Source organism: Drosophila takahashii, chromosome X (genome assembly GCF_030179915.1).
Source record: "Drosophila takahashii strain IR98-3 E-12201 chromosome X, DtakHiC1v2, whole genome shotgun sequence".
Lineage (NCBI taxonomy): Eukaryota > Metazoa > Arthropoda > Insecta > Diptera > Drosophilidae > Drosophila > Drosophila takahashii.
In genome coordinates this window covers 15,679,555-15,904,498 of record NC_091683.1, presented here as the reverse complement: position 1 = coordinate 15,904,498, position 224,944 = coordinate 15,679,555, and the positions used below count along the sequence as shown (strand labels likewise).

At 39.5% G+C, this 224,944-nt stretch overlaps 26 protein-coding genes and 1 long non-coding RNA gene across 37 annotated transcripts; 13 read left to right on the top strand and 14 right to left on the bottom strand.

Moving 5' to 3' along the window:
- Positions 1-2,576: 2,576 nt before the first annotated feature.
- Positions 2,577-27,167, bottom strand: LOC138913755 (uncharacterized). Its single transcript, XM_070218160.1, has 4 exons — positions 26,820-27,167; positions 13,726-13,902; positions 2,700-2,793; positions 2,577-2,615 (listed from the first exon to the last, which is right to left on the bottom strand). The coding sequence occupies exons 1-4, from the start codon at positions 26,846-26,848 to the stop codon at positions 2,592-2,594; spliced, it is 324 nt and encodes a 107-aa protein (XP_070074261.1). The 5' UTR covers positions 26,849-27,167; the 3' UTR covers positions 2,577-2,591.
- On the top strand, positions 11,106-19,273 carry LOC108056779 (uncharacterized). 2 transcript variants are annotated; one of them, XM_070218159.1, is made up of 4 exons: positions 11,106-11,263; positions 12,013-13,055; positions 13,114-13,316; positions 19,043-19,273. In XM_070218159.1, exons 2-3 carry the CDS (start codon positions 12,168-12,170, stop codon positions 13,249-13,251), a joined length of 1,026 nt encoding a protein of 341 aa, XP_070074260.1. In that variant the 5' UTR covers positions 11,106-11,263; positions 12,013-12,167; the 3' UTR covers positions 13,252-13,316; positions 19,043-19,273. The 2 variants fall into 2 exon arrangements, with proteins under 2 accessions (XP_070074260.1, XP_016996245.2); XM_017140756.3 differs by having other exon boundaries at positions 11,115-11,263; positions 12,024-13,055.
- A 1,407-nt stretch (positions 27,168-28,574) lies between the features above and the next one.
- On the bottom strand, positions 28,575-29,822 carry LOC108056761 (protein KTI12 homolog). Its single transcript, XM_017140732.3, has 3 exons — positions 29,475-29,822; positions 29,088-29,410; positions 28,575-29,027 (listed from the first exon to the last, which is right to left on the bottom strand). Exons 1-3 carry the CDS (start codon positions 29,737-29,739, stop codon positions 28,740-28,742), a joined length of 876 nt encoding a protein of 291 aa, XP_016996221.2. The 5' UTR covers positions 29,740-29,822; the 3' UTR covers positions 28,575-28,739.
- Positions 29,823-30,660: 838 nt separating this feature from the next.
- On the top strand, positions 30,661-32,620 carry LOC108056793 (protein SMG9). The gene has a single exon (XM_017140780.3). It carries the CDS (start codon positions 30,755-30,757, stop codon positions 32,216-32,218), a length of 1,464 nt encoding a protein of 487 aa, XP_016996269.2. The 5' UTR covers positions 30,661-30,754; the 3' UTR covers positions 32,219-32,620.
- On the bottom strand, positions 32,453-35,776 carry LOC108056794 (carnosine N-methyltransferase). 2 transcript variants are annotated; one of them, XM_044394528.2, is made up of 6 exons: positions 35,528-35,776; positions 34,774-35,032; positions 33,906-34,024; positions 33,698-33,838; positions 33,370-33,627; positions 32,453-33,312 (listed from the first exon to the last, which is right to left on the bottom strand). In XM_044394528.2, exons 1-6 carry the CDS (start codon positions 35,758-35,760, stop codon positions 32,919-32,921), a joined length of 1,404 nt encoding a protein of 467 aa, XP_044250463.2. In that variant the 5' UTR covers positions 35,761-35,776; the 3' UTR covers positions 32,453-32,918. The 2 variants fall into 2 exon arrangements, with proteins under 2 accessions (XP_044250463.2, XP_016996270.2); XM_017140781.3 differs by having other exon boundaries at positions 33,906-34,075; positions 35,528-35,773.
- A 28-nt stretch (positions 35,777-35,804) lies between these two features.
- Positions 35,805-38,419, top strand: Bap111 (Brahma associated protein 111kD). The gene has a single exon (XM_017140783.3). It carries the CDS (start codon positions 35,932-35,934, stop codon positions 38,122-38,124), a length of 2,193 nt encoding a protein of 730 aa, XP_016996272.2. The 5' UTR covers positions 35,805-35,931; the 3' UTR covers positions 38,125-38,419.
- Positions 38,420-39,049: 630 nt separating this feature from the next.
- His3.3B (Histone H3.3B) lies at positions 39,050-43,805 on the bottom strand. 2 transcript variants are annotated; one of them, XM_017140765.3, is made up of 3 exons: positions 43,670-43,805; positions 41,165-41,460; positions 39,050-40,693 (listed from the first exon to the last, which is right to left on the bottom strand). In XM_017140765.3, exons 2-3 carry the CDS (start codon positions 41,444-41,446, stop codon positions 40,565-40,567), a joined length of 411 nt encoding a protein of 136 aa, XP_016996254.1. In that variant the 5' UTR covers positions 41,447-41,460; positions 43,670-43,805; the 3' UTR covers positions 39,050-40,564. The 2 variants fall into 2 exon arrangements, with proteins under 2 accessions (XP_016996254.1, XP_016996255.1); XM_017140766.3 differs by lacking the exon at positions 43,670-43,805 and adding an exon at positions 41,714-41,838.
- Positions 43,806-44,958: 1,153 nt separating this feature from the next.
- Ost48 (dolichyl-diphosphooligosaccharide--protein glycosyltransferase non-catalytic subunit Ost48) lies at positions 44,959-46,553 on the bottom strand. Its single transcript, XM_017140784.3, has 2 exons — positions 46,346-46,553; positions 44,959-46,261 (listed from the first exon to the last, which is right to left on the bottom strand). The coding sequence occupies exons 1-2, from the start codon at positions 46,485-46,487 to the stop codon at positions 45,051-45,053; spliced, it is 1,353 nt and encodes a 450-aa protein (XP_016996273.2). The 5' UTR covers positions 46,488-46,553; the 3' UTR covers positions 44,959-45,050.
- Positions 46,554-46,708: 155 nt separating this feature from the next.
- Dlip1 (Dorsal interacting protein 1) lies at positions 46,709-47,878 on the top strand. Of its 2 annotated transcripts, none has more exons than XM_070218505.1 (2): positions 46,709-47,291; positions 47,360-47,878. In XM_070218505.1, the coding sequence occupies exons 1-2, from the start codon at positions 46,880-46,882 to the stop codon at positions 47,497-47,499; spliced, it is 552 nt and encodes a 183-aa protein (XP_070074606.1). In that variant the 5' UTR covers positions 46,709-46,879; the 3' UTR covers positions 47,500-47,878. The 2 variants fall into 2 exon arrangements, with proteins under 2 accessions (XP_070074606.1, XP_016996275.2); XM_017140786.3 differs by having other exon boundaries at positions 46,727-47,291; positions 47,363-47,866.
- Positions 47,879-48,380: 502 nt separating this feature from the next.
- On the bottom strand, positions 48,381-48,916 carry NdufA3 (NADH:ubiquinone oxidoreductase subunit A3). Its single transcript, XM_017140787.3, has 2 exons — positions 48,757-48,916; positions 48,381-48,696 (listed from the first exon to the last, which is right to left on the bottom strand). Exon 2 carries the CDS (start codon positions 48,685-48,687, stop codon positions 48,454-48,456), a length of 234 nt encoding a protein of 77 aa, XP_016996276.1. The 5' UTR covers positions 48,688-48,696; positions 48,757-48,916; the 3' UTR covers positions 48,381-48,453.
- A 1,587-nt stretch (positions 48,917-50,503) lies between these two features.
- On the bottom strand, positions 50,504-52,319 carry Zpr1 (zinc finger protein Zpr1). The gene is made up of 2 exons (XM_017140785.3): positions 51,538-52,319; positions 50,504-51,484 (listed from the first exon to the last, which is right to left on the bottom strand). Exons 1-2 carry the CDS (start codon positions 52,205-52,207, stop codon positions 50,778-50,780), a joined length of 1,377 nt encoding a protein of 458 aa, XP_016996274.2. The 5' UTR covers positions 52,208-52,319; the 3' UTR covers positions 50,504-50,777.
- On the top strand, positions 52,242-53,239 carry LOC138913842 (uncharacterized). Its single transcript, XM_070218848.1, has 2 exons — positions 52,242-52,507; positions 52,561-53,239. The coding sequence occupies exon 2, from the start codon at positions 52,672-52,674 to the stop codon at positions 53,182-53,184; it is 513 nt and encodes a 170-aa protein (XP_070074949.1). The 5' UTR covers positions 52,242-52,507; positions 52,561-52,671; the 3' UTR covers positions 53,185-53,239.
- A 3,038-nt stretch (positions 53,240-56,277) lies between these two features.
- On the top strand, positions 56,278-66,125 carry mei-P26 (meiotic P26). 2 transcript variants are annotated; one of them, XM_017140767.3, is made up of 7 exons: positions 56,278-57,233; positions 57,579-58,145; positions 58,214-60,294; positions 60,477-60,996; positions 61,710-61,873; positions 61,961-62,193; positions 62,319-66,125. In XM_017140767.3, exons 2-7 carry the CDS (start codon positions 57,583-57,585, stop codon positions 62,421-62,423), a joined length of 3,666 nt encoding a protein of 1,221 aa, XP_016996256.2. In that variant the 5' UTR covers positions 56,278-57,233; positions 57,579-57,582; the 3' UTR covers positions 62,424-66,125. The 2 variants fall into 2 exon arrangements, with proteins under 2 accessions (XP_016996256.2, XP_044248953.1); XM_044393018.2 differs by having other exon boundaries at positions 56,279-57,233; positions 60,528-60,996.
- A 13,885-nt stretch (positions 66,126-80,010) lies between these two features.
- Positions 80,011-82,095, bottom strand: LOC108056765 (uncharacterized). Its single transcript, XM_017140738.3, has 2 exons — positions 81,899-82,095; positions 80,011-80,804 (listed from the first exon to the last, which is right to left on the bottom strand). The coding sequence occupies exons 1-2, from the start codon at positions 81,938-81,940 to the stop codon at positions 80,031-80,033; spliced, it is 816 nt and encodes a 271-aa protein (XP_016996227.2). The 5' UTR covers positions 81,941-82,095; the 3' UTR covers positions 80,011-80,030.
- A 985-nt stretch (positions 82,096-83,080) lies between these two features.
- On the top strand, positions 83,081-83,797 carry LOC108056773 (uncharacterized). Its single transcript, XM_017140748.3, has one exon. It carries the CDS (start codon positions 83,096-83,098, stop codon positions 83,753-83,755), a length of 660 nt encoding a protein of 219 aa, XP_016996237.1. The 5' UTR covers positions 83,081-83,095; the 3' UTR covers positions 83,756-83,797.
- Positions 83,798-84,567: 770 nt separating this feature from the next.
- On the top strand, positions 84,568-85,543 carry LOC108056771 (neuferricin homolog). The gene has a single exon (XM_017140745.3). It carries the CDS (start codon positions 84,600-84,602, stop codon positions 85,461-85,463), a length of 864 nt encoding a protein of 287 aa, XP_016996234.2. The 5' UTR covers positions 84,568-84,599; the 3' UTR covers positions 85,464-85,543.
- Positions 85,544-86,201: 658 nt separating this feature from the next.
- On the bottom strand, positions 86,202-120,118 carry if (integrin subunit alpha inflated). 3 transcript variants are annotated; one of them, XM_017140742.3, is made up of 12 exons: positions 119,960-120,118; positions 116,591-116,932; positions 107,285-107,415; positions 105,578-105,675; positions 99,806-99,932; positions 96,249-96,310; positions 95,694-95,742; positions 94,008-94,082; positions 90,889-92,167; positions 90,579-90,822; positions 88,273-90,036; positions 86,202-87,615 (listed from the first exon to the last, which is right to left on the bottom strand). In XM_017140742.3, the coding sequence occupies exons 2-12, from the start codon at positions 116,794-116,796 to the stop codon at positions 87,526-87,528; spliced, it is 4,125 nt and encodes a 1,374-aa protein (XP_016996231.2). In that variant the 5' UTR covers positions 116,797-116,932; positions 119,960-120,118; the 3' UTR covers positions 86,202-87,525. The 3 variants fall into 3 exon arrangements, with proteins under 3 accessions (XP_016996231.2, XP_016996230.2, XP_070074412.1); XM_017140741.3 differs by lacking the exon at positions 119,960-120,118 and adding an exon at positions 119,092-119,436; XM_070218311.1 differs by lacking the exon at positions 94,008-94,082.
- Positions 98,829-100,478, top strand: LOC138913768 (uncharacterized). Its single transcript, XR_011419606.1, has 3 exons — positions 98,829-98,840; positions 99,444-99,971; positions 100,352-100,478. It is a non-coding gene; the product is annotated as an uncharacterized lncRNA (long non-coding RNA).
- A 793-nt stretch (positions 120,119-120,911) lies between the features above and the next one.
- On the top strand, positions 120,912-122,463 carry mRpL22 (mitochondrial ribosomal protein L22). Its single transcript, XM_017140747.2, has 3 exons — positions 120,912-121,271; positions 121,339-121,552; positions 122,103-122,463. Exons 1-3 carry the CDS (start codon positions 121,014-121,016, stop codon positions 122,318-122,320), a joined length of 690 nt encoding a protein of 229 aa, XP_016996236.1. The 5' UTR covers positions 120,912-121,013; the 3' UTR covers positions 122,321-122,463.
- A 113-nt stretch (positions 122,464-122,576) lies between these two features.
- Positions 122,577-124,330, bottom strand: LOC108056770 (transcription factor IIIA). The gene is made up of 2 exons (XM_017140744.3): positions 124,093-124,330; positions 122,577-124,035 (listed from the first exon to the last, which is right to left on the bottom strand). Exons 1-2 carry the CDS (start codon positions 124,276-124,278, stop codon positions 123,040-123,042), a joined length of 1,182 nt encoding a protein of 393 aa, XP_016996233.2. The 5' UTR covers positions 124,279-124,330; the 3' UTR covers positions 122,577-123,039.
- A 293-nt stretch (positions 124,331-124,623) lies between these two features.
- LOC108056760 (zinc finger protein Paris) lies at positions 124,624-125,852 on the top strand. Its single transcript, XM_070219184.1, has one exon. It carries the CDS (start codon positions 124,695-124,697, stop codon positions 125,505-125,507), a length of 813 nt encoding a protein of 270 aa, XP_070075285.1. The 5' UTR covers positions 124,624-124,694; the 3' UTR covers positions 125,508-125,852.
- A 976-nt stretch (positions 125,853-126,828) lies between these two features.
- LOC108056792 (uncharacterized) lies at positions 126,829-144,398 on the bottom strand. The gene is made up of 6 exons (XM_017140779.2): positions 143,597-144,398; positions 131,177-131,490; positions 130,503-130,681; positions 128,896-129,865; positions 127,717-128,340; positions 126,829-127,465 (listed from the first exon to the last, which is right to left on the bottom strand). Exons 1-6 carry the CDS (start codon positions 143,952-143,954, stop codon positions 127,337-127,339), a joined length of 2,574 nt encoding a protein of 857 aa, XP_016996268.2. The 5' UTR covers positions 143,955-144,398; the 3' UTR covers positions 126,829-127,336.
- A 5,002-nt stretch (positions 144,399-149,400) lies between these two features.
- MFS10 (major facilitator superfamily transporter 10) lies at positions 149,401-153,138 on the bottom strand. 2 transcript variants are annotated; one of them, XM_017140771.3, is made up of 2 exons: positions 152,551-153,138; positions 149,401-151,300 (listed from the first exon to the last, which is right to left on the bottom strand). In XM_017140771.3, exons 1-2 carry the CDS (start codon positions 152,750-152,752, stop codon positions 149,778-149,780), a joined length of 1,725 nt encoding a protein of 574 aa, XP_016996260.2. In that variant the 5' UTR covers positions 152,753-153,138; the 3' UTR covers positions 149,401-149,777. The 2 variants fall into 2 exon arrangements, with proteins under 2 accessions (XP_016996260.2, XP_016996261.2); XM_017140772.3 differs by lacking the exon at positions 152,551-153,138 and adding an exon at positions 151,585-151,621.
- A 1,360-nt stretch (positions 153,139-154,498) lies between these two features.
- On the bottom strand, positions 154,499-155,733 carry LOC108056787 (uncharacterized). The gene is made up of 2 exons (XM_070218354.1): positions 155,523-155,733; positions 154,499-155,402 (listed from the first exon to the last, which is right to left on the bottom strand). The coding sequence occupies exons 1-2, from the start codon at positions 155,616-155,618 to the stop codon at positions 154,746-154,748; spliced, it is 753 nt and encodes a 250-aa protein (XP_070074455.1). The 5' UTR covers positions 155,619-155,733; the 3' UTR covers positions 154,499-154,745.
- Positions 155,734-156,417: 684 nt separating this feature from the next.
- LOC108056783 (kelch-like protein 26) lies at positions 156,418-160,731 on the top strand. Of its 2 annotated transcripts, none has more exons than XM_017140764.3 (4): positions 156,418-156,958; positions 158,230-159,079; positions 159,215-159,577; positions 159,640-160,731. In XM_017140764.3, exons 1-4 carry the CDS (start codon positions 156,776-156,778, stop codon positions 160,098-160,100), a joined length of 1,857 nt encoding a protein of 618 aa, XP_016996253.2. In that variant the 5' UTR covers positions 156,418-156,775; the 3' UTR covers positions 160,101-160,731. The 2 variants fall into 2 exon arrangements, with proteins under 2 accessions (XP_016996253.2, XP_016996252.2); XM_017140763.3 differs by having other exon boundaries at positions 159,191-159,577.
- Tak1 (TGF-beta activated kinase 1) lies at positions 160,641-170,195 on the bottom strand. 2 transcript variants are annotated; one of them, XM_017140761.3, is made up of 8 exons: positions 169,288-170,195; positions 168,405-168,704; positions 167,997-168,312; positions 167,754-167,935; positions 166,900-167,319; positions 166,440-166,488; positions 161,599-162,074; positions 160,641-161,530 (listed from the first exon to the last, which is right to left on the bottom strand). In XM_017140761.3, exons 1-8 carry the CDS (start codon positions 169,354-169,356, stop codon positions 161,288-161,290), a joined length of 2,055 nt encoding a protein of 684 aa, XP_016996250.2. In that variant the 5' UTR covers positions 169,357-170,195; the 3' UTR covers positions 160,641-161,287. The 2 variants fall into 2 exon arrangements, with proteins under 2 accessions (XP_016996250.2, XP_016996251.2); XM_017140762.3 differs by lacking the exons at positions 166,440-166,488; positions 166,900-167,319; positions 167,754-167,935; ... (1 more) ...; positions 168,405-168,704; positions 169,288-170,195 and adding an exon at positions 162,684-163,226 and having other exon boundaries at positions 160,862-161,530.
- A 10,271-nt stretch (positions 170,196-180,466) lies between these two features.
- On the top strand, positions 180,467-210,236 carry RunxB (Runt related B). Its single transcript, XM_017140733.3, has 6 exons — positions 180,467-180,763; positions 183,269-183,852; positions 184,307-184,523; positions 196,787-196,987; positions 208,818-208,979; positions 209,042-210,236. Exons 2-6 carry the CDS (start codon positions 183,463-183,465, stop codon positions 210,013-210,015), a joined length of 1,944 nt encoding a protein of 647 aa, XP_016996222.2. The 5' UTR covers positions 180,467-180,763; positions 183,269-183,462; the 3' UTR covers positions 210,016-210,236.
- The last annotated feature ends 14,708 nt before the right edge of the window (positions 210,237-224,944 follow it).

Genomic DNA, 224,944 nt, shown 5'->3' with positions numbered 1-224,944 from the left:
AGGTTACTGCCAATGGCTCTCGTTAAAAAAACCCCGTTTCGTTTATTACTTTGGCTGCGGTAAGACTTCACATTGATTTTGGCTTCAGCCACTTTCCATTGCATAAGTCAAAGTTGCCATACCAAGGAGGTATTGCTTACAAAAAAGGAGTACTAGGTGCGGGGGGGGGTATGAATATGGGGATGAGGTGTACGTAGTACGTACACATTCAAGGAGTGTTGAACATGTCGGTCTGTCAAACACTTAAAATCCACTTCCCAATGGACACTCGAGTGTGTCCCACACTTCAAAGCCACCTCTACTCTGCCACCCATCTCCTCTCCCCATCCAAAAGAAACCCCCATCCTCACCTCATTTTTCGTCTTGTGTTTTCCTTTGCAAAGCGTGAAATTTTTGCACTTCCTTGTTTGCATGCAACATACTAGACTCGAATAGCAAAGGCAACTACAAAGCCCCCGTCCACCGTCCACCCTCCCCGTCCCCAAATCCCCTCTGCCCGACCTCGACATGGCCCGGCCTTCCTGGTATGCTCCACAACACTCGGGAACGGAGGTGGAGGAGACGGAGGCCGAGGAGGAGGTAACCACCGACTTGGCTGCTCCGCCTCCGTTCGACGCTGCTCGCCTAGTCGCTGATTACATGCAGGCACACACAGATGCACGCACACCAACAGCCAACGAAATATCACTGAAAGTTCTTTAAATACATAAGCCCTGTATCTTGTATCTATGATATCTTTAAATCGCCTACAAGCGAACGCACAAATACACTTTCTATAAACATATTCCTTTAATTAAACTGAAGCCTAATAGAAATATAAATGAAATATCATAAATATTCATTTTTACAAGCTGGTCTTTTAGAATTTAGGATTGATTTTGGAAAATTTATACATAAATTTGAATTAGTGAGCTCACAGAGGCCACAATATGGAGGAATTCCTAATACATAGTCCATTATGGCTCTACACCTCCTTGAGTAAAGGGAAGGCAGATCGTGAACTTTCCACGCAAAAATAATTACTTTTTTGACCAAAACAATGGAAGTATAGATCCATAATATGGATTGCCATACCTTTCTGAACTCGTTATTAAATTCCGAATCGATTGGCATTTAAAACTGGACATTTTATTTTTTTGCCATTTTTTGTAAAAAAAATCATGAGGTACCCCATTATAAAAAAATGGAAAATTGTCGAAAATTTTATTTTATTCAAGATCACCCGAAAAGTGCCGTGGGCTTATTTATTATTTTGTATCTGTTCAGAACAGTACGTATTTTTGGTGTAAGACCATTTTTGGCCAAGTTACAGCAAGAAAAAATTCGAATTTTTATCAAAAATCCAGATTTCTATTTGAAAAAGGTATTTCTAGGAGTATTTTATTTTGTATTTGTATTTATGTTCTGAACTTGGAAAAATCGCATAAATATTGTACGCAACCAGTTGCATTCCTATTGGTGCGACCGCGGCTGTGTCGGTGTTTGTGTCATTCGCGTCATTGCATGTTCACCAACGCATCGCCAACTATTCCACTGCACCGCCGTTTCCACCGATTCCTCCGTTTCCACCACCACCACCCCCTGGGAGCCGCCGAGCCACCAGTAGTCGCTCCTACTGTGCCACTGGCTCTTTGGCTCTTTCATCATGGCAATTGGCGTCACTGCCTCACTGACTGCGCCGCCGACTGCGACGCTGGCGGCGACTGCGACTGCAGCCGGCTGCAGTTTGCATCATCACCTTGTGCCGTTGTCAGGGCATTGGCACAGTTTCTACACTCACACACACACGCACACATGCTCGTACTCTCACACACACACAACGACAACGACAGCCGTGCACATTTGCTGTTTTCCTTTTTTTCGCTTTTTTTTGTTATTTGTTTTTGCTGTTTTGCTTTAGTTCGCTTTGCTTCTATTTCGCCTGTGGATTTTTCTCGTTTTTGCTGCTCTTGCACTTTATCGATAACCAGCTGGGCAATCGGTGACGGGGATTAGCGCGATAACAGGACTTGCGAACAGGTGTAGACTGTACTTGAAGGTATATCCCTAAAATGATGTGTTTTTCTGTATTCCAAGAGTTTTTTTATATCTTACTATTTTGAGCATTCAGTCCTTAAAATATAAAGCATTGATCGTGTAATAAAATACCTATGAAAACTACGTATACGTAATATGTATATTTTTGAAGAAAAAAAATTACGTATACGCAATGAAGATTTTTTTTATTTTTTTTTTGTTTTTCAAAATGGTCTAAAGACCAATTTAAATTTAAATTGCATTTCCAATTATATTTAACATTAAAAGGCCCAAGGATAACATATCTATTGAGCTCTCAATTACTTTGTAATTTGTCTAACAACAAGCCCATGTCCTTCGCTCCAATTACTGCCTTGTAGCATATGTCTATGATTTAGTTCATCGATTTGCTGTTACCAAACGCTTATTCACTCAAAAACTGACAGAAATACCTAGTAATTGAGTCCGCCAGGCAGCTAAATTGATCTATTTATAACCTTAACTGTTAATCCTCTGATTGATTCCAAGACATTTAACCTAAAAAGCGGTATTCTTCATTTCGGAATAATGAATATTTAAAGCCACCGCAAAGTCCTCGGCTACGGGATAATTGAAATGGCCGGAAGGAGCGAGAATGAAGAGGATTTCTGCTGATTGTGGCTAAAAACAATCCTGACACTTACCACATTTACCAAGGCGGCGGAGGATGCAACAAATGCTGACGACAACAGCGAAGAGGAGGCGACCAAGTCTGGCGTTTCACTCAAATTAAAATGGCTGCAACAAAGAGATAGAGATTAATTACATAATGAAGTTGGTGGAATGTGAGAGGAGATAAGTGGAAGGCCCCGCAAGAGTTTTCAATCAGTTTTCTGGCATTCTGGTTATTTCATTTAAATTAAGGTGATTTTTATGAAAAATATAATACTAAATAATGCATGATATATTTGTTTATTTATATTAAAAGGTAAGAAAAGATCTACTCAAAAGATCTTTTGCGTTCACTGAGCTAATTATCATTATTATTAAAAATAAATCAAAATTTATGATTTCATTATGAAAAAATATTCAATTTTTTTCTGCTGTTCGAAAAAGCCATAAAAAAATCGGGGATAATTGGAAGTCATTTACATGGCTTCTGGCTTACAGATGTCCTGCCAAAAAAATTTGGCCAAAAACTCGCAGCCTTGGCAGCAGCTTTCCCGCTCCTTTTGTGCGATCCAGGAAAAGCTGCCCCCCTAAATTCACCCCCTCCCCCTGGCGAACCCCATCCTCGAAATCAATGTCTCTGTCTGTCTGTTCGCCAAAAGAAGAAGCTTTTGAGGGTCGCGGTGAGGGACAAAGTTTAGCACTAGCACTAGTTCGCCATTAGCCAGAAGAGAACTCGCTCTCTCTCTCTCTCTCTCTCTCTCTCTCGCTCTCTCGGAAAAGCTCGCTCGTTGCAAAAAGCGAATAAAATACATCTGTGCGATTTTCAACCTCAAGTGAACCAAAACGGTGCGGAATGAGAATAAAAGGAGGGGGGAAAATGAGGGGGCTGAATGAGCTGAACTCGGCTGAACCGCACTGAACCTGCCCCACGGAGCTGGGCCATTGGGATAGGTCCAAGTCCTCTATGCCCTGTGCGTGTGTGTGTTTGCCAACGGGCCAATGTGTGTGTGACTGCTCGACTGGGAGGGCTAAAAATAGTTAAATGCAGTGGCTCGGTCTGTCGGTCACTTGCCAAGCACCCAAAACACCCAGCCACCCAACACCCCTTGTCCTTCCTTAGCGAAAAAAAAGCATAGATGGAAAACTGTCCTCAGATTTTTTGAAATCTTCGTTAGGATCGTAAAGATACATGTCTATATTTCACTTATAATCCATATTTATTTTATACAAAAAATATTCAAAGTTTCTACCAAAATAAGATTTGGGAATAGTATTAGAATGATGTTATGAACACAATTTGTGTACCTTCAAAGATCACTAAAAATCCCATGCTTAGGTAACATTTCCTAATAACATAACTTCCGATTTTACGAAAGCAATTGGTATGCTATCATTTTTGATATTCTAATTTAAAAATATAAGTTACATAATATATATTATCTAAATAATGTATTCAAAAATTAATATATTTGACGATCGATTAAAACGGAATTTAATTTAGGATTTAATAGCATTTTCTGACAGTGCACCCCTTGCTTTCTTTCACTTTTGTTTTACATTTTATTGCCTTGCTGGCAATTCTTTTTTTTTTTTTGTTTTGTATTTCAGATAGAACTGTAACGCCCACCGCCCCCTGCGCCCACCAACCCCCCTTCCGCCACATTCAGCATTTTTGTTTTCATGCAAAAAGGTTGAAGACCTTTCACCTACTTTTTGTGTGTGCTGCTTCTTCTTCTTTGGCTCCGCGTTTGTTGTTGCTATTTTTTGTTTCGTTTTTGATTTGGTTCTGTTTTTTTTTGCTTTTTGCGCGTGTGTGTGTTTGTTTTTTTTTTGTTTTTGTTCTTTTGGGGCAAGAGAAAAGTTTGCATTTTAAATATTTCAACGAGCGAGATGGAGCGATGCAGCGGCAGAAGAACTGTAAATGCCTAGCGGAAGAAGCGGGCGAGGGAGAGGGAGATAGAGCTCTCATGTTACGTATACGTATGTGTGAATCATTTGAGTCATTCTTCAAGTGTGTGTGTGTGTTCGAGTGTACTTCTCATATATATTTAGAACACTTTTTTGCAGTTTATTCGATTTCTGCCGCTGCACAGTGGTCGGGCTTGTATGGAGCCGCGGCCATAAATACTTCTAGATGTGCTATCGCCATGAAACTTTTACCAAAAATCTAGATAAATATTATAAATTTATGTTACAAAAATTGGCCAGATCGTACCACTATATCCTATATCTTCCATAGGAACGATTTTCTCATTTATATGAGAGGGAAATCAAAAATTAAATTTTTGTAATAATAACAAGTTGGTTTGTTTACCGTACGATATTTACAAACTTAGAACTGCAATATAAAAATGTGGGAGTGATTACTGAACTCCACCAGCACCAAAAAAAATTATAAAAAAACAAAACAAACAATAATAAGATTTAATATCATTTTAAAATTTTTTGATCGAGTAGCGAAATAGTTGACTCTAAATGAGTTGACTTTTGGTTATAACTAAGTTTTTTTGTCCATTAATAAAAGGATCAGAACTTAAAAGCAATATGTTAAATAAATCTATATTTGCAGTCGAATTATTAAATATCCTTAATTTTTGATTCAGCGGCTCCTTTAAAAAGCTTTCCAATCAAAAACCAACCAAAAAGCTACAAAAGAAACAGGAAAAACAAGCTACAACAACAGCACACACATAACAAAAAAGATCTTCCTCCTAAAAAAAGGTTCTAAAATAAATGAGGTTAGGTTGCATTTTTTAATGCCACAAGTGCAGCGGCACCTTTCTGCAGCTGGACAAAACATTTTTATAATCTTTAAATATTAATAAAAAACAGGATATAAACATCATTGTAGGAAAACTGGGGAAAACCACTTAAAACTTTACCTAAAACATTGGAACGCATAACATTTACGAACTAAATAGGACGCACACTTTACCACGTATTTACGCAAAACACAGCACAAGTTATTAATTCATGTATCTGTATAAACAAAGTATATACTGTTATGAACAATGTCCATTATATTTGAATGGGGTTAAACCGTGCTTTATAATTTTTTAGAATTTTTTAAAATCACTTCGTGGCACTGCACTGTTGACAAATTGAAAATAAGTAAGCACGTTCTCGCACTTTGCATCCCAGTGTTGGAAAGTCCCGTTAGAAATTCAAAAAAAAAACTTTTGTATTATAAAGCTTGTACAATTAGCTGATCGTAGAACCGGTTTTCGCTGGAATATCTCAAAATCAATTTTTTGATTTTTGGCCTATGGCAGCGACCACTGTGCGCTGCCCGTCTTTGTTGTTTTTCTTCTTGTTGCCTTTTTGCAGTTTGCACTTGTGAAGAAGAGGAAGAGGAAGAAAAAAGAGAGTGCAACAACAAAAGGAGCGGCAAATATAAACAGAGAGAAGCGAAGAAGATCACCAACTAATTAACTAATATTTTACCTTGATTTTATAACATTTTTTAAAAGTATCATATAACAATATCATATTTGAAATTGAAAAAAAAAATATATCAAACAATTAACCAAGCTTCGTTTCAATTCAGTTTTGTGATTTCGAACAAGATATATTGAGATAATTCCAAGTGATCATATCTTTTAAATATTTTTATAAGGGACTAGGGTCATTATACAAACTAAAACTCAACCAAAACCCAAGTTATATCCAAACTATCTATAAGGATTTTTATAATTGCATTTTAATTGCAGTGTCCTAGAATTTTGGTGGGCAACTCCCTTTTTCACAAGGGATAAATTGCCTTTGGAGGTCCCTGCTAGTCTAGACTCAACCGCTCTCTCTGTTTTCCCCTCTCGCCCCTTTCTCTTTTTCCCCGCGCTTTGCATGTCCCGCTGCTTTCTTCTTTTGTTATTTATTTACTACTTTTTTTTTTGGCAATGCCAATCGCAAAAAATTTATTTAGGTCAATTATAAATATTAAACGCAATTAGCAATGAAATTTTCAATTTCATTATCACCGACGTCGGCGTCGCTGCCGACGTTGTCACGAAAGAAAAAGAAAAATATAAAAAACCCGAATAAAATTCGTTGACAATGTCGACTGATAAGAAGAGTAGTATGAGAAGTGGTATATTGGTTGGGGTTTCATTTGACCCGATGTCTTCGTCATCAGAGCGCTGTTTTCGCAATGTCAAGACTGTGGTGACCTTATTTTTCGACAAAAAAGTACATATACAATGGAATATTGCTCATTTTTAGAGCGATTGATCTATAAATATTACCAGCTGGATTAATACATGTTTCTAATTTGAGATAGAGTAAAGAACAAAATGAAATTAAATGTTTTTAAGGTCTAAATGCAACAGTTTTTAACCTTGTAGTTTTTTATAAGAAACAGGAAACATAATTATAGAAGAAATTCTCCCTCGTGAAGTTGACCAAATAGATGGCAAAACCGCAGCGGAAATTTAAATTTCCCGGGTAAATAGAAGACCATCTTTCAGTTTGCTTATTCGATTCCGTGCAATTGTGTTATTCGAAAAGTCCTTGACAAATGCCAAACGATGACCAGCCCCACGAAGCCCCTAGAAAACACCCACAATTACCCCCACTCCTCCGCACCCAAAAAAAAAAAAAAAAACTGCAATGAACCCCAACCCCAACCTACACCCCCTCGGATTCTCGCGCTCTTTCAACACGTTCGCCGATGTTTGTCTTTGACTCGAAATGACCTTAAACTGGGTTAAAGCTCGCCAAAGTTACCTCAAGAGGGGCGGAGGGGGGAGGATGGGGAGGGGGGGGGGCTGTTCGGGCTGTAAATTGAACTTTCTGTGCAACAGAGCATAGCCAGCAGGGATAGAAAGAGAGGGCAGCACATATCATAGAGAGAGAGCGGAAGAGAGAGAAGCCGTTTGTTTGCCCAAATGCAACTCATGAATCATTCACACGCAACTATGAATATGCAAAAGTGAACCGCTTTGAATGCACAATGAATATGAATAGGTGCACACCTAAACAGAATGGAAGTGCAGTCAAAATTGTGCTTTTGAAAAATGTCACAATGTTTTATTTAATTTGTAATGTCAACTAAACAATTAAATAAATTATAATAAATAATACAACAAAATTGTACACTATGTTTTAAATTAAATATTTATACAAGAGAACCCCTATTGTGTGTGATATATATATTTAAGCTGCAGAAAATAATTGAATGCTTAATAAAAATTAAAACAAGAAAGGAAGCTAGCTTCGGCCAGCCGAAGCTTATATACCCTTGCAGATCATTCCTATTAATTAACAAATCGCAAAAATGTTCAATTTTCTAATATTTCTCATTAATTTTCCGATCGTTCCTATGGCAGCTATATGATATAGTCGTCCGATTTTGATTAAATTAAAATTGAAATTCGGAAATATTTAAAAAGAGTCATATCCTAGAGTAGAAGATAATACAATAAAAACCAAAGAAGCTAGAATTTATTTCCTATTACTTTTCCATTAATTTTCCGATCGTTCCTATGGCAGCTATATGATATAGTAGTCCGATTTTTTAAATAATTAATTCGAAATTCAAATATATTTAAAAAATAACATCCCCAAAAGTAGAAGGTGATATTTCAAAAAACACCAAAGCTAGAATTTTTTAAAGTTTTTTTTTTCCGATTGTTCCTATGGGAGCTATAAGATATAGTTGTCCGATCCGGTCGGCTCCGACATATATACTACCTGCAATAGAAAGAAGACTTTTGGGAAAGTTTCATCCCGATAGCTCAAAAACTGAGAGACTAGTTTGCGTAGAAACAGACAGACGGACAGACGGACAGACGGACAGACGGACAGACGGACAGACGGACGGACAGACGGACAGACGGACAGACGGACAGACGGACAGACGGACATGGCTAGATCGACTCGTCTTGTGATGCTGATCAAGAATATATATACTTTATGTGGTCGGAAACGTCTCCTTCACTGCGTTGCAAACTTCTGACTGAAATCATAATACCCTCTGCAAGGGTATAAAAATTAAATATAAAAGGGAAACCTTTTTCTACGTCAAGTGCTATTTTTGTAGCCTGTAGAAACCCTTGAAAAGGTCGAAGGCCCCCATCAAAATGTAACTTTTGAACAAAACCACTAACCAATAGTTTTTATTTATTTACATTCGCATAAATACAGTTAGCAGCTGGCAGCTCTTCTAATTACCTTGCATGTAATTCATTTTCTATTTGCCAAGAGAAAGTAAAAACAAAAAAAAACACTTACTCATGCTCATCACTCAGACACACACACACACACACGCGAGTCAATACATTTTATTGCCCATCAAAAAATCAAAAAAAAAAGTTTAGCGCTTCGTTTTCTATTGTTGTTTCAACCCTCTCTCTCTATTAACCCACACCCCCTCCCCTTTCTCTTTTTCACCAATTTTTTTTTTGATGTAGGCGTTAAGTCAGCGGCGCAGTGGAAAATAGAGAATCGAGAGATGACTTTTAAGCTGAGCTTGAGTGGCAAATAAGCATAAATAGAAGAGATACTCGGAGCAGAACGTTTGAGAGAGCGAACAAAAGGTGAATGACTTTAGGTAAAAAAAAAAAAGTTGCGCAGTCAGCTCGTTTTCCATCTCTTTTTATCCCCCCCTTTTAGCTCCCCTTCTGATTTTCCCCCCTTTTCCAACTATTTCGATAACGAAAATGCAAGGCACTAGTTCGTTTTGGTTCGCTTTTTTATAGTTTTCATGCACAGTGCGCACTGCTTACGTTGAACGAGAAAAATTATTAGTTTCAAATTGTGAAAAACTAAATAACCTAATATTTATTTGAAAATATAAACGAAAAAATTCCTTTTATAAGGAAAAGAATGTTGAAGTCGAACCCTAACATTTGTCCCCGAGATGTAGGCTACGTTTCTAGAATAAACTGAATGTTGCCTATTTATAGGGACAAAAGAAATATTAAGTGGATTTGAGCTTGAGCCTATCCTACAAAATTGTACAGTTCTCATACTCTTTTAGAAACTAGCCAAATCTACATCATTCTACACAATATATTCATATATTCACTTCATATCAATTTTAACATAACAAAATGGTACGATTTCATATCAATATGGTACAAAATCATTTGTTCGGAAATATCATTTTGATATGAACAGAGAACAGACCAATATTGATATGAAAAAATACCCGATGGATGACTATTTTTGGTCTTTTTTTTCTCCGCGTATAAAATTGAAATAAATTAATATTAAAAAAATATAAATGATTAAAAACCACTGTATGCAGAGACCACTGTACTTTGGGGCTGCCCGAAATACAGTGAAACTTTGAGCATGCAGAACCAGGAGAGCGAGCTTTTGGCCGCTCTCCAGCTTTTGGCGCTCGCAGTCGAGAGCAGAGAGAGAGCAGCGGAGAGGCAACTTCGGCAAACGGCAATGACAGTGTAGCTGTGCCTCGTACTTTACATTCTGCCGCTGCCTTAGTAGGTCAACAAAATTCCGGACAATGGCCTTTCGCTTTCGTCGGCGACTGCGACGCCGGCAGCGCTGCAGCTGGCGGAGCTTCGAAATGTAAATAGAAGCTAAGGCAAAGGCAAACGCAAGCCGATGGCGCCCACCCAACTACACCACCCCCTTTCCGCCCAACCACCCCACACTATCCCCCCAACCCCCTTTTCAATATGGCGACGGCGACGCGACGATGAACATGAAGATATTTCAGTCGCCGCCGTCGTTGCATTTGTTTTTGTTTTTCTTTCTGTTTCTGTTGCTTTTGCTGTTGTTGTTTTCGATGGCGTAATAGGCGCATGCAGATGTATTAATGGGCATATACATAGTCGAAATTCCCCAACTGGAACTTTCCCAAGTCCAAGTAACTTGAGACACCAAACATAATAAATATTAAATGATATATTTTAAGCATTAGTGCTCAAGAACGACTGTCTGTTATAAAACAATTTGAAGCAACAAATTAACAATGGCAATATTTTCATATTTATTATAATTTTTTTATTACGCATTAATTAATATTAAGTAATGCACCAAGAAATGATCACTCAATAAATAATGATTCTCTCTCGGCTGAAAATATACCTCGAAATGGCAATATTACTTTACCAATATTTTCGAATAATCCTTCAAAAAATAATTTATTCGACTTTAAGTGATATTTTGAGCGAACCACCCTTAGTTAAATACCATTATCCCTCCCTGTTAATAGATTTCAAAATATCTTTCATGAATTATAGATTTTTATTGCAGTCTTTTAATTTTAATTTTAGTTTTAAATTTGTAACCTTGTGACTCTATGAAATATCACATAGAAATAACAATTCATCGGTTGAATATTCAAAAACCACAGTTGTTACCCTATCTGATGTTACCAAATCAAGACGTAGTCCAGTACTAAATTAAGTAGGCTATTTTTAAGTATTTTTTAACTACCAAATTAGGGTCAGGCTAAAAAAACTTTCTTAGTCATGACTTTTGAGTCTCTACTTCATTTGGGATCGAAAACCAAAGGCGTTTAGACATCTCTCCTCGGGGAAAATAAAATCAAAAATCGAAAAAGTTGAAAAAGTTAAAAAGTGAACCAAATAAGGAAAATAATTCGAATCGCAGAGCGGAAAACCATCAGGTATGTGTGTGTTCCTACATACGTACGTATGTATGTAGGTGTATGTAGGTTAAAGGCCAGCGTTCGTTGCACTCGCAGACTGAAGGACAGCAGCCCCTGGTGGGTGGTGCAGTGGGCGGTTCCGCCGGGTTTGGGGTGGCCTTACATAAAAGTTCAGTGGGAACAGGAAGCGAGAAGGGGAAGGGGAGCAGAACGATGTGAAGTGACGTCGCCACCCCAGCGAAGTCACGGACTTTGGAGTGTGCTTCAAGGGGCGGCGACAGGGAGCAGAGGCACCACCCACTGCACCCACTGCACCCATTGCAACACCCCCTCGGCGTCTCGCCTCCTGGCATTGCATATTTATGAGGCTACACAGAAAATCGCGTTCGCAAAGAAAATGTGATTTAGGGTTGCTGACTTGATGGCAACCCTGAAAAAACTAAAAACTTAAATATAAATATTAAACAGAACAGGTTTATTTAACCTTTAAAACAATTATTTAAATTAATTTTAAGAATTTAAAACTATTTTCCACTTAAATCTTTTAGCAAATAGCCCATTTGACAATTGAGAAAAAGTAAATCAGGGTTGCTCAAAAAAGTGCAAATAATTTTCACAGACTTGGTGGCAATACCTTAGCTGTCATTTTAATTCTCGGCAAGCCGGTAATTTTTCTCTTCTTAAAATTTTTCGAATGCAATCAAAGTAAATAAATTTTAAAGAATCTCCAAAAACTGCATTTCTAAAGTAAGACTCTTAATTTTCAGCTAAAAACCAGACCAAATTTCACCAGAATTTTCGGCCCGGTGCATTGAATTGCAATTTCCCCGTGTGAAACGAAGGTTGTTGGCACAGATACGCCAGGAGATTTTTTTCTAGCTTACTTCTTCCTACGGTTTCGGTGCTCAAGGAGGACACAATCATGTCGGTGCGCGTGGATGCAGCTTGCCAGGGCGTTACAAATGTGGACAACGAGGACTTCGGAGGAGCCGCCGGCGATGTGGCCAGGCGTGCGCTGGAGCAGGAGGAATGGCTGGGCAGGGTGGAGCAGTCGCCGGATCAGCTGCCCCGTCGCTCCAGCTCCGAGCGTCGCCTGCGCAGCCCGAGCACCGCAAATGTGAAGAAGAGGCGTGGTACTGGTCCTTCGAGCCGGATTCGTCGCTTGAACCACACTGCCCTGCCCTCCATGACGCAGTTCTTCCGCCAGGTGGCGGTGACTGACACGTTGTCCGCCAGCAAGAATATGCTGCTCCTTTACTTGTGCCTCGTCCTGATGCCCAGCATGATGGAGCTGGGGCCACGCATCGATTTCCCCGATTACTGGGAGCAGACGGCTATATTCTGCTTCCTCAAGCGCCGTCGCCTTCAGCTGACCTTGACGGGCAACCTCATACGCGTTCTGATTCGCTCCCTGATCGTAGCGATTATACCGCTCATCGGAATGAGGAACATGGAGCACCCCAACCTGCTGCAGCTGCGTATGCCCCAATTCGAGGGTCCGGACCTCGAGATGCCCGTCAGCCTGAACATCTACGCCTTCACCCTGCTGCCCTACGTGCTGCGCCTGAAGGCGGGCTTCTGCCTCTACGTGGCCGACACCTGGGTGGCCTACAGCGACCAGGTGCTGACCATAGCCGACACCTTCAACACCTGGCGCATGCTCGTCTATCTCAACCAGGTGATGCAGCTGGTCTACTCGTTTGAGATGATGATCCTCTTCGTCCAGGGATTCTTGGGCCTGGTTCATGCCTATCGCGTCTACAAGGCGCTCGCCGGTTTTAACAGCTTCCATGTGCCGGCCTTCGATGCGGTGGGTTGAGTTTTATCTTATGGTTGATTTTTATATAAAATCTATTTTTATCCCCCAGCTGACCTTAAAGGATACTTTCTGGTTTAGACCCTCTAGGCACACCATCGCTGCGTACAAGGCTTCCAGGGAGCGTTCCCTGGAATACTTCTACAATCCGCTGGAGGATCAGGAGGAGCAGGAGGATCAGAGCAACTAAGATCTTGAGAACCAGGCCCCAAGATACAGTTTCGCCAGCTGACCAAAAACACTTAACCAATTCGGGTGAGTCGTAATATTAATTTTTGTATCTTGAAAGCCAAGCATCCTAAAGCTAAACTACACAAAGAGAATTTTTCATGAACGGTGCACTTAAATTGAGATTTTTCTACTCAAAATAAAACCAAGTACTCACTTTCAGTACCAATTTTTTAAATAAAATACCTTGGAATTGAGTATTTTTAGAGATTTTTTTCTCAAAGAACGGGTTCAAATAAGAGAGAAACAAAAATAGACTTCTTTTTTCAAAATTTGTCCACAAAATCAGTATTTCCTCAAATTGAGAATACAAATACTTAATTTGAGAACGTCAGTCTTCTTGAAAAATGTTCTCTGTGTAAACACTCAACTTGAACTTTATTTGTGGCAAATGATTTGAATCGGGGCAAAAAGCTTTCATATATAAAACACTCACCTTCCGTTAGTACTGCTCTTTGAATTACTAGTCTTCAAACGGTCCTTAGTTCGAACCGTGGGTTTTATGCTCGATCTATATAGTCTATCTATAATCGATGGTTTAATAAAGTTTATATCAAAGCTGTCAATTTTCTCATTGACAGGTTGACTTTGCAAAAGCACAAAATGTTGGTGGCTGCAACGAGAGAGAGAGAGAGACAAGTTTTTGATTATTTAATTTGTAATTTTAAATATTTTATTTATAATATTTAGGATTTCTCTGGTTGCTGTCTCGACTTTGCCTGCAGCCAATACCCCAACCCACAGCGCCCTCTGTGTGTGACGAGCACTGCACAGATGGCGCCAGCTAATAGTTTAGTTTCTGCGCTAGATGGCGCCTTTGCTTTGTTTTGATGCCTCTCTTTCGAGATTCTAAAGTCTCTTTAAAATCTCTTAGTTTGCTTTGCTCTCTCTACTAAGAGAGAACTCTCTTAGGCGTTTCTCTTCGCTTGGAGCATTTTGTTGTTGCGTTGTTTGTGTGTCAATCGGTTTCATTAACCCCAAACGATATACGTCTGTGTGTGCAGATATACATACATACATGTGTGTGCAGCGGCAGCGCTGCGGCAGCGAAAGGTCAACAAAGTACGTTTCATGGACACACATGCATTTGCGGCCTCCTCTTTTTTACTACTTTTCCGTTTCGATGCATTTGTTGTGATTTGTTTTTTATTTTTATTTTTATGCCCCTTTAATGGCTTTGAATATTAAATATTTTCTTAAATTTAGGGTATGCCTAAACTGATATTTTTCCAAAGAATATTAGTATTTAAATATGCACTAAAAAAATGGCAACTTTAATTTAAGCTTACAGAAAAATATCCCTCAATTTCTGATTTTAGTATTATTTTTTATTTTATATTTTGGTTATTTTATAGTTGGAATTTTGCTTCTGTTTACTTTTCCCTAGACTAGGTATGTCCCTCATTGTTATTGTTACAACGCCCACTTTTACAATCTCAGCACCTGCTTTCTCCTCCTCGCCACAAACTCGGGTCATTGCTTGGAATTCTATCCCTCCGTCATTATTTCTTAGTACAGTGCACTCCTGATATATTCAACTATAATATGTAACTATATACCTATATATAAATAGAAAAAAAGTCCTAATATGTTGCACTCCTGATAATATGTAACTATATAACTTTATAATAATAGAAAAAAAAAGTCCTAATATGTTGAGATAATTTCCAATTTAATGTTGACTTAATTTGCCTATTAGAGATTTTTATGGGTTCACCATATCGAACATGTTGCAAGTTGCAACTGCAAAAATGCGGAAGAATATGTAACGCAATGCAGAGGGGCCAGGCATCACCAGTGAAAACGAAGAAAAGGAAAAATAAATAGAAAAAAGAAGCAGAGTCGGTTGCAAAACGAAAACATTATGGATTGCAAAGTCTGGTGATCGCAGACAGCTAGAAAAATATTAGAAAAGTAGAAAAGGGGGGTCATCATAAACTTGTAGAACCTCTTGATCTTTTATAACCAAAATATTAATTGTTCTATGAGGAAGTTACATCTTTGGATATATCAAGAAAAATTTAAAAAGTGATCCTTAAATCTAATTTAGGTGTAGATACAGTGACGCAAGTCTAAACTATAAAAGTCCCCATTACCAGGAATAACTACATCGATTTCTAACCTACAATAGTTGGACGATTAAGCCATTAATTGGATAACAATAAGTGGTTGTAATACCCAAAGGACCTTTAATGTGACTGGGTTTTTCCCCATTGCGAAACCTGTTTCCAGGCTAGCCAATCCAATCGAACCCCATCCCCCCGAGGCAAGTGCAACAACAGTTGGCCGAGGGCAGGTTCATCCTGTGGGATGTATTCCTCCCTCCTGCTACAAAAAAAAAAGAAATAAAATAAGTCCCCTCCCTGAAAACTAGACGGAGAGCACACAGGCAAAGCACTAAAGGCAAAGGCAAAGGCAGCCGGGCGCATGCAAATAAAAATAGATTTTTCTCGGTATATAGGATAACGACCACCAACGACCCCAAAGTTGGAACGCCAACGTTCTCGGGCAACGACCGGCAAAAAACAAACGCAAACGCATCCAAAGTTTGCCTACCCCCAGAAGCAGAAGCAGCTGAAGTTGGCTCCCCATCGCTGTCCCTGTCCCACTCGCTCCGTGCTTCCCTATAGCCCTCTCGCTCGCGCTCTCGCTCTCGCTGCTTCTGCTTCTCGCTAGGGTGGACCACTTGCCACTTGAGCGTGGTCCTTTAGACAATATCAGTTTAAATACATATTTATAAAAATATCTATAAAAAGAACATTTCTACCTATTTTATAAATATCATCTTTTATTTATTTTAGTTTACATTTTGTAAGCTCACCTTAGTTCTGAATCATGGAGCCTAAATTAGTAGCAAGGACCACCCTAATGCTCACCTTCCCTTCTTTCCTTCCGTGTGTTTGTCAAAGAGCGAGAGAGTTCTCTCTTTGGGTCCTACACTCGCACACGCACACACACACTCGCTCACAGGCACGTAATACTTCGTAGGGGTTGCTGACCTCTTCTCAGGGTCGCCGAAGGTTGTTGAACTCGCCAGAGCGCGCAGTCTGTCTCGCTCGCTCCCGTTCGTGACCGGCCCTTGTCTGTTGACGAGGGTCGCCGTGCTCCCTATATCGCTCCCCCTCCCCTCCCCTCCCCTCCCCTCCCCTCTCTCTCCCCTCTCCTCCCCCTTTCTCGCTCCTTTTTGCGGCCTGAAATGTGTGCTGGTCGTTGGCCTTTCCTTCCTCGTTCTCGTTCTCGTTTCGCCCCCTCTCTGTCGCTCCTTCGTGACGTAATGTGGCAACAGGGCATTCCCGACTGCCGCTCTTCTTCCTCTTCCTTTGGCACCTAACCCCCACCCCCTAAAGAGCACCATGCTCCTCCATTGTTGCCGCTGCTTTTTGTATTCCCATTTATTCAGCGAGTTTTTTTTTTATTATTTTTTTTTTTTTATTTAGGGGAAGCGAAATGTAGGGCTGATGCCGCCGATGCACTCTGTGTGTGTGTGTTGGTGCATAGTTCAACATTGTCTGAGGTTAGGGTTGAATGCTCGACGGATCGCCGGGCACTACCGCTTTGCTCCGCTCTTTTCTGGTCCCGAGCCAATGCAAACTAACTATTAGGGAACCCAGCGCCGGCGTTAATTGCAATCTGCAGTTTGCGACACGTTCTAAAGTGCAGTTATCGAGTTATCCGCGTTTATTGCCGTTTATCACCACATATATTTTATGACCAAAAGATATTTCTTACTTTGAAAAAGCTGATATAAGATGATTAGAGTCGTAAATGCATCGAGCATAATTATTTTTAACAGTTTCTATTTTATAGATTCCTTTTGATTAGAAATTTAGGGAATATACCTTTAGTTTACTAATTTAAAAGTAATGATAACATTTAATTCAATTTTAGGGGGCTATAAAACTGGGATCTAAAGCATTTCAATTAATATTGTTTTTCCACATGTTATACAAGTAATTTCTATTTAAATAGTGTATATAATGAATTTACGAATTAATGTTGGTGGATTCCTGTGCATTCAATACGATTCCCAAATGTTTTGGAAATGTTATGTGCTTGAATTGAGAATCGAGAATCGATAATCGGTCAATTTGGTTGTGGGTGCGTAATCTTTCGATTTCGACACTAGGCAACAGTGGTAACTTTCGGTATCTGATTCTTCTAGGCCTTTAATACTCCTTTCCCATGCCCACACCCCCACCCCCACTTCGCTCCACCCCTTCTCTTTTTCAGCTCCTTCCTGCCATTTTCTTCACTTTTTGCTGTCGCCTGGTTTATCAGTCGGATGATTGGCGCGTGGTTAGCTTTTATCGGTCATTCGCCTCCTCCGCCGAGTGTGAAAGAGGGAAGGGGAGAGAATGGCGGAATGGGGGAGAGGGAGGAAGATAGCCGAGTGGGGGAGTGGGAGTGGGAGAATCTAGGAGAGTGCGTAGTGGTCAGCAATGCGTCACAATCAATCACACGCAGAGCAAGAGCGGTGGAGAGAAAGATGGAGAGAGAGAGGGAGATGGAGAGGGAGAGAAAGCAGGGAGAATAAGAAGGAAAAAGCCATGACCGTGAAGTTTAACGCCCTCCGGGCAATGTTAACGTCGACGTCGCAGCTGGCAGCTCTGCCCACAGTCCACAATTCACCACAATCCACATTTCACAATCTGCAAGATACGTTCCATGTCCAACTGGAGTTCCACACTCGCGGAAAATGCAAACCAAACTAGTTAATGGCTCCCACCGCTTTTCGGAATTTCACTTTTTTGAAATTTAATTATTTTTCAAATTTCCATAAATTTTAATTTAATTTAATTTATTTATTTAATATCCCAGCGCTACAAGTGCACACTTATAATTATTGCTCTAGTCACATTGAGTTGCTATTTTTATTTTTTATGTAGAATCGATTGCAAAATTAATTTCATAACTTTATAAGCCTTTTGCCTTAGCCTTTTCCATCAAACTACTAAACGAAGTTTCCTTAGTTTGTGTTTTTAAAGAGATTTCTGAAGGTATGTGAATAGTTTAAAGCAAAGCAAAGATTTGGTAGTACCGAAATAACTTTATTTTTAGATTTTTTAAAACATTTAAAACATGTAAATAGAACTGACTAACCTGGTTCCTTATTTTTGATACTTTTTTCCATATTTCTCTCCTCTTCCACCACCCCTTTCGCCTACGCCTTTGTCTTTGACGCCGGCAGAGGTAGCGACTGCGACTGCGGCAGCGGCTTTGTCGTTTTTGTGGTTTGACATTGAACTCGAAATTGATGCGCACCGCTGAGCAAATGCGTTGGGCCACCCCTCCCCCTCCCCTCCCCCTTCTCTTTTGGCCAACCACCCACTCGGTAGCTAGCCCTGTCTCGCTCTAGCCAGCTCCATCTTATTAGCCATTTCGCTTTGCCACCTTTTTTCCGTTTTATTTGGCTTTCGGTATGGAGGGCAAGTTCAGTGAACTTTCGCATAGAAAGCGCGCAGCAGAAATCTCTTTTTTTTTTGGGTTTTGGTTTTTGGGCTTTGACTTTCGAGCTTGCCGAAATCTAGGTGTTTGCATGTGTGTGTGTGTGTGTGTGGGCCTGCGAGATAGTGTGGGAATGAAGTGGTGTGAGTGTGCTAGCAATTAGCAAGTGGAAAAAGGCATTGGTAAAAAATAAAGTTTTATTTGTCATAAGTTAAGGCTTAAAAAAAAACCAAGAAATTTATAAAAAATATTCCCTCTATCATTCAAATTTACTTAATTCGTATATTTTACATTTTATATCTTTTCAGCACATAGTCGATGACTTTAAAACAAATTAATCATAATGGGTAATGGAACCAATATATAACTACCACTACTGGAGGCTGGCAAAAATGTAGTCTTTGTGGAAGAATCGATCTAGTCAAAATCATTTCCCCAAAAACCAGAAGATGGAAATGATTTTGTATATGTTTTTTTGGATGAATTGTGTCTTATTTATATTTTCTACATGCCATTTAAATAAAATAATGACCCATCCACCTGGCCACTTTTTTCATTGCCAAAAACATCAATCAGAGTCTTTTAATTATATAGTTACGATCATGGGATTTCGTTTTTGGGCAGGAAATATACTTGGTGAGAAATTCGCTGAAAATGGCCGAAAAGATAAGGCCATAAGCAGCGAACTAACGGAATTATTTTTTTTCTCTTTAGTTCTTCTATATGCTCCATATACATGCGTATTCAAAGAACCGAATTAAGTTCATAAGTGACTAAAGAAAATACCAACAGCAACAACAACAATGGCAAAGCTCAAGAGCGGCAACAACAACAAAGCAGCGACGACCAATTTTATGAAAGTCACAGTCAAGGTCAACATGCGTGCAAAGAGGGAGCGAGACGGCAAGATAGCTGGCTGAAAGAAAGAAAGAAAGAACCGCGGATCTTTGTTGTTAATGTGTATGGTACATTGGGGTGGACCTGGGTGGTAGGTCCCCTTCTCTCAAGGGGTCATTTCAAAAAATATTCCAATATCACTCATACGCAATGTTGAAAGAGATGCAGCCCACGAGGCGTATGAGTAATTTTGTTTATTTTCAAATGATAATTCGAGGAACAAAAATACAATAATGTAGAAGACAAGGCTAAAAGATTTCAAAGAAAACTCCTAGCGACAGGTGTGGAAAATAATAATTAAAAAATAGAGAATTTGGTCCACCCCATTAGAACATATTTTTCGCACTGCTTTCTATCTATGATAAGCGCACAAAGAGTATCTCATTCGCACGAATATGCAAAGCACAAAGCCCAAAAGGAAAGTGTGTGTGTGCGAGTGTGTGGGTGCAGCAGGCGACGATCAACAAGGAAGTGCACGAAAATCGAAGTAGCCAAACGAAAGGCAACAGCAACAACAACAAAGAGGGCAACAATCGCAGGTTAAAAGCGGAGCCAAAAGCAGGCAGGCAAACAAACGAAATCAAATCAAAAGTAATAAAAAACAAAAAAAAAATGACTCACTTGATCCCCACGGCACACACTAACACCGGCGCAAACGCGCGCTCACACAGATACAAAATGGCTAGGTCGGTCGTTCAACCTGAAATCGCGAGAGAGCGAGAAAGAGAGAGTAAGAGAGAATTATTTTGTTGTTTGGGTTTTTTTCTTCGGTTTTTTCTTTTCAACCGGCCGGTTTCGCTCTCTCGCTCTTTATTTCATAACGCTTCTGGTTTCAGCTTTCGTTGTTGTTGTTGCTCTTGTTGTTGTTGTTTAGGGTTTAATGACATTGCCGGTTCTTCTTCTTCTTCTCGGTCGTTGTTGTTTTTATTCTTTGCTTACATTTTTATTTTTATTCGTATTCGCTGTTGCTGTTGTTGTTGTTACTTGCGGCTTGTTTATTTATTCTTTTGCAAGGCAAATACAACTACTACAACTACAAAAACAGCAACACTCCACTTTGCCGACTGTACAGTGAATACAAATGTAGAAATAACAGGCAGCTCCCAATGAGCTCCACATAGTCCACAGTGCCCGTCCAGGCGAACAAACAAACATGGACATACAGCTGCGGTCAAAAATATAGTAGTTATTTGATTATAATCTTATTGAGGTTTTATAACTTTCTTTAATATTTTTTAGTCATTCGAACACGCAATTGACGCCTTTGTGGGGTGTGCAGCAAAAACAGCAACAAATGCTGCAACTTTCTGCTGTGCTGTATTTTTACTTTTTACTTTGCTTCCTCTGCCGACGTCCGCGCAGCTGTGAGGTTTGTAATGTCTTTTGCTTTTGGCTTTGATTTTTTGCTTTTTGCGTTTGGCGTTTTGCGTTTTGCTTTTGCATTTGCTTCTGCTTTTGTTTTAGCGCGCTCACAAATGTGTGTTAGTTGGCGGTCATTCACACTGAACGTGCCCTTTTTGTTGTTGTTTTCCTTTTGGTTCGTTGTGCGCGCTTTCCGTGTGTATCTGTGTGTGTGCGTGAGAGTATCTGTGTGTGTGCAACTTCAACTTAAACTTGACGTTTAACATTTTTCAATTCTTTTTTTTCATATCTCTCTTTTTTCCAAATCTTTTTCGTATACCTCGTTCTTTTTTGGACTCTCCACTGAACTTGTGCGTTGGAGGGAGAGGCAAGATTTTCCCTCTTTCTCTTTATTCGAACGAAGTGCAATTTGCATTTGAGCTGGAATTGACGTCATTATTGAACGGATTACGCAATTCCGCAAAAACCGACTAATTTAACCATATCTCGTCGAGTGAAAGAGACAGCTAGCGGCGGGGCGAAAGCACAGAAACACACAAGAAGAGGGCGGAATGGAATGGAATGGTAATGGTAATGGGAGTAGTGTAAAAGTAAAAGGTCATTGAACGAACATTGTACCTATTTCTGCTATTTACACACACACACACACATCTCCTTTCCCACATAGATGGGCCTGCTTGTGGGTGTTGGTGAGTGGGCGAATTGTTATTGCTATTCGCCAGTTACAAACAAAAAAAAAACATACATAGAGTCTACAAATTAAAAGAGAAACCCGAACTTCCGATAAAAGTCGGAGGCACATTTCCAAATCCTTCAAAAGGCCAGGTTTTATAAGTATCATTGGATAGTACTTGCTAAACTATCTGCTTTATGATGAAATATGACCATTGTAAAAACCCCTAATGATATAATAGTAAGACCATTTTCCTTATATTAAGTATTTTCCTTACATAAGTATCATTTGATAGTACTTGCTAAACTAACTGCTTTATGATGACATATCATTATTCTTTAACATTAATACATATTTGTAAAAATCCCTAATAACATAATATTGATAACATTTTCCCTATAATAACAATATTTTTTTCAAATTTTAATTTAATTTTTTAAAAAATATTTACCTTTTCAAAGAGTCAACACCACAACCACATAACAGCCAATAAACCTCTTCGCTGGGAAAGGGCAAACTGAGTAATGGCTTTTCGTATTCCGCACTCGAACAAGTCAACAACCGGGCGGAGAAATTGGAGAAATGAAATGGAAGTGAAATGGCCGAGTGAAATGGCCCAAAAGCTAAAAAATCAGAGATTGGATTGCACGAATCTCGATCTCGGCAGATATCACGCATTCTCCGGCGTAACTCATTAGTCAGGACTTATCTGACAGATCGTCATAAGCGTGAGATCTTCGGGTCGCCAGTCCAAAGACCGCAACGTGATCATTCCGCTTCTTCTTCTTCTGCTTCTTCTGTTGGCCAAAGAAAGCGGCCGAAATTGCAAAAGTCGCTGAAAACGGCGAAACGAGGCGGGGAAATGTGCCAACCCAGCTTAAAGTACACACACACAACATGCCAATCCAACAAAAGGTTTCCAATTGTGACCCCGAACAAGATGATTCACCGGGGTATTTGGAAAGTGCAATCCACGCGGAAGTCAATTTTTGAATTCCAAAGAACATACGCTCAAGGCGTTTCGTAACTTTCGAATGACGCCCGATTTTAATATGATCAATAAATAACTTGTGTTAATGGTTCACTTTCCTGGAAATGAGTGTATAACTTGTAAACTTGGAAGTTTTAGAACATGAAACGCTGGAAACGAAACGGAAATATCCAAAAAATGTAAATCTTACGTAGGTCAAGATTACTGGAATGGGAAGTTATAATTCCCAAGCTTTTTTTCCAACCTATGCGGGAAGCTGATGAATAAGAAGGCAATCAATCCAAAGGCACATAATTAGTAATCATGACTAAGGGATAGAAAAGCGCGTGACAATGAGGGAGAAAGGAGAAGAGAGTGCGAGAGAGAGGGGTGCTAGCGATAGGGAGACAATAAGAACTTTATCGAGGCACTGACCCTTGGGTGATTTATACATTACGTATGTACGCATGGGTAGTACCGACTTCACTTTGCTCCCCTATTCCACTCACTTCTTTACCCCCTTATGCATAATATTGTCACAGCTATCAAATGGCAAGAAGAAAAAGTACAACGGCAAACTGGAGATAAGGGAAATTCCTCCTCATTCCTTTCAACTTAACCCAAGATTCGATTGGGATCAAGCAATCCCCATTGGGGAACGCGGAATGGAACGGGGCGTTGAGAGCGGAACGAAACGAAATGAAAAGGAACTGATAAGCGTGTTTACGTAAGGAGTTCTCAGGTGGGTAATGCACCTTATGCCAAGGGAAATATTGTATACGCGCTAAATAAACTTCAAGTTCATTGGCATTGATTAAAATGCAAGGCGAAAGAAATGGAAACCAAACGAATCGAGTCGAATCGAATCGAAACAAAGTGAAATGAAACAAAAGCGATAACCACAATAAGTTGCCACGCACAAAAGTTTTACAAAAGGAAAAGTTAGATCAAGATCCCCTTGCAAATTGTTCTATAGTTACTGTGGAGCCTTATAAAGAGAATTATTTAAAGACAATCATATTAGTCATCATCATCAAGCGGGAGTTTCAGAAGATTCATAGGGGTATTTAGAGGTATTTATGGTAGTCAAAAATTTAATAGACTTGAATACCGAATAGTTTTCAATAATATTTTCTTTTCCTTTTTTGGTTAGTGGCAATTTCCGTTACCATAAACTCCTTTATTTCAACTTCACAGAGCCAGGAAACAAGTTATGGGCTTTCGAAAATGTTCCAACGAAGGTTGTTTTCGACATTTGACAGCTGGCAGGATTCTGAATTCAGGATGCAGGATTGGCTGCATGGGCATTTCCCTATATTTTCCCTTAATTGGCCACCCAACGTGCGTGTGTGTGTGTGCGCTTCGCTTTGCCTCCCAATCTTGCCACCCTCTCTAACCGTCTCTTTCCCGCACGTGTGAGCCATGTAAAACGGGGGTTACATGACATTGAAACCGATTTTGAAGGTTTCAACGCTTTGTGTCTCTGGACAGGGTAAGTTCTACTGCTTCGCCAGAAATACCTACGAGAAGAAAAACATCGGAACGAAAAAAAACAAAAAAAAAAAAAAACCAACGAAAAACAGACACAAAACCAGAATAAAGCGTTGCCCCTTTTTTACGGGCTCTTCCTTGTTTCTTTGCTGTAATGGCGAAATATACACAAAATTTTGGAATCTCTCTGACGCCCTTGTCACTACATTTTTGGTCATTGGCCTCGCACGAACACACACACAGATACGAACGCCAGTGGCGTCCGCTGGGGATCTCCTGGGGGAGGAAATACCGAAATCTAATTTCTTTTTATTCCGAAAAGAGTAAGAAATTGTAGCCATAACTATTCCCAATATACTGGGCAATTAATCTAATTATTCTCAAGCCTTGTTCTATTGGCAAACCCCCCTTTGGAATATGGAGCCCCCTTGAGAAACGCCCGCCTACGCCCCTGTTACCCATACGTTTGTGTGTATGTGTATACCGATGTAGAGCCATTTGGGACTTGGTAACAAGCGGCAGTCGTAATGCGAAGAAGCAGGGAGCAAAAACAAAACAATGCCAATGCCCAGACCCTAACCGCCAACCCCCCCTCCCTCCGCCCTTCTCTCCTTTCTGGATCCAACCCCCCCCCCCCTCGCGCGCCCTGTGCAGAGTCCCCAAGTTCCAGGCGTTGTTATCGTGCGTTCGCCAACCCACCCGCTACTCACACACATACATACATCGGCAATCAGGAAGAAGAAACCAGCCAATAAAGTTGTGGTGGCGATAGCGCCGCACTTCGCATGCCCTTCTCTATAATCAACTGTTCTATAAATCATCATTTTGAAAATAAAAAAATATAGTAAACTATTTCTTATAAATGGACCTATGAAAACAAATTAAATCTTAAGTATGTATCTTTACCTATCCTACATTAATATCCCTTATTATAGAAAAGTACCTACATACTTATTCGTAGGTATTCAAACTATTTTTAAACCAAAAACAGATATTCTACGTTAAAAAAATATAGTATCTGATTTATCATTACTTTGTATTATGTACTTATTAAATTTAATAAAATAGGTGACATTAAAGAAAATAGCTGTAATACCCGCATTCGCATATCGGATCTTAAAAGAAAGTAAAGAAATCAATGGAGAAATGACCACAAAAAAGGGCATCTGGGAAGTCGTTGATATAATTAGATTTTTAGTGGCATCAAAATCGTAGTCATCGACATTCAGCATCAACGATTGTTTATCAATGTGTAAATAAGCAGCGTTTCGTATTCGTGTTCGTATTTCGTATCTGTGTGTGCGTTCCCAAAAATTTCAATAGCAAAGGTCGATGAACTCGACAGCCAGAGAGTGGGCAAGAGAGAGAGAGAGAGAGCGAGAGTAAGAGCGCACATTTTAAGTTTTTTTTTTTCAACTTTTCTTCTGTTCCGCATTTCTCTGAAAATTTCTCTCTACTCTCTTTCCGTCTCTCTTTGCTGTTGAATTTGCGCGCGCTTCCTCGTTGCGTTTCATTCATAAACAGAGAGCGGCGAACTCGAACTCGAACTTTGTGTGTTTTTTTTTCGAGTTATCTCGGCCAGGCCAACGAACCGGGCTCTGACATGTGCTTCTGCCCCTCCCCCTCCCCCTGCACCTTGCCACCCCCTCCGTGAACTTTAAGGCGCGGTGACTAAGCGCGCCCTCTTAAACTGCTGAACTTAGGCCCAGTCTATGGGGCTGAAGAACCACCACCCCCAATTCCCACCCACCGCTAACCGCCGGCAATTATAATGTCATCATTCGGATTATTGGTCAGTAATTAAAGTGTTTCGCGATTTGGTGAAATGCCTGGGTTATGGTATTTATGTTATTAGGTATTTATGGGCTATGCATCTGAATTCCCTTGGTTGGGATAATTAAAGGAGCTTCTCTTAACAGAATAGCATAATTTCCAGAGATTAATAAGATATCTGGATATTTGAAAAAAAATGTTAAGGATCATAGAAGTTTTGAACCCTTCATAGTTCTATTAAACAAACTAATATGTGCTATTGTACCTATCATTTTATAACTCCATATTTTAGAGAACTCAAAGCCAGGGACCGTAAATAACAGTTATTTGTGATTTTTATTTTAAAAGGCCTACTGAGATTTGTACAAGTTTTAATCAACAATTTAACTGGTTTTTATGCACTTTATAAACATGAACAAATAACAATTAATTTGCTTTCCAGATTTGTTGAAATGCATATACTTTGTGGACAAGAGTAAAAAGAACGTTATTTTTGACGTTTAAAACCAAATATCACAGTAGTCTTTTTAAAATAAAAATCACAAATAACTGTTATTTACGGTCCCTGCTCAAAGCATATTCTTTAGTATACAAATTCTAGAAAGATAATACGTTAAAAATGGTTGAGAGCCTAGAAAGATATGGAATCTTAAGGTCCCCATCTTTATGCAGGATAATATAAGTTATTTTCTCGCCAAGATCAATAAGACGTTGGACCTTAAGATTCCTAATTTAATATAACTAATAAGGTAATAAAACTAAGGGTTCTCCAAAGATCCCTCTTTTATATGATGGGATGTTCTGCGAATGATATCCTAAAATATAACTTTTTCCCCTCAAGTTTTTTCTTAGTATCTGGGGGATCTTCAAGGACTCCCTTTGTTTTTTTATAGTAGGGTGTCCTGCTAGGGGTACTCACTTCAATTGGTCCCGTTGCAGCGGTGGCATCTTTGTGGCATTCGGCTGGCGCTTCTTTAATGGCCAGCGTTTGCGAATACCGTTGATCCTGGAGCCGAAAGCGATACGGATATCGATAGTGGTGGTGATGGAACTGGGGCGATATCCATGCTCTGCCAGCAAGCGATTCTCCGATTGGCGTTAGAAGTTGATTAGCGGTTGGTTTTAATCACTATTTTTTAGAGCTTTCTTTTTTTTCAATTATTTTGTAGCACACTTCACAGCAAGACACAGGCTCTGCTTCTTCTTCTTTGTATTTTTTGGGGGTTTGGTTTCGGGTTTGACAAACTTTTAATTACCACTGTGGTTGGTAATGTGTTCACTTTAGTGTTTTTTCATGCGTTTTGTTTTGAGGTTGTGGAACTCAAGATTTCGGGATTAGCAGCTGTTGATTTTTGCTCGGGGCTTTTTAGTTATATTTGCATTATTTTTGGGGCGGGGGAAATGTCAGCTGCAACAGAACACACACATAAAAAAATGGAATTAAAAAACGTCAGTGGCAAAGTTGCATTATGCATTTTACATTTTTTCGCCGCACACACAAGCAAACACACACAAAACAAAAACAAAGCCAATTTCCTTTTTTTGGTATCCTTTAGATAAATATGAATTCTTGTTGTTGTCCTTCTTGAACTTTTTATTTTTTTAATATTTCTTGTATATTTTTTTTAAACTATGCTTCTGTTGCACTTGTCAAATTGTCGCACACACACACACATACACAATGCACTTTGCTGCTAGAGCGAGATGGAGAGAGTGGGGGCGAGCTGGGTGCCCTTAAATTAATTTCATATATCCAATCTTTGGTGGCGAAAAAAAATCTCTGGCGAGGCAACAAAAAACGTAAAAAAAAAGTTATTTCTTGTATTTCGATATTGTAATTTTTGTGGAACCAAACCAACAACGGAAATGTCGTTTGGTCTGCGAAGCGTTTGCTTTCCGGGCGCGCGACTAACTCGCTGCGAACGTCGACGTTGAATGTAAAACGGCGCTGCAGCGCGGCGGTAGAAGAGAGCGCCCTAAGAGCGCCGCCGGGAGCGGGCCCCTCTCTCGCCGACGGCTCGCGCTCTTCTCTTTCGTAAGAGAAAAGTTCGTTGCCTCTGTTGTTTTTGCCAAAGCGACTGTTAAATTTAAAGTCAACTACTTTTATAGGGCAGTTGGGAAAATTTTTTAAAATTTTAAAAGTATTTATTTTCTAAACCAGTGTTAAAAAAAATTGCAATGATTTTTTTGTATATTTCTTGGCGCTGCCAATTATGAAACAACATTAACTAAAAAAATATTAACAATTTAAAAATATGTATATTTGGTTTTAGGGGTAAACATTAAAGTTATTTTTTTATAAATAATACAATTTCCAGAGATAAGAACTTTGGCTTCATGGCTTGATGTTCATAAATGTGACATAACACTCTCACCAAATTTCATAATCATTAAATCTTTTTGTTTTTTTTTGTAAATAAAGAACTAAGTTTTTCAATATATAAATAAATATTGGTGAATAATTCGAAATTTAAGAAAATGCTGACATGTTCCTATACAAACTAAAAGCATCTTTTAGCTCGGCATTTAAAAACATAGCTTATAGAAAAGAAGTTAATAGCAAAATAAAACAAATCCTTTATTCTAAATCAAATAAATCCGACAAACATCAATGAAAATATGGACAATTACAAAGTGTTATTATTCAAGCTATATATTATAACTTATAGATAAAAAGTTAATAGCAAAATAAAACAAATCCTTTATTCTAAATCAACCAAATCCGACAAACATCAATGAAAATATGGACAATTACAAAGTGTTATTATTCAAGCTATATATTTTTTAGTTCTTTTTCTTATAACCTTTAACTTTTTTATACAGTTTTGTATACTATTATTTAGCAGCCGATGGTGTTGGCATTGATGAACTGGACGAACAGCGAGGGCACCTGCTCCAGCGGAGTGGGCGCCGTCTGGCTGGCGCGGCACGTGCTCGTGATGAACTTCTGGCGCAGGCGGTTCAGCTGGAGGGCGCTCATCGAGGTGGCCACCTTGACGGGACAACTGCTGCCGGGGATGCGCAGCTGGCCGAAGGCCTTGATCTTGACCGCTCCAAGGATCTCCTTGATGATCGCCTGCATGATGTTGTCCAGTTCGAACAGATAGTTGGTGGCCCCCAGCGGTGGCTGCAAAAACCAGAGTTTTAGTTAGCTATGCATATGTACATATGTAGAACAATTACAGACATTCTGGGTGCTCTGGTTGGGCGGCAGGGGCTGCGTCTCGTAGAGGGCCTTGTAGATGGCCTCCACATCGAGCGTGTCCTCGGGCAGGGCGACCACCAGGGGGCTGTCCCAGCGGTTGTTGCTCTGCGGCTCCTCGTAGCGCATGCACAGGGCATCGAAGGTCTCGCGGCTGTAGGCCACATCCGAGTTGTCCGCCACCAGCTCATCCGGCGCCGTTCGCTGGCCATTGAAGCGCCACGCCTGCTCCTGGGGAATGCAGCAGAACAGCGTGCACTGCGTCGTCCTGGACGCCTTGGTCATGCAGTACAGTTCGTAGCGATAGCCTGAAACGTACGATTTGTAGGGATTAGGAACTTAATAGCGGCTTGAATCTCAGTGAGCCTATACCCTTGATGTAGTTGCCCGCGTCCAGGATGACCACATCCTCCTTGTTGAGGTGTCGCGAGGCCTCCGACTTGAGATCGCTGCGCACCACCTTCTCCTTCTGCGAATCCGCGGCATGCGAATTCTTGCCAAAGAGCGCCTTCGGCACCGCCTCGTTCTCGCTGATCAAATGCACCTTCCTCCCGCGCTCCACGAAGTGATCCCGCAGCTGGCGGGCCCGGGTGGACTTCCCGCTGGCCGGCAGACCGGTGACGACCACAATCGGCATTCCTTATCCTGGTCAAAGCAATAAATAAACAAAATAAAAACAGTCCGGTCGTCCACGATTGGAGGCAGTGTTGGCTAAGTGCGTTTTTGCGCTGACAGCTTAGCTTGTTTAGAGCTAAATCTAACTATGGAAAAAGTATCGCTGAAAACCGCTATCAATATTAAATTTTATTTTATTTTACTTTTTTTGCAATTGTTTGTAAAAAATCGTATAAAAAAATTGAAAATGGGCCCAAATTTTATTTTTCCAAGAACACCCGTGTCATTCATTTATTTATTTTTTGTTATCTGTTCAGAACAGTACGTATTTTTGGTGTACGACCATTTTTGGCCAAGTTACAGCAAAAAAACAAACATACAAAAATTCAAATTTTTACCAAAAACCCAGATCCCAATTTTTTACAAAAAAATAATTCGTTTTTTGACCATAACAATGGAAATATTGATCCAAATGTGGATTGTCATACCTTTCTGAACTCGTTGTTAGATTTCCAATCGATTGGCTTTTAAACCTTGACATTTTATTTTTTTTTCCATTTTTCGTAAAAAATCATGATGTATAAAAAAATTGAAAATTTGCGAAAATTTTATTTTTTCAAGATCACCCGGAAAGTGTCATGGATTTATTTATTGTTTTGTTAGCTGTTCAAAACAGTATGCATTTTTGGTGTACGAGCATTTTTGGCCAAGTTACAGCGAAAAAACCACAAAAAAAAAACCGGTTTTTGCCCAAAAACACAAATTCTGATTTGGGACCAATTTTTGGCAAAACTACAGCACTAAAATATACTATATATATCATTTATTATTTTATAAATGTTTGTAGAATGTGAATTAATTCTGTTCTATATTCTAGACATTTTTTACGCTTTGAGCTATTTTAGCTTTTTTCCAGCTAGAATTTCCATGGCAACAGCACAGCTGTTTATGTATCGCCCAGTGTGTTCAAATCACAAACGTGTTCAAATCCAAGGAAAGGGGTTCCAGGTTCCAAGATACAAATAACCGGCCACCGAATGGCCGAACCCCGTCGCCGTTTCCGCAACAAGAAGCGCGATGACTCCTCCGCCGGCCTCCTGGCGCCGGTGACCATTGCCCGTCGCGAGGACGCCCGCATGGTGCAGCCGAAGATTCTGCTGAAGAAGGATCGCGACCGGGACAGGGAGTGGGACAGGGACAGGGAGAGGGAGAGGGACAGAGATCGGGAGGCGGAGCGGGACAAGGAGAAGGACAAGGAGACGGAGGCGACTCCCGGCTGCTATCCCGATGCCCCGGCGGCCATCAAGACGATCATCATCAATCGGACGAGCGAGGTGCGATGTCCGATGGGCATAACAGGAATAGGAGGAGCAGGAGGAGCAGGAGGCGTATCATCCGGAGGCGCTCCCCTCCCAGCCACCCTGCCCTCCGGCTCCGTTTGCGCGGCATTGGTTAGCTCGGCTTCGAATGGCCGGGAAAAAGGAACCACCACCGCTCCACCCAATCCCCTCCAGGAGCTGCAGCCGCCGCGGATGAACCGCCCCACGCCGCTGATCGTGGCCAACGGGATCTTCAATGCCAATGCCCGCAAGCTGTTCCACAAAACCAACACGGACTTCACCGTCATCGGCGTTCTGGGTGGCCAGTGCTCGGGGAAGAGCACGCTGCTCAATCTTTTGGCCACGGAGCGGCCCCTGGACTACGACTACTACCAGCATCTGCTCTCTCCCGAGGCGGATGAGTGCATCTTTGCCACGCGGCACAAGGCGAAGCCGAACAATAATAATAATAGTAAAATGCGTCCGCGCACCGAAACGCTGCAGTTCTTCATCACGCGCGAGCGTCACATCCTCCTGGACACGCCGCCTCTGCTGCCGGTGGGCAAGGAGCCGGATCACCAGGACCTGCACTCCCTCGCCGCCATGGCGCAGCTGCTGAGCGTGTGCCATGTGCTCATCCTGGCCATCGACGGCCTGGCCGTGGAGCAGCTGCGTCTGTTGAACGCCGCTTTGCGCCTGCGTCCGACTTTTCCCTGCAAGGGCTATGTGCGTGATCATCTGCCGCAGGTGCTGTTCGTGCGCAATCGCGCCCAGCGGCTGGACTTTGAGCCGCAGCAGCGCGAGCGGCTGGACAGGAAGCTGGCGTATCTGTACGGAGCCACCGGACTGCCCATTTACCGGGGCAAAGGCGAGGCGCGCTCACTAAACACCTTCCTGCTGCCCGAGGTGAGCGGCAACGGAGCCACCGCCTTCCATCCCGGCCTGGGCGAGCTAGTGCGTCAATTTCGCGAGCGCGTGCTGGGCGCCACTCGCATCTCCATGTGCCACACCAGCACCGAACTGAGCGAGGCCATCTGGTTCGAGATCCTCGCCGAGAGCGCCCGCAAGGGAGCGCCGCACTTCGAGAAGATCTATGCGGAGATCAAGCTGCGCCACCTGGACACGCGATGCCAGTGGCGGGCGGACAACTGGCGCACCTTCTCCGCAGGCGCAGAGAGCTGATCCAAGGATGATCTGCGATTCGGAGGACTTCTAGTGATTAAAGTTCCAATATCAATGCGCTGGCCTCTCGTTTTACTAAACATTTGTACAGAAACAGACAGCGGCGTTGGGGGTCGAAACGAGTCCATTTTCGAACGAGTTGTTCAAAGTTAACACTTGTATGACTGATATACACATTGTTTTGCAGATATATCATACATATCCATCATTAAATAAAAGACTCTCCAAAGGGAATAAGTTTTCCGTTGAAATTCAACGTTTAGCATTCAACATTGGTGCTTTGTTCTTTGTTTCTATCAAATCGAATCGATCAATAATACAGCTTTTGAGTTGGCAAATTGGTAAATTTGTAAACTAAGGCCACTGTAAATGAACAAATAAACATTAGTTATTTATACTTAATCCTTTTGTTTTGGTATATTTGATTGGCCTATTTCGAAACGCTCACATTTTTGAATTTGCACGATCTAAAAATTTGTTTTGGTACATTTGTTTGGCCTATTTCGATGCTATCGCTTTTCCAAAAATTTGTAGATTTGAACAAATTGAAAATCTAGCAACTCGAAATGTGTATAAAGCGTAGCGGTAAAGAGAAATTCCCTGTCTTGCCTGTGATTTAAGGTAGTGGTGATGGCATTTGTAGGTGGGTTTGAATTGAGGGTTTTTGGGTGCTGATGTTTGTTTTTGGATTCAATGGCTATCACGTTGGCTGGGCCTCCATCTCAGTCTCATGCTGCTGCTGCTCTGCCGGTTCCTTCTGCTGCTCCTCCTCCTCCTCCGCCTCGCTGTCCTCGCGCACAATGAGATCGTGTGGCTCCCGGGAGGCCTTGCGCTTGCCCCGCTGCTCCTCAAACGGATCGGGCTTGCGGCAAACCCAGAAGAGGCTCTGGTACTCGCTCTGCTTCATCGACGACGGATTCTGGGCGTACTTCGTGCGTATGCCGGTGCGCGACTTCTCGATCACGAAGCCCACGCTCTCCATGATGATGCACAGGTCCTCGAACGTCGGCTCAATGCTGTTCTGTCCGCTCACATCGCTGTAGTGGTACAGCAGCGGTCCGAGATTCACCCAAATGCCGCCGGGTACGAGAATTCTGCAAGGCAAAAGGTATTAGCATAGTTGATAAATGATGATCTCCTCGAGAGCTCACTTGTAAATGGTGCGTATAAAGTCAATCACATTATTGGCGCAATCAATGAAGAAGCACGTGGCCACGCAGTTGTACGAGTTGGGCGTCTTGTAGACCTCCAGAAAGTCCCCAGCGGCGATCTCAAAGTGGCCCTTGGGCGGATTCTTCAGCGGGCAGACGTCGGGAAAGCGCACGGCGGTCACCTGGTCCTCGCGCCTCAGGTTGTTGACATACTGGTGCACCCACGGGTACAGCACATACTTGTTCTCGTAGTCGCAGCTGCGTCGAAAGAGTTAAGAGTTAGTTAGGCCAGCTTTCCAGGCAGTTAACCTTTTCAGATCCTACTCACAGGTTGAGGACAAAGTTGGAGGCGATCAGCATGAAGTAGGAGAACTCGTTGCCCTCGCAGGAGTATCCCAGGCAGGCCAGTTCGTAGGTGAGCCTTCCCAGTCCAGCTCCCGGCACCAGGATCTTGATCTCCTTCAGCTCGCTGTGGATAGAGAGAGTTGTAAGTCACTAGGTCAATCGGATTAAAAGGGGGAAAGGGATTTACTCACTAATCGCTGGGCTTGTAGTACTCCACAATGCTGTCGATGATCGGCTTGTAGGACTGCTCCCGCTCCAGGGCGCCATCGGTGCTCCAGTCGCGCGCAATCAACTTCAGCGTCGACTGGGCCTTTAAAATTTTCAGAGGTTCTACGTCAGCTTCATCGAATGGAATATCATTCTGCGAGTTGGATTAGAGCGGGTGCGAGATACGAGGTGCGGATATGGAAGAGAAACACACAAAGAAAAGGAATATGATGGAGGCCAATAGATAAAAAGAGGAAGAACTAAAGAATTTTGCATATAATGTGGGATGTACAAGCATCTACGTATGGTTAATATTTGTGTTTATATTTTTTAAAGCTTAAGATTTAAAGAGAAACTAATTTTAGGAACTAAAACTGTTAGAATTTACAAATTAATTTCTTTTTAATGCAAAATCATGTGTTTTACTAAAATAAAATTGAAGTTAAATTAAGTAAGGAATAAAAAAAAATGTTAATGAAATCTTACAAATAATTGTGAAATTAAGAAACTGAAAAATAGAAATAAGTTACAAAATACTATGCAAAATATAATAGAAATATAAAATGATTTGTGGATAGGTTAATTTTAAGAACTCAAACTGTTACAAATTTACAAACAAAATCTACAAATTAATTTCTTTTAATACAAAATCATGTGTTTTACTGTAGGTAAATTAAGTAAGGAATAAAAAAATATTAATGAAATCTTACAAATAATTGTGAAATTAAGAAACTGAAAAATAGAAAGGAGTTAGAAAATACTATGCAAAGTATAATAGAAATATAAAATGATTTGTGGATAGGTTTTTTTGGGTAGGGATGAAGGAGTGCTCCTTGGGTTTGGGTGGTTTACCTGGTCCATATCGCCGTGCCTCACATTTGGCGGCGGCTCGTCGAACTCCCACCGGTCCGCCGAGGGATTTACGTCCGTTTCCTCCGACGGATAGAGCACGCGCTCCCGCAAAATCTCCCGGATGACCGCCTGGTTGCGATCGATGCACGTGCGCACACACTCCAAATGCCCCCGGTACTTGGCCAGCATTATTTGATCCTCCGCAGACAGGCTGTTCAGGTAATCCACGGAGCGCTTTAGCCGCTGACACGCATATGGCCTGTTTGGTGTGGGAGAAATTAATTAATTTCCATTATCAGACAATGCCACTTAGGGCCAACAAGCACGCTTGTCAACAGAGATGTGGGGTTTTCAAAATAAATATTGAAAATACAAATTTTTTTTAACACTTGGCATTAAAAAAAAACATTTAATGGAGTGAGAAATGATTTAAAAAAATTATTAATAATGCAGTGCAATAATTTATTTTCATATCTATGGATTTAAAAAAAATTTTTTTTTTATAAAAACAAAATCTAGCTTGAAATAGCCAACTAGCGTGAATACTCCCGCACCGCCAGCACTGACATGCACGCACAGGCACGAAAATGAACGGGAGTTAGTCGGCAACTAGTCTGCACATGTTGCCGCTCCCGCACCGCTCGGCCCCGCCCCCCGCTGTGCCGCCTCCATTCACCGTTAGCCGGTCGGTCATTCAGCATGTGAAGCAATGAAATTGGGGGAGCCACAACAACAACAACAGCAACACACTCACTTGTAGTAGAGGAAGGCGTTCTGCACTTTCTGGATATGCCTCTCCTCCTCCTCCTCGTTGGCGGCGAATGCCCGGGCCAGCTGCTCGTCCATCTTGGGATGCATGGGGAACGCGGCGCAATCCATTTCGCTTTTCAGTTGCCTTAAAATCGCATTGCGAACGAACTTGTACTTGGCGCTCTGCTTCTGTTCTCTCACTTCTTTATCCCCACCGCCAGCTCTTCTTCTTGCCATTAAATACTAAAAATACTAGAAATCGCTGACGGCCAAATATCGACTATCGACTATCGATAGCAGCAACGCCGACAGAAAATGGCGTCCGCCTGAAAGCCAGAAAATTGTTGTCTTTATTTGCTGTAAAATCCACGCTCACTTGACCAGACCACCAGGAAAAAGGCAAAAAAGATGGCCCTGCCGAGCAACTACAAGCAGATAGCCGTGGGCGGCCAGGGACCGGGTTCGGCGGTCGTCGGAGGAGGCGGCGGCAGCGGTGGCAGCGGCGGCGGAGGAGGCGGTAGCCGGTCGCGCTCCTCCGGCGGCGGCGGCGGTGGCGATCGCAACAAGGACCAGACGCCCATCTTCACGCACAGCAACTACGGCAATCCGGCGTTCACGCCCCAAAAGGTCACCAAGTCGTCGAGCAGCAAGAACCAGAACGAATCGCGTCTGCCGAAGCCACCAAAGCCGCCGGAGAAGCCCATCCTGCCGTATATGCGCTACTCCAAGCGCGTCTGGGATGGCGTGAAGGCGCAGCATCCCGAGCTGAAGCTCTGGGAGCTGGGCAAGAAGATCGGGGCCATGTGGAAGCTGCTGGCCGAGGAGGAGAAAACGGAATTCATCGATGAGTACGAGGCTGAGAAGCTGGAGTACGAGAAATCGCTGAAGGCCTACCACCAGACGCCCGCCTACCAGGCCTACATGTCCGCCAAGAGCAAGGTGAAGACCGACGTCGATATGCACGAGACGCCGTCGCGCGGCGGCGGCAGCAAGTCGCAGCACGAGCGGCGCATCGACATCCAGCCGGCGGAGGACGAGGACGACCAGGACGAGGGCTATACGGCCAAGCACATGGCCTATGCCCGCTACCTGCGCAACCATCGCCTGATCAACGAGATCTTCTCGGAGGCCGTGGTGCCCGATGTGCGCTCCGTGGTGACCACCACGCGTATGCAGGTGCTCAAGCGGCAGGTCAGCTCGCTGACGATGCATCAAACCAAGCTGGAGGCCGAGCTGCAGCAGATGGAGGAGAAGTTCGAGGCGAAGAAGCAGCGCATGGTCGAGTCGAGCGAGGCCTTCCAGGAGGAGCTCAAGCGGCACTGCAAGCCGGCCGTGGACGAGGACACCTTCCAGAAGATGGTGCATCGCATGTACGAGGACATCAAGCGCGATCGCCAGCGGCTGGATGAGCCAACTGCTGCGGCTGCAGCTGCTCCGGCTGCTCCCCCCGCCGCCGCTGCTCCTGTGACGCGGAGCGAGGAGCCAGCGGTGAAGCCGCCAACGCCCAGTGCCACGCCCGCTGGCCCGCAGGAGGCGCCAGTGCCTCCGGCTGCAGTGCCGCCGCCCAAGGAGACGCCAGCTGTGAAGCCAGCCACACCCACACCCACTCCGCCGCCGGCACCTCCGGCGGTGCATGTCCATGAGACGGCCAGCAAAACGGACCCGGAGCCCATGGACATTGAGCCGCCGCCGAAGCCCTCGGTGCCGCCGCCGCCCATCAAGCCGGAGAAGCTGGAGATGGCCGCTGCCCTGCCGCCGCAGTCGACGCTCGTGGAGCCGCCGCCGGCGAAGGCGGAGCCCGCCAAGGCAAGTGCCAAGGTGACCACGCCGCCGCCCGAAGCAGCAGCTCCCGTGGCAGCAGCTCCTCCGACGACGGCGACAACAACGACGACGATACCAACGCCACCGCCGGTGCAGCAGCAGGTGCCAGCTCCGCCGCCAGGCATGCCACAGATGCCACATCCGCATCCCGGCCATCCGCCACCGGGCCACTCCCTCATGCCGCCGCATCTGGGGCCGCACCAGCCGCCGCCGGGAATGCCGGGACTGCCGCCGCCGCCGCCACCGCACACGGGCTATGCCAACTATGGCGGACCACCGCCACCGCATGGACCGCCGCCCGGTCCGCCCGGTGGACCCGCCCGGCCGCAGTACTACCAGCCGCAGTACGGAGGACATCCCACGCCGCAGCCCTACTACGCGCCCTTCTCGCCGTACCAGCAGTCCTACGGGCCGCCGCCCGGCTCGCATTACATGTCGCCGCGTCCGCCGCCGCCGCAGCCGCAGCAGCATAATGGCAATCCCTATGCGCCCGAGCATGGAGGCAATCCGCCGGCACAGCAGCCACCACCGGGTCCGGGTCAGGGTCACCTGCACGAGCCGAATGGAGGAGGAGCAGGAGCAGGAGCAGGAGGAGGAGGAGGAGCAGCTGCAGCAGCAGTATATCCCACGCCCGGTGCACCAGGACCAGGAGCACCACCACCACCACAGCCACCGTCGGCTGGAGAGGCAGCAGCAGCTGCAGCTGCTGGCGGAGGAGCTGCGGCCGCACCAACGGCGCCTGGCAAGCATCCAGAGGCGGAGAAGCACGAGGCGGACTGAGAATGCAGAAGATCCTAGTTGTAGTCCCTAACTTATACATATATGCATCGATCCCTGTGTTGTAACATAGCTCCACTCCAACCGCCGCCCCCTCTTGGAACTCCGCCCCCTTCAATTTGAATCCCCCTTTAGGCGCCCGCATCTCCACAAAACCCATTATCAATTAAGTTTAACACACCTTTTTTTTCGCAATGCCTAATTTTAATATTTTAACAATTGAGTGTGCGTCGCATTCTGGACTGTATGCTAAATATACGAGTAAAATAAATGTACGTTTATATGTAAATGAAGAGAACTGTTTGATTTTTGAGATAAACGGGAAGTTGGTTGGAACCACTTAAATAATTATAATCAACATATAGCTATTAAAAAATTAATATTCTTTAAATTATGTTTTTTCTTTATAATATTAGGTATTTTATTTTATTTTGTCGCGGCTTTGTAAGTTAAATGGGAAGTTGGTTGGAACCACTTAAAAAATTAATAAAAAAAATAACATTATTTATTTGTATTATTTACTAAAAATAAATATTATTTTATTTTTGTTTGTGGTCAAATAATTTCTTAATATTTACTTGAAAGAACCATTAACCCTTAAACAGAAACGGAACTTAACCCTTAGTGCGTTTCTGCTCCACAAAGCCGCCGTTAGGTGGCGCCACTTGCCGACAGCCTTGAAAAGCAAAACAAAAACCAAAGAGGGGGCAGCTCCAATAGCCACCCACACACATACACATAAAACTTACACAAACACACGTTCAAGACACACACACACACAAACGCACTGAGATTATCACACGTAAACAAAGCGAATGACGTTTGCTTTTGATTTTTGGAGCCAACTGTACCATCACCACCTTTCCCTTCCCCCTTCCACCGCCTATTTCTATCCCGCTTTCGCACAAAATAAAACATTTTGTTGGTGTTGGGTTTTTTGGTTTCTTCTATAGAAAAAACCGTTTATTTTTTTGTTATTTTTTTTTGCTGATGTTTCCAGTTATTTTTGCTGTTGCTGTCACTGTTTTTAGTTGATCTTTGTTTTTCGGGGGATTGTTTCTTGTTTTCATCGGTTCTTGTAAGCTACGATACGATATAGACACATATTTAGCCCGATTTGTTTAAATGTTCAATGTGAAACTAGTTATCGACACCAATTTACAAGTATATGTATATATATGTATATATTTATGGGCGTTTAGAATTGATTATTTTGCATGTGTTTCAACTACATATAAATATTGAGAAATATTCAATGCTGTTTTGTGTTTCGGTTATTATTATTCGATGCTCTTTCAAATCTATAGACGTGTATTATTAATTTGATTGCTGAATCATCTTTATATATCTTTTCCATCTTTTCTGCTCCTCTACTACTTCGTCCGCCTAAACGTATAAAATGCATGTAAATCTAAAATCTTATTTAATCAACTAACTCTGTCACGCCCATCCCTTCGTTAAATGTACATATATATCCAGAAATATATATATATCATGCTCTGTATGCGATTTGCAGTAACGGAAGGTGAACAAAATAAAGAGTATTAATGTCTAGTGTTTTTGTTTTTCTTCTCTATATATATATATATATAGATATAGATTTATATATATATTTATGTATATATGCATATACGTAAGTGTAAAGTTAAGTGTACTCAATTCGGTCTTCGGTGTTATATGCGGATATCATCTTCATCATATGTTAAATGCCCCGTGTCTCCGTGTTGACCGCCCGATGGCCACGCCCTCGCCGCCCCTCCGAAGATCCGGGATTGCCCGCCGCTCGTCCGCAGCCGTCTGTCCGCCTTGCCACGCCCCGCCGGCGTTACGTTGGCCCCGATCTCCAGTTCCGCGGCTCCCGGCAGCCAGATGTTCGACTCCCGGAGGAGCAGGCGCCTTAAGAACCACGGATCTCTCGAAATCGGGGTCTGCCGGCCGGACAGTTGTTGGAGTTGTTGGTGGCGGATGTTGCAGACGGACAGGCGACGACGGCCGCTCGGGGGCATCCCCTTTCCCATAGTATCCAGTGGGTGGACTCGAAATTGGGCGGAAGGCAGCGCGGTACATCGTCAACGAAAATTCAACCGTCGACACGCGGGCGAGAAAAAAAACTTAGCAACTAATATATAATAGTAATAATAAGAATTACAAATATGTGTTTTAGCATTACAGTAATGTTGTGTGTTGTTTTTTGTGGTAGTGTGGTGGTAGTGTTCTTCTTCTTCATCGCATCGACATCGATCTGACGATCCGATTGAACAACAAAAGGATGATAAATGTATACATGTAAATATGAATGATGGATTGGATCAAAGTGTCGTTCTTCTTCAGCTTCTTCTGGCTGCGCTCCCTCAACGAAACCAAGACGTAGCAAATCAGAATGGTCTGTTGTTCGGGAATGGACGACAGCGATCGATCCTTCTGCTCCTGGCCAGCATCCAGCTTAAGCACGCTCGCCTCGGATGCGACGCGCCAACTGGATGTCCTTGGGCATGATGGTGACGCGCTTGGCGTGGATGGCGCACAAGTTGGTGTCCTCGAAGAGACCCACTAGGTACGCCTCAGAAGCTTCCTGCAAGGGGAATTCAAGTTCAATTATAAGTGGAATGTAGAAAGATTCTATAAGTAACTATATTTTAAGTACTACGACACGCAAAAGAATCGTAGATACCTTTATGAATCATCAAAATATGCAGTTTACTTATACACTTTTCTGAATAAATATTATTTTTCTTATTAAATGTTCGACTATAATGTTAAATTTACAGGCAAACTTCAATTTAGCTATAGCTACCTGAATAAATATATTATAAATTTACTTTGAACAGTTATAAACTTAATTATAAATTTATTATAAACAATACCTTTAAATATATTAGGTATTACAAACAATACCTTCAAATATATTAGGTATTATAAACAATACCTTCAAATATATTAGGTATTACAAACAATACCTTCAAATATATTAGGGATTTTAAACAATACCTTCAAATATATTATAGAAAAAATTAAATGAACTGAAGTCTGAAAGGAACCGTACCTGAAGGGCGCCGATGGCCGCCGATTGGAAACGCAAATCGGTCTTGAAATCCTGGGCAATTTCACGAACCAGCCGCTGGAAGGGCAGCTTGCGGATGAGCAGCTCGGTCGACTTCTGGTAGCGACGGATCTCACGAAGAGCGACGGTTCCGGGACGATAACGATGGGGCTTCTTCACACCGCCGGTGGATGGCGCCGATTTGCGGGCTGCCTTGGTGGCCAGCTGCTTACGGGGAGCCTTTCCTCCGGTCGACTTACGAGCGGTCTGCTTAGTACGGGCCATATTAACTTCTTAAACTGCAAGAATAGGGAAATTACTAGATTAGAAGTGTACTTTTCTCTTTTCGTATGTATGCATAGGTATACACTATATATGGGAATCAAACTTGGGATACACACAATGCAGTTTTTCTGCCAAATTCAAATGCAACCTGCAGTTGTTCAGTTTTGGGGAACTTATAGGAACTATATGGCACTTTTGAAATTCGAATGGAGAACTATTTAGGCTATAAATTAGTTTCAGTTTAGTTTTCACTTAGTTTGTAGTTACCCAAAGAACTCGGCGATCCTTTCCAGGTGAGAAATAAAACTCGACTGCCAGGAACTTGCCACGAACTCTGAACTTTTCGGCCGGCACAGGCGCAGTAGTGCAGCAGCAGCAGCCTGCAGGAAGGTGCAGCCAGGATATGGAGGATATGGATATGGATATGGATATGGCGGGGAGCCAAAGTTAGGACCGATGCACAGCGCCGAAGCGCTGGCGGCCAACTGACGACGAACCAAGATTCGCGGTCACAACGAAAACGAGGGTTGAACGTAAAGTACGTTTTGTCGGGACGGGACAGCTGCCTGCTTTTCCCCCATATGAATAATTTTTTTCATCTTCTGGGAACGCAGCACTTGAGAAACTTCCACTTGAGTGGGAAAAGAAAAAATCGTGTCTCGGCGGAACACTGAGAGAAATGTGAGCAATAGAGATGATTTTAGTATCATAGGTACTTATAATCTAATCCCTGAATCTGAAACCTGTGTTATTTATTTATTTATCTTTCTAGCTTTAAAGTTAACAATTTAACTTAAATATAAAGCACTAGTTACAAAACAGAGTTTACAATCTTACAGAAAGTTTTACAAAATTACTTTTACATATTTGCAAGTTTTGATTATTTTATTATTATTTTATTGTATCCATAGTACAATTTTTAATTCGTATTTATAATTAGTTCTTGTATTAAGAAACAAATCATGGATTATGATATTCTCCCTATTCAAGATATCTTTTGAAGACCCACATAAGCAAACCTGAGTTAAACTCAGGAAATACCTTTACAAATATCAAAACTTTGGAAATTCATGATTAGGACTATAATATACAGATTTTTCTCGCTGTGCAACAGTTCCACGGTGGAGGGCCACTTGAAAATCTCATTTCTTTTCTTTGCGAGCAAACAACGTGAGTCGCTGTTTTGTGTTCCCCTTCTTTTTGTGTGCAGGCTCTTGAGTTTTATTTGGCGTTTTATGCGGAATCAATCAAGCTGAAGTAATGAGTTGTAGTTTCCAATTCATTATTACTTCTTGTGCAGGCAAGAGGAAAATAATGAGGCATAATGGAAATCGAAGGAGAGGAATAGAATAGAAAAGTCTTGGAGCGCCAAAAGAGTAAACATAAACAAAATAGCATAGAAAAAAAAGAGGGAAAAGCAAGCGGTAAAACTTGGCGCGCATTAAAAGGCGGCAAGTTGGAGCGAGACGGACGTACATGTACATGTGCACATTCGCATTAGAAAGAGAGGAGAGGAGTGTGCGAACAGTTAATTGCGTCGTTTCTCCGCTAGCCAGCGTGCATGTGTATGCGTGTCTAGATGTGACAGCTGCACATCCTCACAAAAGACAACACCGAAAAAAAAAACAATTATGCAATAATGTGCGGGCAAGAAGGCAGAGCGAAAGAGAGGGGGCATACTGCGCATGACAGGCGCAGACATGCACATTTGCATTTGGTATACACACACACTGGGCACTCGAGACAAATAAATAAATATGTTACTTTTATCTGTTTGCGCCAGCAAAAATACGATTACTCATACTTTTTGGCGCCATTTTTTGGGGGGCCCCTCAATTGTTTGTTGCTTTCGCCAATTTCATTTGCATCTGCAACCCAATTTGTTGCTGCTCTCCTGCGTGGCGGCCATTTTGGAAAAAGCAGCGCACCACAACTACAACAATAATGCAACCGTCGTGCGAATACGACACCTCTCACAACTTCGTGCATTTGTGTGTATCCACCAGCGAAACTGTGCTGAGCATGTGTGCGTGCGTGTGTGCGCGGTGAAAAGTAGGGCTCCGCTGGACGGCCGGCGGAGCCCCAAAAAACAGAGAAATAACAACTTGCATTTGGGGGGCCACCAGAAAAAAAAACAGAGCAGCCGCTCACACACGCACACCTTCACTGCCCACAGGCATGGAAATTGCAGGAGCAACGCTTAAAACTAAACAACTCACTCACCGTTGAACACGACAGAAAATGATTTTCACAAATAATTTTATTTTAACGCGAGAACGAACAATTTCGGACGGGAGAAAATTTCACAATGAGATAGTATGACCAAGGGAGCTATTTACAAATAATACCGTTCGGATTGTCGAAAATACCAGTTTTGATTGTTGGTATATACCAAAGGTATTCCTGGTCACGCTGAAAATATCGTTGTTCGATCCGGTGACTATCGGTCAAAGTCATGATTTAAGATTTTAAAATTAATGAAATATTGAATACAAATTAATACAACTAAGAGTAAGAGATGAAAAAATAGCTGTTTGAAATTTTCATAAAGCTTTTGGAAACGATACTTTCATTAATATCAGATAATAGGTGACTATCGGTCAAAGTCATGAGCGTAGTCCGCTGACGAGGGGGTTTGATTAATTTCATTTTAATTAAGACTTAACAATTAATAAAATTTTGAATAAAAATAAAAACAGAGAGCTTTTGGGAACGATTTATACCGACTAAATATTTTATTCTTAATTATTTTTTGGCGCCTCACAATGTTTTATTATAATTTAATTAATAATGCTGACGAGGGGATCGATAAGAAAATTAAGATTTTAAAATTAATAAAATTTTGAATAAAAATGAAAACAGAGAGCTTTTGGGAACGATTTATCTCAAGTAAATATTTTGTTCTTAATTATGTTTTGGGGCCTCACAATGTTTTATTAAAATTTAATTAACATTTGACAAATGTTCAGATAAATCTTTAAATAAACAGGCAAAAATAAAAAATACTTCAAGGAGGAAGGGATGTTTTTTACCAATCAAAATGAATACGATAAAATTAAATTATCTGAATGAATCCACCAATTGGGGAACTCCTTTATTTTAGTGATTTGTGTGTTACATTTTTGTTACATCTCAACTAAATCGTGTATTGTTTTGACGCTATACAAAGTTTTATTAATCTTAAATTAATCTGAAATTTTTTCAAATAAATCCTTAACTAAACAGTCAAAAATAATGGTTTTTCAAGGAGGAAGGGATGTTTTTTACCAATCAAAACACATAGGAGTAATTAAATTATCTGAATGAATCCCCCAAGTGGGGAACTTCTTTATTTTAGCGATTTGTGTGTTACATTTTTGTTACATCTCAACTAAATCGTGTATTCTTAAATATGTTTTGACGCTTTACAAAGTTTTATTAATCTTAAATTACAATTTTTCAAATAATTCTTAACTAAACAGTCAAAAATAAAAAAAAAGATTTTTTATCCCAATCAAAACACATAGGAGTAATTAAATTATCTGAATGAATCCCCCAAGTGGGGAACTCCTTTATTTTAGTGATTTGTGTGTTACATTTTGGGGTGAATGAACTGCCAGCCAGACTACTGCGACTTCTTGTCCTCCCTGGCGGCCCTGCCCACGACGGGCTCGTCCTTGAAGTGCAGGAACACGAACGAGAAGACGAACACGCCGATCATCATGGAGAAGGCGCTGGTGTAGTAGGGGAAGGCGCTCGGTATGAACCGCTCGTACTGCGTGTGCTCCAGCGGACGCACCGACACCTGGGTGCTGCTGTACAGGTGCGTGTACCCGACGCGATCGTAGTCGACCTTGAACTGATAGACGCCGTAGACGTCGGGTATCTTGAACTTGGCCTGATACTCGCCAGTCTTCGTTTGCTTCAAGTAGGTGCGCACGAAGGGATCGATGCGCACGAACTCCAGCTGAATGTCGCTGGCCTTGAAGGCGCGCCACTCGCCCTGCACCAGCTCCTCGATGCCGATGGTGTAGACGACGGGCTCGGTGATGGTATACGCCTGATCCGGCGGCAGCAGCTCGCCCTCCTTGTGATGCTGCACCGAGGCGACACGCAAACGTCCCGTTTCCCCAAAGACCCACTGACTAATGGACTCGGCCACCGCACGATTGCCGGCCAGCTTGTGGAACACACCGCTCTGGGCGTACTGAACGGCGGTGGTGAAGCTCTCGTCGGAGAAGAAGGTCAGCGAGCCGGAGAAGACGACGCGTGCATTGTTGCGCGCCTGCAGGGCGGCAATCAGCAGGGTGCCGCGGCCCACGGCATGCGGATAATCGGAGACACTGGCCGCCGGATTGTAGCTGTAGGCGCTGCTCTCGGCGGTCAGCAGCTGGAGGACCAGCGGGTTCTCCTTGTCGGCAATCAGCCCAGTGCCGCGATAGATCAGCGGAGCGGCCTCCGCCAGCCGATTGGAACGACCCACAATGGTGTCCGCCTGGATGAGATTCTGGGCGGCTGTCAAGATGGTGGTGTGCTCGCCCGCGTCGCTCAAATCGTAGTGCAGATGGTCAATCACGGCGGCATTCTCCTCGTCCAGCTCGAAGCCGCATTCGGAGGCAAATTCGCGCAGGGCATCGCCGGATTTCTCGCTGCCCGCCACCAGAACATTGCCGCCGTCGTCGACGAACTGCGCCAGCCGCTCCACGCTCACATCGCCGCCGAATTCCTCGACGCTCGGGGCGAAAATGATGACGTTCTTGTACAGATACTCGCCGTATTTCGACAGCAGCAGGCTGGAGTCGTCGGCCAGCTTGTAGGTGAGCTTGAAGCCGCGATCTGGGGGAAATATCAATTATTAACTCATTCTTTCTGCCTTCTATTTTTTGACCACGTCAGAGGTTTGCCGGCATTTGAACTCACCCTGCAGCGACTTGAAGAAGATCGAGTGCGTCTCGCGGATGGCCAGGTTGTCCAGCAGGACCAGGGTGCCGGCGTCCGTTTCCAGGACCGCCTGGCAGTGGGCAGCCGCCAGGAGGGCAATCAGTAGAGTTTTCCACATCATTTTCCTCGCTTCAACTTTTTTCCGGCTTTTTTCGGGGCACAAAAAAAAGACTATCGGTTAGGGTTGCCAGGGTGTGGTGAAGTACCGCAAAAAATACCAAACAAAAAATACCAGAATATATCGCATATCGATGAATCGGCTTAGTAATCGATTTCAGTGATCGGACAGAGTTGCCAGGGTATAATACCTAGATGTATCGCATATCGATTAATCGATTGCTGTTATTGGACAGAGTTGCCAGGGTATGGCAAAGTACAGAAAAATACCACAAAAATACCAAAGAAATACCAAGATCTATCGCTAATCGATTTCCGTTGCCCCACAAATTATAAACAAACCAATTTTGAATTTTTAAAAGGAATCGTTAAAAAGGACACCCCATCGCAATCCAGATGGACATCTTCGAGAGCTTCTGCCGGACGTGCGGCAACGAGTGCCCGGAGTCGGTGGGCATCTACGAGGAGAGCGTGCGGGCGCTGGACAAGATGGTGCCCCTGGCGGAGATGCTGGCCGCCTGTCTGCCCGCCTCCCTGCCGCCGATGGACCCAGGCGACGACTATCCCAAGCAGATCTGCCGGATCTGCGTGAAGAAGCTGTCGCTGGCCTACGAGTTCAGCCACCAGTGGCTGGGCGCCCACGCCGAGTTCAACGTGGCGTTGAAGTTCGAGCAGCGCAGGAAGCGCAGCCTGGCGAGGATTACCCAGTCGCAGGCGCAGTCGCAGTCCCAGTTGCAGCAATCCCAGCCGCAGGACGAGGAGCAGCTGCCCACCGAGGCACCGGCAACGGATGTGGAGCCCCTGAAAGGTGATATTCGAGTATAGATCCCATCTTTTCGAGTTCCTAATGCTTCTACCGTCTTCAATCCTCCCCAGCAGCTGCTCCTGCGAGCGTCGCCACCACCACGAGCAGCAGCGAAACCAGGCTGGGCTTCAGGTGCGGCATCTGCAACGAGAGCTTCCACACGGAGAAGGCCTGCAAGTTCCACTTCAAGTTCTCGCACAAGGATCTTTAGTCCGTCTCGCCCACTAGCTCTCAGTTTTGTATAAATGTTTAAGTACGTTATTTGTAATAGTTTGTAATGATACGCCCTAGCATGAGATGTAAATCACGATATCATATGCAGAACTTATATATTAATTATTAGTATTGTAACCGCGTTTCTCTTTGTACAATAAGATATCGGCTGAAATCAATCATTAGATCGAATTCCTCCAAGAATAACCATATTTCTCTTTGTACATTGCGATATTATATACAGAATTTAAAGGAAACCTATCATTAGATCGAGTTCCTTTAAGAACAACCATATTTCTCCTTGTACATTGCGATATTAAAAACAGAATTAAAAGGAAACCCATCATTAGATCGAGTTACTTTAAGAAGAACCATATTTCTCCTTGTACATTACGATATTATATGCAGAATTTAAGGGAAACCCGGTATTTAGACTGCATTTCGCTTTGCACAATTAGTTATTAGCTGAAATCAATCACGATATCGAGTTCCTTTAAGAACAAACATATTTTTCTTTGTACATTACGATGTTATATACGGAATTTAAAGGAAACCCAGTATTGTAACCGCGTTTCCCTTTGTACAGTAAGATATCGCTTGAAATCAATCAAGAGATCGAGTTCCTTTAAGAACAAACATATTTCTCTTTGTACATTGCGATATTATATACAGAATTTAAGAGAAACCCAGTATTAAGACTGCAATTCTCTTTGTACAATAGGATATTGGTTGAAATCAATCATTAGATCAAGTTCCTTTAAGAACAACCATATTTTTCCACATTACGATATTATATACAGAATTTAACGGAAAAAAAGGTGAAATTTAAGGCTCGATGCCAGGATCCCCCATTGGTGAACCACTGAACACGGTCTTCCGTACATTTTATCGTTTGTTTTACTTAGCTATGGCGTAAACAAATAAATCAAAGATGAGAGTCCATAGTAGTCCCCTAGTCATCCTCCTCGGTGCGGACTTTCTGGGCGCGCGGATCGTCGTGGCGGAAGACGACGTAGCCGAGCTTGTACTTCCGGTTGTCCCCGTCGTTGGCGTAGTAGTTGGCCACCCCGATGGTGGCCATCACGATCCCGGCGAGGGCCAAGGCGGATCCGCCGACGATGTCCGGAATCTCGTTCCAGGCGCGCTTCAGCAGCGACGTGGAGCCTCGGGCAGCGGATGCGGACATCTTGGTGTTCTGGCGGATCGGTATGGTGGTTAGATTCGTGCCTTAATTGACTAGCCAGAGCATATTTACCAAAAATGAAACTCAGTTACACAACACAAACGGGCGACCAAACAGCTGGCAACTATCGTCTATCGCCAATCGATTGTTGCTGTAGCTGGGGGTGGCCGAATTTCGATTACCTGAGTATCGTAAATGGGCTTTTTGGGGGATTTATATTCCAAAATAGATGATATATAATAGAACCACAACTAGATGTATAAAAATATATACATTTTTTTATTTTCTGATTTTAATATTTCATTATTTTCAAATTATAGTTTGATACATTTCAAAAATGACTTTTTAAAATTTTTATTTACTTATCCAGAATAAGAAAAAAACCCCGATTTTATTTGGAACCCCAACTAGATATAAAAAAAAGTACAAATTTTTCTATTTTTTTATTTAAATATTTCATTATTTTGAAATATAGTTGGATACATTGAATTGATGACCCTTTTTTAAACTTTATTTACTGATCCAGAATGAAAAAGAAAACCCTATTTAATTTGGAATTGGATATTAAGAAACGTAAACTGTAAAAAATTATGCATTTTTTTATTTTTTGATTTTATTATTTTGAAATTATAGTTAAATACATTTTAAAAATGACTTTTTTTAATCTTTATTTAAACACTGATCTAGAATAAGGAACATCGATGGTGATTTCCTAAGGGGCTGTCCATATATTACGTAATCACGTTTTTGGTGATTTTTGACCCCCTCCCCCCCCTGGTGATCAAACGTAATCATTCAATAAACAACCCCCCCCCCCCCAATGATTACGTAATCCCCAGAATAAAATTTTGTTTGTTTTAATCTGTGGATTCAAACGGAGATGCAACCCAATCTTTAATATTGTTTATAAATGAAGTTTGGTATGACACATTCGGTTCGTCTACGCTGATATTATCCCCAACATACTCTTCGTCAAGCCATTCCAGGTCTTCGTGTGATTGAACCACTAAACATTCTTTTATTCGCCGCCCAGCCACTACAAAAATTGTTTCTCTGCTTTCCTATTTAAGTTTGTAGCAGGGACCGTAACTGTTATAAGTTTTATTTTAAAAATCACACTTTAACAGTTATTTTCTGATTTGCAAAGTAAAACTCAAGGAATAACTGTTATTTTTTGAGTTTTATAATAAAAGTTGGCAAATAACAGTTATTCGTCGTGATCAAAAATAAAACTCAAACTTGATTTATGGCGATTTTGTGGGTAAAATAAATTAAAAAAAAATATAGGTATAAAATATGCACGGTTGCCTTTTTTAACAAATTTTTAGTAAGTTATATAAAACACGGGAATCATGTTTTTTTTTAATTATTTCATTTTTTCAAAAATGTCAAGGGAATAACTGTTATTCATAAAAATAAAAAAATAACAGTTATTTTTTGAGTTTTATTATAAAAATCATTACGGATTTGTAAACTACAATGCGTGATTTTTTTGTATGAAAAATTTACAATAACACTTATTTTTGGTCCCTGGTTTGTAGATATAATTAAAGGAAAAAAGTTTTTAAATAAATTCTTTAAATAAAAAAATTAATATAAAATGATTACGTAATCATTGTACAAGACCCCCCCTCCCCATGTAATCAAACATAATCATTTCAATGACCCCCTCCCCCCCCTAGGTGATTACGTAATATATGGACAGCCCCTAATGATTTCCTATGGAACCCCAGCTAGATATAAAAAAATTACACAATTTTCTATTTTTTGATTTTAATATTTCATTACTTTAAAATAATAGTCGGATACATTTTAAAAATGATTTATTTAAATCTTTATTTACTGATCCAGAATAAGAAAGAAAGCCCTATTTGATTTGAAACTATAAATTAAGAAACGTAAACTGTAAGCCCCAACTAGATGTAAAAAATGTTATTTTTTGATTTTCATATTTTAGTTGGATACATTTAAGTGATGCCCCTTTTGTAAATCTTTATTTACTGATCCAGAGTAAGAAAACCCCGCTTTAATTTGTAACTGGAAACTAAGAAACGTAAGCTGTAAATGCAGAAATCGCACCATCAGGACGATCATCACGCGTCCTGCTCGTAGCCCTCGGTCTTCATGTCGTTGAGGCCCAGATCCTCGTTGTCCTCGAAGGAGCGATCGTAGCGCTCCACCGTGAGCTTGTCGTCCGGCTCGGCGGCATCGTCATCGTCGCTCAGGGATTGCACATACGTGTTGCCGGCGGGATCCTCCAGCACAAGCGTAATGACCTGCTTCAGGTTCATCACATCGTCGAAGGTGTCGAGGAATCGCTGCATCTGCTGCTTGGTGGCCGCATCCGCCGAGTCGTGGAAGAGCGTGCCGTCCAGCTGATCCCGCATCGCGACGAGCAGTCCCTCGACGGTGGTGAAGCGTCCGCAGAGGGCGTGCGGACCCACCTCCAAGTCCAGCTCCGGTATGGACAGGCTGCATGTCTCGGACTTCAACACATCCCGCGTCAAATCTTCCTTGCTGGCGATCTGCACGCGAAAGCGAATGCCCTGCGCCTCCACTCCTCCACCCGACTTCACCTCGTTCGTCTTGTGGCCACAGGCCGAGCAGACGGTGGCCATGATGACCACCTCCTTGAAGTGCGGTATGTTCGTAAGCTTCATGTTCGTCTCGCAGGGCGCCTGGCAGTTGGGACAGTTGGTGGGGAACTGCAGCACCTCGCCGTGCAGACTCTCGATGGGCCACGCGTCCTCGGCGATGGGCTTCAGCAGGTGCTGCTCCTCGTGGTTCTGCTCGTACAGGCCTGGAAATGGATCGAATTAGCATTGCAGGGATAACTAGGAGATTTGCGCCCACCCAATAGCTCGTTTTGCTCGCGGGTGCGCTTAAAGTGCGACGTCTTGAGCTGCGGATCGGCAGCGGGCGCCAAGGGATTCTCGACGAAGCTGTTGCCCGAGATGTCCTCGAGGAGCAGGCGAAAGGGCGTGGCCAGCGCCTTCAGGCGATGCAGTCGCTCGATATACTCATCGATGGAGGCACCCGCGGCCGGATGATCAATGCGCCTTTTCTCCTGATCCTGCGACAAACCGGCTATCGTTCGCTCAATGATGCCCTCGACGGTGGTCACCTCGCCCTTCTGCGACTGCACCGGTATCTCCAGCTCCACCTCGGGTATGCGAACGCTGGAGTTATCCGAACGCACCACGCGCCGATTGAGATCGCCGGGTGTGCGCACCTGCAGCTCGATGCGAATGCCCGACTTCTGGATCTCCGAGGCCGACTGCATCTCGTTGTTGATGTGGCCGCAGTGGTCGCACTTGAAGGACATGAGCACGACCTCCCGGAAGAAGGGTATCTTGGTGGGCAGCAGCCGGGTGACGCCCGTTTGGAAGCAGCTCATGCAGGCGGACTCGATCTCGACCACCTCGTCCGCTTGGTCAGCGTTGATCTCCCGGAAGATGGGCTCCGGCCGGATGGATTGGGCCGCCTCCTCATCCGGCGGACTGGACTGGCTCAGGGTGGACATGGAATATCACTCGTTTTCTCTGTCTATTTACTGAAATTAAATTGAACTTGATCTGAAAACGTGAGTTGTGTTGAGTTGGAGAATCATCGATAGCAGCGATAGCATCGATAGCCATCGACGATGCCCCATCCCTGGGCATCGGTGGTGATGGTGGTGTGACCAGGCTACTAGACTTTAAGCTTAAACAATTGGCGGCCTGTCGTTCTGGGATTTCCTAGGAATTTCCTGGAAAACCATAGCATTTTCCAAACTAGAGAACTTACCTAAGAAGATCACCTGGCACCGTCATAAAAGGCATCTGTAGGTTAATCCGGGAAAACAAAACATCTTGTTACCTGACAACCCCTAATTAGCAGTACCTACCTATAAGAAAATATATATAAACCCCGAAGGAAACTCCTCCTATTCAGTGCGAAAGCGACCTTTGATTGCTTCAGTTTGTTATTTGTATTACCATATCAAAAATGATCTCTTCGAGCATTGATCAACTGCTGGCCGATCAACTGGAATTGGGCGAACGCATTCAGAGCATCATTCGAAACTATAAAAAGGATTCCAGGAAGCGAAAATCGAAGCCTGGCTACTTTAAGGATCGCCTAACTAAACTGGAACTTCTGTGGGACACTTTTTTCACAGCAGCAAATCAAATTCAAACGGCCATTCAGGGGATGCCAGTTGAACATAAATATTTTGAGAACAACGTCTTTATGGAAACAGAGAACTCGATCATCGAATGGAAAGCAGAATTCAACAAAAACCCGAATGTATTAGAAAACGACACCACTCCCGGTTCACCAATAAAAGGAGATAATAAACTGGAAAGTATTCCAAGAGATCAAAAAGTGTTGCTGGACAGAATGGATATTCTAATGAATCAAATTATTGCCGACTCAAAGCGAGGTGTAAAACGCGTCACCCTACCATATTGGAGTGAGATGAAAAATATGCACGAGCAAATCTGTAAGAACTACAACTAACTACAAAAACTGATATTACTATTATGTTATGTATATTTATTAAGTAAAATATATAATTAAATAATGTATTAAAAATACGGAAACAAAAACCTTTCTTTGAAATTCATGAAATGCCACAGTGGCGCCATCTGGATGACCGAAGTATAGGGAGGGTGTCTTGGCTAACTTAGCGAATACACCCTCCCGATAGCTTGACAATAGGGATGGGCAAGCCCCGATACCCACAAATCGAATTGGCCGAAAGCATCGGCGCAGAAACATCGGGGAATCGCCATCACCACTGCATACAAAAGTTCGACGGGAGCAAAAGTAATTATTAATTTAATCGGAAGCCAATTCGACTCCAATTGGCGGTCTTCTGGTTGTTTTACATGCCCCGAAAGTGTTGGATTCACTGTTTCAGTGAATAGCGGCAGCAAGTACGAGCAACTGTAACTGTATCGACTGCGTGTGTGTGTGTATAGTCGAGCGTGTGCGTGTGAGTGTGTGTGTATAGTCGAGCAAATATAAAATCGTAACGTAACGAGCCGAAAGGAGAGGAGAAAAACGTGTGAAATCGAGGCATACACTCGGAAAAAGGTACCGCCAGTGGCAAACAGCAGTTGGCGAAACAAATTGCTGCTAAAATCCTGCCCAAGCCGCACAGACAGCGAGTGTTCAGGCATTTCAAGGACCTTTTTCGCCTCCTGTCTGCCGTTGAGTGTGTGTGCGGGCGTGCGTCTCTGCGTGTGTGTGTGAGTGTGTCTTTTGACCACCTGGGCGGTAGTCAAGTGGAAATTTTGCGTTCAAGGACAACGCCAGTGGCGGCCGCCCCCCTTCATTTCACAACCCCCTTTTCGAAGTGTCCGGCCCCCAAACGCCCCCATCTGCAATTCAGAGCCGACAGAGTCAGCCTAGAACAGTGTTTATTCCCGAATTTAGAAGGGAATTAAGTTTTCATTTCACATGTGTTTTTTTTTCTTCTTTTTTGCTCTGTTTGTGTGTGTGGGGTGCCGTTTTTCGTACTCGTATTCTTATTTTTTTTTGCCGCTTTTGAGCGAGCTTGCGCACACCAATACAAACACAAATGAGAATTTTTCCTCGTAATTTTACGCTCCCTCTCTCTCTCGCAGCCCAGGCAGCGCTGCAGCAAACTCGAAAATAACTGTTAGCGAGCAAGCGAGAGAGCGGCACACATTTAAAGTGAAATAAATCAAAAAGTACGTGGAAACGGACAGGAAAATATCAGCTGCGGACCAGATTCGTCAAAGTCGATAGGGGGCCACAAAATAATAATAATAATCCAGGTCCAATAAAGAAAACCACAACGAGCTGAAGACAACAAAAAAAAAAGCCCCGCTGTTCTAAATTCCGTTTACCACGTGTGTTCGCGGTGCGCGTGTGGTTGTGTGCAGCTGATTTGCCATGTGGGTGTGCGCGTGTGTGTGTGTGTGTGTATGGGGGGGGCACGAAACTAAACTAGATTTAAATCTGCCGCACACTTCCGCTGAATGGCATTTACTCGAACGTATTTATTTAGGCAATTGCCTTGCCCCAATTGAATTAGTTGCTCAAGGACTCGGGGCCCCTCTGTCCGCTGTCCTTGCTGGGGCAGCTTTTTTACGCAGCTAGCGGGAAAGTAGCTAGAAAGCTCAGCACTATGGACGCGCCTGCGTGAATGGGGGAGAAAAAAGGAAGAAGAAGGAGCAAAGAGGAGCTCAGTTTGCGTATGTGTGTGTGTGAGGCGCATAGCTACACATAACGGAGAAAAACGTAACGTAAACTTGACGCAAACGGGAATCGGAATCGGATTCTCCCCCCTCCCCCCCGCCTCTTTTAATGGGTTACTATAAATATTAATTGGAAAACGGGCGATCAGATAAACAACTACCAATACACATTCAATCAATGTTCGGCTAAACAACATATGTACATAGATAACAACATTAAAATTACCAACAATTTTAGACTCACTAAATAATTTTGAGATTTGCTTTAAAACGAACCGGCTATATTAAATAAAACTGAATTTAATTGGGAAAAAATCTAATTTCAATACGATTGCCGGTCTAATTGGAATCCAGTTGGATTGCTCTCATTGGCCAACTGGAGATTTCCTCGAGTTTTAGATTTATTTTGAGATACTTTTACTTCTAACTATACTGGAACTATTCTGGAATTGGAACATCCGAAAGATAGCTGTCAAGTTTAAAGATAAAACCTTGAAAACGTTTGGGATTTCAGCTTTTAAAGCTTGCTTTAAATTTAACATCCAGACGATATTGATTTATTTTAAGAAGTAGTACTTGATACTTGGTGCAGTAGGAAATCTCTACTCCGCCTTTAAAAACCATTAGCATTTCTGAAGTAGTGCTTTCCAATTTACTTATGAATATCCTACCTTTTTGGTTGGTATTTAACTGATCTGCATAATTGGGGGTAAGCAATTTTCACTAGCTTACTACAGATGCTATTAACTACAAAACTTCAAAACAATAGACACTAACTAAATTGTTGACAGTAGTGACTTCTCTCTAAGAGCCTACTTGATCTTAAATGTGTGGCTGTGTTTGCAACGATTTTTAATGATCTTAAAATAAACAGCAAACCATGATAAATTAACTGAAAAATTAAAGAAATTGAACTTTTTGAAATCTATCTAGGCTTTTGTTCAATTATAGTTCAATAATATTATCCTAACATATCTTTCATGGTTTTGCAACTATTTTTTCAAAAAACATTGTATACACAATGTATTAATCATAGTATATTTTAATTTTAATCCTTGCAAAGGCTTTTAGGATTTCAATATGCTTTTTATTCGTTAAAATTGAAACATTTAAAATCACCATCGCGTAGCAATTTTCCGGAAAATTTCAGAAGCTACAGAAATGGCATTTCCTTAATCCGCAAAGTATGCAGCAAAGTGTGCAAGTGTGTGTGTCTGCTGTTGCATAAGCCAGAGGCGTTGTCGAAAGGGGTTGCATTTTGCATTGGGGGGCGGAAAAGGGGCGGGGAAGGCAAAAAGGGGCTGGGGCGTGGCGAAATCCGGGCGGAAAAACACTTCCTCATTTGATTTAGTGCCAAGTCGATTTATTCTTCACTCTCTTTTCTCAGTTTGTCAGTTACGTTCAAACAGTTTTTGTTCGTTCTGCGTTCCAGAATTAGTTGTATTTTTTTGTTTATTTACTTTTTCCCCGTTTCTTTTTGTGTTCTTTTTGCCTTCTTACGGTTTCGTTCTTTTGTGCAAAATTGTGTAATTTTCTAATAACCAAGGATCAACGATTTCTACTTTCTTTTGCAAATCCCAAAGGAACGGCGCTGTCGTCCAATTTACGTCGCCGTCTTCTTCGTCAGTGTTTGTTGTCGTCGCCTCGTTCGTCCTTAATATTATTTCGTCCTCGTACAACAAGAACAAGAAGAAGAAGAAGAACAACCACAACCAGGATCACCGCAATACGCAGTTTCCCAATGCTTTAAAACGATTCGGCAACCTCTAAGGAACAAAAAGAATATATACATCAAATATATATTATATATATAAAAAAGACAAGCAGCGAATCAAGAACCGAAAACACCAAATAAACAAAGATATAAAGATAAAGATATAAACCCAAAGTCAAAGGAGGCTCGCAAAATTTTTTACAAATTTGCAATACATTTTACATGAGAAGAAAAGAGAAGGGAAGAGGAGGAGAAATTGCAATAGGTGTGTGTTTGTGTGAGTTCGTCGTCGTCTCAGGATAATTTTTTCCCCCGGAGAGGCGAACTGTTGTTGCAATTGGAATTCGCGGCGAGAGGAGAGATCTCTATTGGAATGGCTCTCTTGGGAGAGCGGCAGGACATTAGGGAGCATCAGCAGCAGCAGGATCAGCAGTAAATAGGAGCCAGCTCAAAGGAATCAACAGGGGAGGATCAGGAATTAGGAAGCAGGATAAAGGAAGCGGGATAAAGAAGCGGGATAAAGGAAACAGGATATAGGAAACCGGAAACATAGCCCAGGCAAAAACAGGAATCATTTAAATCAGGAAGACAAGGACCTAAGAAACCAGGAAAGCGCCAAAAGAAAGGTGAGTTTACGATAGAAAATCATATATATAATAATAAATAATATAGGTATAATAATAAATAATATATATAATAATATATAATATATATAATAATAAATAATATATATATTTATAAATAATATATATAATAATAAATAATTCGATGTGCTTATAATCAAATATTTATGGGATTTCCCTTATAAGATTTTTTCTAAACCAATATAATATCCATTTTAGTCATCAGTTCATTAAATACTATTATTATGACCAATTAATAATAATATTAAAATCTATAGTCATTTTCCTAATTATTTAACAAGAATATTATCCAAGCGTCTCGTAATAAACGAAATATATTTTTCCCAGGACCATGACTACTTTGGAGGAGCCTGTCCTGGCGGTGGACACGGTGGATCCGTGTCCCCCGGGGCCTCCCAGCCTGAAGACCGTTCTCAGCGACGATGCCTCGAACTCATCGGTGCTGGAGGAGATCGACGTGAGCAATACGAGCAGCAGCAGCAGCTCCAGCTCCAGCAGCTCCAGTTCGAGCTCTGGATCCTGCTCGGGCTTGGGATCGGGATCGGGCACGGATACGGACACCGGCAAGGGCAGCAGCACTGTCGGCAGCCTCGATGTGACCAGCTCCTCGAGCATCGGATCGGCGGCATCCATCTCATCGACGGGCTCCACCGCCATCGCCGGACCCTCGGGCTTGCTAGACGATTCCAACTCATCGGGACTGGGAATCGGTATGGGAATCGGTATGGGTATGGACATGGGCATGGGCATGGGCATGGGACTGGTGGTGGATGTGGACAGTGCCGGGAGCAGCCAGGAGCTGAGCAGCCACGGCGTCACCGAGCTGGACTCGCTGGAGGACTCGTGCAACGGCCTAATGATCAAGGATGGGGATAAGCTATGCAAGCTGTGCAGGTGAGTTGATGGATAACTGATCAATTTCATTGGCTTTTTCATTATCTCCTTATTTTCCCACACCACAGCTCGCGCCTCGTGATGCCGCGCATCCTGTCCTGCCTGCACGTCTTCTGCGAGGACTGCCTGCAGGCTGTCGTATCGAAGGACTCGATGGCGGCCAGCTCGCCGAACAGCTGCTCGTCGTCCTCGTTCGACGGCAGCGAGAATCAGCACCGCACTCTGCCCGCACTGCTGCTCGAGTGCCCCGTTTGCAAGCAGGAGACTCCCTTGGGGCCCAAGGGGGTCAAGGGTCTGACCTGCGACTATATTGTGACCAACATACTGGATCTCTCCAATCTGGAGTCGGAGCACATTGTGTGCACGTCGTGCAAGAGCAAAGAGGAGGCCATTTCGCGTTGCAACGATTGCGCCAACTTCCTGTGCAACGGATGCGACAATGCCCACAAGTATATGCGCTGCTTCGAGAACCACCATGTGGTGCGGATCGAGGATCTGACGAAAAACGTCCACGACAAGCTGATCATCCACAAGCCCGTGTGCTGCCGCCAGCATGTGAGCGAGAATCTCAAGTACTACTGCTTCACCTGCCAGGTGCCCGCCTGCAACGATTGCCTGCTGAGCGATCACAAGGGCAGCGATCATCACTACGAGACGGCCACGGTGGCCGAGCAGGCGGTTCGCGCCGATCTCGAGCAGACGTTGAGCGAGGCCCTCAAGAAGGCCGACTACTGCAACGATGCGGGCGGCAATTTGGGCAGCGCCCTCACGGAGCTTCAATCGCAGCACGATACGGTGCGCCAGCAAATCGAAGATGCCTACAAGAGCTACAAGCGCATGCTCGAATCGATCAAGGAGCAGATGCTCAACGAGCTGGGGCGCCTGCACTCGGATCGCGAGCTCAAGATCATGGATCTGATGCAGAGCATGGAGAATAATATGGGCAAGCTGCAGCAGGCGGCGCAATTCGGCCAGCGTGCCATCGACAAGGCCAATGCCGTCGAGTTCCTGCTGCTCAAGCCGGTGATCAATGCCCAGTGCTTGAATCTCATGGAGCAGACGCCCAAGTGCGATGTCAACTATCAGCTGCAGTTTGACTCGAAGCCGGAGAAGTTTGAGCAATTCGCCAGGGAGATGTTTGGCAAGTTCCAAACGGATCAGAGTGACTCTAGTCCCAAGAAGCAAGCGATGGCCCAGCAGCAGCAACAGCAGCAGCAACAGCAGCAGCAGCAGCAACAGCAGCAGCAGCAACAGCAGCAGCAGCATCGTCAAGTGCAGCAGCAGCAGCAGCAACAGGTGCAGCACCAACAATTGCAGTTGCAGCAACAGCAACACAGCTCTAACAATCTGATTGTGGGCCATCGGGGCAGCTCCTCTGTCCAAGGACGCCTGAGCTCGGCTGTATTCAGCCCCATCTCGCTGCCCTCCTCGCTGCAGAGTTCCTTCGATGGCGACACCAACTCGGTGATAACCAACTTCTCCATGATGGACTCGCCGCCGCAGACATCTTCGCAGCAGCAATTGCCAACTGCCCAGCAGCAGCAGCAGCAACAGCAGTCGCAACAGCAGCAACAGGCGGTCGTGCTGCAGCAACAGAAGCACCAGCAACACCAACAACAGCAGCAGCAGCAGCAACAGGTGCTGCACCAGCAGCCATCAGCACAATCCATGCCCCCGCAGATGGGACAGCTCGTTGCTCCGCAGGGACAGCTCGTCCAGCAGGCTGTCAATCATGTCAATCTCAACTCTGGCCCCGGTCCGAATATATCCATAAACGGTTTGGGCGCCGGCGGACCGCCGCCCAGTTTCAGCATGCTGGAGTACAATATCTCGCGACTTGCCAGCCTGACGGAACCCATGCCGGACAGCCTCAACGATGCTTTGGCCGTGGGGGGAGGTGCCGCTGGACCTGTGCCGAATGTGGCCCAAGTGCCGGGTGGCTCGGCCGTCGCCGGCGGAGGAGGAGCTGTTGTGGGAGCCCCGCACTCGCATCAGCAGCAGCAGCAGCAACAGCAGCAGCAGCAGGCCGTAATGCCGGCATCGGCGGTAACGCCCACGCAGCCAATCACCCTGGCGGACATCCTTTCGGGCGACCAGCGGGCGCTCAACAATCTACAGGCGCTGGCCAAGCTGGGACTCAACAACAATGGTGAGTGGCGGCGATTGGTTTTCGATGCTTTTACATTTCTCTTTTTTTTGGTTTCCTTACACTTTTGAGTTATTTTTTCTTTTTTGCTTCCTGCACAAAATGCAAACACACACCACCGAAACTAAAAAACACCACCCACAACACCTGAAATCCCCCAAACAACCAACCAACCAACCACACAGATGATGATCTTTTGTTGAACGGATCCTCAACGGGCATTGATTTTTTGTCAGATTTCTGCATGCCACCGGCCACATCGCCCAGCCTGCAGTCCCTCAATCCGATCGTGGGTGGCGTGGAGGACATGGGACTAAATAACTTCCATGCCGTCGCCGCTCCCGGCACCACCAGCGTGGTCACTGGCCGCAACAAGGCCACTCCGATGCAGATCCGCTGCAAGTTTGGTTCTTTGGGCACGGCCAAGGGTCAGTTCAATTCACCCCACGGTTTTTGCCTGGGCGTCGACGAGGAGATCATCGTGGCGGACACGAACAACCATCGCATCGAGGTCTTCGACAAAATGGGCGCCCTCAAGTTCCAGTTCGGAGTGGCGGGCAAGGAGGAGGGCCAGCTCTGGTATCCGCGCAAGGTGGCCGTCATGCATAATAATGGCAAATTCGTGGTCTGCGATCGCGGAAACGAGCGCTCCCGTATGCAGATATTCTCCAAGTGCGGTCACTTCATGCGCAAGATTGCCATCAGGTGAATATAAAGATAATACTTAACCAAAAAATGATCCTAAATTAAGAAAAGCTAACAAGCTAATAATTATTTATATATATAGCGTTGCAAGTTTTAAAATATCACTGTTTTTGCCGTAACAATGGAAATAATAATCCAAATATGCAATGTAACACCTCGCGGAACTCGTAATTAAATTTCCAATCGATTGGTATTCAAACCTAGAAATTTTTAATTTTTTCCATTTTTTGCAAAAAATTGTGATGCAACCCCTTAAAAAAAATGAGAAAATTGATCAAAAAATAAATTTTCAAGAAAATGATGGGGATCGTTAGTTTATGTCGTTAGCTGCTCGGAACAGTCGGTCTGTTAGCTTTCGGCCTTAAATTGTCCAAGCTACGACTAAAAAACCATAAAAAAATTACTATTTTTGTCGAAAATTCGAATACACATTTGTTTCATCCTAAAATATCAGTTTTTTGGTCGTTACAATGGAAATATTAATTTCTCTTGTCTTGTTTTTACTTTTGGTAAAATATGAAAAAAATATCTCTTAAATCGTTTATAAAAGTCCTACAAAATATGACAAAGTAGGCCAGGTGATAGACGAATAGAGGAATGTGACACTGACGTTCGCATAAAACCTCAGTTGTAAAAATAATATCGGCAAACAACGAAATAACCGAGAATTTATTTGTAATCTATTGACTAATTCGGATTAATTGCCTTCGCAGATACATTGACATCGTAGCGGGCTTGGCTGTTACGGCTAAGGGTCATATCGTGGCCGTGGATAGCGTGTCGCCCACAGTGTTTGTGATCTCCGAGGAGGGCGAATTGGTCCGCTGGTTCGACTGCAGCGACTACATGCGCGAGCCCTCCGACATCGCTATACGAGGTAAATATTTGAGATGATATATACATATTTGACTTCTTAACACAATACCACTGTTTCTGATTTCTCTTTTCTCTTTCTGCCCGACAGACAACGATTTTTACGTGTGCGATTTCAAGGGCCATTGTGTGGCCGTTTTCCAGGACGACGGCACATTCCTCTATCGCATTGGCAACGAGAAGGTCACCTGCTTCCCCAATGGCATTGATATATCGAATGCCGGGGACGTGCTCATCGGCGACTCGCACGGCAACCGCTTCCACGTCGCCTGCTACTCACGTGAGGGCGCCCTCCAGTCCGAGTTCGAGTGTCCCCACGTCAAGGTGAGTGATTAAGTGGCCATACAATTATTTAACCAGAGAAAAATAGGTAAATTTGGAATTTGCTTGGTGTTTTATTGTCCTGTCCCCCTCATCGATGAGCTAAGCTAACATTGATCCATTCGCAGGTTTCCCGCTGCTGCGGCCTGAAAATCACATCCGAGGGCTATGTGGTGACGCTGGCCAAGAACAATCATCATGTTCTAGTCCTGAACACCCTCTATGTTCACTGATTGCAAATCAAAGCGCGCAACAATCGTCCATCAGTCGATATGAACAAATACAACTACAAATACTCGTCGGGCAAGATATACGGATGCCGACGTCAGCAGCAAGCAACCAACATCGGCAACAGCAACAGCAACAGTAATAGCAACATCAACCTATTGGCAAGGACTCAGCCTCAACTATGCAACAGCAACATGAGCAACATGAGCAACATTAGCCTCATTTGCAACGGCAGCAACATCAATCAACAGCCGTCGTCGACGACAACACCATCAGTCATTTAATAGAAGAGTTAAGCAAGAATTAGCAGTGTGTTGCTAAGCAAGAAAAGCAAGCAAAACAAGCTGAAGCAACAACATTATGAACAGCAATTGCAATAATCCAGACATATATATAGGACAAAGTATATATATGTGGAAAAAGGGGGAAAGCAAAATCTCGAAACACCAAAAATCCTTTTAAATCACAACAAGAAACGTTGCCGTTTCATGAGCCACAGCAACTGTATAAAACAAAAAACGAAAAACAAAAAACCAATAACAAAATGATAAACAAAATGCAACAAATACTATTTTTGATCTCTAATTTAAAAACAATTAGCGCTACTACTAAAAAACAAACATCAACAAATCTAACAAAAAGAAAAACAAAAATATTTTACCTAGTATAACGAGTAACAAACAACAAGCAAGAAGAAAAAACAACAAACAAAGCAAACAAAGAAAACCAAAACAAAAACTAAAACTTGGGATATTTTAAAAATGTTTTTTAAAAACTCTTTTTAAATTGTTTTTTAATTATGCTTTTTTCATTGAATTTATGTTCTTGTTAAAAATTGTCATAAAAACACACACTCACACATACACGTACACACGCCACACTCACACAAACTCTACTACTTTACATGTTACTTATTATCTATATAGACATATATATTGTTATATCGACCGATTAGCTTTTTTGTGCATACCCTTCCAGAATCTTTTTCTAAAAAACAAAAAAAAAACGAAACACGCATATATATATCTACACCTAGTATACAACATCTATGTATATCTAGCAAAATGTGCAACTTTTGTGCACAGGTTTTTTGCTAACAATTATGGAAGTAAATAATTTGTTGAGGGCGTCATCAGAGGTCGCGTACAGGCAATAATTATAGAAGAAGATGAAATCTAAGTAGTTTATTTTGATTTCAAACTGAAACCAAACACTAAGATAAAAGTTCAGAAAATAAAAAACTGTTTAGGTTTTTCCTTACGCTGCTTATATAAGGTGATATCTATTTATATATAAATCTATATGAATATATAAAAAAAACAAAACAAAACAAAAACTATATATATCTTAAACATATATGTGAAATCCTATGACTATATGACTTTGCCATATAATATACAAAGCAGGACGAGAGAGTAGGGAGTTAGGCATAGGGATAGCGAGGGACGGAGGACGAAGGACGAAGGGACGAAAGGACGAAAGGAGGCAACACACACTACACCACACGGCCACACGGCAGATATGTGTCCGCGAATATCCAGAGACGACCGACCCAGAGAATACATTCGATATGTATCAACTAATTGCGTTCTTCACGCCAGAAATCCAACAAGAACTACAGACAACAAACTCAACATACAAATTAATCTGTAAGCTAACAAACCAAACAAAACGAATGCAAATCGCATTAGGCCAACAACTATATAACTAAAACAGCAGAGACAACAACAAAAAGCGTTAAAAAACCTACAAACGTATCTGTTAAGTTCTTATATACATTGTTAAAAAAAAAACCAACAAACAAACAAAAAACAAATATTCCTTTTGCTTATATACAAAACAAATGCAATACACGTGCATGTAATCGACATACACACACCACAAACACAACACCCACACCACTCACGATTTATATAGACGATATAGACAACCATTTAAGATGATATATGTACGGATACGTGCAACATTTCTTTCCCGTTGTAATACAATATAAGGCTGGTTTACTCCCAAGACATTATTATTTATCTATATACAAAATAACATTTTTTAATTGTGTGAATTTTATCATGTGAGAATCGAGAAGCGAGAAACGATAGGTAGAACAACATGTAACGTTTTATTTAGATGAAGTTGGGCGAGAAAGCAAAGCGAAGCAAGCAACTTATTTTTTATAGGCTGTAACCACATTTATTATACATCCACATCATACGTTTACATTTACATTTAAACACCTAACTCACTTACACAACACACAACATACAACGAAACGAATCCTTTGCATTGTGAACAATATCCTGTTCGTTTTGTTCAAAACTATTCGATTCCTTTTCAATGTTTCAAACAGCAGAAAAAATTATGTTAAAACCCATCTTTGGCATTTGTGTCTCACAATGCGGAGATAAGTGAAGAAAACTGTTTTAAATCTTGTCATTTTTTTAGTTATTAATTTTTAATTTTTAATTTTAGTCTTAGCATATACACAACACAAAACAAAACTATTAAAATCGCGATTATGTTTACGTTAAATGTTAAGTTGTTCTATTTAAGCAAATGGACGATTACGAATAGAGAAACCATTTGCTTAACAATCATTTACTACTGTCATATTGTGTAACTATAATTATTTTTGTTTAGTTTTTACGTTGTTACGTGTGAGGCTACACAGTTCTGTATACATAATTATAATTTAGCTTAAGTGTAATCTATAAACCACTACATCAACCAATGTGAAACGCTTCTGATTATGTTATACCACTGAAATTATAAACATTTAACTATAAACATTATGATTATGATGATAGTATGTACCCCAAAGTTGTTGATGGTAGACGAGAAGGTCTTAGAAAGGGAAGAACGATTATGAGCGATGAGCGAAAGAGAGAGCGAGAGAGAGGGTAAAAAATGCAATTTTTTGTGAAACAATTTGGCTGTTGAAATATATAATTTTTAATTTAATTATGTTTTTGCATTTCGTTTACTATAACTTAGGCCCCAAGCAAATGTTATATTATTGAATTGAATTTATCGCGATTTCCTTAGACCTTTCCTTTTACATTTTCGCATACACATTTTTTTTTTGATTTTGTCGCTGCATTAACTACGGAAGTATTAAGAGGAAACATTTTGCTAAAGACAATGGAAACACTCAAATGCAAAGTATACCAAAAGATTTGATTTTAATTTCTTCTCCTAATTGTGTTTGTATTTTTTACATTTTACATTTTACTTTTAACTCTTAACTTTTTACTTCACTGTGCGAGCTACTTTATTATTTTTATTTTTCTTAATAACTTCATGTTTCCTTATACTTTGTCCTCGTCTTAGTCAACAGAGTGTCTGTAAAACAAAAATATAAAATCAAACTCGAAAACTGTTATAGAAAAAACAACAAAAATTACCATTTTAAATTTGTTTATAGTTTTTATGGAAAGCCTTCAAATGAAATTGTAATTCCACACGCTTTTATTTTATAAACTAAAACCGAAACATAAAGAGGTAAACATTTATTATCTTAATTTTGTGTTTAATTTTTATTTCTCTCTCTTTGTTGAACCAAAAAATGGCAAAAAGTCAATTGTTGCTTTAAAGAAAATTGCAAATTTTTAATTAAATTTAAGTTTACTATGAAAATGATATTAAGTGAAACCGTATATGATTTTTATGCGATGCGATGCGTTTAAGTAGAAAAAAAAAACAAAAACAACAACTTTTCCACACCAAACACACAAAACAAAACAAATTTATTTCCTATGGCATACAAATTTTTAAGTGAAAAACCAAATAAACATAAATGTGCTTAAGTTTAAATCAAATTTACAATTTAGTTGAGATTACGCAACTTAACGACGATAACATTTTACTAACTACGTATGAACTATAGGATTTCTAGCGAAAATATATATATTTACACACCTGTATATATTCGTATTATGTATACAGTTATGTACGATTAGCGAATGGCCCAGAAAGTGGGCGTGGCCAGGAGAGGGGCGGTACTACCACTAGTCAGTGACAATTCCTAACTTTTAATTACTAACTTAAATACGATACGTTACGAACCGAACAGGAAAAGTTAACGAAACCGAAACCGAAGCCGAAGTAATAGTGATTAGAAGAAAAAGGGGCGGAACATGGACTTTTGGACGCTTTTGGACATATTGCCATTTAACAATTAACATTTAACATTAAACATTTAATAAACACCGACTGACGAAAATTGACCAAGGCCGCCCTCCCACCCCCTTCTCCGCCCCCCGCCACCCACTGCGCTTTAATTTTCAAGGCCGAATTCAGCCACAAGCAATAAAATAAAAGTGAAAACGAAAACGAAATAAAATGAAATATGTACGAAAACGTGGGAGGAATGAGATATTTTCTTAGTTGCTTACTGTTTATAATGTGACAAAGTGAAAGCTTTCCACCTCAACTCTTTACATCTATATTATATCTACGTATATCGAAATCACATGTACTGTATTGAAATATATATTAATTTTCGATTCGTATTCCCTGTACTTTATGGTTTTTACTTTACTTTGATGGAGAAGATTCAAACAAATTGTGTACAACTAATTAGGAAATACTTAACTTTACACAGACAACAGCAACACCACACATGTTTCTCAATCACTCGATGTAGTTACGTTAATTCCCAATCGACACACGCATATTATAATATATATACCTATATATAGTCAGCAATTGGCAAGATCAAATCACGAAGTTAAGAAATCGAGCGAATGAAGGACACAAACCTTTTAATAAAGATGCTGCCAAAGATTTTTTATACAATCGATGTGGAAAATTCGGAGAGATGAGAAGAACCGTTTAGAGTTATTGCAAAGTAAAATATTAAATATTGTCCAACTTATTTATACAACGATTATGATTATTATTTTATTAGTTTTTATCATTTTGGTCAAGTGTATTAGTTTTGTTCGTTTTTTTGTGGTCGAAATAAATGGAATGCAAAGATATTTTTGAGACTTTTGCTCAAAATAAAACATGAAACATAAAAACTATATTATAATGTAAAGCAGCGCTATAACTGAAACTAATTAACGATATCGATATTACAGTATTTCAAACTGGATTTGTTGAATAATTTGTTCCTCGATGCGACGCTTAAACCAAAACAAAAACAAAAACAAATTTCGTGCGGATATAAGACATATAACTCTATACATATACGATATACATATTGAACGTGAAGATATATAGAATCGAGTATATGTTTACAGGCAGCCGCCAAAAGGGTATTCACATCAGTCAAGGTCGATGGTTTGGTTAACTACACACCATATACTACCACACACTAAACTACACACACTCGAGCACACTCAATGCCTCCTGATCCACCACCCAAGCCACCCACAAACACCCCACCCCACCCCACAACGCCCCCTCATGGTTTGCCCATTTAGTAGTTCGTGCGTCTTGTATCATACTTGCATTTAGTTAAATTCCGGGACAAGAGCAACACGTAATATAAATCGAAGGTAAAACAAAAACGAAAACATGAAGTAAAACCCAAACAAACGCTTTATACATCAAATTATTTTAATATAAATGTATAACAAGACATATATCTATATATACATATACAAGCAGACATATACAAAACAAACAACAAATATATTATGTATTTTATTTAAAGCGAGAAGCGGAGAGGAGAGAACATTTTTTAAGGAGGTGTCTCTGCTCCAGAGAACTAATTCAAGTAAAGGAACTCAACCTATATAGACAGTCCCCATTAAAGGAGGAGACGTAGACGTGCGAGGAGGGCAAAAACAAAAACAAAACCAAAAACAAAAACAAAAAACAAAACAAATTTACTAAATTATTTATACATGCGTACATATACTTACATATATGTAAAACAATAATTGATAGAAACCAAAACAACAGAAATACAATCTAGTGTACGTCAATTTTTTGATGATATTTTTCGCCTTATTATAGACAAACAAAGGAAAACGATGGAGAACCAGAAGAAAATTCGAAGTAAAGTTAGTTGAAACCGAGGCAGTTATCCTCGGCTTCCAGTAGGAAAACCAAAAACCAAAAAACCGAAACAAAAAAAAAACACTTTTTAAATAAAAGCAGAAGAATTTTTTGGGATTTATTTGCGGGCCTATGAAAAGGAGATCACATGTCAAGTTGATAACAAAAAATGAACACTAAACGACAAGCAATCAATTACCAAAAAAACAAAAGAATTATATATTATACGAATAAATCATTAATAACATTTAAGCGATGGAAACTGAACGAAACAGAAAACAAAAAACAAAAAAACAATATGTAATCAAAAGCAAGTTTACAATACACACACGACACTCTAACAACCAAACATTATCAAAAACAGGAAACTCAAAGCAAGCAAATCAATTAAACACGTTTCAAAATCGATCTAGCAATTCGACAAGTAAAACATTTTAAATCTAACAGAAAACAGAAAAAACAGAGCATGAAAAGTATACCTTAAAATCACAATTTGATTTGCCTGCTATGGAGAAAGAATGGAGAAAAGAAACAAGTTCCTCAAGTCTATGGATTATGATTTATGAATTTATAATTTCTAATTTAACTTATTTGATTTTAGAATTTTTGTGTAATAACCTAACTCACGAAACTATTGTTGATAATATTGAGTTGTGTTCAGCTTATGCGAATTATGTGAACGATATATTAATACGTAGGTAAAATAATATATAGAAAACCAGGGATTGACAAGTACGAGTAATAATCTGGAAATTTGTACTCCCATTTACTTTGTAAAACTCCAGAAATAAAAATGAGCCGAAAAGAATTTTGAAACAATATACTGAACATTTTGCCCCCGTTTTTCCTTTTCTTTTTCTTTGGTTCTCATTCACTTCTTCTGGTACCACTTAAGCTTTGTATTTGTATCTCTTGCCTAAATCTCTGTTCAGATATTGCATTTAAGTCATCGACCATTTAATGCTTTGCGCTTGAACTAAATGTTTAGGAAATATGTAGAAACCAAAATGAGAGGCTAAAAATGTAAAAAAAAACTCCCTGGTCGAGTTGTTGTGTTAAATTTGCGTACATATCACTGGGAATTATTTACACTATGCTACCAAAACAAAATACGAAAAAACGAAAAAAAAAACCAAAATGAAAAATGAAAAAAGAGAATTTTTTGCATAATGTTTTACACACTATGCCGATATTTATACACCATAATAGGGATTGGTTTTTCGATTTGGTTTTACACCTATGGTTTTCTTCGATCGATTGTTGCTCACCTTTTTTGTCAGTGTGTGTCTTGTGCGTGCGAATGCGAGTGTAGTGTTTTTGAATATATATCTAAGCGCATATGTCTTATAGAGGAAACCACACAGAAACTAAAACTATAGTGCCATGATTCATGAAAAAACCAAATAATTTAATAAGAGATAAGAAAAAAGGAATAAAGAAAAATTGTTTATTGATGTGCTGTAACATTTAGTGAGTCCTTTTTTGACAACCGACAAAACAAAATATCGAAAACAAAAAAATATATACATACATATTTACTAGTTTATAGCGAACCAAAAACCAAATATCAAGTTAGAATCAACAAATTGCAATACATAACGAAAATGAAAGTAAAACGAAAACGAAGGAGTTAAACCGAAATAGGAATAAAAGCTTTTCGAGTTTGGGGATCGGATCGAAATGAAAGTACGAGAGGAGCTAAGCGGCAGGATACCATATGAAAACAGAAGCAATTAGAAAGCTTTTATTTTTCTAGAATTTTAAAACCAAAAACCAAAAACCGAACAACAAGGAAACCAGAAACTAAGCTAATGAACAAGAAAAACCAACTTCCTAATTTCTCTCAGCGCAAAAAAAAAACAAAAAACGAAAGCAACAATTTAAATTAACAAATACATACACTAACTAGTAGCATACAAAATGGCATGTGGCATGTGGATACCAAAGACAATTGGGTATCAATATACTAGTTTTAGAACCATAGAGCAATAATAATATAGCAAGTAAAGTAATGCCGGATATAAACAATTTGAAAACGAAAATTGTCTCTGGGGTTGTTCAAAATATGAATGCGAATGAGTTCAACATGCGGAAAACCAACAAAAACCGAACATTTTTATGTGTAGCGATTATTATGGAAAACAAAATTTACACAACTAACAATAAAAATAATAATAACAAAATATATATATAATATATATTCGAATTAAGATATGACCAAAAAAAAAACCAATAGAAACCGAAAACTTTTGCGCGCCTTGGCAAATTTTTAAGTAATATATATAGTATATATGGGAAAACCAAAACTAAACGTAGGATACCAACTTAGAGGGCAGGAAATTCCAGATCGGAGCGAGCTACACTGCAATAAATTTTGCCTCACCACTAAAGAACACACAAAACGCATAAATTAGACAACGATGTAATGGAAAAACAAGAAATGAATGGTGTGTGTGTGTGTGGGCAGCATAACCAAGGCCTTTCGGGATCCTCCGAAGTACGCATAGATTATCCAATCCCTATAGAGATCAAATAATCGACATTTCAAGCAAACGTAATGCAAACCCAATAAACATTAACGAACAAATTCCCTGTGTTGTCAAATGGCTTTAAACAAAATGAATAGAACAAGAAAAAGAAAAAGAAAAACCAAATGATTAATGGAAAACCAAAAGCAAAACAAAAAACAAGTGTAACAGATACGATTTGTAATCCATAAGCAGATATTTTGTAAGGTAAGCAACGTTTGCAAACAAACATTTTTGGGGTCGAGTGCAGGAACACAACAACAATATTTTTGGGCACCAAATATACAGTCAACTTATTGTATTGCATTACGATTACGATTACGATATTTATACATATACTACCTATATAGGACTACGGATGATAAAAATCAATTGAACAACAAAAATGAATATGATAATGATAATGATAGTGAAAAATACGGTTTTCCAGCGGATCGAAGACGACGAAAACGATAACAAAACCAAAACATACAAACGTATTACCATATTAGAATGTTTTATGAATTATATACACCTTATATACATGATATATACATGACATATACTTGTGTAAACTAGCCTAAACGATAAGATGTTGAATGAATTTTATGTGAGTTATTTTTGATGTTGTATAGTTAAAAACGAAAACGAAAAACGGAAAACAAAAACAAACCATTAACAAACCAAAACAATCTCCCTTTAAGCAACCAAAGCGAAAAAAAAACAATTGTTGGGCATTTTAATTAAACTAAAAAATACAGAGTGCAATACAATAAAAAATGAAAAACAAAAAAAAAAACAATGTAAGAAAAAGGGCAAACTTAAGGCACAGCTAACATTTTTTCGAGTGGATCGAACCAATATACGTTTACCCAAACTATTCAACAAGGATTTTTGAATTTTCTTTGAGAATAGGAAAACAAAACTAAAAAAAGCTGCCTCAAGAGTAAAAATTGAATTAACTTAAAATTTACTAAGCAAATATATATACACATATATATTTCATATGGACAGTGGGCGCCAAAAGTAGCCACTGTAGATATTTAAACTCGAACAAATGGAATTTTACCAAGCAAAAAACAAAAGAAAAAAATAACAAAGAAGCTAAACTAAAAAAAAAAACAACACCAAAACACAAATGATTTAAACAAATTTACATCAATCATAGGTATTTGTATCTTTTTTTGTAGGGCAGCATTTAGTTCATAGCACAAGGGTTAAAGGGCAAACACCAATAATTAAATAAATTAAATTTAAAGCAAAAAGCAAAATGCTAAGAACAAAAACCAAAAGCATAAATGTTCCTCTAGAACCAAGCTAACTGTTCTCCTATCCACATCTAACCCTTGTGACCTTCTCACTTGACTCTGACTCTGATTTGTGCTAAGTAAACTTTACACATACAATATACTTATATATATATATCGAACGGGAAGACGCAGATTTAAACTATTTACATACTTATAACTATGTGAACTACAGAAACCAACTTATACCATTTTTGCTGACTGTACTCCTTAGGCTTTTTACACCTTTTACCTTTTTACTCGCAAATGGCAGACTATTTAACGAACGATAAGTAAACTCTTGCATGCCACCCACACACTTAACTCAACACTCAACACTCAGAACTCAACTCGAAACACGAAACTCTAGTCCTAAATCCAGGCGGAGATATATGTATATTCGGATATGGTAGATATGATAGATTCTGTGGCGGCACCCTATACATAAATGCCTCAAGAATAAGTTTTAATTGTTTGTGTCCCTGCCCACTAGAGCTCCCCCAACCCCCCACCATCGCCCCTTCACAAGAACCCCCCTCCCGCCTGTGATAGTCTTAAATCAATGATGTAAGCTAATTTATTTGATTTTGGAAGCCCCTTCTCACGATAAGTTTTGGCCCGCGTGTGTGTGTTTGGCTTTGATATGCTTTACATACGTATTAAATAATTTTTAAAATATACAAATTAGCGTTTTAAAGTATTATAAAAATTTTGAGAATTTAATGAAGATAGAATGAGAAATAATGACAATATTCATTTGTTGAGCCGAAACCCCCTAAAACCCCTACACATATCTTTTTGTTGCTTTTTCTTCCATTTCCTATTCGACATCAAAATTCACACGGTAAAATCCGAAAAAACCTCTGACATATCCTTTTGTTGCGTTCTTTAAATTGGCAATGATTCATAATAGTTTAAAACTAATTTTAAAAATTGCTAGGTACGATCAAAATATTGTTTGGTGACCCCAAAATTCATTTAAATACAACCACAAAAACTTAGGACATATCCTTATTTTTTGGTCAATTGATTGGAAAAATAGTTAAATGTTTTCAATGTCGGTTGTTAAAACGATACCTACTTGTGACCCCATTAGCCAAGTTTGGTGACCCCGAACTCCCTACAGAAACGGAATAACGAATACACACATGCATACAGTGACCGAACTTTTGAACCAATTATACAATAACGCATTATAAGAAGAAATATAGCATTCTAAATGGTAACCGTACCTTTAACGAAACTCATACCATGGATAACTATGAAGTATTGATTTGGATTCTGATTTGGACTTGAATTTCGATTCACTCTTTCAGCAATCTTCATCGAATATCGATTTTCGAGCTGACAATATTTTATTGAATATTGTGCCATGAAGCGAGTGAACTATATTCAATTGAATTTTTAGCATTGAGCAATCCCCCTAGAGAAATCCTGATTTTGTAATTTTTTTGCAAAAATGGTTTCATTTAACAATTATATCTACACACACCATTTTACGGCAAAAAATCTCTACAGATATTTTTGTACATTTAACAAGCACGTGAGAAATTTAAAAGTCCCCCTAAGAAATTTGGTCCGAATTTTTTTCAGGCAGTAAATCCAATCCATGAGAAATGAATTGTATTATCAAGGAACGATATATATAATTATATATACATATATATATACATAAATAGTGCGTGTAATAACTAGAATCACATAATTCCATCCACTTTTGATATTTTAACAAATGATAAAAACAAAGAACAAATCGCAAAACGAAAAAAAAATATTTATTAACTTGATGAAGCATCTTAAGTGTTTGAATGTTGTTTTATAAAAATAATAAAAACTAATTATATGAAAATATATTATATATATGGATATGTATCTTAAGGGCGTGTCATTCCTACAACAACAAGAACAAGAAGAACAACAAAAACACAATAAATACGATCGAAAGGATAGTATAGGTAGGATGAGATGAGATGATATGATGATATGATGATATGAGGGTAGAATAAACATTTATTTCGTTGTGCTTTTTACACGAAAATGTTGAAAGTCTTTTCCCAAGGGTTCAATCGATTTTTCTAAGGCCTGGTACAAAAGTTTCTATACATAGGGCTCAACCTCCTAGGCACCTAGGCACCGCACCCTCCAACACTCGCCCAATTATTATCGAACACTCCCCCGACTTGGGGACACTTTCTGCCTCCCCCGAAGGACGAAGCTTCACACACACTCACTCACTTGGATATTTATATATATATACGTATGACTATATAATATAGTGGCACCAAGAAATATGTAATGTCTTATTGTAGAAAACGGTTATTGATATTTACACATCAAGAAGAAAGTGGAAAAAACCAAAAAAAAAACAAAAAAAAAAGTAATTAAATAAAAAATATACTTACATATATAAGAATGCTTTAAAATATACTCAGAAAAAATATATACAATATACACTTATATATTTACGAGATACGAGTACGAGATACGAGAAACCGAAATCAGTTAGGAACCTTTTTCTAGAATGTTATGTCTTCCCTTTGAATCAATTAAGCAAACAAACAACAAAATGATAGATACAATTGATCGAAACCGCTTGACCAAACAACTATAGTAAAACCAAAAGCAATTGAGAGGTAAATCAAAGCTTCGAAAAACCGAGAACCTAAGAGTTAACTTAAGCACTGCAGCAGCCAAAAGAATAATAAGAAAACGAATAAGAACATGAAAACGTTGACAAACTACAATAAGATGAGAAAGTTATAGAAAGTTCTTCTTTTGACAACTCCAACCTAAAAAAACTCACGCAGAACAACCTGTTTCAGCCAGCCACAAATTTACCTACGTACTAAACTTGGTGACTAAACCACAACTACAACTAGAACGAAAATGAAAATGAAAACTACAACTAACGGTACTTATAGACCCTAAACTTACACTATGGTTTGCAGCAATTCAACTCGAACTACAACTCAACTCAAGACATTACCTATAAGCATTCATCTGTTGATCGTTTTTCATTTACCGTTTACCATTTACCATTTACCACAAGCGAAATTATTGTAATTATAATTATGTATCGTATATTTATTATATCCAACTAATGACGTAACAAATTTGACAAATTATATATACACACATATGCCTATATGTATACATACCTTTAAAGAGTAAAATAAATAACAACAAGAACAACAAATGAAAATGAAAATGAGGAAAATCGCAGACTACTCAGTGCAACAGATAAGACTAGAAATTGATTACCTGAACCTTGAGAACAAAAGCTTGAGTTTTCTTTTACTTTACACAAAACGAACAAAGAGAAAAGAGGAAAATCGATAGGAGCGAATCAATTACAAAAGCAATAATAACAATTGACAGAATCGATAATCGAGTTAAAACTTTTACCCAGGACAACAAACGGAATCAGCAATAATTTCAAGAAATCAGTCAACAGATTTATTATATTACTCGCATTACACATCTAGAATCCTTGCCAGAAATCCCAGAAGAGTATCAAGTATAAAGCGCATACTTCCAATCTTCTCCTTTTTATTCAGCGAATAGTTCAGGGATTACGGAAAGAGAAGAAGAAGAATTAGTGGACAATTATGTCGGTTTCCGAACAGTTTTTAAATATTTTCGGTTAGTCCTACATTTTAGAAAAATTGAAAAACAAATTATAAAACTAAATTATTATAGATAATAATGCTCGTTTTGAAAGCGTAAGCTTAATTATTTAATTTGTAGTATTTTTTCCTTCGAAATCTGATTTATTCCTAAGCAATTACTAAATATTTCCGACACAAAGGCCGATTTTTAATCTGAGTGTAGCACCCGTAGAGGAATTATTCACCCGGCTTTTTATGGACATCGGTATCTGTCCTCTTGCTTCCCCTCCAACTTCTTTACATGGTTGTGAACGAATAAAGGGATAACAAATTAGACCAATTCCTCAATTTTAATTTTGATCTCAGCCAACTCGGTCGCACTTAACCGTAGGACACTCTGAAACAAAGAAACAAAAACGAAAAACGAAAAAAGATAAAAACAAGTGTTAGAAATTCGATTCGTGTGCCCTCCTTTAATGTCTTGTACTTGTAACCAATGATCATAATTATATACACATATATCGACTATATTTACAAGCAACAATATCCGAAACCAATTGTATTGTAGTGCTAAAGCGGATGTAGGGATGCGAAACCAATTTCCAGGACGACGAATCCAGGATATGTCTTAGATACTTTGCTCATTGAGTTCTAATTGCGTAAGTGTAGCGGAAACCAAATATTTAAACATAAATATAGCTAATTGTGTGTATTTACATATTAAAGTTTACAACAGCAAGCGACAGCGAGATAGAAAGGGATAGAGAGAGGTGGAAAGAGATAGAAAGAGAGATGGAGGGAGGAAGTTATGTCGTGTAGAATTTTTGAAAGCGTTTTCGTATTCAAACCAACACAAATTATGGCCTAAATATGAAACTAGAACAAAATATATACCTATATGTATACATATGAATTGTACTTCAAATTATGTCTAAAGCAAGCAACAACAACAACAATTACAAGTGTCTGTATTTTTTTTAAGCAAATAAAGGAAACGAAAAAGAAAAAGAAAGAAACCCATTGCAATCAGGTACTGAAATCAAAATTTTTGTAAATTATATAAAAAACAAGAAAAGGTTTTCGTCGAACTAGAAAAACAGAAAAACAGAAGGTCAGATGGTATTATGACATATGGTTTATAGGAACTAGCGATAGAAGAGGGATGTGAATCTGTATACTCGATCCTTAATCGGTTACTCGAACATTTCTGTAGCATACTTAGCAGGGCGGGCCAAAGACCTTGGCCTTGTTTTGCCAAAGGTACAGAAATCACGACACGAGGAATAAACCAAACACTCATATTTAAATACGTACAGCTATATATACTAATCTAGTTGTAACTTTATGTAACACTAAGTAGATGCGAAATCGGAGGGAAAATCGACGGCGAAGATGAAAAATTGTCCAGACGTTCAACGAAACCAAATGCAATATTTAATTATACAACAAACTAACATAACAAAACAAAACAAAACAAACAAGCGAGTAATATATATATACATATTTTACAATTGATTTATATAACGTATAAGTAAATGCCATTCATTTTCGTGTAAAGCCTATTGAATTGTTTGTTAAACATTTTTTGAAACATTTTCTTTACGAAATAAAAATGAAAACAAAAATAAAAGTAAAAATGGGCGCAAATACAAAACCCAGCTCACACAAAGTTACGCCAAAAACAAAAGAAAACCAGAGGAAGAACAATTTATATACATTTATCGAAGGAGAAATATATACAAGAACGATACATTTTAGTGATTAATATAAGCAAAGACCAAAATGAAATATTAATTTTTGAAAATAATAACTCAAATGTGGAGGAAATGACATCAACACTTTATAAACCCAACAAAACTAACAGAAAATAGCCTTACCGACACTCGATTTTCAAGAATCTCGAAAACTTGAACACTCTTATATTTTGCGTTACCCTTTTCCCTTTGTTCCCTAAGAATGTTCTAATACGAAACTGACGAGTATCGAAAATATTTTTACAAGACAAAACAAAACAAAACCGAATAATGAAAAACTAAAACTAAAATGCATAACGCTTCCGACAATAAGCTTTGGCCACACTATTGTAATAATAATATTGAATTGAATTGAAAAACGCTAGAAAGTGGATAACGATAATCGAAGATGCAAATGCAGATGAAAATGCAAGGAGTTTGTTGCACTAACGAACGAAAACGGAATTTCAACGCCCAATGATAAATTACAAAACAAAACCCAAAACATTTGCCCAATTTAGTCTACAGATATATAGAAAAATACCTATGTACTTATGTAGTAGCCTTGTTCTACTGTATATTTTTAAACGGAGTTGTATTGCAGAATCAGAATCAGCAAAGCAAATGTATTTTCATGACACGCATTTGAAGCGAACATATCAAAACCGAATACCGAATACGAAGATACGGAAAATACGAAATTATCTATAAATTACCGATACAGATTACCGATTACCGTTTACCGATCAGTAACCGTAACCGTTACCGTTACCGTTGACCGTTTAGCCCTTAAAGCAAAGAATTACGAAAATAGCTACATATGTGGAAGCTGGCAGATAAACTAGGTACGGGTAGGTGTCTTGAAAATTATTCGCAAAAATATAAAAAAACAAAAAAAAAGGAGTTCTTAAGCTGTTTCATCATTTATTATTGACAAATATTTACAAGCGCATTTAGGACGCGAAATGTGAAGAATAATATGAATAATAATATTAAAATCTACCAATTATACCAAATCGAATAGAAGATGGATTCAAGGAAAAAAATAATATAAAAGAAAAGAAAAGAAAACACACAAAACTGAATCTAAATTAAGCATGAATATTTTTTGCTGTGTCTTAGTCCATGTGTCGTAACGAATTTATTGAACTAAATATTATACATTATTGAAATTAAAACAAAAAACGAAAGCTAAACAAAATATCTTAACATTTTTTGTTTTAAACGAATAACATGCAGGCAAAGAAACAAAATTTCTACAAAATTAAGCACAAATTTTTTCAGAACAAAAAACCCAAGACAAAAATGAGAAAATACTAAGAAAATTGCCTTTTACTTATATTTTATTTTCTACTATAAAGAATTGAAATATTAATAATATACAACACGCTGAATTCATTAAAGCATAAAAGCGCGCCTAAAAACATCTGTGACTAATGAACAACATACATATATGATTAACAAAAATCAGAGAAAATTCCGAAAACTGCAATTGAAAATGATAAACTCCAATAAAATAACGAAAGTCGGATGGTAAAAGTTGTTGAGCAACATATGTATATGGCAAATACATATACCTAGCTACAGTTTAACTAATTATTGATAACGGTACATACATTCTACATATGTACAGCTGACACCCACACCCACACACTCCAACTCAGACACTTACATATACAGATATACCAGTACATGCAAACCTAGTTGTAATTGTATGTGGCATCATACTTGAGTAGAAACAACAATTTATACATTAGTGTTTATGTAACAAGCTAATTTTACTAACATGCAAGTGTGTATAGTATACAGTATATATATACTATATAGTACGATATATACACAAATATATAGACGACATTTGACGACCGTAAGCCCGAACACAGCAATTTACTTATATAACAAAACAAATCCAACAAGTTTCTTTCAAACCAAGCGAAAAACAAAAGGAAATGCAAATTTTTGGTACGAAAAGGAGGAATTATGAAATAGTGGAAAGTCGATGCGGGAAGGGGAGAAAGCGAGTGAAGATGAGGAAAAACCCATGAAATACAATATATATACACTTATTTAAAATATTTAACAAAAAAAAAACAAACGATTTATATATATATATATATACATACCACTAAATAGTTTAAATGTTTATTTATTGTATTTGAACAAGATGAACGATAATGAAACCAAATTTAAATAAAAGTAATAACTCAAAAAACCAAAAAAACAAACGACTTTTATTCTGAGTTGGGATTGTATAATATAATAAGTTAAAAGGAAATCGTAGGTAAACATTTTTCAGGATTTTAAAACAACAGGAATTTTTTTTTAGGATTATTTATGCTCTTGATTATTAAATTCCAAATCTTAGGTCAAATCTTATAAACTTAGTTTAATTTTTTTTTTACACCGTAATACTTTTATTCACCCCTAGTAATTTCTAAAAACTTCACGTTGCATTATACAATTTATTTAATTTTTTCACTTCTTAAAGTTGGCGGCACAGGCGTCAATGGCTTCGTTGAGCTCGTTGAATCCCCGGAGGACGTTCTCGGTGGCCTCGTTGGTGCAGGAGGTGGCATCGGTGGCCACGGCGGGCACGCTGTTCCGGAGTCCAATCAAATGGAGTATGGAGCCCGGGGCCTTGGCGACGAACGAAATACATTGGAGATACAAGCCCGCTTCGCAGGTCTTTTTTGTAATCGCAAGTGTCTTGGTCTTGCACTCGCGCCTCTTCGTGTAGATGTGATAGGCGTCCAGGGTCAACTGGAGGACCGCCTTCTTGGTGTCCACGACCAGATCGATGGAGGTGCAGGCGGCATCGTAGGCGCATCTCGTGTAGCCCACGGTGCCCCAGGCCAGGACATCGGCCACACTGGTGGTCACATTGAGCGCGCAGTCGCCCGCATCCAAAGCCTTCTGCTCGAGCTCCTCGGCCAGCTTCTCCAGCTCCCTCAGCGGATAAAGGAAGATCTTCAGCAGCTGGCGCTCGGTCAGCCGGATGATTTGGCGTCCCAGGGCCTTCGCCTCCGAAAGCAGGAGGCGCACCACCCGGTCCAAAAAGGCGAACTCATCCACCGCCACGTCGGTGGTGCCCTCCTCGGGCAGTTCCAGTTCCAGTTCCATCACCTCGTCCAAGTTGACTCCCAGGTCCAGGTCGAAGTTCAAGTTCAAGTCCAAGTCAAGGTTCATTTTCTTGAACAATTCCTTCAGGGCGGTCGCATCCTGGTCCTCTATTAGGGGCACCGCTGAAACCTGTTTGAAAAGCAAACAAGGATTATTACAAAATATTTCAATATTTTATCTGAAACTCAGGATGTAAAGACTTTCTAACTCAAACTTAAACTTTATTTATTTATTTTATAAGTCATGAAAGTCATGTATTTTAACTGGCATTAATTATAATTATAAAAATATATATATAATAATTATAATAATAATAATAGTAACTAGCATTATAAAAAATTATAATATTAGAATTAAAATTTTTTTCTGTATTATGTCAAGTCACATTAATCATACGCACCGTTGACCAAAAAGTCTCATTTACAAATAAAAACAAGAGAGAACGCTATAGTCGGGTGCCCCGACTATCAGATACCCGTTACTCAGCTAAAGGGAGTGCGAAAGAGATGGAGAAAAACTTTGATCCGCCGTAACTTTTTAACGAATGGTCCGATTTAAAAAATTTCTTCTACATTTCGATAGGTATTGATAAACACAATAAAACTGCATTTTTACTTTTCCAAAATATTGAAATTTTTAAAATCGTATATATGCGATTGTGGGCGTTAGAGGGGGCGTGGCACCCTTTTGAAACAAACTTGCGCTGCGTAGGAACTCCTAGAATCTGCATGCAAAATGTCAATCTTTTAGCTTTTATAGTTTCCGAGATCTCAGCGTTCATACGGACAGACGGACAGACAGACAGACAGACAGACAGACAGACAGACGGACAGACGGACAGACGGACATGGCTAGATCGACTCGGCTAGTGATCCTGATCAAGAATATATATACTTTATGGGGTCGGAAACGCTTCCTTCTACCTGTTACATACTTTTGCACGAATACAATATACCCTTTTACTCTACGAGTAACGGGTATAATTAATTTTAATCATGTTATAGTTATAGTTAGCAGAACTATTAGCAAAGAGAAAAACTTAACCGTCATCGATAAGCTTTTATGGGAAATAACTCATACGCACTGTTGATTAATATACTATAATCGCAAGCACTTACATTAATAACTTGAAAAAATGTATATCTCTTTGATGATATATCTCTTTGATATATTTTTAAACCCCTATAGTTAGGTTTTTTTTATAGGTATTCTGATCTACTCACAGCTGCCACGGCCAAGGCCAACACTAGAATAATACTCCTCATGGTTGATTGGGTTTTGCTGGGATCTCGCTGGGGATCCACCTTATATACGACCCAAAGCCCAGATCCAGATTGCCATATCGGTGGCAGTAGCCGTACCCCCAGTTAATTAAAATATTCAAGAGTCGTTTATCGGCCAATTGATTTATTTCCCATTATTTGGCTTATGTGTCTTTGTCTTGCCTTAATCGAAATAATTTCCGTCTGCCCGCTTTTTTATTTCTCCAATATGATTATATTGTCCAGAGAAAATGGCAGAAAAGAGAGGCAATGAGCGGGAGTCTTTCGATAAGGTCGCAAATTATATTTTCCCTGTGCGTGGAGCGATAGGAAACATCTATTACTGGATTCGCCACTCGAAAATCGCCCTAATCGGTGGATCTAAATAATGCCTTAATTATAGAAGATAATGTCATATAATTTATGGCTCCGCTTATGCCCTCGATTAAAAGTCATTGCGAAGTCAGGGAAAACAGTGGCAATTCAATCTATGGAATCACGAATCACTTGAGACCTCAGACACGCTGATATTATTGGTTTTTCGGTTTTTTTTTAAGGTTCCTACTAAAGTGGTCAATATTCGGGGAATTGCATAAATGTTTGGGTGTTCCCGGTTTTATTATAATAAATTATTATCATAATGACTTAGACTTGATAAAAAATAAAGCAATATTGTGTATTAAATTTGAAAGCATAAAAGGAACTTTTATTTAAATATTCCCTTTATTTTTAGCGTATTTACTATTATTTTAAAATGTTATATTTTTAATATGGTTTCTTAAAAATGTAAAGAAGAAGTAAAATATAAATATAAAATATTTAATTTGATTACCCTTAGGTAAATATTGTAAAGTCCAGCCATGTTCCTTTAAATAACGCTTTGTTTTGATATTTATGATGTTCTTTGTGTGATCGGGCGACTTGGCCCGTTTTAATCTAAATCCAAATGCGGGAACTCTATGAATAGCAGGTGAATGTAAAGCGAAGTTCACTAATCAAACCAAGCCGTGAGTGATTTACAATGGCGGCCATAAATTTATGGCCAGCAATCCAGATTAGCGGACAATAGCCGTCTGCGAATAATCCGTTTCTGGATGCCCGGGTATAAATACGATCTCAATTTGGCCAACAGTCCACAGTAGCAAGTCAGCAGCAATCATGAAGCAAACCGTCGCCTTCGTTATCCTGGCCCTCTTCGTGGCCAGCGGTTGGAGCCAGCCGATGGACCTGCCCGCCCAGCTGGACGCCCAGGTGCACAGCGTGGTGGACGAGATGACCGAGATCGGGAAGGCCACCGGCGAGGCCCTGGTGCAGCAGTACGAGGAGATCGTCCGGGAGCCGCAGCTGGAGCTGGAGGAGGCCCTCGACCAGGTGGAGGCGCGTCGCCAGGAGAGCCCCGAGTGCGTGGCCGCCGAGGATGAGGAGATCGCCCGCATTGTGGACGCCGCCCACGAGGATCTGCATTCCTGCGGCCTCGTTGCGGCCCACACATCCGCCGAAATCGCCTCCGACGTGAACGCCGCCACCCAGCAGTTGGTCTTTGGTGCCTACAATCTGGGCAACACCTACCAGAAGTGCCAGGCCCACAAGAACGCCATCCTCAAGCAGTCCTGCATGGCCAAGTTCTACATCCAGGGCACCGTCTTCCTGGTCAATGCCCGCTCCTCCATCAAGACCATCCGCAAGTCCACCAGCGAGCGCATCCCTGCCGTCTTCGTCGACAGCAACGTGTGCACCCACTCCGCATCCTCGCAGGCGGTGCTCGGCCTCCAGGAGGTCAACAGCCACATCGACGCCTGCGTCTCCCGACGCCGCTAACTGCCAACTGGTTTATGCAAATAAAGATTATGCCAAAACGTACATTTTTTTGTGGTTTTCTAGTGGGTTTCGGTTCCAAGGGGAGCTAAAAAAATTAAATTTGTTAAAATGTACTACAAAATTATTTTGTATAAAGATCAGAATTTTAAAAACTTACTCTTTTTGACGATTCGATTCGTGGTTTATCTTAAAAAACGTTAAATAAGTTAAAATGTACAAATGTACCACACAATTATTTTGTAAAAATATCTGAAATTTAAAAAACTTACTGTTTTCGACGATTTGATTCTTGCCTATTAAATTTCACAAAATTGTAAAATCAGAAATGCTTAAAGCTGTAAGAAAACTATGTTATAAATTAATGCAAATAGCTAGTTTAATTTATAAAGGAAATAATAAAAAGGTTTAACATTTTAAAAACTTAACAGTTTTCGACGATTCTTTTTCGTGGCTATTTAATTTCACAAAATTTTAAAATCAGAAATGCTTAAAGCTGTAAGAAACCTATATTATAAATTAATGCAAATAGCTAGTTTAATTTATACAGGAAATAATAAAAAGGTTTAAAATTTAAAAAACCAAACCGTTTTCGACGATTCGATTCGTGGCTATTAAATTTCACAAAATCTTAAAATCAGAAATGCTTAAAGCTGTAAGAAAACTATATTATAAATTAATGAAAATAGCTAGTTAAATTGATCAAGGAAACAATTGAATCGTTCCCGCTAAGATTTTGAATTTTTGAAATTCAAACCGGTTTGCCGGTCTTTTCTTGCACAGCCCGGTCACACTTTCCGCTGCAGCGAACTAGTTCCGGTTCCGATCCGCTGTGGGAAATTACAAGATGTTTGGATTGCTGCGACACCTGTTCAAATTGCAGTTTCTCTTTGTTGTGGCCGCCATTCTGGCCGGATTCTACCAGACGGAGATTAGGCAGTTCCTGCGCCGGCAGACGGACGACTACCTGGACCAGGCTGGCCAGGATGCGGGCATTCCGCTGGCCTTTTCAGCCGATGACGAAGTCGGCACGGTATTCACGCCGGCCGAGTTGGCCCGGTTCAATGGCGAGGAGGAGGGCCGACCGCTCTACCTGGCCCTGCTGGGATCCGTCTTCGATGTGAGCCGCGGGATCAAGCACTACGGCTCCGGGTGCAGCTACAACTTCTTCGTGGGACGCGACGCCTCGGTGTCCTTCATTTCCGGCGACTTCGAGACCTACGACCCGGAAACATCCGACGATGTGCTCTCGCTGAAGCCGGAGGATCTGATAGGACTGGCCGGGTGGCGGGACTTCTACCAGAAGGACTACGTCTACAAGGGTCGGCTGGTGGGGCGCTTCTACGATGCGAAGGGAGCCCCGACGAGCTATCACCACAAGTTCCTGGAGCTGCTGCAGCAGGCGCGGGATGCGAAGCGGCAGGTGGAGGAGCTGCGGGCCCGCTATCCCGGTTGCAATATCGAGTGGAGCCAGGAGCGGGGCACCCGCGTCTGGTGCACCAACACCAGCGGCGATGGGAAGGAGCGCTCCTGGATCGGCCATCCCCGCAAGCTCTACAGTCGCGGCAACAAGAGCTTCCAGTGCGCCTGTGTGCCCGATTCCCAGCTGGACGAGATCGATGCCGGCGGCCAGGCGGCCCACGGAGACGCCATGCTGAAGCCCTACGACAACTGCGAACCCCGCGCCCTGGAGTGCTTCTATAGGGTGTAGCAGCTGGCCCTGGATTTGTAAATATCTAGCACATTCCGGACGAAAGTAATAAACAGATTATCAGTTTTAAGTTAACATGACTCGCGGCACTGGTTCCGGTTCATTTCTATTAGCTCTGCTGGTTCGGCTGTTAGGTTGTCGCGGAAACACTGATAAAAAATATGTGCAACTATTTTTAAAACCCCAATCGATTGGGAGTTTTATTACGAGCGCAACGAGGTATCGGTTTCCATATTTGGAACATTATTCCCATTACTCTGGCAAAAATACGGTCTTTTTTGTGGTCAAAAATCAGGATCTTGATTTTTGGTAAAAATTTGATTTTTTATTATAGATTTTTTGCTGTAACTTGGACAAAAATGGTCCCAAACCAAAAAGGCGTACTGTTTTGAACAGCTAACCACCTAATTAATTATATCAGTGCACTTTCCGACTGATTTGAGAAACTTAATTTTTGACCCAATTTTCGTTTTTTTTTTAAGGGGTACCATCATCATTTTTTGCAAAAAATGGAAAAAATTAAAAATTTGCAGGTTGAAATGCCAATCGACTGGGAATTTAATAACGAGTTCAACAAGGTATGACACACCATATTTGGATTATTAGTTACATTTTTATGACAAAAATAATAATAGTAAATACTAATTTTTTTTGGGTATTTATGTCCGATTAAATCATATTTAGGGTGTTTGGTAAAAATTGGATCTTGAGTAGTGCCTTTAAAATATAACACACAGCTTTTTTATTTTTACAACTCGACCGTCATTTTTATTTGTATTTTTATGGTAAATCATTAAATGTAATACAGAAATTAGCAAACAAATAAGGGGGGCAATCAATCATTATTCATGACACGCATTAATAAGTACAGTTAATAAATTAATCAGTAGCGTATAATTCAACTAAACTAGCTGTGAGCAGCGGGCGAGACTACATTTTAGTAGGGGGTTTTAAGTGATACAGACAGGGATCGTTTATTTCGAGAGTACACTGCAAGAAGTCGGTCAGCGCTTCTCCCACTGTAATTAGGAAATAAATGCAATATTAATTTAAATATAACAAATCAACTGTTCTCCTACTTTCGCTTCTTCGTTTTTTGTTTTTTTTTTTGTTTTTCATTTTTAGTATTTACACAGAGTTTACATTCAAGAATTACATAGATTAATCAATATGTTTTTAATAATTTCTTTTGCATTTTTCAACACATTTTGGCGTTGTAACTTTTCCTCCAACAGGCAAACTTTGAGTTTGTCCAAACAATAGTCCACAGAAAAAGAATTGGGTTTCCGCGCTGGGAAAACGCCAAGTATTCCGAAGAGACGTGATAATAGATTTAAAAAAAAAAAAGATTAGAGTAGCACCTAATAAGTGTGGATTTTCTCTGTATTAATTTCCATGCCTCGGCTGCTGCCCAAATTTTTTTTTGGGGCGTGGCAGTATATAGGGCAGCACTTTGCTCAACACTATCCCCAGTTTCTCGATTATCGATTCTCGAACTTATAACTTCGATATTTCCATATTGGCTATCACTCACATTCGCTCATTCACCAGCTCATTCATTCAGTCGTCATATAGTTCATTTTCAGTCATTCATTCACTTAGCCTAGGCTCCCTTCGACTTGCTTTCTTTCTTTCCTTCCTTGCTTTCTTTAGTACAGATTAATATAGCACTTATTTAACTTTCCTCGAAATTTTTGCAATGAAACAAAAACACAAAAGTCTAAAAAATAAAAAAAATAAAGTGTTCTGTTAAAAGTTATAAAACCTTTACGCATTAGAAAGTTCTTCATGTCGTGACTAGGCAAGTTTAAATGTTGTTTTTTTTTGTTTTTTTTCGTATCTTCCAAGCAGCAGGCTTATCCCTCAAAAGTGATCTATTCGGGATTCCAATCCCGTCGACATCGCATTTTTTTGTAAACTCAACTAAGCGCTCGATTTTAGTACGTCTTAGAGCCGTTGTTCGTTGTTTTTAGTACATTTTGGTTTGGTTTAGTGCGATGTTAGAAGTATTTCGTGGCTTTTGTTAATTCTCTTGCTATTTTGGAGGACCTCGCGGATGTCCCTACAGATGCTCGTCGCCGTGGTATCCGTTCCGAAGTGGCTGCCGCTCCTGCGAGTGATCCGTCGGCCGGTTGCGATTAAAGAAGCCGCACTGTAAGAAAAGACGGGGGTATTTTGATCAGAAAACTTTTGTCTTAAATAGATTGCAAAACGTGTATTTCATTAGAATAAAATTTAAAAATGAAATCTATACATTAATAATCTTTAAAATAATAAAAAAAATTAAAATCATTTGATAAGTACATAAAAATAGCAAGAAAAAACAAATTATTATTATAATTTTCTTTTAAACCCCTCTTTAATTTTCTTTCCAACTAAGATTGCTTCAATAATAATTTAATCTATACCATGAAAATCTTTAAAATAATAAAATAAATAAAAATCATTAAATGGATACATTAAAGTAGCAAAGAAAAATATCTTTTCTAATTACTATTAAAACTTTAAAAAAATTTTAATGTTTTTTTCAACTAAGATGGCTCCAATTAACTTTACATTTTGTATACAAAATATTACGTGCAAACTCAAGTGTATTTTATACATATTTAAGAAATTTAAAACCAACCTTAATTTTACAAAATTATAAAATAAATTGTAATAGATGGAAGCATCGAAATAGGATAGAAAAATAACTAAGAAAACTACTACAATTATTTGTAAAATTAAAAATGTTCTTAAATGTTATTTGGAAAAGAGGATTATCCCAGTAAATTTTATCATAGTAAATCTGTCGAAACGCAGAACCCACCTTGTAGAGCAGCCAGACGAGCAGCAGGAAGATGAGCGCTCCGGCGCAGGCGGCCAGGACGACGACCCACAGGGGCACCACATCGGGCACCTGGAGCGGCTCCGGCTCCGCCTTGTAGAAGATCTCGTGCGTCTTCACAATCGCGTCCTTGGGCGCTCCGATGAAGGGCAGCAGGATGACATTGGCCACCGCCAGCGTGGACACATTGAGCGGTACGTTCGAGGCCAGCTTCTCCATCGTTTTGGCCACCATGCGCGCCCGGATGGCCACGAAGGCGGCATCGCCGTCCTCGGTGCCCAGATTGGTGACCACACACCGGATGGTCTTGCATTTGGCCGACTTGCAGGGCGAATTCAAATCGATCTGGCGCGGCTGCTGCTCCTCCTGATCCTCCTGCGGGGATCGCCGCAAACGACGCGAGCTGCTGCTGCTGCTGCTGCTGCTCCATTGAGCTCCATTGGGCGCTGCCTGCTGCAGGTTGTCCTCGTCGTAGTAGTCCTCGTTCTCTCGGCCATAGTAGGGCTTGCCGCCCGACGAGTAGGTCACATGGTGGGTGGTCTGATAGCCGCCGGGAGCGGCTCCTCCACTGTACTGCGTTTGGCTCTGGTAGGAGGTCTGCACGGGATTCCTGGGCGCCTGGAACTGGGCCTGATTCTGGCCCTGGTAGTGGCCCTGGCTGGACGTCTGGAACTGACCCTGGCTCTGGCTCTGGCTAGGATTCAGGGTGCCCAGATCGAAGCCGGCGGCGTGGAAGTTGCCCTGCCGACCGCCGAACTGTGACTTGTCGCCGAAGCTAACGGGGGAACCCAATCCTCCGGAGCCAGCCAGAAGGATCTGCTGCTGCTGTTGGTTTGGCCAAGTGCGGTAGTTGGAGGAGGAGGAGGAGCTGCCCTGCTGCTGAACCACTGGCCGGGCCATTTGTATGTGACCCTGGGTGCTGTGACCCAAGGGAGATCCACCAGACGAGGAGCTGCTCGCGGAGAAACTGGCATAGCTGGTCTGGTTCATCCGGGGCTCCTGGACGAGAGCCTGACTGGCGCGATCGCGGTGCACGATGGAGGCATCTCCGATCGACTCCAGCTTATCCTCGGCCAAACGATCCTGGACCTGTTTGGGCGTCAGCTTGTTGCCCGCATCCGTCGTGTTGCTAACTATAACGCCCTGCACGTAGCCATTGCCCTGGGCCTTCTCCACATGGCCACCCGACTCGGAGGTCCAGCTGGAGGAGCTCGAGGAGGAGGAGGATGATTGGCCTGCGGCCTCGGCGGAATTCGAAATGGCACCCTGCGCCTGCAGATACGACTTGCGCTGCAGCTTCTCGTCCAGCTGCAGATTGTACTCGTTGACGGCCACCTCGTCGCAGGTGATCTTGCCACCGGTCTCCGGCTGATTGAGCAGATACATCAGCGCATCGCCGTTGATCGTCTCGTAGGGCAGATGGATCTTCACCTCCGCCTCCTCGATGATCGAGGGGCGATTGTTGCGGATCTCGTAGATGTGCACCACCTGCGGCCCGATCTCGTCCTCCTTGGAGGCATTCCCCAGCATCTTGTAGTCGTCGGCCTTGTACAGCTGGTAGTCGGGCAGCGAGGTGCCCTTGATGTCCAGATCGGTGTCCACCCAGATGCCGACGCTCTGGCGGATCTTGTTGTCGTAATCGGAGCCCGGCTTCTCCAGATTCGTCGAGTTGGCCTCCCAATAGAAGTCGTAACTGGACGAGCTGCCGTACTTCTCCTCGGGCACCAAGCTGATCTTGAAGTGGGCCTAAAAGGAATGTAGAATATTAATTAATATGTTTAAAGATTAAGCCAAAATTAGAAATCGGAAAAAATCAAGACCAAATGCTCTCACTTTTGAGATCGAGAGGAAATGTTCTTGAAATCAAGACAAAATACTCTCGAATTCGTTTGCTCTTATAAGGCTTTTCCAATGATCTTTATTCCAAATCAAAATCAAATGTTCTCACTTAAGAGATCGGGAAGAAATGCTCTTGAAAACAAGAGGAAATACTCCCGAACCGAAAAAGTCAAGATGAAATGTTCCCACTTGATGGAGAAGAAATGTTCTTGAAATCAAGACAAAAGTACTCTCGAATCATGAAAATCTCTTGACATAAAGATGAAATTCGTCATGATTTTCTCACTTTTAGGATCGATTAAACTAATGTTCTTGAAGTCAAGACAAAAGTACTCTCGAATCATAAAAATCTCTTGAAATAATGATGAATTCGTCTTGATTTTAAGATCGACAAAACTACTTTGAGAATGTTTTTTTCTTTTTCTTCAAGCCAAGAGATGTACACTCACAATCTTGCCCGACTCCAGGGGATTTCCGATGTCGCACTTCAGCGTGTGATTATTTTCGGGCGTGGGCGGCGAGCAGGTGATGGGCGTGTCCTTCTTCTCGCCCAGCTGCTGCAGCTTCCTGAACTGCAGATCCGGCGGGGTGACCATATAGAAGGCGGCCTCAAAGGCATCCTCGTTGGTGTTCGAGATGAGCACCTCGATGACCAGGGGCTCGGGCGAGCCAAACAGATACTTGTCCACGGTGCTGCAAAAAAAGGGAAATCCACCGATTACCAAGGAGATCTTTTTTTCGACCCAGAGGCCAACCTACTTGACCACCAGCTTGAGATCCGGCTCGCAGATGTTATCGGGTCCACAGTTCTTCTGAATGTTGATGGCATCCCTGAGGACGATCTCGCGATTCTGATCGATCACCGGCTCCAGGATGCTCCGCCTCTGGCGGACCAAAGGATCCAGGGGGCGACTGCTGCGCAGATTGTAGCGCGCCTCCACCTCCAGCGGCGTCAGCTTGTCCTGCACCTTGTCCAGCAGATACACGGTCTCGTTCAGACAGTACTTCTGGCCATAGTTGAGGCGAATGGTCTGGTTCCTGATATTCTTGCCCTCGTCGCGCAGGAAGAACATGCGCGGATTGGGCAGCTTCTTGGCGTCCAGCAGCCAGGAGACATCGAAGTCCAGCTGCTGGGGCAGATAGCGGCCCGTGTAGCTCCAGCAGGTGGCCAGCAGCATGCAGGGCACCTTCTTCCTGTCCCTCACCAGCTGGCAACTGCGATCGTCCAGGCTGATCAGCTTGGAGTTCGAGGCGAAGCTGGTCTCCGCATTCACAGCGGCCACGGGCCGCGACTTGAAGATGAAGACCTGGTCGGAGGAGTAGGCGCCCACGGCGAGATCCGGATAGGTGTTGCCGTCCATGTCGAGGCCACCGGACAGGGCGAAGCCAAAGGTGCGCGGATACGGGGCTCCCTCGACAATCTGCTCCGCCTTGATCACCTGCGACGGCTTGGCCAGCGGTCCGAGTGGCGATCCATGGAAGATGTAGACCACGCCGCGACCCTCGGGTCCGTCGTAGGGAGCGCCCACTGCAAAGTCCCCGTAGCCATCGCCGTTCACGTCGCCCAGGGTGGTCAGGGCCAGGCCGAATCTTCCCTTGCTGTGCCAGCCATCCCGGATGTGCTCCGTCGTCCAGCGCTTCTCCTCGCTGGGGCCGCCCTGCAGCAGGATGTAGACGCGGCCCACGTCGTACTTGCCCTCCACATTGTCGGGATCCGTGTACATCGGCGCCCCGATGATCAGATCGTCCAGCCCGTCGCCATCCACGTCGCTCGTCGCCAGCGCGTAGCCAAAGTACTCGCCTATTTGGCGACCGGTGATATTGAAGATGTTCGCCATGTTCCAACGATTCACCACGATCCTGCCGACGAGATTGCCGCCACGCGGCATGCCAATGGCCACATCCTCGCTGCGATCGCCGTCAAAGTCACCGGTGACCATCGAGTAGCCCAAGTAGGAGTCGTCATTCACCGAGGCGCTCTCGGAGGTGGAGAAGACCTGGTTCTCGGGCCGGGTCACGTCGTGGGAACTGGCCATACCTGTGCGGATTAGGGAGTTGAAACGGGGGTTAGACAAAGTCTGGACAGGATTTCAAGATAGCTCCTTCTTTATCTATCCAGGTGTTTTTTTTTATTTATTTTTGGGTGAGTTTGTTTTGCCTCAGTTGCGGTGGGAAAATGGTAGGTTATCGATATTATCGATGTTTTCGATATTTTTCAAACATTGATATTTATCGAAAACATAGATGTTTTTTAACGTTTTATTATAAACATAATTATACTAATTTTTTTTATCGACACAAAATATCTATATCTATTTGTTATACCATTTTCCTGACCGCAACTGTTAATTTTTTTTGGCGCATATGGGGCTAAATGGGCATGCTGGGCAACAACAAACAACGATATCAACTATGATGGGCACATGGTGAGATGGCACATGGAACTTTTAACTACTCCCAGCCAGGGAAGCCACAACAACAACAATTACAATTACCACAAGATACTACTATACTACGTTGGTTTTTGGATGATTACGTGTATGATATGTATGTAGGTATGATCATACGGGGGCAACTACGAACAAACATGCCAGGGAAACGTGCTGAGATTATGATTAGTTTGCATTCCGGTTAGTACTACAGTCAAGGCCCGAAATAAACAACATGCTCTTAAAAATAGAAATAATGCAGCTTTTGGAGCCAGACAAAAGGGAACGGCACACGTCAGGTGGCAAGAGGAAATGTTTTTTATTTTATTCCGAAATAATTAATTTCTTATAAATAATGTTCAGAAAAGTCTTTACTAATTACTAATTTCCTATCTTTCAATTTTTTTATTTTGAGTACAATCTAAAATACGAAACCATAAGTCTAGAGAAACACGCAAAGTTCTAGAGGTAGTTAGTAAAGGAAAATTTTCTAGTTTTAAAATAAAACTTTGAAATTTAGTAAAAATTTAGTGTGATTCAGATTGACCTTAAAGTTTTTCACTGAAATAGTAAATTTATTGAACCGTTATGGAAAAAATAAAATATTTTGTTGTATACTTTCAGACAGCTTAAGTTTCAAGAACTCCGATTTCCAACTATCTAAATTGTTGCCTACTTCTAGACATCTTTTTAAAGAAATAATAATTCTTTAGAAAGCGATATTAATTAAACTCAATTTTCAGTCCTGATATCCTAATATTAGGAGAGCCGATTTCCGAACTAACGAACGCAAAAAATGATAGCATACTTTGCGACAGCTTTAAAATAAATATCGAATTTCTGATTTCCGGGTGTGGTGACTATAACCATAAGATCTCTCTCTCTGCCGTTCCGTAATACCTTTGTCAAAGCCACCCCTTTAGGGATTTACCAGGATCAGATGAAAGAGAAACTAATATATATATACATGGCTTTTTCAATATCATTTCTTGTTCATCAAATTGATCGAAAAAAAGAGAAAAGCAGTTAAGTCAATAACCATTTAAAGCGGACTTGAGCCAAGCGGGAGGTACGTAGCATTATTTAAACCCCCTGGAAGCACAGATATTAATAGGCAAAGCTTTCTAGAGCGACCCAACGAACAAATCTATATAGTTTGCTTTATTTTCGATGGGTTGCCAGGGTGTTTTTTCTTATATCGATGGATGAGATGTTGGATAGAGTTTTCATGAGTTTCGATTCGATATTTTTTTATTTTTGATTATCAGACACCGTTAATGGGACTCTCAGTGGAGTTTGTGTTTATGTGGATGGGTGTTTGTGTTTAGGTACTTTTTTTTTGTTTTTGAGCTGGGTTAATGTTCGTAGGTACAGTTTCGTTTGAGTTTTGAGGCTGTGGGTGAGAAGCATAGTTGCTATTTTTTTTATTTTTTTTTTTATTATTATTACCTCCAGTGCCGAAGGGCTGATAAAGAGGCGGCTTAAATGGAAACTCGGCATCGGGCGGTATCGAGTAGGTTTGTCCTTTTTATGGTTTTTGTTTTCGGTATATCGGGATTTTGTTTGATTTTTTTTTTTTAATAGCAACAAAAGTTGTAGGGAAGAATGTTGATTGGGATTCGGTATTCGGGTTCGGGTTCGGTTTCGGGTGATCGAGTGGTGCGGTTCGGTTTTTGGGAATCGGTACAGAATGCATTTCACATTTCAGTTCGGTACAAAATCGCATGCATTTTGCCCCGACACACAGGATATTTTGATTGAGTGTAGAGTGAGACAGAAGGTGGAGGAAGGAGCAAAAAATATAAAGAGAAAGAGAGAACATAATTTTGATTAATCAGATCAGGAAGAACATGACGCGTTATACGGTACAGGTACAGTTACAGTTACAGTTAAAGATACGATTACAGTTACAGTTACAGTAGAATATCGTGTTTTCGAAATACGGTACAGTAAATGCAGCTAACTTCGATTGGGTTAAATTAACATTAAATTACGATTAACAATAGTTACGTTTTACGGTTATATTGCTGACTCCTGCTGTCGAGTTGTGAATGATGTTGGAGTTAGCAAAACGAAATTTTTTTTTTTTAATTTTTTGTGCACCACTCAGGTACTGGGTACAATTTCGTACGGTACAATTTGGTTAGCTTCTGGCAGCGACAACGGTGCGACGTTAGGCCAATTGGGGTTAAACGATTTGGTGGACAACAACTCGACAACACAATATATAATATTGACGTTACGAAACTTAGGCAACTCTACTCATTCGATAGGTGTGCACACTTAACGATTGTTCGTAATCGATAAAGACATATTCTTAATCGATCACACTCAGCATCTAGTTTTTATGCACACTTATCGTTTCTTAAAAAAATTAATCTGTCTTATAGAAATATGATTTTACAGTCTAACTATGGATATTCTATCGACTAGACGAAGTTACAATGCGACATGCACTCTAGATACAACTTAGTTTATAGCTAAAACTAGCATTCCATCTTCTACAGATGCACATTGGATGATTTTTAGCCCACTTAGAACTACAGATCGGGTGTTAGAGACTGAAGAACATGAGTTCCTAATAAAAAGGGCACGGGTATTACGGTACAAACATATAACTAGACCCATTTAATTACGTATCTTTAAGTTACTTAGGTTAGGACTCTCCTAAGAGAACCAAATTAAACACACGAAGGAAGAAAAAAGGTAAACTAAACTAGGGGATACTAGGTTAATGCAATCACTTTGATTTTGTACATCGGAAGGCAATCAAAATTCAATATTCAATATGGGCTTTATAGCTAGGGAAAGAGGACGAGGACAAATGCTAAATGATGACGGGGATAACGAAATTCAAATTTCAAACCAGACTACGTGTGTGTGTGTGTGTGTTTGGGTTCGTCTAGGGTTCAAGGATATTACTTATAGTTCTAGTTCTATGACTAAATACATTGGATCAGTTTCGATCGTCTCATTGCGAGACGAGATACTAGAAAGAACAGCAACTTCAAAATACATACAGTAAAAGTAACTCGTCTCAAGAGACAAAAAAAGAAGGTATTGAGGTACGGATAAATAAATAAATAAGAAGTAGAACAACGGTACACGGTACATGTGGGAAAAACGTGCACTTACCTTGCCAGTACCAACTGCCAGGTGCGCCAATGAACAAGCGCGATCCATTCTACAAACGGGAGGAGAAAAGGGTTACAAATAAAAATATACGTAGATATATATGTATGTGTAATAGTCAAATCGAATGCTGGGGATGCAATTGTGAATGCAAATGCTATGCCACGATCCCAACGAGGTGCCAACTAAACGTGCCCACGTCTGTCCATCCGTCTGTCTTTGCCGAACCATTCCATGCATATAATAACTCAATGAAACCCAAAAAAAAAAAGAAAAAAGGGAACGGATATCTAGAGATCGGGTTCAGGTCTTCTCGATATTGGGTACCCTCTGAATTCTCTTGAATTGGTTGTATATAATAAGACAGTTTATATAATTAAATTTTCTGGTGGAAATTTAAAATTTTTTATCCCATTAATTCATCCCATAATAAGATATTATTATTTTTTTACTACACACTTTTAGACGCCTTTATACAATTTTACCCCTTCTAAAGACAATCTTGCTTGGATAATAAACTCCCCCATTTTCGTAAGGGTATACCCAGTGAATACTTACCCCGTTGATCGCTGCACTAAATCCAGCCTGACACGAGCCCTGGCGATGATAACCCCAGTTGTCTGCAACGAGAGATGGAAATGCATCGCATAAGTGAGTGATTGGGCAAAATACAAAATAAAAAAATGGGAGGCTGGGGAGAATGTCAGTCACACACAGTTGACCATTTAGGCATTTTGCGATTCGGATTTCATCATAAATGTTCGCAGGGCACCGGGGCCGCCGGAAAGGGAGCGGTGTGTGGGACAATAAATTGCAAATAATTACCGATGCAATGCAATAAATTGCGCTGCTATTTGTCAGTCGAGCGATGGACGAGCGTTGGAGCAACATAAAAGGATTAGAGCGCGCCTTTGGGGCAAGATCTTCGCCTGCCAAAGCGATGGACATTGAAATGAAAACACAACAATAAAAGCAGCCCCAACTGCCCACTGAGCGGCAAACAAAAAGATCAAGACGAGGCCCAAAGTGGAGACGGCATCCGCACAAACATATATCCACATATCCACATCCATAGCCACACATCCTTTTGTTGGCCCCGCCTTTTGTTTGTTTGTTTGTTTGTTTGTCCGGCAAAGTGTCTGGCGAATGTTGCCTTGCTACCAAATACGAAATCACGTAACATCAGCAAAAAGATCAGCAAGAAAAAAAAGGGAGGAAGTCGAGTCATAGGATACCCTTTTACAAAGTGATCATGGATAAAAGTACTTAAGTAAATTAATATTACATTTCTGACCTTAAGCAGGCTGCATAAAAACCAAAATAGGAAAAAAAACAAAAGATGAACAAAGTTTGTGGCGCCCTCGGGGCGACAATTACTTAAATACTTTTTATGGCGCCCCCGGGTGGACCTAAGACTTACAATAAGCTATCAGACAAGGGTTTAATTTTTAAGAAGCTTTGCTAAACTGATGATTTCCTCTCTTTAAGGAAAGGGTATCCCCAGCGACAACAACAACTTTATGTCGCCTGTGCGGACAAAAGTCAGGCCTCCGGTTAAAAAGGGAGGTAGGAAAGGGGGAAACTTGGACCTGGAGCAAAAACAACAGAGAAATCAACAGGCAGATCGTGCGTTTGATCAAATTAAACGATAACAATTTGTCTCGAAGTGTTTCAATTTGAGCGCAGCGACAGCAGCGACGGCAGCAACATGTTGCTGCTGGCACCGGCAATCGCATAAGTCAACTCTTTTTCGATTTTTTCGTAACTCGCAACTCGTAACTCGCACACAGGTCCTCCTCGCGTACGTGAGCATACCCATGGCATTGTCTTCGCAGTTGTATGTAGTAATTCCCATAATAAAATCGCCCCGTCTTGAATTACAATTAGTTTTTAGCAAGGGCACGCCGAGAACTCCGCTCCTTTGCCGACATTTCAACTTGGTTGCCTGTTGGTCACTCCGATTCTTTTGTACTTTTCTTTGATTTACCCTCGCTTTTTTGTCTTCTTGCCCTGTTGTGTGTTTCCCTTAACTATTTAGTTTGGCATTTTGTGCGTTAAGTTGGTATTTATTGCTTTCAGTGATGTCGGAATGTGCTGAACGGACTGTCAGGATGAGTTGCTGTTGCTGCTGATGTTGCTGCTAATCATTTCACAACAACAGCATCGACGTCGGCATTAATAACGCAACAACAAGACCACTGGGAATCGAGTTGGCCCATTCGTATGTGCTTTGAATCTATAAATCGCCCTGCGAACTGAGCAATTGCCTCATAAAAGGGGGCCAAGCTAATGGAAAATTTAAACTAGATCATAGAAAAATAAATAGAGATATTAAATGGATAGAGCAATAGACATTTAAATAATTTTTAAAACAAAAAACAGATTTGTAGAGTTTTTAAAATTATTTTGTTATTTTAAAACCTAGCTGAATATTGTTTAAATTTTTTATATTTTCATACAAAACACCTACAAATATATTGTATTTCTTGATAAGACTATCATAGAGGACGTGTTCGCTGGGCTATTGTAAGCCTCATTACAATTTAATAACCCAAAAAGTTTGAAATATTTTCTAGAATGAATCATTTCATTACAGCCACTTCAATCGACTCTCGAGTTTTTAACCAAATCCGATGCGCATTGCAATAATTTTTGTAAACCATTCCACGAACCAATAAGCAAACAAGCAATAAAGCAGAAAGTCCGAAAATCCGAACCGCAGAGAGGCAAAAGCAATTCTTCCGTATGATAAACTAGTTCAAGAGTCACAACCCCGACTAATGGCCATATGCCAGCCCCATATAGAAAAAGCGAAACCCGTACGTAAACATAGATATGTGTATACAGATATAGCTCCTTAAAAATCCGAAAGATATATGCATATATATGTGTGTATGTAAGGTACATACGTAAGTTGAATGCTTTGCATCTGCGAGGCAATGCTAAAAATAATCACACCTCATCGAAACTTTGCGGAGGAGGAGGACGCGAATGATGCCCCATGTGTGCTCGCTTTTATATGTTCGCCCATTTATATAGACCTAGATATAGTCCGGTATAAAGCGATGACTAACCAAACAAATTTGGCAGGCTGTCCCAAAGTCGAAAAAAAATAAAAACAGTATAAAATAGAAAAGCAGGGAAAGTAATGTGAGGTAAAAGCAGGAAAAAGAAATAAAGCGCTGAACATGAAATTAAATATTTTTAGATGTACAAACATCGCAGCACTACAAAATTACACAAACACAGAATGGATATGTTTTTCCGACTTTTCCTCGCTTCGCATTTGTCGGCTGTCAAGTCGCATAAATCTTTCACTGCATCTCCAGGTGGGTGGAGATTTTCTGGGTTGCAAAGGTATACGATTCGATCGGCTGCTCCTGTTGGTTTATGTTTCCAAATGACGTCGAATTAGTCACTAAGGGCCAAGCTATGTGTTGGAAAAATGAACGAACATCGGTAAAAGCGGGAAACTAAGTGGAATCTTCACTTTCAAACAGCTGAATTCTTTCGAGAGTGCTACATTTCCTATTTGGGCTACAAATTGGAGATTCGGAAAATTGTTTCAAAATTAAAATTCCGCAAAACAAAAATGTTGGTGTGTCCGAGTTCAATTCCAAAATGCATAAAATACTTTTTTCCAAATCAAACGTTTGCGATTGTCTTTAAATCAAAGTATAGTGAATATCAAACTTATTTTTTTTAATTATATTTTTTTTAAATTATATTTTAAAGTATTCCTTCCCTGTTAAGCAAGCAATCTTCTTAAAAATCAAACTCAACACAGCAACATGTTCCAGTCACCTAAATTGTTGCCAAACCGATTGTCTTTGCATTCTTGACACTTTTCACTTTCCCCCAAGTGGCCGTTACTCGATACTGGAGCATTACCAAAATAAGAAAAAAATAAAGCCAAAGTAAAAAAAAAGTGAAGCAACAAAAGCCGAAGGAATGCCAGCGACCGACAGTTTGAATTTCGCTTTTCAAGGGATTCCCTGCCGCTCGAATTACAGAATCACACCGAATCGAAAGGTCGAATTGGGCCTGTGGTGTGTGAAGTGTGGGTAAATGTTAGTGCTAATCCCGGATTCCCGGTCCCTCTGATCAATACTCACTGGTCCGGCAGGGGGAGACCTCGTGGAACTGCTCGAAGTTGTGCGAGGTGAAGCAGGTGCCCACGGGATCAATGCGGAACGCCTTCGATGGCGTCATCGTGTGGAACACATAGCGCGGTGCGCAGGCCTGCAATGAGAAATGGAAATGGAAATCAATGGAGATGCAGTAAGTTGCACAGTCAGAAAATTGATTGAATTATTAGATTACATTACGATTTATCGATAATTTCGATATTTTCATAATATCGATTCGATAATAATGAAGGGAAAACACACATTAAATATTTATAAATAAACTGATAACTGCCTATTTTTTAAAACATTTGCAAAATGGATATAAAACAAAAATCTATGATAAATCAAATAAAATGATGTAAACTGATATTGGCTGGCTAATTCTTTCAAACTATTTGTATGTTATTCTTCCTTGAACTAAAAGTATTTATTTTTACCTTCCTTACTTCATAAATATTTTACTTTCTATAATTTACTTTACTTCAATTTTACAAAAATTATAATATTATAGAAAAACCACTATTTTTTCAGGTGCAGATAAAAGAGACAGGGGCAGGCATGGAAATTATTTGGTGAAGATGTGAGACAATGGCAGGCCAGCAGCAACGGCAAAGTCATGGAGCTGTGGCCCTCCTAAAATGGCCAAAGCGAATTAACAGACCCCATATCCCACTGGCACAGTGGGGCCAAAGTGCTTAAAAAGTTCTTATAATCTTGGCTGGAATAAATATCATAATAGATTGGCAAGAACTTGATTTTCTTAGTAAACTATTTTAAGGGGAATCAAATATTTGGTTAGGCGATGCCTTTTTAAAAGTTGTAACATAAATAAAAAGAAACATTTTTTTTAACATTTCTTAAGGATTTCTTGTATAACCTTTTAGACATTTTTTACATCGAAAATTAGCGGAATTGAGCTAATTTTTTCTATAAAAAATTAACATTTGTGGCATTATTTTTGAAGGCAAAGATTTTAATAGATTTTAGCCCACTGTGCGTGGGGAGTGAGTTAACCTCGTCGCATTGGATCGCTTCGCATCCCAGCCGATCTGTGTGTTTATATAGTTTTATAATGTATAAATGGCTGGCAGTTGGACATAAAACACGCACGAGACTCGGGGTCTCAGCCATCTCTGTCGCAGTGCCGTTCCAAATATGGTCAGCGGTTTGTGGAGTTTGTGGCATAAGGCATTGGGCATGCGGCAGGAACGGACGGAGCAGGAGGCATCAACATCAGCGTCAAGATCTTAGGCCGGGCCATTGTCTCCGCACTGCAATTACTTTTACAAATTTATACATATTGTGCCATTTATGGCAACCGGTGGCTCTCTGTATCTGTCGCTTTTCCGCCCATCCCCCACCAAGCTCCTCCCCCTCCATTTGGCAACTCTGACATAAACTCAAAATGACGCGCTATCGCCAAAAATGCATGCTGATCGGATATCGGATGGGAGCGGATGGAGAGGCTGAACCATTCAAATGCCCCATTGAATCACAAATCTATGGGCCAGGCCATATTATGCAAGCAGGCGCAGAAACGGGCAACCAACAAAAAAAAGAAGAAAAATCACAGTCCAGCTAACTCTGCACTTGGAGAAACCTAACAAAATAATTTAATATCCAGTACAAGATCTATAGATATCGAAAAAGAAGTTTTTAAAACCTCTTATAACTGTGTCTAAAAGTATGCAAAGATTTATTTTAAATGTAGAAGAATCCGCTTATCATTGCATACTTTTAAACACCTTTGATATAATATCAAGAACGTTTATAATTCCCAAGTGGTTAATACACCAAAAAAAACTCTATATTTCATAATTAAATCAACAACTGCCGATTGCCTAATGTTTTCCCTTGTGTATGCGCAAGAAATGGGTAAATAATAAAAACAAGACCCTGAGAGTTGGGCCGAGACAATGCCGACTTGCCGCTGGGCACTCGGGGGAGCGTTGAACAATTCAATTGAAATTCCCAACAATTGCCCGCGTGGACCATTGTCCATGCCATGATCAATAAGTTAATAGCAGTTTCCTATTAAAAACTTTATTATCAGTTGGCCGGCAGACAGATTCCTTTGCTTTGGCTTTGCGGCCAACAGTTCGCGGTAAAATAGTTAGATATGCAAATGAGGAGCGGTCGGTCGGTCGATCGGTGGAGAATGGATCCCGAAAACAGGTCCCATTGAAATCAAAAATGATGGTTATGAATATGGGTTCTTTTTGTAGCAAGAGTGGGGAGTGATATATGAATATAGAAAATCGCTACCATTTTAAGAAGGATTATTTATGACTAAGTCATCTTTTATTATTTATTTATTATCCCAAGTTGTGCATATTTATAAACTCTTTCTGCGGTTACCGCAACTGGAATGTGATAAACAAATAAGGGAATTATTTATAAATCAACTGCGCCGATTGTGAAAGTATTAATAAAAAATTGGGTCAGCTTTTATTGCTGTGAATTTGGGCCAAGGATCAGGCAACAATTGGATGCTGTGATCCAAAAGAGATCCAATATGAGATCACAGGCCTGTAGACTGTAGTCTGTAGTCGGTGGCCCCAATCAACAACTTGTCGCCGACTTGTGGGCGGGGTGGTGGTCATCGCCACCGCCCACAATGGCCATGATCGGCAATCAGCGGCACAACACCAAGGTGACATCACTGTGAACTCACTCGCTCGCTCACTGCCACTCACTGGTTCCGTCTCTTTCTGGTCCCCTATTGCCGTCTCTTTCACAGCCGCCCTCGCCCGGGGGCATGTGCCGCATGTCGTGCGTTCTCGTTTCGCTACGTTTTTATTTTCCATACCCAGTAATCGCAATTAATTGGGTATACCCCTGAAGTAAGCTAGGTGTTTAGATCGAAAATAAAGGTGAAAATACAGATAATACCTAAAAAAATATTCATAAAAGTATGCAGTAAAACAGCAAACGTTGCATTTCCTTCGGATAAAAATATTTTCAATGAAATGGTAAAATTAATATTTTTTACCCCGTTAAATAAAAAATATTGAGATCTATCTCTGGATAGTTCAGTACACATATTTACAGATATTTTCAGAAATTCTCAGCTTAGGTATCTTAGAGTCGCCCAAGATTCCCATTCTCATCGAGAGATGTTTTTTTGGTTTGCAGCGTTTCGATTGCGACATGATCATCGACACGATCTGTGAAATTGCCAGCGCTATTGAACTCAAATATGGCCAGGGCACTCGGTATATATCGTATATATAGGTATAAGAGGAAGAGGGGGTATCGAAGTTATCCATGGGCCTAGCCGATTTGGCATCTGCATCTGCATTCGGCTCTCGGGGCATCTGGGGCCCCCAGATATTCTTTGGCATTCGCAATGGTAACGTCTGCATGTCGACCATGTCAAACGTGTTGACTTTTGACTTCAGCTGTTGTTTCCTTTTTTTTTTTTGCTCCTGCTCCCACAACAACAACAGGAAGAACCGACGGCGTCTGCAAAAGTGCAGTTTAATGTCTCAAAAATTTATCGTTGGCGTTTTGGTATGCACTCTGCTCCAAACATGGGCAATAAACCACATAAACAAAAAAAAAAGAAACAAAATCGGCCAAAAAAACAAAAGCCCAAATACAGACAGAGACCTCAAAACTACTAAAAAAGAAAGCCCAAACAAAGCCAACGAAAATCGTTCAAAATATGTTAAGCTGCGAGAAAATAAGCAGAGAACACGACAAAACAATTTGGTTTTAAAGAATGGAAACGGTTGACATGGCTAAAAAATGAGCCAGGCTAGAGGTCATCTCGGGGTACTTAAAGGTTATAAAACCGATTACGGTTACGATTGTTATTTGTCTTTGGCTTTGCCAGCTTTTAAAGGCATTTGTGGAATTACATATCTATTTTTTAAAAAATATTATATGATTCCTAACCAAATGAAACATATCTCCAGTTTAAAATATAATCACTAAATAATTTATTTTTGTTAATAAATTATGAAGTTTCCTTAAAGCTAAATGGAAAGCTAATTCTTAAAATTTTTCGAAGTCTAAAATATATTGTTTCATACTTTTAGACAGAAACATAATTATCGTAATTATTGATTATAATCGTATTTTCGTTAGGCATTTTTAATTGTTTCCAAAACCCCTTAAAATTTCTGTGTAAAAGATTATTGAAACTAAATTGCAAAGCTACCTGATGATACCACACCGACTGATGTAATGCGGAATGATGATGTGGCCCCAGTAATTCTGTGGGGCACTTGGTTTGGCCTTAAAAACCAATCGATGGATGACCTGCTCCCGCTCCTCCCCATCCGGTTAATGGGCATTTGAAGGCCAGTCCCAGTCCCAGACCCAGATCCAGATCCAGGTTCCCATTTCACCATTTCTCGGCGGAAGTGACCTGACCTGACCAGAAAAGGAAATAACACACGGGCATGGGACGTACTGGCCATCAATGTTAACGGCTCTTGGTGCGCCAGGGCCAAAATCAAATGGGCCAAATCAAAGTTAATTGAGAACTAAAGTGAAAATCAAATGTTTATGCTGGGTGGGCGGTCAACAAGCGGCCAACAAAAGAAGCCAACGCCAACGCAATTAACAAAAGTTGCGAGACACACGGGGCGCACCTTAAAGAGTCCGCGCTAGCAAAGCAGAAAATCACACGAGCACAAAGCACACAGCACACTTGCACAAAGAAAAGTTTACAAGAATTAAAGAAGTTAAACAACATTTTTTGTCGTAGCAAATCTTTCTAATATTTAAAACAATATGTCTTAAAAATAATTTTAAAAAAAATGTTTTTTTTTTTAATATTTCAAGAATTTACCCCTGTGTACCAATAAAGATGCTTTAAAATGTTTCAAAAATTTTGTCTTAATAAATTTATAAAAAAAAGTAACCTGCAAAAAATTACATTTATAAAATATTTCCAAAATTTCTCCCTGTGTACCAACAAAGCACTGTATCTCAGCATTGGTATCTTATTATAGTTTTCTATCTGTCTTGCTTTTCTTTTGTGGTTTACTTGACGCAATCGACCGGTGAACCGCAGTGATGACAAAATCATAGAAATCGAAAACCAAAATCCGAAATCCCAACCCGAACCCATTGAGAACATGGTCTTTCTCAAAAACACCCACTGACAATCTAACGGCATAGGCGACCATAAAAAAGGTAATTTCTTTGGAAGATTTTCTTGGCACATGATGGAGGAAAAGGTGTCAGTTACGCGATGATGAGGTGGGCGAGCTGAAAAGTGAATACCATTAGTTCCCCTTGCACTTTCAATGCAATTTGACATTTTAACGAGCGACTGATGATGCCATCATCATCGATGGAACATTAAAAAAAATCGAACTGATAGTAGGTCGTGTTGCGGTCCGCGGAAAATGAAAGTATTCCTCACATTGACTCACTTTGTTTGACCCATAAAACGGGGTTTTAGGGGGCAATAATAGGAGTACGAGTTTTTAAAGCCCCATAAAAACTTCTATGCTCTAAAAACTAAAAATTAATGTAAGCTCTTTATGGCTGAATCTTAAATGATTCTATGTATTAAAATGGTCCTCTCTTTGAATGCAAAATATTAAACAATTTGAATTCTAAATTTTATGAATAAATCCATAATAATTCCTTGATAATTAAAATGGTTCTCTTTTTAAATGCAACTTAAATACAACATTTCTTTCTTATTTATTTTTTATTTCTAAATTTTTTTGAAAAGTCCTTGATAATTCAATTGACAATCTTATTTATTTGTAATTTTTTTAAATATGAACTTACCACAACTAAGTCACTGTCTCGCGAAGTGGCCACCGTGGCGCCCAACCATTGATAGGATTTCCTGTCCACCACCTCCTTGTCGACATTCCGATTGTTGCCTGTTTAGAGGAGGAAAAAATTAATATTATTAAGTTCATATTAATAATAATAACCAAGAGACATCTTTATTTGACAAAACAAAATTGCAAAGGCAGCGACAGCAAAGAAACAAAACCTAAAAAAAACGCGGGTAAAGATTAAGATTAAGAACCGAGGAGAGCGAAAACAAAGATGACAAAATGTGGACGGAAATGAACAATTTAGTGAAATTAATATGTATTTTTTTTCAGGGGGAGAAAGGCAAACTAATTAAGCTACTACTGAAAACACTCGAGAACAACGTGGATAACGATGATGGTCACTTCCTTTTGTCAGTGATTTATGGCTTAATTTTCGGGGGTAAAGTGAGGTGCTTTAGGGGTGCTATACCAAATATATATACCATACTATACAGAACTTTGCAATGTGCGGACTGTGCAAATTTTTTGGGCGTCTAATGAGGTTTAAATGATGATTAAAAATGATGGATGAACTGGGATTGGTAGGAAAATTATAGAAAATTATGAAATAAAATAATACAAAAATGGAAAATACCAAAAATTATTTAAACTGAATAACCAGAAAAATGTCAAATATTATTTATGTACAGTTAGTCATGATAGAAAATTATAAAATAAAACCAAAACTCCATAGAAATTACCAAAAAAAAATCGGAGAGTAGCAATAAGTTCAAACTGAATCACCAGAAAAAGTTTAAAATATTACTCATGTACAATTAGTCATAAAACATAGATTGATTTGCGTATTTCCTTCCGTTTTATTTATGAATGACTAACTCATGAGGGCAACGGATTTGCGAGATGAGAAAGGTGAATAGGATCTAACAACTAATGGGTGGATGAATGAATGACGGGGCCTGGTGAATCACAGAGCAGAAACACTTTAGAAGATGACCAAACCTGCGAGCTGAATGAAGCACCTGTTGACTCCTTTTTTTTTTAGCCACATTAAGCATTAAGTTTGAGCAGAGATTTATATATTATTTTAGCGGTATTGATAGGTGGGCAAGGGGCTCTGAGGATCTGAATTTATGGGACACACCTCCCGTGAGCATTAACATCCATTATCGAGTCTGCAGTCTACCGTCTGCTGATGGGGCACGTGTCAATAACTTTTACCCAAGGTGTTTTTTCTTTCGATCTGCGTTGCAAAATCAAATTGCATATTTATGGGCAGGCAAACGTGGAGAGTGTTCAGCCGTCAGTTAATGGCAAAAATATGCAAAAACTTTGCGTTTGCGTAGCGACAAGAGGAAGTTTGTTGGTTCGGTGAGTAAGTTTATCATTTCCGTTCCCCGGCAATTGTCTAAAAATATATTATTGCATTTTTTCCGTATTTTTCTCTCTTTTTTTTGCCACTGCACTCGGAGCATTCTTCGCATTTTGCATACTAAAAGGTTGCGCATGCGTGTAGGCCATAAATAAACTAATTGCGATTTTTGCTTCCCTGGCGCCAGTTTCTGGCGGGTATTGGCGCCAAGTTTGCCGCTAGAGAACTCCTTCTTCTCACGAGGAACCACCACCAGACTAAAGGCACTACAGACTCGAAATGGGGTACCTGACTTAAGTGTATCTTGCGGGTCTTTCGTTTTTTATTCGATCAAATTACCTTTGGAGTCGAATGGCACCAATTTGCAGTCGTCATCGTTCAGGCTGCATTTGAAAACACCGCCGGCCTCCGACACGCCCTGCTGATAACGGGATGTGTCGAATTTGGGAGCTCCAACGATCAAACTGACACTGAAATATAAAGAAAAAGAGTTAAAATTGGGTAGATACATGACTAGATATGTACTTAATATACCAGATATTCTAGTATCTAAGATATAGATTTAACCAAATAGCTTTTATAAAAACTAAATCCCTATTTTAAGGTAAAAACAAAAAAATAGTAGCATTATAGAAGAATATCTCTGGAAAATATAAAGGAATATTTTTCAAATATTTTCAGTATTTAATTTTTCACAATTAATATTCAAGGGATGTTAGCTGCTTAGCAAACCATTACATTGAAATACAAGTGCCCGTCCTAATTAGAAATTTAACAATTTGTTTAATCATCTCTTGAGACTTCAACCCCGCTCAAGGCCCTTTTCGATCCATCAATGTGTTCTTAGCTGTCCCACTTTTAAGCTTATGCCATTCTCTTAACACTTTAAATTGAATTCTTGAAATTCCCTGCACTGAGCCGATGAAACCTCCCTATTTGACATTCGGCAACCCTCTTTATAGGGCATATAGCACCCCCATATTATCTGTGAGTTTGCGAGAGTCAGTGGCTCTGGTATTTTTACTTCTTCTGGTGGTTCCAGTGGTTCTACTCTATTCTCCTCCAGGGGCAGCAGTTCATCATGGCACGCACATTGACAGCTGTCATTAGCATTGAATGCGGAAGTGCGGCGAACAGAAAGGAAAAGGGTGCCCACTCGATGGTCGTCGGCTTTAACTTTAACTTTAACCCTAGGGTGCACTAAATGGGCCTTCATTAAAATGGGAAATAATAAAACGGAAAGTGAATGTAGGCACAGGAAAAAAAAGGTAGTTTGCTTTCACATAAAATATTTAATTCACAGGGAAACAAGAAAAGATTGTTAACTTGAAACTTTTCAATAAAACAAATATCTAAATAAGCATTTAAAACAATAAAATTAACTAATTAAAAAAATAAATAAAGTTTTGTAGCATATTTTAAATTAAATAAAAAAAGAAAAAAATTGTAATTCTGAAAAATATTCGCAATGTAAAAATATTAACTAAAAATTTGTATTATGCAAAATATTATTTCCAAATATTTAAATGAAATGATGATAAAATTCCCCTCCGTGTAGACCAGCTTCTACGGATGCTATACGAGGCACGCCGCAAACGGTCCAAATCAAACACTTGAGAGTTGATTAAACAACCCCAACCCCCTGCCCCGCCCCATTTGCCACCCCTTCTGTAGAGACGATCCGCCCCCTTTTATTGGCCGACCTGCTCGGCCCACATGCAACAATTTGACGCTTGACTAAAGCAAAAATCGCACAGATGCGTGAAACTCGAGAGGGAGCGACCCAAAGAAGATCGCGAACGGAACTGCCTATGAATGGGCGAGTAAGTGCACTGGGAGAAAGATCGGCAACCGAAAAAAATACCTGCTATTGAAACTATTTTGGTTAAACCTGTAATATTAGAAAATTAAATTATATTGATATTTACTTTAGTAATCAATCTTTTGCATTGATCCCTTAGACATGATAAAAAAAAACCCATTGGAACTATTTTGGTTAAGCCTGTAATATTAATTAATATAATTATTTTGATATTTACTTTAGTGATAAATCTTTTGCATTGATCCCTTTGACATTATATAACATCTATAGTATTATTAAATATATATCCCATTTTCCCCAGTGCATCTCAACAAATGAGAGGGTTTTTGAAACGAATGAATGAAGCGGGTCTTTGGAAGTTGGCAAGCTGCTGTTTCTGTTGGCATTTGCAATGTATTTAAAAGAGATTTAAATTACACAAACAAGCAGCTGCACTTTATTACGGAGTGAGTAGTAAAATCGCATACCAAAAAGCTCTATTTATCTCTCCCTCTCTGAACCTGAATTCGAATATCTTTTTTGATCTTGTAAACGCTGCTGGGTTCTCAGCGCTGACATCATTGGCATTCATCAATAGGCGTCGATTCGATCATTCTCTCTCGCAACCCGTTGAAAATAATTAATATTAATTTATGGACAGACAAACAGAAATGACACAAACTCAAACTCAAAACCAAAACCAAAACCAAACAGGTTCCCCATCCCCCATCAGTTTTTATTTTGAGGGGGCGCCTCGCAATCGCATTTGCATTTCGATTAAATGAATCAATGAATAACCAGAATTCTGAAAAGAAACCTTTCTTCACTCGATGATTAATGCGTATTTGTTTATTTGACTCATTTCAATTGACTTCCAAGTATAACTCGAAACAATTTGATATAATAATGCATTTTCCGCTAGATGGCGCCACTTGCTTTGCTGCTTGCATATCTCTATCTCGCTCACACTCATTTAGCTGAGAAACGGGTATCTAATAGTCGAGGTACGCAACTTTATAATAATAATATATTTTTTTTTTGATTTTATGATAATTCCGCTGATATCATATGTAATTTTTCCCCATTGCCAAATAAATTCGAGGCACTCAACCGTTCTTACGCTTACGTAATTTTTTTAATTTCGTAAATTGTGGAGCACGCGTCAGTCCGGAATGCGATGATATTGTTTTGGTGTTCAGTGGACCTTGCAAAGATCAAAAATAAACCGAAATCAATGCGAGTCAATTGAAAAGTGAACATGCGACCAGGCGCCAAAGCAACAAATGCGATTGTTCGATTTTTAATTTCGATACAATTCAATGGCTCAATTGGTTTATGGGCAACGAGAGGTTAGATCCACGGACAGGATAGATCGAAGACCAATTTTCCGCACACATGTCTTGAAAACAAAATTCAGGGAAAAGAAGGAGCGACGAAGAAGAGACAATACAAATAAAATAAAATAAAATGGTATTGTATAGAAATGAAAACCTTCTGTTGCTTCGCGCCTTGAATGCTAAATTGAGACGACCGAGGGACCCGTCTTGAATTACATACCTTTCGAGAGACTTTCGACTCCGTCGTCGTCGTCTACGTCGCGTGCAGCAGCCGCAATAAAAATAATGTTTTAAAAATAACATTTTTCGAAAATTGCCGCCCCTCTCTTGAGAGCCCCCGACTTCCGAGTCATTCGCCGAACACATGCTCGCAGGATGTGAGACTCGTACACATATATATTTACAAATATCTATAGGTACATATGCACATACATGTTCCAGTGCGATTTCTGTGGACCTTCTCCAGTTCACTTTCTGAATTCTGAATGACGTGGGTGCGGGGCTCGTGTGAAGCTGCGCATGCTTCCTGCCGCCACACATTCTCACTCATTCTCCTCCCTTTTCTCATCGCCTCCTGAATGAATTAACTGCACAGTGCCGCAGGAAAGTAAGCGGACAGCTGCAGAAGCAGCTAGATTTACATACTCTATGGTCGAAAAGTGTCCATAAATTTACTCCAAAATTAAAACACTCTTCACCTTAAGAAGTTTATTGTTAAAATAATTTTAAAATATTTTAATTTTTTTATAAGTTTAAAAAAAGTTCAAATTACCCACTTTAACCACAACAGAACCAATTTATCGATTTTATAGTCAAAAAACTTTCAAAAATTTCATAAAATTAAAAAAAAAATGTTTACATTTTAAGAACCAAAAAAATATTAAATAAAAAATCTTTACTCTACAAAAAAAACTTCCTTTTCTGTAGAGATTCTACAAAATTTTTAATTTTTTGTTGATTTTCCTAACCCCATTATTGAAATTCGGTTGCAAACCTAGGTAACGCTTTGGTTTTCCAACTTTGAACCCAACTTCCGCCGATCAAGGCTGACTTTCCAGGGACACTATTCTCTGATGACCTTTTAAATAATGCACGATGTAAATAAATACATAAAAGGTAGAACATTTCTCTTTCGAAAAACAGCCAACTCACTTGCGAAGTCAGGCGGCGTTAAAGGAACCGAGACGATCGGATCGGTAAACTTGCGATATGAGGGTGAGAGAGGATCGAAACAGAAACCGAAACCGAGACTCGGGGAAAATTCGGAAAAAAGTGGGCAGGCGGCGAGGGCGTGTCGGCGCTAAACATGTGTGCGCCCCCCGGAGGTCGGGGAAAATTGGGAAAGCCGAAAGCAGAAAGCCGAAAACCGAAACCCTTGCACACGTGACAGGCCCCGGCGTTTGTTTTGTTGTCCATTGAGCGATTTACCATTTTCAATTTTCAATTTCCCATTTCCCCGTACCTAAAGTGCGTGTGTGCGGTTTCCCAGCACCTTTTTTACACATTGACACTTCCGTTTTTCCCTGGGCCCCGTATAGGAAAGCCAGCTGATCTGCGATCAGTACTCGACGATTCGAACGATCTACGATCTGCGATGGATATCTACTCCACCACTCGAGGCTCTGCAATCAAGCGGCAATTAAGGCGGTTCGGCCAAACAAATGAAAATGCCAAAGTATACAAGTGCAGAGAAAAAAAAGAGAGCTACTAGATACGTTTTAATCTTAAACAATTTTAATGAATTTAATAACCTATTGAACTTGTAAAAAAATAACCCTAAAATATGTTTTAATCTTTAGAAAACCCTAAAAAATATTATTTAATATTTAAAATATATTGCAAACATTTTAAAAGCAAATAAAATTGTTTAAATCCTGGTGAAAAATACAATTTTAGCCCATAAGCAATGGAAATAATTTTTCTCAGTGCATGCACGGCATAAATATTTGAAATCAATTACAGTTCTCATTGCCTGCCGCCGTTTTTTGCCATTTCATAACCACAACAAAAAGGCCGAGAGACAAACGATCGATACGATCTCAGCTGCAGCTGACAGTAGTTTATTTGAGTTTATGCAATAGATAGATTGCCCAGACCCACTTACTAGAGAGCCGGGGGAGGACTCTATAGCGATGGAGACCCTAAATGAACTCCTCACTCAAGTGACTTCTTCCATCGATTTCGATGTTGGTGGGCTGCTGCAGAAGTAGCTAAAAATAGTTCAAGGGGTGACTTCCCAGAGATGCTATCTTCAAGACGCGGTTACTAAACTGACTGAAAAATTGCCTAAAAGGTTGTGGAAAATGTTCTTAAATGTTCTATGAAATATGTATTATCTAATATTTTATATTTGTCAAGCAATAATAGACATGTCAACCTCTAGAACACATCTAAGTTTCTTTTAATCATAACAAATATACAAGAGATAACAGCTAATCTCAACAGATAGTTCTATATTTAGCCTGTCATCAAAATAAGATTCAATTATGAAATATATTTGGAATTTATGGTAATAATTTAAATAATAATAATTTGGAAATTATGGTTATATTTTAAAACAATTTAAAATCCAAAGCTAAACTCTGTAAAGAGTCAGAAACTTCCTAACTTTAACAATTTCACTTTGCAGAACCAGATGACAGCGAACATTAAAGGATCCCCAAAGCAGGCAAGGCACTCGGAACGGGGTCAGGCTAATGAGTTGGCCTGGCCATTATCCATCCGTCTATAAGGAAACCTGTGGTCGACTCTCGCGTTCTGGTTAACGGACAAACGACTTTATTTGGCCAATTGGGTGAAGCGGCGGCTGCGGCGACAAGAACCTTGCCGTTTGAGCTGAAACACTTGACCGTAAATAGAACGAACGCTCGCAGAAAACAGAAAACTATGTCGCCGCGCGAGATACTGGGCTACAGGTACATTCATTTACAGATATAGTTATAAAGAGATACATTGGCAATGGAGATATAAGTATGAAATGCCTCTGCAGATACGGATACACTGTATTAATTGCCCACAACGATTCTGTTCTCTGTTCTCAGGGCAAACCGCATATTGGCCAACGGCTTTGGGCCGCGTTGCCTTATAAACAATGAGCCACCACAACTAGTTACTTAGCCACCTTGTGTTTACCACTTTCCTCACTTCGTTGTCTCTGGCTCTTTGCTTTGTGTGTCGCTTTTGTCTTCTGAGTTTAGCACACAATTATCTCACGGAGTCGGGTAATTTTAAGCTTTTAACGCAGGGGGCAGCCCCCAAAAGTAATGCCCTTCGGCAACAGGGTAGCACTAACCTATTCAGAACTCAGAAAGCCAAGATTATAATAAGATACAAATAATATTAATTTGTATTTATTTAATTTTTTTAAATATTTATTTAAAACTTAAGAACCCCTGATATAGACTTTTTAGTACATATTTTTAAACACAAAAGATTTATTAAAATAATAATAGTTTTTAGTTTAATATTTACTAGTTTCATCTTAAGAACTTAAGAACAATCATATATCTGTATATTGTTCTTCTTAGAGATGCAATGTATGCTAAACAGTTTGAGATACTTTTCAGAGATACTTTTCAAAGAGCATCCACAGTTCAACCTGGGTTAAAAGTCGCTCGGTGCTAACTTATTGTTCTGTATTCCATCGTATCTACGTATCTTTGTATCTCTGTATTTGTATCTTCAGTTGTCGCCTCTTCTGGGGCAGGGTCTAACCAAATTCCGTGTCTGTTTGCGTCTGTTTATTGAATTGTAAACATTTTTAACGCTGCATTTAAATAATTTTCGTTGCTTTTAAGTGCACTTAGCGCGCGGGGCAGTTCTTGTTTTTTTTTTGTTGTATCTCTAGTGTGTGTATATGGATTATATAGAGACTTATGGCGAGGAAAGCGGTGCAAACGGCCAAAAGGCCATTCACACACGTAGCCGTAGATGCTGTTGCCCTGATAGCCCGGTGGCCACTCCACTCTTTCACCCAGCCACTCTCTCTATCGATGCTACGTATCTGCGGTTCTTTAGCGACTCCAGCGTCTTCAGTCCTCGAACTCTCCTTGTATTTAGTAGGCTAACCCCATGGGCTAGCCTTCCACCAGCTAACGTGCGAAAAGTCTAAGGCGGAATCCCACGATACACAGAAATTAGGAAATACCTATTTTAAAATATTAATTATAATATAAAAAAATTATAACATTTATTCAGTTATTTAACAACTTTTTTTAATCAAGAGATATATTTTCTGAAATCAAATCTTTAAAATAATAACCCATGGGCTAGCCATCCACCAGCTAACGTGCGAAAAGTCTGAGGCGGAATCCCACGATACACAGAAATTAAAAACAAGAGAGAACGCTATAGTCGGGTGCCCCGACTATCAGATACCCGTTACTCAGCTAAAGGAAGTGCGAAGGAGATGGAGATAAAACTTTGATCCGCCGTAACTTTTTAACGAATGGTCCGATTGAAAAAATTTCTTCTACATTTCGATAGGTATTGATAAACACCATAAAACTGCATTTTTACATTTCTGAAATATTGAAATTTTAAAATCGTATATAAGCGATTGTGGGCGTTAGAGGAGGCGTGGCACCCTTTTGAAACAAACTTGCGCTGCGTAGGAACTCCTAGAATCTGCATGCAAAATGTCAATCTTCTAGCTTTTATAGTTTCCGAGATCTCAGCGTTCATACAGACAGACAGACGGACAGACAGACGGACAGACGGACAGACGGACAGACGGACAGACGGACAGACGGACAGACGGACATGGCTAGATCGACTCGGCTAGTGATCCTGATCAAGAATATATATAGTTTATAGGGTCGGAAACGCTTCCTTCTACCTGTTACATACTTTTGCACGAATCTAGTATACCCTTTTACTCTACGAGTAACGGGTATAAATACCTATTTTAAAATATTTAAAAATATTACAAAAATATTATAAAATTTTTCCAGTTTTTTAACAACTTATTTTAATCATTATTTAATTCAGAAATTTTTCATTTTACACTACTTTTCACTCGAATTTTCTTCCAGTTTAGTACTGAGACTATGCGATTAACACGGTCCATCAAGCTGAACTTTGTGGGTTCAGAAAGGCTATCATCGCTGCGAATCGAACGGCTCACATGAATAGCGTGAAAGTTATTGGGTGAATTGCATGGGCGGCAAATATATATGCTCCTTGGCCATTTGTCAGGGGGTCAGACTTTCGGATGGACGGATGGACCCAATAAACTTTTGAAACGCTTGAGAGGCACAGAGTCAAAAAGTCAAGAGGGTCCCAGATAGATTTAGATGCGACACTCTCGTAAATTTATCAATGAATCTTTTCTGGGGATGGCGGGGCATCTTCAGGCGATTGAAACTAATGGGCGTTTAGCATTCTGGATGCATATTTACACGCTCGTCGAGATAGGGAAAAGTCATTGCGTGCTGAGCTATGCAGATAGTGGGAATCTCTGCCCACAGATTGGATTATCTTCAAGACGGCTGGACGGCTGCGAAAAAAAAAACGAATAATCTAGTGGTCTGTCAATACCAAAGTCTTGCCAAATGGCATCTCTGAGTTTTCTAGGCGATTGATAGCATTTATAATAATGGTTTTTCTTTCCAAATTAATTTATTATTTTTTTTAAACATTTTACTTTTACAAATAGTCTTCCCAACATTTTAATTATATCGCTTGCACTCGTTGTTATTTTTATTTTCCATGACAGCTTCTTGGGTTTCTCACTCGCCAAGGAATAAAAAATCGTACGACCCTGAATCATTTGTGTAAAAATGAATTACATCGTAATATCCCGGAAATATTAACATATTCAGAATGTATGCTTTTATCACAAGAAACGACGTATTTCCGATTTCAACACTTCTCTGATGCACTGGTTTTTTTCTTTTTCCTTTTATCATTTTTTGGGCTTTTCTTAAGCCACTCAGAGAAAAATACTATCTTGGTTAAAGCCCCATATTTAAATAATATTAAATACTCAATTTTGATGTAATTTCCTATTTTTGCAAGTAATCAATAATTTTTGTGAAAGATAAAAATTGTATTTATCATATTATATGCATGAGCACCAGCATCTTATAAGTCAAATGATAAAGAGAGAGAAAAGAGGAGAGAGTTCCCGATAGCAGCATGAATTCCGGCTAAGTCAGCTCTCTTCCGATAATATATATGTATGCGTACAGAGTGCATAAAATGTAAAGCGTGCTTAAATCCCATATGATTTACTTATCTTAAATGGAACCCGAGTTTAAAGCACATTTCTCCAAATGAAGATAATGCATTGGGAAATTAAATGAAATGTCAAGAGGGTCGTTTTTAAGATAGAGGAAAATAAATGACTCTATTCAGAACGTGTAATGAACGTAACATGATTTGGGGTACAAATAAAAGATCTAAGAAGTATTATATTTAAAGTATTATCTTTAAAAATCCCTTAAAATTCCAAAACATTTCCTTAGTGATCTTAATACTATATAGGTCTAAATTTCGATAACTCACTTGTTCTGATTGCTGTAGAATCCATTTCGAGACTTGTGCATCGCAATGCTAAAGCCGAACATCGAGTTGGGCGACTGCCGGAATCGAATGTAGCTGGGCAGATCGATGTTATAGCCATCGGTGGTTAGTGCGATCGCCAACAGGATCAGGATCATTATCAGGGGTGGACCCCCCATTCTTCTTCGGTGACCTTGGTCTCCACTCATCTTTCTATCGAGACTTTCTTTCTTTTCTTTTTTTTTCGCTGAGTTCTTTCTTTTTCTGAATTTCTACTTTCTTTCTAATCGATTTCGTTGGGTTTGCATCCAAGAACTTTGCACTTTTACGCCTGCATCTTCACAGCTGTCGATCGAGATCGAGAATTATTATAACATATGGTCAAAAGAGAGACGCGCACACACACTTTGTTGTTGTTGTTATTTTTTTATTATATAAAATCAACCTTGGCCCGAAATGAGTTGAGATTCAAAAACCAAAAAAAAAAGAGCATAAAACACAACAAGCCAAAACCAAAAAAAAAAAAAAACTGTATTCTTCAACTCAGCAAATACCGAGTGTCTCCATATCTTTATCTCTATGCTCGTCTGGTCCCCGCTCTCTCACTTCGAACATAAAAATCAAGATCTCTGGCCTTGGGAATCGCGAGGTGGGCGGAGTGGTTAGGGCTGGTCGGATATCTAATGTCGGATGTCGGGGCAATTACGGGTATTCCGAATCGGTCTTTATTACACGCTTCAGTTTCCCTTCAATGCCAAAAAAATCGAATAAGCTGCATTACAAGTTTATTTTTGGCTATGCCACCTAAAGATTTGATTGAATATTTATATGTATTGGATTTTATAGCTCCCTTTCGTTTAAAATATTTTTGTATGTTTTTTCATTTGGTTTTACATATATAACATATGGTCTTTATTTATTTTATTTGGTTTTTGCTTTTATGTTATTTTGGATTTCTATTTATTTTATTTAGTTTTCATAATTATTTTATTTGGTTTTTATATTTATTTAAATATTTATAACTTTCTGTTTTTCTAAGAAATTCACTAAAGTTTTTCACTTGTTCTAAAACCTATTTAAATTTTGTTTAAAGTTTATTTTTCCGTGTTGGCATTAGTCAAATTCTTAGGGTATCAGTCAGGTCGTTTGTTTATTCTGGGCTAATTTTAAAATCTGATTTGTTGTCTTAAGGCATTTTTGACGGTTTCTCTTTTTTGCTGTGTGTGCTAAGATTTTGGCGGGTTCTACGCTCTCGGCATCGTTTAGATGATGATGGTGACGTAATCTGCCGTCAAACAGGTTGGCCAAAATAACACAAAAATAACGGCCAAAAAGCATTAGACTTTTAGCCAGGTTAAAAACAGCAATCCAGCCCTTCCCACACAAATTAAATGTATTTTAAACTTTTTTAGAGATTACTTTTCAAAGAAATTATTTTAAATATTCGAAATCTTGAGATATTGCATTTTTTCCCGTGTAGTTGTAGGCGGTGTGTGCAGGTGACATTTGACACATTTTCCACCATACATAATGCCCAGTTTTTCCGTCGAGTGTGGGCGACTCGAGTTCATTGATGGGCGGCTGCCATTCACCGACAAGAAATGAATTATAATTAAGAAAACACAGAAAATAAAAGAAATACAAATAAAATTGCCTGTAGAACGCCATATGGTGTAAGCAATTTAGCATTCTACAAATTGTGAATGCTGCTCACACTCGCAATGACTCGCAAATGTGCCAATATAAATAAGACAGTTAATTTTGTGGGCTACAAATTGATATTCAAGCTGCCAGGCGGTCACTCAAATTGTAAACTGAAAGTCGCCAATTTGCATGAAAACACAAACAAATGGGGAAAGTTTCTAAAAACTAATTCTATGTTAATTTACTAGACTTATAAACTTTAAACATTTTTTTTTTGTTTATGCCAAATACATTTTCGAAATACTTTTAAGAACTTTTCGTTATTTTATGATAGTTAGCTGCAGTCCTTGCTGGAATTGCCCTACAATATTGCCCAGATGGTTGAGATATATGAAAAAACACATCAAATTAGTGGAAAAAAAAATAACACACACCCGATCATTTATCTAAAAATAAATCTAAAAAGTTGGATGCTGTGTGCTACGCCCAGCAGAGACCGCCTATATCTAGGTATATATGCACATCTAAATATATATAGACATGCATATACAGATCGTCTACACTGCACAAAAAACTGGGTGCAAATACAGCTGCGTTGATTCACTTTATTGATTTTGGCTTTTGGCTTTTATGATATTTTTTTTGTTTTTTATTTTATTTTCTTTATATATATTTAGTATATTTATTCGGTGAGTGCACTTTTCACTGGTGCTTCATCACTGGAAAAAAATGTTTAAAACAAATTTGTAGCGCGTCGCGTGATGCGTTTTGATTATCTCTATTTGTAGTTCACTTTTATTTGTTTTTATATGGGGTTTTTTATTTATTTTTTGTTTTTTTCCTTCATTTTTTTGCTCTACCTCGACAGCGATCGCAGCAAGATTTAAACCACTACTAATGGCGCAAAATATCTGTAAAATACATCGCAGCGCAGCGATAGATACATAGGTGAACTGCTCGTGCCCGATCGCCTACTCATTGGAGACTCTATAGAGTCTGTAGTCTGTAGTCTCGGGAGAGCAGCAAAAACAACCTCAAAGCTCTCTAACAACCAAAATGATAGCAAAAGTTTAGTTTTTCATTATCTATGTGCGAGCATCCCACTCGAAAAAAAATATGTTCAAAGGTGAGTTGCGTGTGGGAAGACTGTAATTTCCGTTAGCAAAAGTTTCGACCATTTGATGTGTCATTTTGGTTGGCTTATAAGCCAGAGAGATCGGGGAAAAGATGTGTTTATTTTAAATGTAATATACAAAATTAGAAGCAAATATTCCATTTTAACAAGTTTAATCTAAACTGATATATGTCTAAAAGGCTGGTCAAAAAAACGGACGGTAACAAAAATCGAATAGAACGGATTGACATAAAAATCGAAATAAAAAACAAACCTTCGGAAAAATTCAACAATTAATGTGTTTTCACAAATTTAACTTTAAAGCTGATTTCGAAAAATAACGAGATTTTCTCGTCATTAATTTTTCCTTGAAACTAAAACGCTGCAGTGAAAATAAGTTCCCTCATTTATCCAGATGGTTTAGATTCGCAATCACGAGATCTCGGAATCCACTGCAATCCGACTATTCAGACACAAAACGAGATCGAGGCAGAGCAAAATGCCAATGCAAAACAAAATATAAACAAACAACTGAGCCCTCGAGACTCCGGCAATTTAGATTAGATAAACAGTTGTATCGGATGTCACACAAACAGTTTCGTCTTTCAATTTACCATCGATTGGATTTGCATACGCGAATTTGAATTTTTTCGAAATTTTCTATCTATAGTTTTGAATCGAATCTGGCGCCCTTCGAATTTCCGTTTCGATCGCGAGCGCTCCGCACTTCACATCAGCCAAGAACCGCTTCACGCGACCGAATGCAGTGAGTGGATGGCCGGCAATCCCTCAGATACATTTCAAACCAGCACTCGACACGACCAGCGATGCCAGACCGTTTCGGGGTTTTGAATGTGGGGCGCGAAATAACACTTGCCATCCCCCAAAACTCAATTGAGTTTTTTTAAATAATAACATTAAACCACAAAATCGAAAAAGTTTTTTTCAGTTAAACCTATTTATGTTAAATATTAAATATATTAAATATAAATTGTAACTACTACAAAAACATAGCTAAATAAAAATAGTTATTTCTATGCAATTTTTCTTTTCGTTTTTTTGCTGTAACTTGGCCAAAAATGGTCGTACGCCAAAAATACATACAGTTTTGAACAGATAACAAAATATTAAATAAATCCATGATACTTTCCGGGTGATCTTAAAAAAATAAAATTTTCGCCAATTTTAAATTTTTTTTATAAGGGGGTACCTCATGATTTTTTGCGAAAAATTAAAAATGTCCAGGTTTAAATGCCAATCGATTGGGAATCTTATTACGAGTTCAATGAGGTATGACATTCTATATTTGGACTGTTGTTTCCTTTATTTTGGTCAAAATACGGATTTTTTATGGAGGAAAATGAAGGACTCTGAGATTGGCTTCTGGTTACAGCTATTGTTTTTAATAAATTACATTTTTTTTTATTAAATATATCTACTTTTCAAATTGCAACGATTAATTGTTTTAATTAAAAGACTTTAAAGACTGTAAAAATATCGATTGCTACACATTTACTTTTGTAGACATTCCCCACCGATATATCGATGCCATGCCCCATGGTGATATCGATACTCCAGCTGGCAGATTACGCGACCGAACGAGAAGTCTGCGTTTTCCCTTTCCAATTAAAATAGCCTGGTTTCCTGTGATAAAGCGGCGGACTCGAGATGCACAAGGTGATCCGGCAGATGGCCCAGCTGCGCCTGCAGGCGCCGCAGGGAGCAGCGCTCCTCAGAGCGGGCGAAACCCCAGTCACACCAGCACCAGCAACTGCACCTGCCCTCCAGCTCCAAGTGAAGTCCCTGCACACGGGAGGATTAATGTGCGCCAAGTGGAACAAGCACAACTACGGACCAAGGAAGTGGCTGGAGTACAACAAGACGGTCCATCCGCCGCAGGAAACGGACGAGGAGCCCAGGAAGGCGGTGAGTAATGGAGTACCTATCGTACATCGTTCCCCTGGGATAATCCCCTCAAATCGCGCACTTTCAGTACGTCTGCCACTCGCGCAACAACATTAAATACAGCCCGGACAAGATGTGGTACATCGCCGCCTTCGTTCGCGGCATGTCCGTCGATGAGGCACTGAAGCAGCTGAACTTTGTGCTCAAGAAGGGAGCCACCGATGTGAAGGAGACCATCCTGGAGGCCCAGCAAATGGCCGTGGAGCGGCACAATGTGGAGTACAAGAGCAATCTGTGGATAGGTGGGTAGCACTTGGTACTCCTGAGGAGGAATCTTGAAATGGGGGGACTAAGAAGGGATTTTATCCCAAAAACAGAAAGGATTTGCACATAACCATGGGCAGTTTCTTAAACCAAACTATTTAGGATTTTAATAAATCCTAAATGAATCATTTTTCTCCTGAACATTCCTCTTATTAGCCAATAAATTGATTGAAAATTGAGGATTCATTTTTATAATCCTATAAAAGGAAGTATTTCCATATTTTATTGCTCTATTTTGATTGATTTTTGGTAGCAGTTTTTTTAACCACACTATAGAGAATTTTAATAAATTTAAGATGACAGAAAATTAAAGAATTTTTGCCTAAATCTTCTCGCTTATTAGCCTATCAATTGACCTGAAAATTAAGGATTCATTTGAGTATATACCACTTTTTCTATCATCTTTTTGGGAAATAAATAAAAATTCAAATTAATTGACTGTAATTCTGATTCCCCTTTCGAGTACTTATAATCCCAATTTTTCCTACTATTATAAAACTAATAAATACATTATCTCTTTTCTTCCAGCCGAATCCTTTGTGGGCAAGGGACGCGTCTTTAAGGGCGTGAGGCGCCACGCCCGCGGTCGCTTCGGCCGGGTGGAGTACAAGCACTGTCACTACTTCGTCCGATTGGAGGAGGGCGAGCCGCCGCAGCACTACTACCAGGAGCCACAGACGCCGGAGCAGCAGTACGATCACTGGCTGGAGCAGATGCGCAGCCGGAAGATCATCAACTCACTGTAGCCCCCAGAAAGCGCACTTCCATTGCACCGGTCCGTACTTTTCCAATCCTCCACCATCGCCACCATCGCGTCCACACATTAAGCATTTTTTTTTGTTTTTAGAAGATTGTTTAATAAAAAAAAAACAAAAGAAAATATTCACGATTTCTAAGACTAGTATTTATGACCGATTTACGGCTGGCTTTCATTTTGAAACCATGGCAACTTAGAGAAGAAAATGTCTACAGCTCTAAAAAAATTTTAGAAATTATATATTACTTGAAATTTGGTTTTTTTTTCTGAGAAGTAAGGAGTACTTATGTTTTATTTAATATAAATAATATTCTACTCCGGGTATTTTCTAAAATTCTAGTCATGGAATGGGATTCTAAGTGATTAATTAATCCGCTCCAGGCGGCGATGATTAGTAATTAATTAACTTAACTAGTAGGGAAGGAAGAAAGGTCCTAGTTTATTTTCTGTATATTTAGAGTCGTTTTTTATAAATATGTAAAAGTTACCTTCGTCTGTTTTCTGATGCTTTGCACTTCTTCATCATTTTGTGTTTAAATTTTTGTGTCTTTGGCAGTTTCTTGATGATTTTGCGTCTTGATTTGTGTTTTGTGTACAACTTCTTGAGTTCTTCTGTGTATTTCACTTAATTTTCGCTCCATTTTCCTTTCGACTCAAAGGTATTTCAGCCTCATTCCGGTTTTCACCTGACCTTCCTTCCCTTTTCTTTTACTCCTGCTCCACTTCCTCTGCTTCCTGAAGCGTCTGTGCCAGCAGCTCTTCGACGGGGTCTTCCGCCAACGACTGGGTGACCTTTTCGAGGGCCAACGGCTGGCGCTCGCGCACCGCCTCCTCGTCCTCCTTGTCCAGCTGCAGGCAGGCCAGCTTGGCCAGGCGCGAGTGCTTGCTGCGTCCGGCGTCGCGCCTGCGCTTGCGGGGATTCAACTTGGCCCTCTGGTCGCTCTTCTTCTGGCTCTTCTGGACATCCCTGTGGTCCCTGAGCAGATGCTTGGCCAGATTCTGGGCACTGCTGAAGCAGCGACCGCAGTCCACGCTCTGGCACTCGAAACGTCGGCCCGAATGGGCGGTCAGCACGTGCTGGCGGAGATTCCTCAGGTACGAGTAGCTCCGGCCGCAGCCCTCCTCGGTGCAGGTGAAAGCTGACTCCTCTTCCGGCTGCTTCTCCTTGGCCTCCTTGTGCCTCACCTCGATGTGCTGCTTGAGATCGCTCGGCTTGTCGAAGGCGCACTCGCAGCGGTCGCATTTGTGGCGATTCCTTCCGTGCAACGTCTCCCGGCAATGCTTCGTGTACAGCGTCCACTTGTCGAACTTCAGCGGGCAGCCGGGGCACTCGTACTGCTTGCAGCTGGGCTCGTGGCTCTGCCGCTGCCACTCCTGGTAGAAGCCGCGCGAGCACTTCGAGCACGCGAAGGGATACTCGAGCGTGTGCTCCCGGATCTCGTGGCGCTTCAGCTTAAGCTTCTGCGAGAAGTTGGCGCCGCAGTGGCCGCAGCGATAGACGCGCGGACTCTCGTGCGTTTCGCGCATGTGGCGGGTCATGTTGCTGACCGAGATGAACATCTTGCCGCATTCCTCGAGCGCGCACTTCACCGTCTTCTTGGCCGCCGCCTCGGGACGCTCGTGGGTGCTGCGCAGGTGGCGCTTCAGGTGCGTCACGATGGAGTACGTCTTGTCGCAGCCCTCGTACGAGCAGGCGTGCTTCTTCTGCAGGAATAGGGTATCATACATTTGCGGAATCTATAGTAGAATCATTATAATTACAATTCCCGTGTGGTGATACTCATGGCGGTCCAACTGGTCCAGCCGCTTGAAGGTGGCCTCGCATTTGGGCACGCTGCAGGCGTACTTGGCCGACCCGATGCTGTTCCGGCGCCCCTGGCGCTCCTTGAACTCCTCCAGCACGGTCTCCATGTCGCTGTCGCTCGCAATTTGCCTTCCGGGCGGCATTTTTAAAGGAATTACTTAAAAATTACAAACTCGCTTCGCGCAGGGTTGCCAGATCGATTGGTGACTGTCGGCTAGAGGGGGCCAAGCATCGATAGTTCATATCGATAGGCGTGTTTATTAACTTGTATATTCTTAAATTATATATTGTACTAACTATAATAATAGAATATACATGTTTAATATAAAGTTAATAAATATAATAATAAGAAAATAATAAAAGTTAATAATGTAATTATTTTATATGTATTTAATAATAGTACTTCGTGAGTACCAGGAATCCCCCTAATGGAACCCCAGCTGCTCCTACGATCTATGTTTATCGATATTCTTCCCGGTTCTTACAGCTGTAAACAAACTACCCTCGAGCGATCGTAAATATTTCGAAATTTCCTAATAATTTGTTCGATTTCAGGGCTATGGAGGCGCCCCTGTGCCGTGTGTGCCTGGAGCACGGCGAAATCATGGTGAATGTCTTCGATCGGACGCAGGACTCTGGGACTTGCATTGCCAACATACTTTCCCAGTGGTGTGGGTATCCTGTTAAGAGGAACGACCCCTTCCCCAAAACCATTTGCATGTCCTGTCTGCAGGATGCCGAAAAGGCGTACGAGACATACGATCAGATACGAGAGAATTCACTGGAGGATCAAGGCATCGCATACAGCGGTAATATCATCCAGGTTAAGGAAGAACTAGTCCCAGATATTTGGAGCTACGAAGAAGCCCAGGAAAATCAGTTGCCATGTCGCGTGATAAACGAGCCCCTGGAGGAGGACGTTTTCGAGGAGGAATACTTTCAGATCTCGGACTCGGACTTCGATGGCCCAGTAATTGAGGGAGAATATTATGAAGACCTTGCGGAATCGACGATCAAAACGAAAGATTTCGAGTGTCCGCAATGTCCAAAGACCTTTCCAATGGAGTGCAGTCTCATCAAGCACTTGTTGACCCACGGGAATCGACCGGTGAAGTTCGAGTGTCCCCACTGTCCCAGGTACTTTCCACTGGAGTGGAGTCTCACCAAGCACTTGGCGACCCACGGGGAACGGGTGTTTAAGTGTTCTCTCTGTTCGGCCGCCTTCAAGAACAAGGAGACTCTCAAGGTGCACATGCGCATTCACACCGGAGAACGGCCCTACAAGTGTTCCCACTGCGAAATGTCCTTCACAACCAGTTCGAACCTCAAGCGACACCTGCGAACGGTGCATTCTTCCGCCAAGCAACGTTAGCTTGACCACACTGGAATGCATCCACCACATGGTTCGTCGCTAGGAACTTCAGGTAGAGCTGCAAAAAAAAGATATACCCGAGTTCAGGGACGCCTCCCAATAGACTACTTTTGCAACGTGATACCAAAATAAGACAGATACTGGATAATGGACCATACAAACTAACGGTTATCGTACGTCTTAATATAAATGTAGCGTATAATGTCATTCCATCCTTCAATTACCATAATATTTATAGTAATATTATAAAACATATGAATTGGCTTATGTACTTAATTTTTTTTTTTTTTAAATAAATTCACACTGTTTAAGGCACTTTACGAAAATAAATGATATTGCACCTTCTTAATGATAATAACATTAATAAATATATTAAGCGCCATATTAATTTTTTTTTAATATTGTTTAACGGTTCCCTAAACTGTTTAATTTCGGTCACATGTTCCATACAAAATTCTATTTTCAGAAATGAATATGCAAGAAATATTTAAAATCAAAATGGAAAGTATATTTGCAGCTCTTCTTAACTTACTAATAAATCGAAAGGAGCAGAAAGGCTCTCCATCAATAGTATCGATAAGACCATCGATGTTTTCAAAGCTTTGCCGGTTCTTTTAGCTGTCAAAAAACTATCTGGTGAAATTGAGTACTAAAAACGATTGTAAGAAAGTGCATTCTCTCAAAAACTCTCAAATTTCTTAATAATATTTTCGATTTAAGGGCTATGGAGGCGTCTAGATGCCGTGTGTGCTTGGAGCACAAGAAAAACATGGTGAATGTCTTCGGTCGGATTTAGGAATCCGGCACATGCATTGCCAACATGCTTTCCCAGTGGAGTGGCTATCCAGTTGAGAGAGACGACCCCTATCCCAAAACCATTTGCCCGTCCTGTGTGCAGGATGCGGAGAAAGAAGAAAAGAATCTTCAGTTACGAAAGAAGTCCTTGATGGGGAAGAGGTATCCAGCAGGGCTATCATCAAAATAAAACTCCCAAAAAAAGACTTTATCAACGTGATACCAAAAATATAATAATACTTCTAGTAATATTAAACAACATATTTGTGAACTAACTAATTAGCTAAAAATATTTTTTAATAATATTTTTTACAGTTACAGGTACATTAATAAATGATACTAATAAATATAAATGTGATAATATTTTCTATTCAGAAATTTTCAAATTCAGAAATAAAAAAAATAAAAGCTCTTTCCCCAACAAAGCTGTATAACAAAATAAATACAGTATTTTTTTATTATTTAAAACCTGATTCTAAAAAATACCCTTTAAGGACAACTTCTAATTCCATTAAAACTCTCATAATTTGTATTTGGTAGCAGTTTTTATTTAAAAGTTTATATATAACAATATATAGCATATAGTATATACAACATGATTTCATAAAATTAGGTACTAGAGTTTCATATAATTATAACTATTAAGTACTATGTATAACTCTTTCTCTTCGTCACGCGCAAAATTTCCAAACCTTTGGAATAAATTAAAGGACTAAAATGTACACATTATGAAACAAAAATATGACAAAAAATAGTTTGAATTGATTTGCACGTTTCAATTTGCACGTCGTGTTTTCCTCGTTTTTTGTATTTTCTTTTTTTTAACTGGAACACAAGTGAGTGGAAAATGTGGTGCAGAGTGAAAAGAATATATAGTGTATATATATAGAGAGAAAACGATCGGAAGGAGTCGTAAGTGTGCAGATGAGTCGATGCTATAAATATGTGGGGCATTGCTTGATAGACAAGAAATAGATAACATGACAAAATGGGGGTATAAATAATCGGAAATGGGCGGTTCTGGTGCGTGGGACTTAGGCGAGGCGTTTCTTTCGACTGGGCGACAGGATCTTCAGCATTGTGACGACGGGCGCCTCGAAGGACATGGACACCACGAAGGACAGGAAGTAGGAGGCCACCGTGAGGCCGAAGAACATGACAACCTGAAGGTGGGAGAAAAATAATAAAATTATAAAAATTTTTTAAAATATTTATTTTCTTGGAAAACAAAATTTTAATGAAATTAATCCCTTGTTTATATACCCTTCTATTAATTTAAATAAATCTCTAGAGATTTCTGGACATACAAATATTGTTGCATACTTTTGGACACTATTAGTATTGATTTGAAACCTCCAGAAATGAGAGTTTTTCTAATTTTCCCAATTCTTCAAAGAAAAAACCCCCAACTCACCATCAGATCCCCGCCCAGATGCAGTGGCGCGTCCGAGTTGAGCGCCATGGAGCGGATGACGATCGGGTGGACCAGGTAGGCGCAGTAGGTGACGCGGGAGAAGGGATAGAGGCAGGGCGCCGAGAGCAGCGAGTTGATGTAGCCGCCGTAGCCCGTGGAGCAGGCGATGGTGATCCAGGCCAAGGACAACGCCCAGGCCGAGTGGCTCAGCGAGCTGTAGGCGGCGGCGGTGAACTGCGAGAGGTCGGCCTTGTACAGACCAAAGACCAGGACGAACAGATTGAGCATGGCCAGGAACCAGGCGCTGGCCACCGTCAGCTTGGGCAGCCGGATCTTGCAGTTGGTCCTGAACAGGATCCAGCCGACGGCCATGCCGATGAGGTAGGGTCCCAGGCGGGTCCATGGCTTGTCGTAGATCTTGTCGAACAGCGCCAAGGGATCGTCGGTGTTGGGCCGATGGTTGTTGGTGAACGCAATCACCGCCGTGGTGATCCACGACAGCACCAGGAACACCAGCGTCGTGATCGCCGACAGCTTGAAGTGGCGCACGCCCACGATCAGGATGATGGCGCCAATCATGTAGAACTGCGTGTCATTCGCCAGATACCAACTCCAGAGCATGCACTGCGGATAGCGAGGAAGTTATAAAAGATATAAATTGGAGAATATTCCTCTGATTATGATTCAAGGAACTTTAAACATGAAAAAGTCTAATTTATAATAATAACTCTATACATTATTTATATCGAAGTACAAATGAAGAATTTATACAATAGTAATCAGTATTTCTCATTAAAATAAAGAGTGTTTTGCTTTAATTTATAATTATTATATAAAAAAAATTGAAATACTTAGATCATACGAGATCATAAATATCGTGATATAATGGTTAAGTTTTAAGCTTAAAGAAATGCTATAAATTAAATTTAAATTTTAAATATCAATATGGTACAAAATCATATGTTCGAAAATATCATTTTGATATGAAAACAGATGGGACCAAAATTGATATGAAAAAATATCCGATGGATGACTATTTTTGGTCTTTTTTTCTCTGTGTAGACATTTCAAAACAATTCCTCTATATCGTTCAATAAAACCGATTATTATTTCATATTTTTAGACATCTCAAAACAACCCACTTTATAATTATTTTTAAGTACTCTTACAACCACTTACCATCTCGTCCACGGGGAACAGGGTGTTGATGTAGAGAATGTTGCGCCACCAGTAGTCCGGACAGGTGATGTGATCCATGGTGGGCGGGTCGAAGATCGAGTAGGTGGCCAGGTACTTCATGGTCACCTGGACGACGCCCAGGACGAACAGATAGGGGGCGGTGAGGCGCATGAATCGATAGGCCACGAGACCGAAAAAGTGTGCCGTTCCGGCGGTGAATTCATTGGCTCCCTTGCTCAGCTTATTCAACTTGCCCTTGGCGTTCGTCCGGAAGTAGATGTACGAGATGAGGAAGCCGCTGATGAAGAAGAACGTGTCCACGCTGAAGGCTCCATTGGTGATGGCCTGGAAGAAGAAGTTCTGCTCCACCTCCTTGCGCATCTCCATGTTATCCGAGTACTTGAAGACGACGATGCAGGTGTGCCCGAGGATCACCCAGGCCATGCTGAAGGCGCGCAGTCCATGGATGCAGGGAATGGTGTCGGCACCCACATTTCGATCGCAGATCGCATTGAAGTTCGTTATGGCCGAGAAGGAGAGCAGGAGTTCCGAGTAGATGCTCAGCTTTTCCGGCTCATGCAGATGCCCCTCCAGATGCTCGTCCGAGTTGCTATTGTTGCTTCCACCCCGATGATCGTGATCGTGATCGTGATCCTGATCAGCATCGTGATCGTGATGGTGGTGTCCGTTTCCGCTGTCATTATCATTCGGCGGCAAGTTGAGGACCAGCGCATCCAGCTGCTTGAGCGAACCCGACGACTGCGAGTGATCCGATTGCTTGAGAGGATCGTCGTGGGCCGTCATCGTGTCGCTGTAGTCCGAGGAGGCACAGCCAATGCCCGAGCTCGTCTCGCTGTTGTTCATCATCTCCTTGTCCTGGCGACGCAGCGCCTCCTTCAGCTTGCCCCGCAGGTAAATCTCGTACAGGGTGCCGCAGCAAATCAGGGCAAGCACAATGCTGGATACCACACTATAGGGAAGATATATAAGTTCAATTAGTCTGAAGATCGGTATAACATAAAAAACTGATTACAAAATACTTGGAAACCATTTTATATCACTTTGTAATGTTTAAGCATTGGATAACATTGTTTTAAATGGAATTTATTAAGTTTCTATCATTTATTTTATTTTAAGTATCATCGAAACGGCTAGATATAAAAATCGAAAAAAAACCCGAAAATCGGAAAAAATTGTACAAATTTATATTAAATAATTTAAAAACTGAATATATTTTTTAATTTCAAATATTAAATTCAGTGACAAAAATAGTTATTCTTTTTTTATTTTTGTGTCAACAAAAGCTAACAAATTATTCGCCGTGTAGTTTCATCAGATATAGGAAGGCATATAATCATATTACCCGCTAATATTCCGAGTAAACAAATGGAGTTTCGCTTTTTATTATAATTCGATTTGGGGGGGAAACAAAATTTCACACAAATCGTCTGACTCAACGCTAATGGCCAAAACCAACTGGCCAAAAAAGCTCCGCATTATGTTTGATCAATTGTTTAACGCACTCCACTCTCTGGCATATTTGAAAGTGAACTTTTGATTGGATTTTTGGGTATAGGTATATTTTTTTTTTTTGGTTGTCCACTTACATCAGCAGGCAGAAGGTCTTGTCCGCCCATATGTTGAACTCCTTGTCGGTGGGCACACGAATGTCCAGGACGCGAAGATCCCGCGAAGACAGCTCCACGTGAGCCTTGGCGCTCATTTGACCAATGTCCGCAATGGAGCAGCTGGAGGGCAGGCACATGCCCACATAAATGGTGCGCAGCTGGGGAAAAGAATCATAATTTTAATCAAATTAAATAGTTTTAAATAATTTATTTATTTGACCTATAAATTATATTAGCTTTCGAAAATGTGTTAATAAATATTGTACAATTCTTTACCACACTTAAGTATTATTTGTTCAGTATTAAATTCATATTTAAATGCATTATCTATTCATATAAAATTCATATTTAAATGTTTTATCAATTCATATTAAATAAAACTATTTATTTTCATAATTTATTTATGCACCTAAGTTAAAAATTTACAAACAAATTTTGGTTCATTATGTTGATATTATTATAGTATCTTGATCTTACCAATTATTTAGTATTCCTAAATATTTGTAAGTACATAAATATCTTTTCAATATCAAGACAATCTTAATTTATAAAACTAATAATTGTGCATAGTTTTTAATACATTTATTTTTAAATATTTCTTATTTATTTTGTAACCCATTTAATTTCAGTTTCTATTCAATCGATTTCCTTACCACTTGGGTGGGTAGCGTCTCGTTGAGCTGCATCTTGACCACGTAGAATCCGGGCACAAAGGGCGGTGGAGCGTTGTAGACACTGCTATATCCTTGGGTGTGAGCGGCGGCGAAGGGCAGCCCGCTGTTCTTGGTCTCGTTTTCTGGCGAGGATGGGGATGCGGCGGCGGATGACGACGAGGAGGAGTTGTTATCCTTGCCAATTGGAGCAGCGATCAGGCCGTCGTCAATGGCATCGCAAAGGGCCAACGAACCCATCCAGTAGTTGTTGCCGTAGAAGAAACCGGATGTATAGTGACCGGAAGCATCGTCCACTGAGGAGAAGAGAAAAAAGGAAAGGGCATATCAGAAGCGTTCGAAATGCAACATACTGACTATACAGCGCCCAGTGTGAATGGGGCGTATGAAAATATAGGAAAAAAACATAAAAAACTGGCCATTATGCAATTGCAGCGCAGCCGTCAAGCTGCCAACTTTAAAATGCCGCCATCATCTTGAATATTTACTGGCTAAGCGACTCAAGAAATGCCCTACATTACTACTATTATTCGATGACGTCCTTTACAATAACTAAAGCATTGCTGATGAGCCATCTAAATTCCGTATATTATTATAAAAAAATGTATAAAATAAACATTTAATGCATAAGACCTATAACTACATATACACTCAAAATAAAATTAACCCTAAAGTCAAGGAAATCGCCCTACTTTTGTCTTCAAGACAAGCTAGCCCTAAATTTTAGGGTCACATTTTTCTATATTTTTGATTTTTTTTGACGTCATATTTCTAAATTTTAGGGTAATTTTACTAAATTTAAGGGCAAAAATTTCTAAAAAGTAGGAAATTTTCCTAAAAAATAGAAATTTAAAACAAAACAAAAAAACATGTTCAATCATGATTTTTTTTGTATATACGTTTATATTATGTAATCCTCCCTATGTACATATGCAGGCGTTGTGTGTCTTGTATATTGTGAATGTTAAAGGTTATGTATTTATTATTATGTATTTGCACTTGGACTTGCACCAAAGCCAAATGTGGTTGTAAATGTGGACTACGGGACTGCGGGGGAATGGGGGAATGTATAAATTATGATTAGTTAATATTTTATCTTCATGAAAAAAACTTACAATTTTTACTTGTCCGTCGTGAGAATCGAACCTGGGTCTCCCGCGCGAGGAGCGAACGGCCTACATACTGGGCCATTGTAGCACATAAATTTGTTGTGGCAAACCGAGCATTGTATGTAAAGGGTGAAGCGGACAACACATTTGAATACTAATTGCATAATTTTGACCATTCGCGTTTTACTTATTTACATACGTATATACATATGTATATATTTATGCTAACGCAATTTATATTATGTGTAGTATATAGTAAATAGCTGAATATGAACCTAATTATTTTCAGTTTACCGCTTGCCATCAATAAAAAAAGGAATAAAAAAAAGTAAAAAAATAAATTTTAAAAAAAATAAAATAACATTAAAAAAAAAATTAAAAAAAAAAGGTAAAAAAAATTTGCTCTGGGACTCGAACCCGCGTCGATTCGATTGCTAACCAAGTGCTTTAACCGTCTGCGCCACGGGTACAGCCGGCCGGCAGTTGACAAGTTCTGGCATTGAACATTTTGGTGTGCCAGAGCATGTGAAAACAAATATTTCTATTTTTTAGACAAAATTTCTACTTTTTAGAAAATGTTTCTATTATTTAGGGTTGGTTTCATTTTAGGGTTAGGGCACTAATTTTTAGAAAAGGTGTTGCCAAGATATTTTATTATTTTCGTTTGCCTTTCTATTTTTCAGAAAATAATTTCTAAAGTTTAGGACATTTTTTCTAGATTTTAGGGTGATTTTAGTTCATGGTAACCATTTCCTACATTTAAGAAAAACTTCCTAGATTTGAGAAAAACTTTCTTGACTTAAGAAAAATTTCCTTAGATTTAGAAATAACTTTCTTGTATTTAGAAAAAAGAAATTTTTAGGGCGATTTTCTAAAATTTAGGGTTAAATTTATTTTGAGTGTAATATTTTAAATCTTATAAATAGTTAATACTTAATAAAAATATATACGCCCCAATATCTTTAATATCTTAATTCCATGAATATTAAAGCCAATTTTCCTATCAATTTAATGCCAATTAATAGGCGAAATAATCAGCCCAACTAGACGGCTGCAGTGGATTCAGATTCAATGCAAGTTGGCTGATTTATTTGCACAAAGTTGAGGCTGTTATGCTATTTTGTTTTCGTTTTTTAGTTTTCGTGCAACCAGTTGCCGAAGAGATCGGGGACTTGAGGCTGCGGCGACTGGAACTGGGACTCTGTCCAACCAGTTTTTATTTTTATAGATGTTTTTCTTTTTTTTTTGGTTTTGTTTTTGGGTTCGAAAATGGAAACTAAAGTCATGCAATGGTCTTTTGTTTGGTTGCGTGGTGACACGAGGAAAATGGCAACTCTTACATGAGCATCCAGTGTAGCCAGCATCCACATGTTGTACTCGTACTTCCACTTCCCCGAAGCCTTGGCCAAAAAAGCAGGAACTAGTTGGTAATCTCTGGGTTACACAAGACCTCCGGCCATGACCGTGAGGTGCCGTCAAACGGAAATGTGTTTGCCAGCATTTGCATTTGCATGTGCCGAAATCAGAAGTGTTTACCAATTTTAATTGCGTTTAACAAGAGTCAACGAAACTCTGCAGAGAGTTGTTAAAAGCGGAAAGAAAATGTGCCCCACGAGGCTTTAAATAATAAAACCGATTGCCAAAAATTAATTTTATTTATTTATATTTTTTAAAAATTGTATTTTAAATAAATAGGCTAATAGATAATTATTTGTAAATTGTAGAGTTCCAAAAGAATGGATAAATTGCTTTAAGAAATTGTTGTAAAAAGAGTTTTATCACGAAAACAGGAAAGTATTTCTTGATAAAGAGTTTTATCTCAAAATGTCTTAAGTCTTAAGTAACTTTTTCTGGAATCTTTCGTATTTTATTTTTATTTTTTAACTTACAGTTAACCTCTTTGGTTATATTTTTCAACACAAAATGCAGAAGAGATAAAAAATCTTTATTTTTTGCCCACTCCCTCATCCGATCTCTGTGTAATGTTTAAACATGTTTTCAATTTAATTTAGCGATTGAGGTCATTTGATTTGCTGGTAGTCAGCATTTCGTCACAAAACCTCCATCGATACGCCAGTACATGGCAAATGGGTCGGCATATTTCGATGTGATATATGTACTTCTTCAATTGAACGTGTCATTCAGGCGTTTAACGCTCTTTGGTAAACGCTCAATTTTATGTGGAAGCTGAAGCTAAAACTCGATGTCGGAGCCAAACAAGATCGACAGATGGGACGGACAGACAATGAGGTCTTATCAAGGTGACATGGCCACCGAATAAAGCTCACCCAATCCCCAAAGTCAGATGAACTTGGTAGCGGCTACCGAAAGTCGATTCAAAACACAGATTTCATCGTGTATTCTTGTATTCCGGCGATTCGGAAGGTCGTTCGGCATGTGATCGTGTGCGTATATAGGTCGGGGGAAAGCGGTCCAGCAGGTAGGGAAATCGATATTTCGATTTACTTTATCCACCACCGCACCTTAAAAGCCCCTACCTTTTTAACAGCAAAATAATTGAAATATCCGAGACTCATTTATTGCTTATAATAAAAACAGCTGTTTATTGCACAGATCTTAATTTTCATTCATTTTTATCGGGTAGATGATAAGTATGAGTTAGCTTTAAGTTAAAAATAAGGAAATATTATTTGTAAAATATCTTTTTGGGATTTCTTGGTTTTAGTTATATATTATTTTGAAAAATAAAATACATATAAAATACATACATACAATTCTCATAAGATTTTCAACTATAAATATAATTGAAAACCTACACAAAAAATTAAAAAAAAACTACCAAAGCTCGTTAACTTATCCAATTAAATACTAGCCCATACAAAAACTGTTTACAATTTCTTGGAATTTCATTGAAAGCCTGCCTCCAAGATCAAAGTTTGCACTTGAATCGCACAAAATATTTGCAAGAAGATTAAGATACATGTGTGTTCAAGCGAAGGTAAGGACAAAGGCGGGGTGGGCTAGGCAAATGTGTTAACATACTGAAAACCGATTGCAGTCGACCATAATGAGTGGCGACAAAAACAATGAGGGCGGGGCCCAAAAAGCCAGGCCAAAACTGAAAACCCGGTGACAAAGCTGTTGAAATCCATTTGATTGATGAAACGATTGTATAAATATAATGGCAATAAATAATAGTTGCCATTATACACAGAGATACCTTTGTTGTTTGTTTTTTTTTTTTGCTATTTTTATAAATATTTTTTTCGCCACTTTTCGAACACTTGCGAAACGCCGCAAAATCAAAGCTGATAAAATTAATAATAAAATCGAAAAAAATATGGCAGCAACGCGTCTCAACTGCTAACAGTTCAATTAAGGCAAGGAAAGTATAAAAATTATTAAACGATCTGCGTCACAGGAACCAAAAAAATGGCCCATTGCAATCCATAAATATTTTATTTTGTTTACTATTCGTTTAGCTGTTTATTCTGGCACTTTTTGGTCACTTTTATTGTACGTTGCGAATTTTACGGTCGTCTTTCACGGCTTTCGTCTAACGAGGCAGAACATAAATAAAAACTTTAATTTTAAAAAATACATAAAGCAAAATTGTAATCAATTTAGACATTTATACTGAGCATAAAGATAGATCATTAAAATGTTTAAATAACAAGAATTTAACATGAATTATATTATAGAAATAAATATTTATTATATTTTAAAATGTTTTGAAATAAATTATTAAAATATATTTTTTGAAGTTACTCATAATTTTTAAAGCTTACATGAATTATGTTTGTCTGGCTTTTTAAACGTTCATAAATCAATCGCCTAAACCTGGGTTTCCTTATTTTTTTGGTTCTAGAAAATCTCGTTTTCAGTGCAAATAAATCAGTTAAAGCCATGTTTCCAAAATGGCCAAGTTCTACATACCTGCTTTAAATGGTTTGTGTGTGTCAAAGGTATGAGAATCTGTGACTTCAAACAAACTAATTTCGGCAATTGCGTACTAATGTTTGGCTTTGTCATTAGAACCCCAGAGTCAAGTTTTTTGGTAATGTGGGGACATTAGAGGCGTGTGTTGTGGATTTAAGATTTGAGATCCGTTCGTTTGTCTTGGCCAAATAAATTTCCTGTCATTTAACACGCAGCTTGGCTATAAAGCTGGCAAAGTCTTTGAACTTGGGTGAAGCGTTCTGTGTACTAATTGTTGAGGTGTGTCCATTAGATCACATTAGAAGATCGTAGGAGAAGGCAATATTTCCAGCTAACAATAATTTAGTTCCTTGAATTCTTGATGTCTTTATATAGGTGTAAGCATATATAACAATATACAGCAATTTATCAAAATAAAAAAATGTAATAATTTTTATAAATATTTTGTAAGTTATTACTAAGAAATCTTATAACAAAATCTGTATCTTAACCAGTTAATATTTTATTATTTTAAAAAATTAAATTCTAGTATAATTACTTTCTTTGCCAAATGATTATAATTTATTTTTTAATGTCAGTAAAAATTCTTATCATATTAGTTAAAGTCTCATAATAATGTCTAATAAATGTCTGCAAGTTTTTCACAAAAAATCTACCCATAAATCGCATTATTTAACAACCTACTGTCATACACTTGATCAAAGTTTATGGGCTAGCTACTCGGCATATAATTCATAATTACCCATACCATTTTTGCCATGTAATAATTACACTTTGCCGTTGCCTAATTGAGTCACATAATAAAATGCGACTCGTTTGGCAATTTTATGCTCGAAGATGCGCTAACGTCAGATATTCCCTGGAAACTCAAGATCCCCTCGAGTGCCTCAGATAGTTGGTTTGTACATAAGATATAAGATGGGGCGATTACTTCCTGAACGCCTGGGGTTATACGTATTCGTATTCAGCTCACGTTGGCCCCACACTCAAAGCCTTTCTTTCTTTTCTCGCTTTTCAATGTCAATGTTGTGGGTACCGGGGGCTTAAAACACACTCACATATATCTTATCAAAGACCTCCCCTCGGGGTCTTTCAACGCCCACGAAGAAGAGCTGCCAGACGAGAGTGAGAGTCGAAAAAAAATTAAATAAAAAAGAAAAATATAAAAAACAGTCAAAGAGTTGGCCTGTCTTTGGGGCTTGGGCTTTGGGTTTTTTTCTCGCCGCAGATTCGGCACAAGGTCAGCTGCATCTTCAGCTTTGGTTATTTCGCCTGACTAACTGGTATTCCGATTTTAGGTTTTCGACTTGGTCACTGACACGTGGCAATGGCCATCATTTACGCAATGGATTGAATCCGAACCAATTAAATTATTTCTGCGCATTTCTTTGCCACGGATGGCCGGTGAAACTGGTCTCGGGTTACCAGTTTGGGCCCAAAAACAATTCAAAAAAGTATTCAGGGCTTTGGTTTTGTGACTCACTTATGGAAATCGTCGAGCGTCATTGCCGAAACGATTATTAGGATGGGCAAGTAATTTGTGGAATATTTGTGGAATAATTAGCTTAAGGAGTGCATCGTCACGGCTCTTAAATTAGCTCGTCTATCCAAGTGATTTATCTATTATCTCTAGGAGATGCTCAAAAATAATGATTTGTTTATTTAGGGGACATTAATCATAGAAATTTCTGTGTAATCCAATAAGTACAGCGTTATTATATTTTATTAATGGGTGATAATATTTTTTTTACCCTTTGAGAAATTAAAAATAAATTCAAGGAAATATCTTAGTAAAAAATTTATATATATATATTTCAAGGAGATTTTTTTAAGCAATAACAAAAGTTAGGGATACAATTAAGATTGAACTATTGAAGGATTTTTATTTTCAATCGATCTATCGGTTTTGCAGCCACTTTAGCCACAATTGCATAACTCTAATGCGCTATAATCAAAATGATACGACCACCCAAAATTGCAATTATGGTCAATAACCCCAAATTGAGAGCTCGTTCAAATGGCAGCCGGTCGTTTCATAACCGAATCGGAATCGGTATCGTTGGAAATTAAAATTTATGCCGGGCACGTCGATCACCTGCCGCTATTGTTTTTTCTCTTCAATTTCTTTGTTTTTTTTTTTAATTTTATTGGGGCTGACTTTTACCTAACGGAAATGATTTCTTGCTTTTACCCAGTGTCAAATGTAAATGGATCGCATGGTTATGGCATACGCGAATCGAAATAAAAATCGAAATCGGTTTATCGATAAGGGGCCTTCGGCCGAAAATGCAACTCGACTAGAAATCGATCGATTAACTATTTTTTCCCCCTTTTTTTATTTTTTATATTTTGTTTGCCCAAGACCGAGTGTCGCATTAAACTTGAAACTACAAATGGATTTGGCAAGCGTCCCGTCCCCCAATGACGGACACAATTCGCAATGATCGAAATTAGCGCCGTCTCATGATGGAATGTAATTTCTGTCTAATTATCGTATGTCTGCCGTCTGGAAGCTGGTCGTAATAATAATAATTCAACTCAGAGTCAAGAGTTGCCTAATTGTGGCATTTAGGCATTTGCCCTCGAACAGTCTGCGTGTTAATTGCCTTTTGTCGGCGGTCATCTAAGTGAAATATTAACCCGGATTCGGATTCGGTATAAAACAAAAAAACATCCCTTTATTATTATTATGACACTTTGAACATTAAATGAACATGAAAGTTAATGACTTTGTTTACGCATCTTCACTGTGAACAAGCGATAATTCCTTAAAGTACATAGACATAAATTTAAAAAAATTAAAACACTTTTACAATAAGAATAGTTACATCTTTTATAGATTAACTCAAAAAGTAAACAACAAAATTCAAATTGTTCGTTATAGATTTACTTTTGATTTTATTTTTCATATATATATAAATATTAAATTATTAAATAATAGTTTCTAAGCATTGTTAATTATGTTTCTCTGCAAAATAAACTATATTAAGAAATTGCAAGTAAAATCCCCTCCTAGAACACTACGCTGAAAAGTAGGCCATAATTTCCAGTGATCTCTGATCTCATAAAGTCGGCCATTCTGGTGCAGTTTTTCTTACGCTAGCCAATTGGTATTTGGCCTAGACCTTTTGGCCCCGCGATTCGCGGCTAGCTGCCAGTATTTAGTTTTTTGTTTTGTTTTTGTTACTTGGCCAATTGCATTGCGTGGCGCGGATTTTAATTACGCACAATTATCCGAAAACGAGTTTGTTGCCTAAGTCATTCGTTTTTCGCGGGGGAAAAAAAGCAAAGCAGGCCAAAATCGCGGTCAAAGTTGAAAGTATTTTACATACATGTCTCCACTCCAATGAACCGTTATTGCCCACAATGAAAACCAACAACAAAAAACAAAAACAACAATAAACCAACAAAGTTGACTTGGCCATAATTTCATTTTCGCTGAAAAAAACCTCAAAAATAAAGGAAAACAAAAAAACTGCAAGACATTGCAACAATCAAATTAAAGTTACATTACATAAGCTAAGCTTGTGTCCAGTAGAGGGAGATAGATAGACAAAAAGAGAGAGAGAGACAGAGAGATATACACTGGGAGATATTCGGGGAGAAACCGAGAGAGAGACTTGTCGCATGTTGCCGCTGTGCTGATATTGCTGCCGTGTTTATTTGTTGTGCAATTTCGGTGTCTGCTTCTTCTTCTTCTTGTTGCACGCAAAAGTATGAACAGCCGTGTTCAAAACACTAGCAGCTTGTGTGAAAATAATTATTCAATACAAATAAACAAGCAAATAACATTAGTTTTTTTGATTTATCCAGAAATATATTTTATTTTATCAATTAAAAAAAACTAAAAAATTATAAATATTCAGAAAGCGAAAAAAAAGTTTTAAGGAAGTTAACATTTTTTTACTTAAATTAGATCAATAATAAGAACAAAATCATTAAGCTCATTATTTTCCTTATTTTCCAAAGCTTAGTTTTATTATTTTTAAATTTTTAAAGTTCAATTTATTAAGTTGCCTTAGGGAAATATCTTTTTATTGTTATTCACTGTAATATTTTATTTCTAACCACATTTCTGCTATAATTTCTGGCCCCAGCTGTATGTAAATGTTGGTTTTGAGCATACAAATATGGGAAAGCCGTAGAAATTATGTTGCGTGACGTTTCATTTCGCACAAAGGCTGTAATTGGGCCTGTTACCCCCCAAACCCCCAATACCACCCCTCCTCCACTCAAAAGTCGGCTAAGTATATTGGCCTAAAAAGCAAAAAACCGTTGTGCATTGTGACCAACTAATGACCAAACAGGCTGCAAAGTCCAAAAACCAAGCCATCGAACCTCGATCACTTGTCGGTTTTTTGGTTAACTTGGCTGCGTTTCAATTTTGGTTATGTTTTCAGGTTTTTTTTTTGAATTTCTGAAACACAGGTGAAATGCAAGACGAGGTCAAAACTGTAATTTGCTCATTTTCTTAAGCAGGGAAAAAAGCAAAGACTTGTTTCTGATATTTCTTTACCCGGAATACTTGCAAAAAAAATTTAAAAAAAAAAGAAAGAAACATTACGAAGATTGTGAAAGCTTTTTTTTCGATTTTCGAGGAAGTTTGCAGATCGCCGTCGATGATGATGATGATGAGACAATATTTGCACTTCCTCTAAGACTTTTGCCGACTGTTGTTTGTCCTCCGACTAGATAAACAAAGTGACGAAAAAATTACAAATCGGTATTCGGTTTTTTGGTTTTTTTCGACGAAGACTTGGGCCTTCGACTTGACTTCCAAAGCTGCAATTGTTGTCATGGCATGGTGCATTTCACGGCAACCTTCAACCTGCCAATCGAGTTCAGCCAAGCCGAGCTGCCACCAAACTATTGCATTTGCAATTCAAAACTGCAAAGGCAACGGCGGAGGCAAGAAAAAAATAGCAAAAAATGTAGAAAAAAACACACAATTTATTAGCCATTGATCTTGGCCAAGACGAGGATTGGGAGCTCAAGCTCCAGATACGACGAAACCAGTGCTGGGAAATTATGTCCGAAGCGTTTAAATAACAATTTCCAGTCCGGTTTGCCACAGGAAAAACTTTGGCCCTGACTTCGCTCATGTGTGGCCATAAAGCAGACAATTTATAAGGGGAGACATTGACATAGATGCCAGCTAGAGTCCCAAAAAAAAACCATAACCAAAATTCATGTTTATAAGGTTTTATTTCCACCTAAAAACGGTGGAAAAAATGTTCAATACTTAGGAAAAAAAATAAGAAAGGATCGAGAATCACTTTCGTTCACCTAGAAGTATATATTTTAATATTATACACAACAATATGTTTTTATTACAATATAGGATTTATTTTTATATTATTTCGAATTTTTTTAGATTTTTATTTGTCGCGGCTCTGGGTAATTTTGGCTACTACCCTTTTTTGGGTAAAACTTTAGCTTTCGATTGCGACTAAATAAAATATAATGAGCTTTCCTTAACTAATTTAAAAGGCTAAAAAAAAAGTAAATAAAAATAAACTAACCAAAAGTGGACATAAAAAGAAAAAATTGCTTTCGCAATGGAGGCACTTTTTTCTGAGATGAAAAACGAAAGATACATACATATTTCCTCTGGCTAAAGTCAGATTGAATTTAGTGAGGTAACTGCGATATTTAACTACTCGTTAATTAAAAAAGAAATTAAGACGAACTTCCGAAACGCCGTTGGCCTTTCTCCCCAAAAAGAAAAAGCATCCAATCGAAAAGGGGAAATGCTTCCGCATGAAAATGCATTTTCTTTTATGGTTATCCCGACTCTTTCCTCTCTTTATCTCTACACTTTTCCCCAGACTCCATGAACTTGAACCGTCGATTGTGTCCACTTTCCGGGCACTTTGGCCCATGGTGCAACCGCAGTGAAATAATAATAATAAAAAAAAGAAACTCAAACACTTTTATTTCATGGCGTTTTTTCTTCGGCTCTCTTTCTCTTTTTTTCCTGTGTTTTGCGTTAATTGATTACATAACCAGCATCTGGAGGAGAGTGGTTTTAGCTTGGCCAAGTCAGTTGGTCAGTGGTGTTTTCGGTCTCAGGTTGCTGGAATCGATAGGATTGCTTTATGGGTGGTGCGGCAACTTGTCGCAACCAGCAAAATCGAAAAGAGAAAAACCAAAAAGCCAAAAACAACCGAAAACCGAAAATAAAACAAGTCGCACCACATTTATTCATAATTCAAGCTTTAGCTCGGCCTGTCTGTCTGTCTCACTTTCGACTGCAAATACTGCCAGTCGATCCAATTTGATCTGGTCCATGCAATTGAACCGTTCCGTTCCGATCCGTTATTCAATACCAAGCCCCCTGACATAATGACCAACAAAAAAGTACAAAAAGCTAAAAAAAAAAAATTTTTTTGGAAAAACCAATTTGCCCAAAATGGGGTGAAAAAATTCGGCAAAACACCAAGCGCAAAAATCAAACCGCCCATCAGGCCAAAAATTTGATTGAGTTGCTGCTGCTGGTGTTGCATGTTGCTGGTGTACATGTTGCTGCTGTACATGTTGCTGCTGCACTGGCAAGAACTAATTGCGACCTTGGCGATCGCTCGCTGGGTATCGTGCACTTATGTAGATTGTGTGCTTACGGGCACAAATTCGTCTATTCGCGATCTCTCTATAAAGTGTCTATAAAACCCGCGCATATATCTCCGCCAATCGCCAAAATCGGCGAATGGCACGTTCGTCTGGTGGTTTTAGTTTTCGATCGAAAACAAGATCAGCGTCTCAGGTGGAAAACGTATGTGGAAATTGCGATAAGATGAGGGGAAGTGAATGGCCATCTCATCACGTATCCGAAAATCTTTATTTGTCTTCTGATTTAATATTTTACTTTGAAATTGAATTTCAACCACAAGCTCAGAATAATTATTAACTTTTTTCATTTGCTGCCTAAACCTTTTCGTTCTGGTAAATTGATTTCTGCGGGCAGCAATTTTAGATTGAGATTATTAAAGGTAGTGGCTTGGTATAATTGAATGGAATCATTTTTGGTTATTTGAAAACTAGAGGGAGAATTTACTGAAAGTTTACAGAAGTAAGTAAAAACAAATCAATCGTGAATTAAAAAAAATACTTACTAATATTAAAAAACCTTCTGAAATTTATTAAGTAAATAAATGAGAAATTTAAAAAATTACCGCTAAAAATTGTACATACACTTTTTAGATTTCTCCATCAATACTAATTAATTTAAGTTTAAGTTTAAATAAATAGTTGTAAAAATAAATCACAAGAAAACTTCAGTTCTGGATAGGTTTTTAATAATACAGGGGATTTTAGATATAAAAGTAGAGTAAAGTAGAGATCAGGATAAGTAATCCCCATAACCCCCATAAGGATAACTATTCTTAGTACTCACTCTTGACGGCCCACATCTTGGCATCGCTGAGGCCCCCGAGATAGCTCCGCATGTCTCGGCTGCAGTTGAGGGAAACTCCGCTCTCCACCTGACCCCATTGGGCGGCCAGAACGGCCAGATCGAAGACGTTGAGGGCATCCCGGAGACGACGGGTGCGCGACAGGTCGAAGCTCTGGGGACTCAGGGGACTGCTATCGCCCTGCAGACTCAGGTTAATCACATTGTGCTGCTGATCCGATCCGGAACTTAGGTTATGTCTGCCCGGCGGAAACTTGCCGTCGTCCTTGTCGATCGCTGCCTGCGGCGTTGCCAGCAGCGAAAGCAGCAGCATTGCCAGCACCAAAGTCCTGCGCATCATATCGCTCTATATCGTGTGCGCCCTATATCTTCCAGATATATTTACAAATTGGCTGGGCACGACCTTCCTGCGATGTCTTTGGATCTTTTTCTTCTTGTTTTTTTTTTCGGCCCGCTTCACTTTCACTCCACACGAACAACAACAAAAAAAAACAATAATAAAATCCAATGTGGGTTAACAGCGAATTATTTATATATTTTGCACCAGCATTTTCACAACCAAAAAAAATATGATAAACACTCGGTCGGCAGAGCCGTTAGAATTCGGTATTATTATTATAATATTTTTTGGCACTTTTTTTTATTTTTATTTTTTTTTTGAGATGGGGGAATATATTGAAATCACACGCGCGGCTTATTTAAAAATTGGTCAGCCTTAGATATTTTTTGGGGAGCTGCGACGACCGCTTGGCATGAACGCACGTCTACGAATCGCGACTGCGCGTCTTGAGCAGCTGTAAAAATATGTTAACAATTCCAAAAACGCAGGCCCAAAAAAAGAAGAAAAAAAATCTCAGCTCAGACTTGAACTCGGCTCGATCCCGATCGCTCGCTCTCCCTCTCTCTCTCTCTGGGGTCTTTTGCAGCAGTTCTCCTCTCTTTCGTTGGCGCACTCTCTCGAAAGCGCAAGTGAGTTGTACCGTTAGCAGCATTACTTTCGTTCAGCGAGAGCTTCTCTCTCTCTCCCCCTCCTATCTCTCTCTCGCTCTCTCTTGGGGAAAAAAGGCAAAAGCCCTGCGTCATCGACTATGTGGTAATAACTTGCAGTGTGTGTGTGTGTGTGTGAGTATTATGTTATGGAATTTCGCGAGAGTGTGAGTGTTGCAAAAGTGGCCGCAAAAATGAAATTAGCCATTGATATTTGAATACGCGACGAGGTCTAGAGGTTCGTAATCGCAATCACTATAAGCCACTATAATAATAGCCATATAGCCATATAGCCAGCGGTCCCAAATTCCAGCCAAGTCGGTCAAATCAGTTAAGCCAAATGGATTCGCACTCAGACAAGATGGCCAAAATCGCATTTTCGAACATCTTACGCAGGCCCTACGAACTTTGGAGCTATGTTACTGTAATACATTCGTTTTAAGATCAAATTTCTTATGAATAAATATTATTTTAGCTAAGGGTATACAGTGATAGATTCAATAATGGCCAAAACCTAGCCTCGATATTAAGTTCATGTAAATGTATAAAATTGGTAACTTTCAGCACATGAATGAGCCATAAATGATTCACCCAAGCAAAGAGGTGAATAACTTAAGAAACTTTGATACAGATACCTATACAGATACTGATATTTGGCTATATAATAATAAGGTTATCACTCATACGCACTGTTGCCATTAATCAAATGTTTATTTTAATCTAGGTGGCTTAGATTTCAAATAAGCATTTGTTATTTCATAGAACTCTTTTTTATAACCATTAATCAAACGAAATCCATAAGTTAACAAAGATTGTTAAACCAAATTCTTACTGGTATACGTGTCGTATGAGTAATTTTTAAGGACAATTTATATAAGGGAAAACAAATTGTTTTTGTATTACATCAAAATCTGTAATTTTTAAGGGTGAAAATAGTATTTTATTTTTTGGACCACTCTAAAAAAGTTTTCATTTCGCCTTTGGCTTCCACTACCCTTCCCAATTCCAGGTTTCCAGCTAAAAAAGCGGGAATGGAAATGGGAATGAAGGAATGCGAACGAAAATGTCGCAAGAGATGGAATAATTGTTGTTGTTTCACTGGTGACCTGTTTTCCAGCACTCGCACATTCATATTTACCAGAAAGAGAGAGGGAGTGAGAGATAGTTGCACCTGGTGCAGATTCCCCCCCTGACTACAATCCCAAAAAAAAAAGAAGTTGTAAATTACGTCTGTTTGGTTCCCCAACTATATATATTGCCATTGTGCAATATCCCAAACGTCGACGTCGCTCGTGCAATGCTTTTCAATTTTCGATTTTCCACAAAAGCCAAATAAAAAGTTGGGAACAGAGGGAGACGGCACGATGCTGCAGTACATTTACCGTTAGCAAATTGGAAACCAGTTCTGAGAAGAAGATAAAAAAGAAGCAGAAATGCTGCCAAAAATTAAATGTTAAGTGGTAAAGTGAAACAAAATGCATTTTGTGCATTTTCAAAGTAACAAGAAGAAGAAGCCTGCAGAAGATCTTGCAACGGTAAACTGGTTTGCAGGGCAAAAAAAAAAAGAGAAAAAAAAAATGCATCCAGAAGATGAGAGCAAAGAGTAAAAGAGAGCGAGGGATAGGGTCAGACGGGCGGAGGGAGGAGAGTGAGTGAGTGAGAGCGAGACGGAGCGATGGGCATGAATGGAGATGCAAATGAAACCTCAAAATATTTAAGGTTAGCCTTAATAACTCGGATGCACTTGAAAAATAATTGGACTAAAAAATTCAGACAAAAATGTATATTTAAGTAGATAGCTTAGTTAAATCATTTCCAAAGTATTTATAAAAAATAAATTTTTACAGCTAAGTAAGCACTAAAAGTAAAAAAAAATTTCATTTAAAATTGTGAATAACTTTTTTTTATTCAGCTTGAAAATATTATTGCAGCTTAGTTTCTTTAGTATAGATTTAATATTTATTTATTTAATTTAAAATATTTTCTGGCAGTGCAAGGGTCTGACCGTCAGTCATTCACGCGGTCGGTTTGGTACACGTAAGGTCTGTCAGCGTATGAAAACCTGTCGCCTCACCTGACCGATTCCCCGCCCAACGGGGTCGAGCTCATATCTTAATGAGAAAAGTGAAAGTGTCAAGAAATGAGCAAAGCGACGGCGGCCAACAGAGGGGTTCCAGTTAACAGTGAATAAATAAAAAGGCTGAAACGCTAAAACGCGACTAAGCCAAGTCGAGAGATATGAAATTCAGTCAGAAATTCAATTCAGAAATTAAATCAAATCCGGCCGGGTTATCAATTAGCTAACCGATAACCGAATTGAACCCAATATTTGGGTCTGGGAATCTTTGGATTTCCGATTTAAAGATCATCTTAAATCGGGTAAATAAGAGATTATCTCTTTGTGAGGTAGTTCAATCCATAATGCATTGGGATTTATAATTTCTGTTGTTATTATCACTCATCCAGTTTCCCCAGTGAAATATTCGATTTGGGTCATGTCTTTGAATGTTTAGCGATTTCTATCGGAAACATCTTAATTAATAAATAATTTATGACCCAATTCATTTGTCAATAAAACCTTGAAAATGGCCAAAACCTGGCAAATACAAATCAAAATTGATTCTTTGTGGACGGGTTTTCGTAAAATCGTTTCAAAAGATTTTTGAGTGATTTCTTCTTGTGATGCACACTCGACAATGGGGTTTTGAGACTTCAGAAATCATTCGACCAAATATTTAGTTGCACAAATTTTCACATTTTTTTTTTGGATCACTTGTGGCGTTTTTTGTTATTTTTTTAATGCCATTGTTGATGCTCTTTGGCGGTTACTGTTGATGTTAATTGTTTGTTGCTGTTTGCACTTGCGTCACGCCTCTGACACTTTGACCATGAACGCATTTCTTGGCAAGGAAAACCCGAGACGCACGGAAGATGGAAGATCGCACGGATGAAATTGAACCGAATGTTGGTCGTAACTTTTTCACTTTTATTTTCCATGCCCTCGTCGACGTCTTTCCCCATCTGCCGTTTTATTTCTTTCTGTCTTTTTTTTTATAATTACTTCATTTGCAATCTCTCGTGTGGCAATAGAAGAAACTACCGTTAATTAAAAACGCAAACGCACAGGCAAATGAGCGCAGGTGAGTGTACACTGAGCGAAATGCCCTTTAAGCGAAATGGCATTTAAAAAAACAGTCGAATGTCCATATCATCTAAAAATAAATTATAGCTTCGTTGTTTTTAATCATATTCTGTTCAAAGCATTTTTTTTCTAAGTTTTCAGAAAATATTTTCTAACAACTATTTAAGCTCCAAAATTAGTGATTTAAATTTTCATGAAAATTAAAAATGAAATTAAGGAAAAATAATGGTATTGTTATTTGTCCAAGTTACGTTTGACCCAAAAATGTGTTATTTTCTCCCTGCGTAGAGAAGAGAGAGGCTCGCTGTTGTAACCGCGGCGCCAAAATATTTTCACTTGACTTTTGCGGCTCTGTTTTTATGGCCCTGCGAAGTTCACCGGGGAACTCAGATCGCAGATCGGTGGGTAAAAAAAATGGGGGCTGTGGATCGTTATGTAATGAGGAGAAAATTGACAATAAGACAAAGCGCAAAATACAAACAAAACCGCGTGAGAGACTGCGACACAAAAACTGCAATGTCACTTACCCATTATTAATTCCCCGGTATTTTCGGGGTGAGGGGGTGTGGTATTTTCAGGGGGTATACGGTGGCCAAGGGGGCGTGGCAGGCCAGCCAGAGACGCCTCACGTCGGCGGACGGACAGATTTACGGACGGACAGCGGACAAAACTGTGCCACGATAATCACACCGAAACCGAAACTGAAAATGAAATCATAACCGAAAATTGAAAAGCGTGCGGAGGCTGCGATGAAATCTCGGATGCATGTACTTTATATGCATTGCTAAGACCTTACATGAATCGCGAAAAACAATTGTAATTATATTTCCCCACAGTTAAAGGAAGGACTGTTTTGAGAAGCTAACTATGTCCATAACTTTCCGGAATATACATTTTTTTTTACCAAATTTCATTTTATCAAGGCCAATAGCTAAAAGACCGACTGTTTTGGGCAGCTAACAGTCTAAGCTAACGATCCCCATCACTTTCTGGGAAATTCATTTTTTGATAAATTTTCGCTTTTTTTTAAGGAGTTTCATCACAATTTTTTGCCAAAAATGAAAAAAATTAAAAATTTCTAGGTTTGAATGCCAATCGATTGGGAATTTAATTACGAGCTCAGCGAGGTATTACATTCCATATTTGGATGAGTATTCCCACTGTTACGGCAAAAAATTTTATATTTTTTAGGGTGAAAAATATGGATTCGATTTTTCAGCGAAAATCTCCATTTTTGTATGGTTTTTTAGTCGTAGCTTGGACAATTCAAGACCTACAACTAAAAGACCGGCTGTTTTGAACAGCTAACGACCTATACTTACGATCCCCATCACTTTCTGGTAAATTTATTTTTTGCCTAAAAATATGCTTCAAAAGTGGAAAAAAAGCAGCCTAAAACTGCACTAAAAAAATAGTAAAAGAGTTAAAAAGTTTAAACATAACCAAATAACAAATTATTTAATTAACATCTTGAACCAAATAATAACTAATATTTATTATAGGCACTTCAAATCCAGTTTAGGTAACTGAATAGATTAAACACTTAAACCACATAGTTGGGTCGAAAAATAAAACATAGGCTAGCAAAAACCTAGTTTTTCCAACTATACTTATCCAGATCCTCGAATACCACTCGCCAGTTAAAGATACAAAAATATCCTCTGTAGCCGTTCGATATGTTTGTGCTGTTTATTTCGACAGATCTATGTAAGTGCCTTCGAGCGTGTATATCTTAGATATATAAATATATATAGTTCGTATCGGTATACTGGTATACAAAAAAGACGCCTAGCAAAACAAAAGTCCATATAAAAGGACGATACACGTTTATAATACACTAAAACAGTTAACATCCTTTTCTTTTCCTTTCTTTTCGATTTGGTAGCACTAGTTTCGTTTTTTGGAAGCCACATCTTAACTGTAACTGGAAAACGTCGAGCCCACCTATCTATATATATATATATGGGATATATATATCGGAATTATCACAAATGCTTATGATCTAGCTAGAGATAGCGAATAGTTGGGCTTGCTTCAAGCGCGCAGGGATCGTGAGATGCGTGTGGTTGCTGCTGGTGCCTTCGACCAGCTCTGCTCCTCGGCGCTGGCAAAGATCAGGTAGATGAAGTTGCCGGCTATATTGAGGCCAGCGGCCAGCCAAAAGACCACATGCCACTGGGTCAGGGTCTCGCGATGATTGATTATCAGCCCGATGACATAGGGCGCCAGGAAGCCGCAGATATTCGCTGCCGAATTGGTAATTCCGTACATGGTGCCCGCATATCTGGGACTCAGGGCGATGTGATTCATCTGGTTGCCGGCATAGACGGCTCCGCCGAAGGAGCCCACGCCGGCCAGCATGAAGGTGACCCACACCCAGTCGCAGCCCACATAGATGATGCCAATCAGGCCCAGCGACGGCACCACCGAGGCCACCGTGTTCCACAGCTTGTAGGAGTTCAGCTGCGAAATGTAGCGCCTGGCCAGCATCCAGTCGGCCAGGGCGGAGCAGGCGATGCCCACGAACCAGGAGGTCAGATAGGGCACGGCGTTCAGCAGGGCATTCGACTGGATGTCGAAGTGCAGGATGTTGCTCATGTAGGTGGGCAGCTCGGTGAGCTGTGTGTAGAAGGCCCAACCCTGGCCGCACTGGGTCAGCAGGATGGCCCACAGCGGCACCGAGCTGAGCAGCGATGTCCAGGGTATGGCCTCCTCCTCCGCCGACGGCGGCCTCCTCAGATTCACCTCATCCTGGTCCTCCTCATCCTCCGGCTCTGCCAGGTCTGCCTGGCTGATCAGCCTCTGGGCGTGCAGACTCCGCTCGATGTACTCTCGCTCCGACAGCGAGATTCTGGGATGATCGCTGGGCCTGTCGTAGACCAGATACATCCAGGCGACGAACCACAGGATGCCCAGCAGCCCGAAGATGTAGAAGGCCGACGGCCAGCCGCCCAGGAAGTCCAGGGAGCAGAGCCAACCGGCCAGGGGCATCGAGATGACAGTGCCTATATTGGAGCCCGCATAGACAATGGCGGCGAACTTGTTCCTCTCCAGCGGCGGTATCCAGTGGGCCAGCATGGCGTGCATGGCCGGATAGGTGACGCCCTCGCCCATTCCCTCGAGGATGCGGACGAGCACGAGCAGCGGCAAATCCCAGTGGGCTGCGAGCGGGGTGATGAGTGTGAATATGGCCGTGATTAGGACACCATAGCCGTAGATCTTCTTGCCGCCATACAACTCGGCCATCCGTCCGCCGGGCACTTGGGTCAGGACATAGCCGTAGAAGAAGCTACCGAGGACCAGGCCCTGCGTCGCCTCGTCCCACACGAACTCGCCCTCCCTCTGCGGACTGGGATCGCTGCCATTGTGAGGGGGCTCGGGACGCGGACAGGTGTCCGTATCGATCACCGACGAGTTGCTGTGCGGAATCGCCGTTTGGTTCACCATGGCCACAATGGCCACCGACAGATTGACCCGCATCGCGTAGACGACGGCGAAGCCCAGGAAGCCCATCAGTCCGAAAATGTGACGCGTCTTGGGTCCGCAGCCGTGGTTCTCTGAAGGGGGGAGGAAAAAAAAAACAAAAAGCTGGATTAGGAGGCGTATCAGTTCCGGTTTTGCTTAAAATATTTCACAGTTCTCTTTGATAGGAGAAAAAAACAACTAAAAATCCCTTAAATACCGCTCAAGATGATATCATAAAACAGTGGAAATTGACTAAATCGAACTAAGAAACCTCTCCAAAATCTTAATTCTATTTATACAAAAATAGCTAGTAAATATGTTTTCCAATTATTTGAAAATTTTTGAAGCCTATAAAAATTTATGATTCTATATGTACCTTTCAAACAATTGTTAGACATCAGTTCTCTTCAAAACACAGATACATTCTAGCTTATAAACTTCCATGCTTTGAGACAAATATTCATTTTAAAATCAGTAAACGTAAACAAAACGTAAAGACATTTTTAAAGAAATTATTCATAGGCAGACACGACTGTATTGGAGAAACGTGCGAAGTTTTGTGAACTGTGATAATACTCAGTGAAGATGAAAACCAGAGCCATATTAGTCACTTGTTTGAATTTGAATTACTCAAGTCATTTCAAAGCTACAATTTAATAATTTAAAAATGTTCAGCTACTGAGTTGTATGCCAAATTATAGCAATTACATTTTTAGGAATATTTAAAGCCTATCACCATAAAATATTTCTCATTTGGGCATATCATTATCTTCCATAGAGAAAACTCATTACAATTAAATACAAGTATTTTAATGCGTTGTTGGTGTCATTTAAAAATTTGCCGATAACTATTGGGAACTTGGGAGCTTTTTAAGAAATAAATATAGTACTATATTAAGTAGAAGTATATTAATAAATAGATTTTAGTATCTTTGTTGAGTACTGTAATATCATAATATCTTAGTGATATTTTTAAATATAAAACAAAACAAAAACGTTTTTATGATAAAGTCAGACGCTTCTAATCGTATTACTACCAACTATTTATGTATGATAATTCCTGAAAACATTCCTTTTAAACTAAGAGCTTTTAGATGTATATATCTTATAAAGTCGGAAATGTCTTATTATAATATCTATTATACCTTCTGAAAGGGTATTAATAATAAATACAAGTTTTGTTCAAAGTTATATAAGTGGAACAGATTATAAAACAATTATGGAAAATAAAAAAAAATGTACTTTAAAGGAAGCATATCTTAAAGTAATAACTGTGAAATACACCCGTATCTGAAAAACCTTGTTAATATTATTAGGCAGTGTATCTTTCGAATCTACTCACCCTCTGCGCCGCCGGAGCGGATTAGCGGTCGTTCGCCGGAGCAAAACGCCTCCCGTTCGTCGTCCGCCTCGTCATCGGAGCGGTCCGCCGAGGCGGCGGAGGAGTTGGAGGAGGCGGACGGCCGGCGGAAGCGGGAGGCGGCCGCATCCTCGTAGTAGCACGAGGCGTCCCGCGACTCGTCCGTCCACTTGTGCGGTGGCATCGTTCCGTTCTATTTGGATGCGTGGATTTTGATTCCGATTTAAATTCCTATTGAAGATCTTGGAGCTTCTTGGAGCGTTTTTTCTGGTCTTTCAAGCGTTTGGAGCTGCAAATGCCAGCGCATTTTCTCTGCCGGAGCGGCAGTTGTAGTTGTAGTTGTGGCGTCAGTGGCGTCGGAAGCGGTTTTCGGTTTTTTCGGGGGGCGAAACGAGTGGGAACGGGAGCGCGAGCGGGTACCTCTCCACGCCAGCGGGAACCAGCGCAGACTGACGGACTGGCAACTGGCAACGGGCAGCCAACAGCGCAACAACAAACCCAAACAAAAGGCAGCGCCAGCAAACGTTGCTTCTAACCACAGGAGGAGCCACAGGGGCGTAGTTGGGGGGCGTGACAAATGCAAAGGGGGGTGCCTATTTTTAACCTTTTCTTTGTAAAGTTATTACTGAAAGTCCTAGCTTTTAAAGTAATAAATGAATAAAATTATGTGGAAAAATATTTATACATTTTTTTGGGGTATTAAACTACTATAATTACTATAATTTGGGATTTAGTTTTCGGCGCCATAAAAAAAATATCTCATTTATATTTAACACGAATTTCTTTCCGATTAAATACATTTCTTTGTCTAACATTAAAATTTGTAGCTTTAATATTTAGTAACCCCTTTAGTGCGCCCCTGAAGTTGGAGTCACCACAGCTGGCGCTCTCTCTAATGCTTGGCTCTCCCTCTAATTGTTTTGTTCTCGCTCTCTCCCGTGTGAAAGTGGAGCAATGAATGGTAGTCGACGTCACAGAAGGGGATGCAAGAACGCGAGAGAGTGAGACGGAGAGGGAGAGAGGCAGAGCCCCAAAGAGAAAGGGGGCGGTGTGCAAAAGAGATAGCTGGAGAAGAGAGCGCAGTGCGATATTTATTGTTGTAAAGTACCTAAAGTACAATATCTTTGTTTAGTTACAGTTATGTAGTTTACTAGCCACACACACCCGCATTCGAATCCACCCACACCTTCAACGGCGATATGGCGTATTTGCTCGCACTGGATTATTTGTAAAGAAATGAAAATAATATAACGCAAAACCAAATTCCAGATAGTCGAAATCAAAAAGGGAACTGGAACATGTACTAAAAACTTGACTACACTTGCAAAAGGTTAGCAACAACAACAGCAACGGCGAAGAGAGAAAGGCAAAATACACACTCAGACAACTCTGGTCAAGACAATAGCCACTTTTAAATATCAAAGCTCTACTTACATTTAAGCTCCGGTTAAACAACAAAAGAAATGAGCAAGTAGCAAAAATTCACACAGGTCTAGAAAATTTTCCACCTTTTTCCTGGGTTTACAGCATGACCGATAAGATAAAGGGCTAAAATGATCGATTGCTTCATTCCAAGAAAAAAAATATATATTAACAGTTATGCTATTATCTACAAAAAAAGGAGATAATAAATGACTTTCATTAAAAATAGATCTTTCTTATAACTGGGGTAATTTTTGGAATTTTTTTAATCAAAATTCTCGATCTAACTAAAAAGTGAATATTTAATGCTATTATCTTGAACCAAAGTGTACATAAGAATGCCCTTTTACTGCTTTCCAGGTGGTTACGTCAACAAGAGTGCCAGGATTTGCAAGGATTTCTATTTTTGGGCCATTTGCATTTGCGCATGTCCCGAAAAAATGCCTGTTGCATCCAGAAAAGCCGTAGGACCTACCCCAAATCTCCCAGATGCAGAACGATTCAAGGGTTTTTCAGTGGACAATTATTGGCAGAGTATAAAAAACAGTTCTGGCTCAAGACCCTTCTACAGTTCAATTGGAATATTACAATATTTTGATTTAGGGAATATTACTTTACATATAGAAATTTGATCGGTATAGTAGTAACTCCAATTGAACTGTGCGAAAAGCCTTTGGATACAAGTAAAATGCTTATGAGAGGTATTTTAAAGTATTGCCTAGCAGAGCACCTGGTCATGTTTCGTTGCTCCATTCTCAGTTGGCGAAGATGGTGCCCACGGGGAAGACGACGATCCTCCGTTTGCCGCTGACCACCAGGGATTCGTAGTGGTAGTTCTTTTCCAGGAGCACATCGTTGCGATTGCCGGCGAAGGAATCCCTGATGGGGCTCAGATCCGGATTGAAGCAGTTGAGGGCCACCACATCGGAAGGCAGACGGGGTATCAGTTCGTAGGCGCAGGCCAGCTTCTCGTTCCACAGGCTGACCTGTCCGTAGGGCAGGGGATCCCTCTTGGCCAACTCGCCGGCCTCCTTGGCGGTGCGGAAGGTGTGCAGGGTGACCACTCCGGTGGCTCCGCTGCCCAGGTAGCTGTGCACGCAATCGTACACCAGGATGGGCGATTCGCCGGCCTTTACCACCTTGGCCTTCAGCTGATCGATCTTGGCCAGCGTGCCGACATAACTGGGATGCTGGGCCACCGCCTGGGGCAGCGAGCGCAGATCCTGGGCCACCAGACCCACAAACTGATCGGCTATGCTCTCCTGGAGCAGCAGGGTGGCCACGGATCCCGCGGCAAACGGATTCTGCAGGGAGGCGAGCAGCTGCTGGCGGGCCGAGTGCAGATCACCGTCCTCGAAGACGATCATCAGCTGGGGGGAACGCCACTGGGGATCACTCGGGATCGCCTCCACCTGTGGGTCAGGAATTTGGTATATCAGCAAGCATTTACAGTTTTTTGATAATGTTTTCTATAAGGTCGAAGATGTTCCCATCTTATAAGGTTATGTCTGATACTGGAATATCAAACTTACCTTATTTTCCGCCTCCTTCGACGAGGACTGCGGCGTGAGGACCATGTCGCTGGTGATCCTGTTCAACTGCTGCGTATTGTTGGTACTGCTGGCCATGCTCTGCTCACGGATTCCTCTGCTCGGATCGAAATGCTGAAACCCACACCCAAAATCGCTCGATCAGCTGCGTTATCAGCGGCTCACGCACACACGCGAAGATCGCTGATAATCGGAAATACCATCTTTTGGTATTTTTGCGGTATTTTCGTATCTCAATCTTGGCCCGTTTGGCAGCACTGCACATTTTTTGAACGAATCACCCTGTGGGCCTGTTTTGCTAGCGTTTTTTGGCGCAAAAGTTAAACTGATTTGAATTAAAAGAAAGATTACAAGACAAATGGATGGCTCATAAGGAATTATTGTTTATTTCAAAACTTTTCATTTTTTCCACGCAAATTTATATATTTTTTTTCTTAAAAGCCTGGTTGGAATTCGTATTGATAAATACAACTTGTATGGAACGGTTTAAAAATTAAAAAGGTAATTATCAGTCTATTATAAACTGATTTTACTGGCACATTTATTTTATGGCCAATCTAAAAACTTATAAATTGATATCAGTAACTTTCCAGCGGATTTAGATATACCAAATTTTTATTCTCAATTTTGACTTTTTTTTCGAAAAATGGTCAAAAGTCCAAAACGTTATGACCATTATTTTGGCCAAACTACTGTTTTTTTTCATGACTGGAAATTTAGGATGACGAGTTTCAAACAAAGCAAAATTTTCTCAAACCGAAAATAGTAAAATTTTAGATTAATTATAAATTATAAATTAATAATTGTTTCACCAATCCACAGCTAGTTTCTCATCTCTGATAGTGCTAGCTGTTTTGGCAGTACAAACGTCAAGAGAAGAAACGTCAAAAACGAAAAGTAAAAAGAAGCGAAAGAAACAAAAACGGTTTCGAGGCAGCAACTTAATCGCTCACGAAATATCGGTTTTTGTTAAATATTTATTTAGTTAGTTGCTGTGAATAGTGTAGATTTGTGCTAAATCGCGTGAGAAATTGCTAAGCGAAAAAGTAAATAACGGTTCGGCCGCGAGTGTAAACAGAAAGTGTTGCCCTCTCGCTCGCACGCACACTCGCATCCAATCCGTCGCAAGAAATTCTTATCACACGGATTCCCCAACCTTGGCTCAATAGTAGAATAATAAATATAGGTTAATAGCCCGAGCTAATCTGTAATCTATACAACAACCGTACACCGAGATGGCAGCGACGCCAGCGCCAGCAGCGACGCCGGCAGCGACGTCGTCGTCAGCGACTGCAACGAAAAGTCCTACAAATCCACTGTCCACCGAGGAGAAGACCCTTCTCCGGGGACTCGACAAACTCCGCAACGAGGACAAGCTCACGGATGTCACCCTGATCGTCGAGGAGCACCGATTCAAGGTAGGATCAGTCTAAGATCACCTCCAGAGACCCTATATAAAAGTTTCATAAGCGATATAATGGTAAAGAAACCCCTCAACCCAAAAATTAATCCAATATAACTTGGCCAAAAGTATTTAGGATAGCCTAAGATCATCTCCAGAGGCCCTATACCAAGTTTCATAAGCCTATCTGCAAGAACAATAGAGTTACGATGGTTATTTTAAACCGATCTGAACTAAATGTAGTCCCAAAACAGCCCATATTGTCATGCAGCCACCGAATTATGTCAGGTTATGGTAACTAATCAATTCATAGATTTGCCATTAAGTTATTCCTCAAAAGCAACTTGGTTACGATTAGGCTAGGTTAGTTACGGCATTACTCTCAATGGCTGGCTGGGCTATAGGATACATGGAAATCGTAATAAACCGGATGGATCGAGTCCTCATTTCGGAAGTTTGGCAATATGGCAAGTTCGTGTTAATTATATACACGCTTATGTATTTAAGAGACCAAAGCGCAAGGTGACTAGTTATAGGGTTAAAGTGGTAGGCGAATCGATAATCGTTGACAGCAAAAAAAGCTCATCTTTACTTTCTCTTGCTAAATAATACGAAGCGAAAGAAACAAATCCATGACAAAAACTAATGTGTTTTTGGCGGTGACGCATTTAACGTATGTATACTGTTGCTATATATAGTCAGGGATTCCCGGAATCGTTTTCAGATTGGATAATGAAATGAAAAGTTTCTGAATTAAATTAGTCATAATTGAAATTTTTGAAAATATTTTATCAAATTCTAAGGTTTAAGCGTACGAGAAGCTTTAAACTACAAATTCCCATGTGTGGGTTTTATCCTTACTGTAAATTTAACATGCAACTTTTTTTTTAAATTACATTAAAATTTAAAATTTTTAAATTAGTCATAATTGTAATTTTTGAAAACATTTTATGAAATTCTAAGGGTTGTTTTCTCGTAGGCTTTAAACTACGAATTCCCATATGTGGGTTTTATCCCTACTTTAAATTTAACATGCATATTTTTTTTAATTTTCCTGACGCAAAACTAATAAGGTTTTCCTAATATTCTTAGGGCCGTTTTCTTGTCCATTTGTTAAAATTAAAGTATGGATATTATCTTGACAACGTATAAGAAACCAGATTTTAAAGTACACTTTAAATTTAACAGCCGGAAGAGAAAAACCCTTAATCTTGCATAAAGCACTTAAGATTTATATCTTAAATAAATTATAAATGTAAAAGAAATATAACAATTATCCTTTTGCAGGCCCACCGCGTTGTCCTGGCGGCCAGCAGCGACTACTTCTGCGCCATGTTCGCCGACTGCGCCATGATCGAGTCGCGCAAGGACGAGATCAACCTGTACGGGATTACGGCGAGGGCGATGGGCTCGATCATCGACTACATATACACCTCGATGCTGGAACTGAACTACGACAATATCGAGGAGATCCTGGCGGCGGCCACGCACGTCCAGGTGCGCGAGGTGATCGAGCGCTGCACGCTCTTCCTGGGCACAAAGATCGAGATGGAGAACTGCCTGGCCATCGCCGGCATGGCCGATATCTATGGCATTATGGACTTGTCCGAGCGGGCACACCGCTATATATGCGCTCACTTCGAGGAGTTCGCCACCACGGCGGACTTCAAGGAAATGAAGGTGGACCAGCTGCGCTTCATCCTGTCCAGCAACTATCCCATCGATGTGGCCGAACAGGAGCTGGTGCGTCTGGTGTGCAGCTACGCGATGGAACAGCAGCTGGAGGAGGCCGCTCTGGGGGATCTGCTGAGGCTGATCAACTGGCCGCACATTAGCTACAAGTCGATGGACGAGCTGAGGCACCTGAACTGCTCGCTGGACGAGGGAAAGCAGCTGCCGCTGCCCACCAGCTACTACAATCGAATAAAGCACGCCTATATGGGGCGACTGATGAACGGAGTGGGGGCGCTGGAGGATCAATCGCTGCCGCAGGGACCGAAGAATATGCGCGGCATGGAGCTGTGCCTGCTGAAGATCGGGGGCTTCGAGTGGAAGGGACTGACCAATGTGATAATGTGCTTCTCGCCGACCAAAATGAATTGGTACGAGTTGACCGCCATACCGCACATCGATCAGTGTGAGTTTTTTAGGGATTAATCTTATCATTATCGTCTTCTCTATCGCTTCCCTTAACAACTAACTTTTCCGTCAATACTAACTGTAGTTCTAACGGCTAACCTTTACGCAGCCTTCATGTTCTATCGCATTTTAGGCAACTTTGGCACCGCCGTCCTGAACAACAAGCTCTTCATCGTGGGCGGCGCCTATGATGTCTGCCTGAAGGAGTACATCCATCCGTTTGGCTTCTGCTACTGCCCGCTGAGGAACACCTGGATGACCATAGCACCCATCCAGCTGGATCGCTGCCGCTTCTCGCTGAACGCCGTGGGCAATCAGCATCTCTATGCGGTGGGCGGCATACTGGACGACGACAACTCCGAGGAGGCGCTGCGCATGATCTCCAATGTGGAGCGCTACGACATCGCCCAGAATGTGTGGACCTATATGCCCAGTCTGCAGGAGAATCGCAGTCAGCATGCCGGCGTCGTTGTGGGCGACAAGCTGTACATCTCGGGTGAGCTGAATGATCTTTAAAGTCTATACATATATTTTAACGAGCTTTTCCATACAACGCAGGTGGCATCCACTTGGCCAACATCCTGGCCAGCATGTGGATGTTCGACACGAAGACGGAGCTCTGGCAGGAGCTGGCCTCGATGCCCACGCCCTGCTGTGACCACGTTCTGGTGGCCGTCGACAATCGCATCTATGCCTGCGGCGGCTGGCACGAGAGCCTGACGGAATCGCGGGTCCTGGTGCAGCACATCTATGCCTATGACATCGAGAGCAATGCGTGGAGCGTGGAGACCCAGATACCGGCACCGAAATTCTACTCCGGCGTGACGGCGATGGGCAGGACCATATTCTTTGTGGGCGGACTGGACTCGACGGAGTCGATTGATCGGGCCAGTGCCGAAACGATGGCCTACGATCTGGACAGCAAGGAGTGGTGGCGCGAAAAGGACTCGTGGGACTCGCCCAACGACGTCTGGGAGTCAACGTGCGCGGCCATCTATGTGCCCATGTTCGATTTCTAATAGTTGCCTTTGGATTTCGGATTGTCTTCCCTCCACATCTCTGCTCCCCATCGAATTTAGCGATTCTCATGATATTTTTTTTTATATTTGTATACATAGTATGTGTAGCTAGCGTAGGACTACATGCGAGATTTTGTGATGACTGCGCACAGTGACATGAAATGTGCCAAGCACGGCAACGAAAAAAAAATGTTTAGACCGTAAAATGCCTTCGTTTCGCTTTCGAAATATTCTGTAGGTAATGTTAAATTATTGCAAAGTAAAATGTAATTAACTTGTATAGACACCGCGTATGCCTTCTCTTCTCTGTTGAATGTTTAATAAATAGTTAGTGTAAAATTATTAGGACCATTTGTACTTAACGTGTATAGACTAAGATAGGAAAGTTCATAAGTTGTTCATAGCCCCAGACTGCCCTTTCTTGTATTTTTTTCCTCGACCTTTCACTTGATTTATAAAACATCTTCATTGTTAGTTTTAATTCCTATTTCTGCAACAAGGAAACTGCCTAATTTATTATTTTAAAAAATAAGAAGGACCTTCTGGGCTTCCAATTGTGTAAAAAGATTTTATTCTCCCGTAATTAAGGTCATTGGCAATAAATAAAAAACTACAAATAATACAAACTAAACATGTTTTTTTTTGGGATGCAAGTTACTTAGTATTAAAAAATAAAAATTGATTAATCAAATTGAAACATTTATGTATTTCCCTGGGGTATTATGCTCCCATTAAATCATAACACTAAGGAGAAGTCTGAGTTTTGTCGTTGCTTCGATGGTTTTTATATTTTTTTGGTCTACTCCTTTTGTCAGCTTCCTCGGACAGAAATATATGTATAAGTTATATGCTAAGTATGTGTGTGTATATAAGCTTTATAGTACAATTAAAACCTAAATTAAGTGTCAGAGAGTGCTTATGGGTGAAAATAGTGGTTGGCTAAATTAAAAGAAACACGGACTAAAAACGCTTAAAATTAAATTTAAAAAAAGACGCTTAAAACGAACAAACTCGTCTGAAATATATATAGAAGTAAACACAGTGTAATGGCTAACGATACAGATAAAGATTACCGATTACGGATTACAGTTTACAGATTACAGTTTACGGATTACAGATTTAAGGTTACAGCACTAGCCTAAAAAACATAGAGAGGCGGCTAAACGACGGCGGAGGAGGAGGAGACTCTACGCATTGGGATGCGGCTGGATGACCACCCAGCCTTCCTCCACGGAATCCGAGCCTCCGGTCACCGAGCCCGGCAGCAGTGCCCCGCCGATCTCCTCCTGCTGGCCGTGCAGATGCGGATGGCTAGGCGGATGCGAATGCGGATGCTGATGTGGGGGATGATGGCCGGCCGAAAGTTGGCGGGAAGCGGGCAGCCTCTCGTACTGCTGCTGCAGATTGTTGTACAGACTCTGCAGGCCCTCCTAAAAATAAGTGAGAAAAATATAAAGTTCAATAGAAATATATTACAAATTATTTAATATTTTAATACCTTGTCCTTGATCTTGCGCAGCAGCTCCTGCTTCTGCTCGCGCTCGTTGCGATCCATCTGGACGATGAGCTTCTCCTTGAAGTCCTGCGCATAGTAGAGGTTCGTATCCACGCTGAGGTACTCCTTGGCCATGTGCCGGTGCTCGCGGTAAATGAGCTGCGATTCGGCATCGTTCGGTATCGGCGGCTCTGGCTGGAGTTCCGGATCGAGGATTTCGGCCAGCGACTGCTCGGTGCCGTCGTTCTCATCCTCGTCGGGATCCACGGCGACGTCCAGCGAGTTGGCGATCTCCTGCTCCTGATCCTGCAGCTGCAGCTCCTCATCCGTCACCTGCCTTCCGTTCACATGGCTCAGCAGTCCGTTCGAGTGGGCGTGGCTACCGCCGTTGTTGTTGCTGTTGTTGTTGGCCAGATCCGTGGTCATGATCACCGGCTTGGTGTCCGTCACCGTGAGTCGCTCGCGGCCATCGCTTTTGGCTGCAAGAATTAAATCGAATATAGTTAATTAAAAAAAAATGAAAAACCTAATATAAAAAAATCAGAGAAATTGCATTAAAACTATAAAACTCTAATAAATTACTTAATTTAGTTCAAACTTTAATGAAATTGGTATCTGCAGAAAAAGGTATTCGTGTTCTTAAAACTAAATACTAAAAAATATTAAAAATTATTAATCGGTTTTACATGGAATTTGAAGAGGTAATAAGAAATGTTTATGACTTTTAAGAAAGTTTCCTTGCCATAAAAAAGAAAACCAATGAAAATTTTCTTTGAGTTCTTAAAACAATATAATATTATAAATTTGTCTTACTTCACCTTTAACCATAAGTTCCAATAATAACATTAAATTTCAGACTTTAAAAAAAATATCCCAAGGCACTTAAAACGGTTTTAGACTTTTATTTATATTAACGCTTTTCAACAAAGAGTTGTTCAGGTTCTGAAATAAATATTTATCGTTTTGGAATTACCAAACACATGGCGAAAGTGAAAGGAATGCCTTGCGCTTTCGCAAGATACAACTAGAAATAAGTTTAGCTATCTGCGATCTAGCAGAACCCAAAAGATCTGGCTTGAAGGACCTACTATATATGATCCAACAACTGTGCAGATCGTTGGTCTGTTTTGTGTTGATCAGAGCGCGTGTATCGCACATCTTGAGATTCCAGTTTCGAAGCACTCGGAAATAGTCCAGGGTTTGGTAAGTTTAACTTTGGATTATCACTCTGGCTATATCATTTTCATACACTTGAAAATCCTTCACATTGTTTTTACCCCCGACACTCGGGCACTTTTCTTTTTTCCGCCTCTGTTTTTCTTGCGATGACGTGTTTTCCGCACACATACGATTCCGAATCAGTTCAGCTTGTTGATTTTCCACCGAACACTTTTGTTTTGCTTTTCCTTTTCAAAACCACAAACAAATTGTGAAAATGTTGTGGAAATTTCACTTGAAAATGGGTGCGTTCGATGCTTTTTTAAGGGCTATTCGGTATTTCCTGGCGGTATTTCACCGGGAGGTTCTTCGAATCGGTCCGAATCTTTCCTATTCCGATCCCGATCCCTAGAATTCCGGAACATCTCGCGTGGCACTCAATATCGCACGGCTCTCGGACGCAGACTGAGGCCAAAGCCGAGACGTCCACGTCCACCGTAAAGCAAACAAACGCGCCAATTCTCGCGCGCCGGGGATTGCCTTCTAAACGCTCCGCAGACGTGGCAAGATCGCTCGGAGATATACCCACACATATGTATGTATGTACTCTCGGGGGCCCCGATGACGCGGCCACAAAATCTGTGGCATCATTCCCCAGCCTCCCAGCTCGGTGGGGTGGAAAACGCCCCACGATCTGTGGGTGGGTTAAGTGGTTCCTTTGTCTGGCGTTGGACGCAGTGAAACAGAGGTTAAAGGCTATCGGTTGGTGGGTCTTGGTGAGTCAACTTCAAATAACAACAAAAGTATACCCATCTATAAACAAGATGAATATATTTCTGAAAAGGCCAACACTCAATAACAAAACGATTTCAGTAATTTCTAAATAAAGATTACCATAAAACAGAGCGAAATGTCCCCCAGTTGATATGGTGAAATATTACAACAATGTAATTTTCTAAATTTACTAAAATAGATCTTCATCTTAAGAAGTAAATAGTTTTTTGTAATCTTAGTTGATCCTTTGAGAAGATTAGGGAAAATCCCGCTGGTCTGACTAAGCGAAAACCCAGAAATATTATTAGCTATTGTGTAAAATGCCATAATTTAGAGGGGACATTTCGTAGAAACCATATATTGGCGAAGATTTACTGAAAGCAGTTCCAGGAAAAATCTAAAAAATATATGGCAATACATTAAACACTTTTCCCAAAACAAAGGTCGTAAATCAAGCAACGAGTCACCCTGTTGTGGGCCATGAAAAGATAACCCTTTCGAGATCGAGATCCCCCGATAAATAGACACAACCACCCACCAAATTCCATGACGAACCAAAAGCCAATGAAGATTCATTCAAATTCGATGCGATTCGAGGCGAACATTGATCGAAATCGATGATTAATGCAGTTGGCATCTGCAATTGGGAAATCTCAGGGGAATACGGCGTTGGGGGAAAGTGGAATAATTTTCCTACACGTAAAAAAAATATAAATATACTTAAGTGCTCTTAAGGAAAAGATATTACATTTTGGTTTACAAATAAAATAATATAATTTTAAAATATTTCAAAAAAATGCAAGTTAATTAAATAAATTTTTTAAAAATACCAATTAAAAGTAAAATTAAATTGTTTTTCTGTGTACAAAAATCTGACGCAGCCGGTGAACTCTGAGAGATCTTTGAGAGCCAAAATGTATCTCGACTTGGCCGCTGATGCATTTACTATTTACACATTGGTTTCTATACTCTATATACTATATACTAGATACACATACTATATAGATTCGATGTTCAGGAGGGGATATATGGCATATGGTCGGTGGATATAGATGGATATGTAAGTCGGAGATCTCCGTCTGTGTCAACCGAGAGCCAAGTGAGATTTGCCCACTCGATTCGACGGCTCCCACCGATTATACAAATCGGTAACATCGCCGCACATACATATATCGGCTATATGCGCCGATCTATATATAAGTTGTACATCGTGTGTCCGTGTGTGTGCGCCATATAGACGAAATCGAAATAAAAGTGAGATTATTGCCGGGTGAGTCATGAGTTTCGCTGGGGCTGATGCTCAAAAGTCCGTGGCGATCGCATCGTCATGTGTGCGTTCCTATTCCTATACTCCCCTATATCCACCCCGATCTCCTCCTCCCTCAGCTGGGATGTTGTTGTTTATGCTCGCCGGGCAGCAGCGACGGAGCATGCCTTCGGCTATAAATCTGTCCCAAAATTGCCAGGCTAACAAATTACAAATTATTTAATTGTGCAGCGAAATTTTGTGCAACTATTTGGGACCGATACCCTGATTTCGCTGATGGGTATATAAGTTTCTAATATAAAATCTTTATTCCAAGGGTTTTTAAAATTGCAATGGGGCGACACATTCTTCATTCAAAGTTATTATAATAATTATCGCAAGCAATATATATATTTTTTAGCAAAAAATCCTAATAACTTAATTTGTTTATTATAATAATAATAATTTTGTAAAAGTGCATATAATATTAGTTTAAGTTTATTTACTTCAATAACGAAAATTTAAAAAAAAGTTATGTTAACAAAATCCTAACATTTTAATTTTATTTTAATATTAATATACATTTAAAAGCCTATGTAATATTTAAAAATTCTGCATTAAAAAAAAAATGTTTAAAAAATCCTCAATAAAATTCCCGATCTATCCCAACTACGTTATATGCCCAAAAGATTTTAAAAGATCGCAAATGGTTCGCCGATCCGAATGAGCGCACTAAATATTTATAATTTATGCAGCCGCACAGCCAGAGACATTGACAATTGAATAATGTTCAAAAGATTCCTTGTGCATTATACACAAACACCGCGGCGGCTAATTAACCAAACATTGAGTGCCGGACAGAGATGGCGAGTGCATTGTTTACACACGGCCAAAATGCGTCACCTGCGGCCAAAAGCCAAATAGCCAACAGCCGAATGGCCGAATAGCCAAAGAGCCTAAGAGGCAAAGAGCCAAATAGCCGAATAGCCAACGGGCCAAAATCCAACAGCTGTCGTGCCACAAGAGTCGACACAATGCGTCAAGCTGCGATGATCAAGTAAGAGTGACCTGCGGAGATCTCTGTAAATGGGTGATTGAGTCGACTATCGGATACCCTAGTAAAAGCTTAAAAAATTAGAACCTTTTGAACCTTTTAAATAGTAGAAATAGTATATTTATAGAACAAGCTATAAAAAATAAAATCAGACATTTATGTATTTAAATAATACATTAAAAAAATCACTGACAATATTCATTCTGTTTTTTAAGTCCCGAAATTATTCGATCATATCTATGTTTAGTTATAAATTAAGCATTATTTAGTAATGTAATCGATAGATAAAGCATTTATATATTTTATTAAATTTTTAATTGCATAGCTATTACCAAAGAATATCTATTTAAGTCCCATTTGTGAAACCAATTAAACGAATCACTTAAGAAGACATCACCTTTAAGGATTCAAATAGATAAACGGACTGAGACATAACATTTTGTTTTCATTAAATGCCATTATATAAAATCGAAAACACGCCATTGTGTCTCTCGATTTGATGCCAAAGTGCGTGTGATTCATGGCAGACGACGGAAAATGGGCGGAAAACAAACGGACAGCAGGTGGGTTTATAGAATCAACAGCAAATTTGGTTTAAAGTGAACTACTCACCGTGCGTGCTGCTGCTGCTGCTCTCGCTGCGACTCAGATCGAAGCCATTCTGGAGGGTATAGAAAATCATAGGAAATCAATAAGTTATTGCAAGTGTATCAGAGGTAAAATTAGAAATACATATAGGATAAATACTTATCATTCTAAGGTTTTATATTTTAGACAATTCTTAACACTTTAAATATAATATGAAAATATGTGTTAGCAATTTTATTTACTTTTCTATTTTGGAATAAAAAATATCAGAGATTTAAATATTTGAAAAAAAGTTTAAAAACCGTATTTCAATTTATATACTCGAATTTATATTCGCAATAAATAATTGAAACATTTTTAACAGATTATTCAAGAACAAAATATACTTTAAATAAATAAAATCATAATCTATACCTATTGTAATATTTCTATCAATATTTTTAAAGACCCAACTAGCAAAGCAAAACAATCTCAAGACACGTACCGGCTCCACGTCGACGGTGAGCTGCTCCACGGGCTTGCTGGCCATCAGGATCATGCCGTTCCGGATCGTCTCCAGCCTTTGGGTGGCCTCCGCCGACGAGGTGAGGTTGAAGCTGTCGTTGCGGCTCTCGTTGCTATCCTCCTCGGGAATCGCGTCCCAGCGATTGCTGACCATATGGAATAGCGGATTATTGTCAAGTTGGCCCGAGTTCGTCGGTGTGATGTCCGATGATGTTGATGAGGTATTTTCGGTCATTGAGCTAGTCGTTGTTTCTGTTTCTGTTATTGCTATCGCGTTCACATTGGCGTTGGCCGCCGTTGTCGGTGTTAACTGTGTGGACGAGGGGCTCAGTTCCTCCTCCAGCGAACTGAGGCTATCCGATTGAGCGGCCACCGTGCCGTCGCTCTCTTTGGTGACAATCTGCAAGGAGGATTCAAGGATTTTATAATCAGCAACATTTCAGAGATTTCAAGGTTTGCTTAAATGAATGGGTTCAATGGCAATAAGTCAATATAAATGAAATTAAAAGACATAGTTCATAAAATAGCTAATTAGACAAGAGATTCGATTTTAATTGCGAGTTAAATGTGATAAAAATAATAATAATCCTAAGAATATGTTTCCTATTTCTTGAATAATTCAAAATGAATAAGATAATACTTAAATTAAAATTTTTGTAAACTTCAAAAAAATTCAAAAATATATTCGTTCAAAATTCTATTCTACGTGATCAAAATATTATACAATTTAAAATGGTAAATGAAATAAATTGATATTAATATGGTAAACTGTAAAACGTTCTTTAAAAATATATTCGCTTAAAATTCTATTCTATAAATTAGAGCTAACTTCACCTGTTGATTAACAAACGTGTATTCCAGGGCCTTGTCCGCCCCCGTGTAGTCTTTGACGATCTCGTGCATAACGCCCACAATGTACTGCATCGAGGGGCGATCCTCGGGCACCGTTTTCCAGCAGGCGGTCATCAGGTCCTCGATGCGCTTGGGGCAGGTCGTCAGCAGCGGTGGACGTTCCCCTAAGAGGTTACAAAATCATTAATTTTAAATAATAAAATAATTCTAATAATATCGACGCACCCTTGTAGATCTTCCACTGGATGGTGTAGGCATTGTCGATGCCCTTGAAGGGCTGCTTCCGGGACAGAACCTCCCAGAGGACGATGGCCCAGCTGAAAATGTCGCACTTCTCCGTATACTTGGAGCCCTCGAAGACCTCGGGCGCCATCCAGGCGGCGCTGCCGCGATTGTTCGTCATCATGGTGGACTTATCGGCCACCGTGCCGAAATCGCAGATCTTCAGATTGCGTCCCTTGTTGGTCAGCAGCAGATTCAGCGGCTTCACGTCGCGATGGATCAGCGGCTTCGGCGTCATGGCGTGCAAATAGGCGAGGCCCTAGAGGGGAGAACACAACAGGTTAATCTTTATTCAATTGCCAGATAGAGTGAACGGAAGTTCCCCCAAAAGGGCTTGGCCCTGCGACCCACCTCGGCACACTGGCGCGCCCAACTCATGGCATGGGCCAGGGAGTAGGCCGGCTTCACCTTGCCGTGCAGAAAGTTGTGCAGCGATCCGCCCTCGGCGTACTCCATGATCAGGTAGGTGGCCTGCTGGTACGAGGATATGCCGTGCAGGGCGATGATGTTCACGTGCTTGACGCGCGACAGCTGCTTCACCTCCTTCTCGATGTCCTTCTGCTCGGCGCTGGCGAAGAACTCCTTGACGGCCACCAGCTTGTCGCGCCAGACGGCCTTGCAGACCACGCCGTAGGACCCATGGCCGACTTTCTGCAAGGGAAACAATGAAGGTATTAAATATTCTTATCATATGCCATTAAAAATCTATGGTTATTTCCAAGAATTCTAACTGGTTTTCATTCTGAAATCAGTTATCAAAGTAATGCAAATATAGGGAGATCTGAATCTCAAGTCTGCCAAAGCATTTATCTTTCTAATTTCTAACAATCCTAACTAGAATTTACATCTAACTATTAACCTAATCAAAATAATATATATATATAAATTAAGATTTCAGCAGATGTTTGTCATATTTTTAAAAACAATTATAACATTTCCTGTTGTTCTGGTTCTAAAATAATATGAAAACTTGTGATAATCAAGCGACTAATCAAGCAAATGCCAGTTTTCTGCCTAAAACAGGGCTTTTATCTTAAACTCAGCCTGAATTCGCTGACAAATGGGTTTTTCCCAGTATTTTTTTTAGATTATTATTATAATTAAATTCGAATTAAATTCCCAAAGGCTCCTAAGATAAGGGATACGAATTCTAGAAACTAATCTTCCTGGGACTCCAGTTCTAGAAACTATGATATATGATATAAGATCTCTATAATCTTGGGACCTCTCGCACCTCTCTGAGCGTTAGCTCGCTGAAGTCCACATAGGCTGCCTGCAGTGCGTCCAGCGATGCGGTGGCCATCTCCCTGGGCTGCCGATGATCCTGCCCTGGTTTTCAGAGGAAGGTGCCCTCTTGTTCCGTTTTCTGGGTGAAGGGTTTCTTTCGAAGATACCTCAGCTTCGGGGTTTCTTCCTCCAATTCTTAGTATTAAGATAGCTTCAGACTTTCCTTCTATAATATTGCTTAGTTTTTCAGGCTAGTGGCCAAGATTCCATGGGTTTTCGCTTGGCTTTCGAGGTCCTGAGGTGTTCTTGATCTTCCACCAAGCTACATCAGTTCATGTTCATCTAGGATTCTCTCTTCTCTCCAGGATTTCTTAGTTCTTGGGTTCCCTTGATATTCCCAAGATATCTGGGGTTGTAAAACCAAGACACCTCGGTTTCTAGAAGGCGGATGCTCTGGGGGATCGGGACTCCCAGGAGGAGGAGGAGGAGGTGGACAGCGGGGAAGAGACGAGGGGGCACGAGTTTATATCGACCAGCGGTGAGGGCCCAGTGCGCACATCACATCCTCGCCGGGATTCCTCCGGTTTCCGGATTCCACAATCCTCGAGCGGATCGCTGCTCCTGCCGCATCGGACGTTCACTTGGCGGCTGATCCCCGGATATACGCCGTACTTTTCAAGTACAAACTTGTTGTTTTCAGTAAAACCGATGCGATCTAGTGGGCCAAATGCGAGACTTTTTAGCCCGCGGAAACGGGCCTGTGGGTGGTGCCTGTGGTGGGGGGCAGTTGGTGCTCGGTGCCTGGCGTCTTCAACTTATTTATTTCGCCCCTCTTGGACTGTCATTTTGCCTTTTTCGAAACTAAAAAAAAACAAGTTATTTTTTACTAATAAATTAGTGGTACCGTTGTGCCTCGGCTAACACGGTTGGTATTAAATCGGTATTAAATTGCTACTGAAATACCGAAAAATACTAAACGAGTCTGCCGTGACAGAATGGTAGCACTAATTTTCGCTTGGACTTTGCAGTGTTAATTTAAAACAAATTAATTTAGTAAGAAATTAGGAAAAATAAGTGATACCTAAAAAAATTAAAAAGGAAAATATATATAGGAAAATATGTAATAAGAGCACCTGTAAAATTGTGCCCAATTTGATATGAAACAACGCCCTCTGGTGTATTATTCGGCCATTTGAAGTAGAAAGTTATACATTTACATCCGTTAGATGGCGCCAGCAGGTCCTATTTTGGGCGTTTTTATTTAAATAAATTAAATATTTGCTTAGTTTGGCGACCTTTTCTTCCAGCTAGAAGATAATCGGGCACTTATTGATTAAAAAAATGTATTTAAGAGTTTAACAACTAGCCTTTAGCATGTATAGAGGCTTTTTGAGACGTCCGTTTTTATAAGAATAAAGTTCTGCATTTGCATCCGTTAGATGACGCCAGTAGGTCCTCTTTTGGTTTGGGCATTTTTTGTTTTAAAAATAAAATATTTCCCACCTATCCGGATAAAAAGTGAAAGGATATATGGTATTCTAAAAGTGTGCAACAAACAACTTATTCCTAAAATCCCTAGCATAACAAAGATTTGGATCCACCACTGAAACTTATATTCTTTTTCAAGATTGACAAGATTATTCAAATAATTATATATATTTTTTTCGTATCTCTTCAAAAAACCAACTAGTATATATTTTTCATTAAATATTTTCTTTATTATATTTGTTCATCAATTTTGTAATTCATATCTTATATTTTCTTCTTTTGCTTTTCTTAAATGGCAAGGATATAATGTGTTCCCTGCTAGTGATCTTGGGATCTACAAGTCTAGAATATCGCAAGGTGTTTTTGGGCAATTAAAGTAAAAGGTTGTTGGAGAATTGCGGCCCTTATCGTGGTGCGTGTGAGTGTGTGGGTGAGCCTTTAAGGTCGCTTTTATTTAATTACACACAGACAGGGGGCAACACACACACGCAGGGAAAAGGACATTTGAAGCGTTGTGCATAAATGAAAATGAAATAAATTAAAATAAGTGTCGAAGCAAAAGGCAAAGGCAAAGGCAAAAAGGACCAAAGGACGATGGCTTTTCGAGTGTGTGGGTAGTAATCTTATGCGTCGCATGTGAATGCTTTCCCTGCTTTCCCACACACATACCCACACACATACCCACACACATACCCACACACACACACGTAAATCTCTCTAATGTGCATGCATTTGTAAAGTTCGAGTATCCTTTTTATTTTTTTTTTATATATTTTTTTGTTACACATATGGCTGTACATTTATTTATCTTTTTTCTGGAGCTCTCGAAGAGCGAGGGAAAAGGTCGAGAAGTCCAGTCGAGCAAAGACAAATTCATGTTGCATTCGTAGCTTAAGGATATTATTGTATCCTTTGCATCCTTTGTGCCCTTAGCTCTTTTTTGTTTCACTTTTTGCATACTTTATTTTGATTTTGCCCTTTTTTGTTGTTCTGGTTCTTGTTGTTGTTGTGCCCAGCGCTTTGTTTTAAAGTCCAAAGTGAATTCTTGAAAAAAAAAACAGAATCAAAGAAAGGACAAAGAACGCAACTTAACAGGAAATTCAACAAGAAATGTAAAGTTAAGCTCAAATGTGAGTGGTAGAAAATATCCCTTTTGGAAGTGGTAATGCTCTATTGGTAGATTGAAGTTGTGCGAATTTTTAAACAATATTAAATTTTATTTAGATATTTTTAAATATTAAGTAAAATACAAATATGTTTAAAAATATAAATATGCTGAAAAAGAAATCAATTTAATTTAAATATGGAATTTGATATCTAATTACTCTTTTCTTTATTATTTGTATTACTCTTTTGTATTTTATTTTTAAAGCTGTATAAATCTTTTATTTTTTAGTCAACAGAAAGTGTATGCAAAAGGATCTCTTTCACGCAAAAGGGATATATTTTTTCCATATATGTTTTTATGTATATTATTCCCCATGTATATAAGTACGTATGCATAATGCATGTGGGCTGATGTAAATGCAAAAATAAAACTGCGAATGGCCAACTGCGGCCGACCCGTATCCTTTGTGTCCTTGTGTGTGAGTTTTTAAGTGTAAGTATCCATCAGAAATGTGCGAGTTTTAGATTTATTTGTAGTTGCAAAAAAAGAAAATGGAAAAGGAAAAAGGGACTGGACGGCATTGAAAGGGATATGTATGCCCAGGAAAACTTTATTTTAATTTTAATGTGGGCGCTTGTAATGCAAAGTAGATGCCCAACAAAAGTTTCCTTTTCGGATTGGGGGGCCTTATATCTCGGCTGTACATGCATATAAGGGGGTGGATCTGTAGATGGAGAAGGAGCAGGTGTCCTGTCCGCCGAGCTTCGATTGCCAGGACCCGACTGGCAGGACCTCATCTTAATGGGCTTGCCGCACTTTTACAAATTGGCTCAATTGCAAGTTTATGCGTTGTCCACGATTGGATGCATCCCCATCCCCAATCCCAATCCCAAACTAATGCCGCCATATGTGCCCAGGACTCGTTAACCTTTTCTGATTCGATTTCTCAGTCTGTCTCTGACTTTGGCGATGTTCCGACTTCTGAATTACCAGCAAAAGAAAAGGAAATATACTTCAAGTTTTTTGAAATTTAGTTATATATTTATTATTATAATATTTAATCAAATAAAGAAATATTTAAAAATACTATAAATATTAAATGTAAATAAAAATTTAAGAAAATAATCTTAATGTTTTAAATATGATAAATTTCAGCAACAAATAAGTACAAATAAAAAATTATTAAAATTATTAAAGAAATAATTACTGACGAAAACAAGTAGGTTAAATTATTATTTAAAAGTAAGTTAAGAGTAACTAGCTTTAAATACTAAATAGCTGATTAAAAACGAAACGAAAAATGGTATTTAATATGAAAATATTTCAGGAAATCATAAAACACCAAAAAGGGTGATTTCAATTCGCCAAAACTGCGGTAATGCGAAATCAAGAACGGTTTATTTTGTCTCCATTTCCGTTTCAGCCATTGTTATGGGGTATCATGGCAAAAAATTGTATTACACCTCAATAACAACACCAGAACACGATGGAGGGGGGTCTCTTTTTTGTCTCACCCCTCCCCACCCCCCTACATTTTTTCGCCCACGCCCATGTCTGCTAAGTATGTGTGACAAGTGATGCGTGTTTTGTTGCGGCCACTGTCCGAGTTTCTCCTTAAGTGATGTCCTTTTTTTATGGACTAGACGAGGTCCACGTCCACGTCCCCTGCCCCCGGGCCACTCCCCCAATTCGTTTTTTTTTCAACAACTTTTTTTCATGCTTAATTGAATGGGTCAGTCATGGGCCGTTGTCCGGTTGCCCACACGGTTGCCATAAGCGTTGTCCAACCGGAAATGTTCAATTCAATTTTTTATTGAGCCTGAGCCCCATCGTCATGGCCGTGGCTGCTTCAGCGCTAACCGCTCGGCTATTGTCTAGCTTTTATTTTCGGTTTAAATGGAAAATTAATTCAACATTTTCTTTGACAAAAAACAATATTTATTTTAAATATTTAAATTTTTAATTTTTTTGGAATTCTCTTTGGTGTTTAATGTCTTTAAAATTTTTTTTTGTTTAAAATTATTATACAGATTTTGTAAAAGTGTAAATATCAGTTTACTGTGTTTATTATTTATTATTGAAATGTAAAAAATCTTTCAAGTCGGACCATTCATTAAAAAGTTATGAGCAAAGCAAATAACGGGGCGCAAGCAGTGCAAGCAGTCGATTTACTGCAGGCTTTTTTCTAGCTTAATGGGGATATTTTTTGCCGGCACCACTGGTCCCTTGTCTTTTTCACCCATGTGGTTATTGAATATCGAGCACGTATCGTCCTTTACCCATTCTACCCACTCCGCTTTCGGATTTGCTCCTTTGTTATTCCTTGACGCTTCTGGTCATTATTAAGGTTATCTGTCGCTTATTATTATCCCGATGGTTATTGTCATCCGGCAGCAGACCCACCGACCCTCCGTTTCGGATTCCGATTCCGATACCATATCCATGTCTGTGGCCATTAAAACAAATATGGATCTGGACTTTAACTATGCTTAGCACGCACCAACAGCTTGGCACTTTTTTTGCGAGTCACTTTTTTATGGACTTGAACGCTTGGAAAAGTGAAATAAAAGGTTTATGGCATATATGTGCTAAAATCGAATGGTAAGTGGTGAAAGGTTACTCAGAAGTTGGTTAAATCCTTAGGAATATTTATACAGAAGCGGTACGATCTTTGGGGATTATTTTAATTACTATATATTGTTCGTAAATAAAATATTAAATTATTAGAAATATTATTTCCACTGTTATTGGTACTTTTGTCACAATAAATAATAAAAAGCATATGAGTTATGGTCTATGAAACTAAGGAACTGCCACCCTATCGCCCTCAAGCAATCAACCACCAAAGCACTCATATCCCATATATCTCATCATATAAAAAAAGGGCAGCCAAAAAAAAAAAATAAATGGCAAAACTGCAATTTGTACAAATTTCGCATTTTGTTTTTTTTTGCTGATCTATTTTGGCGACGGGTCCATAAAAAAAAGAAATAGAAATCATAAAACGCGGTTTACAGCTCCCATGTGTGTAATCGGCGACGTTTAACTCGAGGGGTGGAACGATTGAGAGATTGAGACATTGCCTCGACCTTTCACCCCCTCGAAATGTCCTCAAATGTCCCTGCACATGTGTATGAGGTTGTCATGGGAATTATCAAAAAAAGGAATTTAGAGTGTAAAGGAAAATGTAAAACAATTTAAAATCTTATTTTGATTTTTTCGTTTGGTTTTATGTGAAATTAATATATATGTTAGGAAGCATTTAAAAGATTTAACAGAAAATGGGGAAAAGATTGAGAAGATCAAATATTTAAAAGATTTAAAAATCAAAAATATATGTGATTCAAGGGGCTTGTAAAGCTTGTAAAATTTATTTAACACCGTAAGGCCCGTGAAAACCTTAGTTATTATTATTTAAGATGATATGTATCAACAATTTCCGCAGCCTCTCCGAAAAATAGCCCAACTTTTTGCTCTAAAATCCACTCCACTTCACACTTTTGCACCTGTCCGGTATTTATCTTTGTCTTTATGATGGCTCAAAAAGAGGGGGTGGGCGGTGTCGGGTTAAGGGATATGTGTGGGGTTAAGCGAGCTGTTGTGTGTGTTTTTGTTGGGCCAAAGTGTTATTGCACTTGAAACGCGCTGACAAGGGTATTTGACACAAATTCGCGTAGTTTTTCAGTTTTGACACATGTCACTCAAAACACACACACACACGTATACCAGTGCAAAGGTGTCCAAGTGTGTGCACTGAAAAAAATACTGCCTTTTAAAGGAATAATTAAGACATTTTTATTGTAATATCTTATTATAAACTTATAGCCAAGATTGATGGATGCTGGCATAAAAAAAAGGAAAATTTCGATATATTTTGCTAAGATGGGCATTAATATTTCCAGTGTATGAGCTGTCTTAGTTGTTTTTGTTGCTGGCTCGTTGACAAATTACTTGACTGGGGGTTTCGCCTCCTTTGTCCCCGACTTTTGTCCCCTGATGTTTATTATTATCCCAGCGGATGTCCTCACATGTCCTCCGGCCCCCTCACCCCACTCCACCCCTTTTCGGACTGAGGCTAATAAATAATAAACCAACCTTGTCCCATACCAACTTCCTTCCTTATCCCCCCTTTGTTTTTTTTCTTTCTATTCCGTTGAGGTTGACAAATGTGTCAGAATGCAAATCCGCAACAATTAAAAGAAAAATCAACACAAAACGGGAAATGTGAAGGCTGAAGGCGTAGGAACGAGGAGAGGGGTTGGAAAAAAAGACTAGAAATTTATACAAAATTGTTGTACCCTTTTTAAAAAAATGTTGAGAATTTTTACGGTTCTAAAAATCATAAAGAAAAAACTCTAAAAATAAAATTAAATTTTTAAATAGTGAAGAACAATATATAGGTTGAAATTAAATGGCTATGTAATAATTCTAAAAATAACAATAGTAACTTTTATAAATTTGTTAAGGCATTAACAGTTAATTCAATAAATTGTAATATTTTATTTAATCAGCAACGTCAAAAAAAGAGTTTGAAATGTCCGTTATTTTTGCCTAGCAGTTCTGGCTAAATAAATAATACACTTTCCCTCCTGGGGGTAAATGAAAAGTGTCATACCGCCTTGTCACCTGCACCACCCACACCCACCGCCCACTCAACCACCCACCCACTTCAGTGGCACTTGCCGCCGCTTTGCCAGCCATTGTCGTTCCACTTTAGAATTATTTGCACAAAATCTTTCAGCGGCAGCAAGGATTTCTCGCTCCTGTGCTCCTTGAGCTTCCGCCGACCAACTTGCTTCATAATTGTCCTTCCTCTTTCGAGGGGGCGAAGGGGCGGTGGGTGGTTGAGTGGGCGGCTGAGTGGGTGGCTGGTGGGCGGTGGTGCCTGGTGTCGTTGCTTAGCGGTCTTGCAACTTGAACGCCTCTCGTTGCCTCTAACTACGGAGGAAAATAAAAATATATATGACACTGTGGAAATAAAAGTAGTTATGTCAACTAACATATAAAAGTCTAGACAAAAAAACGGGAAGCAGTTAAAGTTACCCAAAACAAATTGTCAAAAAAATCGAAATCTAATCAAAAATATAAATATTTATTTGATTTGAAAATTTAAATAAAAATTATGTATTTTTTTAATTTTTATTATATTTGGTTATTTTACATTATCTATTTTAAATAAATAAATATATTTTTTTAATATTTAATATGTAGGTATATATACATAAAATTCCCAATTTCACAATTTAGTTCTCTGTGTAAAAAGCAAGAAAGCCAAGGAAAATGGAAGTGAAAAGTAAAAAATCGTTATTTTCCTGCAGTTTTTTCCCTTCTTTATTTCTTTATTTCCCTCTCAGTCCTCATTATTATTTACCCTCTTTGGTGACGCCGCTGGGCATTTTTGGTTTATCGTTTTAATTGCCTTGGTTTCTTTGGCATGGGTGGCGGTTGCAGGGGGTTGAGAGGGGCGTTGAGGTGGTTTAGAAGGTGTTGGGCTGGGCGAAAGGGTGTCATCGATAAGCTCCACGGGTGTGACAGAGTGTTCGGCTAATGATAAGCACACAGAACTTATTCAAACTGGCGACAATGCCACACATGCGGAAATCTCCTAATTGGGGGCAAATTAGTTGCGAAAAGAAATCAAAGGGCTGGGACTAATTTCTTTAGGAGTATGGAAACCATAACAAACAAACAATAAGAAAATAATAAAATCTATTTAAAATTTTTTTATAAAGTTAAATTTGAAATTCCGTAAAAGAAGCCTTCCATTATGTATTTTGGATTTATTAAAGTGATCATAAAATTGGTTGATTACTTAGTTAAAATGTAACCAAATATATAGGAAGACTTTTGAATTGAATAAATGAATGTTTACATTAAGCACAGTACTTATAAGTATTTTTTATTATCTAAACAAATAGATTCTACTAAAAAACGGGAAGAAGCCTCTTAAATGTAATATGGAAAATCTTTAAAATACTTCCTAAAGATTAAAATTGTTTATAAATATTTTATTATAAATATACTTATTTAATACAACATTTAATATTATCCTATAGTTTCTCGGTATATTTCTTATTGAATTATTTCAGATATTTGTTTAACTTTTTAATACATAAAAGGAACAAAGTATTATTTAAATAAACAAATAAAAACTTGAACTATATATATTTAAATTCTAAAATACATTTTTATTCAAATTAATGAATAAATTCCCAAGAGACCCAAGTATTATTTAAGGTTAATATATTTAATTAATTTTGGCCTGTGCTTTGATTGATGGTGGGTTGGCATTCTAAGTGATTCCAATTAGTACGGCTTCTCCTATAATATTTTCCTAATTTTTTTCCGCCCCAGCTTTCCACCATTTTCCCAACATTGGAGCCCAACGGAGGGGGATTTTCCCGCTGGCTGGCGAATTTGCGAGCGGCTTGGCAATCGAAATCCGCTCATTGGCTGCATTGACTCAAGCGGAACGCGTAGTTTTGGTTGGCTATCAAAGTGTGTGTGTATGTTTGTGTGTGTGTGTGTGGTTGCAATAGTGGTTGTGGTTACGCCTCTGTGTGTGTGTGTGTGAGAGCCGCCCTGTCCAATACAGATGCCTGATTAGAGGAGTTTTGATATAGTAATCGACCGCAGCGTGTAATAATTCCTGCGGTTTCATAATGCCCAACCACACACAAACACAGATATCCTTGGTGGTGCGCAACCGCTGACACCAACACACATACACCACCACCCCTTAACTCATGAATAACACACACACTTAACCCCCTTTTTTCGCCGAAGAAACCGCAAAACGAAGGAGGGTTGCAAAGGCCTACGAAATAATGTGAAAAACCAAAAATGCCTAAAGAAAAAACCCGAAAAACCCAAGGAAGTATTTAGCACCGCCCTGTAGGGAATTTTCAGTTATTTTTCATTTTTTTTTTCTTATTTTCCAATGGGCGGGCGGTTGGCTGTGCCCCAGCCCCATGTGGTTGCAATTTTTCCACTCATTCTTCGGCTTTTCTTGGCCGCAAATGGCAGCCGCAAGATATCGGCCCTCTCTTTCCCGCACCCTATAGCCGTCTCTTTCGCGCTGGCTTACCAATTCCTGGTTTGCCACAAAGCCGCGTCTCCAACGCTTTGCTTTTGCTTTTTTTCTTTGCCTTCTTTTTGCTTTTTTGAGATGAGATGAGAGACTTTTTTTCGTTGAGTCCTTTCCAAGACGAAATTCTTTTGGGGGTTGAAGTAAAAGGAAACGACAAAAAAAAAACGAAAGCACCAAGGAAAGGCAAAGAAAAGCCTGGGAAAAAACTCAAGAAGTTCGCCCCGTCTCTTTCCGGCCCGCTATTCACCTCTCGTTTTTTTCCAGAGTGCTTCGAAAAACAAAAAAAAAATTGAGCGCAATTTTTCTAAAAATCCGTGGTGGGTTGCCCTTTTTCAGGGGGTGGTAGGTGGTGAAGTAGGGGGTTCGACTCTACTCCACTCTTCTCAGTCCAACTTGAAGACGTCGTTGCGGCCTTTCTGCTTGTGGTGTAGTTGACGTTTTCTGGTTTCGGTTTTCGGTTTTCGGTTTACTTTGCCCTTTGCCCTTTTGCCCCTACCTCCCTCAGCCGACTGCGCTGCCGGCGTCGACGCCAACGTCGACTGCGCTGCCCAGCGACAACCGCTGCTACTGGTTCTCGCGGTAAATGTTAAGCCAAAAAAAGAAGGAGAGGCGGCATCCAAGCATCCAGAGCAACAACAACAGTTCCAGTAAGCAGGAAAAAAATCCAAGAAAGCACCACAGTCCGGCCTCCTTAGGGCGAACTTTGGGTCAGAGCAACCGTTTGTTCATACCAAATAATGATGGAAATAAATTATATAATATATAGCATTATAATTTAATACAACTTTCAAATAGATGGTTCTTCCTTTTTTATCTTTTCATTTTGTCTGAACTGTATCCGGGTCGAAAGACCAAATATGTAAGCAATCGGAAAATGTTGGTCCTTCGAGCCGGATTTCCTTAGTTCATAAGTTTTGTGTCGTAAAGAATTGTCCAAATATTATGTAAGTGAAAATAGTACATTTCCCCAATTACATTTACAAATAAATTAGAGCCTTGACTTTACAAATAAATTTCTTAAATTAAGAAAAAATAAAAATTAGGGTTTATTTTATTTTGAGTTCAATAACTCAAAACGCAATTGAAGTATTCTTTCTTAACGTTCGCTCGGCCGAGTCTTGACTGTATATACCCCCAGCAGTTGAGTAAGAAGTCGACATAGACGTTCCCCTGGGGGGCGGGGTGATGTTGCAGTCTTCAAAGGGGGGTGGTGGGTGGGTGGTTGACGAGGTGGTCCTGCTTCTTTTCGCCTGTGATTATGATGAGGCGTCGCCTGTTCGCTGTTCCTTCGTCCTTCGTGAGCGCTCTGCGTGAGACTTCGTTACAGTTGGATGTTGGATGCTGCTGTACACTCGTTCTATTTGGAAAATAGGAAAAGTGGGGGGCCTCTGCCGCGGTCGACGTCGCTGCCGACGTCGGTGGTCGGCGTTGCCAACCGCTCGTAGTGGTCGCGTTCATGGTTACCGCAAAAAAATAGTTTAATATCTCCGTGTCGTTTGATTCGATCGCCAGTCTCTCAGCCCCTCTATCTATATATGTGTGTTAGTGTCTCTGAGTCCCTGCTTCAGTGTGTGCGTGTGCCGTGCGTGTGTGTCGGTGTGTGTGTGTGTGTGCCGGTGGCTAAATAACAAAATTGCCAAATTACCACAATTAAAAAAAAGCTAGAAATCGCAAAAAAGTCTGGCCAAAATTCCATAATTTTTTTAAGGTGCTTGTGTTGTAAAAAAAGAATACAGAAACTACATTTGGTGCTGTGCTGGAAGAAAAAAGAAATATACCTAAAACTTCAATAGAAAAGTAAGTTTCTGGCTATCACGATCGTTCGTAAATTGGACCAAAAGTGATCGACAGATGTCCAAATTCGAAAGTCAAAGGATATTCTACTTTGTTCCACAAATAAACTTAATGATCAGCAACTTACAGTATTAAAATATTTGTTTTTACAAAAAAAACTTTAGTTTTTTTCGTGTTATTATTAAAATTTATAAAATGTATTTAAAATAATTTAAAAGAAGACAATTTATAGTAAAAATTAACTAATGCATTTTCCTCAAATTACATAGCTACATTTGCATGCAAAAGAAAGAGTTCTTTGTATTTTATTGATCGTAGTTAGAATAGATTAATTTCGTTTTAAAAATAAATATTTTTATAGAACACATTTGTTTTAGTTTTAATTTTTTTAATACAAACAAATAAATATTTAAAATATATTAAATACTTGAAAACATTTTTATTTTTCTAAAAATATTTAATACATTTGATATTCGTATTCTTTTATTAAACAAATAAATAAAATAAGCCACGAAACGAAAGTAAAAATCTTATAGAATATATTACAATTTCGAAATACCTTGCAGAGCATTAATCATAATTTTCAAGTCAATTGGTTTTGATTTTGATTTTCTAAGCACCACAATGCCGCATAAATCCATCCTTTTCGTTTTCCCACGGGTTCATTTACAATTGTTGGTCTAATTGTGTGGCTGCCACCCCGCAACCGACTTGTTTGTTAACCGATTATATAGACCGACTTCGGTGGAACCCCCCTTCCTCTTTCCCATATTATCTGTGGCCACATATGTCGCCACATAGTCGCTTGGCCAGCTCATTTGGCCGGACATCTGCATTCGGCAGCGTGCAAAAAATGCATATAAATATATATGAATTCACACGTATGTATTCATTACAGAGCGGAAGTTGTAAAAAACGCATAACGTATACGCAGCAGCCTACATGTATGTGTGTGTGTGTAGATATGTATGTATCTTTAGGTCTGATGGTGTTTGTGCAACTCTTGCTACTACATTACAAAACAAGAAGGACATTCCAGGGGTTCGAGAGATCAGAAGTTTTAAATACTCTTTTCGCTTTAGTATTTTTTCATTAAAAATTTTACATTTATTTAATTTTTTTCTGATAAATAAATAATACAAAATTTTATGTTTAAAATGGTATTTGTATTGTCTATTTAAAATTAATGTTTTTCTTTAAATATAAGAATATTTATCTTTTTATGATGTTGAATTTTATATAATATTTGTTTAGGTTCTAAATTTCATAAGGAAGATATTTGTAAATTTGTTTGGTATTCTTTCTTTTTTGTAAATTTAAATGAATATTGAAAGAAACTTGCAACGTAAATTGTATCAACAATAAAAATAACTTACGGCTTTATTTATAAAATAGTAATTTTGATTTCATATCATAATATCATAATTAAAACTTTAAAAAGTATCCTGAAAATAGTAAAATAGGCAAAGTGAAAACAAAACGCGTCCGTGTCCGGCAACTGGTTTTTATTTTTATTTAAACAAAGGCAACTGGCTGGGCATTGTTGATTTTTTGGTGGCCAAACACAAGCCGGCAACATCTGGCGCTTTCGATAATTTTTCCCCGTTTTTTGCGTATTTTTTTTTACCATTTGATGGACATGAAATGGATTCATTTTTTTTCTGCACATATGTATGCACATATTCGTACATCTTAGTTTGGGTCCAACGGCTGCCAACGGCTCGAAATTCCTCATTATTGGTTATGATTTTTTAATATTTAATTGAGCTGCAATCGCCGACGTCGGCTTAAATGCAAATTGTGCGCAAAGGTGTGCGGTTCGCTGCGATTCCATTCGATGCGATTCGATTCGTTTTGGTTGGCTTCTGTTTGGTTTCCAGATAGCGATACTATAGAGCAACAGTTTCTCATTCTGATTCTGATTCCGAATCGCCTTTGTGTCCCAGAACCCATCCACCATCCCCATCCCCCGAGGTCAAAGTGCAATAATAATTGAGCTGTTGTCGCTGCTGACGGCAATAAACAAAAAGTGCAGCATACTTATGCGGGCAGCAAGCGGAAAAACAAAGAAGAAATACAACAAAAGCGCGGCAATCGGGAATAAAAAATAAAATCAGTGCCGTGTTCCAAAAAACATTTTCAAAAAAAAAAAACATTTTTCAAAAAACAAAAATAAAAACAAAATAAAACAAGTGATTATTCTTAATTTAAAATGTAATTTTTCTTTAAAACAATGTGTGATAAAATATAATAGTGAAATTTGATACATTTCTTTTAAAACAATTTAAGAGCAATTTTAAACAAGATTGGTTTTATTATTTCAATAAAATACTGGCTTCAGTTATAATTATAAAAAATATATTTTTTTTAAGTTTTTAAAATTTGTTGAATATAATATTTAAATTTGCTAAAAAATCCTTTAGAATTTCCAGAGAATTCCGTTTAAAGAACCACCATACTCTCTGTTGGCAATCCGAATTTCACTCGCAGTCCACATTAATTTTCCAGATTGACCAAATGAGCTGACAATGATCGGATTGAAAGCGTCGACTCTTTGAGGCAGGCATTGAAATCAAACCGAAAACCCACGAAACGAAACCCGCCGGCAACTGAATCTGAATCAGAATCAGAATCCACTGAATATATACTGGCGGCCAAAGAGAGGCCCTGAAATACCTTGTGCCCAGCTAGCAGCTGCAATAATGCACATTTCTGCTGAGGTCAGTTCGACCACCTCAAATCAAATACAGCAGCAGCAGCAGCAACACCAGCAGCAACAGCAGCAACATCAGACGTTGCAACAGCAGCAGCAACAACAACAGACAGCAACAACAACGACCACAACGAAGCGGCGAAATGCTGAGTCCTCCTCTGCCAACAACAATAATAATAACAACAACAACAATACCAGCACCACCAACAACAACAACAACAGCACCACGAACAACAACAACAATAATAATAATAATGTTAAAACAAAGCCCGTGGACACGAGTCCTTACTTGACCCCCGAGAATCTCATCGAGCGCACCGTCGACGTCCTCCTTGCCGAACATCCCGGCGAGCTGGTCAAGACGGGGTCACCACATGTGGTGGGTAAACCAACAAATAAACTAAATACTATTCTATATTTTCACCCAGATTGTTAGCAACAAGAAAACATAACTATAAATTGTAAAGCAAATGAATTTTAAACAAATTTTGTTCTATCGGGGTCACCAAATTTACCCATATTTGGGTAAATATATTTATAATTTCTTTAGTTTTCATCGATAGTGCTAGCAACAAAAAAATAAGAACCATAAGATTTAAAATTGCATATTTAAGTTATTTTTGTTATATCGGGGTCACCTTTTATGTTAATTTACATATAATTAAATAGAGTATTACTTACATACAAGAAACTATAACATCAGATGGCAAAAAAAGAAAGGAAAATAGTTTATTTTATATTGACCACATCTATAGCTATGGGATATCCGAAAATTATATAATAAATCTTAGAAATTTTAATAATCTTAGAAATATTTTCCCATATCCGAACAGGTCTGCACCACTTTGCCCACGCACTGGCGTTCAAATAAAACGCTGCCGATCGCCTTCAAGGTTTTGGCCTTGGGCGAGGTCATGGACGGGACTATAGTGACCATCAGGGCGGGAAATGATGAGAACTTCTGCGGGGAGCTAAGAAACTGTACGGCGGTGATGAAGAATCAGGTGGCCAAGTTCAACGATCTGCGATTTGTGGGCAGGAGCGGAAGGGGTGAGTCCTATATAGTGTTACATAGAATTTAAGGAATTAAAAAATATATATATAGTTTATTTTAAAAATCTTTTTCCTATTCATCAAGACATTTTTATATATTTTTGCTTTAATTACTATTATTTCAGAATAATATAAGAATAAGTTATTGTAAAAGTCTAGAACCAAACGTGTTTTTGCTTTTAAGAATTTTTAAAATAATTTTTGTAATTATTAGTTTATTTTTTTATTATATTTTTATTATTTTTCGTTTTCATAAAATATTTTTATTATTTCACCACAATATTTTAATAAACTGCATGTAAAAAACCCTGTTGAATCATTTATCTTTTGTTTGTTTTCACTTTTGGTCATTATTTATTATTTGTTATAGATTTAATATTTTTTTGCTATTATTTCACAATAATATTTAAAAAAAACTGATTGTAAAAAGTCCTTTTGAATCATTTATCTTTTCGTTGCTTTCACTTTTGGTCATTACCATTTGGCATATCATTCGCGTTGATTGCTTGCTTCCTGCATAGCATATTGTCACACCCAAAAGTACACACCCCATGTGCCCAGAAAAATGCCCCCGAAAAATACATACAATCACTTGGCCATATAAAGAACACATCAAAAGCCGCTGACAAACTTTTGTAGCCAGCGTTTCCGGGTGCTGGGTCCTTGGTCCTTGGTCCTTTTTTGGCCTGGCATCAACAAATAAGATAAGTAGTCTGTAGTTAATTTTTATATGTCTATTGGGGACGTCCAGGGGCGTCGTCGCGAGATGTGAAGAGAGGGGGGCAGACGGCAGACAGTCTTGACAGTTCGTTGTCAATTTTGCTTGAGATTTTTTCTCGCCGCCGTTATTGCTGTTCATTTCGTCAATTTATCACGAACGCAATTTAAAAATCAAATCGAGGGTGACAGACAACATACTGTGATAGAATTTCCCTTTGCCTTCAGCTTTTCCTATTTTCTTTTTTTCCATTTTTTTTCGTTGGCAAATTAAATCAGCGTAACTGTTTATTCAAAGCCCCGGCAACACAACTTTTACTTTTCGCCCAAGTTATTTTTCTTCGGGGATTTTTTTTCGGGGCATGTCTAAGTGCGCGCTTTGCCGCGGCATTTGACAATTTGCTCATTAAGTTTGTCTGACCCCTCGAAAAAAAAAACCGACGGTGGGCGGTGGTGGGTTAAGGTCTCTTCTTAAGGCACCCTCATCAGCAACGTCTTCGAGCCATCCATCCATTTCATTCATCCATTTCGGCCTTTGCTCCTCTTGTTTGACATTTTTAAACGTTTCAAGTGCCAAATAATTCCTTGGGATTTACTTTGGCAAATCTTTTTTAAACATTTGATTATAGCAAGGACCTTTTTTCCCTACTAATTATCGGCAGGAAAGAAGAACGGCGGACAAAAAGGGCGTGACAATTGCCAAAGGGCAGCATCAAATGTTTTACAAATGGATTTAAATTATTTAACCCGAAATGGGAACCCTTTTTTTTCTCAGTTCTCTGGTTTTTTGGATTTTTTTTTTTGCAATTCCCTTCTCGTTTTAATGCGCTACAAAAGGATTACGTGGGTGGAAGTCTCGCTTCGTATTATTTGCTTAATTTCAATTAGCAAACAAATGCAAATCCCTTGTACTACGGAAAAGTAATGCAAAGCCTGCAATTGTAATTGTCCGTTCGTTGTCCGTTTGTTGTCCGTTCGTTGTATTTGTATTTGCTACAACTAATGCCACTTGCAGTTGTCAAGGCTGCAGACGCTCCAGCGCCCTTCGGTATGCAGCAAATTTATGAGGGCCAGCATGGGTTAAGGGGTGCGCATGGGTAGCAGGGGGCGGAAGGGTTAAACTCGGGGGACAGCTCTATTGATAGTCCTGCAAAAGAGCCTTTCATTATCGCAATTGCTGGGGATACGCTTTGCAAACGTGGGTGTTATGGAAATTTAGAGGGTTTCGAAAACGCAGAATCGGGGAAAAGCAGATTATATAAATGTTGATTCTTAAATTAAATGGTAAAAAGAAGACAATTTTATTTATTTAATATTTTAATGGTTGTATTAATTTTATATTATTATGTTTGTGTACTAGAAGATACTACAAATATGCTAAAAAATATGGAAATTATTTTTATTTTATTTTAATATTTTCCAAATCAAAATTAAAATTTTTGTATGTATAATCCCAGTTCTTAGCAGAAAACTTTTTAAAAACTTTAAAGATTAAATTAAATTTTATAAGATAATTTTAAAAGTTCTTATAAATTGTTCCAAGTTGAAATGAAAATTAAATTAAATCACGTTGATTATTTTATTCATACCACTGTATTTATATCGATAATCCCTGGCCAGTTCTTAGCTGAAAAGCAATTCTTTTTTCGCGTGCGTGAAGCATTCGTAATTTTAATGATATGGACCACGCAGCGTATGCGTAATGCCGCTGGTTGGGGGGCAACGCAATTAGATAAAATGGCGGCATCAGCAGCTGCAATCGTGGAAATCTGTGAGTGGGAAATGGGAAGTGTGTGGAAATGGAACTGCAGTTGCAGCCAAGCGGAAACTGCATAATCCACACACCCACACAGATGCGCCCGCTCCCACACATATGCACAAATGCAACGGGCGTTGTTGTTGTTGTCGACTAATGAATTACAATCACTTGGATGCCGTTTCGTCGAAAGAGATTTCTCGGAACGGTCGGCAGCAGGGGGTTAAGGGGTCCAAGGGTTAAGGGTCCGGCACATGTAATTATTGTTGCCATATGCATGTAAATGAGAGCTGCACACTGATGTGCAAGCACTTTGAAGTGCATTACCAAAGTGCAACGCAACATCTAAGCTCCTGATAATATGTTAATTAACTGCAAGTGATTATAGCCTGCTTATTGCTCAGTTTATACCCGTAGAATGGGTTTGTAGCCCCCGCATTCAGTTCATTGTCAGCCAAATTCGTCAAATGCATTAGCTGATTGCCCCCACGATTTGTTCTCAATATATTAAAAACCCAAAAACCTTTTTAGTATTTATAATATTAAAAGTAAATATTTTTAGGTTATTAGATAAAATAAAAAATTCTATAAAAAGCTCACTTGGCTAGACTTTCGAGAAGACCTGAAAAACTAGGAAAGAAAGTGGTCCCACTATTTTGTTAGCATTTAAAATACTTTAAGACTTAATACAACAAATCCTTATATTTATATCGTTATAGTACCCAGTGGCGAATCTAGGATTTTTGTGGCGGGGCGTATCAGGAAAAAATTTTTTTGCATTCTTTTTGAATAGCGGGTTTTAAAAAAAATATGAGTTTTTTCTTAGTGTTTTTTTGCTGTAACTTCGCCAAAAATAATCCTACACCAAAAATACATACAGTTTTGAACAGATAACAAAGTAATAAATAAATCCATGACCCTTTCCGGGTGATCTTCAAAAAATTTAATTTTCGCCAATTTTCAATATTTTTGTAAGGGGGTGCATCATGATTTTTTGCGAAAAATGGCCAAAAAATAAAATGTTCAGGCTTAAATGCCAATCGATTGGAAATTTAATAACGAGTTCAGAAAGGTATGACAATCTATATTTGGACCAATATTTGCCTTGTTACGGCAAAAAAAGTAAATATTTTTCTGTGAAAAATCGGGGTGTGGGTTTTTTGGCAAAAATTTGAATTTTTTATTTGTGTTTTTTTGCTGTATCTTGGCCAAAAATAATCCTACACCAAAAATACATGCTGTTTTGAACAGGTAACAAAATAATAAATAAATCCATGAGAGTTTCCGGGTGATCTTGAAAAAATAAAAAATGGAATAATATCAAACAAATTTTATAGAAAATGTAAAAAACAAAATAGACTTCAGAGAATACCTAAAGAAATAAGTGAATATTCCAGTGGTCCATTGTTGCCTTTTTCGGTTCCCCTTTGAATTCCTGAGTTCCCGAGTTCCGCTCCTCAGCTTCTTTAAAGCTTCCGGCATCCATTAAACTTCATTAAAAATTAAATATGCGCCCCAGCGTTGTCAGTCAGTTGGCAGTTGGAAAAGTCGGGAAAACTCGAGAGCAGACTAACTGGGCGCCTTTTTGTGGGATTAGGGGCGTGGCACTACTCGACTGAGGACTCAAAAACCCTTTTCCAACTGACACGCATCAATTTACCAGGCGCTGTGCTCGAAAAATGCTCAAGACTTTTAATGAGATGAAGGTGAAATTTCATTATGAAGTTTGCCGCACTAAGATGAAGACCCCCTCCTTATTCCGCCTCCTTTTTTAGCGAGGGGGTGTGGTTGCGAACGGTAACCTCGTTAAGCTTAATTAATAGCAGCAATGTGATAAACACCCAGGCCAACAGCCAAAATGGTCGCACTAAGGCCGCCATTTTGAAGCCAGGCCTCCTCTACAAAAAACACTGAACAAAAATGCACATACTTTCCCGTTATTATTATTAATATGTTGTTTGAAAACACTTCATTTGAAAACGAAGATTTTTTTGATATTTATTATTTTTAAAATGTGGGAAAAAAACTTTAAAATTTTTAATAATTTCTTGGATTTAAAAAACAAATTTTAAAAATAAATAAAAAATATTTATAAATTGCCTAAATGGAAATATTTAATAAGTATTTATTATAGCACAAAAGACATATCTTAAAATATAATAATTTAATAATAAATAGAAGACTATAAAAAACAATATTTATTTGGATTCAAATTGCATTCGATTATATTTCAATCGAAATTTTTTTAAACTTAGTTATAATTAGAAAAACTAAAGACCATTATTATAAAATATATTTTTAAAAAATTCTCCAAAACAGTGTTTTTATGCCTTAAATTGTAATTTTTGAAGACCCTCACTCTGATTTTTCTCTGTGCACCAACCTACACACACAAAACTTTTGCCCAGGTGTCAGCAACAGTCAGCAACACAAACAACATCGACCGGCGACAAGTTCGTTTTTTAATGAGCCAACGTCAACGTTGCCAACTCGCTGCTGCCGTTGACATTTGACAGATTTCCTAGGAGCTGCCGCTTAGATACTTTCCTTTTGGGGGTGGGCAGTTTCTACTTATTTAGGCATTAGTCGGTAGACACCCAACCATCCCAAAAGAAAAAAACAAAAAACCACCCACAAAGCCGTCGCCCCAAGTAGTCCCCACCCCATCCATCCAATGACCTCGCCAGCTGGGCGTATATATCTATATATATTTTATATATATCTATATAAATAGTCCTTAGACTCTTTGGCGAAAGATTCTTTGGGGCGACAGGCGGCATCGTTAGTGGAATTATAGTCGAATGAATTTCAACCTTGGCTACCCCTATTAACCTGACATTTCGGGCATCTTAAATTCCAGTTAGCGCCTTTTAAACGACTCCCAACAAATTCGAAACTTCCATTTGTTTAAGTCGCTTTAAAGTTAACAAAATGGAAAACTTTTAAAGATTTTTCTAGGTACTTTTTAACGAAAATACTTTTTATATAATTTTTAAAAAATGGAACAAATTATTCTAGATTAACCGAAATGAAATTGCTTCCATTCAGTATTTTATATTATTATTTTTATATCTTTACGATATAAGCTATTAAATTATGAAGGTATATTTTATGGAAACTTTTACATTCTCAAAAAAAAACTTTGAAATTAAATCAAGGACCTCTTCTATTATATAGATTATAATCCTTATGACTTTCGCACCTTTTTTTTCTTTTTCTTCATCTAAATATATATATTTTTTTTTGTGGGCGAATAACCAAGTTGAATTTTCTTTGCCGTTTGTTTGTTTGATTGTTTGTTTGCCTGTTGGCTCATAATGTTTGTTTGAACAGTGCCTGTGTGTGTGTGTGTGTGTGTTTGCCTATGTGTGTGTGTTGGCCTTAAATTCCTTGTCGCTAGTCGCATTTTGGCCAGTTTCGCTGGCGGATGAGACTGGAGTCTCCAGTCAAAGGCGGTGGCGAGCGAGCGTTGCAAATATTTGCCGAGGGACAAGTATGCGCAATTAAAATTTGATTTAATACAAATGCACACACACAGATACATGTACAGAGACACACACAGATACAGACGGAGACTTGTGTTTGTTTGCTTTCGTATTTGCCTGTTTGCTGGTGGCACACAGTATCCAATTTCGGAAATTACTTGCGCATCATCGGTTGGAAATTCCTTGAGTATCGAATGGAATTTAATTGAAGTCACGAATTCTCACAAAATTCAAGCAATCTCTACAGACACACACACTCACATGTGTACACTTTACATAAATAAATCAGATGGCACATTAACACTTCTTCGGCCAAAGGGGGTGGATTGCTGCCTTACATTTTCCTTGCGTTTGATGTTGAATTTTTAATTTTCATTAAGCAGCCGCCAGCCCTTATGACAGGTTTTTTTTGTTTTCCCCTCCTCGATTTTCCAGTGGGGTTGCTAACTTCCGGTTGGTGCCCTCACACACACGCACTTGTCATTTCTGTGTTTGCCGTGTGCTTAATTGATATTTGTATAATGAAATGTGTCACAGGATTTTCCTGCCCGCATCATCTCGTGTCCTGAGAAACGGCAGAAGGAGTTGCCGAAAACCCCAACTGGCCCTCAAGATTTGTTGACACTTTCAAGGGTTCTTAATTGTAAAATTTGGTTTAGTTCGGCAGCTCGGGAGTTAATTTAATAAAAGATTATCTAAGAATATTATATATTATGGGAATTATTTAATTTACCAGATAAAAAGATTATCTAAATAAATTTTAATCAGGGACCGATTTGATTTATTTCTTAATTAAAATTAATAACTGAGTTTGAAGCAAAGATCCGTTACACGTTTATAATAAATACCATTTACGTTTCTTTTTAATTTACTGCTCGAATTTTTTGTACTTTAATTCAATTTTAAATTCTGTATGACAAATATTATGTTACTCCATTTGATATTGCATTTTTATTATTATTTTTTAAAATAATAAAAAAATGATTTATTTTGTAAGTTATCTAAGTTTAAAAATGTATTTTCTTTATAAATTTAAATCGCCTGAATATAATCCAATTATTAGCTTTTTATATTATTTAATTAAAGTTTCATAATATATATTAAAATTATATTCTAATATTTTGTTGTCTGCGAAACCCGCAAAAACAAGCCAAAGTATAAATTCGGTGGAAAATCTTCCGCTATCTCAACCTAACTTATATTGCTTTAAATTGTTTTTTTCTGGTCTTATCACAAACACCCCTACAAATTGTGTGCCCAAAAATAAAGAATATATATATATATTTATTTGAAAGTCATTCGCTTCGAATTGCCTTTAGCCAAATGACCGCAATCAATAAATTTTCGCTTTTTCTACATATTATTTTGATCATTTTTTTTATCGTCTGTTTTCTCGGTCGCTGGATGTTTAAAATGCGATAAATTAAATTAAATAGCTTAGTCCCTTTATTTGGCTACTTACAGATTATGTGACATTTATTGTTCACGCTTAAATCTTGAAAATTGCAATTTAGCGGCGGTCCTTTTGTGTGGGTGGTTCTGAGGGGGTGGCTTATCAGCTAGCCCCAAGGACAGAATTATGTCCTTGTCGCCATCGTCTTTGTCGCGTTTATTTTCTTTCCGCCTCCTTATTTTTTTTGTTTTCTTTTGGATTTTTTCCCAATTTTTGTGCTGATGTTGACGGTGCCGCCGCACAGTTGTCTCGAGTTTCCGTTTTAATAAACGTCGATTCCGGCTTCCTGTTTGGCAGCATTGCGTATATCTTCTCAAGACCCCGGCGTTTCGTCAACCGAACAGCCAACCAACCCCGCCAAATGGAAAGCCGTAATTGCAGGCAGCGTCTGGGGCTCAGTCTCATTTTCCTCATTTTCCTCCTCCGCGTTGTCTTCATTTATTGCCAATATAATTTCTGACTTGGCTTGGAAATTTAATTTCCTTTTTCGGCATGTGAGAAAGTTTTTCCTTTCCTTCGCCATCGCATCGCCATTTCGCCCGGCGGCCATGTAACATAAATCCAGTTCAAAAATCCAGCAATCCACCATCGACTTTTGGGCAAAACAACAGCGGCAAAAACGGATGTCAACACAGTGAGTCAAGTCAAGAAGTTGCGCCCAAAAAGGGGTAACAATTTATGATTATTAAACCGAAACCAAGTGAAACTGAAACGCCGCCCCCTCTCATTATTTTTTAAACCCACCCCGCGTAAGGAAAAACGCCTCGGGGAAAATGGGTAAAGCCAAAAAGACAACAAGATTCAGTCATAAAAATAATGAAGACACAAATTCAAAAGAAACAATAGAATATGAAAGTAATACACAAAAATATTAAAAGGCTAACAAAAATAACTAAATATTTTAATAGTTTTAGTTATTGGCAAACAATTGTGCAAGTTATGGGGCCTTAAGTAAATTTCTGGGGTCACCTTTTTGAAATTTTAAAAAGCTCACTTAAAATAAGTTAAAATGGGCTTCCAAAATTATTAGATATTTTAATTACAAGCTTAATTGGAAACCTATTTGCCAAGTTATAAGCTCCAAAAAAGCAATTCTGGGTCACCTTTCTGCAAGTCATCCAAAACATATTCCGAAAATTGTTCAATATTATTATTATAACCTTTTTAGATATTATAAGTTTAACGACATACAACTAGTCAAGTTATGTTCTCTTTAAATGCAGTTTTGGGTCACCTAAGAAGAAAATCTGCAGTATTAAAGTAAAAAATTGCTTCAATTAATAGAGGCAACATGAACAATCAACAAAGTGTCTTGACTTGGCCAAGACACCCCCTTCTCAAAAATACACAGACTTTGTCTTTTTGCTATAAAATAAACATATGAATATTTATGACTGAAAAAGGAGCCATCGCAGTGCCTTTGGGGAGTCAAAGTGGAGTTTATGCAAATAAACTGCCAAGGAAAAGAGAGACTTTCGACTGGACGGCAGTTTGTGTTTGAGGAAATGTAATGCCAAAATATATATATATTTCCTATTTTTTCCTTAAGGAAAAGTTTTTGAGTATGTAAGGGGAACCCCTTCCGATATTTGATCCCACTGGAAATCCTCGATGAAGCCCCGGCCATTAAGGAATTCGTTGGCATTAGGCAAAGTGTTGAAATTATGATCTGTTAAGTGTCTAAATACACGAGCACTCGTCGTTGGTCCTTCGTCCTTCGGGGTTGATGGCTGCTGTATTTAAAATGTCATTTTGTTGTCAACCTCAGACTTCTTGTCTTATGTCAAATTATAATTATGGCGCCATGCTACTAACGACATTAACACGAAGCAGAAAGGCAGAAGGCAAAAGGCAGTAGCAGTGGCAGCCATTAAATTGCCTAAGCATACGAACCCTTGTCGGTGTCCTTGCTGTGCTGAAAACCACCCAGAAACCCCCCCTTTTCCGGGGGTCGACGAGGGGGTAGTCCTGCCTTCATTATCAGCATCGAAAGTTAAAATGCAGGCAAAGGCTTTCGGCTTTCGGCTGCTCTGCCAGCAAATGAAACATTTTTGTTGTGCAAGGTTAAACGTTTCAAAAACTTTGTTTTAAAATCACTTAGCGCCCGGCAACACACACTCGCGTCCACATAAATGAGTGACAGTGGGAGTGATTTGGGAGTGACATTGGATTAATCACAAGAAGTTGTTCAAAAAAGAAGTAAAGAAAAGTAATTAAATAAATAATAAAATAATACTCAACTATTTTGAAAAAGATGCATTTAAAAAATATATATATTTTTGACTTTTTTAATACATTATAAATTTATATCTAAAGACATTTACATTTTTTATTTAATTTTGAAAATGTTAAATATATATGGGTATTAGTTTTTATCTCCACTGTGTTTCTCATACTCACGCATATGTCACAGTTGGGTCCTTTTAAAAGGGTGCACACTTTGTCCACATAGCCACCGCCCCTGCCACGCCCTCCCCCCCTTCGACGATTTTTCCCAGCCCTTTTTCCGCATTTTCCAACTCCTTTTCCGTCGCCGTTGTCGTCGCCTTTTGCAAAGTGGTGATAATTTCTGCTTTGTTGCGAAAATGACAACATTTTAACCCGGCGTACACACACTGCCACCCACTTGGATTCCCCTCTCCCCCCCCTCTCTATGGAGAATTTTCCACACCTACCCCACCCACAGAATTTTCCACTTGCAATGGACGCGACTTGTGTCGACTTTTAATGGTTTTTCATCTTATTAGCAGGCAAAAGTTCTTTGTCGCCGTTGTTGTGGATGCCACGCCCCCTCGAAAAAAGTAGGAAAATGAGGGGGGAAAATGGCTAACAGCTACAGATTTATTTGCAATTTTTGCTCATTTGGCGAAACACAAAAGCGAGTAAAACAAAAATAAAAAAAAAACCAGAAAACAAAAATAGACGACGCCAAAGTCTTTTGTCTTTAGCCACTTTGCGAGCCTTCTCTGGTTACTCCTTCTTGTTGACTTGAAAATCCCTTTCCCCTTTCCCACCCCCTAAAAGAATTTTCCCACCCCGCTTTTCCAGCTTGTTGCTTTTGCTGCTGCTGCTGAGGGCGCATAATTAAAAAAGTTTCATTTCATTTTGTTGGGTTTCTTGGTTCGTTTCGCCTGTGTTTATGTTCATTTGTTTTCTTGCGTGGGTTTCTGGGGTTTTCCCACCCACTTGCCGCCCACTTTCCTACCAGATTTCCATTGCAGCCGTTACAGCTTGAGGAAAATTCAGACGTCGTCAGTTTGTTTGCTGCCCTTTGTCTTAATGATTACCGCCTTCTTGCGTTTTTTGCATGCTTCGTTTAATTTAATATTAATCTAAGAAGTTTGTTTGTTTTTTATGTGTTCTTCTTCTATTTGGGGCGTAGACCAGAAAGCTGCAAATGACTCGGAATTATATGGGTTGGGGGTTTGAGTTGGGCATTAAATGGATTATGGCTCAAATTTACATACAAAAGTTACACATGCTATAGTTTTTTTTGCTAGCAGATCATCAAATATAATTACAGAATTTTTATGAAAAGTCAGAATACTCACCAAAATATATTAAATATATTTCCACTTCTTTTTCAGTTAAATTTCTATTTCTAAAATTTCACTTAATTTTTTAATTCCGTTTGTTGATTAACTCGAATTTACTTTGATTTTTTAAATATTGTGGCATTTAAAAAAAGATATTAAAATATTTTCATTAAACAATTCGTAATTATTTATTAAATTCTTATTCTTATTATGTCTTATTTATTTGGAATATAAGTTTATTATGAATTTTTTATTTTTTTGTATTTATTTTCATTTTTGGCTTAGGTCCTCCTTAAATCCCTGAAAATCCCCCTAAATGTTTTTTTACCTTTTGTTGATTAACTCAAGCATTTTGGCATTCAAAATGTTTGGCGAATGAATTTTATATTCGCGCGTCTGGGAGTTTCACTTTATGGATATTTCAAATATGCAGCGCAACGTTTAGGGGTGGGTTTTTTTCCTAGGGGTTAACAGTTGAGGGGTTAAGGGTAGGGGATGGGAATGGGGATTTGGAATACAAACCAGACACCGCCACAATAGTTGGCATGTCAAAGTCGCCACATGCTACTTAATATTGCATTGGCTGCGAAAGGAAGTGCATATAGAGAATGCATATAGATTCCCGATTTGAAACCCCTTTAACCTTTATCCCCCGATTCGCAGCATCCTCCTCCTCATTCATTTATTCATTCATTTATGCGCTCTGCAAATCTGCATGTTGCTCTGTGTGTGTTTTTATGAAGCTTTCACAACTCCGTCGGGGGTTAATTTTCGCGAAAAACGTTACCGTTGCCCGTTGCCCATCGCTTTCCACTTCCATTCCAAATTCCGCACTTTAATTTCCATGTGCAGTTCACCCCACCACCCACTCCATTTTGGCTACGGCAACCCATAGGGTCATAGAAAATCTATAAATTCGCTGTATAATTTGCAGCTGTCGTGGGAGAGCCAAAAAAAAGAAAAGGGAGTGGATTTGCGTCCTCTGATTGCATTGAAACGGTCGCCAAAAATTAACATTAAATATTTTGTTGGGAACGGGAACTTTAAGAGATTTCTAGATTTTTGTAGGGTTTTTAAGGAGTTATTTCATTTTTTTGATATCAACTTTTTTTATATTATCTTTACGTTTGATGTTTTAAGTAATATAATTAGTAAGCAACTATAAAGGATTATATAAAATTATGCTTAACGATGGTATTAAATAATATATTAAATATGAACATATTTTTGACATAAATAGGCTTTTTTAAAATTTATATTTAAGCCCATAACTATTTAAACACTTTCTAAAACTATAAAATAATTTATTTCAGGCAAGAGCTTCACCCTGACGATTGTCATCTCGACGAATCCCATCCAGATAGCCACCTACACGAAGGCCATCAAGGTGACCGTGGACGGGCCAAGGGAGCCCAGATCGAAGGTGCGACACCAGGGATTCCATCCGTTCGCCTTTGGGCCACAACGCTTTGGACCGGATCCACTTATGGCCGGATTGCCCTTCAAGTTGCCAGGTAAGCGGAACTGGTCGAGGATTCCGGGGGAATCGGATTTGGAAGGCTTAAGCGATAACATGACCGCCACACTGCAGAAAATAAGTTCAAGTTGAAATACTCAAAACTGCAAAAGAAGGGTTTTTTATTTTAAATTTTATAGACAATTATAATTAATTGTCTTAATTTTTAAACTCATCCTTTAAAGTTTGTAAACCTTTTCTGAAATTCCCTGCATTTTTTCTCAGTGCAGTGAGTTGAGCGGAGCTAAACTGGGAACTAAGCGGCTTTTGGGAAATGGCCTCAAGGGCTTGTCGCTCGTTAGACACCGAACCACACGTATCAATGTCAACCGGGCAGTCGGGCGGCCGGGGGTTAATGTTTTGATGCTCGAGGTGAGGGGGCTAAGGCCAGGTGAGCTTATTGCCTGTCTATTTTGGCCGCGGGCCACACGCGAAATTAGCTGTAAATAAATATACCTTTTATCCAGGGGGTTAAACGAACCGAAGCCGAAATCCCAAAATGCCCGCGGCTTTGGGCCAACAAAAAGGACAGGGATTGGCTAATGGGTTAATTAGAGATCTTTGGCTATAACCCGATAGGTCGGCGATATGCTTACCCCGTCATTATGATAAGAGCCCAGTTTTCGGGGTCTCTATTTCCATTTCCATATCCACCGATGGCCGCGAGCTTCTTTTTCAATTGAGTTGGGCTTAGTCCTTAATGAGCTGACTTGCGCTTTTATGGATTGTGGGGTTAAGGGTTAAGGGTTATGTCTGAAAAGTGTACAAAGAGGCAGGGATATTAGATTAAGAGCTTTTTTGTGTTTCGGTTGGCTTACTAATCGTGTTATGAATGGTGTATTGCGATTTGAAAGATTAAAAGATTCAGTAATATTAAGAAGTAAACAGTTAAAAAATAAAATCATTTCTTCAAGATTTTGTGCTATTTTTTCTATAACATATTTATTTTAAGTATTTACAAAAAGCAAATTTATAGTTTCAAAATAAACCTTCGGTTAGGGGTGACTTCTGTTACTTTTATTTCAATCGTTTAAAAAGTTTGCTTTAATAACACCTAAATATTTACAAAACGACAATTTGAAATTTGTAAAATTGCTTTTGTAATTATTTAAAAAATCCATAATCAAATTAACCTTAGGAGTGCCTCCTATGACTTATCTGAATGGTGGCAAAAAGTGTGCTTCATTAACACCTCACGCCATTAGCATAAAGATGATGACAAATGAGGCGGGCAAAGGACGAAGGACGATGGGTTCCTGTCAACGCCACCCTGTTCGCCAAGCAGGATGTGTGCCCTATTTATGAAAACAGAGCGAGACACAATGGAGGCGACAATTATGCAACAAAACAACAGCTTGAAAAATCCATTAAAATGATTTTAATCCTTTAACGACTCACGAAAAGCGACTTGGAAATGCGCATCGCGGGGGTTAAATTCAAATGCGAGTGTAAACCCAGAAAACCCAGAAGCCCGCGCCGAAAATCCGAAGCCAAAAACCCAACCCTTAAGCCTTAAATTATTTTAAAGAGCCCCGCGCGACTGTTGGAACAATAAACACGCGATATAACCAGGCTGCGAACAAGGATAACGATGGCAAGGACGATTGTCCTTCGAAGAGGGGATATTCCCCGGAAATAACAAAGTAACGAATACAAAAAACAAGAAACAGTCGTCGCCTGGTGAACAAATCGCTTTTGATACGCTTTGATTTTATTAAAATTTAACAATATCGCTATGAAATTTATGAGGCCTTCGGGTGGTTCAGTTCAGCTCACTTCGATTCCATTCAATTGGATTCGCTTCGTCGAAAAGGCTTACGAACCACTTGTTCTGCTGCCATCGTATCATTTATGAGCTCGCAATCAGGCACAATTTGTATGTCTTTAATGGGCAAAAATGACTTGACTTTCGCCGAGATGATAATCGAGAATAAACCTTAGTTTTGAGTGCCAAAAACAGGGATAAATTGGAATTTATTGGCATGTTAAGAAAAATATATTAATTAGTTACAAACTTATGATAGTTCGTAGTTTTTAAAAGTGATTTCAAAAGCCTAGCTTTGTTCCAAATAATTCTTCTTCTTCTTTGGCTTAATAAAAATTTATTTTAAAATATATCATATATATTTTAACTGGTTGTTTTATATTATTAATTTATTAATTTCAGTCCCTTCTTATTTGACTTTCTAATTTATACCATTTTTTCAACAAAAGTTTAAAGGGATTTTAAAGCGGTTTCTTGAGCTTTTAGACCAAGTTGGCATGTACTTGTCCGAAAACCTTTGGCTAAACTGTTACCCATGTCCTGGCGAATCACTTAAAGAAATAACTTGTGACCCCGGGGGAATTTGGAGGGGGGAATGCCGTTGGTTCGCTGTGTGCAAAGTGACACAGCAGCTGAAAAAGTCTCAAAATTACATTAAAAACTAAAAGGACTTTGTGCCGGCACATGCGTGAGTGTGAGTGTGTGAGTGCGTTTGTGTGTAAGCATGCGTGTGTGTTGGTGAGTAGTTTTTTGGCATACGGAAAACGTAGTTGACTCCTTTAACGGGATCTCGGGCTGCGTGTCAGGGAAAGTTTGCCAAATGATTAAAAGGACTCGGCAAATATGTGCGAGAGTAGTTGAGCAGCAGTGCGGAGCAGTATAAAATATATAGTGGAGAGTCCTTTCCGCCCGGAGACGATGTAACGAAATAAATATAAAATGGCGTTGTAAGCAGAAGCACATTAGTGACAAGTTTCCACAGGCACTGAGAGAAAATTTGATACGCAAAAAGGAAATTTTTCGAAAGCCCATTTTCAACAATTTATTGAATTTTTTATCAGTTATTTAAAAAAAATGATGTTACTTTTAATTTCCTTGGAAGATTTTATTTTTAACTTATTGCATTATTTATTATGTTTTTCCCTAAATTAAAGAAATTTTACAAATAAACTTAAGCCGATCTATTTAAACTTATTTTCTTGCTGTGTTTTTTCTCTCGAAATTTCCCTACTTTTCTGAATTTTCACACATCCTTTAGAAGGTGCCTTCCCTCCCCCGTTGAGTGTGTGTGTGTGGAAAAGTGGAAAATTTGTAGCTTCCGCAGCGGATATCCTGTTTCACACACGCCTTGCTCCTCTCCTTCATCACCCCTTTCCCTTTCCCCACGCTTCTTTGATGAGCAAGGCGTGTAACTAAAAAAGTTTCGCGTTGCGTTTTTAGTGAAAATTATATTAAAATTTTGCGCTTGATGTAATTTATGTCATAAAAAACCCCGAAAGAGAAGAGCAAAAAGAAGAGACTCAAAAAAGACAGCGATGTGCTAATGTTGTAAATGAATTTTCTGCTCGAATTAATTTTCAACGAAACATCGCAAGACAATGCCCAACATATGATTTTTTTTCGCTATTTAAGATTATTTATTTAAAACCCCTTTTTTGGGTAGAGTCGCTGTCAAAGGCAAAGATCAAAGTGCTCTGACTACTGACTACTACACCCTTAAATGCAAATATAAACATACGCATTTAAGCACACACACATGGTTATCCTGGCTAAAATTCTGAATGAGGGTTTTGTTCCAGAAAGTGATTTCCTATCGATAAAATTAATTGGTTATTTTATATTTATATATTTTAAAATTAAAAAAATCTCTTTGATAAATAAATAAATTTATTAAAAATTTTAAAAATTTATAAAATAATTAAATATAACTATCAAAAACATTAATTTATTTAATCTAACATGTTCAATCTTGTTAACTTAACCCTTCACTGGCGCCAACATGAACTTAAACTTCAATAACCCCCATCCCCATCCCTTTGTAACATATTCTTTCATGTTCTGTTGCCCTTTCAACACTCCCAACCCGGGGGTGACTTTCGCCAGAAGGCCTTAACCCTTAAAGGGTTAAACGCTGCTTTGCTACTGCCTTTAAACAAGTTAATAAACTCGGCGGGCAGCCGCCCTTGCCAAAAAATAAATAAAAAATGCCAAAATAAGATGGGTAAGGAAAGAATGAGATGATTTAGTACATATAATCAAACATGCAGACAGACGCACCAAAAATTTGCACAGTCACAAAGGCACGGGCGTCGGCAGTGGGGGGTTAAGAGGGCGAGGCGAGTCGAGGCCTACAGCTCAATTTGCCAGACAAGAGCTAAGCACATACATATATATTTATATATATATATACAGAGGGAGATATTTTAAAGTCATTGTCCTTGTGGGAGTCCCCCTCCCCCTACTCACCCTCCTTTTTGGCCTGCTCCCCCCAAGGACATATTACAGCATTGATTCAATTTCATGTCAATTTACGTGTCAATGCGACACTAATACGCCAAGGGTCGTGGCCTGTGCAAAAAGTAAAAAAAAGGAAGCTGCAAAATGGCAAAATTTCTGAGGGGTTGGCGGTGGGGGAGGCTCAACAAGGTGTGCATTTAAAATTATTTACAACATTGGCGAAAATATGTTTGCCGAAATGCCGGGGAAAAACATTTTTTCCTTCGGCTCCCTGAGAAGTATGCTACCAATTCTTTTTTTTTTTTGGCAATAACTTGCGGCCTGTTTACGCCTTGGCCTTGAGTTGTTATGTGTGTGTGCGTGTGTGTGCACTGGGAGAAAATAATAATAATAATATTGAAATAATTTACATTTTTGAAAATGTAAATCTGGCAAATTTATTAAAATTTAAAAATGATAAAATGAAATATATATGAAATATATATGAATTTACTGGGATTATAAAATATTATTTAAATAGATAAAAATAAAAATTTAATTAAGACAATATTGAATAACAAATAAATATATTATTACATTGGTAAAGTGAACTAAAAATATTATAAGTAATTAAAAATTTTCTCTCAGTGTTTAAGTGTGATGGTAATGGTGTGGACTTGTGTGTGTGAGGTTGGCATGCCAAGGCAGCATACCCACACCCCCACCCACACCACTTTGCCCATGTCTCACTTATTGAACGCATGTGTTGACAACACTTGTGTAACGGTGAATTTGTGCGTATTGTGCGTGTGTGCTGGTGTGAGTGGGTGGTGATTTGCAGGGGGCTGGCGGATTCCAGGACTCCGTTACCAGGGATCCCTGTCAGGAGCTTACAAAATAGCAACAAATTTGCCAAAACAATTTGCAAATCTACAACAAATACGTGTAAATACTGATATGACAGACACTTCGGAAAAAAGGGGGTGGTAAAGTGGGCGACCTTTCACCTGTGGCGAATGCCGCCGATAAGTGATTGGCAACAGCTGCCTGGCTTGGAGGTCTTTATTAACTTGCTACCGGTTTTTTTTTTGCCGGCCGAGGAAAAGAAAATTGTGCGATATTTTTTTCTACCAGGGTTGCCAGGTGGCCGAGAAAAAAAAGATTGTATGGGCGGGGGTAGAAATAAGCTGCCAAAATTGTTAAATTATTAAGTCACACAATTCTTGGTTACTTTTTATTTTTAACTTTCAATTTGGCATTTATTAAATTAGCGGTGTATTAAAAGAAAATTGAAAAGTTGCCACGAGATATTTTTGAAACTCACAATTTTTTATTAAAAAAGTTAAAGACCTTGTAATATATACAATATTTCATTAGTATAATTTATTTATTTTATTTAACATTTGGTTGAGATTTTAAAAATCCAGCTAAGAAATGGCATCTTATATTCTATTTCATAAAGAGAAATTTTAATGTCCCTTTGACTTTTAATAGCTAAATTTGTTTTATTTTATTTTAAGACTAATTAAGTACATAGTAATTGATAAATACCAAATTGATCGACTGGATAAAATTCCCAGTTTGGTTGACAATTTTCTTAATCAATTAAAAATCAAGGATCAATCAAAATAAGGATAATGCTTGGAAATAATATAAGATTTTATTTTTCAAGCTAATTCAAATTTTAGAGAGGCTGAATAATTGTAAATGTCAATGTATTACTTATAATAATAGTTCCCATATAATTTTAACATTTAAAAATTCGTATTTTAAATGTAAATAAAATTTGATTATCATTTAAATGATATTTTTATGATATTTTTATGATTAAAAAGGAAAAACGTAAGCACTAGAAAAGAGCGAATGCCAGCGGCAAAAACACAGGAGCCGCCGCGATGTCCGCGCTGAACGGAAAACAGCAACAGAATATTCTTTCTTTCTTTATTTTCCGACTGCTGCCGGCGGCGTCGCCTTTCCTTTTCCCTTTTCCCTTTGTGCTTGTGTTTGTGTGCTTATGACGCTGATGCGCAGACGTCGAATGGCTCTGCTCTCGAAAATCTCGGATTTGAGTGAAACTCGAGCGAAGTGGAGTGAAAATGCGAGCCATGTACTTAGACGATTTCCCCTGATTCGTCGGCTGGGCTCAAAGTGGGAAAATTGGGGGGTGGGGGTTGGCTCAAAACGGTAGCACCAATCCCCCCTAAATCCCCCTCGAAAAAAAGCAACCCACCACCCCCTTATTTTGTGGTGAGTTAGGAAACCGGTTGGTTTTACTGCTTCTTTTTTCTCCCCTTGCCTCCCGCATTTCCCTGTTTTTCCAAGGCAACGTCTTGTGGTGAGAAATTGTTGCGCGCCGCTGAGTTTTTTTGCTCTTCCATTTTTTTCCCATTTTATTTTTCCAGCGACGGCAGCATTTTCTTTGCCGCTCTTCGGGCTTCGAGCTGTCGCTCGTTTTCGTTTTCGTTTGTGGGCGGTTGGGCGGCTGGGGCTGCTTTTCCGGGAGTGGGCGGAGGCGGATTTTCCAGCCTTGCCGGCGGAATCGCAAATGCCGTCGGTGGCATAGAAATTTCAGCGCATTTGCCGACGGCAAGTCATTGCGAGCGGAAAATCTCTTGGCGAAAATAGTTACGAGTTTTTTTTATAACCACTGACTATTAAATAAAATTAATTAACTTTACGGGGAAATATGCAGAATATTTTGATTATTAAATTTGGCAACTATTTGCGATAATATATGATTTATTAGGAATTAAATTAGATTTAGTATGTGCAGGTTTTAAACTTATCTTTTGATTTGTCTGTTTTTTTTTTGTAAACTTGAATTCCTAAGTTTATTATTATTATTAATTTTAATATAGTTTAACAAATATATTTAAAACACATTGGTATTTTAACGTTAATATTAATGGAAAGAAATTAAACATTTAATATTTATTTACCAATTTATTAAGTCGTTTTTATCACGATATCTTAAATAAATATTACCTTGATAATTTGGTTTCGGTTTAAGGCAGTGTTTCTCATCAATTAATTTGAATTATATTATACATAGATAATTATTTTTAGCAATGTCAAATTTGTAAATTACTGACAAATTAAATATTCATTCAAGATAAGAATATTCATAGTTAAACATTAAAAACTTTTTAATGCTTATCTAATGATAAACTTAATTAATTTCTTATAATTCGTAACTAAATAAATAAATATATTTTTGTTAAAACATCAAATGTTTCTAAAATAAATTAAAGCTAGAAATAAACCATGAAATATTGAAATAACTTTTTTATGTAGCCAAAAACAAACTCGTATTCAAAAAAGAAATATGTAAAGTTTTTTAAAAATCCCCTCATTAACTGTATTGTTTAGTTATAATTTGTAAAATATAACATTTCTACAGATTTATTCGGCTTCTGTATTATTTAGGTATAATTATTAAAATACAACATTTTCCTCGATTTATTTAGTACCTGAATTCAGAAATAATAATTTAATTGCAATTATTAAAATATAACATTTATCCAGATTTATTCTGTTTCTTGACCGACAATCGAGCGTATTTTTGGCCAAAGTTTCGACGGCGGCAACAAGCATACGCCCTGTGTGCCCCCTCACCCTTAACCCCTGGCAACCAACCAAGCAGAATCTTCCCACAATGCGGTACCCAAAAATGGCAAAAAAAGGAAAACAAAAAATATTAGAAAGAAAGTCTAGAAGAAAAGAAAGCGGAGCCGAAGAGCGTAGGACGCCGGACTCATGAAAGCTTTTTGCGGCGCACCAATGGCACCGCGTTATGCTCTTACACACACACTCACCCATACTCGTGCAGGGTCCTGGGGGGAGGGTCCTGGGAGACTCCTTGGCGAGAGAGGGGCGACGAGGGGGGATGAGTGAGTGGGAGGCGGCTTTGAGAGTGTCCCAAATGGGAATACACTCACACACTCACAGGCCAGAAGCAGCCATCGACGAATACCGTTACGTGAGGGAAAAGCAAAGCAAAAAAAAAATAGACTGGACGAAAGGAAATGCGCTGGGAAAGCGGTGGAAAAGCCGAGAGGAATGGCAAACCCAAAACTGACACCAAAAGCGGCTAACCCTTTATCGCACATAGGGTTTCCTTACAGGACCGCATATTTAGGTTGCAGTTATGGGGTCGGGTCTCTCGCTCTATCTCCCTCTCTCTCTCTCTCCCCGTCTCTCTCTGTCACTCACTCCCTCTCTCTCTCTCTCGCTTTGGACACTGTCTGTGTGGCATACATATGTACATAGTTTTGGGTTACCCAAAATCGACGTGATGTTATATTATATGGAAAACACAATTTGCTCAACGGTCTGCCATCTCTGCCGCAGTCGCCGTCGCAGTCGCAGTCGCTGCCTCTGCCGCAGTCGACGTCGAGGACAACTTTAAGTAGCACTCGAAATCGTGGGCGGTAACGATTTCCACTATATGGTGTACAAAGGAACCTAGAGCAAAAAGTTTTAGGGGGGCACCAAAACTAAAAAAAAAAGAGTATAAAAATAAAATAGTTGTAGATGGTGCAAAAAAGAGGGGCTCTTTGGGGTTATAAGTAGGGGTTGTAGGGGTTGTAGAGGACCCCTCAACGATCCTCGGACTTCTGCGGACTGTTACTTGTGTTGCAACTAGAAAATGGTGTCCCCAGCTGCGCCCAAATATATATTTCTATAGGAACTTGAATTATATAGTTATTATAAATAATCAGATAAGCAAGATAATAATCTTAAATCTCAACTATATTTCTTTTATAAATATTAGTATAAGATATATAATTTAAAAATAAGTATATTAAATATTTGGGTCTTATTTTATGCTAAAGCTACAATTTTATCAAGATCTCTTTCTAAAGGGGCTTCATTAATTTACAGCAGATTCAGACTAGATTTTCCCCTCGCTTTTTTTGTTACTTAAACTTTAAGGAATTTTTAATTAATGTTTAACTTTTTTTCCACAGCAAAAGTAAAAAAGATAATAATAACCAGAAAAAGATCAAAAATGATCAATATGCTTAGAAACGTGAGTTATTTTATATAGACTTTAAAATCAACAGAGTTTTTGGGTGGCTAAATATAAAAAATTAATTATTTCCCATCACAAGATGTTGTTCTTACGTTTTCCCCGTTGTTAAGAATGATCCTTTGGCCAAAGACATTTAATAATGCCTTTTCAGTGCAAAAGTTTGAAAGGCTCTTTGCTAACAATGGGTCCTCAAACGAAAGTTGCCATCTCAGTGACATCCGTTGCTATATAGTGCATATACATGCGTATATGTATAGATACTATATAGAAGTGCACACCCAGCGATTGTTTTTTGCCCGCCTTTGTTTTGACTGAAGGCAGCAAAAGTTTCTCATCAAAAAAGACGCCAGACATGGCGAAATGTCGAGATGATGATGATGATGGTGATGACAACTTCCACTTGTCGTAGTTTGACCCAGTTTTCCCGCATTGTACCGATATCAATGACTATATACCTACATATATCTATAGGTATATGTATATCCATAGCTACAGATATGTGGATGCGAAAATGAAAATGTCATGCAGCCATGCCAATCAAGTAATGCAGCTGCCTCAAGACGACGCAAGATGCTTTTCCAGACGGTGGGCGGAAAATCGGATGAGGAGTGGGTGGCGGGTGGGTGGTGCTGCAGTGGTTCGTTTGGTTGGTTCGTTGGTGTCACATTTTCGGTGAAATTTTGGTTTGCAAACTTTGGCAAAACTTGGCCAAGTATTTGGCCTCAAGTGTGTTAAAACGAGACGGAGACAAGCCAGCCGGTCCGCCGGCGAAAGAGACGGCTAGCTGGGTGCGCGAAAGAGAGAGGCTGAGTTAGAGGGAGAGTACCGAGCATGTGAGTGTATTGTGGTCGGTCTGCCGCCGGAGAATTCTACGCTTCGCTCTTCTCGTCTCTCCTCGACTATCTCTTTCTCACTCACTCAGCAACGTCTTGGCGTTTTCTTAAGCTTCGGCTCCTTGCAATCATCTACAGTGAGAGAAAATACGCGGGGATGTGGTGGAAAAGTTCAAATGGAAATAGCCAGACAATCGAACTTGATTTTTACGACCAATTTTTTGTTTTGTTTTTTTAAAGTAATGTTTTATTCTTTTAATTTTAATTTTTAAGAACTTAAATGTAAAATTAACTATTTTGTTTTTATAATTGCCTGTAAGATTTAAGCTTTTTAAATTTTGCCACTATTATTTAAAGCAAATGGCTAAGCAAAAATCATATTCAAACCTTTTTAACTGTGATATTTTTTGTAAAGAGTTCTTTAGGCACATGCTGCGTATACGTAATATTTTTTTGCAAGTGCCATTTGTGGCTCCTTTTGCTCCTTTTTGGCTCTGTCGCCGTCGGCATCGCCTTCGGCCATCTTATTCCGGCTCCTGCTGCATCTTCCTTTCGAGCTTCCCGGCTTCCCCGGCATCCTGGCGAGGATGCCCGCAACTGTGGGCTGCCACTTGATGGCGGCCACATGGACACATGGCCAAGGAGCAGCGAGGAGGCCAGAGGACAGAGATGGAACGATTGCTAGAGCGAGAGAGCGAGACGCCACTGGCTGGGGGATAATTTTAATGAATTTATTTAGGAGTTTGTCTTTGGGGCAGGTGGCTTCATACATACATACATACATACATACACATAAGCAGCAATGGCCGCCGCCACTGCAAAGAAAAAGGGGGGTCTTCAAGGGGGCTCTTCCTTTTCCTTTGCCAATGTTGTTTTGCAGCAACCGAAATGTGCGGCAGCATTTTTGGTCTTGCACAGTGGGCTATATGTGGTCGAGACGAGGCTTCTGGCTCTTCTGCCCCTTCGTCATCTTGGCCATCGTTTTTCCTGCTCTTGGCTCATTTTTTTTGCGTTTTTGGGCTTCGAGATTTCGGTTATTGGTCCTGGCATTGCACTTGGCCCCCACCAAGGATTGGGCCGGAATGAACTTGGTCTTTAGGGGGCTTGTGAACTGCCCAACTGGATTTTCTTAAGTACAAAATTGAAAATCGAAAAATAAGGTATTTTTGCCCAAAATCCTAATAAATCCAAATAAGGTCCAAATATGGAATATAATATGTTTTTGAACTCGTACTTTAATTTCAAGATATATGTTTAAAACAGTATGTATTTTTGGTGTAGGACCGTTTTTGGCCAAGTTACAGCAAAAAAACAGACAGAAAAAAATTCAAATTTTTACCAAAAAACAAAATCCAAATTTGTCACAAAACATCGTTTGATTTTTGACTGTAAAAATGGAAATATTGATCCAAATATGGATTGTCATACCTTTCTGAACTCGTTGTGAAATTTCCAATCGATTGGCATTCCTTGACTTTTTATTTTTCGCAAAAAATCTGATGTACCCCCTTACAAAAAAAATTAAAAATTGGCAAAAATTTTATTTTTTCAAGATCACCCGGAAAGTGTTATGGATTTATTTATTATTTTGTTATATGTTCAAAACAGTATGTATTTTTGGTGTAAGACCATTTTTGGCCAAGTTACAGCAAAAAAACAAAAAGAAAAAATTCTACTTTTTCATCATTTATATCATTTATATACTTTTTCTCTAGAAATATGCAATTATCTTGTATCATTTTTCTATTAATATTTTCAGGATTTGCCCATCATTTGGTGGGGATGCACAGTCACCTGCATGCGCCCGATTGGCGCGCCCACATGGCCTTGGGCGGACGCCCGGCCGCCTTTCCCGCCGCCCCCTTTTTCACCCACCATGCGGCGGCCTTTCCCAGCGCCACTGGACTGCGTGGACTGAGTGGTATATCTCCTCTATAAATTACAGTATACATTATATTAAAATATAACCTCTTTTCCTACTAGGAGACAACCCGCAGCATCAGCAATTGGCCACCGTGGGCGCGGCTCATAGCACCACCAGTCCGGAGGGATCCCCCACCACCACCACCACGAGCGGCACTCAGCTGTCGGCCTTTGTCCAGCCGCCGATGACGTCATCGCCGCCAGTCCCAGTGACCAGTTTGCATCATCATCATCATCATGATAATAATAACGACAACAATAATAATAATAACATTGATGCGGGCTTTGAAAGCGATAGTATTTCGGTGACGGGATCGCCGCGGAAAAGTCTGGGCGGCTCGCCGTTGACCCACGACGAGGAGGAGGCGGAAGCGGAGGCGGATGCGGATGAAGCGGAAACGGAAGTGGAGGTCAACAATGGCGGCGGTATGCAGCAGGGCGGCTCTCTGGGTGAAAGTTCACCGGGCAACGGGGGAGCCTTCACCGCTTTGATCCAACGCAGTGGCAAAAATCCCTCGGAGCTATTCGGCCACACCAGTCATTTTGCGCCCAGCGGTCACACCTTCAATCCCGCTCTGGCCGCTCAACTTTTTCTCCAGAGTCCTCTGCTGCCCCAATCGAGTCAATGGCTATATACCCAACTATATGGCAGCTACAGTGATTTGCCTTGGCTACGGAATGCGGCAGCTGCAGCGGCTGCGAATATCAGCCAGGAAAATCATCCCAATCCCAATGTCCATCCCCCTCTGGGCAGCGGCAGTGGGGGAAATCCCGAGCACGATGGGGTGAATTTGATCAAGAGGTGCGTTACCCTGATCACCCACAATCCGCCGGATGCGGAAAATGCCAATCCGAATGCCTCGCCGCCGGTCAGTTCGACGCGTCGATCGCCATCGCCCGTGGAGACCATCGATTTGGACGATGTCAGCACCACCTCGCGATCGGCCAGTGGTTCAAGTGGTGGGGCAGGCGGTGGTGGACCCATTAGAACGCGAACCCCCAAGCCATCGGCGGATGTCTGGCGTCCCTACTAGCGGCTGGCGGCCGCCGCCTTGCTCGGCACTTGTCTGGCGGCCCAAGGTCGGGAGGGAGGTCACAAGGAGGAGGAGGGGCAGCGAAACACTTAGCTCTCTTAAAATAAAAAATAAGAAAAATAATACAAATAATTAAGAAAATAATAAAGAGACAGCAGCGGAGCTTGTGGTGTTGTGAATAGTCGCCATATCGCAGCTGGCGGGTATTGCTACTTGAATTTGTAAGCCCATGGAAAAAAAAGCCCTTAGAAATAATACTAAACAGAATTTACGTTGATATTGTTTATATAATTTAAATTGTTTTAAGCTGTATGAAGAATTTACGTTGATATTGTAAATGCAAAAAGAATGTTACTTAATTTAATATTTACTGGTTTTCATTCTTAAATTGTATACAAAATTATTAGGAACGTAAGATAATTCCTGCTATGTTTCAAAAACTTTAAAAAACAATAAACCAAAATTTTAGTGACAGTCCAAAAAAATAAATAAAGAAAAACATGTAAACTAATGTCAAAGAAAATAGTTGCGCATAGGAAAAATATCTTCCTAATAAGTAAATTAAATTTTTACATTTCCATTGATTGCCAAGCATTCCTGTATTTTAGAATTTATTAAATACATCCTAAAGAATGACAAAAAACAAATTCAAGGAGCAAAACTCGCATTAAGTTTTTTTTTTTTGTTTTTTTGAATGGTCTACCCTAAAGTAAGTGGCTCACATATCGAATTTAAATCAATTAGCATGGCCCTAAGAATCAAGAATATATATATAAATAGTTGAAGGCGGGGGTCCACATACATACTATATACGAATATATACAAGATCTGTGTACATTGAACATATATATTGCTTTGTATCTGTATTTCCCCCTCCTTAATCAATATTGCAAAACAATTAAGCGTACATAGTCGATAAGAAAACACAATTTTTTTTGCGCAAGACACGAGAAACGTAAGCGAAGAAAATAAGCAAAAATAAATAAAAGTAATAACACATATTTTAAAATTTATTAAAAATAAATTTAAGTAATGAACAGAAGATGACACTGAATCACAGAAATACACAAAACACACACCGATTTGTATATAAGGTACTTGAGTAGTGTGCCAAAGATTCGTTAATAAAAATTTCAACTAAAAGAATTATCGGTGGGCTTACTCTCATTAAAGTGTTCCATTTGGTGATAATATATTTTGTAATATTATTTTTCCCATTTGAAACACATTTTCAACGCAAAAGATATATTTAAAAAATAATTACAAGTAATTTAGATCACCCCGTTTGGTGCCCTCATTTTTTTTCCAAATCCCATTTAAGGGTATGAAAAAATCGAGAAGCCGCAGAAAAAGTCAGAAGGCGTGCGAGTGAGTGAGTAAAGCGGGGATTTGGATAATCAGCGCCGCCAAGAAAAGCTTTTAAGAAAATTAATTCACCCCCCGCCCCAGAAAAAATCCCTTGAAGGGGTTAACACGGCTATATAAAGCGGAAAAGGAGAATTGAATTTATTGCCTGAGAGTCTTTGGCGGAGTTTTTGGCGCAAATAGAAATCTGGCTAAATAAAAAGTTTAAATAAATGGTCAAACTTGAAAGCGCAAAAAAGCCAGAAAATTCTAGAAAAGGGTCTTTCTCGTCAGAAGGATAAATGGCAAGGGAAAAAAAGAAAAGAAGGACTTGCAACTTGTGACGTGAATGCAGGGTAACATTTTTGGCCCAAGCAGCTTATTTAAGTCGTGCGAATAATGAATGAGTTTTCCAGTCTTTCCGTTTTCCAGCTCATATTAAATGAGCTTGGCGGCGATCCAAGAACGTAGCTCTGCGCTTTTCTTTTACTTTCCCCTCTTTACCCCGGTTTTCCTTACCTAATGAAGCATAGAAACAATTAGCGAATGGCTTCTAAGACAACAAAACAAAAAAAAAAGAAAAGAAAATAGGGATTATCCCCGGCGAACCTTTTGGTTCTTAATGTAATCACTTGTGTTTAACTCAGATTATTTATCTTATTCCTATTTATTTAGGTAACTTTTTATTTCCTTTGGAAATAATATATATTTAAAAAAGGTGTTAAAGAGTATGCTATATTTATTTTATTTTTCTTTTAATTCTCACCTTTTGCTGCGATTAATATCCTTAGATATCCTTAACTCTTTCCCAGGCTATAAGCTCATTTGTCAAGTGCCCCGAAAATACAAAGTTCCAGCCATATGTGACTGTGTCTGGGAAAAACCCAAGGAAAACCCCCATTATTGAGACATCATGTGTAATGTGTTAGTGAAAGGCAAAGGTTTATCTAGCGTGCTCGAATCAGAAACAAATGGCTGAAAATTAACTCTGCCTTATGAGTTGGAACTGACAAATCGTCAGACGCATCCCGACCCTTAAAATCCCGAAATTAACATACTCAAATGTGAACACTTTTCGTCCCAAAAAAAAGCAGGCGGCCGAAGAAATTAAAAATGAATAACCTGAAACGAAGGCAATGTTGTCCTGTCCTTTGGGGGTTGCTATCCTGTTTCCACTTTCGACATTCAACTTTCGACTTTCCACCTCATCGTTATCAACGCAACCTTGTCTCGTGTCACCTTTTCTGACACATCCTCGTCCACATCCTTATTTTTATCCTGCTCATGGTCAATGGTCCTGACAGTCTCAGCTGCATTTTCGGTTTCTTTTGTGCCGGCTACTCCGAGGTAACAAGGGTACAATTCCATATAGAGGATATACATTATCTTTTGAATACCTCCCCTAGGTATTTTCAAAAAGATATGTTCTTCAAAGTAAAAAGAAGATTTTATTTTTGGAGAATGTGAATACACGTACCAAATTTTAAGTAGATCAACGGTTTTTTAACATTTAGTTTAATTTTAAATGGATTTATAAATATTGCTATTTTTTTGTATATGTTATAATTATTTAAAAAAGGTAATTTTTATTATTTTTATTTTTAATTGTATATGGTTTTATTTTCTTAAAGTATTTAAACTAAGCTATTTTTTTTGGAGATAAATCATTTTTGTTATAACAAAATGTTACAATTATAAATTTAAGAAATATGAAGATGTAATTATTAGAGTTTTAGTAACATTTTAAAATTAGGTATTAGGTATATTATTTTTTAAGAATTTGGATGGGTAACTCCCATTCGATAAAGTTGCCTATAATTGCCTCTCTTGCTGATTTTTTCCCACTGAAATACAGAATCGGAGTCGGAAATTCCGGGCTGCCTTCCAATTTCGACTGAAAGGAGGAGTCCTGCCTGTCTGAAGACGTTGTCCTGGCTACCCGTTTCTGCCTCAAATGATGACTGGCATTTGATGGCGACAAATGTCGGTGGGTTGGCCGGGTTCCCTGGGTTCTCGGGGCTCTCTGGCAATCTTAAGAAACAGCAACGACACAACCTAATAAACTGTTGCCCAGGACGACCAGCATTTGACATTGGCCGGCTTTTAACCTCCGTCGCATTTCCACCGGATTGTTGGCAACAAAGGACCGAGAACTTTCATATCGCTTTTGAGGTTGAACAGGTTCGAAATTAAAGCATCTGCTGCTTTGCTCTGCTCCTCTGTCTGGATTTCCACCATTTCCACCCATTTTCGACTGTCGCTCAAGCGTTAAATAGAAAATTTTATGGCCACTCGTTGTGAATGTGTTAGTGTTAGTGTCCTGGTAACACACGCACACAATTGTCCACTCGCAAGTCGAGAGGTATGGTAATATATATATATTAGAGATTAAATATAGAAATACCAGAGGATATACAAAGTAAAAGCTAGACTTGAAAAAATATTATATCATAGATAAAACTTTAGGGGAATGTCAAAAAAAATCTTCTTAAAAATTTAACTTGTGATATTAATAAGTAAAGTAGTGTGAAACATTTTAGTAAAAATATAATATTTGTAGAAATATTTAAAATAATTTTAATTAAGTTTTTGACGTTCAACGAGATATTTTATAAGTCTATTCACCTTTCCCCAAGTGTAAGGACACACACTTGAATCGCATTTTCATTTCTATAAGTGGGCTTTCAATTAACATGTTCCGGAGCCCCCTCCTCTCCCGGAAGAGCTGCAGTCCCCCATTTAAATGCCAAGCAATTTGACTTTATGCCATTATCAAGCGCCAAAAACTTGTGTGCACAAATCGGAGGGATGGCAACCGACTTGAGGCCTGACAGAATTTACCGTTTGCTGCTAATTATGCCATCATTAGAGACAAACCCCCCCACAGACACACACATGCAATAAATTTGACACCACCCCCTTTTTTGGTATGGCATCATGTGACGTCAGTTTATTGCAAATCGTTGCTGGGGGGCATTTTCCGGTTATTATGACACATTCAAGCAATTGAATGCACTGGGAAAAAGATTAATTAATTACTACACAACCAACTGCATTTAAATTTATTTAATTTTATATACTTTTTTTTTAATTTGGTTGAATGTTAATAAACATGACTATAACAGTTTTAAAATAAAGTAAAGGTAAATATAGCCTTCCCATTAATTAATGTAATTTATTTTGTTCTGTATGTTTCATATATTTAAAAATATATTTACATACATTTAATCATCATTCTATAGTTCTATGATTTCTATAATTTTCCCACAGTGTAGACGCAAATCTGTAGGCATTTTGGGCAGAAGCTCCCTTTCGGCAATTCGGCTATCACTTGCAGTGCTAATTGCTATGCTTATTATTAATAAATTGCTTGATTGTTGCAGTTGTCGCATTCCACAGATTGAGAAGTCAAGGGGGAAATTTCCATCTACCATTTTGCATTTCCCATTTTCCCGAAATGGGTTCTTTAATCGGTAATGTGAGCGCATTTTCGCAATGGAATGCGAAATGAATGCGAAATGAAATAAGCTGTCCTTATGGCAATTGGAATCTGCGCAAGTATTTCAATGGTTTTTAATTGTTGAATTGTAGTAATTTCATAATATAATTATTATAAATATATTTTTATATATTTTTCACAGCTTTGGTTTTTTTATTTTAAAGATAAGTGAAAGTCAATTAGCCCAGTGAACCAGTTTCTTGACGCTTAAAGTGGAATATTTTATAGAGAATTTTGCTAGGCAATTTTCTCGATTTCAGTTAAAACGCAGGGACACACAGGGAATGAGTTTTCTGGAAGCCCAAAATAAACAACAACCAGCAGCCGGCGGCGTCACAAACTTGGTAACGGTTAGACGAGCGGAAAAGCGAGGGAAAAGGCGGGGAAAATCGCGGAGCGGGAACGGGAACCACAAAACATTTTGTTGGACAGCGAACGGCCGGCAAAGGACATCGAAGCGACAGCGTCGCCTGTAACATGACAGGTGGCCTGGCCCAACACCCACTTTTCCACCCACCACCCACTATTCCCTACCCCCCACACCCACCCACTTTTCCAGCTTTGTCACAGGAACTGTTAATAATGTGCAGCGTGAGCAGGAACGGAACAGAAAATCAGCGTCATTGGCGCACCTACAACATGCGATGTTGCGGTCAGCGACACAACTTCGTGCCCGGAAAATGGAAAAGCTGCCACCCGGGTTTTTGGGGAAAAATAAAAACGGGAAATGGCAAGTGGACGGGGCGAAAGGCAGGTCATGAGTGACGGCGCCGCTGCGTCAGCGGCATGTAATTTTCACGGTTTTTCGCAAATACGAAAAACGAAATACGCTAGACGAAAATTCCCTTGCTCCCAAAAACTGCATTTCGCCCATTTCCCTCCCCCCCATTTTGCCCTCTAAAACTAAACAGAAATGAGGGGGAAATTCCATGGATCTCGTGAGTCGAACAATTGAATACCCTAATATGGAGATATTTTACATCTAGAAAAAGGTGTCCAAAAGTTTGAAAGAATTATATTTATATTAAATATATTTTAATTCAATTGAAATAATTTATGTTTTCTGTTGAATTTAATATATGTGTTGTTTATTAGTTCATGTGCTATGTTCGTGGTGTATATATTTTTTTAAGAATTATTTTCCATTTCCTAAACTATTAACAAATATTTAGAACAGGTGTCTAGAAGTATGCTATATTTACTTCATTTTAATTTAAACTGTGAATTATTAGATTTAATTCTTACACACTTAAATAATGGTTTGCTTAAGAGTTTAATAAATATTTTATATAGTTCTTAAATTAGTATTTTTTATTATTTTGAATTTAATTTATTCTGTTTTCTTTTTTATGCATTTTCCCATCTTATTTAGCATACACTTTCCTTGCGATGCCGCGAAAAACAGCGCTAACTTATGAACAGAGTGGGCGTGGCTGTTTTGGGGGCGCTGCCTAGAACAAAGGCTCTTTCCATGGCTTTTCCTTTTTTCCAAAGTTCTGTTCGTGTGTATGTGTGTGTGTGTGACAACGGAAAGCAGAGGGAAATTCTGTTCAACGGAAGAGAGAAACGGAGTGGGGAAAATGCGGGGGTTTGCTGGCTTTTTAGCGCCTCCACGGGCAAAACTAAAATTATGCAATGCCACGCCCCCATTTCCCAGTGTATGTGTGTTTGTGTGTGTGTGTGCATTATAGCATGCAATTTCTGTGCTTCCTTTCCTGTGAGTGTCATTTAATGAGCGCTGCGGGTCAGGGGTCAAAAGCTGGGTGGCAAAATGCAGCTGCAGTCGGACAATGCAACAACGCTTTACAATTTTCATAGGCATTCCATGCATTTTGGTCAGTTTGATGTGGGTTTTCCTTTCTCGCTGTTCTCCTCTCGCCCCCTCCTACACTGGGCGAAATCATTCAACAACAGAAAAAAAGTCCCCCCTACCGCCCGCTATCAAAGTCAACAAATACTCGGATTCCCTTTTTCGCGAGGACCCACGGAACGACCAGCTCATTCAAGTATTTTTCGGCAAATGCAAACACCGAAAACAGAACCGGTGAGGGGGCGTGGCAAAAGGGGGAGGGGGTTCTGTTCCCCCATCCAGAAAAAACCCCCAGCACCCCATTGTCGTCGCTAACAATAATGAGTTCGTAATTTGATGTCGCTGCAGAAAACTCAGGGCAAAAGGCACTGCAAATTGTGTCTGAAAATAATTATGGAAATATATTATTTGAAGTCTTATAAAATATCATATCATCTCAAGGGAAAATAATAGTCAGGATCTGTAAAAAATATATTTAAACAATTTTTCGTGGCCCAAAATTAAAGCTAAGTGATAAAGTAAGTATATTAATATACAAATTGATTGATTAGAATTTATTTTTGAATTTTTCAAAGAACATTTATTATATTTTCCCACTAATTTTATATATATATTTTTATATATATATATATATATATCGTTAAATATGTTAAAGTAGTTTTCTTTTTATTATTATCTTGATTTATTTATAGTATTTTTTTTATTAGTTTTAATTAAAATATATATATATATATATATATATATATATATATATATATATATATATATATATATATATATATATATATATATTTTAATTAAATTAAAATTAAAATTAATATATATATATATATATATATATATATATATATTTTAATTAAAACTAATAAAAAAAATACTATAAATAAATCAAGATAATAATAAAAAGAAAACTACTTTAACATATTTAACGATGTTCTTATTTGGAATTATTTTTTTATATATTTTTACGCCTTTTTTAAAGATATGAATGGTATGGTTTCCAAATTATATATATCAGTCATAAATATTTCTAAAAAAAACCAGGAATAAATTTCTTGATTGGCTAATATTTTTTTTGCAGTGTCGTGGCTTTATCCCTTTCCCAGTGCCATCAAACATTACAAAAAAAAAAAGAAAAAAAGCGGAGCTGAAAAGAAATATCAGCAGTGGAACGTATAGGAAACCGACTCGAACCCGAAACTGCCGTCCATATGTGATTTATCAATGTCCGCTCGTCAGCAGCCATCTATCCAACTAGCCTCAGAGCCACGGCTCCTTTCACTCCGCACCTCCTCATTTTCCTCATTTTCACAATATCCACATTTTAAAGACTGCCATCCCCATTGTGTCAGGCGCACATGTTTCCAGTTTGAAAATGAGACAAGTTCTGGGCGGGGATAAACTATTACAATTGTCAATTGAATCGTTCAAATAATTAAAGATCAGAGAAACCGTGATAGATGACTGGGCTTTTGGTTTGGGGGGTATTATCATCTGGAGTTAAGATCCCTTAAGGATCAAGATGAGTCGACGAAAGTTGCCCTTGAATGGTTTCAAGAATATCTGATCGCAAAAGTGACTATGAGTTTTTTTAAGTTAAAAATATTTTTTATTGTATTTCCTGAAGGATACAATATTAAGTATATGTGTATGTTTTAAAATAATTTTTTGAAATAGATTTTAGTTAATTAATTGAAGCAGAAAAAAGCAGTAAAATCGTAAATATGATACAAAATGTTTAAAAATTCTGTAAATTAAAATAAAAGCTGAAAAAATGACTTTAAAATGGTAAGCATCTAACGTACTATTGAAATTCCTACTGAAATATTAGAACTTATATTATTATAGCATTTCCGAAATGTTGCGTTAATTAGCACAATTTTTCCGCTTTTTCTTCTTTTAAGCAACCAAATTGCCTTCCTTTGTAATCTTGACGTTTTCTTTTTTTCTTTTTAATAAAATACAGCTGAAGCAAAATTAATGATGTCTGTCATTTGATTTGATTAAAAATTTAGCCGGCCAAAGGAAAATGTCATGGACTTGATGGGAACTTCACACAGGCAGAGACGATTTTTTGGTAATTTTTCTTAATTTACAATAAGGGCGGGGAGGTCACTTCGATTGGCGAGACATAAATAACATCCAAATAGGTTGGGGAAAAATAAAAAAAAAGAAAGGACGAGGGTCACCCGAATCAAACTCAACTTAGCTAAACACGCCTTAAACGGGCATTATCTGCCGGCCAGCACATTTAATTTCAATAAGCCCGCTCTTTTGGTCAACTTCCCGGGGGCCACCTGTGACCAATTTCGATTATGAGACTTGGCAACTTTTCCCTCGCTTTTGCTCAAGGTTTTTCCCCATTTTCTCCATTTTTGTCCCCATCTTGGTGGGTTTCTTTTTTTCTGGTTTTTTTTGAAGACAACCCCAGAGGCGTTGTAAATTTTCGTGCCTCATAAAATTCTCGACCATCCCTTGGTTTTTCTTTTTGTGGAGTTCATTTTTTCTTACGCTTTTCCGGTGGGCGGTACTCGGTGGGTGGTAGGTGGGTGGGTGGCTAATCAGCTTCCGCATTTTTATAGCCCGGACGGACGTGTAACGGAAATCGCAAGTAGCTTAGCCTAATATGCTTTGTGTTCGGCTCTTTATTTATTTATGCCACTTTCACTTGGCTTTCGGGGCTTTTCCTCTATGGGTTTTTCTTTCCCCTTCCTCTTTCCTCTTTTTTTTCTTTTGGGTCAGCATTTGTTGTTGTTGGTGCGGATCATTTGTTTTACTTGGCCTCAAATAAATCCAAATAAATAATTCATTTGCCGCTGAGTTTGCTCTCAAGATTTTCGCCTATTGATTGGAGTCCTTGGGTCCTTGAGAGAGGGGGCGAAAAATGTTCGACGTGGGGAGGGGGTTTGCACGGTTTGTTGACTAATCAAATGCGTGAAAGTCGAAGGAGGATTATGCTTAGATTTTTGAAAAAGATTTTAATGCTGGAATGTAAACTTTAAAAATTAAAAAATTTGATAATTGAATATAGACAAAATAAAGTATAAAATTTAAAAAAATATCCTACTATTTTTTACCGGTTAAAAATAATACATATACATTTTTATACATTAAAACTTAATTAAAATGTTTAGTTAGTTTGGATAGCTTAGTAATTTGAGGCTAGCATTCTAACATCGGTTCTTTAAGTTCCCATTTACCCGGGGACCGGAGAAAAATGGCAAAGTAAATACATAATTCATGTTCTTCGGTCCGTTTGCTCTCAAGATTAGCAAAATACTCGGCGATACTCCTGCCAGGATGACTACTGACCCCCTGTTGATGGGGGGTTGATGGATAGAAGGGGGGAGCTACTCGGCACGTTAAATTTGACTTGTTGACCAATTGTGTGAATTATGTGCCAAGGCGATGTCTGGCATACCCAATACCCCCGCAATAAAACCGATTCGCAATCGAAATCCCAATGCGAATCCAGGCAAAATCGCAGGCGCCAATCGCGAATCAGGCGGCAATTGAAGAAAATTAATCAAAGCGGCGAAGGCTGCCCAAGGATGAAATGATTTATGGGCGAGCAAATAATTTGGACACAAAGGTAACAAATACTTTGATAATCATAAATCACAACAACACGCTCATACCCTCAATGCCAACACACACACTCACGCACACACAGAAACCGCACTTTGGGGGCGTAAGAAAGATAAATGATATTAAATATAGTAGCCGGAGACTCCGATTCCCCGAATCTCCGATTCCGGAGGACTGCCATCCTGGCCAAGTAGTTGACCGGCCTAATGTGTGAAACATTTCATTTCAACGCTGCCAGGCGGCCCAAACAAATTGCCTATTGAATGATTAAAGGCTTTGCCAAAGAAGCTCTAGAGATGGTCGAATAATATAGTCAAAGTCGGGCCATTTCCCTAAATGAATATTTTTATTTTCAGAAATTATATACTAGGTATAATATATACAAGTAAATAAAAAACGTAATATATTAGTTAAGGTTTTAGCTGTTACCAAAAACAGTTAGTTTGTGCCAAAAAACCAATCGCTATTTTCTACCCTAAAAATCAGTATTTTGACTCAAGCAAATCAAAAAAAAAAAAAAAAAATCATGATAACTATATTTAAAAATAATATTTTTACCATTTGTGAAACTGAGACTATTTCGGTTTTTCCGTTTATGAAAATGGCTCAAATAATCCCTAGAAATAAATCTAGTATAAATTGTATATTTATTATGATTATTTTTAAAAATTTTAAAAACGATTATTTTCGTTTAATAGTAAGTTCTATATCGTGACACGAAACCATCGCTGGAGCATCCGCAATTGTGGACAGGACTTTCATTTCGGGATCCGCGTGCTGGGATCATAAATCATCGGGATTGGGGAAACAGGCTCAGGAACATATGAATTAGAAATTGTTACACAGCCTTCTCTCCGGTTTTCCTGGGTTCCGGATTTCCTGGCCTTGGCCTCCGGAGGACCAGAGGATGGGGGACTTGCGCCTGTCAACGGCAGTGTCCTGGCTGCCAGGACGTGTTGACGTGCATGAAATTCTTACGGTAAAGGATTCCATTTCATTTCATTTCGTTCGTCTTTCGTTTTGCTTGGCCTGCCGCACGAGTGAATCAGGCCAAAAATAAAAGGGAAAGGATTCTCTTGGCATTGCCTCACGTACATATATATTTTGTCTATAATTTGCACAGCAATTTTCGGCCCCCCACCCTCTTTGGGATTTTTAATTCTTGCCCACGCCCCTGCAAAGAACTCTGTTTATTAGTCTGCGTTCGGCGGCTGCTTCTTGGTCATAAATCCTGCAACGTGTCTTGCATTCAATTTCCCCTCCGCCTTCAGCCGCTCTATTTTCCATCCCCCTCGCCACGATTTTCCGCACTTTTCCGCACATTGTTTCGCTTGTTTTTATGTCAAAGATTAAGCGAGCTTTAAGTGCTCAAGGTTTTGACTGCAACAAAAAAAATGTACAACATTTTTCTCAAGGCGGGGAAAAATAAAAAAAAGCGAAATATTATTCTGTAGGGCTTCTTGTATTTTTAATATTCACTAGAACATTTTCTGTAAACTGTCTGGCATGTGTTTTATGTCGACACTGAGGATAATTTAGTTATTTGTGGTTTGAAAAAAGGGAGTTAAATTTTAACACAAGCTACTAAGGGTATAATAAATAAAATAATAAGTTTTAAAAAATTCTCAAATTTTTTTATCAAAAATAAATAAATTATTGATTTACGTACATACATTTATTATTTAATTTAATTATTTTATTTTATTTAACATTTAACCGCCTCAAGGACTTTCCATTCCCCCTTTATTTTCAGCCAGCCAAAAAAGGACGAAGGACATTAGACAACAAGTCAAAACCGACAAAAGGAAATGAGTTTGCAAAAGAAAATATGAAAAGGACAACCGCGACGACAGTTAAAACGTGACGAGTCGACAATGGGGAAGGGGGAGTTGGAAAAGGATGCCGCTTTCCCATTTTCCATTTTCCGCAGCCATATCCTGCAGACTGTGCAAATATTTGGCATCTCCTATATTCTTGGCCAAAAGACCGGAGGCGTTTGGCCCCGGCTCCTGGATATTTGGATTATTTCTACGTATTTTTTCTCCATTGTGTTCGCTTTTTCTCTTTTTGCTTCCAGCCGGCATTTTGTTGTGCTCGAGTTTTTACCGCCAACACAAGATTTAATTAAACCAAAGACTTGATTTATGAACGAAAGGATTCGATGTCCGGGCCGCCGAGCGGATTTTCGAGGGGTTGAGGGCTAAGGGGGGGTTGAAAAATGTCGAGTAAAAAGGAGTAAAGCTGTTTTTGCAATAATGATTTGGGGATGGCAAAGGAAAAGCTGAGCCTTCAGTAGCAGCTGAACGGACCGTTAAAGGCGGCATTATACAGCATGCAACATATAAAGAATTGTTTTTCCCGAACTTCTCCGACGCCGGCAACAATTTTCTATTGTTTTAACCCTTTTTCGCCCTGTTGTGTGTGTGTTGTGTTGTGTCCTTTATTTTCTTTTTTTTTGTATATATTTTTGCCGCCGCTGCTCGTGCGGAAGTGGATGAGGAAGTGGAAGTGGGATTGCGGCCTCTGCCTCGAGCATCGATTTAAGCGAACAGCATAACGGGCCGAAAATAAATACAATATTCAATCGAATTTACGCCACACAAAATTGAAAAGACTCTGGCTTAAAGCGAAGGGTAATGGATATTTAGTGGGTTCTGCGTGTGAACTTGAAAACATATATATGTGTCTGCAAGAAAAATATCCAGATAAATATAATGTTCAAAAAAAAACGTTGCTACTTTTTTTAAGATCACTAGGAAAGTGTCATGGATTTATTTATTTTTTTGTATTTTTGGCGTACGACAATTTTTGGCCAAGTTACAGCAAAAAAAAACTGGCGAAAATTTTATTTGTTCAAAATCACCGGAAAGTGTCATGGATTTATTTATTACCTTGTTATCTGTCGAAAACAGAACTTCTGTATTTTTGATGTAAGACCATATTTGGCAAAGTTACAGCAAAGTTAATTATAAGCGTGTTTCAGATAAAGGTGATAAATGAATACTAAAATAAAAAGTAATATTTGGGTTTGGACATTAAAATTTGTGGTACAAAATGTCTACCCTTTTTCTTTAATAATATTCTTACCATTTATTTTAAATACGTTTAAGTTACCTTTAGTCATGCCAAAAAGAATGACAATAATTTTTCGCAGTTAGCCAAGCGACTGAGGTGCCTAAAAGCCGCCTTAACACCTGGCTGACCAAACTACACCTCAGACTGCATAGAGACATCATCATCAGTGGATCCTGTGAAGCGAATTATTTTAATAAATCTCTGGCAATCGATGTGGATTTGATTGTTAATGTCTAAGTCCTGGCCACAAGGAGCCGAAGGACCGAGGAGCGAAGGAGCCGTTACCGTGTTGCCATGGCAATTCGGTTAGTTGAGTTTATTAATTTGATTTTGCTCTCCGAAAAGCTGAACTGAATTTTCTTTTTAGAAGCCAGGGAGCCGCAAATTGGAATACGCACTAATTGGGCGGCGAGAATTCTAGTTGGGTGGGTCAGTCGAAATATGCTTGGCATATTTTCTCGATTGCAACATTGCTAGCAAAGTTTTCCGTTTTCCACCCAAACCGCTGGGCTGGCAAAAAGTTTATAAGTATTTTTCCACCCCCACTGACTGCTGGCTGCTCATTGTTGGCCACAACCTCAGTTTTTGCTAATTTCGAGTATTGCCATCGTAAATCTTTTCATTAAGAAAACTTTGCATAAGTTTTCCCCGCATTTTCAGCTCTTCCCCCGTATTTTTTCCCCATTGCCCTTTTGGCCCTTTTTCACCCAGCTTTCCGTTTTCCATTGCCTAGACGCCTGCCTTTTCGTCGGCTCAGCGTGTTTTCGTTATTAGTCTGATTAATTTGGCTCTTTTCATAAATTGCCAACAGCTCCCAGCCGCAGCTTCCAAGCCTCTTAGCCAGTCGACCTCTACCTCTGCCTCTGCCTCTGCCCACTGCCACTACCCGTCTTTCACCGAAGCCCAACTCAACAGATCCCCGCAAAACAAGGGACTTGAGAAGTCGTCCTGGGAGCATAGACGAATTTTAAAAGCCCTAAATGGCACAGGAAATCCAGGATTTATTTTTTATTTAATCTATTAATATTTTTATGTTAATTTTTTTTAACTTAATTTAGTAACATTTTATTTTGATTATTCTTAAGTCCTTAAATATTATCTTGTTCGAATTATAAATTAATATTTTGTAAAATGTATTTCGAATAATTAGTATCTTATTTAGAAAATATAATGCAATTACATTAATTAAACTATTATATTTTGTAGTATTTTATTTATTATTCATTCATATGTCTTAGTTAATAAATATTCCTAAAGTTAAAAAATATTACAAAAATATTATAATACTATTATAGGTTATACTATTATAATACCTCATTTTATTTTAATGTCCGAAAACAAACCCGCTTCAATAGTTGATCCACCCTCAATTTCTGTCTCTTTGTAAAAAGGGCAAAAGTCTAGCAAAAACTCGCTGTGAACCTTTTTCCTACTTTCGGACTTGTCCAACCCCCCAACCACCCTGCAACTCCCCCCGCCGACCCACCAGATCACAAGATATCTCTTTTGAGGAGTGGTTGGCATGAGGTAGTTAAGCAAACTCTTCAGGAACCACATCATACATTATCCTAATAAAGGATAATTCATTAGTATTTGAACTTTTTGGCATTTTT

Bases quoted from the DNA above. Each gene is read 5' to 3' on its own strand.
- LOC108056779 (XM_070218159.1), top strand. From the start codon at position 12,168: ATGTCGGTGCGCGTGGATGCAGCTTGCCAGGGCGTTACAAATGTGGAC. The intron at 13,056-13,113 runs GTGGGTTGAGTT...TTTATCCCCCAG, and splicing joins ATGTGCCGGCCTTCGATGCG to CTGACCTTAAAGGATACTTT.
- LOC138913755 (XM_070218160.1), bottom strand. From the start codon at position 26,848: ATGCCACCGCTGCAACGGGACCAATTGAA. The intron at 13,903-26,819 runs GTGAGTACCCCT...CTCTCGTTGCAG, and splicing joins CTGCAACGGGACCAATTGAA to CCACCAACATTTTGTGCTTT. The intron at 2,616-2,699 runs GTAAGTGTCAGG...ATTATCCCGTAG, and splicing joins CCGCCGCCTTGGTAAATGTG to CCGAGGACTTTGCGGTGGCT.
- LOC108056761 (XM_017140732.3), bottom strand. From the start codon at position 29,739: ATGCCGATTGTGGTCGTCACCGGTCTGCCGGCCAGCGGGAAGTCCACC. The intron at 29,411-29,474 runs GTATAGGCTCAC...CGTACGTTTCAG, and splicing joins CGCGGGCAACTACATCAAGG to GCTATCGCTACGAACTGTAC. The intron at 29,028-29,087 runs GTCTGTAATTGT...TGGTTTTTGCAG, and splicing joins CCAACCAGAGCACCCAGAAT to CCACCGCTGGGGGCCACCAA.
- LOC108056793 (XM_017140780.3), top strand. From the start codon at position 30,755: ATGGCCGAACCCCGTCGCCGTTTCCGCAACAAGAAGCGCGATGACTCC.
- LOC108056794 (XM_017140781.3), bottom strand. From the start codon at position 35,760: ATGGCAAGAAGAAGAGCTGGCGGTGGGGATAAAGAAGTGAGAGAACAG. The intron at 33,839-33,905 runs GTGAGTAAATCC...CTCTATCCACAG, and splicing joins TACTACAAGCCCAGCGATTA to CGAGCTGAAGGAGATCAAGA. The intron at 33,313-33,369 runs GTGAGCTCTCGA...TTTGCCTTGCAG, and splicing joins TTTATACGCACCATTTACAA to AATTCTCGTACCCGGCGGCA.
- Bap111 (XM_017140783.3), top strand. From the start codon at position 35,932: ATGGCCCTGCCGAGCAACTACAAGCAGATAGCCGTGGGCGGCCAGGGA.
- His3.3B (XM_017140765.3), bottom strand. From the start codon at position 41,446: ATGGCCCGTACTAAGCAGACCGCTCGTAAGTCGACCGGAGGAAAGGCT. The intron at 40,694-41,164 runs GTACGGTTCCTT...TTCCCCTTGCAG, and splicing joins CGGCCATCGGCGCCCTTCAG to GAAGCTTCTGAGGCGTACCT.
- Ost48 (XM_017140784.3), bottom strand. From the start codon at position 46,487: ATGATGTGGAAAACTCTACTGATTGCCCTCCTGGCGGCTGCCCACTGC. The intron at 46,262-46,345 runs GTGAGTTCAAAT...TATTTCCCCCAG, and splicing joins CTTCTTCAAGTCGCTGCAGG to ATCGCGGCTTCAAGCTCACC.
- Dlip1 (XM_070218505.1), top strand. From the start codon at position 46,880: ATGGACATCTTCGAGAGCTTCTGCCGGACGTGCGGCAACGAGTGCCCG. The intron at 47,292-47,359 runs GTGATATTCGAG...AATCCTCCCCAG, and splicing joins GGATGTGGAGCCCCTGAAAG to CAGCTGCTCCTGCGAGCGTC.
- NdufA3 (XM_017140787.3), bottom strand. From the start codon at position 48,687: ATGTCCGCATCCGCTGCCCGAGGCTCCACGTCGCTGCTGAAGCGCGCC.
- Zpr1 (XM_017140785.3), bottom strand. From the start codon at position 52,207: ATGTCCACCCTGAGCCAGTCCAGTCCGCCGGATGAGGAGGCGGCCCAA. The intron at 51,485-51,537 runs GTGGGCGCAAAT...ATCCATTTCCAG, and splicing joins CGAGCAAAACGAGCTATTGG to GCCTGTACGAGCAGAACCAC.
- LOC138913842 (XM_070218848.1), top strand. From the start codon at position 52,672: ATGATCTCTTCGAGCATTGATCAACTGCTGGCCGATCAACTGGAATTG.
- mei-P26 (XM_017140767.3), top strand. From the start codon at position 57,583: ATGACTACTTTGGAGGAGCCTGTCCTGGCGGTGGACACGGTGGATCCG. The intron at 60,997-61,709 runs GTGAATATAAAG...TTGCCTTCGCAG, and splicing joins ATGCGCAAGATTGCCATCAG to ATACATTGACATCGTAGCGG. The intron at 61,874-61,960 runs GTAAATATTTGA...TCTGCCCGACAG, and splicing joins CTCCGACATCGCTATACGAG to ACAACGATTTTTACGTGTGC.
- LOC108056765 (XM_017140738.3), bottom strand. From the start codon at position 81,940: ATGAGGAGTATTATTCTAGTGTTGGCCTTGGCCGTGGCAGCT. The intron at 80,805-81,898 runs GTGAGTAGATCA...CTTTTCAAACAG, and splicing joins TGGCCTTGGCCGTGGCAGCT to GTTTCAGCGGTGCCCCTAAT.
- LOC108056773 (XM_017140748.3), top strand. From the start codon at position 83,096: ATGAAGCAAACCGTCGCCTTCGTTATCCTGGCCCTCTTCGTGGCCAGC.
- LOC108056771 (XM_017140745.3), top strand. From the start codon at position 84,600: ATGTTTGGATTGCTGCGACACCTGTTCAAATTGCAGTTTCTCTTTGTT.
- if (XM_017140742.3), bottom strand. From the start codon at position 116,796: ATGAGTGGAGACCAAGGTCACCGAAGAAGAATGGGGGGTCCACCCCTG. The intron at 107,416-116,590 runs GTGAGTTATCGA...TTTATATTTCAG, and splicing joins TTCTACAGCAATCAGAACAA to TGTCAGTTTGATCGTTGGAG. The intron at 92,168-94,007 runs GTAATAATAATA...TAATCCGCACAG, and splicing joins TCAGCCCTTCGGCACTGGAG to GTATGGCCAGTTCCCACGAC.
- mRpL22 (XM_017140747.2), top strand. From the start codon at position 121,014: ATGCACAAGGTGATCCGGCAGATGGCCCAGCTGCGCCTGCAGGCGCCG. The intron at 121,272-121,338 runs GTGAGTAATGGA...GCGCACTTTCAG, and splicing joins ACGAGGAGCCCAGGAAGGCG to TACGTCTGCCACTCGCGCAA. The intron at 121,553-122,102 runs GTGGGTAGCACT...CTTTTCTTCCAG, and splicing joins CAAGAGCAATCTGTGGATAG to CCGAATCCTTTGTGGGCAAG.
- LOC108056770 (XM_017140744.3), bottom strand. From the start codon at position 124,278: ATGCCGCCCGGAAGGCAAATTGCGAGCGACAGCGACATGGAGACCGTG. The intron at 124,036-124,092 runs GTAATTATAATG...CTATTCCTGCAG, and splicing joins AGTATCACCACACGGGAATT to AAGAAGCACGCCTGCTCGTA.
- LOC108056760 (XM_070219184.1), top strand. From the start codon at position 124,695: ATGGAGGCGCCCCTGTGCCGTGTGTGCCTGGAGCACGGCGAAATCATG.
- LOC108056792 (XM_017140779.2), bottom strand. From the start codon at position 143,954: ATGATGCGCAGGACTTTGGTGCTGGCAATGCTGCTGCTTTCGCTGCTG. The intron at 130,682-131,176 runs GTAAGGAAATCG...TCTTTTCCCCAG, and splicing joins AGACGCTACCCACCCAAGTG to CTGCGCACCATTTATGTGGG. The intron at 127,466-127,716 runs GTGAGTTGGGGG...TCCCACCTTCAG, and splicing joins ATCTGGGCGGGGATCTGATG to GTTGTCATGTTCTTCGGCCT.
- MFS10 (XM_017140771.3), bottom strand. From the start codon at position 152,752: ATGCCACCGCACAAGTGGACGGACGAGTCGCGGGACGCCTCGTGCTAC. The intron at 151,301-152,550 runs GTGAGTAGATTC...TCCCCCCTTCAG, and splicing joins CCGCTCCGGCGGCGCAGAGG to AGAACCACGGCTGCGGACCC.
- LOC108056787 (XM_070218354.1), bottom strand. From the start codon at position 155,618: ATGGCCAGCAGTACCAACAATACGCAGCAGTTGAACAGGATCACCAGC. The intron at 155,403-155,522 runs GTAAGTTTGATA...CCTGACCCACAG, and splicing joins CGAAGGAGGCGGAAAATAAG to GTGGAGGCGATCCCGAGTGA.
- LOC108056783 (XM_017140763.3), top strand. From the start codon at position 156,776: ATGGCAGCGACGCCAGCGCCAGCAGCGACGCCGGCAGCGACGTCGTCG. The intron at 159,080-159,190 runs GTGAGTTTTTTA...ACCTTTACGCAG, and splicing joins CATACCGCACATCGATCAGT to CCTTCATGTTCTATCGCATT. The intron at 159,578-159,639 runs GTGAGCTGAATG...CATACAACGCAG, and splicing joins CGACAAGCTGTACATCTCGG to GTGGCATCCACTTGGCCAAC.
- Tak1 (XM_017140761.3), bottom strand. From the start codon at position 169,356: ATGGCCACCGCATCGCTGGACGCACTGCAGGCAGCCTATGTGGACTTC. The intron at 168,705-169,287 runs GTGCGAGAGGTC...TTTCCCTTGCAG, and splicing joins GCGAGCTAACGCTCAGAGAG to AAAGTCGGCCATGGGTCCTA. The intron at 166,489-166,899 runs GTACGTGTCTTG...TATACCCTCCAG, and splicing joins TCACCGTCGACGTGGAGCCG to AATGGCTTCGATCTGAGTCG.
- RunxB (XM_017140733.3), top strand. From the start codon at position 183,463: ATGCACATTTCTGCTGAGGTCAGTTCGACCACCTCAAATCAAATACAG. The intron at 184,524-196,786 runs GTGAGTCCTATA...AATTTATTTCAG, and splicing joins TGTGGGCAGGAGCGGAAGGG to GCAAGAGCTTCACCCTGACG. The intron at 196,988-208,817 runs GTAAGCGGAACT...TAATATTTTCAG, and splicing joins ATTGCCCTTCAAGTTGCCAG to GATTTGCCCATCATTTGGTG.